This window comes from Prionailurus viverrinus, chromosome C1, assembly GCF_022837055.1.
Source record: "Prionailurus viverrinus isolate Anna chromosome C1, UM_Priviv_1.0, whole genome shotgun sequence".
NCBI classification, from domain to species: Eukaryota; Metazoa; Chordata; class Mammalia; order Carnivora; family Felidae; genus Prionailurus; species Prionailurus viverrinus.
In genome coordinates, this window is record NC_062568.1 from 49889115 (window position 1) to 50132907 (window position 243793).

At 37.3% G+C, this 243793-nt stretch overlaps 1 protein-coding gene across 5 annotated transcripts; it reads left to right on the plus strand.

Annotated features, from left to right (window-relative positions):
* Window positions 1–10986: 10986 nt before the first annotated feature.
* On the plus strand, window positions 10987–243522 carry CCDC141 (coiled-coil domain containing 141). Of its 5 annotated transcripts, XR_007155001.1 has the most exons (26): window positions 10987–11342; window positions 13970–14092; window positions 69323–69514; window positions 73566–73674; window positions 77733–77986; window positions 98362–98478; window positions 130657–130851; window positions 144582–144754; window positions 158155–158296; window positions 160044–160163; window positions 161849–162040; window positions 167511–167690; window positions 172982–173161; window positions 173738–173863; window positions 176130–176318; window positions 177822–178001; window positions 179942–180091; window positions 190168–190308; window positions 191079–191273; window positions 192649–192832; window positions 195411–195523; window positions 199147–199263; window positions 212506–213359; window positions 215535–218310; window positions 228933–228939; window positions 243512–243522. XR_007155001.1 is itself a non-coding variant. In XM_047872361.1 (24 exons), the coding sequence occupies exons 1-24, from the start codon at window positions 11241–11243 to the stop codon at window positions 215800–215802; spliced, it is 4596 nt and encodes a 1531-aa protein (XP_047728317.1). In that variant the 5' UTR covers window positions 10987–11240; the 3' UTR covers window positions 215803–224711. The 5 variants fall into 5 exon arrangements, 2 of the variants coding, with proteins under 2 accessions (XP_047728317.1, XP_047728318.1); XR_007155002.1 differs by lacking the exons at window positions 215535–218310; window positions 228933–228939; window positions 243512–243522 and adding an exon at window positions 231877–231887 and having other exon boundaries at window positions 212506–213603; XM_047872361.1 differs by lacking the exons at window positions 228933–228939; window positions 243512–243522 and having other exon boundaries at window positions 215535–224711.
* The last annotated feature ends 271 nt before the right edge of the window (window positions 243523–243793 follow it).

Here is a 243793-nt window from a genome sequence, read left to right on the forward strand (position 1 = left end):
GTCTGGGTACAAATCCATGAGTTTCTTTATGTACAAAAAGAAACATTTTAGGACATACAAGTCCGTTGTTAGCTTTTTGTACATTAAAGCCTTACACTTGCCCCTCTGTTCTGATTTCCAGTTCCTCCCAGAACAAAAAAAAATAACCTTTTTAAAGCTATTCAGTAAACACTTCCTAGGCAATTTTAAGGTTCTTGAAATTACCTATCTCTGAAAAGTAAACTAACAGCTCTTCAAAATTATGTTAAATTTAAAGTTAATGAATAATGGTGAAAAACAATGTCATCTTACATATTAAATATATCTATATTAAAATATATATCAATATAAATATAAAATATAAATGAAATAGATATAAATATATATGGTATATAAATTTATCTGTAAATATATATTATATATAAATATTTATAAATAAACATAAATAATCCAATGCAACAGCAAGTAAAAATAGATTAAATATTCAACATAAAGGCCAATTTCAAAATGAATGCTAAATATAGCTATTTCCTTTCTCCATGGATTTGTTTTTCTTAAATACCAGCGAGGTACATGGAAAAAAATGAAAATGCAAGAAAGTCATTTAAAATATTTATATTTAAACTTACCTGTATAAAGTATGGGGAAATCAGGAAGATAGAATTAGGAATCTGAGAAGGTAAAACTCCATAAAATAGGGGCGCCTCGGTGGTTCAGTTGGTTGAGTGTCCGACTTCGGCTCAGGTCATGATCTCAGGGTTCCTGGGTTCCAGCCCCATGTCAAGATCTCAACAATTTGTGGGTTCAATCCCTGCGTGGGGCTCTGTGCTGACAGCTCAGGGCCTGGAGCCTGCTTTGGATTCTGTGTCTCCCTCTCTCTCTGCTCCTCCCCTGCTCACACTCTGTCTCTCTCTCAAAAATAAATAAAGATTAAAAAAAAATTTAAAGTCCATAAAACAGATTTTAAACATTTTTTTTATTTTTTATTTTTTTATATTTATTTATTTTTGAGAGACAGAGAGAGACAGAGTACAAGTGGGGGAGGAGCAGAGAGAGAATGAGACACACAATCCGAAGCAGGCTCCAGGCTCTGAGCTGTCAGCACAGAGCCCCATGCAGGGCTCAAATTCACCAACCGCGAGATCATGACCTGAGCTGAAGTCAGATGCTCAACTGACTGAGCCACCCAGACGCCCCTAAGCCGACCTTTGAACAGCAGATGCTTCAATGTGTAATTTGTGCAAATGCCTATAAAATTACTAAACAATCCTATAGTGAATGTTACTAGGGGAATTGATTTCCATTCTTCTATATGTAAAATCCTTGATAATGTGACTTCATTTTAACAACAAACAAAAAAATAAAATAAAAGTAGGAAGAACTCTGACACAATCCCAAAGCAGTATTATTACGATCTTAATTTACATTCATGTATAAAAAACTATTCTGTATTATGATTTCTCACATTGATTTGGGAAGTTCTTTAACAGGGTTCTTGTCATTTCCAGGACATTAGGCTTGGTATATTTTCTATGTTATAAAAGCCTTCTTGGGGCGCCTGGGTGGCGCAGTCGGTTAAGCGTCCGACTTCAGCCAGGTCACGATCTCTCGGTCCGTGAGTGGGAGCCCCGCGTCAGGCTCTGGGCTGATGGCTCAGAGCCTGGAGCCTGTTTCAGATTCTGTGTCTCCCTCTCTCTCTGCCCCTCCCCCGTTCATGCTCTGTCTCTCTCTGTTCCAAATAAATAAATAAATAAATAAATAAACGTTGAAAAAAAAAATAAAAGCCTTCTTGTCTGAGTGCTTCATGTATGTATTTTACCTTTAGTTTTCTAATGGGGAGAACTGAGAACACTCTGAGATGACGTTCGGTATGTCTTGGTGTAGGGTTCTGACTCAGAGCTCTGTCTAGGAAGTGCTCAACTGTGTGAACTTGCTGAATGAAGGGTGTGTGTGCCCTCCAAATGAATAATGTTTGACTTCACATTAGGATAAAAGAGCTTCCTCTCTGCGGTACTGGAGCAAAAGACGAAGAGGGAAGTGGCTGGGCTGTGGACTGACTTGACTCATCAACTTGAATAAAGCCACTGAATTTCTTCTCCCTTAATCCTCCAACTCCTGTCACAGAAATAATAATCCTGTGTTAACTGGAGTATAAGGTTGCTGAGGGTCCCAGCCAGATTCAGTGGTTACTCGTTTTACAAATCTAAAAGTATTTGATGAGGATGGTGCTAATATAGGAAATCAGGGCCTGTGCACAGCAGGTGCTCAGCAAACATTTTGTGGTGAGGTCATCAGCTCACCCTGATAGCAGGAGCTTAAAGCAGGGACAGCCAGAAGCAGAATCCAAACTCTACATAGAGTAAATTGACTTTGCTTTTGAAGTTCTTCCTTTGTGAGTGTGGAATTTGTGATAGGAAACTGGTTTGCTTAGGGTGGTGTTAGTTGTGTGGGGTGGGGCACAAATGAGCTGCTACTTTTGTTTCCATGTTTGATTTCCAGGTTTCTGTGAGTTTCTCTCATCTTGTTTCCTGTTTTCCCTAAAACCCCTAGGATATGAATATCTTTTTTCCTGCAGGTGTTAGTAACTTTATCCTTCCGGACATTCTCCGCAATCATTGCCTTTCATGTTGGGTTCGATGACTTGGGTGAGTGATGCATTAACAAAAATGAAGATTCTCATAACAAGGGACCTCTGTGTGAACACTGGTATGAGGCATTCTTACTTGGAGTGAGGATGCAGATCTTAAAGTCCATACAGTAAATTTTTAGAAACTCAGGCCTTAAAAAATATAATCTACAGTAGAATTTTGTTAAAACTGGCTTTGTCATAATAAACTGTTAGTAAATTATGAAACATCATCCCATATAATTGAGAAAGCCCATTGTAATACTACTTAAAAGAGCCTTATTTTATATAACATACGTGGAATGCCTGGATGGCTCAGTCAGTTAAGCGACCCACTCTTGATTTTGGCTCAGGTCATGATCTCATGTTTTGTGAGATTAAGCCCTGAGTGGAGTTCTGTGCTAATAGCACAGAGCCTGCTTGGGATTCTCTCTCTCTCTCCCTCTCTCTCTGCCCCTCCCCTGCTCATGCTCACTCTCTCTCTCTCTCAAAATAAAAAATAAACATTAAAAAATTATATATAATATACATATCTGCACACATATGCATATTATTATTACACAAATGCAATATATACATATTTACATTTGTTTCTTTATATCTTTATGTTTCTTACTAAAACCTCATGTTTTAAAACGACACATTTCCTCCTTTTACCTCTTTATATACTTCCTACTAGAATCCATGGCTAATACCATCCTTTGTAGGATATCTGATTTTTATGTCCTTGGGTTTTACATTATATGATTTTTCCTTCCTTGGCAAAAACTCTTGCTGCGTGGAGAAGTGACAGTTTCCCCTCAGTGTCAGTGCTGGCTTCCCAAGCAGTTGGAAGACCTTCTGCTCTTTAGGCCTCCCTGGGGATTACTCTGGGATGGAAATTCTCAGCCTCAACTAGAGTTTAGTAACAGTTGGGAAAAACAAAAGAAATTTAAATTTCCAAAATCAAATTGACTAAGACTCCTATCTTCTCATATAACCAACCACCCACTGTTCTGAAGGGTAACTCTTAGGACACTTCATTATGTTAAAGGGAACTCTATCAGACAGCGAACACTGCTACATCAAAGCCTAAGAGCACAGCTCAACACAGGTAGAAAGTCTTGTGACTTAAACTTTAAAAAATAAACACTGCACATGAAAGTTTTTCAGTGATCTTTTTTAACTTTTTCTGGTTTGAAATATTATACACAGCTCTCTCATTCAGAAAGGAGTTTTCCCAAATCAGTAATAGTCACATGGTTACTGTTCATTTTAATTGGAGTCTACACATATATTTGACAGTTTTCCAGGTCATACGTTTCTCTCAATAGAGAATTTTCAAGAAAAGATGTACACAAATATTGATATTTTGCACACCATCTTTGGTATACAGTTACTTAAAATTATAATAAACACAAGTCACCTTTGATCTTTTGACCAAATTAAGTATTCTTTGGATTTGCCTGAGTTTTGTTTTATTTTCCTTACCATTCATAGATAGGAAATTTGCTGGATACAGAAGTTGCTTGTTTATAATTATTCTTCCAGGTTTTACAGAAAAGCTAAGGATTTATATGTCATTAAATATGTTTAGTAACACAATCTTTGGAAGCTATTTACAGAAAGAATAAAACTGTCAAAAGGAGACATGATATTTTGGATATGTTATTCTTCTTAAGTGAAACTTATATCACCATAAAGAAGTATCCCAAAGGAGCATTGTGTTGGTATTTGTGTGTTGGGTACTAAGGAGTTCATCCTACAGTCTCTTCTCCACAAAGAGTGTTTTTTGTTTTTGTTTCTTTTCTTTTTTATTTTTTTAAGAATGTTATGTCAAACGATGTCATTCCTTGGACGAAAACCCTGCAACACTGCCCCATCTCACAGAATGAAATCCAAAGTCCTTACTTCAGCTTAATAGCAGGGTAGCCACATAATTTATCATCCAAATAGGACTCTTACAAGTGAAAGGGCCTTAAGAGTAATTATGCCAGGGCAACAGATGTAAACCATGATTGCCCCAAGCAAACCAGGATATAGAGGCACCTACATAGAGGACCCTAGATGAACTAGGCACCACTAACTCTAGGGCTCATGTTCCATCAGACTCCTTTTCTCTCAAGACACGGCTCCAGCTACCCTGACCTACACTGGATGCTTTTTAAATATAACCTAATCATGCCCCAGCTACCTGGAATGTTCTTCCCTGAGATATGTGCATGTCTTGCCCTTTTTAATTTAATCCTGGTCTCTAACCAAATCTCACCTATTAGTGACACCTTTCCTGACTCCTTCCTAAAATAGTATCCCTCTTCTCCTGTTCACTCTCTCCTCCTTACCTTGCCTTATTTTTTTTCCTTAACATTTATTACATCCTAACATAATTATATATGTACTTCTTGTTCCCTATTTGATTATGTCTCTTCCACCAAAAGGCAACTCCATCAGTGAATAAACCTTGTTTTGTGTATTGCTGTGTGCCTGGCATCTAGAATAGTGCCTGACACTTAGTAGGTATTTAACCATACTCAATGAATGCACAAGTGAATACATGCATAGAAGAATAAGCTGATGGCTAGAATGGAGGCTGTTTTAAGAGGAAAGAGCAACTTCCATTTACTTATGAATGGCAATTAAACGAGAATGCTTGTAATCTAAAATAAATGAGAGATAACAGGAGAAGTATTAAATAATATAAAGAATGACTTAGGAAAAATTTTGGCTAAAGTGAATGATAAAGATGAACTCTAGAAATGATGACTCACTGAAATGCTTTTACCATCTGATTATAGTAAAATAATTTCCTCCCTGGTAATGCATATTTTGTGTCTTTCTAATATATTTAATCCACTTGGGTTGTTAAGCATGTGTTTTAATTCACCTTAATTTTAAAAATTTGTTTCAAATTTTTTGGCGGTTGCTAGATTTAGGATATCCCTTAACAGATATTGTCATCTTAGAAATAATCACATATGCCTATCAGAATACCACCTATGTACCAGACATTGTTTTAAGTGTTTTTACAGATATTAACCTATTTTATCCTCCTTCAAAAAATATCTGATGTAGGTATTCCCATCATCCCCAATTTGCAGTAAGGAAATAGGCACAGGGAGATTAAGGCAGTGGGACTTCAGAACCCATGCTCCTAACTCATTGCCTTTGCTATATTGGGTGATTTATTTTGTTGTTGTTGTTTTGTGACAACTATCAGTTTATTATTCCTGTTAGTCTCTATATTCTAATAGAAATACCCTGAATGTATCCCCTGATTTCTCTGGAAAATTCTAAATATGTGATTCAGTCTACTTAAACTACTACTAGTTGTTGTTCCCCTAGTTTTTATCACAGTGTATTTTTATCTGGGTTGCTTATTTTATTGGTTATGATCCATATTTTCTTCCTGGAATATCACTTTTTCAAGGTAGGGACCTGTGTTTCGCTCACTGCTGTATTTCTGATGCCTAAGTGATTGGCATAGAGCAAATGCTAATAACTGTTGGTTGCATGAATAAATACTGACTTAATTAAAAGTAACTTTTTGTTTTATATAATGTGATTCAGTCAATCAACCAGTATTTATAAGCACCAATTCTGTGCCTAGTGTTGAGCTCTGTATATGGCACTTGCTAAAGACCAGGTCCTCTTCCAAGCACTCTATGTAAACAACTCTTAATCTTTACGATGATCCTAGGAGGTGGTCTGAAAAGATCCTCCAAAATGTTAAGACATGGCTCCTTTCCATACAGAGCTTCAAATCTAGTTGAGAAATAATACTAATGGAAATGAAATAGTTAGAAACAAAGCAAATGTGTAATATAAATATATAATTATTAAATTTTGAGAACAGTCTTATTTTAAAAAAGAGGAATATAAAGGCAGGTATTTCAACTTTTAAAAGGAGTTGGTACTTCATTTTGGTCCTAAGTGGATAGAAGAAGGGAAGAAGGGGATAATACTCCTGCATAGAACAACTGAATTATAATAATGGTGTATGTCATTGGGCAGGTAGAAGGGGCCAGGACATATATAGCTTTGAAACCCAGGCAGAAAATTTTGGACAAGAAGTGGTGGGTATCAGTAAATCAGTGTGTATGTGTGATTTATAAAGTCAGGAAAATAAGTCTTCCAGTCTTATTAGTGGATTAAATAGAATAAAGAGCATAAAGCACTTGTCCCAGTTTGTGCCATATAGTTAACTATCACTAAATGGTAGCTATTATTACTGCTAACAATAATAGTAGCAGAGGAAGTTTTGCCTTGAATTTTTAAACTGGATAAATAGACTCATTCTGTTTTATTTATGTCAGGTCTATCTAATTTGTCTTTATAAAGTTTAAGTATTGATAGTATTAATTAAGACAAACACCTGCGATTCTCTATGAAGAAATGAGCAGACCTCACATATACTCCAACAAAGAAAATATGTTTACAAATTTTATTTTTAAAAAATTTTTAATGTTTATTTTATTTTGAGAGAGAGAGAGAGAAAGAGAGAGAGAGAGAGAGAGAGGGAGACACAGAATCTGCAGCAGGCTCCAGGCTCTGAGCTGTCAGCATAGAGCCCAACGTAGGGCTCAAACTCATGAACTGGAGATCATGACCTGAGCCGAAGTCAGATGCTTAACCCGACTGAGCCACCCAGGCACTCCAAGAAAATATGTTTAAAAAAAAATTTTTTTTAATGTTTTATTTATTTTTGAGACAGAGAGAGACAGAGCATGAGCAGGGGAGGGGCAGAGAGAGAAGGAAACACAGAATCTGAAGCAGGCTCCAGGCTCTGAGCAGTCAGCACAGAGCCCGACGCGGGGCTCAAACTCCCAGACCGTGAGATCATGACCTGAACCGAAGTCAGACGCTTAACCAACTGAGCCACCCAGGCACCCCAAAAATATGTTTTTAATGTGATATCTATAGACAAAAGTAAAATGTAATCACATGATCAAGTTTTCAACTACTAGCTACCTATATAGCTACCTATATTTTATTAAAATGTGCTATATGCCACCATGGAAAATAATGTGATGTTTCCTCACATTTAAGAAATTAAAAATAGAATTACTATATAATATGGCAATTCCATTTCTGGGTATACACCCAAAAGAATTGAAAGCAGGATCTCAAAGAGTTAATGTATACACCCATATTCGTAACATAGAAGCAACACAAGTGTCCACAGATGGATGAATGAATATAAAATGTGGTGTATACACACACACACACACACACACACACACACACACACACACACACACGATGGAGTATTATTCAACCTTAAAAAGGAATGAAATTCTGACAGATACTGCAACATGGATGAACCTTGAAGACATTACTCTAAATGTAATAAGCCAGCTGCAAATACTGTATGATTCCACTTCTGTGAAGTATTTAGAATAGTCAAAATCATAGAGACAGAAAGCAGAATGGTGGTTGCCAGGGGATTGGGAGAGGAGGGAATGGAGAACTGTTGTTTAACAGGTATAGATTTTCAGTTTTACAAGATTAAAATAGTTATGCGGATAGGTAAGTGTAATGGTTGCACAACATAGTGAATGTATTTAATGTCTCTGAACTGAACACTTAAAAATAGTTGAGATGGTAAATTTCATGTTATGTGTATTTTACCATAGTAAAAAATATTGGGGGAAAAAGTGCTATTTGTAACTCTTTAGAATCCAGTTATAGCCCATGGAAGATGGGCTTGATATACCCCATGGAAGATGCTTCACTAAAATTCAGCTAGTATAAAAACAGGCATTTCCCAGAGGGATAAACAGAGACAGAATAATAACCCCTGAAAGATCCTCCATAAACTTCAAAGGATATGAGAATGCCTGTAAGGTTTTTTGTTTTGGTTTGGTTTTGGGGTTTGTTTTTGGTTTTTGTGTGTGTATGTGTTTTTTTTTGGTTTTGTTTTTTTTTTTTTTTTTGTGATGATTGGGGAGGTGGAGTATAAACAAACTGTATCTCAAAAAGCTTTTTTTTAAAAAAAAAAACAAACTAATTATAGTGTACCAGTTTCTGTAGTACAATGTATCTTATACCAACTGTTCTCCAAACTGTTTCCCAGTGTTAATGGTGCAAGTTGTAATTAAATATCATGCTAGATGAAGAAACATAGGTCAAGGTTCAAAACTAGTTAGGTATGGATGGACCTTCTATAAAAGGGGAAAGGACTAAAAAGTCAAAAAGGAAGAAAATAGAAAGCAAGGGACAGAGAGAAAAAAGTGATTAAAGTCTTCTAAAGGTTTTAAAGCCAAGAATTCGAATTTGAAAATATTAGTCAAAAATCACCTAAATTCATGCATGCAGTTTGCATTATTTTTCATGTCTCCTAACATAGAAAACAATTTCTGTATGCAACACCCCAGGCCTGTTCCATCTACTTAACAAAGAATGGTCATCTATACATAAAAAGGCAAAAGTACTACCTTTGCTGCTGAAGGGCTGGATTAATCTTTTAATAAAGTCTTAAATATTTCTAATTCCCTTTGTCCTTAAACTGGAATTAATCAGACTTGAAGCCATGTTTTCTGTCCTTTTTATCTCTCTTCTCCTTTGCCTTGGTGTGGGCCAGCGGTGCCACACATTCCACCCTGCGGTCCACACCCGTTACACAATCCTCCATCTGAAGTGGGGCTTTATGGACATAACCACTCTTTTCCCAGCCGTAGTCTTTGCAGCCTGCTGACTAAAGGTGTCTCTGCCTTCTGAGGGTCTGTATGCAACTATGACACACTGAGTTTCTAACAAGATTAACTTGGAGTGAAAGTGCACTGTGGATTTTGGGTGCAGGTCACTGTTTGCTGTTCTGGCTGACAATGTACACAGTGATTTAAGCAACGCTCCTTTGGGCATTTTAATTTAGGGTGTGGGTATTATGTGATACAGTTGTCAACTCTTGGTTTTTCTTGAGGGCAATTAGTGGAAAACTGGTTTTTCTCTGTTTGTTTTGGTTTGTTTGGACTATTTGCTCAAGTGGAAGGAACCTGCCTTTGACACTGAGGCAAACTCAACAAAGAGTTCAGGTTGGTTCTCCATCTCTGCCGTGAAATGAAATCATTTATGATATTTTCGACATCATGGCATCTCTTGGTATCTACTCTCCCAAGCTTGTTCCAACTGCACCCTTCATGGTGTCAGACAAATTTGTGGATCCCAGCACCTGGGATCCAGGCGTGGTTTCCGTTTTGCTGGCCAGCAGGCAGATGCTGAGACCAGAGACCTGGGTCATGGCTACATAATTGCAGAGCAGCCATGACACGTTCTGAGAAACAAAAATAACTGCTGAACACCAAAGTATATGTGAAAGCACTTCCCCACTTTGACTCAAGAATATTATCACGAACCTTAACAAAACAAAGCAATGGCTCTGAGTCAGTCTTCTCAACATTAGGCCTGAACCTGAGCATGCTTTTGAAATGAGCTAAAGGTTTAAACAGTGAGCAGACTCTGTTTCACTCTGTTTATTGCTATATCCTCCATTCTGGCTTTGTCCCAGGGATTTCCAATGGCTCTAGCGGCTTTGGAGTCAGTATCTCTGATGTATTCGCATCTGACCTCTGACCTAAACTTCAGTGTTATTTTCAGCTGTTCTTTGACAGGGAATCCAACAGCTGCTGTTTAATACCACAGACAACTTGTGGCACACGCTGGGTTTCTAGCAATAGGATTAATCTGCTGATCTTAGCTCTGATTTGAAGCTGCATAGGTGGTGGGGGGAGAATGAAAACCAAACCTGAAAATATGTTGTTATCCTTTTTAAAAAAAAATTTTGTGCAATATACAGTGTTATTCTTTAATTAAACAAAAAACATTTTCGTGCTGTAATTAAAAGGTGATAGCAAGATATATTACTCCCAGGTAGTTGTGATAACTGAATTAAAAATGCTGCTCAGTGGAGTGCACTAGTCACAGAGAAATCCTGAAATGGTAGATATCTATTTGATAACTGCTCATTGAAATATTTTTAAAATGTCCCTAAGATATATGAAGCTCTGAGAAAATGTGACCATTCTGCATAAACTTCATTTGACAAAAGACATTAAGTTTTAGAAAATCAAATTGGTCTAAAATTACAAGCAGTTCTGTGGCTTAATCCCAAAACAAATTCTAGAACTTATTTTTAAAGTACATTTTTGGGGGTTTTCTTTGCATAAGGAAGACTTAAAAATCTTAAAAAGATTAATATTCAGGTCCATGACTGGCTGGTTTCAAAGTCCACTGTAACTGTATAGAGTCAATGGCAAAACTAATTTGAATTGTCAGGATGTAATTGTTTTTTTCCATTTGCTATCAAGCATCAGCTGATAGGCAGAGAGTTTAGAAAATGCCCTCCCTATTTAAGATAATGGCAAAAATAACAGGCACTTAGTGTTACCATTCTAGGGGTGTGGCGATTCTTTCCCATTCTCTCTCTCTCTCTCTCTCTCTGTCTCTCTCTCTCTCTCTCTCTCGCTCTCTCCCGTGATAAACTCAATGGGGTTGTCTATTTTTAACCTCCTGTTCTTTCCTTTTGGCAGAGTAATCAGTGCAAGCTGAGCTCTTTCCCTGAATGAATCCAAGTAACCCCAGTGATTGCCTTCTGAAATGACCAGCAGACACACTTCTGTCCAGAGGCTGTCCAGAGTATAAATTCTGGTTCTGAAGTACCATGTCCAGCCGAGGAAGTCCCGGTGTGGAGTTTTCTACGACAACAGTCAGTTCAGTAGCTGTTCAGGCCGGAGACTCCAAAATTGTTATAGCTGTCGTAAAGGTAAGGTAACAACTTTCTTTTTTTCTCCGTGGCTGTTGGCTTTGTGCTGTGTGTTGATAATCCTAGAGAACATTCCACACAGTCGGCAGCACACAGCATATAGAAAATAACACAGCAAGTACATCTTCCTGCTTTCTTAAACTGGCAACTAACAGAAACAAACCTCTAAGTCTCAGCTACTTACTATAGTTTCTCTTTCAGTTAGTAGGAAAACATCTGCGGGCAACTTAATTAAAACAAAATCAGAAACCTCTACCATGTACTTTCGGTTTGACTTTGAAAGACAAGGTACTCATGACTACAAGTTCATGATTACCAGGCTGGAGAGTCAAGTGGACCAGTAAAATGTCTGTGATTTTTTGAGAGTGGATATGATGGAGGAGGGAAGAGGTCGGTCCCAGGAGACAGGGAGTGGCACTGTTTTGAGCATGATGGAGGGCAGGGAACACCTAACAAGAGGCTCTGATATGTGCCCTTCACAGCATTGGTTTTGACATGGGGAAGGCACTAGTAAATTCTTAACACATTTTGGGGGAGTGAAGACCCTGCCAAGGAAGGTGCAAAGGGCATGTGTCAAATTTGCCCTTAACACCAGGAGGTGGAAGCCACTTGAGGCTTAAGGCTATTGCATATTTTATGTCAAACAATTTGCTGATTGCAAAGATGGCCACATGCCTTTAGGTTGAAGAAGATATCCATGATTTTTATTTCCTATGAACATGTCCCGCAAAAATCTCTGAAGAATTTTGCTTGCATTTAGACAGTTCACTACCTCAGGAATTCAGTGTTTAATGAAGGAAACCGGGCAAACAAGCTGGTGCTCACCAGCGAGTTACTTCCAGGACCTCACCAGCCTGAGTTGAATGATTTTTCTGGCCTTTGTTAGAAGCCTGAACCAAGTCCTGTTCAGTTTAATGTAGTTGCTGCAAATTTTATGTTAATATGAAAATTTGTAACAGGAAAGCAGCACTTGATACTGAGCACTATACTTGATACGATTCACTATAGAAGCACTGATTGTAAAGTGTTCCTACCAGCATTATTCCATTGCTCTTGAGACCTGGCCCTCATGTAAACAGCACCTCTGCTGACTACCTTGCCCTCAAATCCTTTCAAAGGCAATAGGTGAACATGAAAAGAAGCCTGGAGCAGAAGTAGCAAAAGTTGATCATTTGCATGTGATTTTATGATGCTTTGAGTAACTATAAATTTCAGCAATGAGGGAAAAGAGGCAAACTCATTGTTTAAAAAAAGCTAACTTTTCTTTCCCTCAAACAGGGAACGTTTCTTAGAGCAGGAAGAGGAAGAATGTATATGGAATAAACTATATGAGAATCAGAGGTCAATTGACAGTACAGGAAAAAAAAAACCCTAAAATTACACTGGAAATACTTGTTTTAACTAGACTGTGTTTCTAAGAATGTGCCCTCTGATTACCTTCCACAACTTCTTTAACTCACTGGTGCCCCATATCAAATAAATCTCAAGCTATTCAAAGTAGAAAGGAATAGAAGTGTCTGTGTCTCATCTGTATGGGTTTGTTTCAAAACTGTTTTAGGCACTAATGATCTGGACTGGCCACATGTTCTTTTTTTTTCATTTCTTTTCAGCGATTTGCTTATCCAAGTGCACGTGCCTGTTAGTAGTTCCCCTTGCTTCATCAGTTGTTGCTTCTTAGAAAAGAAATTCCTCAGGAAATGCAGTGGTGAATTACATTTTGGAGCGATGGAAGTGCCCTAAGTGTGGAAAACAAGCTGGCTGCATTCATATGGCTGTTGTCAGACCCATCTAATTTTATTGACATTTTCATACCCACGTTATTGATTACTTAACAACAAAAGTTGGAAAGTGTTATGTTTTTACTTCACTATAAGTTAAAAGTCTGTTGCTTCATCTGCTGTTTATTCTTTCCAGTTGAACGAGCAGGGTCAAGGTAAAGACACTAATCAGCCTAAATTGCATTTACAAAACCTTTCCCCTTTGGTGAAGTTTGCATCCTGCTTGATCAGGTGCAATTTCACTATTTTTATGGTATTAAGTCTTGTGAGAGAGAGAGAATGTACAATTGTGTCACAAATTCTGTAATTTTGTGCTTTTCAATAATAATCTACTGCATGTGTTCTTCATTTGGCAATTTTCAACTTAAATACAATATGCCAAGAGAAAAGAATTTACCCTAAGAATAAAAAACAAAACAGTGCACGGATTTATATTAAACTGTTAGATTTTGGGGCACCTGGGTGGCTCAGTCAGCCAAGCATCCGACTTGGGCTCAGGTCATGAACCTGAGGACCTTGGGGTCAGGTTCATGAGTTTGAGCCCCACATCAGGCTCTGTGCTGACAACTCAGAGCCTGGAGCCTGCTTCAGATTCTGTGTCTCCCTGTCTCTCTGCCCCACCCCTGCTTGCACTCCGTCTCTCTCTGTCTCTCAAAAATGAATAAACATTAAAAAAAATTTAAACCTGTTAGATTTCAATTTAAATAAGGCCTATCTCTATGAAAAGAATAAAGTGTTCACAGTATAACTGAAACTAAAAAAGAAAGAAAAAAGAGAAAAGAAGAAAAAAGAGAAAAGGGAAGGAACAAGAGGAATTGAAAGTACATTTTATTTCATTTTTATTTTTAGTGTGGCAAGTGGGTACAACTTCAATTGGCTGAATCACAGCCCAATCTTCTAGAAATTGGTAGCAGTCAAGATGAGACCAAAAAACTTCTTCATGATCATGAACTTCTTTTGGCCAAGCTCAAGGTAAGATATTAAAATGTGAAGCAGGTACAAAATTAAAAAGAAATAAAAAGCTATTTCTTATATTTCCTCTTGATTTCTCTGATATCACTGGCCTATGGCCATTTTAATATAGTGCCACATAGATAATGGAAAAACTCTATAGTTATTTATGAGCAAATACCAGCATTGGAGAGAAGTAGCAAGATTTTTAAAACCCTTCCCCAAATGTGATCGAAAATATGGAGTGATAATATTTCACTGTGGAGAAATAACTATTTTTTTTCCTGGCTGTCTCAGTGAAAAAAAAAATTCCATCATTTTTCCATTTCATCCATTATGCTGTCAAATCACAACAACAGATCCAAACTTTTTATTGTTAATGATACCTGCTGGCAAGAATAATATAGAAGCTTATTTTGCCTCTGTTGAACTATTGAAAGTATCTGATTTTGTATTTAATATTAAGAGTTATTGAAACCAAATAATAATTTTAGTAAAATTAGAGTTATTATTCCATATATATATTGTGGTTATTTAGTTCAGAATCTAAAAATAAAATTATCTTGAGATTGCCAGATAAGGTATCTATTCAGGGCCAGCTACATAATTTGTGGAGCTCAGTGCAAAATAAAAAGGTGGACCTCCTGTTCAAAAAGCAAGAAAATGCTTTTTCTTGACTTGTCATATTGTATTTGATCTACTATTTAATGTCTAGCTCCTTCTGGCATGGGATACGTGTTGGGCAAGTGCATAGCCTCACAGGTTCTGTGCCCTGGCCATGACTCAGTGCACAGGGTGTGGGCCTGATCTCAACCTTTCCCAACTGTGCCCTGACCCCACCAAGCCGATGGCAGAGGTCACTGAACAAGGGCGGGGGAACAGACAGGATAGCAAAGAGAATTTCCCTGGGAGGCAGAACCCCATGTGAGATAAGACTCCAATCCTCCAGCACTTCCTCTGTTGTCCCAGTGAACTTTACTTACAAAACACAAATTTGGAAATCAAATTATTAAGAATTTCAAGGCAGTGACAGGTAGAGTCACTTTAAACCCCAAGTGGTGTCCCCTTCTAAGGACAGAGCTCTGATGCAACCAGCCCTGTGAGTAATAGCCCTTGCGGGTAAATGAATGTCTTCACTAAGATCAAAGAGGGTTGATTAGGCAGCCTGCAATGACTCTGTGTTTTTAGTACTTTAATATTACTGGCTTCTTTGAACATCTAGGCTGGATTTTATACTTGCTTCCTAGATTTAGAAGCAGATATAAACTGCATCTGATATATACGGACAGTGGTTTCCTGATTGGACAGTAGTAAAAGTAATTGGGTATATCAGACTGGAAAGTTGAAGAAAGAATTAGTACTGAAGGAGGGAGCCATTAGAATCCAGAATTTATTTTCCTATTTAGACAGCTCCTTGCTCTGGTCTCTGTGGTATCTTTCAAAGGAGAAATCCCTGGCCACCAGGAAGTCCTTTGTATATAAGAAAAGAACACATTATGATGTGAAAGAACATTGAACCAGGAATCAAAAGATCTATGTTTTAGCACTAATTATACCACTAACTAGCATAATTCAGCTGAAAATTCAAAGTCTTGCTACTGCTACACAAAAAAACTGAATTCCACGAATTGTGGAAACCCAGCACTTCCTCAAAATTCCTGCTTATCCCCAGCAGTTTACTTTCTCACGGTCTCCTGTGTCCCCAGCTCCTTCTTCTACACCTGCCAGCTGTTTCTGCTGAAGTTAACTTGGACTCGAAACTACATCCCTTCCCCAGTTCCCATTAATAATTCATGCCAGCCAGCATCTCCTGGTCTATTAATGAAGTGTGAGTGGTGGGGAAGCTCATGGAATTCTGGACCTTTTAGGCTACCTCTCTTTTCTCCCAACCCTATTCCTGTCCAGGCCCACACAACTCCTGGGGGGAGTGCTCTCTTAGGCAAAGCAGTTCAGCTTCACAGCAACTATGCTCAAATTTTTATTCCTAAATCCATTCAGGAGCTCTGCTGGAAAAGGGCTTCCCATTTAACAGGATCCACCCTCAGAAGGTGCTTGTGATTCTAGATTTTAAAGTTTTGTTGTCCTTTAATGCCAGTCTTCTGACTATGGACTAGCCCTCTGGACATCAGGCTTTTTAACTGTAAAATGAAGAGAGAGGATATAGATCAAAGCTTCATATCCATTGTGGATCTTACCATAAGGTGCCATGGGATCATGGGACCATTCTCCCTCTCTGCGTGTGGTTTTAGGTAAAAAGGCCTTTGGCTTCACCTAGGCCTCATTTTCATGGTGACCTCTTTATGTCTGTCTCCTATACCCTCCCTGACCCCCCCGATAACTATCAACTCAGCCACCCACCCCCCCCAAGAAATTTTAAATGGTAGCATCATCCTCCAATATTGGAGGATTGATTAAAAAAAAGAAACCAAGGAGTCTGAAGTCTGTTCCAGATTGGCTGACAAAAGCCTTTTTAAAATAACAAAAAGGTAAATTCCATATTGCAAATACATAGATCACAATTTTAATCAATTTATTAGCTATTATGCTGTCAGTGTAGGCACAACTTAACCTGTAGCACAAAATTTTTGGATCCAAGTTAGTTTTAATATGAGCTTTTGAATGATAAGAACATTAGTAGTTCAATAAGCCAATAATATTTAATATTTAATATTCATTCCAGTTTTTTTCCTATGCACAGAATTCTGCAATTTGTTCTAATGATAAAGAAAAATGCTCTTTAAGGGGTGTTGGCAGGGTGTAAGCTTCAGCACTGAGTTTACTCTGATTTGGACGTAACAGTTAGCCTCTCTGGTCTCAGGTTCTTCATTTGAAAAATTATGATAAAAGCAATTACCCTCAAACAACTAAAAAGAAAATGTTGGGGGACAAATGCAATGATATATAGATAATAATAATAATAATAACAATTGTGTTAATAATTGATATATCAGAGTAATCTGGATATTTAATTTGATAGAAAAGCAATTTTCTTCCCTCCATTGAAAATTATCTCAAACCCTAGTAATTTAGACTAAAGGAAAAATTTCTGGAAACACAGAATTTTTATGAGTTTTTCTAATGTTGGTAATGTTTATACCCTGAAGATATTATTTTCCTTTCAGCAGTATAGTACTTAGTTCCAGTGGAATGTCCAGAGAAAAAATGTTTCCCTATTTTCAGTGGTGAAAGCATAATCATGTGGAAAAAACATTAACTCCCAAAAGGCATCTAGATTCCCAAACCTTACCCAAATTATTTCTAATGAGAAAGAAGAAATTCGGGAAAGGGGAGACAGATTTAAGTCAGGTGAAGATCTGCCTATGGTTGCTCTCGACATTACATTTCTAAGTGGTTACAGGAGGTAAGAGGAACTGGAAATACCTTAGGGATATTGCTGAGAATATTCTTCTCCTCAGCCTGTGTCTTGCAACTAACTACATTGCTATTGTCCAAAGGAATGATACAAACCAAAAAAACTTCCGGCCACTGGCTTGTCTATTTATACATATGCAATATTAGCATTCAGTGAAGAATGACCCTTTGGAGTATAAAATACTAAATTTTACCTCTTATTTGACTCATAAAAGTATTGGTTACCAGATTATGACTAAATTCCTCACACAATGAATACTCATTTTTGTCCTATTCCATTCACTTAGCTGGAAATGAATGAATAAGAGATAGTCAAAGTATATTAGTAGTAAAGCTAAAAGTCTTATTAAAACTTGCCTTAAACATGGAATAGCATGATTTTCTGCTGTAAACTTGATTATTTACTAAGAATATATAGTCTTTAAATTTTTTGTGGTAAAATATATATATAACGTAAAATTTGCAATTTTAAGTGTTTATTTCCATGGCATTAATTACATTAGTAATTGTTGTACATAGTGTTGTACAACCATCACCACTATTTCCTGAACTTTTCCTTCACTCCAAACTATGCACCTATTAAGCAATGACTCCAATTGCTCCCTTCTCTGGTAACTTCAAATCTACTTTCTGCCTCTACAAATTTGCCTGTTTTAGGTACCTCATATAAATGGAATCAGATAATATTTGTCCTTTGTGTTGGGCTTTATTTCACTTAGCATGTAATGTTTTCAAGATTCATCAATTTTGTAGCATTTATCAGAACTTCATTCCTTTTTATGAATGAATAATACTTCATTGTATGGATATGCCACATTTTATTTATCCATTCATATATTTATGGACACTTGGGCTGTTAACACTTTTCCACTATTATGAATAGTTCTGCAATGAACATTGGCACACAAGTATCTGAGTACCTGTTTTCAGTCATTTTGGGTATATTTAACTTTTTGAAGAAATACCAAAATGTTTTCCACAGCAGCTGCATTATACTGTATTCCCATCAGTAACATACAAGTGTTCCAATTCCTCAACATTCTTCCCCAAAATTGCTATTTTCTGTGTTTTGATGATAGCCATTCTACTAGGTATGAAGTGCTTTTGATTTATACTTCTCTAATGACTGATGATGTTAAGCTTCTTTATGTACTTACTAGACAATTGCATATCTTCTTTGGAGAAATGTCTATTCAAGTCTTTTGCCCATTTTTCAGTCAGGTTGTTTGGTTTGTTGTTGTTGTTGAGTTGTAGGAGTTATTTATATATTCTGGATATTAATCCCTTGTTAGATGTAGGATTTGCAAATATTTTCTCCCATTCTGTGGGTTGTCTTTTCACCTTCCTGATAAGGTCTATTAAGAATGTATTTTAATAAAGTAAATCTGTGTGACTTAATTATATGTATTTATACACTACAGAAAAATTTATAGCATGTATGTTGAGAATATGATGGAACCCTTTAGGACAGTATTAGAAGAGGACTAACCTATTTTACATTATCTGCACCATAGCAGTGTTTTACCCTGAATGTTTACTTCATACAGGAGATTCATTTTCTCTTTCCCTATTTTCCCATAGACCCACAAATCTGATAGATTTACTCTGTCAGAAATTCTATTCTCTTAAGTTCTTCCACCCATCTCTCCTGCTCCCTTTCTCTTCTCTACAGGAGTGAGGGGGTGCTGTGTTACCTGACCGGTGAGACAAGGAAAAGTGGCTGCCATGCGGAAGCCAACCTCAATGTCTCTCAGCGCAGACCCTGACTGCCCATGGGCTTCATATTCTTTATTCTCTCTGCTGCTGCTGACCTGGCTGGGAGCCCCTGCCCAGCAGAGGCAGGACACCATCTCACCCTCTAGGGTGGTTCAATGTGTGTCTGTGCCTCAGACCCAAATCTCTTCACAGGCAGGTCCCATTGACTAGATTTTAGGAAGAAAAAGTAAAAGCCAAATCAACCCATCTTCTAATCCTGATAAGAGCAGATATTTGATTTGTATCTGACCTTGATGTCTACTTTTCAATTCATTTGTAATCTTGACAGTATAGAGGTGAGATTAATTTGTACCATTCAAATTCCAATACTTAAAAAAATTTTTTTTTAAATTTAATTCCAGCATAGTTAACATATAGTGCATACAGTGTTATATTAGTTTCTGGTATACAATATAGTGATTCAGCAATTCCATACATTACCGAGTGCTCATCAAGATAAGTGTACTCCTAATCCCCTTTACCTATTTCACTCTTTTCCCCCACCCAACTCCCCTCTGGTATCCATCTGTTTGTTGTGTATAGTTAAGAGTCTACTTTCGGTTTGTCTCTTTTTTTTCCCCTTTGATTGTTTTGTTTCTTAAATTCCACATATGAGTAAAATCATATGGTATTTGTTGTTCTCTGACTGGCTTTATACTCTCTAGCTCCATCTATATTGTTGCATATGGCAAGATTTCATTCTTTTTTATGGCTGAATAACATTTCATTTTGTATGTATATATGTGTATATATATATCACATCTTCCTTATTTGTCAAGAGGCACTTGGGCCGCTTCCATAATTTAGCTATTGTAAATAAAGCTGCAATAAACATTGGGGTGCATATATCCTTTTGATTAGTGTTTTTGTATTCTTTGGGTGAATACCCAGTTGTGCAATTACTGGTTATAGTTCTATTTTTAACTTTTTGAGGAACCTCTGTACTGTTTTGCACAGTGGCTGCAGCAGTTTGCATTCCCACCAACAGTTCACGAGTGTTCTTTTTTCTCTATGGCTGAAAGGGATCTGTGCCTTAGTATTCTGCACTTGTGAAGTACCTGTCATATTTTTCACTGATAATTTTGGAGAAAGTCACTGGAGGACTATCCCTGGGGGAATAGAAACTAGTAGGCAGTTTAATTTTTCTTTTACACTTTTGAAAATGGAGACCTTTTCTGTTAAAAAACAAAAAAAGCCATCTTACAATTATGAAACAGTATAACTTCCTAGTGATTTCCCCCACCTCACTTGGCACTTTTCTAGTCTACAGGGTATTTCTTTTCTGAGATGGTCAGCTCCAGTGAGTACTTAGAGGTATGGAGTGAAATAAAATTTGAATAGCATTCTTTAGATTGGAAAGTGCCATGGACAATGTGATAAGATATTGTTTTTATAAGAGAAGGTTGGTTTAAGTGAAGTCAGAGAGTCAATGACAATAGGCTTTTCAGACATGGAGTTAAGGTATGTTAATATTGTAAATATCACAAATAATTTGTTAGTTCAGGCTAAGCAACAGTTCAGAGTGTGATAATACCTAATGAAGTGTTGATGGGAATTGATTTAGTGGAGGGGAAGGAATTCTAAAAGTGGAATATTTTGTAGGCATAGGGACTGTAGAGTGAAAAATTGGGGGTGGGGGACAGTCTATCTTATCCCTGACCCTGGTTCAGCAGTAAAGGTTGGGCTTGACTCCTTGGCAGAAGGTGAAGGGCCTGTGGGAAACACGAGACACTCACTATATTGCTCTGTGGCTGTGGCACCAAGTGACAAAGAGTTGGCAAGAAAGAGAGGCATCTTCCATGTTTCTGTAGAAAACAGATAATGGCTTGGTTATAGCAAATACTGACAACGTTTTTGACAACTTTAGAAGGACTCAGTACACAGGTAGATTATGGTAGATTAAAGATGGCCATAAATATATTGGCACTCCTCCCATTGAGAATTGGAGTCTGTGTCCATTCTCTTAAAACTGAACAGACTCTGAGACTGCTTTGACTCAAAGAATACAGCATAGATAATGCTGTGCCAGTGTCCAGACCAAGTATCAAAAGCCTGGCTGCCTTTACTTTCTGTAATTTCAAATAGTCACTCTTGGAACCTTACCAACTTGTGAGGAAGTCAAGCAGCACTGTAGAGAGGCCCATGTGGAGAAGCACTGAGGCTCCTAGCAACCACTCTGGCTGAGACGTTGGGTAACAGCCACCAACTTGCTACTTACGTGAGTGAGCCATCTGAGCCATGTTGGAAGTAGATTGATTCTCAGGCTTGGTTACACTTCCCAGCTGAACTGTGTGAAGCAAAGACAAATCTTCCCCATGGAGCCTTGCTCAAGTTGAGGATTGTGAGCAAAATAAGCAATTATTTTAGGCCACTAGAATAGGCAGCAATTTGTCACATAGCAAAATATAACTAGAACTGAGGGTAACAGCAAGCGTGGCATCCTAAGGGGATTTTGAAGTCAGGAGTCATGAACCAAAAGGGACAAGAAGAAGAAAGCAAGATTTTCATGGGGAGACAGTTTAGAAGTAGAACTAAGTTTCGCTAAAATGAAAGATGGTGTCATGGTACTAATGATAAGCAAAAAGAAAATTCTGAAGCTTATAAATGATTTGCTTTCCGAAAATTGAAAGCAGATTCAAAAATATACTTATTATAATGTTACTCTATTTGAGTAGCATTTTGGTATAATTTCTTGAACAGGAGGAAAAGGTTTGTAGTTATAATTCAGCACACAGGTATATCCACAAAATATTATGGGTATAGTATGGAAAGAATGACTAACTGCCAGGGAATCCAAGGGAATCTTGACAGAGAAAGTGATATTGGCTGTCATGAAAATGAAGATGAGTTTTCCAGACACCATAGCCCAATTTAAAGCACAAACAATAGACTAGGGGAATATATTTGCAGTTTATATGAAAGGCAAAGGGTTACAATCCTTCATATTGATAAGAGAGAAAAATAAACCAATAAAATCAATAAAAAATACACAATTCACAGGAGGCAAATCACCAATAAACCATGTAAAAGGGATGTTCAACAGCAGTAATAGCCTGAGAAGCAAAACTAAATAATAATAAAAAATAAACCATGATTTGCCTAATAATATCATTAAAAATTCAAGATATTTATAATATCTAATGAGTGAAAATATGAGGAAAGGGGCATTTTTGCCCTACTATTGGTGAGAATTTGGGTTGACACACTCATTTTGGAAACTTGCATTAAAAATGTAAAGTGCTTACATTGTGTGACTCAGCAACCTCACTTCTCTGAATCTCTCCTCAGAAATAAAAGCACCGGTAAAGATATAGATATGAAAGTGATTTTGCTATGATATTGAGCATCTTTCCACATGCTTTTAATGGAATAATTTAATTGGAAACAAAACAATGTCCAACAGTAGGGGAATACGTTTATAAATTGATTGTTTATGCTTCTTTCATTCTGTGGACGATTATGCTGAGTCCCAGGCTTCTTGTGATACAAGATGCTTAACCCAATGTTGGTTGGCTTTGTTAATTGTCACCAAATACATTCCTATTTGAAATCTGGGTCAAAAGTTAGGATCACACCTAGCATGTTTCGAGATCATAGGCCTGTGATCTCCAAGCTATTAGTTATTTAGAAAACAGTGCTTCTTTAAAATATAAATCTACAAACAAAAATTTTTCATTGAAAGTAAAACCCATAGACTTACTAGTTATCACAAAAAGGGTCTTGGTCTGAGATTTGAACTGACAGGACCAAACTCTTGACAGTTTAAGAAACACCAATAAGGGATGGCAGAGATAAGATGGTAGCACAGGACCCACTCACCCCTACTCTCAATACTCATTACTGCTGAGCTAGCTTAAATGTTAGTGTAATAATATCCCTTTTGCATTCTATACAGATGGCAACAGATCCTTCTGCTCTAGAAAAGGCCCAAATATATATTGTACTTACCCAAGAATGTATCTTTTCTAAATATAGACTTTGTCTTAGATATAATGTGTAAATGTGTAAAACTCAAGAGTTTTTCAAATGGCTTGGCTATATCATTCTCATGACAAATTCATGAAGCTATTAGTCCTTAGGAGAATAAAAGGCAAACTTCTGATTCTGTGGTTAGCCCAGTCTTCCAAATTACCCGTATCCTCTATCTCCCTCCTACCACATATTTGAAGTTGAGACTTGAATGAGATTAGCATTTTTGTCTTAAAAAAATTGTCTTAAAATGGAATACTGGTTCCAGTTCCAGGCAAGATAGAATAAATACTTTCCATGATACCTTCATTGCAGCTACAAACCCTGGCAGAATGCAGGATGCTGAAAAGTAAGAGCTAATCAGTAGATTAAGGAAAGAGATCAGGATTCCAAATACCACCAAACCAGCAGTGTTGTTTTTTTTTCTCCCTCTACTATTGCCCAGCTTAGATTCAAAGGCAAGTTGACATCCTCAAGTATGCACCAGATGTGCACAGAAAAGGTTCTAGGAAAGTCTTCTCTTTCACGTCTAAGCAGTAAAAAGAGGACTTCTATGCACCAGACAGAAAGGGAGGAAATACCCTGCTTTTGTTTTTGCTTTTTGTTTTTCTCTTTTTTCTTCCCCAGCCCAGGCAGTTCCTTAGAATCAATCATGATGGAGAAAGTGGAGGCAACCAGGCAGGTGCTAAACCTCTGAGAGAGGGGAAACCTCTCTCTGACCGGAGGAATTATTGTCTCAGAGCTTGTGGTGAATTTACATTGCTTTTTTTTTCTTTCAGGACTTTATTTAAATTCAAATTAGTTAACATTTAGTGTAGTATTGGTTTCAGGAGTAGAACTTATTAATTCATCACTTATGTATAACACCCAGTGCTTATCCCAACAAGTGCCTTCCTTAATGCTCATCACCCATTTAGCCCATCTTTCCTTCACTTCCCCCCATCACCCCTCTGTTATAGTTAAGAGTCTCTTATGGTTTGCCTTGCTTTTTTCCTCCCTCTGTTCTCCCCACTGGTTGGTCCTGCAGACCCAATGGTGGGAAGTGCACAGTGGAGTGAGGAAACCAAAGCTCCAGGTTTCAGTGCAGAGGACCAGTAAGGGGGCTTCTGTGGCACAAATTTCAGGCAGAGTCAAGCCAGTGAAATTAAAAGAAGCAATCTTGCCTTCGAACTCCATAACTCATATTTTTATAGATGGCTCTCTAACTTTCTTTTTAAAAAGCCCAATTACTATGTCTATAGGCAAGGAAATCTGAAGAACTATAAGCTCTCAAGTTGTTTCATATGACACTTCTTAAAATTTTAAGTTTCAACTCAAAACATACCAAGTTTTTACATAATTGTATTTGGAGAAACTCAAATCATTCAAGGCTATTGCTCACTGCTTTCTGAGAACCTGAGATTCTTTGGTTCAGTGATCCCATAGGCTACTGAACTTTTATTGATGTTATGGGGGAAAAAATAAAACTTCTCTGCTAGTGTGTTACACTTATTAAAGCAGCAATAGGTACAAATATATAATGCAAACCATACATGGAAGTCAACATACGTAAATTTAAGTTTTCTAATTGCCATATATAAATTTTAGAGCATAAGATACTTCTGGTAGAAAAGGATAAATGTTTCGGTTCAACATTCTAAGTTTCCACCTTATGAAACTAGAAAAGTAAGTGCAAATTTAAACCAAAGCAAGCTGAATGAAGGAAAAAATAAAGAGCAGAAATCCATGAAATTGTGAACAGGAAAACAATAGAGATGAATGGTTCTTTGAAAAGGTCAATGAAATCAATACGCCTTTGGCCTAAGAAAGGAAAAAAGAGAGAAGACTAAAATGACCAGTATTAATGCAGGAGAGATAAGGCATCACCGTAAACCTCACAGACATTAAAAGTATAATATGGGAATACTATGAACAACTCTATGCAGATAAATTCAACAACAGAGAGGAAATAAACCAATTATTTGAAGACCATAAATTGCCAAAACTCACCCAATAAGTAAAAAGAAACAAGTGAAATTAATTTAATAATATGCTTAATTAACCCCATCATATCAAAAATATTATCAATTAATATGTAATCATTATAAAAATTATGAATGAGTCATTTTAATCTTTTTTGTATTAAGTCTTCAAAATCCAGTATGTACTTTGTACTTATAACACATCACAATTTGAAGTAGCTGCATTTCAAATAACTAGTGGATATCATGTTGTATGAGGCAGATTTAGAAAATAAAGAAGAATAAACCTTTTGGGAATCAAAATATTTTACTTACATTTTTTAGCTCAGGAGAAGTCTGCTTATACCCAAGGCAGCATATGTAGGCCTGAAAAGGAAAATTGTGAAATGAGATCTCTTTCAGAGACAAGAAATGAAAGAAAACCAGGCCAATTTATTTCCAATAGGAAATTTATGAAAGCAGTTAGTAAAACCGTTATTACACACTGTCATAGGGGGAGTGGGAATATTTTTCCTAGTGTGATATTTTAAAATATGTATGTGCATAAATGTATTTGTGCATGTATTTTGTGCGTATTGCAATTGATTTTACTTGAAAAAGTAGTTTTTTTCAAACAGATAAGTTCCATAAGCATTTTTTAAAGTTTTATTTATTTTGAGACAGAGAGAGTGAGTGTGCATGTGCATGTTACAGAGGAGCAGAGAGAAAGGGAGAGAGAGAGAATCCCAAATAGGCTCCACGCTCAGCACAGAGCCCAACAAGGGGCTCAATTTCATCAGGACCGTGAGATCATGACCAGAGCTTAAATCAAGAGTAGGACACATAAACAACTGAGCCACCCAGGCACCCCACTCTACCAATTTTTATTGCCAGCTAATGTTTTGTGCTTGAAGAAGAAAGAATCATGATCTGTATATCGTTACTTACATAGATGAGGTAAAGTTTTAAGTCTTTGGTAAAGCCTACTTTCCAGAACTAAGCCATTCACCTGGAAAAAAGTGTTAAAAATTAATTAGGAAGACAAAAATTATACATTCTGGATTTTTTTCTTCTAAGAACAAAAAAACTTTCTTTATTGCCTGAGACTTACAACTGGCTTGTAGAAAAGATTAAATAAATATAGGAATACCAAATGACATTTTCAATTCTGAAATTTCCATCCTGACCAATTCATTGTCATCATGAGAGATTTCTTTTAATTGATCAAATTATACTTCTTCAAAAAGCTAGTTAAATGCAAATGGGATTTTGCCATAGTTACCAGAACTTCTATTGTTAATTTAGTAACCCAATATATAGCTATAGGACCTAATCTGTGTACGCACCTTGTGTATAAGGTGCACAAAGGGTTGTAGGCATAACATGTTAACAAAATTAAGAGAAATCCCTACCTCTTGAAAAGGTTGCAGATGCAATAATGGTTACTATTTAATGATCATATTCTATGTGCCAGCCATCATAATAGATGCATTAGGTATTTAATGCTCACATCAACTTTGTGAGGTAGGAAATATTCACATTTAACAGATGATAAAACAAATCCAATAGTGGCTTTTGCCCAAGTCCTACAATGGTTTATGCCACTATATGTCACTTCCACTCCACTTTATTTAAAGAGGTAGGATAAATATTCAAAATGTAATCATTGCCAGATAACACATGGAAAACTATGTACGAAGTACTGACAAATGGCTCATGCAAGAGTCGTCAGCGCAATAGAAGAGAGTATTTATTTGAATCTCAAAGGAAGTGATGGGCAAGAATTGGGAGTCAAAATGATATTCAGATCAGAGAAAGGTGTTAGCAAAGCTGTTGAGACAAGTATAAGAAAGATACACATGGTACGTGAAGAATCCTGCAAGGAAATGTCAAGAGATGAGACTAAACTGGTATGATGGAAGCTTGGGCTGGAAAGCAGTATATGCTGGGCTACACAGATTTGATTGTGGCAAAGAGAGGGTTCTTAAAGCAGGGGAAATATTGGGTAAAAATTAAGTTTGAGAAAGATTACCTTTATAACAATATGCAGGGTGGACTTGGGTGGAAAATCACTGGGGTTATAAGGTGTATATGGAGGCTTTTAATAGATATTGGAACTTAGAATTCTGAGTGTAAGAGTAAAGAGAATAAAATTTTAAAATTTGTATTGTAACAGTACCATATATTATGTATAGTAGAAATATACTTTGATGAATTAAAAAATTATAAAATATTATAGAATCAGATAATTTATTTTACATAAGGAGTAAGGGAAAAATCAAGGATAATCCCAAACTTTTAAAGCTTATAGTATAAGAAAAATAGATGTCCCACTGCTATTGTTACATACTTGCCAAAAGGGTGCCATTTTGGTTTATTTTTTATTTTTTATTTAATTTTTAATTTAATTTAATTTATTTTTATTTAAATTTTAGTGAGTTAACATACAGTACAATATTGGTTTCAGGAGTAGAATTCAGTGATTCATTACTTACATACAACACCCAGTGCTCATCACAATAAGTGTCCTCCTTAGTACCCATCACCCCTCTAGCCAATCTCCTACCCATCTCCTTCTGTCAACCCATAATTTGTTCTCTATTATTAAGAGTATTTTGTGGTCTGTTTCTCTCTCTTCTCTTCCCCCTCTTCCCATTTGTTTATCAGTTTTGTTTCTTAAATTCCACATATGAGTGAAATTATATGGTATTTATCTTTCTCTGACTTATTTCACTTAGCATAATACATTTGACTCCATCCACATCGTTGCAAATGGCAAGATTTCATTATTTTTGATGACTGAGTAATATTTCCATATATATATATATATATATATATATATATATATGTATACACACACACACACACACACACACACACACACCACATCTTCTTTATCCATTCATCTGTCAATGGACATTTGGGCTCTCTCCATAGTTTGGCTATTGTGATAATGCTGCTATAAACATTGGGATGCATGTACCCCTTCAAATCTGTATTTTTGTATCCTTTGGGTAAATATCTAAAGTGCATTTTCTGGATCATAAGATAGTTCTATGTTTAGTTTTTTGAGGAACCTTATACTGTTTTCCAGAGTAGATGCACCAGTTTGCATTCCCACCAACATTGCAAGAGGGTTCCCCTTTCTCTCCATCCTAGCCAAGACCTGTTGTTTCTTGTATTGATAATTTTAGCCATTCTGACCGGTCTGAGCTGGTATCTCATTGTGGTTTTGATTTGTATTTTCATGATGATGAATGGTGTTGAGCATCTTTTCATGTGTCTGTTAGCCATCTGGATGTCTTCTTTGGAAAAGTGTCTATTCATATCTTCTGCTCATTTATTCACTGAGTTATTTGGTTTTTGGGTGTTGAGTTTGATCAGTTCTTTATAGATTTTAGATACTAACCCTTTATGAGATATGTCATTTGCAAATATCTTCTTCCATTCCAAAGGTTTCCTTTTAGTTATGTTGATTGTTTCCTTCACTGTACGGATTTTTATCTTGATGAAGTCCCAATAGTTCATGTTTGCTTTTGTTTGCCTTGCCTTTGACGGTGTGTCTAGTAAAGGTGTTGCTGCGGCCAGGGTCAAAGAGGTTGCTGCCTGTGTTCTCCTCTAGGATTTTGATGGTTTCCTGTGTCACATTTAGGTCTTTCATCCATTTTGAATTTATTTTTGTGTATGGTATAAGATAGTGGTCCAGTTTCATTTTTCTGCATGTTGCTGTCCAGTTTTCCCAGCACCATTTGTTGAAGAGGCTGTCTTTTTTGCATTGGGTATTCTTTCTTACTTTATCAAAGATTAGTTGATACATTTGTGGCTCCATTTCTGGGTTTTCTATTCTGTTCCATTGATCTATGTGTCTGTCTTTGTGCCACACTGTCTTGATGACTACAGCTTTGCAACATAGCTTGAAATCTGGAATTGTGATGCCTCCAGTTTGGTTTATCTTTTTCAGGTTTGTTTTGGCTATTTGAAAAGGGATGCAATTTTGAATTGGAATGTTCTTTATATTGTAAAGATTGGAGGTTAGTGATAGCATTTGCTAGAGTGGTTTCAGGGGAACACTGATGCTGAACACCAAATTGCAGTTGTTTAAAGAATGAATGTGAAGAGAAGAATCAGATATAGAAAGAATCAGCCATTTCTCCAGTAAATTTGACTGCAGCAAGAGGGTGATACTGACTGAGAAGTTTTTGTTAAGATGGGAAAGGCCAGGTTTAGTGGAAATGGGGAACTTTCACTTAAGTAGTGGAGTGTGAGAATTAGTGAAGAGTATTTTATTCTGAATCTGAATTTCCATGAGATACAATTGTGAATTTGGAAGGATAGAGGAACAGAAAGAGTAAGAGTACAAAGAGGATAGATGACTAGAAGGTCTTACACAAGTGACCAAGGACCGGGGAATATGAGGCAGTTTTGAGCTTCCAAATGGTCATGGTGGATTTGATCCCAAGGTATCCTTGGTGAAGAAGTCTGGGATGGTAACTTCCTATTCCGGTCATTCTCAGTCTGATGATTATTTCCGGGCCTAGAACTCTAGGCAATTCAGGAAGCCAATGGGAGAGAGAATGATGAAAATAAACAATCTCCACATGGGACAAGAGGAAGGAAGGCCTCATTAGGTAGCTCTAAACCTGGCTGGCATCAGAGTTGCCTAGAAGCTTAAAAAGAAAACACAGGATTCATATATCCATGTTTCAAACCTGAAGAAGCAAAGGAAGGCTGGGACACTTGTATGTTTTTAAGATTTGGGGCACAAATTCTGATGCACAATGAGGAATAAGAGGCTGTGGCCCAAATCAAAAGAAACAGCTACTATTAAACAATCACATTAATGTGCTTGAACAGAAGTGCTGCCAATGGAACTGGGACAAGGGGCCATGCAAAATTAGAGGCAAAAATATTCAGGGACACATCACAAAAGTTTGGGGAAAAGGAATTTCGAGACAGAAGTATTGAATAGTGTTAGAAGCAGCAACAGGTTTGAGGCATTTGTCATTAGATTGGACTGGGAGGAAGTTATTATTGCTCTCTGAAAGCTTTCTGGAGGGCTCCTCATTTATGCTATTGACCATGCTCTCCTTTGAGCCTTTTCTGTAATTTGTGGCCTATATATCTCTACTTTAGATCCGTTTCATGGAAAACCCTTATATGTTTCATTTTTGGCTTCTTCATCAGACTTAGGACATATTTCTATCCTTAAGGCCTACCACTGTTCTTGGTATATATATTCAGTAAATGTTTGTAGAATGAGTGAATAAATCAGGCATGGAAGGAATGAATACATGTATCCATTATATAACTTTAGGAACCGGTCATCTCTGTGTACTAACAAAAGAAACATGCATAAAAGGACAGTGGGTAAAAAAAAAAATGAAATAGTGATAATTTAAAGGGTATTCACATACCTTGCTCTTCCTGTTCACAGTGGTTCTGAGGGTTTTAAGGAGACTCAATTATTAATGTACAGAATATTTGGGCTCCTAAAAGAAAATGGTGGAAGTGATAAAATATTCATACTATAAGTTTTTCTGATTTGTGTCATCATTCTTTTAACTGAGCTGGATGATGAGTTTCTGAGTACATTATTGATATCCTCATTTTGGAATGCTAAGTCCCCCTCCTCTGGGAAGTGTTCCTTAAGCTCCGGCCCCATCTTAGGCCATCTCTGTCTATGTGTTTCCATTGCACTTCTCAATCAGCACCTCATTATATATGCAAAGACTTATACCCTAATGTGGTACTTGTTTGAGTGCAGCCTGTATAATGAATGTATTTAAAGTGTAGTTTATGAATATTTACACCAGAGTTGCCTTCGATACCTGTTAAAAGGAATTATGTAGACCATATGAGTTAAGACTGTCTGTAAATAGGGCAATTTGCAACCTGCAGCGCCACTGGGCTCTTGCTCAAAATTTAGTATCACTTTTAACATTAGTTTGCTTAATTTTTTTACATATGTATGCAGTTCTCATAAGAGTGCAAGCTTCCTCTGGGCAGAGATTGTGTTGGCACATATTAAGGTATTATCTGGATAATTTTTGTCTAAATTCATTTAAGAGTTTGGGAGTCTAAATCATGACCTAAATGTATACATAATACTTTTGTTGAGTGCTTACTATGTGTCAACCACTTTTTAAAATTCAATAAATTAAATATATTAAATGTTTCAGGTGTATTAATTGGTTTAATCCTTTACATAACATATGAGATAAATTTTATGAGAGGTAATGCAACCTTAGAAGTTGGGCATGTAGGGATGCCTGGGTGTCTCAGTCTATTAAGTGCCCAACTCTTGGTTTCAGCTCAGGTTATGATCTCATGGTTCATGAGACCGAGCCCCGTGTTGGGGCTCCATCCTGACAGCATAGAGCCTGCTTGGGATTCTCTCTCTCTCTCTCTCTCTCTCTCTCTCTCTCTCTCTGCCCCTTCTCTGTCCCATCTCTCTTTCTTTCAAAATAAATGAGTAAACTTAAAAAAAATAAAGAGGTACTGTCTGCAAAGACTGTGTCATAGGAAAAAAGAAGTTTAGCATGTAAGCACACAGCCTGCCTGAATATGTATCCCAATATTTCTGCTTAGTTTTGTAACTCTGGGAAAGTTACTTATTCTCTCTCTGTCTCCGTTTCTTCATCTGTAAAATGGGTATAATAATAGTGCCTGCCTACCTCATAAGGTAGGTGTGAGAATTCAATGAATTAAAACACTAAAAGAATTTAGAACAGGGATACACACATACTGTTAAATGATTGGTAACTATTATTATTTTTACAGATGAGGAAACTAATGTACACACAAGTCATTTGCTACAAAGCTAGGAAGCAATGGGGCTGGACTCCAACTCCAGGAGTGTGCCTCTGTGCCATACCTATACTTCTCATGACCATTGGTCATTAATTGTACTATAAAATCCCACTCATTTGGGAGAGTTATAAGGATGGTATGAGTAACTTCTCAGCTTACTGAAAAGGACCACTCAATAATTTCTTAGCAACGTTATGGCCATGGATCCTATAGGATTTGCAGGAACCAAGTCAAGGAGCATCAAGATGGTTCTGCTCTTTCAGGCTAGATTCCCTGTCTACTGTGTTCCTGACTCTATGCTTGGCTTTAGGGGGTAGAGAGACACAAAAGAAATGTGAAAGACATCCTTGGCCTCCAGCAACTTATAATGTATAATAACATAGGGCAAGACCCTGGTAGACCCATGAAGCAATTAAATAGCAATGAAATCACAACATCGAGGCATTGGATGATTAACTAAGTTCCCAGATGAAAGATGTTGATAGGCAAATTCAGGGAAAAAAGGAAACTAATTCAGCTGGAGTGGTTTCTTAGTGAAGGTGAAATTTAAGGTCAACCGTGAAATATGGGGCTGTGGGAGTAAGTGGTGTGAGAAGAGTTTCTGGGCCAGAGCAGAGGGCTGCCTCTTCAAGCCAGAAGTAGCTTTGTCTTTCCTCCACTTTGGCTTCATCCTGTGTACAAATGCTAGCTTCATACTCATATTTATTTATCCTTCTTTTTGGTACAAAAACTTCCCAATGTTCTAGCTTTCATCTAGTCTTAGGGAATGTGTCATTCTCTTTGTTATTGTTTTTGTTTTTTATTCAAACATGGTAGAGTTCAAGTTCTCGTAAAACACACAATGGCATTCTTGATAAGCGTTCGGAACTCTGTTTTTTTCAGTAACATAAAAGGCCACAGAACTCTTAGGGAAAGGTAGTAAATCTAAACAAATCCAAGACAACTTCCACAAACAATAGAAGCCACAATTAATAATCTAATACACACACCTGTATATTACTTCTAATTACATTATTTACTTCATTTCACAGAGCAGGCATGGAAGAGTCATTTACATGTAAAATATCTGAGAAGGAAAAATTAAGAAAATACAGTTTTGAAAAATAATGTTGTAGAACTTTTTGGGTACACTTAAAAATCTGTTTTAAAATGCCATCTTTTATTGGGTCTATGAGAAAGAAATCTTTTTTGAACAACAATTGTTCGACACTAAACTGAGGAAAAGAAAATATCTGGTTCCTTTTACACTTAATTATAAAGAGACTAAGTTGTAACTTTGAAGGGTAAAGTTGTTCTGGCATTTTCATTGTGAATGGATTTTATGGTACCTTAGTAAAGAACTCTGGTTGAAAAGTGACCCCTTTACCCGCTAAAAAACTTACTTTTTATTTTATTTTATTTGTTTGTTTGTTTGTTTAAATTCAAGTTAGTTGACATACAGTGTAGTCTTGGCTTCAGGAGTAGAACCCAGTGATTCATCTCTTACATATGACACCCAGTGCTCATCCCTAAGAAAAAGCTTACTTTTTAAAATCCAAATCGACTGATTCAGTACAATGTCAGAATTTTTCAAGTTGGTTTTGTTTTGTTTTCTTTTTCTTTTTTTTTTAAGTTTATTTATTTTTGAGAGAGAGTGCATGCATGAGCAGGGTAGGGCAGAGAGAGAGGGAAACAGTGAATCCCATGCAGTTTCCATGCTGTGAGTGCAGAACCCGATGTGGGGCTCTATCTCACAAACCGCAAGATCATGACTTGAGATCATGACCTAAGCTTAAATCAAGAGTCAGATGCTTAAATGACTGAGCCACCCAGGTGCCCCTATGTTGGTTTTCTTAATTTTGCCTCTTTCTGTTATTGCTTATTGTTACTGACATTTCGTAGCAACAACACAATCATCTGATATTTTACTAACTTTGTTTTAGCACAGAAATCCCTGAAAGTTAGAGCTGTCACAAGAATTTTTCATTAAATGAGGCCCCGTCTAACTTTCAGTTAGAGGCTATTTCCACTCAGGACAGCTGTGGCCCATGGGGTTTGCAGCAGCCCATTAGCTGCAGCTTCTATTTCAAACTGGAAGCCAACCAGAAATCTAGTTCTTCCATTTGCGTGCCAGTTTGGATTAGGGGCAGCCCAAACGAATAAAGCAGGGTGATAACACCACCAAACAGGCATGTGCAATTAGGTTTGCCTAGCCAGAATTAGGTGGTGGCTTGTTCATTTCTCTTGCATCAGAGAAATGGCTGGGGTGAACACAAGAATTTGATGCAGGAGGCAGCAATGGAATTAAGACCTGACGCCTAACGGGTTTTGGATAGGCAGAAATGAAAATATAAAATATTCTCATTAAAAAGAACAGCAAACACCAAAACAATCTGTGATGTTATTTGCAAGAGACTGACCAAAATAATCGAACTTAACTGTCTCCTGTTCTCAAAAGTTTGTGAAATGTTCATTCTTTGCTGTCAAGTATCCTAAGTTAATTGTCTTCAGTTTAGTGGTCAAAAATATTATTTCTATGCATTAGTGACTCTACCTGTACTCCACAGTCTATTTTACAGATAGACTGTGCCGTGTCAGGAAAACATATGCAGGATATGCCACATATATTTGCTCTTTTAGAAAATTGCTATTCAGGGGACCATTTAATGCTCCACTGACGAGAAAATCCATAATCCTTTTTGTGTGCTCTGCGTGGCGGTTGAGGTGGTGTAATGTCCATAAAATATGCTATACTTAAAACCAGTGATTTCAAAGCTACACTTAAAAAGACAGAGTGCATTTTTCAAGTATCATAGAATAGCCTTGGTCCCCTATTCTTTTGGAACCCAAAGGCAAAGTAGTGTCTTTTAGCATCTCTTTAAATAACCAGTTTTATGATGCTGGCCAGAGTGTTTTTTTCTCAGATCCAATTCCAAAATACTTCCCTGAGTTTAATGACTAACCAAGTGGGAGAGGAAAACTTAAATTAAACTGGCCTTGACCAAATCCTGAGGCAAGCCATTTTTCATGGATTGCTCATCTTAGAAGCTCCATAGCTCAATTGTCAACAAAGTCTGCTTACACTGTAAACTGGGCATTCCATTTTGTTCTAACAACTAGCTTTCTAAAAACAAAACAAAACAAAACAAAACATAACAAAAAAACATGTTATTACTGCTGCTGTTAATTAATCTAAGTGTTATATTTAGCGAATGCCCTGAGGATTCTTTAATTTGAGGATAGATTGTTTTTAATCTGAAAATATCTTGTTTTTCCAAAGTAAGGACAATAAATCAATTTTTTAAGACTTTGAAAATAGATTGAATTATATATATACATATTTGCACCACTGACAGTGTCTAATTTGTCTTTGTGATTTTTTTTTTGTGTAATCCAACTGCTACTTTCTTCATATTTAAGGATGGCATCCAGGTGAAGGGAGAGCTTTATTATGTTCTAAAGCAGATGACAGGGAATGAGGGTCTAAAGAAGGGCATAGAGAAGACTTGAGAGGTAAAGACCCAGTGTGTTTTACTCCCAGGTATAGGAAGGAGAGATTACCACCCACCTCACCCCCTTATAAAGCATCTTCTCCCAAATGAAGACAAAAGCAGGAAGTAGAAGCTCATTTGTAAGACAGGTTTCTCTAGTTTACAGTGGAATGATGCAGCTTTTTAGCACAGCCAACACTGTTAAAAAATAGAACTAGAGTTAATTTTTTTCCCCAAAAGTCAACTATTTTTCAGATAGAAATCAAGAAAGTAAGATGTGGTGAAAGTTGGACTAAAAGGCCACTGTTAGGCACTTACTTTTTTTGTAACTATTCATTAAAAAAGTTCAAAATGTCTGGATAACATTGAAAGTTTGATAATTTTAACTTACAAGTATTTCTGCTATGTGAAAATAGAAATTCGAAATAAATAAGTGGATGCATTTTTATGCATGTTCAAAATCTACACCATCCCCTACTTAAAAAAAGAGAGAGAGAGAAAATTCTTGAAGCATGGGGGCTGATGTAAGTTTTGCCTGGGAACCGGTTCACTCAAACTTCACCATTTCTGTCACCTTCTACTCTTTAGAAACACAGAATCTCAGCAGCTCATAAAGTCCAGACTCCTCTAGTACTGAACCTTCACCATAATGTCACCTTCCACCCTCCATCCTCAGCCAGGATTCAACCTATTTTCCACTAGGTAAAAGTTAACTCCTGCATCAAAATGTATCAAGATATTAACATGCCTACCCTAATTCTCACCCTCGCCATACCCTAGATTTGAGAAAGTGGCTTCCTAAACACATGATAAGAAAAGCTGAGAAGCAGCCTAGTTATCCTGGAGAAGACCCCAAACACTTAAGAATTGGTAGTATTTCTGAGAATGGGTGTGAAGGTAGAGATTTTAAAAAAAATACTAATGTGTCATTCCTTCTACTCACTAATTCAGTAGGTAGTGAAAGCAGGTACTGGATTATACGCAGCCTGGATTATACACAGCCAACACAAAGATGAAAACAACATTGTCTTTGTATCATGGAGCATACATGAAGGTGGGCCAGCTTTTGCAGCTTTGCATTTTGAAACATTTCGAACTTACAGAAATCCTTTACCTAGATTTACTAATTGTTAACATTGCATTATATTTGCTTTCTTTTTCTCACCAAATGATAAGAAATTATATACTTTTGGGGGAACGGAGAGAACTATTTAAAAGTAAGTTTCAGACATCAAATGTTGGATGTTTAAACAAATAAACCCAGTAAGTTCGGAGGGGTTTCAGCAGAAACCCATATAAAATTTAGTTGTAGGGAAAAAGGAGAGTATAGGAGGAAATCAGGAAATTCTTCATAAGATTATTTTCCAGGTATATATGGGGTGGGAAGATAGCCTATGTAATAAGAAAAGCATGTACCAAGGACCCAGGACCAATCCAGTGTGGAGCATTGGGAGAGCAGTAAATAGCTTTGCATGGCTGGACCATGGACTAGGGAGAAGGTGTTTAGAAAAAGGATCATGGGGGCGCCTGGGTGGCGCAGTCGGTTAAGCCTCCGACTTCAGCCAGGTCACGATCTCGCGGTCCGTGAATTCGAGCCCAGCGTCAGGCTCTGGGCTTATGGCTCGGAGCCTGGAGCCTGCTTCCGATTCTGTGTCTCCCTCTCTCTCTGCCCCTCCCCCGTTCATGCTCTGTCTCTCTCTGTCCCAAAAATAAAAATAAAAAACGTTGAAAAAAAAAATTAGAAAAAGGATCATGGGAGAGATAGGATGGTCAGGTAGGCAGTGACCAGATATGCCATAGAAAGCAGGATTCTCTTTATCTTACGGTTAATGAATAGTCACTGGCAAGTGTTAGGTGGGGAGTGACCTGATTTGTACACTGTTGCCAGAACTTTATAGAGAACATGTCTAAAGTTAGAAAAACTACTGTAAGGGAGAAATTTTCAGATATGTTGATAAACCTAGAGATAGAAATATTTTAGAAATTGATGGCCTTTTAAAAGCCCTAATACTCACTCATGAATAGATGTTCTATTTTCCATCCCCAGAAGAATGGATATGTGGAAATATGCTTCAAAAAAACATGGTTGTACATCAGAATCAGTTGAGGAGTTTTTGAGAAACAAAGATCTCCAGGTTGATTTTTTAGGTCTTGGTTTTGGTTTGTTTGTTTGTTTTACTCCAAACCTATTGAGTCAGAATCCTCTGAAGTGGGACCTGGGAATCTGTATTTTTTTATTTATTTATTTTTGAGACACAGAGAAAGAGCATGAATGGGGAGGGGGGGGCAGAGCGAGAGGGAGACACAGAATCTGAAGCAGGCTCCAGGCTCCGAGCTGTCAGCACAGAGCCCGACGTGGGGCTCGAACCCACAAACCGTGAGATCATGACCTGAGCCGAAGTCGGACATTTAACCGACTGAGCCACCCAGGCACCCTGGGAATCTGTATTCTAAAGGTCTCCCCCAGGTTCACTGCTTGGAATTTGGGATCACTGACCAGTAGAGAGGCACAAGGAGAATCAGCAGCAGGGGTCTTTGCAAAGGGCTGGTTAGTGCCTGGGACAAATGCTACCAAATGCTAGGGGAATGCTGTTTTGCATAAGCCTGCATTGTTCAGGTCACCGTGTCATTCATCTCTTTGTGTCCTTGGAAAATATCACAAAGTCACGTATAAGGTAAGGGCTCCACAGATATCTGAAAAATGAATGAGCATTGCTTAACCCTAATGATAGTAAAGGAGATGGCTAGCATTATGATTGTGTATCTTTGGCCAAAGCACTCTAAAAATACCAATTTATTAAAATAAATGATAGAGGAAGCCTGAAGCCCAGATATTTACTCAGACTTTTCAGCAATTCTATTTTTTTTTTAAATCAGACTCAGCCATTAAAAAAAACACAAAGAATCAGCCATTTTGATAAAATACCTGCTTTAAAGAGAAGAACAATATAGGAGATGACATCAGTCACCTTGTAAACTCTGCCACTGAGATTTTATGGGCTAAACTAAGAAAATGTGTTCCCTGGTACTCCTTCTGAATCAATTATCATCACTGTGTGATTATAACAGATAATCTATGTGATGACAGGTGGAGAAAATAATGAGAGTTAATTCAGACATATATTAAATAATGGAGACAGGAAAAATCATTTAAAACTAAACTTGACAGTCATTCCATGATGTTTATTTCAAATGTTTTGAAATAAATGTTATGAAACTTATTATCTTACTTGGCAAAAGCAGAGATAGTATTACTGCATAATCATTAGCTGGCATTTCATTATAGATGTCAAAACCAAGATTCTTGTTAGACATTAAATTTTTTTCCTAAGTCTTCCATTTCTAACCATCAACTACTTAAAACATCTTATTAATGCATCGTGAATATGAGGAGGGACTGAATGGGCAGTCAGAAAGTGGATGTTGGGGAAGAGAACTGATCTTCAGGAATTAATACTTCACTCTGTTCAAAATCCATATTCCAGAGCCACATGCATCCTAAAGTAGCTAAATAATGATATTGATCATGCAGTTCATTTGCTTACCGTCAATTCAAGAGTGGAAGTGATTTTAAGATTTTAATTTGTTTCACATATTCATTAAGTAATTTCAGCTTGCAGAAGCCATGAAGAATGTTAACTAAATGTCTGAATGTGTTTGTGTAAATAGGAGAATCAGACATGGCCAGAATCAGGAACACAGTAATGCTGTCAAAGCTGTCTCTCCATCTCTTGGACAAGCTCTCTATACATGGCTGGTAGGATGGCCAGTCAATTACATCAGGCTCATGTCCTACCAACTTAGTAACTCAGGTAGAAAGCCTTTCTAGAAAGCTCCAGCAGGAACTTGGAGGAATTACATTTTTTAGGCTTGCATCATCTTCCATCCCTGATCAATCACATTTTGATCCTTGAGCCAACCAACCAATCCAGAGCTGCGATAGATAACCCCTGTGGGCTAGCCTTATGTCACTGCCTTCCTTTGTTAATTGCCAAGGAGCAGCGTTGGCCCTTGCTAGAGTCACATGTCGTGAACTTTTCACATGAAAGAAGGGTTCTTTTGACAGGGAAGAAAAGGGCCATTCTATTGGCAAAAAGGAAAGAATCAACAAACTTTTCCATTAGTGTTTGTGTGTGTAGGAAAAGAAGAAAAAGTACAGTATTCAATGGCAAAAACAAAATTTGCTCTATTAAGTGAGAAAAAAAACACATTTCTTCGACAATATAGGCAGTGTTTTTATTTATGTATTTTAATAAGGTCTTAAATATTATCAGCCTCTCACCAATTCCAAATTTAGTATGAAATGTGGTAAAAAATGAAGTTAAACATTTCATATACAAGTGTCTAGATTTCAGCTACTACCTATACACTGGAAGTGGTAGGTACTCAATTAATGTTGAATAAATGAATGAGTTATTATACTGCAGAACCATGGAATTCAAAGGGACTGTGGAAATCACCCAGTTAATCTCTTAGATAGATATGGACTTCCCCTACAATATCCTCAGAGTGGTATTTGAACACTTGCATATGAAAATCCCCACTGTTTTCTTCTCAAGGGAGTTTGTTTGCCATATACTAACATCTTATAAAGTGATTAGAAGCTGATAACAGTGAACAAAGGAGCATTCACACTGTTTCATTTGTTTTCTTTCTCTCTCCCTCCCCCCTCATGCATGTGGGATGCAAATAACAAAGTTAGTATTGAGTAATGTCTCAAGTACTATTACCTGCCAAAGAAACACAAATGAACAAACTGGCCTTTGTTGGGGGGAAATGTGAGGACAATTCTGGTCAAGGAATTGATAGAGGGGAGACGGAAATGAGGCCATGGGGCACCCTTTCAGGTCCAAGCCCCTCAAAGTCACGTTGGAGCCGCCTAAGTAGGAGGCTGTGGTAATGGTGGTACCGAGTAGTTGACACCTGTGCCGATTGCCCCTGTGCCTTCCTTGTGGCTGGTACAGGTGTGTCTTCACTGGGATTGCAGAGAAAAGGGACATGAGGTGCTGCCTCATGTGAAAGGTGGGAATATACCAGGTACCCCAGAGACATAGTTTATTTTAAGAAACCCACACAGTATTGAAGCAGGGGTGGGGAGAGTAAGCACACATCTCACACCTCTTGCATTATGATTTGTTACTTCCGGTAACAAAGGTTGTTACAACATAATGTGTTTGTTCATTGCACTGTGACTTTTTGCTGTTATTTTTCCATAGATGAATCATGTATGAATCTCTAAATACATCTCACTTTGGGATTGACTTGCTTTTGTTCTATTCTTGGCTTGAATAGAACACCTTAAAATCTTGTCTAAATTTTGGTATGTTTGGTAATTTCAAAACTGTCAAGAAACCAAAAGAAATTTTGTGGCTTTAAAAATCAAATTTTATGCTCTTCTTTACTTCAGAAGTGTCTTAAATTACCCAATACAGAGGACAAGGTATGGTTTCAAGAAAACCAGGAAATCAATATTCAGATCTCATCTGTAAAATAGATATTTCGGTTGGCATCTTTATCCTGACTCTGAAATGTAATAACTAATAACAGAAATACTTGGCAGTGGAATTAGAATTAGATTGATAGTAAACTCAAATACTTACTGATTCAAACAACGACTGTTACATTTATACATAAACACAGTTCACCTATCAGTAAATGGCTATTATTCTTAAAAATTGGTAGTTAGTATGCATTGTATGATGAGTTTTGAAACAAATTTGTTAGGACAATTATTAGCATTAGAATAAATGGCAGAACATGACTGTAAACATTGCTAGAATACATTTGATATCAACACTCGCAAAGTGGTTGCAATAAAGACAGAACATATTCACTTTCACATATGTTTACTCTGTTTTACTGAGGGATGCCTCAGAGATACATAAAAAAGGAATATGTTGATGTTTTCCTTGTCACCAATACAGTTCTCAGCTCCAGGAAACCACAAATCCCAGAATCTAACATTTTATTCTTAAACATGGATTTCAGAAACTAATGGACCTAATTTGATGATGTAGTTGGACTTACTGTGAAACCCAAAATGGTGAGACTTGAACTTTGCATAACATAGACTTTTGTCAAGGTTGCTACATTTCTACACTTAATTTTAAGTGGTGAATGTTTGTATTATCCATTTCATATGTGTTATGAGCATATGTGATACGATTACTTGTTTGCATACATAAAAGGACATATTTAACCCTAAAGAAATAGTGTAAAATTTAAGGACAAAATGAGTGATTGACAATTTTTCTGAAACAACAATTCTTTATAAAATATATTCTAACATATGTGTCTTTGAAGTGAGTTACTGTTATTTAGACTCAGATTAAAATATTTTATATTTTGAACTTTTATCAATCTTGAATTTACTATCACAGGCTACAGTGATTGGCAAGTCATGTAGCCACTTCAAATCAGAAATAACTTTTTGTTGGAGGCATCTGGGTGGCTCAGTCAGTTAAGCCTCTGACTTTGGCTCAGGTCATGATCTCACAGTTTGTGGGTTCAAGTCTCGCATCAGGCTCTGTGCTGATAGCTCAGAGCCTGGAGCCTGCTTCTGATTCTGTGTCTCCCTCTTGCTCTGCTCCTCCCCTACTCATACTCTTGTCTCTCTCAAAAATAAAATAAAAACATTTAAAAAGTTTAGGAAAAAGAAATCGCTTTTTGTTTCCTATTTGGGATATGGAGTCATTTAGTTTATTACTACTCGGACCTCAATGTGTTCTTTATCCAGTGCTATTGAATACATAAAAACAATTATGGTAAGAAGGTACACATGGACACGATTAAAGTAATAGCTAACGTTTATTGAATGCTTACTGTATACCAGGCACTGTGCTAGGAGCTTCCATGGATTATTTCCTTTAATTGTCACAAAACTTTATAAGGTAGCTATTACTATTGTTCACATTTTATAATACTCTGAGACTCGAAACAAAGTAACTTGTAAAATGTGCACAGCTACTAAGTGGAGCCAGAGTGTGGACCTCAGATTCTGTGACTGGATCACTGTGTTATATCGCATGCCATGCACCACGAAAGAAACAATATTACTATTTTGTAATGTAGTCATTACATTACAGGTAGGCAATTTCATCTCCACTACTGGAAAAACACCTGATGTTTGTTGGTCAGAAAATAGGTCATCTTCCTTTAGGAAAGACCAGACATTAACCTCAAAATTATTTTCATGAGCAAATTTTATTTCCTCTTTGTGAGAAGAAACAATTTTAATTTCATCAAGAAATGTTAAAATACACAGATGAAAAATATCAGGGTAATTCAATCCAGAAATAAGCACTGAGTAAAAAAGATTTTTATACCATTTTCCAGATTGGCTTGCTGCATAAATCAAATTATCTGAGTAATTCTTCAACTCTTCACTTATGTTTCTTGGCAACCTGTACTTCATAACTATTGTGATTCTTCAAGAAGCATATCAAGTATGCTGTGTTTGTGAGATGTATCATTTTGATGTGTTTGTGATGCTTCCTAGGAGCTTCACCTCATCCATTAAACTGTCCTTCCTGGTCTCAATCTTCTTGCATCAAGCTCTGGAATGACCGGCATCTTCCTGGCTCTGTTAATCCTGCCATTTTTGCCTGTTTCCTGAGGTTTCCTGATTTCCAGGTGTTCTGCAATCAAGCATATCTCTTCTCACTTTATACCTCCTTCTCCAACCTTTCCTGTTTAACCCTGTGGTTTTTGTCACCTGAAGTGGCTCCCCTCTACTTACCTCCCCCAAATGGTGCAACCGTAAGGCTGGAAAGGCACAAGTGGTTTCTACTCAGGGAACATATTGATCACATTGTTCTTCAGCATAGAACATCTCTGGTGCTCCTTGCTCTCTTTGCTGCTGCGCATTAGCACAGTTAGGCACCCCCCAGGGCCTACTCATCTACTTCCTCTATTGCATTGTTTGTCAAACGGTGCTTCCCAGATCCCTGGTTGTTTAGAGACATAGTCTCAGAGATCCATGGATACCTAAAATGATTTCAAGTTTTTGATTATTTTTAAAAAATTTAATATAAGACATCAAATTTCACTGCTTACACTTGTGTTTGTGTTTTTCATCTCATTGGTTCCAAAGAGTAGCAGTTTGACTATTTTGGTGTTTTCTCAAATTGGGAGTCCATGCACTAATTCTCTGAGTTCCAGAATTCTTAAGCAGTGTTGAAAAACACTGCTCTGCCATGCTGAAATGGGCCTGGACAAATGATCAATTACCCAGGCCTGGCTACTCATTCCTCATACATCTATTTTATAATTCCTATGAGCCTCACACTCTGCTACACACTGTGAATTTATAAAGTCCCTGTCTTCAAGGGTTAGTGGGGAAGTCAGATATATAAAAAGACAATTTTGATATATTGTGATAGTGCTAGTCAATTGGTACAAACTTGCAGGGGAGCAATTTAGCTGTTTCATCAACAACCTTGAAAATGTGGGGTGCCTGAGTGGCTCAGTTGGTTGAGAGTCCCACTTCAGCTTATGTCATGATCTCATGGCTTGTGAGTTCAAGACCCGCATTGGGCTCTGTGCTGAAACTTCAGAGCCTGGAGCCTGCTTCAGATTCTGTGTCTTCCTCTCTCTCTGCCCCCACCCCCTCTCAAAAATAAATAAACATAAAAAAAAGAACCTTGAAAATGTGGGATAATACTTGACCTAGTCATTTCACACTTAGGAATCTGTTTTATGGAGAGAACCACAAAGATTTATAGGAAAGAATCGGGAAATCAAATGAATTGAGAATTGTTGGAATTAACTCAGGCCAATATTACTTGCAATCTTACAATAGTTAAAAATGGAGACCACAATTAATATTTACAAGAGGGAATACCTAAATAAATTATTGTACCTTATTAATGGGATATTAAATAGCCAATATTTCTATAAAATATTGAAAAAGAAAAGATACATAATATAATGTTAAGCAGAAAAAACAACACATAGCTGTCTATACCAGGGCTTAGCAACCTTTCTGGTAGATGGCCAGATAGTAAATATTTTAAGATTTGTGGATCATATTATTTTGTGAGTTGCAACTATTCAAATCTTGCTACTGTAGTGTGAAAGCAGCTATAGACAATCCATAAACAAAGAGATTTGCTCTGATAAACATGGTTGTATACCAATAAAAATGTATGGAAACTGAAATTAGAATTTTGTATAATTTCCATGTATTATGAAATAGTATTTTTTGAGATTTTGTTTTGAAAACACTTAGTGTAAATGTAAAATGTAAAACAATGTAGAAATAATCCCTAGTTTGTAGTCCATACAAAACCAGATTATGGCCTGGATTTGGACTGTGGGCCATAGTTTGCTAATACCTGGTCTGTATGATTCTAATTATATATGCATGTGTATGTGTGCATGTGTGTGTATAAAGCCATATGAATATTAATGTGGCTATTTCTGGGTAGTGGGATTATAAGTAATTTATTATCTTTATTTTTAAAAATTTTCCCATTTTTAATATGAAATTATTTTATAATCAGAAAAAAAATAATTTGCTATAATAATTGCTATAATAGTGGAACGCACTTTAGAGGGGCAAACACCCCAGACCCATGGAGAAGGGATGAGGGAAGGCTTGCTGAAAGAGTCAAGCCCTGAGCAGTGTCTTGAAGGATGATGAAGAATTATTCAGGCATAGATGAGTCACAGGAGGGGGCAGGAATAGTGGAGCCAAGAAGGGAAAGCTTTCTACACTGAAACATGAAGGTTAGTCCATGGGAGGGTCAGGGAACCACAGAAAGTTTAGAGGGCTGGAAAGCAGTGTGAGGGAATGAGCAGAAACAAGATTAAAAAGAGAATTGAGCACTGAAGGTCTTACATGCTATGCTTACACTCTGAATTTTATCATAAGATCAGTTGGAAGCCACTGAAAATTCCTAAGTTGCTTAGTGACACAATCCTATTTCTGGTATAAAAAGATCTGCATGGCCTCAGGACAGAGAATGGATTGGCCTAGAGTGAGCCTAGAGACAGAAGGGCAATCTGAGAGGCTGTTGTAGAAATTCAAGTGAGAAGTGATGAGAGACTAACCAGAGGTGAGGGGTGGAAGTAGAGGGGGGAGAAGGTTTGAATGGTATGTGGGAGGTTGACTCAATACAGTAGGCCTTTGTGACTGATTACATATTGGAATTGAAGGACATGTGGGGGAGAGGAGAGTAAATACAGGATGTCTTCCTTCTTTCTGCTCTGAAAGCCAGGTGAGTAGGAGATTTGGTGGAGATGGCATGATCAGTTCTAGATTTTTCTTGAGTTCCCCTGGCTGATACAATATGGACAAGACTGATTCATTACTCATTGTTTTCAATTAAAGTAGAGTTGACATATAATATTAGTTTAGGTGTGTAACATAGTGATTAGACAATTATATACATTATGAAATGCTTATCATAACAAGTGGGGTTATCATGTGTCACCACAGAAAGTTATTATAATATTATTGACTGCATTCTCTATGCTGTACTTTGTATTCCTGTAGCTTTTCACTTTATAACTGGAAATTTGTACCTTTTAGTATCATTCACCTACTTTACCTATCCTTCCACCTTCCTCCCCTCTGGCAGCCACTGGTTTGTTTTCTATATTTATGAGTCTATTTCTCTTTTGTCATTGTTTGTTTGCTTCTTTGTTTTATTTTTTAGATTATACATTTAAGTGAAATAATATGATATTTATCTTTCTCTGTTTGACTTATTTCACTTAACATAATACCCTCTAACTCCATCCATGTTGTCATGAATGGTGGGATTTCTTTCTTTTTTATGGCTGAGTAATATTCCATCGTGCATATGTACCACATCTTTATCCATTCATCTGTTGGTGAACACTTAAGTTGCTTCCATATCTTGGCTATTTTAAATAATGCTGCAGTAAACATAGTGGTGCATGTATATTTTCAAATTAGTGTTTTCATTTTTCTCAGGTAAATACCAAGAAGTAGAATTACTAGATCATATGGTGTTTCTATTTTTAGTTTCTTAAGGAAACTCTTACTGTTTTCCATAGTGGCTGTGCCAGTTTACATTCCTACCTGCAGTGCATGAGGGTTCTCTTTCTTCCACATCCTCCACATTATTTCTTGTCTTCTTGATACTAGCCATTCTGACTGGTATGAAGTGATATCTTATTGTGGTTTTGATTTGCATTTCTCTGATGATTGATGATGTTGAACATCTTTTCATGTATCTGTTGGTCATCTGTATGTCTTCTTTGGAAAAGTGTTTATTCAGGTCCTCTGCCTATTTTTTAATTGGATTATTTGTATTTTTGGTGTTGATTTGTATGAGTCTCTTTTATATATTGGATATTAATCCTTTATTGGATATATCATTTGTAAATATTCTCTCCCATTCAGTAGGTTGACTTTTCATTCTGTTTTAGATGTTTTGAGTATGAGGTGGTTGTTGGATATTTGAGTGAAGATTTTAGGTAGAGCTTAAAAATCAGGAGAAATAAATTATATAAACAGTTATAGTTATAACAGCTTATGCATTCACTTGCAAAGATGTATTGAGCAATGATTCTACTCTTTCTCTTCTACCTTCCACCCATGAATTATACGGAGACACAATCTCATCAATACTTGTGGCTCATTGTAATAGTCTGCCCAAACTTTGGGATCACTTGCCTTCTGCCCACAGGTCCACCTCCAGAGTTCTAGAAGAAGTATAGTTTGAAAAAGTCACACAAATGACTTTGATATAATCTCCTCAGCCACTCCTACACCTACTTGTTTAGTGAGAAGAAAATAATAAAGACCATGGTCTCCTGGAACATGTAGACATTTAAAATTAGGCAGAAAAGGTGGATTTGCAAAAGAGAGACAAAGCACAGAAGGAAAATCTGAGTGCAGTAGTAGCCAATGGAAGAAAAAAAATTTTAAGGAGCATGTAACAGTATTAATTGTAAAAAAATAAAAGAGGATTGTTGGCATTGACAAATGTGAAGTCATTGTGGACCTATACAAGAATATTTCAGTAAGGTAATAGAGATGGAAGTTATTCAGAGATGGGCTAAGGAGTGGGTGGGTATTGAGAAAAAGCTGAAGTATCAAAGAAAAGAAAACAATACAATCCTAACTAGATGTCCCCTCCCCAATCTCTCATATCTGTTACCACAGTTTGTATGACTTGATTAAGAGATGCTTTGAAAATTCTTGCTGAGTGGGTGAGAGCAAAGATAAGTGAATACATTCTTGAATAACTTCAGGCCCCATTAGGTGTTATCTTCTCTGAACCATAAGAGTCATTGAGAGTATTACTATATTGTAGTTGAACAAGTGACAGTTTGGTTTTAGCTTCAGTGGAGAATAATGAGCACTCTTTCCATTCAAGTGAAATACCTTCTGTAGCTCCCTGTTGTTTGAGGATGTTGTAAGTACTTCAGAGATATTATGTAAATCTTTAAACTCTAAAGCACTATATAAATGCTATTATTTATATTGCAATATTATTACTGCATTGATAAATAAGACATGCAAAAATGAATTTTCTCCCCTTTTAGATGTGTTTTCAGATACTAATTAATCTTTTTACCTCACAGTTTTTGATAGTTTTTAATGTGGAAGAGCTGTTTCTCCCCATTTAGACAAGCAGCCCATCTGTAGCCGGTAGTGACTGAGAGAGGCAGTTTGAAGAGATGGGGTGAAGGTGGGAACAGCGCCAGACTCACTTCAAGTGTTCAAAACTACATCTTCAAGGTTGTCTGGGCTTAACTTCCACACTACATAAATCCTATGAAACTTTTACAAGAACCCTTCTGGTCTAAATAAGAACTGAGAGCTGTAGAAGACCTGCAGGTTGTCAGAAGTTTCTCCACACTTGCCAAGCTGGGAGGTATGGCATTCTAGGGAATAAGGAGACAAATTTTGGACCAGTCCAAGAAAACTTTTCCTAATAACCATGGAAGGGTTTGATCCAAAGAAAAATGGACAACGGCTACTCTAGAATCAGTGCTGTGTTGCAGTTTTGTTAGAGGGGCTTCCTAAAGTTGATGTCAGATTGGAATGACTGGCCTCTAAACTCTCCTCCTACAGCCTGTGAACTAAGGTGAAATGATTTTCAAGGGAAAGTGAAAGAAACCTCTTAGATCTCTCCCACACACTCTACCACAAACATTTACTGAGTGCCTACTAGCTGCAGGGCATTCAGTGTTTCTCAGTAGTGTTTCTGTTCAGTAGGACAGTATGCCATCAATCCTCTCCCCACCACACAAACACATTGTGACAACTAAAAATGCTTCAACAGGTTTCCAGACACTCCTTTGGGGCATTTTAGTTGAGAGCCAATGATAGATGCTGGAGCTATAAATATGAGTAAGACCAAACGTAGGTTTCTCTTGACTCCTTTACAGACTTGAAATCATTATGATTCGCGTGCATAGTTCATTCATCCTCTCCGTTAGCACATTACTTGGATTTGTGTTTCAGGCTACCTAACTGGTTCACTGATTTTCTTGGAAAATCAGCCCTTTAGATATAGACAATCTCTCTCTTGGAGAAGAGAGAAGAAAGAGGTAGTCTCCACAGGGACTCAGCAACTAGCATTAAAATAGAATGGTATTTTCTGAGTGCTGGCAGCATATGAGATAGCACCAGATTCAGAAGGGAAGGCTAATAAGGTGACATGTATGTGGGCAAACATGAAAAGTTGGAGAACACTAAAAAAATCACATGGCCTTCCTAACACCTTCAAGGCTGCAGAAGACAGAGACCTAAGTGCTAAATATCAAACACCTGAATGGTGGATTTTGGCTTAGGATTCAAATCATGCTCCATTTCAGGAATCTCATAGAAATATACTTCAACTGATCATTATGTTGAGATTTTGAATTGCTCAAAAATATCCCTGTTTCATGAATCCTGCCTATCTCACTCTGCCTGGGTACCCTCTTTCCTCCAGTATTTTGGATGATATTTCATAGACCCTGGGGAGCATTGAACTGTACCTGGCCTCTGATCTCAGCACCCCAAGAGTGATCTAAATTCCAACAGAATTTGGAGCAGATAGTTTTCTGCCAATCCTCAAAGCAGAATGTCTGCAGGCTTTCTTGGAGAAAATCCCAAGTGCAACTTGTACCAAATTAAACCCAGAGGGTTCTGCAAGAATGTTCTGGCCTTGGGATTGCAGTGAATAGAACATTTTTGTGGTTCACACTGGAGGTCATGGGAGAGTCCAAAGGAAATATTGGAAGCCAGAATTCTAGTCTTTCAAACTACTTGTCCCCAAAACCTTTGCATCACTGCTTTACGAAGTATTGCTTTAATGGGAAAAGAACAATATTAAGAAGAACTATTTTATATGTGATTAACAAGGCTTAAAAACACTTCTGAAAATGGCCCTATTAGATATAGAAATAGCCAACTTTCAGATTTATCTTATCACCTTGCTGTCAAACCTGAGAAATATCACTGAAAGGTTGTGTTCACTTGTTTTGCTCTAGAATGAAATTATTGCCTATTTCTTTTTTCCCCCCTGAATTTCTGCTATGGAATGCTCAAGTTTTCCTTTCAGTTCTTAGTACAGTCTGTCATAAAATGAGATCTCTTAGAATTTAAAACTCCTAATATAATCTCTTTCTTCTCTTGAGCTAACACCCATTATAAGTATAAATTAGGGCCAAGTAATTCCACTTTAATGACAAAGAGTATAAAATGAAAAAGCATGCACAATACAAAACTCATCAGCCCTCCGGATAATCTAAAACTTGTCACAAGGAAGAAAATGCCCAGATACTGTGCTTTCAAATAGCTAGATAAGAATGTGTATACATTTGATCTAATTCTTCAGGCAATTTAGACAATAATTTGTCTGGTTTAGTCTAACACCAAAGAGATCAGAGCTGGCAAATGTTCAGTGCATATCTGAAGAGTTCATTGGCATGTTCAACCCAGTCTGCCTGAGACTTTGAGTTAACCATGATATTATCAGGCTCTGGTCTAGATTTTTTCCTTTCTTGCAATACAAATTCTATTTACCTTCTTTATTAAGCATGAGAGAACATTGGATGTATAATACATAACTAAAGATTTTACTTTTGTGAATGTATCTGGCAATGCTAGGGTACAAACAACCCCTCAACAGCAGTGACTCAGTGTAACAGATTTTATTTCTTACTCGTATTATATGTTGCCTTTATGGTGATTAGACTTCAGCTTTGCATGTCTTCTTTATTTTAGGATCCAGAGTGAAGGAGCAGTCCCTTCTATGAAAAGAGATCTGGTGGAGTCACTCATTGGTTCTTAAAACTTTTGCTCAGGAGTGGCACACAAAACCCCTGTTCACATTTCATTAGTCTAAGTAAATCACATGAACAAGTCTGATGTTAGGAGGCATGAGAATATAATCCTCCTACAGGAAGAAACAGCAAGTAACTGGGAATAATAATACAATTAAAATATATAACGTGTCTTAGGGTATAATGTGAAAGCGTAAGGAAGGGAAGAGGGGTGCCTGGGTGGCTCAGTCGGTTAAGCGTCCGACTTTGGCTCAGGTCATGATTTCCTGGTCTCTGGTTTGAGCCCCACACTGGGCTCTGTGCTGACAGCTCAGAGCCTGGAGCCTGCTTCAGATTATGTGTCTTCCCTCTCTCTACCCCTCCCCTCCCTCCTGCTGTCTCTCTCAAAAATAAATAAATATGAAAATTAAAAAAAGAGACAGAGAGGGAAGAACTGCTGTAGAATTCTAACTGGAGATAACTCAGGTCCCCTGTTCCCAGTACAACAATGGCATGGATTTTTGTTTTGTTTTGTTTTTTTGTTTGTTTGTTTGTTTTTGTTTTTTCAGAATAGTTCTATTTTATATAATTGCAAAAATGAATATCACATTTTCCCCAATGATAAAATAACATTCTTATAAAAAATTAAAAACATACAAGATGGCATAAATAAGGAAGAAATCAAAACTCATTTAGTAAACACCTAGATAAAACCTAGCAAAAAGAAAATATATATTCATACAAAAACTTACATATAAATATTCATCATAGGTTTATACATTGTAGCTTAAAATTGGAAACACTCAAATGCCGACAGGTAACTAGAAAATTTATGGTATATTCATTTAGTGGAATAATACTCCATAGTGAAAAGGATACATGCAAGAGCGTGAGTCAATCTCAAAAACCTTATGCTGACTGAAAGAAGCCAGATATGAAAGAATACATGTTGTGTGATATCACTATGTGAAACCTTAGCAAAGGCAAATCTAAGGTGGCAGAAAGTATATCAGTAGCAACCTAGGGCATGAAGTATAAACTTTCTGGGGTAATAGAATTATTATGGTGATGGTTACTTAGATGTATACATTTGTTAAAATTCCTTAAGAAGTACGTGAGATGAGATTTTATTACATGCAAACTATAATTTTAATAAAGTTGATTTTTGAATTATTAAAAAGTCTCAGAGATTCTTACTGATACTTGGTTATCTTGTTATTAGCCTATTGGACTTTAAAATTAGTTATATAATTATTTAGTTGATTTTCTTGGGTGTGCTAGATGAGCAATCATATCACACATTTTTAACTTAATCACATGGACTGACAATTCCAAGGCAATGTTTAATAAGCAGAAATGGATTCTTGACAGTTCTTTTAACTGATAAAAATTTTTACCAGTGAGGAAGCTTGCTCTTAGAATCAAACAACTATTCTTTTTATTTAAGGAAATATTCTTTTTCTTCTCCCAGGATGAATTTTGATCAGAAATAAATGCTGAATTTTTCCTAACACTATTTCAGTACATAGGTTTTCTTATTTTTTTAAGTTTGTTTGTTTGTTTGTTTGTTTGTTTGTTTGTTTAGAGAGTGAGAGAGAGCAGGGGAGGGGCAGAGAGAGGAGGAGACACAGAATCTGAAGGAGGCTCCAGAATCTGAGCTGTTAGCACAGAGCCTGACGCAAGGCTTAAACTCACAAACCCAGCGAGATCATGACCTGAGCTGAAGTCAGACGCTCAACCGACTGAGCCACACAGGCGCCCCTATTTCTGCCTCTGTTTCTTTTTTTTTTTTTAATGAAATTTATTGACAAATTGGTTTCCATACAACACCCAGTGCTCATCCCAAAAGGTGCCCTCCTCAATACCCATCACCCACCCTTCCCTCCCTCCCACCCCCCATCAACCCTCAGTTTGTTCTCAGTTTTTAACAGTCTCTTATGCTTTGGCTCTCTCCCATTCTAAACTCTTTTTTTTTTCCTTCCCCTCCCCCATGGGTTCCTGTTAAGTTTCTCAGGATCCACATAAGAGTGAAACCATATGGTATCTGTCTTTCTCTGTATGGCTTATTTCACTTAGCATCACACTCTCCAGTTCCATCCACGTTGCTACAAAAGGCCATATTTCATTTTTTCTCATTGCCACGTAATATTCCATTGTGTATATAAACCACAATTTCTTTATCCATTCATCAGTTGATGGACATTTAGGCTCTTTCCATAATTTGGCTATTGTTGAGAGTGCTGCTATGAACATTGGGGTACAAGTGGCCCTATGCATCAGTACTCCTGTATCCCTTGGATAAATTCCTAGCAGTGCTATTGCTGGGTCATAGGGTAGGTCTATTTTTAATTTTCTGAGGAACCTCCACACTGCTTTCCAGAGCGGTTGCACCAATTTGCATTCCCACCAACAGTGCAAGAGGGTTCCCGTTTCTCCACATCCTCGCCAGCATCTATAGTCTCCTGATTTGTTCATTTTGGCCACTCTGACTGGCGTGAGGTGATACCTGAGTGTGGTTTTGATTTGTATTTCCCTGATAAGGAGCGACGCTGAACATCTTTTCATGTGCCTGTTGGCCATCCGGATGTCTTCTTTAGAGAAGTGTCTATTCATGTTTTCTGCCCATTTCTTCACTGGGTTATGTGTTTTTTGGGTGCGGAGTTTGGTGAGCTCTTGATAGATTTTGGATACTAGCCCTTTGTCCGATATGTCATTTGCGAATATCTTTTCCCATTCCGTTGGTTGCCTTTTAGTTTTGTTGGTTGTTTCCTTTGCTGTGCAGAAGCTTTTTATCTTCATAAGGTCCCAGTAATTCACTTTTGCTTTTAATTCCCTTGCCTTTGGGGATGTGTCAAGTAAGAGATTGCTACGGCTGAGGTCAGAGAGGTCTTTTCCTGCTTTCTCCTCTAAGGTTTTGATGGTTTCCTGTCTCACATTTAGGTCCTTTATCCATTTTGAGTTTATTTTTGTGAATGGTGTGAGAAAGTGGTCTAGTTTCAACCTTCTGCATGTTGCTGTCCAGTTCTCCCAGCACCATTTGTTAAAGAGACTGTCTTTTTTCCATTGGATGTTCTTTCCTGCTTTGTCAAAGATGAGTTGGCCATACGTTTGTGGGTCTAGTTCTGGGCTTTCTATTCTATTCCATTGGTCTATGTGTCTGTTTTGGTGCCAATACCATGCTGTCTTGATGATGACAGCTTTGTAGTAGAGGCTCAAGTCTGGAATTGTGATGCCTCCTGCTTTGGTCTTCTTCTTCAAAATTCCTTTGGCTATTCGGGGCCTTTTGTGGTTCCATATGAATTTTAGGATTGCTTGTTCTAGTTTCAAGAAGAATGCTGGTGCAATTTGATTGGGATTGCATTGAATGTGTAGATAACTTTGGGTAGTATTGACATTTTGACAATATTTATTTTTCCAATCCATGAGCAGGGAATGTCTTTCCATTTCTTTAAATCTTCTTCAATTTCCTTCATAAGCTTTCTATAGTTTTCAGCATACAGATCCTTTACATCTTTGGTTAGATTTATTCCTAGGTATTTTATGCTTCTTGGTGCAATTGTGAATGGGATCAGTTTTTTTATTTGTCTTTCTGTTGCTTCATTGTTAGTGTATAAGAATGCAACTGATTTCTGTACATTGATTTTGTATCCTGCAACTTTGCTGAATTCCTGTATCAGTTCTAGCAGACTTTTGGTGGAGTCTATCGGATTTTCCATGGATAATATCATGTCATCTGCAAAAAGCAAAAGCTTGACTTCATCTTTGCCAATTTTTATGCCTTTGATTTCCTTTTGTTGTCTGATTGCTGATGCTAGAACTTCCAGCACTATGTTAAACAACAGCGGTGAGAGTGGGCATCCTTGTCGTGTTCCTGATCTCAGGGAAAAAGCTCTCAGTTTTTCCCGTTGAGGATGATGTTAGCTGTGGGCTTTTCATAAATGGCTTTGATGATGTGTAAGTATGTTCCTTCTATCCCGACTTTCTCAAGGGTTTTTATTAAGAAAGGGTGCTGGATTTTGTCAAAGGCCTTTTCTGCATCGATTGACAGGATCATATGGTTCTTCTCTTTTTTTTTGTTAATGTGATGTATCACGTTGATTGATTTGTGAATGTTGAACCAGCCCTGCATCCCAGGAATGAATCCCACTTGATCATGGGGAATAATTCTTTTTATATGCCGTTGAATTCGATTTGCTAGTATCTTATTGAGAATTTTTGCATCCATATTCATCAGGGATATTGGCCTGTAGTTCTCTTTTTTTACTGGGTCTCTGTCTGGTTTAGGAATCAAAGTAATACTGGCTTCATAGAATGAGTCTGGAAGTTTTCCTTCCCTTTCTATTTCTTGGAATAGCTTGAGAAGGATAGGTATTATCTCTGCTTTAAACGTCTGGTAGAACTCCCCTGGGAAGCCATCTGGTCCTGGACTCTTATTTGTTGGGAGATTTTTGATAACCGATTCAATTTCTTCGCTGGTTATGGGTCTGTTCAAGCTTTCTATTTCCTCCTGATTGAGTTTTGGAAGAGTGTGGGTGTTCAGGAATTTGTCCATTTTTTCCAGGTTGTCCAATTTGTTGTCTGCCTCTGTTTCTTGAAGGTAGCTGAGATTTGCCTTAAAATAAAGCAAGATTAAAAAAACACAAAAAAACCAACCAAAAAAACCTCTCTGGGATTGGTAACCATTGGGGACATACTTTCTTGAGAAATTATTCAATATATCCCATAATGAGGACAGTAATGATAGTGATAATGAGGATTATAACGGTAAGATTTTCCTAGGACAATTTTGTTAACATATATTTTTAAATTTTTATTATTTTTATTATTTTTCTGTTACAGGAGCTTCTATTTTATTTTATTTTATTTTATTTTATTTTATTTTATTTTATTTTATTTTATTTATTTTTTAAATTTACATCCAAAGTAGTTAGTGTAGTGTAACAGTGATTTCAGGAGTAGATTCCTTAGTGCCCTTTACCCATTTAGCCCATACCCCCTCTCACAACCCCTCCAGTAACCCTCTGTTCTCCATATTTATGAGTCTCTTCTGTTTTGTCCCCCTCCCTGTTTTTATATTATTTTTGTTTCCCTTCCCTTATGTTCATCTGTTTTGTATCTTAAAGTCCTCATGTGAGTGAAGTCATACAGTATGTCTTTCTCTGACGAATTTTCCTTAGCATAATACCCTCTAGTTCCATCCATGTAGTTGCGAATGGCAAGATTTCATTCTTTTTGATTGCTGAGTAATACTCCATCGTGTATATGTGTGTGTGTGTGTGTGTGTGTGTGTGTGTGTGTGTGTGTATCCATTCATCCATTGATGGACATTTGGGCTCTTTCCATACTTTGGCTATTGTTGATAGTGCTGCTATAAACATTGGGGTGCATGTGTCCCTTTGAAACAGCATACCTGTATCTCTTGGGTAAATACCTAGTAGTGCAATTGCTGGGTCATAGGGTAGCTCTATTTTTAGTTTTTTAAGGAACCTCCATACTGTTTTCCAGAGTGGCTGCACCAGTTTGCATTACCACCAGCAGTGCAGAAGAGATCCTCTTTCTCCACATCATCGCCAACATCCGTTGTTGCCTGAGTTGTTAATGTTAGCCATTCTGACAGGTGTGAGGGGGTGTCTCATTGTGGTTTTGATTTGTATTTCCCTGACGATGAGAGATATTGAGCATTTATTCATGTGTCAGTTGACCATCTGGATGTCTTCTTTGAGAAGTGTCTATTCATGTCTTTTGCCCATTTCTTCACTGGATGATTTGTTTTTTAGGTGTTGAGTTTGATCAGTTCTTTATAGATTTTGGATACTAACCCTTTATCTGATATGTCATTTGCAAATATCTTCTCCCATTCTGTTGGTTGCCTTTTAGTTTTGCTGATTGTTTCCTTCGCTGTGCAGAAGCTTTTTATTTTGATGAGGTCCCAATAGTTCATTTTTGCTTTTGTTTCCCTTGCCTCTGGAGACGTGTTGAGTAAGAAGTTGCTGAGGCTGTTAACGTATTTTTTTTAGGAAACTTCCCATTTTATTCCAGTTTTGATATTTATTAACAAAAAAATTCTTTTATACCTAAAAATAAATCCAAAATTTAATATTTTCATTTGTATCCCCTAATCTCCATATTGTATAATTTTGTTATTTGTATGGCATTTTGTTCCTTTTTAAATCTGTTAGTTTTTAAAATTTTTTCTTATTGAGGTAAAATTCGTATCATATAAAATTAATCATTTTGAAGTGTACAATTCAGTGCTGTTTATTCACAATTCTGTTTAACCACCACCTCTTTCTAGTTCTGAAATATTTCCGTCACACCAAAATAAAATCTCATACCCATTAAGCAGTGATTCCTTATTTCCCCTTTCCAAAGCCTCTCCACCATTTATCTGCCAACATATTTTCTACAGCAGCTGTGATATTTTGCATTCCCACTAGGAATATATGATGATTTCAGTTTCTCCACATACTTGCTGACACCATTTTCTGTTTGTTAAAAACATTTGCAGTCATCCTAGTGGGTGTGAAGTGTCATCTTATTGTGGTTTTGGTTCTCATTTTCATAATGATTAATGATGTTGAGGTACTTTTCATTTATTGTTAAGTTGGAAGAGTTCTTTATATATTCTGCATACTTGACCCTTTTAGAGAAATAATTTTCAAATATTTTCTTTCATTCTATAGGCTTTCTTTCCAATTTCTTTCCAAATTTCTTTCCAATTTCTTGATAATTTCATTGATGCTCAAAAGTTCTTAAGTTTGAAGAAATCCAATATCTCTATTTTTTATTACTGTTGCTTATGCTTTCAGTGTCATATCTAAGAAAGTATTGCTAAATTCAAGATAATGATTTACCCATTTTCTTCTCAGAATTTTGTATTTTGATCTTTTACATTTATATCATTGATCCATTTTGAGTTAATTTTTTATATGCTACAAGTTAAGGGTCCAACTTCATTCTTATGCATGTGGATATCCAGTAGTTCCAGTACTAGTTGTTGAAGAAACTATTTTTACCTTACTAAATGGTCTTGGCACCATTGTTAAAAAATCAATTAGCCATAGATGTATGAGTATGTTTCTGGACTCTCAATTCTAGTTCATTGATCTATATATGTCTGTGCTTGTGACAGTACAATACTGTTTTGATTACTGTCACTTTGTAGTAAGTTTTAAAATCTGAAAATGTGAGTCTTTTGCTTTGTTCTTCCTTTTTCAAGATTGTTTTGGCTATTAGGATCCTCTTACACTTTCATATGAATTTGAGGATTAGTGTTTTGATTTCTGCAAAAAAAATGCTATTGGAGTTTTAATAGTGATTACGTCGAATCTAGAGATAGATTTGAGTAGTAGTGCCATTTTAATAACATTAAGGTTTTTAGTCTATAAATATAGGATGCCTTTCATTCGTTTAGGCCTTCTTTAATTTTCTTGAGTGATGGTTTTGTTTTGTTTTGTTTTCAGTATACAAATCTTTCACCTCCTTGGTTAAACTTATTCCTAGGTATTTTATTCTTTTGGATGATATAAATGGAATTGTTTTCTTAATTTCCTTTTTCAATTTTTTATTTCTGCTGTATAGAAGAAACACACCTTACTTTTGTGTATTAATTTTGTGTACTGCAACCCTGCTGAATTTATTACCTCTAGTATAACTTCTTGAAATTTTAGTAGCATTCATCAATGAAACCATTGGACCTAATGCTCCTTGTTTAGAAGGTTATTAATTATTGATTCAATTTATTTTTTTAACCTATTTCTCTTTGTGTAGGTTTTAGTAGATTATGTCTTTCAAGGAATTTATCTATTTCATCTAAGTTATCAAAGTTGTAATATCCTTTTATTATCCTTTTAATGTTCATGGGATCAGCAGTTATGACCCCTCTTTCATTTCTGATGTTAGTAATTTGTTTCTTGTCTCTTTTTTCCTGATTAGTATAGCTAGAGGTTTATCAATTTTATTGATTTCAGAACGAGCTTTTGATTTCATTGATTTTATCTACTGCTTTGATTGATTTCTGTTCTAATTTTTGTTACTTCTTTTCTTCTGCTTATTTTATATTTAATTTACTCTTTTATCTCTGGTTTCCTAAGGTAGAAGCTCAGAGTACTAATTTTATATCTTTGTTCTTTTCATATATATGTATTCGTGATATAAATTTTCCTCTAAGCACTGCTTTTGCTGCATCCCACAAATTTTGAGTTGTATTTTTATTTTTATATAATTCAAAATATTTTAAAATTTTTCTTGAGTCTTTTTATTTGACCCAAGTGTTGTTTAGAAGTGTGTTGTTTAACCTAAAAATGTTTTGGAATTTTCCAACTTTCTGTTATTTATTTCTACTTCAATTCTATTACGTATTAAAGCATACTTTGAATTCAATTCTTTTAAACTTGTTCAGATATGTTTTATGGCCCAGGACATGGGACCATCTTGGTAAATGTTCCATGTGAGCTTGAGAAGACAGTGTATTCAGCTGTTGTTGGGCATAGTAGTCTACACCTGTCAATTATATCTGGTTGATTGATGGTGTTATTCAATTCAACTGTATCCTTAACAACTTTCTGTCTGCTGGGCATGTCGATTACTGATAGAGGTATTGAAGGCTCCAACGATAATAGAATTATAGTTGTATCAGTTTTTGGCTGACATATTTTCATGCTCTATTGTTAGGCACATAAACTTAAAAAAAATTTTTTTTTCAATATATGAAGTTTATTGTCAAATTGGTTTCCATAAAACACCCAGTGCTCATCCCAAAAGGTGCCCTCCTCAATACCCATCACCCACCCTTCCCTCCCTCCCACCCCCCATCAACCAGGCACATACACTTTTAATATTGTTATATCTTCTTGGAGATTGATCCCTTTATCACTTTGGGATACCCATCTTAATCTCTCAAATTATTCCTTGCTCTGAAAGATGCTCAACGTCGCTCCTTATCAGGGAAATACAAATCAAAACCACACTCAGGTATCACCTCACGCCAGTCAGAGTGGCCAAAATGAACAAATCAGGAGACTATAGATGCTGGAGAGGATGTGGAGAAATGGGAACCCTCTTGCACTGTTGGTGGGAATGCAAATTGGTGCAGCCGCTCTGGAAAGCAGTGTGGAGGTTCCTCAGAAAATTAAAAATAGACCTACCCTATGACCCAGCAATAGCACTGCTAGGAATTTACCCAAGGGATACAGGGGTACTGATGCATAGGGGCACTTGTACCCCAATGTTTATAGCAGCACTCTCAACAATAGCCAAATTATGGAAAGAGCCTAAATGTCCATCAATGGATGAATGGATAAAGAAATTGTGGTTTATATACACAGTGGAGTACTACAGGGCAATGAGAAAGAACGAAATATGGCCCTTTGTAGCAATGTGGATGGAACTGGAGAGTGTGATGCTAAGTGAAATAAGCCATACAGAGAAAGACAGATACCATATGGTTTCACTCTTATGTGGATCCTGAGAAACTTAACAGAAACCCATGGGGGAGGGGAAGAAAAAAAAAAAAGAGGTTAGAGTGGGAGACAGCCAAAGCATAAGAGACTGTTAAAAACTGAGAACAAACTGAGGGTTGATGGGGGGTGGGAGGGAGGGAAGGGTGGGTGATGGGTATTGAGGAGGGCACCTTTTGGGATGAGCATTGGGTGTTGTATGGAAACCAATTTGACAATAAATTTCATATATTTAAAAAAAAAAAGAAAAAAAAAAGAAATTTGCTCTGTCTGAAATTAATATAGGCATTCTGGTTTTCTTTACGTTAATGTTAGCATGATATATATTTCTACATCCATTTACTTTTAATCTTTCTATACCTTTATACTGAGAGTGGATTTCTTGTAGACAACATACAGTCTTATTTTTGTAACCATGCTGATAGTTTCTGCTGAACCCTGCAGGTGGGCAAGGGTGAGAAAAAATTTCTCAAAACTTTCTTATCATTAATAAGTTGCTTTTTTTTGTGTGTCAGTATTCACTTAATTGTTGTAAACCTTTGACTATTTTTCAGAGTCCTGACAACATTGATTAAGACAGTCTTTGCTTGCTTTTGCAAAGTTTGTATAGAGCGATGAAACATTGGAAATATCTACTCTGCTATTTTTGTGGACATCTGTCAGATATTTTAATGTTTTATTTGGCTTTCCAGTGAACCAACTTCTCTTAAATTAATTCTTATATATTTCTCTAATTTATTAATTTATAATTTTATACTTAATAACTTAATTCTTGTTTTATTTTATTATTTTTTCTCTATAATTTAGACTTGAATGTTTAATGAATTAATTTTTTTCTTTAAAACAAAGTTGCTCAATGCTGTGAATTTTATATGAGCCTAACGTTAGCTGGATATCTTAGGTTATTAAACAGAATAGCCTCATTATTATTTTTCTTAAAACAGTCTGTAATAGTAGTTTTTATTCTCCATTTAATCTAAGAATTATTCTTTAAAGTATTATCATAAAATTTCTGAGAGGTTTGTTTTATTACCAGGATCTTTTGTTGTTTATTTCTATGTACTGCATTGCACCTGGCTCTATTTTTTTAAAATATTTCAGTGCCATAAATATAAAGATTCGTGAGTACCTTATATTTACTGTAGATTGCACCGTTTATCAAAATAAAATGCCAGTTTAAATCCCAGTGGTTTTTGTTTTCATTTCTAATTTGTCTGTCATTAATGTTGTTAGTCCTTTTATTTTGTTTGTCTTTGCCTGGTATATCTCATCTTTTTACTTTCAAAAGTTATGTCTTTAGGGATGTCTCTAGCAAACATAAATTAGTTGACTTCTTTTTTAAACTTAACCTGATAATGTTTGTCTTTTTTTTAAATATAATTTATTATCAAATTGGCTTTCATACAGCACCCAGTGCTCATGCCAACAAGTACCCTCCTCAATGCCCATCACCCACTTTCCCCACTCCCCTACCTCCCATCAACCCTCAGTTTGTTTTCTGTATTTAAGAGTCTCTTGTGGTTTGCCTCCCTCCCTCTCTGTTTTTAACTATTTTTCCCCCATCCCTTCCCCCATGGTCTTCTGTTAAGTTTCTCAAGATCCACATATGAGTGAAAACATATGATATCTGTCTTTCTCTGACTGACTTATTCACTCAGCATAATACCCTCCAGTTCCATCCACATTGCTGCAAAAGGCATGATTTTATTCTTTCTCATTGCTAAGTAGTATTCTACTGTATATATAAATCACGTCTTCTTTATCCATTCATCAGTTGATGGACATTTAGGCTTTTTCCATAATTTGGCTATTGTTGAAAGTGCTGCTATAAACATAGGGGTACATGTGCCCCTATGAATCAGCACTCCTGTATCCCTTGGGTAAATTCCTAGCAGTGCTATTCCTGGGTCATAGGGTAGTTCTGTTTTTAATTTTTTGAGGTACCTCCACACTGTTTTCCACAGGAGCTTCACAAGTTTGCATTCCCACCAACAGTGCAAGAGGGTTCCCATTTCTCCACATCCTTGCCAGCATCTATAGTTTCCTTATTTGTTCATTTTAGCCACTCTGACCAGCGTGAGATGGGATCTCAGTGTGGCTTTGATTTGTATTTCCCTGATGATGAGTGACATTGAGGATCTTTTCATGTGTCTGTCGGCCATCTGGATGTCTTCTTTGGAAAAGTGTCTATTCATGTCTTCTGCTCATTTCTTCACTGGATTATTTGTTTTTCACGTATGGAGTTTGGTGAGTTCTTTATAGATTTTGTATACTAGTCCTTTATTTGATATGTCATTTGCAAATATCTTTTCCCATTCCGTCGGTTGCCTTTTAGTTTGGTGGATTATTTCCTTTGCAGTGCAGAAGCTTTTTATCTTGATGAGGTCCCAGTAGTTCATTTTTGCTTTTAATTTCCTTGTCTTTGGAGATGTGTCAAGTAAGAACTTGCTGTGGCTGAGGTCAAAGAGATTGTTGCCTGTTTTCTCCTCTAGGGTTTTGATGGCTTCCTGTCTCACATTTAGGTCTTTCATCAATTTTGAGTTTATTTTTGTGGATGGTGTAAGGAAGTGGTCTAGTTTCATTCTTCTGCATGTTGCTGTCCATTTCTCCCAGCACCATTTGTTGAAGAGACTATCTTTTTTCCATTGGCTACTCTTTCCTGCTTTGTCAAAGATTAGTTGGCCATACATTTGTGGGCCCAATTCTGCGTTCTCTATTCTATTCCATTGGTCTCTGTGTCTGTTTTTGTGCCAATACCATACTGTATTGATGATTACAGCTTTGTAGTGGAGGGTAAAGTCTGGGATTGTGATGCCTCCCACTTTGGTTTTCTTCTTCAGTATTACTTTGTCTATTCGGGGTCTTTTGTGGTTCTATACACAGTTTAGGATTGTTTGTTCTAGCTTTGAGAAGAATGCTGGTGCAATTTTGATTGGGATTGCATTGAATGTGTAGATTGCTTTGGGTAGTATTGACATTTTAGCAATATTTATTCTTCCAATCCATGAACATGGAATGTTTTTCCATTTCTTTGTGTCTTCTTCAATTTCCTTCATAAGCTTTCTATAGTTTTCAGCATACAGATCATTTACATCTTTGGTTAGGTTTATTCTTAGGTATTTTATGGTTTTTGGTGCAATTATAAATGGGATCAGTTTCTTTATTTCTCTTTCTGTTGCTTCATTATTGGTGTATAAAAATGTAACTGATTTCTGTACATTGATTTTGTACTCTGTGACGTTGCTGATTCATGTATAAGTTCTAGCAGTCTTTTGTTGGAGTCTTTCGGGTTTTCTATGTAGAGTGTCATGTCATCTGAGGAAAGTGAGAGTTTGACTTCTTCTTTGCCAATTTTGATGCTTTTTATTTCATTTTGTTGTCTTATTGCTGATGATAGGACTTCCAACACTCTGTTAAACAACAGCAGTGAGAGTGGACATCCCTGTCGAGTTCCTGATCTCAGGGGGAAAGCTCTCAGTTTTTCCCCACTGAGGATGGTATTAGCTGTGGGCTTTTCATAAATTGCTTTTATGATGTTTAAGTATGTTCCTTCTATCCCAAGTTTCTTGAGGGTTTTTATTAAGAAACTATGTCATATTTTGTCAAATACATTTTCTGCATCTATTGACAGGATCGTATGGTTCTTATTCATTCTTTTATTAATGTCATGTATCACACTGATTTATTTGTGAATATTGAACCAGCCCTGCAGCCCAGGCATGAATCCCACTTGATCATGATGAATAATTCTTTTTTTTTTTAATTTTTTTTTCAACGTTTTTTATTTTATTTTTGGGACAGAGAGAGACAGAGCATGAACGGGGGAGGGGCAGAGAGAGAGGGAGACACAGAATCGGAAACAGGCTCCAGGCTCCGAGCCATCAGCCCAGAGCCTGACGCGGGACTCGAACTCACAGACCGCGAGATTGTGACCTGGCTGAAGTCGGACGCTTAACCGACTGCGCCACCCAGGCGCCCCTATGAATAATTCTTTTTATATGTTGTTCAATTCGATTTGCTAGTATCTTGTTGAGAATTTTTGCATCCGTGTTCATCAGGGATATTGGCCTGTAGTTCTCCTTTTTTGTGGGGGTCTCTGTCTGGTTTGGGAATAAAGTAATGCTGGCTTCAGAGAATGATTACAGAAGTTTTCCTTCCATTTCTATTTTTTGGAACAGCTTGAGAAGGATAGGTATTAACTCTGCTTTAAATATATGGTAGAATTCCCCAGGGAAGCCATCTGGTCCAGAACTCTTATTTGTTGGGAGATTTTTGATAACTGATTCAATTTCTTTACTAGTTATGGCTCTGTTCAAATTTTCTATTTCTTCCCATTTGAGTTTTGGTAATGTGTGGGTGCTTAGGAATTTTTCCATTTCTTCCAGGTTGTCCAGTTTGTTGGCATATAATTTTTCATAGTATTCTCTGAAAATTGCTTATATTTCTGAAGGATTGGTTGTAATAAATCCATTTTCATTCATGATTTTATCTATTTGGGTCCTCTGTATTTTCTTTTTGAGAAACCTGGATAGAGGTTTATCAATTTTATTTTTTCAAAAAACCAACTCTTAGTTCATTGATCTGTTCTAGTGGGGTGTTTTTTTTTTTTTGTTTTTTTTTCTTTTTTTTTTTTGTTTGTTTTGTTTTTTTACTCTATAGTGTTTATTTCTGCTCTGATCTTTATTACTTCTCTTCTTCTTCTGAGTTTGGGGTTTCTTTGCTGTTCTGCTTCTAGTTCCTTTAGGTGTGCTGTTAGATTTTGTATTTGGGATTTTTCTTGTTTTTTGAGGTAGGGCTGGATTGCAATGTATTTTCCTCTTAGGAATGCCTTTGCTGCATCCCAAAGGGTTTGGATTGTTGTGTTTTCCTTTTCATTTGTTTCTATATATTTTTTAATTTCTTCTTTAATTGCCTGATTGACCCATTTATTCTTTAGTAGGATGTTCTTTAACCTCCATGCATTTGGAAGTTTTCCAAATTTTTCCTGTGGTTGATTTCAAGTTTCATAGCATTGTGGTCTAAAAGTGTACGTGGTATGATCTCAATTCTTTTATACTTATTGAGGGCTGTTTTGTGACCCAGTATGTGATCTATCTTGGAGAATGTTCCATGTGCACTCGAGAAGAATGTATATTCTGCTGCTTTAGGATGAAAAGTTCTAAACATATGTGTCAAGTCCATCTGTTCCAGTGTTTCATTCAGGGCCATTGTTTCTTTATATATTTTCTGTCTAGGTGATCTGTACATTGTTGTAAGTAGAGTATTAAAGTCCCCTGCAATTACCACATTTTTACCAATAAGACTGCTTATGTTTGTGAATGTTTTATATATTTGGGTGCTCTCGAATTCAGTGCATAGACATTTATAATTGTTAGCTCTACTTGATAGATAGACCCCATAATTATTCTATAATGCCCTTCTTCATCTCTTGTTGCAGACTTTAGTTTAAAATTTAGTTTGTCTGATATAAGTATGGCTACTCCAGCTTTCTTTTGACTTCCAGTAGCATGTTCTATGGTTCTCTATCCCCTCACTTTCAATCTGAAGGTGTCCTCAGGTCTAAAATGGGTCTCTTGTAGACAGCATATAGATGGAGTCTTGGCTTTTTTATCCATTCTGACACCCTATGTCTTTTTGTTGGAGCATTTAGTTCACTTACATTCAGTGTTGTTGTTGAAGGATATGGGTTTAGAGTCATTGTGTTATCTGTAGGTTTAATGCTTGTAGTGATATCTCTTGTCCTTTGTGGTCCTTGCAACATTTCACTCACAGAGTCTCTCTTAGGATCTCTGGTAGGGCTGGTTTAGTGGTGATGAATTCCTTCAGTTTTTGTTTGTTTGGGAAAACCTTTATCTTTATCTCTCCTTCTATTCTGAATGACAGGCTTGCTGGGTAAAGGATTCTTGACTGCATATTTTTCTGTTCATCACATTGAAAATTTCCTGCCACTCCTTTCTGGACTGCCATGTTTCAGTAGATAGGTCTGCTACTACCCTTATGTGTCTACCCTAGTATGTTAAGGCCCATTTATCCCTAGCTGCTTTCAGAATTCTCTCTTTATCTTTGTATTTTGTCAGTTTCACTGTGATATGTCATGCAGAAGATCGATTCAGTTACGTCTGAAGGGAGTTCTCTGTGCTTCCTGGATTTCAATGTTTGTTTCCTTCTCCAGATTGGAGAAGTTCTCAGCTATGATTTGTTCAAGTATACCTTCAGCCCCTTTCTTTCTTCTTCTGGAATTCCTATGACATGGATATTGTTCCATTTCATTGAATCAATTCTCTAATTCTCCCCTCATGATCCAGAATTTTTTTTATCTCTTTTTCTAAGTTTCTTCTTTTTACATAATTTTGTCTTCTGTTTCATCTATTCTCCCCTCTGCCCCTTCAATCCTTGCTGTGACCTCCTCTATTTTATTTTGCACCTCATTTATAGCATTTTTAAATTCATCATTACTATTTTTATAGTTTCTTGGTCTCTGCAGCAATAGATTTTCTGCTGTCTTCTATGCTTTTTTCAAGCCCAGCGATTAATCTTATGACTATTATTCTAAATTCTTGTTCAGTTATATTGTTTAAATATGTTTTGATCAATTCCTTACCTGTCATTTCTTCCTGGAATTTCTTTTTGAGGAGGAATTCTTCCTGAGGAGAATTCCTCTGTTTTGTCATTTCGGTTAGTTTTCTGTCCCTCATGTGTTTTAAAAGCTTGTTATGTGCTCTTCACCTGCAAGCACTACTATATTAAAGAGGGGTCATACACTGTCCAGGGAATGTCCCTTCAGAAGATATTTTTTGGAGAGTGTTACTTGCTCTCTGTTGTTGTGCCTTTGGTTATTTATCTCCCTTCTCCTAGTGATGTTTTGAACCCTCCACCAGGTGTGCTTTGATTATTCATTGAAGTAGCCCTGGAAAGGAAAACAAACAAACAAACAAACATAAAACAAAACAAAAGCATGCAAACACACAAACAAACAAAAAACACAGAAACAAAAAACCAGAAACACCAGCTACAAGTAAACAACAGGATAGAGGAGGTGATGATAGAAGAGGCCTTATCCCATACAAAGAGAGAAATGACAGGGGTGGGGGGGGCAGGAAAAGAAAGAATAAAAACTGACCAGAGAAACTATACAGTTTAATCCAGAGAGAGAGAAAGGAAAATAAAGAAGGAGGCGGGAAAAAAGAAAAAGAAAAGAAAGTTATCCAGACAGAGAAACCATATGGCTTAATCCAGAGAGAAAGAAAGGAAAATTAAGAAGGAGGCAAGGAAAAAGAAAAGAAGATAAAGTTGTCCAGACAGAGAAACTATACTTGTGGCTTAATCCAGAGAGACAGTGAAAGGAGAATAAAGAAGGAGGTATGGACCAGGTATCAAGAGAATGGATTAAATATGTGTGCTTAAACCAACAACTAGAGTAACCAGACTAGAGGAGGGAAGAGACAAGAAGGAGAAAAGGAAAGAAGAATGTATCTATATAATAAAAATTGTTGGAGAGTTAAACCAGGCAATGGAACAGTGCTGATCTGGAGGAGGGACTGTCTGGTTAATCAATGTCTATCCCTCTCCAGTAGATAGCAGTTACCAGGAGAAGAGGGGCATGGTTTGGTGTAGACAGTCCCGCCTCCACTGTGGGCCCTGCTGTCTGATCCCTGAGACCCCACCTTGTGGTGGTGGGGAGAGAAATGGTAACCCCTAGTCTCTTCTCCATGGAGCCAGTGCCCAAACCACTCTGTTTGAGCCATCCTCACTGTGCTGTGGGTGCAAATGAGGCAGTTTGTTCCGCTTAGCCGATTCCCATGCCCTGGAGCTTGGCTGGGATTTAAACTCTTGCTCTGCATGCACTGGTACTGGGGAAGTGCTGCTCCACACTGCCCAGTATGTGGTCCCTGGCTGGCAGATGCATGCAGGCTTTGTCCTGTCCCACAGCACTCCAGGGAGGGGATCACTTTCTCCCACTGCGGACTGCACCTCTGACCTAGCCACTGAGCCCAGGGCTGGCTCCCCTCCTCCCCAGGTTCATGATCCAGGCAGCTGGCTCCAGTCCAGAGAAATCCCTCAGTTAGAGATTGGATCTTTCCCCGTCAGGGTCAGTGTTTTTTTCTCTTGTCCAGATACAGTCCTATGCTTCGCCAGCTGCTCATTCTCTTCCCTTTGTCTCTCCACAGAAGGGTTCCCTCCCCTCCATTTATTTTATCTCTCCCAGTTTGCAATCACACACATATGACCTGTCAGTTTGTCCCAGTGGGTCCCTGGAAGCACGACTGTCTCTTTTCCTCCTGGACTCTTGGGATTCAAAGGCCTCTGGTTTCAACACTTCTTTGTTTGAGAGAAGAGAGAAGTTCAGATTCCCCTACTTCTCTGCCATGTTGGCCCCTCCTCCTTCCAATGTTTGTCTTTTAATTGAGAAAACTAACTCATCCACTTTTTTGTGTGTTAACTGGTATTTAATCATATTCCTATCATGTTTTGTTTTTTGTGTGTGTATCCTGATAAATATGCTCTATATTTCTTTTGTTTTCTTTTGCATTATCACATTTTAGTCACATTTTTTGCTGATATTTTAGAATTTGTTCATATTATTTTTAGTCTATTATATTTTTAAAACTTTTCCCATTATTTTGGTGCCAACTTTAAGAATGAAAGAATCTGTGAGATCCTCCTCCTATCCCTAAATGAAACAATTAGGTAAGCACATGGTCCCCTTCATCTTCCATATTTTGTTCAATCTGTATTATTGGTTACAGATATTCTAATGTTTACATTATGAATATTGTCTTTCAAGAACTTATTCTTGACATTTACATTAAGCTTCATGAGCATATTGCCAATAATAATTATTTAGGATAAACTAAGTTTTACTGGGTTTATTTCTCACATTTCCACCCCTCTATCACTCTCTTCTGGATGTGTTCCAATTAGGTTTCTATTTTTTCATTTTTATTTTTTTGAAATGTGAGGTCAACATAATATTTTGGACCTCTGGGAATGTATATGCATACCTTTGATAAATCTCTACAGTGTTTGAACAATGTTTAAATGTAAATGCCTTTAGCCTGGCCATGCTTTCTTGCTTATCACAATTTCCATGTGCTCCCTTCTGTCTACTTGATCTACCTACCTGCCCTGCCACTTTTGTTTATAAATTCTATATAAACTTTCTTAGACCACATGCAATTTTAAATATTCAAGTGTTTAAAATATGATTCCAGGCTCTTACACTCTTTTCTTTCTTGAACTTAGGCTTTGGAAGATCAGGTGTGGGAACTCTTGCAGGAAGCAGACAAGACAGCTGAAGAGAACAAGGATCAGAGTCAAGTCTACGATGCCATGGCCAACACCTTGGGTGAAGCATGGACAGCGCTTGTCTCTATGCTTGAAAAAAGAAGGGAGCTCCTCAGGTTGACCTCTGAATTTTTTGAAAATGCCTTGGAGGTTTGTGTTTTAAAAAACTACTTTCTTCACTTCAGAGCTAATGGATAGCACTTCTGAAAATGTTCTATTTCCACAAACGGACGTTGCAATCACTTTAAAAAAATGGCAGAATGACTAAGTTATATATAATGCATTTAATTTTTGATTGCCAAAGAATAAAGTTGTTAATATTTTAAATGTAGTCCTTCAAAAAAACTTTTAACTATAACTATAAAATTAAGTAAAATATTAAGTAAAAATGGAAACTCTTATTCATAAGTCAGTATAATTAGTAAATGAAACAATTATCCCTGGTTACAGGATTATTGGGAAATGTTGTTATAACGTGTTCTTGTTGACTAAAAGATGGAGGATAGAGTTTCTTTGGCTATTTACCAAAAGGCAATTGCAGAATATTCTATGGAACATTGGACTTGTAAGCATAGTATTTTATAGAATGCTTTCTTAAGGCACATAGTTGAATTCCATAATTTGAACTTATTAAAAATTTAAGTAAAAGAAAAAGTCCTGGACCTAAGAAGGTCATTTCTTCCCGTGACTTTTCTTGAATTCTGAGATTTTTTTGCAGTTCCCAATTTCAAAATGTGAGACTCAAAGAACATTATCAAAAGAGCTGTTGTATTTGGTGTAAGACAGTTATTGGAAATTTCACTTTTAACTTCTCTGTCAAGTGGCAGTACATTCATTTTGATGTGAGAGTACTGCTTCATTATGATAAAGCACTAGCTTTGAAAAATATGACACTTCTGAACTCAAAATTCGGGTCTTAAATCCAAAATAATGAAGGAAGAAAGATTAGTAAGAGAACATAAAAATTGGGGTAGGCAATCTCATGCATCATGAACTTGTTTTTTTTTTTTTAATTTTTTTTCAACGTTTATTTATTTTTGGGACAGCGAGAGACAGAGCATGAACGGGGGAGGGGCAGAGAGAGAGGGAGACACAGAATCGGAAACAGGCTCCAGGCTCTGAGCCATCAGCCCAGAGCCTGACGCGGGGCTCGAACTCACGGACCGCGAGATCGTGACCTGGCTGAAGTCAGACGCTTAACCGACTGCGCCACCCAGGCGCCCCATGAACTTGTTTAAAAGTAAAAACAAGGAGCAAAAACCTTATTGTAACTTTTAAGGTTTGTTTCCTACAGTTTGAATACAGAAGTCCAACTACAATTCATTTTATAGATCATCTTGAGAAAAAGTTTCACACATAGTTTTCTTTCCTGAACAGAAACCAGGTGAAATGCACCTCCAGGGGTCAAATTGTAGATACATCGGATTCATTCCATCTAAGTAAGTGGGGTATAGATGTCAACTGCCCTTGAAATTCAACTCATTTAAGCCCAGGAAATGATCTTCCTTCAAACATTAGGCCCAATATTTGTTTCTCACAAGGTAGTAGCATTAATGCTAGCTGATTTTCTCTGTGATGAGAAATTATTTCCAGATATTGCATGAAGTAAAAGGAAATACTAAGTCAACTCATAATTCAGCCCAGCACTCTGATTTCTACTGAAAAGATACTGTTTCTTGTATTATCCTGCTTCCAGTTTTGTGGGTCACTTCATACCAAGCTGAATGCAGACTCTTACATAATCTTTCCTGCCCCTTCTGTATGCTAAAACTATTGTCATTACTTATTTAAAAAAAAAACAAAGATGAGAATAAGGTCTTTGCAAAGTGTCCCACCATTGCCACTTCTATCCCATGCACGATGCAAAAAGAAAAGTGGGCAAAAGAAAATACCATCAGGTAAAAAAAGTTAACAGAACTTTAGAGAAAACTTTTTTGAGTAAAGCATTGTTTGTTTATTTATTTATTGTAATTTCAAATAACAGTTGAAATATAGGTATAAGTTATACAGTGACTCCAAAACTTTTTAGTGTTCTAAGGAGAAAAACCAAATCACCTTCTAGAGTTGGGTTTGTTTGTTTATTTGTTTGTTTGTTTGTTTTGAAGCTTCTCTTCAAAGAATACCCTCAAGGGGCACGTGGATAGCTCAGTCAGTTAAGTGTCCCTCTAGATTTCAATTCATTATGAAATGAGCTCATGGGTCATGAGAAGGATCACAGAGCCTGCTTGAGATTCTCTCTCTCCTTCTCTCTCTGCTCCTCCCCTGCTCTCTCTCTCTCAAAATAAATAAATAAATAAACAAACATTTTTTAAAAAACCCAAAGAATACCCTTAACATAAGCCATTATAAATGGAATGGATTAGAGATGTAAATGATGTGTGGATAGGATCCTCTTATTGAATTATGATGCATAAAGTTCCATAAGAAATGGAATGACTTCTTATTGCATAGTTGATATTTATTACAGGACTGTTTCAGACACACAGACTTAACCATTAGACAGGTTATTCTCTTATCAAACACCAAGCTAACTTTCAGAACATTGTCCATAAGTGGCAGTGGCTGGTATCACTAGATTTTTCTAACATGATGGCGTAGGCCTTCTCCACATTTCCAAAGAGGGCATCCTCATTAGTCTGTCTTCATCATTCCATGCATTTATAACTGGATTTTATGTGGCTATTATAATAATCAAAATACAGCACATCTCGTTAACTGGATAGTTACATAAAAATATTAAAAATCATTAAATTCATAGATGATAATTTGCAGAAAACTTGAAAAAGAAGCATGTGATAAGCTTTTATGTCTTTTTTAAAAAATGTTTTATTTATTTTTTAGACAGAGAGAGACAGTGCATGAGTGGGGTTGGGACAGAAAGAGAGAGGGAGACACAAAATCCAAAGCAGGCTTCAGGCTCCAAGCTGTCAGCACAGAGCCCGACACAGGGCTCGAACTCACAAACTGTGAGATCATGACCTGAACTGAAGTCAGTTGCTTAACCAACTGAGCCACCCAGCTTTTATATCTTTCTCACTAATACTTTACCTTTATGAATCATTTCAACACCTAATCCACAGGTCAACAAGTTGATTTAAATATTCTTCTAAACTATCATAATTACCTTTAAATCTGAGCGTTAAAACTAACTATTATCTAGCTAGACTACCACTATGTCTACTACCATGGATATACTGTACTGGTAGAACCAAAGATGTTTTACCCTCTTCTAAAATTTGTTTCTAAGATTATTCCTCTGAGAATATTAATATCACTTCAGATACCTCCCCTTCATATTTCCTCCAAGGAGAAACAGAAAGACTGGTCATATTCGTCACCATTTAGGATGTCAAATTGCTTCTTGTTTTTTGAAACAGTGGAGAAGTTTTCCATTTTGCATTCTTGCTATATCTAATTTCATTTTTATTTATATAAAGAATACATAAGATCATTGATAAAAATGCAAACAAAATTACAAAGTATAGATTTAGGAGGTAAAATGCATTCCCCCATCCTAAATCTCCTTCCTTCTTATAAAGGCAATCCTTTGGTTTATATCTCTTCAAATCATTTTTTGCGCAAAAATATATTTTTTTATTTTGTGTAAGAAATGGGATTAGACATTGATTCTCAGTCTTTTTGAAATGGCATTAGACTTGTGTTATTTTGAAAGTTACATTTTTTTGGTTCTAGGTCTAATCACAGAGGAAAACATTATATTTCAACTTTCTTAGATTATATTTACTTATAATTACATAGGCTACTGGTTCACAAACTTTCATTGTTTTGTTTTTGTTGTTGTTGGCAAGCTTTCTGGTTATTCTTTGATGAACAGCTTTACATGTTGAAAAATGGCTGCTTAGACACAATAATTTTAGTTGAAAATTCCAATAGACATTTATCGGTAAACTAGTTAGATTATTTCAGCATATATGACATATTTCCAAGTATGAAAGGAATACAAAGGAAGGAGAAGAAAATTTTTACTTTGGCACTTTGTAAAGTGGCAACGTGCAAACACACAGCCTCATACAAACACCCTAAGCCAGCACGCACTCACACAAACACACACATCATTATACAAACACACACATTTACAGTCAACTAGGCCATGAATTAATGAAAAACTTGTACAAATAACCCAAAGTGGCACATTAATTTTTATTTTTTCAAATGTCTTTCCATTGCATTTCTGTTGTAGTTTGCTATTAAAATAGACCAAGCTGAAGATTTCCTCCGGAACACCCAGGAGTTTGAGAGTGCCGAGTCCTTAAAATCCCTTCTGCAGCTTCATGAAAATCATACCAAAGGCAAGAAATATGTTTATTCCTCACCTAACCTTTTAGAGGTTTTACAATGTGTTCACATGAGAATGCTCACGCGTGACATCGTATTTTAAATTTGTCTGTTTATACCTCAAACTGTTCCAAGAGAGGTTAAATAAAGCTTTATTTTTGGTCATCTGTTTCAGAAAAGACATAGTTGTAAATGATTCTAAGGGGATGTTAGAGGAATAGCCTCCAAAGATTTGGTTATTCAACCTGCCACATTTTATCTCCTGAGATCAGAGGCCATTTCTACCTTGTTCAGCCTTGTATCCTCAGCATCTAGCACAGTGCTGGCACATGGTGGATCCTCATGAAATATTTCTTGATTGAATAAATGGTTGAATTCAGTGAATGTTCCTTCTCAAGGTCAGGAAATGAAGAGCAGTCTTCAAATAATAGCTTTGGATAAGGAAAATACCGTTTTCACTATTACACTTATTTTTTAAAAAGAGAGTAGAGGAAGTCTACAATTTGGTTGGGGCATGTATACATTTATTGGTGAGTAACCTCCGTGCTTCCCATGGGTCCCTGTTATACCACCCAGCACACTGTGTAATAACAATTTATTTCCATATTTGTCTCCATAACCAGATTGTGAGACCCTGGAGGGTAAGTATTAGTACATCTCTGAGTCTCTACGATGTAGAATAGCATCCAACCCAAAGTATGTTTATTGAGTGTCATTTGTATTTAATTCCAGTGTAAGACACAACACAATGATACAAACCTGAGGAATAAACAAGGCACTACATTAAGGAAGAGACAGTTAGTTCTAAGCTCTGAAAGATCACAACTAAGCCCTCCACTTTTCCAGTGGTCTTCTTACAATGAACATAATACCTAAGAATATTCCTCACAGTAGCAATCGTATTATTATTTCCTTGTTCTTAAGTGTTTTATATATATTTTAAATGTGGCTGACATATAGGTTCATTAGGGTCCATTATACTATTTTCTTTACTTTTGTATATATTTGAAAGTGCCCACTGAATGAGTTTAGGAAACACCATCCTGCTGCGGAACATTTGGAATATTTTAAAATCTTTTAGGAAGAAATATCACTCATGATCTCGATGCCAAGACTGTAACTTTGATACTTCTTAGAAATTACCCATTTGGAAAGATTATTTAGCAAGTTATAAAGTCACTTAAGCTATGTACATCTCTATTTATCCATCTTGAATTTATTATATATACTTAAGAATGGCAAACTGTACAGGTATTTGTATAAAATCTACTTTAATATTAACTTGCTTAGATATAATGACAATCAAAATAAATAATAAAAAGCTATTAAATATCTACTTGCCTCACATCACAAGGCGTTATGTCAGAAATGGGGATTTTATGTATGCAAAAATGCAGTCTTTAAAATTAATACACCATAGGGATTTTGTATTTCTTGAAGCTCATGATATTCTATCTAGTTTACCCTTGAGGAGAAATACATTACTTTGTATGATCAACTGGTGGAATAAATAGCTGGGAAAGCATGAACAATAAATAGTTAAGATGGAAGAAACCAACAGAGGAAGAACCAAAGGAACTGACAGAGGAAACTGAGGGAAGAATTGATCCACTTTAATGGGTAGCAGTAACAGACTGATTGTAGTCTAGGTACAGTTTACAAGTTATCTTTGGCCAGAGACTCCATCCCTGGTGGTACTATAGTAGTAGTTACACTATTTTGACAGATGTTGAAACAGAAAACCAGAAAAAGATTGCAAATGGAAATTTTGGATTATTATATGCATTCTGTAGGAACCAGAACAGGTTGGCATGATCCACTGTCAGTGTGCAATACCCTAGCACTTAGAGCTATACTTCTCTCTCTCATTGGAAAAGTCTAGTGTGTAGGAACTAGTTATGGAAGGGAAGAAAATAAATACTATGTGGAAACCCTGCCACTTATCCATATTTCCTGTGTGTGTGTGTGTGTGTGTGTGTAACTTTTCACAATATCATAACAAACTCTTAAATGCAAAGGAAATACATATACATATAAATGGAGAAGCAAAAAGTAAATAAATAAATGGAGAAGCAGTCATACTGATTATCACATAGGCTATACAAATTAAAATTCTTCAGTTTGATACACAAGGCCCTCTATAACCTGTCTTCACCTCATTTGCAAGTTCTTTTTTTTCACTTCTATAAAAGAACCTGTTCTAGACAGATAATTCTTTTTATGCCCCTGCCTCTCCCATCTTATTCATGTTTGCTTCCATTTCTTTAAGAGATTTACTCTCATGTTCTCCCTGCCTCTTCCTGCTCTATTTGAATGATCCCATACTCTTTTTGGTTCAAGTTGTTCTTGCTGTTTGTTGCTTTGCATAGTTAACTCCCAATCAAATTGCCCATTGCACATAATCACACCTTGCTTGCTCTGAGCAGATAATACCATCTAATACTTTATTTGACAGCTCTAGGTCATGTGACACAAACTACTTCACATTCTTTCTTTTTCATGTCAAAATCTCTCTCTCCAATATCTTCACTTATATCATTCTCTCTTCCAGATCTCCTCCCCGCAAAAAAAATTGTCAAGTTAAAAGAGACAACTGGCACAACTACCACAGCCTAATTATTGCCACACAGTTAACTGTGGAATGTTAGAATGCTAAAATAGAGTTCCATGGCTCTAAAGTAGAGAGCCTGACACGGGGCTTGAATCCACAAACTGCAAGATCATGACCTGAGCCAAAGTCAGACACTTAACTGACTGAGCCAACCAGGTGCTCCATCAAAGTCTTTTTTTATATCTCTAGAGGACCACTGAACTCTAGCACGCATATCTCTCTTAATTCTTCCCCCTCTTTTAATACTTTGATCTCATTCAAGCATTCTACACAAACTGTTGAACATTTCTCCTATGCCAGTCACTATGCTAAGTGCTAGGAATGTTATCCTGGTCACTGTCCCCATATTGCATCGGAGCCTGGTGGCAAAGGGAGACAATAAATCAACTAACCAAACACATAAGTATAAACTATGGTTGTGTTAAGAGCTATGAATGAGAGGAATATTGTATCATGAGAACAATTAATAGGAGGATTTGATTCAGTCTGGTTTATTCATTGAAGAATTGGCAGTTGAATAAGGCCCAAAGTATGAATAAAATAAAGGTAGAGAAGGAAGGGTTTGAGGATAATGGTGTTCCTGGCAGAGGACACAGTGAAAAGTTCTGGGGCAGAAGGGAATGTAGCATTTGTAATGTATGTAAAAAGAGAGGGATAAAGAGTAGAAAGATTAAGAAAATCTGAAAGGGAAGATAGGGACCAGACCATGCCAGACTTAAATTATGTCAAGGAATCTGTCCTCAATTCTAAGGCTATGGGAAGCCATTGTTAGGTAGGTGTGTGTGTGTGTGTGTGTGTGTGTGTGTGTGTGTGTGCGTGCGCACACACACACACACACATGCATGCATGTGTGTGACATACTGTGTTTAGAAAAAAATCTCTCTGGCTAACTAAGGAGAATAGATGAATGGATTGGAGAAAGATGCCATTCAGAGGTGGCTGCACAAGTCCAGGCAACAAATAATGTTTTCTGTAGTGAGGACGAAGAAAAGTAGACACTTGTAGGAGACAGAGGGTGAAATTGACAGGTCTTGAAAATGAGGGAGAGGAATGTGTCATGGATGACTCCTGGGTCATAGAATTTAAACCTCATTAGCAGCCCATTCACTTCAGAACATAGAACATGTCAAGGAGAGCAGGCACCTTAAGAGTATCACACCACTAAAACCTGACTGAAACAGTGCCCAAATCCCACAATCTCTCCCCTCCTGTACTGCATTACACTATCACTGAACTGCAGCATCCTATCATTTGGCAGTTAGTGCTACAGAAATTGTTAGGTTATGGTATCTGGCTAGTTGTATCACAGGCATTTTATGTTTACACATTTGAATTCCTTACAGTATAACTTATTGTTAATATAAAGGTTACCTACATTTGAAATTCTACCAAGAGTCTGAATATTACTATAGAAGAGCTTGCTCATATCACTATTCTTTCTTCTTTCTAATTTTCTTCTAGAACTCTTAGAACGATCTCTAGCCCTTTTAAACAAAAGTCAACAACTCACTGACTTCATAGAAAAATTCAAGTGTGATGGACCTAATGTGAATTCTGAGTTGATTCAGGGAGCTCATAACAGCTGTCTGAAGATTGACAGCCTTCTTGAGCTTCTACAAGATAGGAGACGGCAACTAGACAAGGGTCTGAAGCAACAGCAGCAAGAACTGGGTCAGGTTCTGAAGATATGTCAGTGGGACCAGCAAGAAAATCAGGTAACTCAAAGGGGAGTTAATGATATCCTGACCTCAGCTAATGAAGTTTGGCTATTATGTGGATTAGATCTTTCCTGGGATGGTTCTTCAGTTGCCATGATCAAATTCCTTGGTCTTTGGTCCAAACTAATAGGTTGCTTTCTCACACGAGTTAAATGAAAAACAAAGGTTTGTATTTCCTGTCATCATAATATTGATTTTATAAATGGGAGAATACTTATGGGTAGTTTTGAAAATGACTATGTTCTATTGTTGGATTCTCTTTCTCACATCCTTCTAGGTTACTACTTTTAGACACATTTCTTTGAAATTCCAAATATAAATTGTAGCTTTCTTGAAAGTTAGAGAGGCAGGATGATGCTGAACTGTATTACATTGCTGCTAATGTCAGTAAAAAAGTCTGTCAGCCCCAAATAGTGTTCTTAGAAGACTGGTCTGGTGCCAACGAAGGACTATGACCTTGGCCTGTAGCTAGATGTTCAATGGTTAGAAAGCGTTGGGGCAAGAGGTTCATGAGTTTGCATGTTTTTTAGAGCTCATTACCCCAACTGCAGGAGCAACTCTGATCAGTTGTCAATATTCTTGCCGCACATTCCATCTGTCCCAATTACTTGAGGCTAAGCATGGATAGAACTCTCTTTGCAAACCCCCAACTCAAATAGGTGGGATATTTATTGCATTATTTCTAATTGTCCCCATCCCATGCTTAAATCTGTACCAATTAATTGGAAGGAATTTTCAGGGGGAAATATGTGAAAGGAGGTCTCCTGGTCTGGATGTATGGGGAAGGGGGTCCCTTCACATGTTATATATTGCTGCTCTGATCCCGACTAGACAGACAGACCTATGGCTGGGAGCATAGATGAGGCCAGGAAAAACTGGTTCTTATTTCAAACTGGAGAAATGAAGACTTAAATGATGATCACCCCTTCAACTAACACTTATTCTACTAACACCTACTCTGTGCCAGGTGCTATCCTACTGGGAATAACAACCCACAAGACAAAGTCCTTTCCCTCTGGGAATTTCCCCTCTAATGCAGTTTCTCAACCTCAGCACTATTGACAGTTGGTGCTGGGTAACTTTGGAGGACTGTACTATGCACTCTAGGATGTTGAACAGCATTCCTGATCTCTACCCACTAGATGCCCGCAGAATATCCTCATTGTGACGACAAAAAATGTCTCCAGACATTGCCAAATATCCCTTGGGGGGCAAAATTGCCCCCAGATGAGAACCATGGTTCTAGTGTGATTAGAAAGATACAGCATAAACAAATGAAAATGATGTGTTATAAAGAAAATAAAATAGAGCAGTAAATTTATCTTGGGTTGGTCTATTTTTAATCAGAGAAAGCCTCTCTGAGGAGGTGGCATAGAGCAGAGACCCAAATGCAGAGGCCTCCATTCATACATTCTGCTGGAATTTTATTTCCTCCCCCTCAAGTCACCATACACTTTCCAACTCATCTCCACTTTTAGCCCTTTGGCATAGACTACTGCCAGCTGCTGTCTTGTTTCTGCTGTGTTTTGCCTGTCAGCCCTCATCCACTCCCCAGTTTACTTCTTTGCCCACCCCACCTTCATATCCTCATTATCCAATGAAATGGTCTTTTTACTGGTGATTCTGGCACAACAAAGGAAAATTAATGCTCAGGACAAGAATTAACTTAAAATTGTTTATCAGACAAATGTTTCTGGAGTTCCCAACTTCCCTGTCATAAATGAGTCTATTATAACACACTCTTTCTCCTTGTCCCTCTTTTCTCTTCCCTAATCCTGACCTGACACCATCTTCCCAGATCTCCTGTCCCCTTAAAGAACCCTTCCTCTTATGTCTTTGCATTGAGTTTATAACCCAAAGCCCTACCTCTAGGACTTACAAATTTCAAAATGAACATTTTAACTCAGACACATACTTAAGAGGAATATTGTCATCCCTGGAAATCAGAAATATTTTTTTTCAAAATGACTTTATTTATTTATTTAGAGAGAGTGTGTGCACAAGTCGGGAAGGGGCAGAGAGAGAGGGAGAGAGACAAAATCCTAAGTAGGCTTGATGCTGTCAGCTCAGAGCCTGAGGTGGGGCTATATCCCACAAATCATGAGATCATGACCTGAGTGATATCAAGAATTGGAGGCTTAACTGACTGAGCCACCCAGGTACCCCCAAAAGATGTTTTGATAATAACTAAAGTAAGGTATTGCAGAAGGTTTCTGACATGGTGAGTTCTCTAACTTTTGGCGTCTCATCATTTTTAGGAGGAGTATATGCTTTTATTGATGATGTGCTTTTTAAAAGTAGACTTTAGGGGTGCCTGGGTGGCTTAGTTGGTTAAGCATCTGAATCTTGGTTTAGGCTCAGGTCATGATCTCCTGGTTTGTGAGTTGGGGCCCTGCATCAGTCTCTATGCTGACAATGCAGAGCCTGCTTGGAATTCTCTCCCTCTTTCTCTGCCTCACCCCACCTCTCTCTTTCTCTCTCTCTCTCTCAATAAATAAGCTAAAAAAAATAAAAGACTTTATTTAAAAAAATTATTTTAACACTTTATTTTTGAGACAGAGAGAGACAGCGCATGAGAGGGGGAGGGGCAGAGAGAAAAGGAGACACAGAATCCTAAGCAGGGTCCAAGCTCTGAGCTGTCAGCACAGAGCCCGATATGGGGCTGGAACCCACGAGCAGTGAGATCATGACCTGAGCTGAAATCAGATGCTTAACCAACTGAGCCACAAGATTCCCCCAAAATAGACTTTATTTTTTAGAGCAGGTTTTAGATTCACAGTAAAACTGAGTGGGAAAATACAGAGTACCCCCTGTTCCCACACATGTACAATCTCTCCCAGTATCAACATCCTGCACCAGAGTGGTATATTTATTATAGTCAGTGAATATACATTGATATATCATTATCACCCAAAATCCATAGTTTATGTTATGGTTCACTCTTGGTACAATATGTTCTGTGGGTTGGTTAAATGTATAATGACATGTATCCATCATGATAGCATATAGAATAATTTCACTGCCCTACGAATCCTTTGTGTTCTGCCTATTCATTCCACCTTCACCCTAGTCCTTGGCAACCACAGATCTTTTTACTGTCTCCATAGCTTCGCCTTTTCCAGAATGTCATATAGTTGGAATCAGTATGTAGCCTTTTCAGATTGACTGTTTACACTTCGTAATAATACATTTAGGATTCCTCCATGGCTCGATAGCTCATTTCTTTTTAGCGCTGGATAACATTCCATTTTCTGGATATGCCATGGTTTATTTATCCATTCACCTACTGAAGGACATCTTGGTTGCTTCCAAGGTTTGGTGATTATGAATAAAGCTGCTATAAGGATTCATGTACGGACTTTTTCATGGACATAAGTTTTAATTCATTTGGGTAAATACCAAAGAATACAGCTGGTGGCTCATACATAGTAAGAGTATGTTTATAAGAAACTGCCAAACCATATTCCAAACTGACTATACCATCTTGCATTCCTACCAGCAATGAAAATTCCTGTGGCTTCACCTCCTGACCAGCATTATCAGTGTTATCAGTGTCTCGCACTTTGGCCATTCTGATAGATGTGTAGTGGTATTTTATTGTTTTAATGAATTTCATCTTTAAATTGGGAAAAATAACTATTAATTCACAGAATTGTTCTAAGGGTTAAATGAAATAACATATGTAAAACACGTAGCACGTGGCACAAGAACAGACACTCAGATCGATGGAACAGAATAGAGAACCCAGAAATGGACCCACAAACGTATGGCCAACAATCTTTACAAAGCAGGAAAGAATATCCAATGGAATAGACAATCTCTTCAGCAAGTGGTGCTGGGAAAACTGGACAGCTACATGCAGAAAAATGAACCTGGACCACTTTCTAACACCATACACAAAAATAAGCTCAAAATGGATGAAAGACCTAAATGTAAGACAGGAAGCTATCAAAATCCTCAAGGAGAAAGCAGGCAAAAAGCTCTTTGATCTTGGCCACAGCAACTTCTTACTTAACTCTATCTCTGGAGGCGAGGGAAACAAAATCAAAAATGAATTATTGGGACCTCATCAAAATAAAAAGCTTCTGCACAGCGAAAGAAACAATCAGCAAAACTAAAAGGCAACTGACAGAATGGGAGAAGATATTGCAAATGGCATATCAGATAAAGGATTAGTATCCAAAATCTATAAAGAACTGATCAAACTCAACACCCAAAAAACAAATAATCCAGGGAAGAAATGGGCAAAAGACACGAATAGACACTTCTCCAAAGAAGACATCCAGATGGCCAACCAATGCATGAAAAAATGCTCAACACCACTCATCACCAGGGAAGTACAAATCAAAACCACAATGAGATACCACCTCACACCTGTCAGAATGGCTAACATTAACAACTCAGGAAGCAACAGATGTTGGCAAGGATGTAGAGAAAGGGGAACCCTTTGGCACTGCTGGTGGTAATGCAAACTGGTGCAGCCCCTCTGGAAAATGGTATGGTGGTTCCTCAAAAAACTAATATTAGAACTACCCTATGACCCAGCAACTGCCCTACTAGGTGTTTATCCAAGGGATACGGGTGTACTGTTTTGAAGGGACATATGTACCCCAATGTTTATAGAAGCACTGTCAACAATAGCCAAAGTATGGAGAGAGCCCAAATGTCCATCAATGGATGAATGGATAAAGAAGATGTGGTATATATATGTACAATGGAGTATTACTCAGCAGTCAAAAAGAATGAAATCTTGCCATTTGCAACTACGTGGATGGAACTGGAGGGTATTATGCTAAGCAAAATTAGTCAGAGAAAGACAAATATCATATGACTTCACTCATGAGGACTTTAAGAGACAAAACAGATGAACATAAGGGAAGGGAAACAAAAATAATATAAAAACAGGGAGGGGGACAAAACAGAAGAGACTCTTAAATATGGAGAACAAACAGAGGGTTACTGGAGGGACTGTGGGAGGAGGGATGGACTAAATGGGTAAGGGGCACTAAGGAATCTACTCCTGAAATCATTGTTTCACTATATGCTAACTAATTTGGATGTAAAAGAAAAGAAAAGAATAAAAAAAGCCCATGTAGCACAAAGTCTAGCATTTTAAGAGGCACTTAATAAATATGAGTTTAAGAGGCACTTAAATAAATCTGATTAAAATTTACAGTCTATGAATTCTTTCACATCGGGTCCACAATCTTTCCCCTGGGTTTGTCATTACTGTTGGTATATACGTCGAGGTCTCTCAATACTGTTTAATTTTTGGAGGCTGCTCTAGGTAAGGGAAAGCTTTAAGAATGTATATTTGTGGTTAAGAGAACTAGCCTTTCAATTAGACTCCATTCCTAACAGTCTTTTTTTTTTTTCCAATGTTTATTTATTTTTGGGACAGAAAGAGACAGAGCATGAACGGGGGAGGGGCAGAGAGACAGGGAGACACAGAATCAGAAACAGGCTCCAGGCTCCGAGCCATCAGCCCAGAGCCTGACGCGGGGCTCGAACTCCCGGACCGCGAGATCGTGACCTGGCTGAAGTTGGACGATTAACCGACTGCGCCACCCAGGCGCCCCCATTCCTAACAGTCTTCAACCAAACTCAATTTTAAAATAATAATATGGATAAATGTTATTTTTAATAAAATTGGCCAATAATTAAGACAGTCATTTTCTTAAGTATAAAATTTAGGCTCTTATTTTTAATTTTCTTAATATTTATTTATTTTTGAGAGAGAGAGAGGGAGAGCGAGCATGAGTCAGGGAAGGGCAGAGAGAGAGGGAGACAGTGAATCCCAAGCAGTTTCCATGCTGTGAGTGCAGAGCCTGATGTGGGGCTCAAACTCATAAATCGTGAGATCATGACCTGAGCCAAAGTCAGATGCTTAACCAACTGAGCCACCCAGGCACCCATAGGCTTATCAGTCTTAAAACATCCCATGTTATATTTTCTCTTGTTAACACCAGTGACAACAGCTGGAGTAATTAATAAAGTAACTGGTGCTTCTTTGGGCTCGCTTGCTTGTAAGAGCACAGATCCTGGGTCCAGACTTTTAACTAAAAGCAGTTAAAGTCCTGGCTCTACCACTTACTAGCTGAGTAACTGAGAAAGTATTTAGCCTTCCTCAGGCTCAGTTTCCTGTCAAATGTAGATATAATAGTATCTACTTCAAAGTGTTGTTAGGATCATCAAAAGAGTTATTATATGCCAAGTGCTTAGAAGAGTGACTGCCACATAGTAATTGCTATATTGGTGTCAGCATTGTTTTGTCATCTTGTCTGAAAAAGATAGACATATTGCATATTTCTATACTCCTACCCACCTCCACCACCATGCTTAAGTAAAGACTATGCTTTTTAAAAAATTTTTTTAATATTTACTTTTTTATTTTTGAGAGAGGGAGGGAGACAGAGTGTGAGTGGGGGGAGAAACAGAGGGAGAGGGAGACACAGAATCCAAAGCAGGCTCCAGGCTCTGAGCTGTCAGCCCAGAGCCTGACATGGGGCTCAAACCCATAAACCGTGAGTTCATGACCTGAGAAGAAGTTGGACACTCAACCAACTGAGCCACCCTGATGCCCCTTAAGCAAGACTATTCTTGCATTAAAAGCTAGTTTCATTATTTGTCTTGAGTTCAAAAGGTGTCATCAAATAAAACTCACTTTTATAATTTCAACAGCCATTCTTGCTCAATGGGCATTCAATTAGTAGTAAAACAAAAAGATAGTTGTATTGTTTTCTGCTTATGATTTAATAATCAAATTTAAAATTGTAGATGAGATCACTATCCACACAGATAATTTCTATTAGCATTTGGCATACTACGACCTTCCAGACCTTTATAAAAGCATGAGGCACAATCACAGGCACACACACATTTATTAAAGGAACACCTAACCAAACAAATAAAAACTAATGGAATTAACCTATACATGCTGTATTATTACCTCATTTTTATTTATTTTTTTTCAATATATGAAATTTTATTACCTCATTTTTAAATTAAATTGAACAAGTAATAGGTATATTCTTGTGTCAAAAGTACAATAAATAATTTTAATATAGTATTTCACTATTTGAATGTAGCATAATTTTTTTCATTGAAGTAGAGTTGACATATAGTATTATATTAGTCTCAGCTGTACAACAGTGTTTTGACAATTCTATATATTATTCAATGCTCATGCTTACCAGGATAAGTGTAGTTACCGTCTGTCACGATATTACACAATTTAAATTTTCTTTTTTTTAATTAAAATTTTCTTTCTAATATACATTTATTTTTGGGAGAGAGATGGAGCAGAATCAGGGAAGGGGCAGAGGGAGAGGGAAACAGAATCCGTAGCAGGCTCCAGGCTCTGAGCCATCAGCACAGAGCCTTACACGGGGCTTGAACCAACGAACCATGAGATCATGACCTAAGCTGAAGTCAGACACTCAACCAACTGAGCCACACAGGTGCCCCAAGCTATTACACAATTTAAAGCAAAATCATATTGATGAGGGAGTAGAGTCTCTCTAGTTTCTCAATATTATAAGCAATAATTAATACTTTGTGTGTTTATAATTATGTGAACAAGGAAGTATTTTAAAATCCAGGTAGATACAAGCATAATTATATTACCTAAGTTTTTAAGTTTTTTGTTCTCTTTTAAAGTTTTGTTGATGCAATGGTGAATGAACAGTGGCAGCAGCAGCAACACCGAGTTGGGTGTGTCTCTGTTAGATAGTAATTGGGCTCTATAATTATTATGTTCCTGGATAATCTACCTGATAATCCTAGAACATTGTTGAACCATGAGTTTATACAGAGGCACATGCTTCATTGGAAGATAAAGATTTTTTTGTCAGGTCTGTACTTATTTTAAGGGAACATAAGAGCTGTTAAATCTTACATTAATAAAATTCCAGCTTTGTCAATCATTTTAACTACTTAAGAAAAAGGAAGATTAAGGGGGGAATTAGAGCAAAGATTACTGATGAATAATAATGTACATGTCTGAATATCTGATGCGTCTTCTCTCATAAGGGCCGTTTAAAAGGTACATTTCGTGCTTCTCTGTTTCTAAGTGCTTATGGCCTAATGCTGTGAACTATGTAGTTCAGCTAACTCTCCTTTGGAAAAGAAATTAGCCGACCAGAAGGGTGGTGATATAGGGTTTGTATCAGTCACAAGAAAATAGCAAATGAAAACCACATACTTTTCCATCTTAATTGGGATGTGATGGTCTGATAAACATAATCATAGCATGTTCTCTCGTTATCATTGTTTTTCAGATATAAAAATGTGCACTTGTTTTGCACTTAAAGATGAGCGGCTGGCTGACCTTTCTTCCTAACTCCAGCAGCATTTTATTTTGCAGATAATCTGCTTCATTAATGAAAATCAGAAGCAGCTTGGAATATTTCGTGCATAATTAATTATCTTGGCAAGAAGATTTATGAATGTAATTTTTCTCAATTGCTCCAATCAGGCATAAGTGAGACAAACAAATAAATTAAAACTAAGTTATTCATGATCTCTTTGTATAAGACAGTGTCAAGGACATCTAAAAGAATTAAGTAAGACATAAGGGCATATAATCTCTTTTTACTACCCAGATCACATATACTTATAAGATACAATTCTTTGCAGGAGGAAAAACCGGTAACAGAATTCACATTTGGAAGGTTTTATAATTTCAGTACCATGTATATCATAATCATGTGGCCATACGTAATCATATTCTTCATCAATAGGCAATTAAAATGGCATCAAAGATGGCACATATAAGCACAGCCTCAGGGCGTCAGCCTTGTACCTGGTGGGAAGCTGTAAAGCTTTTGTGTGGGTGTGAGCATATACACTTACGCACATACAAGTGTATTCTCCTTTATATGATCCTATGTTGTAAACAGGACTTAGAGCTTGAATGGTTGACCAGATTAAATTAACATGAGGTAACATAAAAGTGCCTAGGTTAGTGTGTTTTTTAAAAAAGTCTCTGTTTGAATGCAGCTTTCTAACACTGGCTGGCATAAAATCAAAATAAGGATTGAATTATCTTGGAGATACTGATATCTAATAGCTCAGCCCAGTAACAGACATACATGACTTTCTAGCCACTCATAGATTAAAATTTATCAGAGTTTTATTTAAAAAAAATTTTTTTTTAGTGTGTGTTTATTTCTGAGACAGAGCGACAGAGAGTAAGTGAGGGAGACAGAGAGAGAGGGAGACACAGAATCTGAAGCAGGGTCCAGGCTCTGAGCTGTCAGCACAGAGCCCAATGTGGGGCTGGAACTCAAAAACCATGAGACTGTGACCTGAGCCAAAGTCAGACGCTTAACCAACTAAGCCACCCAGGCGCCCCCATCAGAGTTTTATTTTAACACATAGACAAGCTCTAGAATTTACTCTAAGACATGCCAGCAGTAAATGCAAAGTATCTTACAGTACAGGAGAAGCATATGATTTTACAGCAATAGCAACCCCTCCTAATAAGAATGCATGCTAACCGGTATTGCTTTCAAAGACACTGCATGTCAAAGGCCATGACAGAGGGACTCTGGTGCAGATAGCATGGATATCAATTCTAGCTTTGACATTTACTAGTTACTTCTACACTTCAGTTTCCTTTTCTGAAAATGAGGATAATAATAGTATTTATACATTTTTATAGATTTTCTATAAAAAATGACATTATATATGTAAAAATGTTTAGAGCACAGCTTAACATAAGGTAAGTGCTCAATAAATGTTCAGATGTTCACCATATCATTATATATATTGATGGTCACTTTCTCAGCTTTACTGGATAATGTCTGCACATAAAATCTTACATGTTGGCCAGATCCCACACCAGTTATCTAAATTACTAGGTAATCTTAGCTTTCCAAAATACTATTGATATGGAGGGAAAATAAATGCCACTTCATGGCTTGGTAGTGAGTATAGTTTCTTCAGAAAGGCAACTTTATTTGTAAGTTTAAAATTAATTTTTTCAGGGTGCCTGGGTGGCTCAGTCGGTCCAACTTTGGCTCAGGTCATGATCTAACAGCTCATGAGTTCAAGCCCCACATTGGTCTCTATGCTGACAGGTCAGAGCCTGGAGCCTGCTTTGGATTCTGTGTCTCCCTCTGTCTCTGCCCCTTTTCTGTTCATGCTCTCTCTCTCTCTCTCTCTCTCTCTCAAAAATAAATAAACATTAAAAAATTTTTTTAATTAAAATTAATTTTTTTCTAACTTTTTTACCCTTTAGCTATTTTTTTTAGCTCATTTATACTTCTTTTTTTTTTCTGAAATTTATTGACAAATTGGTTTCCATACAACACCCAGTGCTCATCCCAAAAGGTGCCCTCCTCAATACCCATCACCCACCCTCTCCTCCCTCCCACCCCCCATCAACCCTCAGTTTGTTCTCAGTTTTTAACAGTCTCTTATGCTTTGGCTCTCTCCCATTCTAACCTCTTTTTTTTTTTTTCCTTCCCCTCCCCCATGGGTTCCTGTTAAGTTTCTCAGGATCCACATAAGAGTGAAACCATATGGTATCTGTCTTTCTCTGTATGGCTTATTTCACTTAGCATCACACTCTCCAGTTCCATCCACGTTGCTACAAAAGGCCATATTTCATTTTTTCTCATTGCCACGTAATATTCCATTGTGTATATAAACCACAATTTCTTTATCCATTCATCAGTTGATGGACATTTAGGCTCTTTCCATAATTTGGCTATTGTTGAGAGTGCTGCTATGAACATTGGGGTACAAGTGGCCCTATGCATCAGTACTCCTGTATCCCTTGGATAAATTCCTAGCAGTGCTATTGCTGGGTCATAGGGTAGGTCTATTTTTAATTTTCTGAGGAACCTCCACACTGCTTTCCAGAGCGGCTGCACCAATTTGCATTCCCACCAACAGTGCAAGAGGGTTCCCGTTTCTCTACATCCTCGCCAGCATCTATAGTCTCCTGATTTGTTCATTTTGGCCACTCTGACTGGCGTGAGGTGATACCTGAGTGTGGTTTTGATTTGTATTTCCCTGATAAGGAGCGACGCTGAACATCTTTTCATGTGCCTGTTGGCCATCTGGATGTCTTCTTTAGAGAAGTGTCTATTCATGTTTTCTGCCCATTTCTTCACTGGGTTATGTGTTTTTCGGGTGTGGAGTTTGGTGAGCTCTTTATAGATTTTGGATACTAGCCCTTTGTCCGATATGTCATTTGCGAATATCTTTTCCCATTCCGTTGGTTGCCTTTTAGTTTTGTTGGTTGTTTCCTTTGCTGTGCAGAAGCTTTTTATCTTCATAAGGTCCCAGTAATTCACTTTTGCTTTTAATTCCCTTGCCTTTGGGGATGTGTTGAGTAAGAGATTGCTACGGCTGAGGTCAGAGAGGTCTTTTCCTGCTTTCTCCTCTAAGGTTTTGATGGTTTCCTGTCTCACATTTAGGTCCTTTATCCATTTTGAGTTTATTTTTGTGAATGGTGTGAGAAAGTGGTCTAGTTTCAACCTTCTGCATGTTGCTGTCCAGTTCTCCCAGCACCATTTGTTAAAGAGGCTGTCTTTTTTCCATTGGATGTTCTTTCCTGCTTTGTCAAAGATGAGTTGGCCATACGTTTGTGGGTCTAGTTCTGGGCTTTCTATTCTATTCCATTGGTCTATGTGTCTGTTTTGGTGCCAATACCATGCTGTCTTGATGACGACAGCTTTGTAGTAGAGGCTCAAGTCTGGGATTGTGATGCCTCCTGCTTTGGTCTTCTTCTTCAAAATTCCTTTGGCTATTCGGGGCCTTTTGTGGTTCCATATGAATTTTAGGATTGCTTGTTCTAGTTTCGAGAAAAATGCTGGTGCAATTTTGATTGGGATTGCATTGAATGTGTAGATAGCTTTGGGTAGTATTGACATTTTGACAATATTTATTCTTCCAATCCATGAGCAGGGAATGTCTTTCCATTTCTTTAAATCTTCTTCAACTACCTTCATAAGCTTTCTATAGTTTTCAGCATACAGATCCTTTACATCTTTGGTTAGATTTATTCCCAGGTATTTTATGCTTCTTGGTGCAATTGTGAATGGGATCAGCTTCTTTATTTGTCTTTCTGTTGCTTCATTGTTAGTGTATAAGAATGCAACTGATTTCTGTACATTGATTTTGTATCTTGCAACTTTGCTGAATTCCTGTATCAGTTCTAGCAGACTTTTGGTGGAGTCTATCGGATTTTCCATGTATAATATCATGTCATCTGCAAAAAGCGAAAGCTTGACTTCATCTTTGCCAATTTTGATGCCTTTGATTTCCTTTTGTTGTCTGATTGCTGATGCTAGAACTTCCAGCACTATGTTAAACAGCAGCGGTGAGAGTGGGCATCCTTGTCGTGTTCCTGATCTCAGGGAAAAAGCTTTCAGTTTTTCCCCGTTGAGGATGATGTTAGCTGTGGGCTTTTCATAAATGGCTTTGATGATCTTTAAGTATGTTCCTTCTATCCCGACTTTCTCAAGGGTTTTTATTAAGAAAGGGTGCTGGATTTTGTCGAAGGCCTTTTCTGCATCGATTGACAGGATCATATGGTTCTTCTCTTTTTTTTTGTTAATGTGATGTATCACGTTGATTGATTTGCGAATGTTGAACCAGCCCTGCATCCCAGGAATGAATCCCACTTGATCATGGGGAATAACTCTTTTTATATGCCGTTGAATTCGATTTGCTAGTATCTAATTGAGAATTTTTGCATCCATATTCATCAGGGATATTGGCCTGTAGTTCTCTTTTTTTACTGGGTCTCTGTCTGGTTTAGGAATCAAAGTAATACTGGCTTCATAGAATGAGTCTGGAAGTTTTCCTTCCCTTTCTATTTCTTGGAATAGCTTGAGAAGGATAGGTATTATCTCTGCTTTAAACGTCTGGTAGAACTCCCCTGGGAAGCCATCTGGTCCTGGACTCTTATTTGTTGGGAGATTTTTGATAACCGATTCAATTTCTTCGCTGGTTATGGGTCTGTTCAAGCTTTCTATTTCCTCCTGATTGAGTTTTGGAAGAGTGTGGGTGTTCAGGAATTTGTCCATTTCTTCCAGGTTGTCCAATTTGTTGGCATATAAGTTTTCATAGTATTCCCTGATAATTGTTTGTATCTCTGAGGGATTGGTTGTAATCATTCCATTTTCATTCATGATTTTATCTATTTGGGTCATCTCCCTTTTCTTCATTTATACTTCTTATGGTTGATTATGTAATCATTAAGCTTTGTCATTTCTAAATACTGTTCAATTGGCTTAACAACATTTTAATTAGGAACAATTATTTAAGCCCCTAAATAGTCACTAAGAGGATTGGGGGACACACACTGTGACTAAATGGCACTCTCTGCAGTGGTAGGACCGGTGATAAAGCTGTTTGATATGGGTGCTCGATGGGAAAGGCTCCACATTGATCCCTGACCCTCAGACCCTTCCATTGTGTGACAGAGTTTGCTGCTGCTACTTGAGCTGTCTGCTCAGCCCCATGGCTGCCTGTGATCTCCTTCTACCACCCCAATCTCTTTTTCTTTCTGCCCCTGGTGCTGAAGATTGTTGGCTTTCCTTTTCTCAGCACTGCTACCACCCCAAGCTGGCCAAGAAGTGGGACTCATTCTTTCCTCTTCCCTCATTCTCATGGTCCCCAAAGACAAGTAAAGGGTATGATTAATTTTAATGATTTTTATAGGAAGATTTATAAGCAAATAAGTTAAACAGCACATTTTGAAAGAATGACAACATCTCTTAAAATTGAGCAGTTATCCTGTCAATATGAGAGTTTCTGACTTTCAGTTTTTCCAACAACCAAGAATGTAGGCCAAAGCTTCAGTGTCAAATCTATTTGCGTGGCTTAGAAATGGGGATGGTAATGTGAGAATATCAAACTTTGGTCCCACTCCTAAGTAGCCCTATCATGTCTTTTCTTTGTCTCTCTGTCTCTGTCTCTCTATCTCTGTCTCTGTATGTCTCTCTATGTCTCCGTCTCTCTCTCTCTCTCTTTCTCACACACACACAGGGAATATAATTAACTCCAGGTCACTTATGGTAGAACCCTAAGTTATATTGGGAAAACTGTGCCTTAGATATTTTTGGCAGTAATGCACGTTGCTGGGACACTAGGCTAGTCTCTGTTTCCTTTCTTGAAATAAAGACTTTCTTCTACTACTGGGAGGGTTTGCCCCAATGAATCAGAGGTAATGCTAGAAATAAAATTTAGGCCCAGAGGTGTCCACTGTACTGATTTTGTCCACTGGACTAAATGGCTTTCTGTCATTAAGTAGTTGAAAGTAAAGAGCCTACATAAACACAAACAAGAGTTGAGGCCAGTCTTGGGAAGGGAAGGGAGGAAGTCCTTAGTGCCATTTTTCTTCTGTGTAGATGTGAGAAGAAAAATGTTATGTCAACACAAATCAGAATAATCAAATACATAAAATTGTGACTCCAGACAGGGAGATAGATTATCTCCAAAGCTGTTTATAAAGTAACAAATTTGCTTCATGACAAACAACACCTTTTAGCTTTCCTACTACCCACAGTAGAGGATACTGGGATTCCATAATTTGTTGAGGAGATACTAATACCTTCCAGTTGACTTCAGTAATTCATGGAGGGCTTCCAGATTCCACAAAAGAAACATTGTGAACTTTATCCTCCCAGAATCTCTGGAGATGAAGGCCAAATAATCATAAGCCAATAGTTAGTCCCAGAATGCATCTAAAAAGAAACCCAATCCATGTTTTTGGGAGTAATTCTTCTTTCTTCCCCTGTTCCCAAGTCCTCAGGTACAAAAATTAGGAACATGGCTTTAGTGCCTCTTTCCCTAGTATACATTATCACCCAATGGAGCAAATGGATATTTGAAGTTTGGTTATTGCCTAGTTAAATACAGAGCACATTTGACTACTGGTTTCCCTACTGTAAAAAAGAAAAAAAACCTTATGGGAGATAAAATAGTTGTTATAATACTAGCATGCCTTCAAAACAAAGTAGACATTAAAACTGTCACCTGTGGCCATCCACTATGATTGAAAACAGCTTTATATATGTGTGCATTTTTGATAATTGGAAGAGAGATTATCAAAAATTCCTTGGTTAAAGAAGATAAATAACTGATGCCTTTTCCTCTCCTTTATCAGTTTTTGTCTCTAGTAGTAACAAGTTACTTGTCAAGAATTGTTCTCCACATGGAAAAGAAAATGAAAGTAATTTGAAGAGATTTTCATCTTCCCTTAAGCATTTCTATTAAGGTGGTTTGAATTGCTTATTGCTAGCTCGCCTCCTCCAGCATAGTTTTAAACAAAGATCAAAAAATAAGATCTGATCTCGGATTGTAGAACAAATTGCAGAAAAAGAGACTGGTAGTTTTTGGCGGTCTGATGCATCGCTTTGGGCTGCAGCAGCAGTTCACCTTCGTGCCACCTGAGTGTTTTATTCTTGACTGTCAGCATTTTCTATCACTTGTGCTCCCATGTTTTACTGCTGTCTTTGGAATTCTGTTTGCCCTTGCTGTCGCCTCTACTCACAGCTGGCCTCTTCCTCTCAAGCACTGTTCCTGATGGGCCTGACCCACACATCTGTTATCTCTAATGCAATATTTCCATTGATTCCCCGTGGTGGTATATAGAACCTATTTCCATGTTAGAATTAGATTCTATAACTATGGTGTTGTGTTTTGGTTTTTTATCTTAAGAATGTTCATAAACATAGCCTATAAGAACCATTTCTTTCCTCTGGAATCCTTTGGTTCTGCAGTGAGAAGAAAAACATTAGACAATAAAGTATGAATTCTGATCATGACATTTCTGCCTCTACCTGTGGAACTTTCCTCTTACTGGTTGTGTGAAGTTGTTTAACCTTGTAACATACCTCCTGGGTGTGTTTCCTCATCTGCTGAAAAGCAAATCTCTCCATAGAGGAGGGATGTAAAGATTGGATGAGGTAACTTGTAACCTGGCTAGAGTAGTCCCTGCCCCCTTTCTTCAAAGGTTGGGTTCATATCTTTTACTTTCATTTTCATTCCCAACAGGGTGTTGAGGTGGGGATGGGTTGTCCAACAAGCTAGCCCTTCTTTGCCCACTTAGTGCTCTCTTCCCGCCTTTCCCCTCAACTCTCCTTCATGCATCTTCAGTTGCTGCGTTTGAGTCTCAAAAAATGCTTGAGTCTCGTCTAATCAAATAAAGAAAAAAAGTGCAGAGAAGCCCCTTTGATTGCCTCTCCTTCCTTAAAGCTGTCATTACATCCCTCCTTTACTGAAGCAATAAGCTTCTTTGGAAGTGTCATTAACTCTACTTCCTTAGCCTCCACTCAGTGGTCCGTAAATGCTTACCAACTGAGATATCATTTCAACGTTCTCCTGTCTCTACTCTTTTAAATTGCCTTTAATTAAAACTCAGTCCTGGAGCACTTGGGTGGCTTAGTCAGTTAAGCGTCCGACTTCAGGTTAGGTCATGATCTTACAGTATGTGAGTTTGAGCCCCGTGTCGGGCTCTGTGCTGACAGCTCAGAGCCTGGAGCCTGCTTCCGATTCTGTGTCTCCCTCTCTCTCTTCCCTTCCCCTGCTCGTGCTTTATCTTTCTTTCAAAAATAAATAAACATTAAAAAAACTCAGTCCTTAGATGTACAATTAACCAACATGGATAGTCTGAATATCCTTGAATAGTGGAACCATTCAGTAAAGATACAATTCAAGTCACATATGTGATTTCAGATTTTCTAGTAGCCACATTAAAAACATAAGGAGTCACATAAAAAGTGAAAAGCAATTATACATGTTGTTTAAGCTAACAAATCTAAAGTAGTAATTCAATATTTAACCAATTCTAAACTTCTTAGCAAGGTATTTTTATTATTTTGTATACAAAGTCTATGAAATTCGCTGTATATTTTATACTCAGAGCACATCTCAGTTTGGGCTTGGCACAATCCAAGTACTCAATAGCCATTTGTGGTCAGTGGCTACCATACAGGATGGTGCAGGTCTACATACAGCATTTGAGTGCATTTTCCTGGCACTCATCCCTAACTTCCAAGGCAGCTCTTGGTTCTCATTGAACATCCCTGATCTCTCCTTCTTTGAATCTGCTGACTTCCCTTCTCTATTTCCCTTCACTCCCTGATAGGTGTTCCCCTTCCCTCCCCAAAAAAGATCTCTACTCCTTCTCTATGTTAGTTTTACCTCCACTGGGCACTGAGTACCTAGAATGTCATATAAAACTGGTAGGATGATCATGAACACATTACTGAGATTAAGCTAGAAGGTAGGAACTGAGAAGAGAGAGGAAAAATGTTGCCATTTCTCCCTTAATCCATCACTGCCCAGAACTGATTTCCACTGCATACTCTGAACAGTTTGTTTCTTCCTTCCTATCTATATCCCCTGAACTCTTGGCTCATGTTTTCATCCTCTTGCAAGGACCATGTTCTACAGAATGTTCTGATGCATCATTTACTGTACTTCTCACTCAGGCTTTTGGACAGCAGCTGATATAATTTAAACACTTATAAAAAGTGCTCTTGGAATATCTATGCAGCTGTCTGCACTAGCTACTTGTGAGATGCAATGACTGATTTATTAGGTGGCAGAGTATTATGGTTGACATACTCTCAGTAATTTAGGTGTCCTGATTTTACATCAGAAGGACTCTGAGAGCCTATTCCGTGTGCATCCCACGGCACCGCACAGTAAATCTGATCTAAGAGGCTGCTCATGTGTGTGATGCCTCATGATGAGATGTAACACCCCTACGATGAACTACTTCTGAGTTTTATACCAACTTGTTTTTATGTTTCTTCCCAGGGTGCATTTGGTAGTAAAAATGTGTAGATCTAGAGAGTCAGCATGCTTTATCAGGAAGGTATGTGATCAGAATGCACAGAATACCAACTTAGATCTTAAACTGCATTCGCCTATAGGGAATAGTATTGCCATACAGGAATAGTATCCTTTGGGTGTTGAAATAGTATTTGCCAAATCTAGAGGATGAGGTCAGTAGATACCTTTTAAAAATCAAAACAACTCACTCCTTCCTTTCATCACTGATGGCATGTGCTAGATGACAAGACTTTGACTCACAAAATTGAGTAGGATTATCTGAGAGTTCAGGGTTCTCACCTGTTTTTAGAGATTAGCAAACACCTGTTTGTACCTATTTTTTATTCACTGAGATTCTATATTAACTTTCCCTATTAAAGCATTCTTGAAATTTCTGAGTTCCTCCCACGTTGGCTAAGAATAAATAAAATTCACTTCCAGTATTTAAGAAGATAAATGCTCTCTTTAAGTTAGTTATATTCATGATCCATTTTTCTTTGATGAAGCCTTTAAATCATTCCTCTAGTTGTGTATTTATATGGGCTTACTGCATCTTTTGTGATAAATTATTTTAATAAAAATAAATTAATGAATAAATTTTTAAAAATTTAATGTTTATTTATTTTTGAGGGAGAGAGAAAGAGAGAGAGCGAGCGAGCGAGTAGGGAAGGGGCAGAGAGAGAGAGGGAGACACAGAATGTGAAGCAGGCTCCAGGCTCTGAGCTTTTGGCACCGAGCCCGATGCGGGGCTCAAACTCACGGACCGCGAGATCATGACCTGAGTGGAAGCCAGATGCTCAACTGACTGAGCCACGTAGGTGCCCCATTAATGAATAAATTGTATAGCTCTTGATAAAATACTCTCTGTGGGCTCTAATATGCATACTGTACATATCATCTAGTTCTAATTGGGTTAATAGAAATACAGATTATCTTCAAATAATTGTAAATACACTAATACAATATGTAGATATGGAGGTTATCTAATGTGCACATTATCCACAGCTTACCAAATATTCTGAAAAAAATGAGGTGCACTTCACATGAAAATTGCTGTAGGGTTACTATTACTTTTTAATTGCACGGTTGTTATCTTAAAATGCCAGTTAGCAAAGATTTCCAGTTAGTGGAAAGCTGGAGAAACCCTCTTGCCCCCAGTTGTACTGCTTATTCCATGCTGAAAAATGCTAAGTGTTGGTATAAACCATTTTATCTCATAACCAGCTTTGTGATATCAGCCCTGTATTGATAATGGAATGTTCTATTCTAGGTAACTCCTAACTTGATTTCTGTGTAGTGTGTGTGTGTGTGTGTGTGTAGGGGGTACATTTATTATGTGGAGAGCTTCAGGACTAACCTAGCTTTCTCTTTGACCACCTGGTTCATGCATTTCTCCATGTTATAGGAGTTCAGAGAAATCCCAAGGCTGTTGCGGACAAGACAACCTAGTCTGTAAAAAGACATAGTATAATGTTTGAGCACTGCCCACCATTCTGAATGGGGTGACAGGATTCATTTTTCAGGTTTGAAGTAATTCTCCCTAAAGACCAGGGCTGTAAGACTTTAGGTGATCTAAGATGGCAGCAGGGCACAGTGGAAAGAGAATGAACTTTGGATTAATGAACTTTGGATTAAATCCTGGTTCTGCCTCTTACTGTATGGCCCTCGGTAAGCTGCTTCACCTCTCCTCACCACTACAGTGATGATATCGTACTTGTTAGAGAGTTGTGGAGAGAAACAGAAATGAGGCCCAAAAAGCAAGTAGCAAACTGTCTAGCATGTTGTGTGTGGGCTCTTAGGGATCAGTAGCTGTGATGTGATCATGAAGATAATACTGTGTAGGATTTGAGAGTGAAATCCTCTTTGATTTAACTGGAATAAGGAATCTGCATCTAGGGTCTCCATATCAGCAGTCCTATGTCCACTTATGTCACCATTTAAAAATGTGCAGCTTCTTTCAAGTCTTTTGCTATTTGTTGTTTCAACCCTGTGTAAAGCATGTATTATAAATCAAGTCTAAATGAATGTGAGTCATGCCCTTAGCTATTTACTATATCAACAGAATTTTAAAAACTTCTCCATTTTCTGAATACAGATTTTCAGCAATTGCAACAAACTAAGTATTTTTGCATTGTCTTTTTAGAGTGGAAATATAATTCTACATATGCTGTTTAATAGCTTCATGTGAGTTTATGTAGTAACTATACTCACATTCATATTCTTATCCAGAAAAGATTTATATCCTAAAAGAATGCATGATTTATAGACTGCAGGAACCTATTTTGTTGTTAGCAGATTTTTGAATTATTTTCTTTATTCCGTGTAATCTACTGAACTGATATATCATTTTCATGCTTTTCAGGAATTGCCCTATTTTTTTTCTCTTATGTAGAGATTGAAATGAAGAAAAAATAAAAACCCAATCATATGAATTTAACATGTGAAATGAGCTTATGTAAAAAGAGACTGAAATAGCTTAAGTTTTGAAAAATTAAGAAAATACTTCTGAATTTCTACTTGCCTTTTCTAATCACTTGAAATTTGGTTTCTCTTTGTTGCTTCTTACCTAGGTTACTTGTTGGTTTCAGAAAACCATAAAAGATTTGCAGGAACAAAGTCTGGGCTCATCACTTTCAGATAATGAGGAACTAATCTGTAAGCATGAGGAATTGATAATAAAAGCAAAGGTAAGAGACACATTAAAAAATAATTTAAAAATGCATAGACTTCTTTTGAATACACTTCTGTAGGTAATATAGAGAAATACCAAAACTCTCTCTGAGTAATCACTATTTACACAGAAAAGATTCTGATAGCATTAGCTAATACCACTGCCTACTGACTGGGCTTCTAGAATAATAACCAACAAAACAGCCTCTACAACAATAATAACTATCTTCTTTTGAATAGTTAGTATGTATCAGACACTGTATTCAAGAGATGCGTTATATAAATGATCACAAACCCATAAGGGGTAGGTATTGTTTTAGAGATCAAAACAAACAAAAAACAGAGGCTTGGAGATGCAAAGTAACTTGACCAATGTAATGTATCTTGTCAGTGGCAGAGCTGAAATTTGATTCCAGGTTTTGTCTAGCTCCAAGGACCAAACTCTCAAACTACATTCTTCTAGCTTTCTAAAAAAATCTTTTCCCTACACTGAAGTCTCATTATGCTATCACTTTTATGATTTCCGGGTATAGTTTCTTGCTGTTCCCACTTATATTTCCCCATTTCCTTGACTTGTTTCACATTTCTTCTTTTTGTAAAAAAGTAATGGCTACTGGCCAGTCAACCACTTGTAGGTATGTGGAATGTGCAAAATGGAATCATGAGATACTGAAAGCAAGATGAGCAGAGTGGCCGGCTGTGTAGAGGGGCTCCTCTCCCCCTGGCGTCTTGTTATTTGGAAATTGATTCATTTGTATGTGTGGGGTCTATAAATACTTTCCAAAGTTCTTTACACGTGCCCCATTTTAATCTGTAAGGAAACAAAAGTTCATTTGTAGTAGATTGAGTGGGAACAGTGAAAACTTTAATCAGTATCAAGACTTAGAGAACTTTCTATTATTAATATCTTGGGTGGTTGATAGCTATAGAATACAGCAAGTCTTGAAACTCTGGAAAACAATGGGCAAGCACTACTAGATAGGGGTTGAAACTAAGGAAGACAAACCAAATAAATATTTACATGTTTGGAAGGGTGGGATTGGCAGCAGGCATGGGGAGGGGTACAGTCAGGGGAAGCAGTAGACTGCATTTATCTGGACTGAAGTCTCAGAGAGATCATGATGCTTTTGTTTGTTTATTTATGGCTTCTCTCTGAACACTGCAGTATACATAGGTATCCCATGTGTTTGGTTTGAATATTTGCCTGATCGATAAAAGATTCAATTACAGAAGACTGTTACGGGGGATGATTTTTTAAAGTTCTTTAAAGTTTTTCCGCAATTGGTTTATCTGTTTAGGAAATTATTATTATTTTTTGTTGTTGTTAAGGCTAAACAGCAGTTTATTCTCTGGGTGTCAAACTCTTAAGTGTTTTTCAGTGAAAATTCTATCAAAATCCCTAAATGCTAAGCCGAAGAGATGACCTGAATTGCACAGAATTGTCGCCTCCTTTAAAACAAACAAAAGTGGTTTATTCACAAAATTTAGACATACTTGGAGTTTTATTCCCTGTAATACATGGTTCCTCACAGCCCTGAGGAAAATCTCACAGTCTGGAGAAAGTATTTGTTGACTTATAACCTCAGTTCTTACAGGACTTTGACAAGTTCTTTCATATAGATAGTAATGTTCTACTTCTATCTTTCACAACTTTAATTGGCTCCTATTTCTTTATCCCTTCTTAATGCCTGACCTTCTAGCTCATGGGTGCTTTTACTGAACTTCTTCTGTTATTCAGCCCTGTTGCCAAGTTCTTCACTTCAGCGATTCCGTTTTTCATGCCGTTGCCTCACACTGATTCATCTTTGTAATTGTTTTGTCCTGCTTCATTTATCTAATGTTCTTCTTTATATCTTAAGATATACTTTATTCATATATTAAATGTTTGATCTGCCCAGGGCCTTAATTCTACTTCCTCTGATTCAGGTATTTCAGTGTGTTGTGTGTGCTCATCAGATGTTATTTTTCTCTAGTTAATATTCCCTTGGGATATCAGCAATTTTTGACTGGTAAGGTTAGTGGTCTAACCTAGTGGTCTAACTGGTGAGGCAGTGAAAGCTAGTGGTCTAACTTGACCCCTTCTAGATGAGTTGGGGTGGGGGGGAAGGGGCTGGGTGCCCTTGAGTGCAGAGAGCTTCTGTTGTTTCAATTAGGGTTCAACCACTCCTGGTTTTCCCCTCTACCCCAGACACATACAAAGAAGGGGACCCCTTGAAGGACCTCCCACTGATTGGACTTTCAATCCTGCTTTGTTTCAAGACCCATTTCCCGGGGTTAAGTTCTATCCCTTTCACTTAGTGAGAATTAGAGAGGGCTCACTAAGAAACAGATCAGTTTGATTATCTCTCATATAGTAACCATCTACCTGGTCAGATTCCAGTGTCATCTTGATGTTATTTCTTCCCTCTTGTATTGAGGGAACTGGACTGGAGCCACTATTTTCTGTCCCAAAAATGGTACATTGACAAGCACTGACCAAGTAGGTGCAGAAACAAAGCGTCAAACCCAGAAAGTTGTCCCCTGGCATATCTCCTGCCAGGGTGTCTAACTTTATTCTATTCTAAGACATATGCTCCTGACACTGGGACCCAACCACCTTTTGGTTCCTCATGGAAAGTTCTCATATCTATAAACTTTCTTCTCACTTTGTTGGCCTTTAGAAAAAGGACCAACTACAGAATATGTAGGGCCCATCGTAAAGTGAAAATGTAGAGGCCTTTCTTAATAAATTGCTGAGATTTCAATACAGCAACAGCAGAGCATTAAACCAAGCATGGGGCTCTTCTAAACTCAGGGCCCTGTGTAATTAGTCTTATTTACGGTGTTAAGTGTTCTTCAAGGACCTACCAACATTTGCGGGTTAGATACTTTCCTTAGCTACCTTGGACTGACTGACCCTCTTCCTACCTGGATGAACAAGTTTTCTAAAAAATAGATTATAATGTTATAATGGGTTATGTCCACATTTTAAAAATGGCTCAAATCTCTGCTGTCACTTGCTGTGTAACTTTGGGGGCATTTGATGTCTTTTAGCCTTACCTTCCTCACCTATAATGAGGAGGTGTGAAAACTCAATTAGAAAATATTTGTGGGAAGGGGAAGAAGAAAAAAAAAAAGATAAGGAGGGAGCCAAAGCTTAAGAGACTCTTAAAAACTGAGAACAAACTGAGAGTTGATGGAGGATGGGAGGGAGGGAAGGGTGGGTGATGGGTATTGAAGAAGGCACCTGTTGGGATAAGCACTGGGTGTTGTATGGAAACCAATTTGACAATAAATTTCATATTAAAAAAATATTTGTGAAAGCACCCACATTTTAGTAGTGGCTCAAAAATGTTTTTCTTTCCCCATGAATGGTGTAAATGTTCAAATAGTTTTCATGTGTCCTTTTTCAACCATCTCATTCCTTGTTCTTAGGGAAGGATTCCAATTTTATATGACCTTAAGCATGAACTGGCATATTATATTTTGGAGTTTTGTTTGGGTATGGGTATGAGGAAAGGAAGGGGGAATGTTTCTTTCAAAGGAGGTTTAATGTATAAATAAGGCCTCAAGCTGGGGATTTATTAGTGAAACTCATAAATAATCTGGTAACACAGGGAAAGTAGGTGTTTCTGCTCCCCACAGCTAAATTGAACAGCAGGAAGCTGTTCTGTATTGCTTGTTAGTCTACACAGTAAGTTCTTTCTAAATAAATTTTGAAAATGCCTCTATCATTTCTCACTGGAATATATTCAAATAGGAATTTGGAAAACTTCCTATCTCTTAATAAATATGATACCTTATTCAGAATGTGTTGAAATAATTGAACAAAAGGAATTTTTATTATAATCTTTGACTATGAGTAAATTGTATTAAATCATTATACTTTGTTTACCAAATAAGAAAGATATTTTCCTTTTACATATGTCGCAGATAAAGAAATAGCAGACATTGATGATTATAAACCACCTTTTGGTTAAGAGCCTTACATACTCCTAGATTTTCTCATATATGAATTTGATTCCCCAAGGCTTGAATTCAAACTTTGGAGCTCACAGTTGTTTTTAGGATGTGTTAACATAGTATATAAATAAATACTTCCTTATTATTTCTTTTGATGAGGTATAATCATTCCTTCTCCTATACATCAGAAATAATGTTCATATAAGAACTGCCTTCAGGAATGAACTTGAACTTCTATTGGGAGGAAAACTTTTCCAATTTGTGTGCAGTGATTGGTGCCTACAAATTAATTGACAATAGATTAACAGGAGTAAAGACAAGGTTTATTTTCATATATGCATGGGAGATCACAGTAATGGAAAATTTGTGGAATAGCCAGAAGTTCAGGTTTATGTATATCAATTTAACAAAAAGGGGGTGGGGGCTGAGGGCCCCAGTGGAAGGGTATGGAAGGTTCTGTTGGGCTTTTTGATGTAAATGAAATGGGCAGTTTGTATTCTTCCTGGCTGGAAGTTTCCCAGTGGGAGAGTTTATGGCAGCTGAATTTATACTTCCTGGTACTAAGAGTCAGTCTTCTTTCAATTAGGAAATTCTCTGGGAAGAGAGTCAATGGTAGTGATATTTTCAGGAGACTTTGCTTAAGTTTAGGTAATATTTCTTTCTGTGACTGCAGATTGTTTAGATGTTTTCAGTTTAAAGTAATTCTCATACCACTGTGGTAGGCTATTAATCCTCTTCTGTTTCTTCAAAGCTTGGTTTAGTTCAGACCCTTTGTAGTTCATGCATACTAGAAACACCTGGGCTTTGAAAAACTACTGAGATCTGAACCTCGTGCTCAGAGATTCTAGGTAGTTTGGGTCATCAAATTAATTAATTTTGTCAATCTTAAAATGGTTATGTTTTTATGAAAAAATCAATCCAGATTTCTCCTTCTAAAAAAACTGGGAGATGTGGTAATATCAGGCTCACCTTTTCATATAGACATAACAACACTTGGTTGGAGCCCTGTAATAGCTATTTCCTTTAGAGAAGACATATGCACTCCAGTTTGCCACAGTCCCTACCGTTCCTCATTACTACCTCCCCTCCCACCTTTGTTTTACCTCATTCACATTATGTGCCCAGCCCCTGTAAGCATTTGGGTTAGAGACATGATGAGCAATTTGTACCATCCAAGTATAGTAGTGGTGAAACTGATTTGCATTTTTGAAGATTACCTTGGAAACTGTGAATAATCAGAATGAGAGGGAGTGATACTGAAGACAGGAAAGTCACTTAGAAAGTGTTTCAATTTTGATGAGAACAACTTTAGGTGGAGTGTAATGTCTTTTGAGATTGAGGATATCATGCCTTGTTTTTTTTTTTAATATATTTATTTATTTTGAGAGAGAGAGAGAGAGAGAGAGAGAGAGAAAGACAATCCCCAACAGGCTCCATGCTGTAAATGCAGAGCCTGATGTGGGCCTTAATCCCACAAACTGTGAGATCATGACCTGAGCTGAAACCCAGAGTCTGATGCTTAACTGACTGAGCCATTCAGGCACTCCAATCCCCATCTTGAAGGCTTAAAAGAGACTTATAGCCTTGTTGTTCAACATGTGGCCCACAGACAGCAGCAGCATCTGAAAGTCTTAGAAATACAGAATCTCAGACTCTAACCACTAAACCTTCTGGGTCAGAATCTGCATTTTAACAAATTTCCCCAGAGGATTTGAATTGACACTAAAGTTTAAGAGGCACTGACTTAGAGGTTTTCCCATTTATTTCCTGTATGTCCATATTCTCCTTAATTTTCCAGATGACTATATGTTGTTTATGAAGTCCTTGGCTAACAATGATCTTTGGTATTCTGACATGTATAGAAATATCATCTTCAATGTTTTCATATAGTAGAATTCACATTCCTCAGTTCAAGATTAAAACCATCTTCCATGATTCGTCATCTAATCCGATTTTCCAAGTCATTGAAAATATTTTCCAGTTGTTGCTGAGTGATTTCATAAATTGGATTTGTGATCTTAGCTTCAAGTTCCTTCAAAAAGTATTATTTGGAGATCTTAAAAAATACCAGTCCTTAAGTCCCACATAAACTATATTTAGAGGAAAAAGCCAAGTTTAAAGTTACAAAATATTTATAACTATAAGATAAGAAAGTAAAGCAGAATCTCTTGCAAGCTTATTTGAATAATTTAAATGCATAATTATCATCAGTAGAGCCACTACAAGGAAGCGGCTCTTTAAAAATATTATGTTTATTGTTTTATTTATCTGATTACATAATACATTTTCATTTTAGAAAAATTAGAATATACATAAAACTAAAGAAATGTGAAGCCACACTGTGTGGATGTGGATGGGAATGGGAAGGAAATAGAAAATATACATAAAATTGAATATCCCCAAACTGGGTATGTGAGTATAATATACTATATGTTTTTATATACAAAATTATGTATGTATGCACTGTGAGTTTTCCAATTAGCATTATAATCATAAGCATTTCTCCATTGAAATGCATATTTTAAATATTTTAATGATTACATGTTATTAAACCATATACCTATATCACACATCATTTTATTCTCATTGTGGCACGTATTAACCTGTATAAAGAAGCTGACTATTCTATTTAAACTTTCATTACATCCCCAAATTCTTTCACTGAAGGTCTGTGAGAAAATGGTAAAACCACTATAAAACATACTGCTGCAGCGAGTCAGCTTACATCATCTCTGGTGATTATAAGGAAAATGTATAAAATGAAGCAGAGTTTGTTTCTTTTATAATGTTTTATGTAATGGAAAAAATAAAGTGGGATCTGGGTCTGAAATGTCTCAAGGCAGAAATTAAGTGAGTCCCCAAACAGTAAAGGCACCTGCATTAGTGCATTTCAATTCCTCTGTCTTCATTTTAGTGAATAATTTGTTTTACTTGTCTGATTTTTTAATGAACTTCCCAATTAAAAGCAGATGTCACTTTTTACAGAACATAAATTAGAAACAATTTCATTACTAACAGGCAAAATAAGTATAAATAGTACTGCATTTGCCTGTAAGCATTGGGAAAATCTACAATATGATGGGCTTTTTCACATTGGTAAACTTACTGGAGCCTTAACTTGTGGGTTAATTTAAAGCTTAGTGAACCATATGCTTTCATTTCTAGGGGAAATTTGATTTCGAAAGTCCCTCAGAAATGTTTATGCCCATCTAAGAAAGAGGTGGGTTAAGGAAGGAAATAAAGAACATTGTATTCCATGATCACCAGGTTTAAAACTACCTGCTGTCGTTTTGTTTACAGAATCTTCACCAGCTCGTTAAGTTTAAAGGCTTAGAAAAAGTTTCCTCTCCCTCTTTTTTTACTTATGACTTTTACAATAATTCTTTATACGTTTTCTTCCAACCCCTCCCTTCCCCCTCCTCCTTTCCCTCCTCCTACCCCCCACTACCATCCACCTTCCTCCTCCCTGTCCTCTTCCTCCTTCTTCTCCTTCTCTTCCTTTCCTCCTCCACCTTCTTCCTCATTTAGCCCTTAAATGAAATTTCCACAAAACATGGATTTGTATGGTTAAACTATTATTACAACTCAAAGTAATACTGCTATCATAATCATAATAGCAAAAATGAGTCGATTTAAAGCAGACACCAGAGAAGCATTTTCTTATGGCTGAACACACTCACCCCTTAAATCCCTACAACCTTTCTATTCCACTTCAGCATCCACTTGGAGACTTTCAATACGGAGGCCTTAGATCTCTGTGATGTTCATCATTCCAAAGGCCTTCACCTCAGCTTCCCAGTCCTGTGGCTGCACTTGGTTCCAGAGCATCATCTGACCCTGCTCTCCCCACACTCCCTTTCCTTTTGCCCTTTCCTGGCTTCCCTCCTCATAGTCTTCAGCCTGGGCCACCAGCGCTACTTGTGAGTAAACTCAATCACTCATTTTCTCTGTTTCTACTTCTGAAAGAAGATGAAACATTTGCAGAATTTTCTGATTAGATCTATTTAAAAGGAAATGGCCTATTATCGGTTAGCCTCATGAATCCCTTTATTTATTTATTTTTAAATGTTTTTTTTTTTTTTTGAGAAAGAAACAGAGAGAGTGCGTGCACACAAGTGGGGAAGGGCAGAGAGAGAGAGAGAGAGAGAGAGGGAGACACAGAATCCGAAGCAGGCTCCAGGCCTGAGCTGAAGTCAGACACTTAACTGACTGAGCCACCCAGGCGCCCCATGAATTCCTTTATTTATCATCTGTTAACTCCCTGCTCTGTTCTCCATAATAACCAGTACAAACTTTCATCCTCTTTTAAAGCTCCCGGACAGGCTTTGCTTAACCTCAGAGTCACTCAGCCACAAAAGGTAAAATTGCTTGACTCTTTTCTTCTCTGCCCTTGTTGTCTGAAATTTCCACCTCTTTTCCAAATCCCCTCGTTTCCAAATCTAAGCCTCTGTCCACTGTTCTAGGTCCCACCTTTTCCATCTCTTCAGTTTGAGTCTCTCTTCTTAATACCTCATTTTTCAGTCACCCATTCCCATCTTCTCTCAATTACATTTTAGTGTCACAAAATCAAAAACAAAACACTGCTGCTCAACCCTTAAGATACTATTCCACTTTTTCCTTGGCTACTGTTATGGCTTGAATTGTCTTTCCCAACATTCCTATGTTGAAGTCATAACACCCAGCATGTCAGAATACGATCTCTTTTGGAAACAGGGTGATGGCAGAAGCAATTAGTGAAGATGAGGTCATTAGGGTGGATCCTAGATCTATATAGCTTTTTATTTTTTTTTCAATGTTTATTTATTTTTGGGACAGAGAGAGACAGAGCATGAACGGGGGAGGGGCAGAGAGAGAGGGAGACACAGAATCGGAAACAGGCTCCAGGCTCTGAGCCATCAGCCCAGAGCCTGACGCGGGGCTCGAACTCCGGGACCTCGAGATCGTGACCTGGCTGAAGTCGGACGCTTAACCGACTGCGCCACCCAGGCGCCCCTATATAGCTTTTTAAAAGGGGACATTTGAACCCAGAGGCAGACATGCACAGAGGAAAGATGATGTTAAGAGACACAGGGAGAAGATGGCCCTTGACAAATCCAGGAGAGAGGCTGGGAACAGGTGCTTCCCTCACTGTTCTCAGGAGGAACCGACCCTTCTTTTTTTTTTTTTAAATTTTTTAAAACTGTTTGTTTATTTTTGAGAGAGAGAGAGAGAGACAGAGCTTGAGCGGGGGTGGGGCAGAGAGGAAGGGAGACACAGAATCTGAAGCAGGCTCAAGGCTCTGAGCCATCAGCACAGAGCCCGACAAGGGGCTCGAACTCATAACTGCGAGATCATGACCTGAGCCGAAGTTAGACACTTAACCGACTGAACCACCCAGGTGCCCCAGGAACCGACCCTTCTTATCATTTCCATGCCTTCCACATTTGTTCTCACCTTTAGTCTTGATTTAGTCTGTGCTCTCAGCATTCAAGTTTTTCCCCTCATTTTCTTCTTCTTTTCAAAGTTAATTGCAAGTGATAGTGTTGGAGTTGACATGGGAAGAGTGAAGGTAAAAAAAAATAGGCATAGCCTGAGGTCAGCTTGGTTACCAAAGAGGAAGAGGAGGAGAATGAACACAGAGTGTGCTTCAAAAATGAAACCAGGGGCAAGTGTTAAACGCCTTAGTCAGAAAAGCTAAGTGGAGACAGAAGCTGTAAACAGACTTCGGTATGTAATTCAAGATTGGGCCCCACAGAAGTTAGCCCAGAAGCAAAACAAAGAGAGTAGCATTCACATTTAGGGTGTCTAGACAATATTTTGAGGTCAGCACATGGGGCAGAGAGGGTCTATCTAAAGCTCTGTCTCCATTCCAGCCTAGACGGTGAGCCCTATGCAAATCTTAGCCCGATGACCTTGGGACACAGTGTCAATCCAGACTCCTTCTCTGGGAAGCTCTTGGATACTCCCAGCACTTGCCTTTCCCTTCTATTATTTTTTTAAGTTTATTTTTATTTATTGTGAGAGAGAGCAAGTGGGGGAGGGGCAGAGAGAGAGGGAGAAAGACAATCCCAAGCAGGCTCATTGCTCTCAGCTCAGAGCCGGATGTGGGGCTTGAACCCACGAACTGTGAGATCATGACCTGAGCCGAAGTCAGACATTTAACCACCTGAACCACCCAGGCACCCCTCCCTTCTTTTTCTCACAGAGCATTGCTTGTTGTTTAATTAAAGCAACTTTTCCATCCTTGCTGGCATTTCAGTTGTTCACATGTCTGGTATCTCCACATGTTTGATTTCTCCACGGCTATGAATTTCTCTAAAACAAGGCCATGACATATTCATTTATGGATTTCCTGAAGCATCCAGTAGAGGAATCTGGGACACCTAGCATTTGTTGGGTCAGTAGATGACTCTATTAGAAACAAAGCTGGCGGCAACATGTTACCCCATGTTGGCACTTGCCAGACTTCTAAATTGCTGTGGTTTGTAAGTGACTTTCAGTTTGGCTGGGAGGTCATGAGTCATTCTCTCTACTACATAATTATGGATTAAACATAATTTGATAGGAAGACTTGATTCTAAAGCAACAGAGAAATAATGGTCAAAACTTTGTGAAAGATGGATGCAGTGTTAGAAGGAAAGAAATCTGACCTACACTAATGTGTGAATGTCTGCCACCTTCTTAACAATCCATGACTTTTGTTTTTCTTCTTCTTAAAATTTTCCACCACCCCATCCCATCTCTAATTTTTTAAAGTAAATGTTTATTAATCTAAACACAAGAGTGGAATTTCAGGCAATGTTGAAAAGTGAGGTGATTTGCAGAATGGCCAAACCCAACGCTGCCTCTAACTTCTACCTGCTATTTTTAAAAATTTTTTTAAAACATTTATTCATTTTTGAGAGACAGAGTGCTAGTTGAGGAGGGCAGAGAGAGAGGGAGACACAGAACCCAAAGCAGGCTCCAGACCCTGAGCTGTTAGCACAGAGCCTGACAAGGGGCTCAAACTCACAAACCATGACACTGTGACCTGAGCCAAAGTCAGAGGCTTAACTGACTGAGCCACCCAGGCACCCCTAAGTTCTACCTACTCTTAAAAGTAAAGTGTTTCTTTGTCATCTTTTTTCCCCTTTTTTTTTCTTGGAAGTTTGTCCCTCTTAATTCCCTTGACTTATTTTGCTCATCCCCCACCCTTGTCTCTTCTGGCAACCACCAGTTAGTTTTCTATATTTCCTGAGTTTGTTTCTGTGTTCTGTTCTTGTTTGTTCATTTAATCATTTGTTTTGTTTTTGAGATGCCACATGTAAGTGAAATCATGTGGCATTTGTCTTTCTTTGTCTGACTTATTTCACTTAGCATGACACCCTTTGGTCTCAAATGCCACGTTATCTTCTGAAGCTGAAAAATAGCATGTCCTATGATGGTAATAGGGCATTACAGGCACAGAAAGGGTGTGCAGGGTGAATTCTTTGTAAACCTGGTGTTTGTAATACAGAGATCCCCTGCATTGTGAATCTGGAGATTTGAATCATTTTTTCCTTTTTCAGCTTGTTGAGATATAATTGACACATATAATTGTAAGATATTTAAAGTGTACATCTTGATGATTTGATATATGTATACACTGTGAAAAGATTGCTCCCATAACAATTAACACATCCATCACCTCACATATTTATCTTTTCATGTGTATGAAAACAGTTAAGTTCCACCCTCTTAGGGAATTGCAGTTATACAACAGTGTTATCCACTATAATCACCCTGTTATACATTAGATCTTCAGACCTTACTCATCTTATAACTGAAAGTTTGCCACCTCTTTTACCAACCTTTCCCTATTTTCCCAGCCCCCAGCCCCTGGCATCCACTTTTCTACTCTTTTTCTGAATTTGACTTTCTTTCTTTCTTTTTTTTAAGATTCAATATGTAAGTGATAAAGATACTTAAAGATTCTCATTCATGTGTACAGTAAGTCCCTGAGAAAGATTTAAAGAAACTACTCACAAGAGGGCTCAGGGAGTATTCAGATAGGGTTAGGCACCTCTCCTTTTGTATGAACTGTCATGCTAACATGATCACAGTATCTGATGTCACTGTATGTAGAGTACAGATGTTCTACCCAGACACTCACATCTTGAAAAATACTGTCACTTCTTGCCTATCAGTAACCAGCACTTTCAAACACTGAATGTTCAAGGACACATGTTACGGGCTTCAAACCATTTCTGTAAGATGTTCCTGCAATCTGGGATTGCTGTGCAGCATTACCTTACACAGCAGTTGGCTTGTGCAGTCATTTTGCTTCTCTGCATTCCAGGAACAAGAAGAACCACTGGCTGTATATATTACACACATGTCTGCACATTTGTAAATATATCTGGAAAATACTGGGTATTTGTTTTCTTCTTGCTACTTTAGATTTGTGATCTTATTTTTCTTATAGGCAACTTTAAGCCTCTTTTCTTCATAGCCCTTTTGAATAGGCTGTTCTCACTGAAGAGGCTTGGAGCTTATTTGGGAAGAATCCATGAGAGCATTTGCTAATGGGATAGGAGTGTGTGAGTGTATGTGTGTGTATGTAAGAGTGCATGAGTGTGTATGTGAATGTGTGGGTGAGAGTGTGTGAGTGTGCATATATGAGTGTGTGTGTGTGTGTGTGTGTGTGTGTGTGTGTGCGCCTGTGCAGGCAAAGGTCGGTGGTGAGTACTGAGGAGCCTAAGCACAGCCTTTCCAGAGAGACAGGGTCAACAGGGTCTCATGAACAGAATTCCCACTCAAATCTCTTCCACCTGGTTCCCTCACCTTAAAGGCAACTCAATCCTTGCAGCTACTTAGATCAAAAGAGTCTTCACTTCCTAGAGGAAATCACCTGGGCTGTATCTTCTAAATAGATCCAGAATCCTACCATTTCTCACCATCTCCACCACTGTCCTGGGGACTGAGCCACTTGCATGTTTGCCAAGCTCATTGCAGTAGCCTCCTCACGAATCGCTGTGCTTGCATCTGCACCCGTGTCTCTGTACCCCTCCCCCTCCATGTATTCTTAATGATAGCCCTGTGGTTTTATTTATTTTTTAATTTAATTTAATTTTTCTTTTAGCTTTTCATGACTACTTGTTATTTACCATCAATTTTAAATGCATTTTTTATTATTTTATTTTTTTCAACATGATAAATGTACTTTTTAATCCTCACCCCCTATTTCCCCTATCCCTCTCCCCACCTCCCTTCTGGTAACCATCAGTTTGTTCTCTGTAGTTAGAAGTCTGTTTCTTGACCTGCCTCTCTCTCCCTTTTTTCCTTTGCTCATTTGCTTCCTAAATTTCACATGAGTGAGACCATATGGTATTTGTCTTTTTCTGACTTATTTCACTTAGCATTAGGTTGTCTAGTTCAATCCATATTGTTGCAAATGGCAAGACATCATTATATTTGATGAATAATATTCCATTGTGTATATATACTGCATCTTCTTTATCCATTAATCTATCGATGGATACTTGCACTGCTTCCCTAGTTTGACTATTGTAAATAATGCTGCAATAAACATAGGGGTGCATATACCCCTTTGGATTAGTGTTTTTGTATTTTTTGGGTGGTGAGATTCCTGGATTGTAAGGTAGTTATATTTTTAATTTTTTGAGGAACTTGTATACTGTTTTCCACAATGGCTGTACTAATTTGCATTCCCACGAACAATGTGAGAGGATTCCTTTTCTCCACATCCTTGCCAAAATTTTTTCTTCTTGTGGTTTTGATTTTAGCCATTCTGACATGTGTGAGGTGATATTTTATTGTAGTTTTGATTTGCATTTCCATGATGATGAATGACATTGAGTATCTTTTCATGTGTCTGTTGGCTCTCTGTATGTCTTCTTTGGAGAAATGTCTGTTCAGGTCTTCTGCACATATTTAAACTGGGTTGTTGTTTTTGGGTTTTGAGTTGTATCAGTTCTTTATATACTTTGAATACTAACTCTTTATTGGATATGTCATTTGGAAATATCTTTTCCTATTCTGTACATTGCCTTTTTAGTTTCATTAATTGTTTCCTTTGCTGAGCAAAAGCTTTTTATTTTGATATAGTCTCAATAGTTTGTTTTTGCTTATATTTCCCTTGCCACAGGAGACATATCTAGAGAAATGTTGCTGTAGCTAATGTCATAGAATTTACTTTCTGTGCTTTCTTCAAGGATTTTTATGGTTTCCAGTCTCATATTTAGGTCTTTAATCCATTTTGTGTTTATTTTTGTGTACAGTGAAAGAAAGTGGTCCAATTTCATTCTTTTACATGTGGCTGTCCAGTTTTCCCAGCACCATTTGTTGAAGAGATTGTCTTGTTCCCATTGTATATTCATTCTTCCTTTGTCAAAGACTAGTTGACCATATAACTGTGGGTTTACTTCTGGGTTTTCTGTCCTATTCTATTGACCTATGTGTCTATGTATGAGCCAGTACCATACAGTTTTAATTACTATAGCTTTGTAATATAACTTGAAGTCTGGAATTGTGTTTTATTTCTTTTTATTTTGTTTTTCTTTCTTAAGATTGTTTTGGCTATTTGAAATCTTTTGTGGTTTCATACAAATTTTATGATAGTTTGTTCTAGTTCTGTGAAAAATGCTGGTGGTATTTTGATAGGGATTGCATTAAACATGTAGATTACTTTGGGTAGTATAGACATTTTAACAGTATTTGTTCTTCCAATCCATGAGCATGAAATGTCTTTCCATTTCTTTGTGTCATCTTGAATTTCTTACATCAGTGTTTTATAGTTTTCAGAGTAGAAGTCTTTTACCTCTCTGGGTAAGTTTATTCCTAGATATTTTATTATTTTTGGTGCAACTGTAAATGGGATTGTTTTCTTAATTGCACTTTCTGCTGCTTCATTATTAGTGTACAGGAATTCAATGGATTTCTGTACATTAATTTTGTATCCTGTGACTTTACTGAATTCTTTTATCAGTTCTAGTAGTTTTCTGATGGAGTCTCTAGGGTTTTCTATATAAATTATCATGTCATTTGCAAATCATAAGAGTTTTATTTCTTCCTTACCTATTTGGATGCCTTTTATTTATTTATATTGTCTAATTCCTGTGACTAGGACTTCCAATACTATGTTGAATAAAAATGATGACATCTTTCATGATATTCATGACATTTGTCTTGTTCCTGACCTTAGGGGAAGCTCAGTTTTTCACCATTGGATAAGATGTTGGCTGTGGGTTTTTTCTATACCTATATTATGTTGAGATATGTTCCCTCCAGACCTGCTTTGTTAAGGGTGTTTATCATGAATGATAAGCATGAATGATGTAGTTTGTCAAATGCTTTTTCTCCATCTGTTGAAATGATCATGTGGTTTCTATCCTTTCTCTTTTTTTTTAATTATTTTTTTTAAATTTTTTTTAACGTTTTATTTATTTTTGAGACAGAGAGAGACAGAGCATGAGCGGGGGAGGGGCAGAGAGAGAGGGAGACACAGAATCGGAAGCAGGCTCCAGGCTCTGAGCCATCAGCCCAGAGCCTGACACGGGGCTCGAACTCATGGATCGCAAGATCGTGACCTGAGCTGAAGTCGGACGCTTAACCGACTGCGCCACCCAGGCGCCCCTCTATCCTTTCTCTTATTGATGTAACATATCATGTTGCTTATTATGCAAACATCAAGCCACCCTTGCATCCCAGGAATTAATCCCACTTGATTGTGGTGTATGATTTTTAATATATTGTTGGATTTGATTTGCTAATATTTTGTTGAGAATTTCTGCATCTACATTCATGAGAGATACTGGCCTGTAGTCTCTTTTCTTGTGGTATCTTTATCTGATTTTGGTATCAAGGTGATACTGGCCTCATTGAATGAACTTGGAATTTTCCTTCCTTTTGTATTTTTTGTAATAGTTTGAGAAGAATGGATATTAACTCTTCTTTAAATGTTTGGTAAAGTTTGCCTGTGAAGCTGCCTGGTCCTGGACTTTTGGTTTGGGGGAGTTTTCTGATTACTGATTCAATTTCATTGCTGGCGATCCATCTATTCAAATTTTCTATGTCTTCCTGCTTTAGTTTTGGTAGGTTATATGTTTCTAGGAATTTAGCCATTTCTTCTAAGTTGTCCAATTTGTTGGCATATAGCTTTTCATAATACTATGTTACAATTGTATTTCTTTGGTGTTGCTTATTGTTTCTCCTCTTTCATTAGTAATTTTGTTTATTTGGGTTCTCTCTCTCTCCATTTTTATAGTGAGTCTTGCTAGAGGTTTATCAGACTTTTTTTAATGGTTTTTTTTTTTGAGAAAGAGAAAGAGAGAGAGAGAGAGAGGGAAACAAAGAGAGGGAAGGAGGGTGGGAAGAAGGGAGGGAAAGTGAGAGAGAGGAACAGAGGATCCAAAGTGGGCTCTGCACTAACAGCAGTGAACCCAAAGCAAGACTCGAACTTGTAAACCATGAGATCATGACTTGAGTTGAAGTCGAATGCTCAACTGACTGAGCCACATAGGCACCCCGTGGTTCAGCAGTTTTGTTGATCTTTTCAAAGAACCTGGTTTCATTGCTCTATTCTATTGTTTTTTTTTTAATTTCTATATCATTTATTTCTGCTCTTATCTTTATTATTAGACTTTAGTGGGTTTTTTGTTATTGTTTTTTGTTTTTTTCTGGGTTTGTGTTTTATTCTTCTTTTTCTAGCTCCTTTAGGTGTATGGTTAGGTATTTTCATTGAGATTTTTCTTGATTCTTGAGGAAAACCTGTGTTGCTATTTACTTAGAACCACTTATGCTGTATCCCAAAGATTTTGTACTGTGTTTCATTTTCATGTGTTACCATGTAGTTTTTCATTTCTTCTTTGATTTCTTGGTTGACCCATTCATTGTTTAAGAGCACATTATTTAACCTCCATGTATTTGTGGTATTTCCAGATTTTTTCTTGTGGTTGATTTCTAGTTTCATGGTGTTGTGGTCAGAAAAGATGCATGATGCATTGTATGACTGATTTTTTTTAAATTTGTTGAGACTTGTCTTGGGGTCTTATACATGATCTATTCTAGAAAATGTCCCATGTGTACTGGAAAAGAATATGTATTCTCTTGTTTTAGGATGGAATGTTCTGAATATGTCTGTTAAGTCCATCTGGTCCAATGTGTCATTCAAAGTCACTTGTTGATTTTCTGTGTGGATAATATGTTCATCAATGTAAGTGGGGTGTTAAAGTCTCCTATTATTATTGTATTACTATCGATTAGTTCCTTTATGTTTGTTATTAACCATTTTATGTATTTGGGTGCTTACATGTTGGGTGCATAATATTTGCAATTGCTATATCCTCTTGTTGCATTGTCACCTTTCTTATTATATGGTGTCCTTCTATGTCTCTTGTTACAGTCTATTTTAAGGTCTATTCTGTCTTATATAAGCTGCTATCCCAGCTTTCTTTTGGCATCAATTTTTATGGTAAATGTGTCTCCAGCCCAACACTTTCAATTAACAGGTGTCTTTCAGTCTGAAATGAGTGTCTTGTAGGCATAATATATATGGGTCTTGTTTTTTATCCACTCTGTTGACCTATGTCTTTTGATTGGAGCATTTAGTCCATTTACATTCAAAGTAATTATTGATAGGTGTGTGTTCATTGCCATTTTGTTACTCCCCCCCCCCCCCCATAGATTTTCGCTGATCCTTTCTTCTCTTGCTCTCTTTCATGGTTTGTTGGCTTTCTTAAGTGGTATACTTGGATCCCTTTCTCTTTATTCTTTATTATTTATATCTGCTACGGTTTTTGATATGTGGTTATCATTAGGTTTGCATATAACATCTTCTACATCTAGCAGTCTTTACTAAGTTAATAGTTGCTTAAGTTTGAATCCATTCTTTATTCCTCTCCCTTCCATATTTTAGGTATATAGTATTGTATTTTACACACTTTTATTTTATGAGTCTCTTGACTGATTTTTACAGAAGTACTTGGCTTTACTGCTTTTTTTTAATATATATACTCTTACTTATGATCTTCCTTTCCACTCATGGAGTCCCCTTTAATATTTCTTATAGAGCTGGTTTAGTGGTCATAAACTCCTTTAGTTTTTATTTGTCTGAGAAACTCTTTATCTCTCCTTATGAATGATTCCCTTGCTGGATAGAGTATTCTTGGCTGCAGATTTTTCCCTTTCAGCATTTTGAATATATCATGCCACTGCCTTCTGGCCTGCAAAGTTTCTGCTGAAAAATCTGCTGATAGCTTAATGGGGATTTCCCTTGTATGTAACAGTCTCCTTTTCTCTTACTTTTTTAAAAATTTTTTCTTCATCACTACATTTTTCCATTTTAATTACTATGTGTCTGGGTGTGGACCTACTTGGGTTGAACTTTTTTTGGGATCTCTGTGCCTCCTAATCTGGATATCTATTTCCTTCGCCAGATTAAGAAAGTTTTCAGCTATTATTTCTTCAAATAAATATTCTACCCCCTTATCTCTTTCCTTATTTTCTGAGATCCCTATAATGATGGATGTTATTATACTTGATGGAGTCACTGTGTGCCCTATGACTATTCTCAATCTGCATAATTTTCTTTCCTCTCCTTTGTTCAGCTTGGTTACTTTCCATTACTCTCTATTCCAGGTCATTAATTCTTTCCTCTGCTTCATCTAGCCTGCTATTTATTACATCCAGTGTATTTGTTTAAACTTTTTTTTAAGTAATTTTTTTGTTAAGTTTATTTATTTATTTATTTATTTATTTATTTATTTAGAGAGTGCATGAGCAGGGGAGGGGCAGAGAGAGGGAGAGAGAGAGAATCCCAACCAGGCTCTATACCATCAGCACAGAGCCCAATGCAAAGCTTGAACTCACAAACTGTGAGATCATGACCTGAGCTGAAACCAAGAGGAAGACTCTTAACCAACTGAGCCACCCAGGAACCCCTCCATCAACTGTATTTTTAATTTCATTTTGTGTTCCTGATCTCTTTTTGGTCCTTTTATATCTCTATGTTAAAGGTCTCACTGATGTCCTCCACTCTTTTCTCCAGTTCAGTGAGTATCTTTATGATCATTACTTTATTTATTTTTTTAATATGAAATTTATTGTCAAATTGGTTTCCATACAACACCCAGTGCTCATCCCAACAGGTGTCCTCCTCAATGCCCATCACCCACTTTCCCCTCCCTCCCACCCCCCAGCAACCATCAGTTTGTTCTTAGTTTTTACGAGTCTCTTATGGTTTGCCTCCTCTCTCTGTAACATTTTTCCCCCTTCCCCTCCCCCATGGTCTTCTGTTAAGTTTCTCAGGATCCACATAATAGTGAAAACATATGGTATCTGTCTTTCTCTGTATGGCTTATTTCACTTGGCATAACACTCTCCAGTTCCAACCACGTTGCTACAAAAGGCCATATTTCATTCTTTCTCATGGCCACATAGCACTCCATTGTGTATATAAATCACAATTTCTTTATCCATTCATCAGTTGATGGACATTTAGGCTCTTTCCATAATTGGGCTATTGTTGAAAGTGCTGCTATAAACATTGGGGTACAAGTGTCCCTATGCATCAGCACTCCTGTATCCCTTGGGTAAATTCCTAGCAGTGCTATTGCTGGGTCATAGGGTAGATCTATTTTTAATTTTTTGAGGAACCTCCATACTGTTTTCCAGAGTGGCTGTACCAGTTTGCATTCCCACCAACAGTGCAAGAGGGTTCCCGTTTCTCCACATGCTCTCCAGCATCTATAGTCTTCTGATTTGTTCATTTTAGCCACTCTGACTAGCATGAGGTGATATCTGAGTGTGGTTTTGATTTGTATTTCCCTAATGAGGAAATGACGTTGAGCATCCTTTCATGTGCCTGTTGGCCATCTGGATGTCTTCTTTGGAGAAATGTCTATTTATGTCTGCTGCCCATTTCTTCACTGGATTATTTATTTTTTGGGTGTGGAGTTTGGTGAGTTCTTTATAGATTTTGGATACTAGCCCTTTGTCTGAAATGTCATTTGCAAGTATCTTTTCCCATTCCATCAGTTGCCCTTTAGTTTTGTTGATTGTTTCCTTTGCAGTGCAGAAGCTTTTTATCTTGATGAGGTCCCAATAGTTCATTTTTGCTTTTAATTCCCTTGCCTTTGGAGATGTGTCAAGTAAGAAATTGCTACAGCTGAGGTCAGAGAGGTTTTTTTCCTGCTTTCTCCTCTAGGGTTTTGATGGTTTCCTGTCGCACATTCAGGTCCTTCATCCGTTTTGAGTTTATTTTTGTGAATGGTGTAAGAAAGTGGTCTAGTTTCATTCTTCTGCATGTTGCTGGCCAGTTCTCCCAGCACCATTTGTTAAAGAGACTGTATTTTTTCCATTGGATATTCTTTCCTGCTTTGTCAAAGACTAGTTGGCCATACTTTTGTGGGTCCAATTCTGTAGTCTCTATTCTATTCCATTGGTCTATGTGTCTGTTTTTGTGCCAATACCATACTGTCTTGATGCTTACAGCTTTGTAGTGGAAGCTAAAGTCTGGGATTGTGATGCCTCCCACTTTGGTCTTCTTCAATATTACTTTGGCTATTCGGGGTCTTTTGTGGTTGCATACAAATTGTAGGATTGCTTGTTCTAGCTTCGAGAAGAATGCTGGTGCAATTTTGATTGGGATTGCATTGAATGTGTAGATTGCTTTGGGTAGCATTGGCATTTTAACAATATTTATTCTTCCAATCCATGAACATGGAATGTTTTTCCATTTCTTTATATCTTCTTCAATTTCCTTCATAAGCTTTCTATAAGTTTTCAGCATACAGATCTTTTGTATATTTGGTTAGGTTTGTTCCTAGGTATTTTATGATTCTTGGTGCAATTGTGAATGGGATCAGTTTATTTATTTGTCTCTCTATTGCTTCATTATTAGTGTATAAGAATGCAACTGATTTCTGTACATTAATTTTGTATCCTGTGACTTTGCTGAATTCATTTATCAGTTCTAGCAGACTTTTGGTGGAGTCTGTTGGGTTTTCCATGTATACTATCATGTCATTTGCGAAAAGTGAAAGCTTGACTTCATCTTTGCCAATTTTGATGCCTTTGATTTCCTTTTGTTGTCTGATTGCTGATGCTAGAACTTCCAACACTATGTTAAACAACAGCAGTGAGAGTGGACATCCCTGTCGTGTTCCTGATCTCAGGGGGAAAGCTCTCAGTTTTTCCCCATTGAGGATGATGTTAGCTGTGGGCTTTTCATAAATGGCTTTTATGATGTTTAAGTATGTTCCTTCTATCCTCACTTTCTCGAGGGTTTTTATTAAGAAAGGATGCTGAATTTTGTCAAGTGCTTTTTCTGCATCAATTGACAGGATCATATGGTTCTTTATGATCATTACTTTAAATTATCTTTCAGGCATATTACTTATATCTATTTTGCGTCGGTCTCTTGCTGTGATTTGGTCCTTTTCTTTCATTTGGGAGATGTTTCTCTGTTTCCTCATTTTGTCTGACTTTGTGTGTCTGTTTCTGCATTTTAGGAAAGTAAGTTACTTCTGTTGCACTTGATGACAATAGCCTTATGAAGAAGAGGTCCTATAGTGCCCTGCAGTACAGTGTCCCCTGTTCCCCAGATGCTGGCACTTTAGAGAGTGTCTCCTATATATGTTGCATGTGCTCTGCTGTTGGGTCTTGGCCTCTTTTCTTCAGTTCAGTTGTCTACATCAGCTGTCTTTGCCTATTATTGGCAGCAAGATGTGCAGTGGTTGCTTGCCAAACAAGAACTACCCTTTCTGCTGTCCAGACTGAGGTCTCATAAAACATGTGGGTCAGGGGCACCTGAGTGGGTCATTCGGTTGAATGTCTGACTTTGGCTCAGGTCATGATCTCATAGTTTGTGGATTTGGGCCCTACATTGGGCTCTCTGCTGTCAGTGCAGAGCCTGCTTTGGATCCTCTATTTCCCTCTCTCTGCCCCCTCCTGTTTTTTCTCTCTTTCTCTCTCTCTCAAAAATAAATAAACATTAAAAAGAAAACATGTGGGTGAGGAGATATGGTGTTGGTAGGGTTGGTGCTGGTCTTCTAAGGGAGGAACCTGCAGTGCTGGGACTGAGGGGAACATGGCTGGGAAGGGCAGATCTGCTGAAGCCTGAGGTGCAGGGATGGGGAGGACAACTTGGTGCAAGAAAGTTAGGTAAGTAGTGTGGGTGCATGCTGGTTCCTGCCAGCAGCCTTTGTTTATGCTGGAGAGTGGGTTGGGGAGTGAAATGTCACCTGCCAGCTCTACTTGTCTTTATTCTACAACTTCATCACTTTATAACAAACTAGATAATGTACTGATTTTTTTATGTTTATTGGTTATAAACAGAATAAAATAGTGGTGCACCACCGCTATCACTAACATTGGAGTTCCCCTGCCAGCCCATTACTGATTTCCCTGGCTTAGATGAAGTATTTAGGGAAATGCCTTACATGGAACAGGACTGCCAAATAAATGTTTGTTGATTAAATCAATAATCAATAATTGATTAATCAATAAATGTTTGTTGATTAAATGAACAAATGAGTACTTCATAATTTTTGTTGCTGTTATAAATTGGATCTTTATTAGAAGATCTGTATCTTCTAACTGAATATAAAATTAACTATTGTTGGTATATAGGAATGTTACTAATTTTCTTATATTGATCTTATATACAGCAACTTTAATGAACTCTTATTGATTTAAATTATTTTTCTAGATTCTCTTGGTTTTGGTATGTAGAAAATCATAATCTACAAATAATGTCAATAATCTTTTTTTCTCTCTTTCTCTCCTTCTTTCTTTCTCTCTTTCTTTCTTTCTTTCATTGGATAAGACCTTCAGTAAAATGGAGACTAGCAGCAGTGATAGAGGACATTTTTGTTTTATTCCTGACTTTAAATAGAAGGCTTCAAATGCTTTACCATTAAGTATAGGGTTTCTTAAGTTTTTAGTTTTTTTTTTTTTAATTTTGGTTTGGTTTTTACATCTATCCTTTGTTACATTTCTTATTTTCTTTTTAAAATCATGGATAGACACTGAATTTTATTGATGCCTCTTTTTGTATTTATTTAGATTATCATATGGTTTTTCTCTTTTGTTTATTTGGCGAATTGCATTTCTTTGTTTTTCAATGTGTTTAATTTACTTTTTGGCCAATATATTTCCATTATTAAAAAAAATATTAAAGGAACATAGAAAAACCTGTAATAAAATATTTCTCTTTTCACCTACCCGATTCCCTTCCATCATGCTAAAAGTAACCATTGTTATTAGTTTTTTATTATATGTCTAATTTCTTTATGTTATCTAAACAAATACAACTATATATTCATATTTTGTCCCTTTGTTACCTCATTAGTGGCCTACTACACTCATTGTTCTGCATCTTGTTTTTGTTACCTGGTTACTTTTCTATATTAGTATATAGATGTTGTTCTGATGCTTTTGCTATAGAGTATTCCATTTATAGATGTATTTATTTAAAATAACCCTCATTGATTGACCTTCCGATTGCTTTCAAAGTTTGAGTTTTTTATTTTTTTTAGTTTAATAAAACTAAACAGTTTACTTTAGTAAGTCATTTTCTTTTTCCTTAACTTTTTATTATTAACTATATTAACTCTTCTTCCTTAACTTTTAATTTTGAAACTCCACACAGCAAATTTAAAAGAATAGTACAGAATGAATACCTATATAGACTTTACCAATTTAAAAGTTTTGTGACATTTCCTTTATCTCTTAGTATGTATTTGCATATATATACTTTTTCTTATATCATTTCAAAATAAGTTGTGAACATGATGCATTTTCACCTTCAGCATTTCAACAGATATCCTAATGATAAGGATGCTTTCTTCTATTGCTGTAATCCAATTATATGCCCAGTGAATTTCACATTGACACAATATTTTCTGCTCTGTTGTTCATTTACAAATGTCTTCAAATTGTCCCAAATTGAGGATAATGCATTGCATTTGATTGTCATGTGTGTTTCTTAGTAAACCTCTTCTGGTTTGGCTTGTGTAATTTCTTCTCCTGTCTATTTCTGTTTCTATGGTGTGGGCTTTTCACTGTCCAGCCATTGCACAAGTGCAGGCTCATCCCTCCATTTTTGTCCTTAATTCTTTCCAATTCTCATTCATCACACTGCTCTTTAGTGAGTGGTGTTTTGCTTTCAAAGATTCTCTCTGAAGAGTGTTATTCACAAATCTATGTCTTTGGTCCTGAGCACTCTTATCTGGTACTGACCAGCTTTCTTTTGGACATTTGCCCAAGAACTCACTCTTCACTCTCCACCATACCTCCACTCCTCTTTTGTCTAGGTAACCCCACCCTTTGTTTTAAGTCTTAGCTCAGATATCACTTCCTATGAGAAACACTTATTAATTTTCCAGATTAGATAGTTCTATCTCCTTATGAGCCAGGATCATAAGGAGCCTACATGCTCTTGCTCAGGCTGTCTCTGTGCTTGAATCAGCCCCTTGCCTTCTTCCCAGTCCCACACTACACTCACTAGTTGAAGGTCTCACCCATAATTCAGATTCTATAAATCTGATTCCGAAATTCCCAAATCAGATTCCCAAATCAGAATTTATTTTTTCTTCCACTGAACACTGTTTTATTTTCCATTTGAACTTACAATGATCTATTTATATTAGTTAGGTGTTCTTAAGATTTGTTAAATAATGCTTTTTAGATTGGACCGTATTTGGTATAGGAGAGTTATAGAAGGTCAAACCCAGTATCACATGCTGCTGATTCACAGATTATTGAGTATGGAATCAGAATCCTGTGTATATACATAGCGATTAGCTGAAAAACAGAACCTATATGAAGGGAGACAAATTGAAGAAATTCTAGCCTTGACTAGATTTTGTTAAAAGACAAGTTATTTCTTCTAAACCATTAGAGGTAAGGGGTTTTCCTGTAATAAAGATATAGTATATATGTATTATAAATATGGTTATAAAAAGTTTGAAGGAAAGTTAAAGATAACCATATAAATGTATAGAAAAGTTTGGGAAATAAAAACTGGATGAGTTTTGTACCTTCACAGTTTTGTTTTTTGTTTTTTTGTTTTTTTGTTTTTTTACTTTCTGTTTCCCTTTTAAATAAATTGCTCCTTTGCCTAACACACTGTGAAGAAAGTACAAAGTAGAAAGAAATGCTTTGATTTCTTCCTTATGAATTAAGACTAATGATTTAGTCTTAGGGCTGTTTTAAATTCATGATGGATTGGCATATTAATCATTTAAGGAGTGTAAGGTCAAAGATTTTATTTGTCATTGTATCTTCTGCAGCCTTACACAATACTCACTGAATGAATAAAGTAATTTGTAAAACAGAGGTTAAATTTTAGATTTGGGAGTCATCAATACAAAACATAATTTCACAGAGTTAAATTAGCTCAAAGTTGCAAGGTTAAAACACTTTTATTATATAATCATTCTTTCTCATTTACTGGTATGATTACCTAGTCATTAACTATTTTGGAATATTCTAGTCCAGTTCCAAAACTTCACAGATTATAAGTATTTTTTGTTTGTTCCTGATTTCAAATGAAATGCTTTAGATTTTTTTAATGTTTATTTATTTTTGAGAGACAGAGAGAGAGTGTAAGCGGGGGAAGGGCAGAGAGAGGGAGACACAGAATCTGCAGCAGGCAGCAGGCTCTGAGCTGTCAGCACAGAGCCCAACCTGGGGCTCAAACTCATGAACTGAGAGATGATGACCTGAGCCAAAGTCAGATGCTTAACTGACTGAGCCACCCAGGAGCCCCTAAAATGCTTTAGATTTTTTAAAATATGCATTTTTCCACCCTACCAATAATGATTCAGTATATCAATAGGGTGGGTGTGAGAATATAGGTTTTAAAACTTTTTCTAGGAGATATTGATAGCCAGATTTAAGAGCCATTGTTCTAGTCTATAGCAGATGTTCATTGTGGATGTAATATATATGGATTTCCTTCCCCCCACTTCCCAACGTAATCTATTTCATTTAGGAAAATTTTCACAAGAGATGAACATCTAAACCTAATAATTGAATCTATGTTGAGATCCTAAAAGGTATCTCCAACAGATGCTCTAGAAAATGAAACAATAAGTCCTCTGAAAACATTAATATAAACTGGAGTCACCTAGTCAGCTAGTGGCCCAATCGGATTGTAGGCAAATTGTGTTAGATGCCAACAGTTTGGCCAGCTAGACTTTATTAATTTTATTAAAAAACTGAAACACCAATGCCCCCCAAATCTGGATATACTCCTTACTTATTCAACTCAAAGAAACTCTGATTAAGAGGAGCAAAAAATGTAAGAAAAACAACAAGGACAAGAGAGTAAGAAAAAATAATGATTCTTGCAAAACACAAATCTTCAAAAAATGTCTCCCCAACCTTCCATGGAATTAAATTTTCATCCCAAAACTATGTTGAACTAAGGAAGAAAAACTAAATGTATTGTTGCTCCAATCATTCTTTCAAAGATTTGCTCACAGTGTAATTTGTTAAGATTTTATTTGATTTTAAAAATTTATTCTGCCGCATATTCATTTGCTTCAGTATTAACAACAAGCTCTGAGCAATTAAACAAAAAGCTCCCCTTAATGGCCATGCATTGAACAGAATAAGGGAGACAAGAACCTTCCAAGCCATGGTTTTTCCTGTGACTTTTGGAACATTTGAATGGACAGAGAAAAAAGAAAACAGCCATTACTCAAAAACTATTTTGGTGATATATGTCATTTCTACTATAGACTGTCAGTCCTAATCCCACTAGGGTTAATTATGGGAAATACAGCTAAAATACCCAAATTTTGGTAGGAATTTGAAGCACAGCCATTTCATCATTGAATTTACATATAATTCACTAGAGAAGCAGAAGCATATGTGAAGTGATAGAGGCCTGTCATTGTACTGCAGGAAAGTAAGGCTCGGTAAAGCAAAATGCCCTGCTTGAGACCACTTACTAGGTTTGGAATAAAAAATGTATTTCTAGCTCCAGTTCTTTGCTCTTCCCCATGAGCTCTGCCTGGTTCAATAGCAATGATTGTCTGCCTCATGGCTGGGAGGTGAAACACCATACTTCTTTTATCTTTAGGTGACACAAAATTGCAGTTCTTCCTGTTTGCAAACAATGCCTTTGCTGAAATGCATCACAATGAGGGCCAGGTTCAAATGGCCTGTGGACACTGAACTCTGCACTCATCCAACAGTGGGATGGGACCCAGCTCTCATATGATCCTTGCTTTCGCGTAGGTCAGTGTAGAAATCCTGGGAACAGAGCATGAGAGGAAACTGTGGCCCAGTGTGCAATCCGACTTGGCATAATCAGAGTTTCAGCTTTTCAGGGGCTCATTGCCGCTCTTCAAAAGCATCAACATTTCCTCTAAAAAGAAACTCCTGCTCAAAACAGATTCTCGAATATTCTCTGATTAAAATTGCCAGGTTTATTTTGTTTGTACCAGCTGTTAATGCAATCATGTACAATTCTATGCTCTTGTGTCAATGAGTTAATTCTCCTTGGTGCCGAACCAAATGGGACTGTAGACTTAAAGAATGAACAAGAAATGGACTGTGTCTAATGAGATGCCCTAGGAAATAACCATGCTACGAGAACTATACATGAGCTCCACACATGTTTCGGCCAGATGTGATTTTGGCCAGTCATCTCCACAGCTGGTATTTTCTTAGTAGTTTATAAATATGTCCTCTCTTCTTTCTTGTCCCCCACTTAAAAATTACATTCTGAAGTTTCAAGTTTATAATGAAAATAATTTACCACATGGTGTTGGGTCATTAAACCCCTTCATCTACCCTGAAGTTTTCATGTGAATAAAAGTTTACTAAACATATTGTGATTATATTGTTTCTTTTCAAATGGAATAGCTAATCTTCCTACTTTTTGAATTTACTTGCTGGATAATTTTTATGCCAATCCATAACTTCATTTGAAGAGCTAACCTGGGAGTATAGAAAAGAAAGAAGAAATCATTTTCACCTTCTTGTCTATCAGCACTAATCCTCTTAAAAGTACCCTTTCAATCATCGGATTCAACAGAAGCTCAATTTCCTCAGCGGATGGAACACTGAAAGGTACAGTTTGAAAGGGTTACCACTGAGAGTGAAGAAAGGAAAATAATGGAGTGACCTGAGGAGACACCCTGAGCCCAGGATCACACAGTGCCACACATCTTTACTAGGTCAGACATATGCACATATCTCTGTCAAGATTGAAAAGCCAAGGAAATGGTAGTCTTTGGCTTTCAGCTGGTAGGGACACGTACTGGAAATATTTTATTGTAAAGTGACTGAAAGTCAGATGTTTAACACTTAGCAGGCAGGCAGCAACGGCTAGAGAAAACGGACCATGGTTTTCTCCACTGGGTTCCTCCAGCCTTGACAACAGTGACAACTAAGTTTTTTTTTAAAATAGTGTGATGGATTCAGATGACTCTGGAACATTTTATGTTAAAAATAAAATAGTGGAAGCATCCCCTAAGAAAAATGGCTGGGTAAATTCATCATCAGAATGTTACAGAAATACATCAGAAAATGCCTATGGATTGCCCAAAGAAAACAGAACCAATTTTCTGAGAAGATTGAATAGAAATATCGAATGGACCCAACTTCATTTAATACCCACAGAGTTCATGTGAAAATGCAATTAAGAAGACTGGAGATGGAGAATAAGAAAAGATACGAGGCCAAAATGGTCCTTTAACAGTTTCCTTGGAAGGTCATAGCCTACTTTTTATAAATATGATGTGAAGCACAAAGCTAAAGTGGTTTTTCCAAGATTTGGCTCTATTCCAGATGTCTTTCTTTAATGTTGTTTGCAACATTTATGCTAAAGGAGATTTATGAACACTGTTAGAGAACAGGTATTTCCCTTCTTAGAGAAGTGTTTTGTTATTTTGGTCCATTGGCTAAGCAAAATTAAGCTTGAGTTTGGGCTGTAAATTTTCAGTTCTATATGTAACAGCATTGTATTTATTTAGAAAGAATGAAGCTTCTGATTCCAAATCAGAAAATCTCAGGGTCTTAGAAGATTTTTTGTAATTTCCAAGACCTTATCCGGGTTTCATGGAACTTTCACCTGTGTAATTCTAAGCCAATAGATTTAATCCTTTTATGCTGTAAAAAAAACACAAAAGACAAAAAACAAAAAACAAAAAACAAAAAAACCCAAAAAACCAAAAAAAAACCCAACCACTTTCTATCACCTCTCCCCTCTGAAGTGCTGAGGTCAGTATACTGATTGAGAAACAGATTCTAGAGTCAAACTACTTCATTTTGAATTCTGGCTCTTTCACTTACTGGTGTTGAGAATTCAGGAAAGTTCTTAATCCTTCCAAACTTCAATCACCCCATCTGTAAAATGAGGATGGTAACACTTGGCACCTTCCAGGGGTATGGTGAAGATTAGGTGACATAATACATGAAAAGCATTTAGCACAGTGCTTAAACAGAAAGAAAAATCAATACTATCTTGCAGACAGTTAAGACACCTACACCTTAGGGCTTGGTGTTGTCTAGGTTGAACACATAATTGCCATATCTGTTTCTCTATGTCCTAACTCCCGTTCCATTTCCTTCCCCCTAGCTTTGTAGGCCTTCCCGAGGTTCTTCATATTTGTTAAGTGGTCTTCCTCTAATGAGCAAGAAGATTATGGTCAATGATAACTTTTTGAATAACCTGCTTTATTCTGTTTTAACACCTGAAGCATTTCTTCACTTGAGTCTTTGAGGATTAATACCCCACGGATCTTAACAGACAGAAAATGAGAGAATGGGTACAAGAGACAGAAAATGGACTAGTTGGGTCTGGAGGGATAGAGACAAAACAAAAGAGTAAAGAAACAGACTTGTGAAAGCAGGTGAACTCATAGGTGATTCAGCTGCTTTTAGCCATAAGAACAGAATTTCCCAACATTATTCTAGCTGGAGCATTGGTCCCCTGAGATGATGAGTAAACACATGGTTTCATGGTCAAAACAGGTTGTTCAAAATATTTCACATGCGTTTCCATTTAGGAGTCTCAATACACATCAACATATTGAGGATTCTGAGAAGTCCTGCAGTAAAGAAACCTGCTTTGTTTTGTTTATCCCATAATACTGATCGATACATAACGCTGATCAATAACATTTGGAGAATCCTTCCACTACCATTATTTTAGAGCTGAGAAACAGAAATTCTCATAAAGAACAAATTTTGGGGTGCTAGTGAACCATGGTAAAACTGATGGAATGAAAAGGGGGACTAACAGTGAGTGTTTATTACATGTGCCATAAATTGTGCTAACTGTTTTAAAAACATTTGCTCTTTCCTGATAAGGTTAAGGTAATGATTTTTAAGAGGGAAGGATATTTACAGTGCTTTATGAAAGAATGTCATGGAACATATTAGCTATCTTTAAGTGGGGACAGACTAGCTCTTTAAAAAATGAAGGATCTTAAGAAATCACATAGCCCATATTCATACCTAAGAATATTGATTTTGCACTCACTGAGAAATCTGGAGTGTCAAAAGTTCATAAACAACTGGAAAAAAACCCACAATGAATCACCAAAGTAGTAACTGGTAAAAGTTTATTGTGCACACACCAAAAAGACAATATGCAAACCAAAGCACTCACCCAAAAACATGGAACAAGGCTCAGGGGTATATTATTATAAAGCAGCCTAAATAGTGAGGAAACGGTGACTTCTTACTCTTCACAATTATTGGTTATAATATCAGAATTTCCTTACATGATGGGGAATTGGTCAGTGGTTACCTCATAGCAACCTTGGGAAAGGTTCAAGTTTTGCTTATAATTTCCAGAGACATAAACAAGAAATGACCCAGGTCAAGTCAGCCTTGCAAAATAAGCTAAATTAAGCTTTGTTTGTATGACTAAACTGGTTATGTCTGCTCAGGCCATTTTTAAGGCTGGTATTCATTTGTTTTTTATTTTAACAACCCCCTCCCTCTTTGGTCATTCTCTTAGAAGGCTGAGAGTATGATCAACCACTATAGCATTATATTTGGTTACCACCATTGATGTGGTCAGGCTGAAGAATCACACGTTAGCTGTTTCCATTAGTTGAGTCATCAGGATGTGTTTGTAGGACCAGCATACATTTCATACATTTGATGATGAAAGTATATATGAAAATTATGTAAAATAGCAGTTTATATATTGTTGAAGGAAAGAACTACACTTTATTCTTTCTTCATATTCCCCAAGCCATCTATCCTAGCATGGTACCAGGTACATAGTATTTAGTGTGTATTGTGAAATGAATGAATGGAAATGGTAGTGGTAAATTGCACTAAAAATTATACTTATTTTACATAGTATAATGTAACAAATGTAACTTAATGATAGGACGTTTGCCTTAGGGAACAAGCCAGGATGGAGGTAGAATGTAATTTTTGAAATTTGGCGCTAAATTTCTGGTGCTTTAACAAACAACCTATGCTGTTTTTAGCCACAATCTTAGCTGAGATGGGTACCGAAAATTCACTCACAAGACATCCATGTTAGAGATATTTTATGAAGTTGAATCTAGCTTCATCTTTTGCAAGAAATTTAAGTTTCCCTTTAAATAAATAAAGTGTTAATATGTTCAGTTAACTCCAACTTTTATTTTCTTCTCTACTTACTGTTTTTCATCCTTGTGTAACAGAAAGTAAAAAACTACCTCCTTTCTTTTCCTGAAATGTTTATATAGCACTAAGAATGAAGTATTGAGAGGTGAGACTCAGGTCAGGAAGGAGGGAATACTGCACAATACCAACTATTAATTTTGTGGAGAATAACAGATCTTAATTTTAGTTCTAAGTGTAGGCGCAATACAAACACAACAGCCATAAAATATAAGATTTCTCTTCCTGTCTTGTACATATTTGCCCACATTGGCAGTGAGACCGAATTGTGGGAAGTAGACTTTTTATATTTAATTAAATGAAAACAGATCAAAGTGAGTTAGAGATTAAAAAACGCTATTGACTATACTTTGGGTATGTTTTCAGACAGCGTTAATGGAAGAAGTAGCCTGTATTTGGGGCAACTGGGTATTCTATCGATCACACATCCCAACCTGCCTCTTCCTAGCCTCTTTCTTCTTTATCTACCTTTCTTTTTTACCTACATCTTGGTACTGAAACCTGGAATGTAGCGTTTACTCCTTCATAATTTGAAAATACAGTGACAGATGGTTACTGATACATTCAACCCATCTAAATGTTCTCTGAGTCTTAGTACAGTTGCAAAGGGGAGGATGTGTAAAATAAACTGGAGTGATCTCTTGTAGGAATGGAATTCTGCTGTTGAGAAGCTAAAGAGTGATGCTCTTGGGATTCTGCTGTCCAAGGACTACGTGGAGAAGGAACATCTACAGTTCTCTAACCAGAAACTGGATCAGCTTCAAGGAGAATTTGGTCGGCTCATGGTGGAAAGGAAAACTTGGTTAAAAAAGGCAAATGTTTTTTTTAACAGTGCCAATAAGGTCAGTGGGAAGTTACGTTGGTAATTTTAGGTAATCAGGACAGACCAGTAAGAGACTCATGATTTCAGTAGGCTGGCGAACATCACAGAGGTCTGGATTCCACATAGAGTTTCAAAATTAATAGCAGCAAAAGTGAACTTTTAAAAATATATTCCTTTATGATGAGTACTGGATGTTATATGTAAGTAATGAATCACTAAATTCTACTCCTGAAACCAATGTTACACTGCATGTTAACTAATTAGAATTTAAACAAAAATTTGGAAAGAATATATTCCTATCATGGCCATTATTTGGTTCTCAAAACTAGGAAGCTCTATGCTTTGACATGTTAAAAAAAATCCCCATGAGGGTTTCATCTTAGAGCCGTCATTGAACTGCTTGAGGGGACACTTGTGCCAACACTGCCATATTTCTCATGGAGTAAGGGAATTATCATAAAATGTATCAAGGTTAAAATTAACACCTTGAAATTTTCACCAAGAAAAATATTTCCTCTTTAAAATTTTTTTTCATTTATCAGGGAAAGGTACATGAATATTGTAAGCCTTCTGCATACAAGCCATAAGGCTAGAAGCAGAATCTCAACCTGACTGCCCTGCCTTGGTCTTGCCTTTTAAAGTCTGCCAAGGGGAAATCTTGCTTTGGACCATCTCCAGGTCTTCTTGAGTTGGAGACTGTGCTCTGTTTCTCCTGGTTGATTCTTTTAATATTGACTGTAGCAGATGGTTCTTAGTGAGTGGTAATGTCTACATGTTCACATCACTTGTGTATCTGAAGCTGGCGATATTATTTGAAAATTTTTGTACCTTTTCCAATCTAATATACACCTTCAAAGTGCCTTCTTGGAATTGTTTAATACCTTAAATTTTACTGATGTTTTTGAAACTGGACAATGTGACAGGAAATGAATGGGTAACCCCCAGAAGGTGGGTATATTGTGATTTAAAGTCATGATATCAACAATCTGAATACAATGTCCTGGTATATATCAAAATAGTTATTTAATTTTGAACTTCCGTACTAATAGGAAACTTGCAGAGTAGAATTTCAAAATAGAGGTGCTAGAATTACAGTAAAAAAAGTGTTAAAGAAAAATTTGACAAATATGATAAACATCTGTTTGGGATTTCTTTGTTTTAACAGAAGAAACAGTCATAGCATATTACTGGAACTGTTGAACTAAGTAAATGGTAGGTGCTAGTTAAGTTTCTCTTGAACAGTCCTGTTTTTGAATAAGAGATTTCTTTTTTTTTTTAATTTAAATCCAAGTTAGTTAACATACAGTGTAATAATGATTTCAGGAATAGAATTTAGTGATTCATCACTTACATATAACACTCAGTGCTCATCCCAGCAAGTGCCCTCCTTAATGCTCATCACCCATTTAGCCTATCCCCCCCGCCATCTCCCTCCCTCCATCAACCCTTAGTTTGTTCTCTGTATTTAAGAGTCTCTTATGGTTTGTCTCCCTCTCTGTTTTTATCTTATTCTTGCTTCCCTTCCCCTATGTTCGTCTGTTTTGTCTCTTAAATTCCACATATGAGTGCAATCATATGACATTTCTCTTTCTCTGGCTGACGTATTTCGCTTAGCATAATACACTCTAGATCCATCATGTTGCAAATGGCAAGATTTTTCTTTTTGATCACTGAGTAGTATTGAATAAGAGACTTTCTAACTTACATTGCACTCTCATTCTACAAAATGAGTGGGTCATCTGTCAAGTAATGTCATTTTTAAGGAAGACAGTTATAGAACATGTTGCTAGAATAAAACAATGCTTCTAGAACAAACCATATAGCTTCAGCCCTGCAAAATGTAGTTTCTCTCCCTTCAATTTGTACCCCCCTGCTCTTGCTTTCTCTGCTCTCATTATGTGGTAACTTTCCAGGGAGACTTTCTCCTGACATTGCTTCTGGGCCTTGAGGGGGAAAGGAATGACATTTATTGCAATAACAACAACAACAACAACAACAATAATAATAATAATAATAATAGAACAGAGTGGTTACTTTCTCAAATTCACATAGTAATTCAGGTTAAATCATAAGAAACTATATTTCTTAACCCTTGAGACTTGACTTTTTTTTTTTTTTGAAAGAGAGAGAGAGGGAGAAAGAGAATGAGTGGGGGAGGGGCAGACAGAGAAGGATAGAATCCCAAGCAGCTTCTGTGCCACCAGGGCACGGCTCAAACTCACAAAGACACTTAACTGACTGAGCCACCTAGGCTCCCTCCTCCCAAAACTTGACTTCTAAATTAAAAAAAAAAAACTTAAAAAAAATGTTTGTTTATTTTTGACAGAGAGTTGGTGGGGGTGGGGGGTGGAGAAAGAGAGACAGAGCGCAAATAGGGGAGGAACAGAGAGAGAGAGGGAGGCACAGAATCTGAAACAGGATCCAAGCTCTGAGCCATCAGCACAGACAGAGCCCGACATAGGGCTGGAATCCACCAAATGGGAGATCATGACCTGAGCCCACCAACTGGGAGATCATGACCTGAGTTGAAGTCTGACACCTTAATGACTAAACCACCCAGGTGCCCCTAATTTTTTTTAATGTTTGTTTATTTTTGAGACAGAGATACAGAGTGTGAGCGGGGGAGGGGCAGAGAGAGGCAGACAGAATCCCAAGCAGGCTCCAGGCTCTGAGCTGTCAGACCTACAGGGGGGTTGAACTCATGAACTGTCATGAGATCACATGTCTGAGTCAGATGCTTGCCTGACTGAGCCACCCAGGTGCCCCAAGACTTGACTTGTACATCCCCTGTTTCATCATTGGAAAGCCATGGCATTCAAATTATAAGAATTTCAGTTGGGATTTGTTCATACTCTATTTATCCATATTATATCATTCTCTATAGCCAAGTGGCACTTAGAAAGGTATAGAATTTGTTCTCCCTTTTCAAAGCATCAAGGGAATAATTTCTGACTCCAAATTTAAGAATCAATGTGAAAGGTGATAGATACTTTTACTTCAGCAAAAAATAGAAGATGGAGTGTGGAAAGTGGATATTTAATCATGATTTTTGAAATGAAATATTGCCCTATTATTAAGAAGCAATACATGATTAAATAATGTAGTGGGTAAATCTGTTTAAATTAAAGAGGGAAGCTCCTTAAGACTTGTAAATGGCATTTTTATTTTTTATTTATATTGTGGAATCTCCAAATTTTACAAAATTCGCACCATTTTACCTAACTTTTGGCATAACACTTATAAATAACCCAGTTAAAATAAAGAGCTGGATTTGAAACATTAATATAATTTTAAAATCCCTTAAAATTGTGTTTTCTAGGCTGAAAATTCTGTTTATACCAGCAAACGGGTATTTTCAATTTGTATCATCAATTTATCTCTGAAGCACTGACTTTTCCTTTTGAAAATTCACTTTACCGTACCTTGGTTGCATTGGATTTTTCTAGTTGTGAGCATCCTTAACCCTAGATGAAGTCATGTTGTCAAGAACTATGAGGCATGTGAAATTTTACCCAAACTTCAAGCTAACTTGCTAACTTGTCACAGTTTGTGGATGCTCACAAAAGACACATGACTTCTGTGTCAGTTTTGAAAGACTTTATTACAAAAACAATGATCTAAATGCCCACATGCCATATCAGTTTCCCAAGTCCCAGTCCCCTGGGCGGGGGTGATGCAGATGGGCCCAGATGGATGATTGCATCTGTGGCAGGTGGTTTCCAAGAGAGGAACCCTAAGCTTGGGGAATCTTTTTTTTTTTTTTTATATAGCAAACAATAAGCCAACCTGCTATTTGTCTCAGAAGGAGACATTTCCTCCACCTTGAAGGTTGGTTGCTGGCTGCAAACCCAACAGTGAGAAAGGGCTCCAATGAAGAGGGGTCACTGTGGGCCGTTCATGGCACACCGATAATGATGGGTGGAAGCACTAGCCACTCTCCCAACACATGCAGCACTGTGAAAGAAAGAGGAAGTCAGCGCTTCCAAAAGATACTGACTTTGAAAATCAATTCCATTCTTGATAAGTAGAATTATTTTTTCAGCAAACAACCTCTTATTCCAAATTTGTTAAAGCTAGGTCAATATTCTCCTTCAATATCTGTGCCAAATACCAGCGTGAGAAAATATGCTAGTTTCACAGGTAATATAAATGACAGGATGTGACAGTTTGCATATTTGTTCAATAAAAAGTGAAATGTGTGATTTTTAAAATACAACTTTCACTTTTTAAAAAGTTTGTTAAGTTAAAAAGGTGGTCATAATATAATCTACAAAATGGACTGTTGTTAATGCTTTCCATATCATATATATTTCTTTTTTAATCTGGATTTTTATCATATGTTGCTGGTATTTTTGTTGCAAGCATCTGGAAATTCCTCTTTTTCCCTTGCTTACCTTTTCATTTTAATTTATTCTTCTCTCTCCCTACCAACTTTAGATAGGGATATTCTTATTTACTAGACAAAAAGTCATAATAATTTCTTTTATTGAAGTCTCTGAGTGGTGTGGTTAATAATTCTTTAGAGAATTCTTTATTTAGAGATTCTTTAGAGATACATTTGCTTAGTAAAGTTTTACTATACAATTACCGTGTATCAGGTACTGTTCTAAATGCTGGGGTTACAGCAAAGAACAAAACATACAAAAAAATCTAGAGTATGTTTCCAATTTGCAAAATTCAATAAAATGTAATTATTGCCTAATTATCTACATTGACTAGACAACCACATTGCCTTTGCCTTTGCATTGTGGCTCTAGGAGTGAAATTGATTACCTTTTAATCCTGCTAGGGGTTAATGATTACCCAAGGCTCAAGAGTCTGTTTCATACCCAGAGTGCCTATAGCCTTTGGCTTGAGTGTGGTAGTTTGTACCTGGAGTGAGCGATAGGTGGCAATGTTAGCACACAGGACGTTAGCATATTGCTACTGATGCTTTTCCTAAACCAGACACTGGATTCAAGTGGAGATTGAGCCAAGTAATTTAAGAACCCTAGATACTTCCTTTCTGTTTTAGAGTTATCTACTGTGTTGGTGAATTTATTGCCAAATCACTTAGCAACAAATACAAGTAAGGGTTGATTATCAATATTGGATGATAGCTGATTGGAAAAGAATTTCTCTAATTACTAGATGTTGCTAAAAGTAGGACATGGCATGAAATATGAACATAGCACCTATTATAGTGACTCATCTTGATCCCCCCAAATTTTCATCTTTTCATGATTATAGATTATCTTATTTATTTCTAACAAGTTCACAACCAAGGAGTTGGTTAAGATATGTCAATCATCCAAATTGTATTTATCATTGTTTAGGGAATGTGGTTAGAATCAAACAGAGATACATATATATGTTTCAAGAGCAGAACAATACGAACCTGTATTTAGATGACAACAATGATTGAACCTAAATCTGTAAAACATGGCTGATTGGCCATAAAGTTTCATTTCCCATGCTTCCTATTCATAGGCACATGATTTCATTGGGGGAAAGCAAGCGGTGAAGACTGAGGCCAAATCTACATGGTGTGCTTCTTGGGTGATTAGCCTAAAAGCAAAGGTGAAGCAAAAGCTGGGGCAGCTAAAGCAACACCCCAAAAGCAGTTTGAAATGTACGATTGTCATAACTTTTACTGCTTCTGCCATCACTGCTGAAAGTTTTATGTCTTCTAAAAAGTTAGTGTTGCTTTTTCAAGATATTTATAGCCATGCAAAACAGTAATGCCTACAGCAACATAATTGTTTCAGATAAAAACAAAATAATTAAGGATGACGTTTGGTACAGTTTTTTCACTTATATATACACTATTCTCCCATTTTCAAAATAGATACATTTTAGCCCAGATGTGGGAAGCAATTAAATAAAATGACTCAGTTGTTGTACAGATTGAAGAGTGAAGAAATCTGTCCAAATAGAGAACCTAAAAAATATTATCCAGAAGGAATTTGTTAAGGTGATGTAAATGAATTAAAGAAACTAAGCTAATTGTATTGGAAATTAAGGAAAACGTACTTGCTTTCAGTTTCATAATTCTTAGGCAGCCTGTCTCAGATTTCTCTTTTCCAGAACAACTTCCCTTTCTCTTACAAAGAACTAAAGCATCTTTAAAAACAAAAACAAAAAAACCAAAAAAAACAAAAACCCCCCAAAAACCTCCCTCCATGCTTCTACATTTCCCTTCGCCTAATGTGTTGTATAGCTACTGTTTTCATATGTCATATGTGTACTTTAGCTAAAGCAGTTAAAGATACTTGCTTTAAGATCCTTGCCTTCAAGACCCTTTCAGTCTGGTCTGGAGGAGAGGCAAGGGAACAGAAGTGCTGTATACTTTGGGAAAAGCCCAAAGTTTTGGAGTGAGCCTAGAGCATTAGGGAACACAGAGGAGAGTCTCAGGGAAAAAGTGTCAAGGAAGACTTCTCCACAGGAGGTGAGCACTGAGCTAAATCTGAAAGGCTAGGACAAGGAGCAATTGGAGGAGGACTGGGTGGTACAGAGTTGTGCCATGCATGGGGAATCTAAGATAATTCACTTTGCCACGAGTGTAGGGTATAAGACCAGAATGATGAGAGAAAAGTAGTAGAAGCAGACAGGGGGTCAGGAAGGGTCTTGAATAGCATGCTAAGAAATTTCTACCTTATGCTGAACATATCTGTTAACTATGAACAGATATTAAGGACTTCAAAAATCATGATGAGGCAAACCTCCTGATATAGATGCAAATGATGTCTTATTTACTCTCCTACTGTATTCTCTCTGAGAGACTGGTGTAGAAACTTTTGGTTTTAGAACTTAAGGAGAGGCTATTTAAACCATGCAAATATTTGATAAATATGGCTAAACATAAAATTATATATATGTTTATATATGTATATATAAACATATATATAAAATAGAAAGATTATCAAAACAAGAAATGCATTTACCATCTTACATTTTTCATGAGAACCCACAACTCAGCCCCTATTTAATTAGTCTTGTAATAAAGACACTCAGTTTTTTTTAATATAATTTATTGTCAAATTGGCTTACATATAGCACCCAGAAGACACTCAGTATTATCATTCACTCATTAGTATCCTTCACAATAAAGCTATCATGTGACTTCTAAGTGAGTCATGATTGTTATTTATTGGTTTCCCTTCCATGTACAATTTTAAACTGCTGCACATCTCCATTGGTATTAAATATATTCTTCCTTGTATTGTAGGCATTTCTGGTAGATTTACTTTCCTTTGCTGAATTAAAATTCCTTGAGGGTAAAACACACGTCTGTTTTACTTTGTGTTTACCAGAACAGAACATCTAGAAAAGCACCTTTCAGGAAGTGAATGCTCAATAATAATTTGAATGATAGAAAGTAGTGAAATAGTAGAAACTGTGGAGTTTCAAGGCCAACTACGTTCCATTTCATAAGAGATTATACTGATCCAAGGTCATTGGAATGAAGAGAGCTTAATTACTTTAATATACAAGGAACACAAATTTTGAGCTCAATCTCTGTGTCATAGCTGAGAAGGAAGGTAATGCTGGGTGAAGAGGTTTGTAATCACCCATGCCACCTGCTCCAAGAAGTCTCCAGGCAGCATTAATTGCCTATTTTTCATTATTCCTGTAGTATTTCTCTGTGCTCCATAGAGAGAGGGGGTGTCTTAGTCATCTTTGCACGCCACCTAGCATTCAACAAACTTTGTTGAATCAATGAATGAGTGACTGGACATGTGACAGGTCAATTACACTTTGAGCCTGAGTTTTCACTTCTCTAAAAGAGGTCTAACGATCCTCAGGGAATACCATTCAGTAATAAAAGTTCCTGCAACTGCTGATACATGTTCAAAATCTTTCCATGATAGAGTTGGAGTATAAATAAATAAATGGAATTGCAGAGTATTAAGTGAAAATTTTAAAATGTTTGTTAGGATGATACTTTTCTAAAATAATATAGCAGACTTTGGAGCCAGGCTGCTGAGGTATGAATATGGTCTTAGACATTTATTAGTTCTATGACCTTAGGCAGTTCCTTAACTTCTCTGTGTGTCTAGCTTTTTTTATCTGAAAAATGGAAATAATAATTATATGTACCTCACAGAGTCACTGAGCTTCTAAATGAGTTAATACCTGACTGGTGCATAGAACAGCCAAGCACTCACTGAGTTCTAGCTATTATTTTGTCATTTTATATGCATTTAATACTACACTAGCCACTCTAACATGACTTAAATGCTTTTGTTCCATTTTCCTGTTCCCAGCATGTACCAGAGTACATGCTTCATAAAGTCCAATAAATATTTGTTGAATAATGAAAAAAAATAAATGCTTTGCAGATTGTTAATAGATGCTTTTCCATGTAAATATTCCCAAGATTATCCTAAAACTATTTAGGTCAATAGATTAAAGGAAACCAGAAAGTATAAACAGTGACTAGCTGGCTAGGATTCTACTTATGTGTCTGGTTTATCCATTTCGAAGATGGACTTACCTCAGAAAGAGTAAGAGTTTATTAATACATAAACTTCCTCCATTCCTTGTTGATAAAATGCATCAGATGCATGCCATTTTCTTTCTTTTTAGTTTTTATTTTAGAGAGAGAAAGCACGCAGGAGAGAGGGGCAAAGAAAAACAGAGAGAGAGAAAAACAGAGAGGGAGAGAGAGAGAATCTTAAGCAGGTTCCATGCTCAGTGCAGAGCCCTAAAGGGGGCTTGAGTTCACAGCCCTGAGATCATGACCTGAGCTGAAATCAAGATTAGAATGCTCAATTGAGCCACCCAGGTGTCCCATACATGCATTTTCAACCCCAAACTCCTTTTCCAATGTTTTGTTTTGTTTTGTTTTGTTTTTTGTTTGTTTGGGTTTTTTGTTTTGTTTTGTCTTGTTTGTTTGTGTGTTTGTTTAGCTTTTCAGATTGTGAGGCCAAACCAGTTTTAGGTTCCCATGATTTTACACACCTCTCATTAACATCACTTGTAATGTGGAATGAGTTCTGGGGCCCAGCAGCAACAACCTTGGAGTGGCGAGAAATAAGCTGGAGCACCGGTAGGGAGCAGCAAACACTGGGAGCTGAAAATCCCATCACCCTTTTGCCCTGCTTTTCTAGCATTTGGAAGCCTGGGCAGATTTGGGCAGGACCTGAATCAAGTATCAGCTTGCCAAACTGGGAGCCATGGGAAGTTATCTCAGGTAGTATTTAGGAAAGGAAACTGAAGCTTTTGGTTTTGATGAAAACTGAACCCAGAGGAAATCTCTGCAGACAGTGGGATTCAGTGCTCTAATGAGAAGCTGAATATTGTGTCCTTGGTAATTATAAAGGTTCCAACCAAACTCATTCTCCAGCCTTGGAACTCACTAAAGGAAAATTTCAAGGTTCTGTAGCATTTGGGCTTTTTGTTTTTAATGTTGATTCTCTTCAAATAAGTTAGTCAAGAAGCAAACAATACTACTTATGAGACATCTTTGTGAAACAGCATGAAATATTTATGCTGGATGACTAACTCATGGTTCTTGCTTAATTTATTAATCCCATAGATATTTTAAAAAGAGTACAATGTGCCAAGTCCTGATACCATCTCTATTTGATTTGGTCCAGCCTGCTTTGGATCCTGTACTTAACAATGGAAATAAAAGAAAGATCTTGATGAGCGTCGTAAAGAAAAAACACCAAGCAACTCCTTAGTCTTTTCCAAACCAAGGCAAAAAGAGCTGGTTGGTCTCCTTATCCTTTTAAGAACCGTGTGGTTATACAAAATAGTCAAGAAGAGCTAGAACCAAGAGGGAGAAAATATTATCCTTGTGTTTATATCCTTGTTTTTGCCTCTAGTCATAAAACCTGTATTTGACCAGGTGTGAAGAAAGAGGGGGGTGGGGAGAGTAAACTAAAGGGGAAATATTAATTCCAAAGGAGTTTCTATGGGCATTATAGTGTCATTGCCAGAAATAACCTGTTCTATAACATGTGTGAGACAAAGAGATTCTTTCCGGGCTAGATCCAGTATATCAGGTTCCTTATGGATATGGTAAATAGAAAAGCATTAAGTCCTATTCTGGGGATAGATTAAGTGAGAGCAATGATAGTTAGATCTTTTCTGGAATTGGTATGTGGATTCCTCATTAAATGCTGCATGGGGATAAGAGAAATGAGTTTTACATGTGACTCTGACAATCACAGGGAGTATAACTTTTTTAAAAAGGAACCCCCCTTTAAATCAATACATTTAACATGTCTTTGTGTTTAGACACATTCCCATTAGGTCTAGGTTAGGATTAAGGGTAAAGAATAAGCCCTCTTATAGTATCCAGCTCATCTTATTTACAAATGTATTTGTTGAGCTGATGAAGGAATGAAATCACTCGCCTCCTTTCTACTGCCATAGTTCCATCAAGTGTGATACATAGAGCAGTGTATAAGTAAGTGTTTTCCTAACGCTTGGAGATTTTTGAAAAAAACTCTGACAAAAATTTTGCTATTTTGATTCTAAGTTATGGGTTATCTTAATATACCGCTTTTTCCTTCTATGTCAGTTTAGACCTTCTACATGTTTAGACCTTCAGTTTATTCCCATGTTATTAAGCTATAATACTTTTATAATAACATTCAGGAGTGGGGTGGAGTCACCTCAGACATGCATTTAATGTACATGTGGCTTTAGAATCTAACTTCTGTGAAGAGAAGACCACTTCTTCTGACCATATCACTGCCCAAGGATATGAGAGTAGCAGCTGTTCACAGCGGCCACAAGAGGAAAGGCCCAGTGGGATGAATGACAGGCAGCAGGTGGCCACGCTCTTCCCAGTGACTTTTCAAAGATGTGTCCGATCGAGATGTAATCACGAGCAAATATTTTCCGAGTACTTAACTACCATCATGCCCTAACTTTCATATTTTTTTCTTTAGTTATTAAAACAATAACAAACATGATATGTATTAAGGTTATACTGGCTTAATACTAACACAGAGTGGAGTTAAACTTGTAGAGAAGAAAAAGCACTTTTGAACTCTCTATCCTTTCCCCCATTCCCACTAGGAATTCTGGGAATTATCTTAAGGGAAGAAAGAAGTGAATACCCTGACATCTAAATATATATGTTTTCTCTTTATTTCTTCCTTTAGCTCAGTGGCTCTCAATGCTAAATGTGAATATGTATTACAGTAGCACTGGTTCACATATACTAAACTTTAAGCGTGATTTATGGCAATTCATGATAATTTTGACTACACTGGATTTTTGTTTTAGGCACTGACTTTAAAACTCTTTCTCTTTCTTTCTTTCTTTCTTTCTTCTTTCTTTTTTGAGAGAGACAGAACGTGAGCAGGGGGAGGGGCAGAGAGAGAGGGAGACACAGAATCTGAAACAGGCTCCAGGCTCTGAGCTGTCAGCACAGAGCCTGAAGCAGGGCTCGAACTCACAAACCGTGAGATCATGACCTGAGCCAAAGACCCACCCAGGCACCCCCTGACTTTAAAACTTTTAAAACTTTAGAACCTTTGAGTAACATGAGACTCCACTTCACTTAAAATAAGTAATAAAAATTTTAAATATAAAACAGAATTCCAGAAACAGTGTTTACTGCAAGCGGCATTTCAATGTGTTATGGAAAGATTGAGAAAGTAATTCAAATAATCTTTTCTAACATCAGCATCTTGACACATTTGGCTCTGTTGCCCACTACAGAATAAAAGGGGGAGTTCAGATAAGGAGAGTCTTCAGGTTCAAAGTTTCTTTAATAAAGCTATCTTTCTTTTACAGTTCTATATGGCATAAGAGAAATCACTTAACTTTTCTCTGTATCTTTTCATACCTATATTTACAAAAATTAGGTTTTAAAATCTCTTTTAAAACCACCTAAGATGAACAGGCTTCTTGGAAATGTCCCTCCTGTCTTAAGCCTCCCCTGAATCTTTGCTACATGACTCCATGAGCCAGGGTTTAAGAGCAGGGGCCTCAGGGAGACAAATTGAGTACAAAGAACAAATCTGCCACTTAATAGAAACATCACTTTGTGCAACTCATTTAATCTCTCTGGGACTCAGTTTCTTCAGTCACACAATGGAGATCACTTCTCACTTCCATCTAGGGCTATTCAGGACAATGTGTCTGAAACTCAGCAGACATTCAAAAATATTTGTTGGCTGAATGAAACACATAGTATAAAAGGAGCAGAAGTCGGTTCTCATTAAACTGTAGTTATTATTATTACTTTCCTATCATCTAAATAATAGGAATGATTTTGTTTTAATCATTTTAAGTGATCAGAAAGAACAGATTCCGGGGACATGAAGAAATTGACGAGAGTATAGACTATCAAGATATAAGTAATGCAACAGTATTTGAGATATTTCATTTGTAAATTCGAATTTTATCCAGTTCCAGTTCTGGCATTAAAACTCACTCCCTTAGACGGCAGCCAGGTGTAAGTTCTTGCATGCTTTTACATAGCTCCATGGTGGTAGCCTCTACATTTGGCTTAAACTGTGTGCCTTCAACATCAACTCAACTTTGCTCCTCTGGTCTCTCTTCAGGTCTCAGTGGTTACCAGACTCATGAAGCCATCTGCTTTCATTTCTTATGAGTCTTCTTTGGAGTCTTCCTACTCCACCTGGTGGGCCCCTATCAAGCTCACTGGTTTCCAACTGACAGTCCAGGAAGGCTAGATTTCAAGACCCCTGCTGACTGTGGCACTATCAGTGTTCCTGGGATAAGAGTGTTCTCCAGACTGATATGGAGCATCCCATAAGGTTGCTTCTTCTAGTAGTGCCAAAGGGCAACATGTCAAGAGCCCCCTTGCCATTCAGCTTTTCTTCAGCTTACCTAATTCATCTCCTGCTCTCCAAGCCCAAGGCCAGAGACAGGTTATCAGGACACGTATGGAGACCATTGCACTCTACTCTCTCTTTCTGTTTTTCTCATGTTACCATGGTCCTCTTTTACTACCTTCGTATTGTATACTCCTCCCCCTTAATGCCAACTAAACCTTAAGACAAAAGGAAAGCTCCTCTCTACTCTATGGTAACTCCAGAAACTTAATCCCCCATGGCTGGTTTTTGATCTGCTAATAAAAGAAGAAAATATAGGAATTTAAAAAGCTTCTCTTAAGACAATATCTTGATTTGCAAGGTGATGTTTTTTTTTCTGCATAATCCTATTTTGCATGTCAGAAGCTAAATATTATCTTGATCTTAATCTTTGCACAGCTTCAGAACCAAATTATAATCTCCTTTGTAGACAGATGGATGTCCTGGATGAAGTAGGTGGAAGGTCTTACACTGGGAAAAACAAGGGATAAAAACATACTAGTCATTTCTTGAATATTGCCCTATAATGTTTCAGGTTCAAAGTGAAATTTACTGGGAAATTGTCTTTTAAGAACATAAGGGATGTTCAGGTTGTGAAAGTCTGCATAACGTTTTTAAAATATCTCATCCATTATTGGTATACATTAAAGAATGTGCAAAAAATAAACCTGGCTCTCTGAATTCTGTACAGTTATAACTGTGTTGTATAGATACATTCTCAATGTAAACTATTGTGGTAACTTTATGGTGTTGATATTTATCTATGCCGAGCTAAGCTGTGATCAGTTTCCCTAAATGGAGCCTTAGAACTACACAGCTGTTTTCTCAGACCAAGATTGTTGTTTTTGGTTATGATCAAACAAATAAATTGAATAGGCTGGTTTAATCTCTAGTATTTCATGTACACATTGATGTAGATTTTAAACTAGAAAAGCAGAAAATGAAAGTATGTTTTCGTTGGCAGGCATTTGATGTACTTGGAAGAGTTGAAGCTTACCTTAAGCTCCTTAAATCAGAGGGTTTAAGTCTGCCTGTCTTGGCAGCAAGGCATGAGGAATTACACAGAGAAATTAAAGACTGCACAGCTGATGCTTTGCAAGAGGGACAAGCCTTAATCAGCCAAGTAGACTCCTGTAGGTAAGTCTATTTCTTCCTCCGTGTAACAAGCTTTTCCACAGTTTCCACAACCTGTTAAAAAATAAGTTACACAATTTTTTTTTCTGCTTCTGATGTTTTGCTGCATTATGACATGGCTTAACAGGATCTATTGAATTTTGGTCAACAGTGATTCTGAACATAGCAATACTCATCTACAAGTGAGACCATATTCTGAGACTGAGGACCCAAAGATGCTAATGCTTTTTTTCTATGAGTTTCTGAGGTGGGGAGAAAGAATGGACAAAGGAAAAAACAGAGCTTAATTCTCAATGCTTTTGCTAGCCTAGCACCTCTGTGGGGTCTTTTCTCATTTTTAATTCTTGAAAGTTGAGTCTACCCTGTCCCTTTTTTCCTTTCTGGAAAAAAAAAAAAAACACAAGAGTACCAGAATCCCCTTTCACTTATGACCTTCGTGGCTCACCAAGCAAAATCCCAAATAAAAGGTGACATTATTAATAATAACAATAGCTCACTTTTTGAAAACCTGAGAGCCCATCATGTGCCAGGCACCGTGCCAAGAAGTTTAGGAACATTGTGGCATTAATCCTCACAGCAGCTCTACAAGACACACAGAGTAGTCCCCCCTTTACCCATGGGGGAGTACGTCCCCTCAGTGGGTGCCTGAAACCACAGATAGTGCCCAACCCTATATATATTTTTTCCGATACATACATACCTATGATAAAAGTTAATTTATAAATTAGGCATAGTAAGGGATTAACAATGATCACTAATAATAAAATAGAACAATTATAACAATGTACTATAATAAAAGTTATATGAATGTGATTCCTCACTCTTTCTCAAAATATCTTATTGTACTGTATTCACCCTTCTTGTTGTGATGATGTGAGATGATAAATGCCTACAAGGTGAGATGAAATGAGGTGAATTACATAGGCATTGTGACATAGTATTCAGGCTGCTATTAACCTTCTGATGATATGTCAGAAGGAGGATTGTGTTCTGGACCATGGTTGACCATGGGTAACTAAAACTACAGAACAAATCTGCAGATAAGGAAGGGACCTTGCACTATTAATGGTCTCCTTTTTATAAGTAACTGAGACACAGAGAGGTTAAATAACTTGCAGAAGGTCACACAGGCAGTTAATGACAGAGTCAGAATTTGAATCCAGGAGCATGGGCCCTAGACTCCACATTTTTAAAAATTACATCCAAGTTAGTAAGCATATAGTACAACAGTGATTTCGGGAGTAGATGCCTTAATGCCCCTTACCCATTTAGCCCATCTCCCCTCCCACAACCCCTCCAGTAACCCTCTGTTTGTTCTCCATATTTAAGAGTCTCTTATGTTTTGTCCCCCTCCCTGTTTTTATATTATTTTTGCTTCCCTTCTCTTGTGTTCATCTGTTCTGTGTCTTAAAGTCCTCATATGAGTGAAGTCATATGATATTTGTCTTTCTCTGACTAATTTCACTTAACATAATACCCTCTAGTTCCATCCACGTAGTTGCAAATGGCAAGATTTCATTCTTTTTTATTGCTGAGTAATACTCCATTGTATATATATGCCACATCCTCTTTATCCATTCATCCATTGATGGACATTTGGGATCTTTGCATACTTTGGCTATTGTCTATAGTTATGCTATAAACATTGGGGTGCATGTGCCCCTTCGAACCAGCACCCCTGTATCCCTAGACTCCACATTCCTAACCAGTGTGCTAGGGCAGGTTGTTTTTATGAATGCCTTTGGTGAGTGTATCAGTGTGAGTTTAGATCTGGGAGGAAATGAGGAGAGATAAGGACCTTGAGAAACAGAAATAGGATGCTGTGGGAACGTATGAGAAAGAATAGGGATTGGAAGACAAAGGGAGATGCTGGGGCAGATGATGGAACACGTATCACTCAGGAAGAAATAAAGGCAGGGCTTACATTTTGACAGAGCGAGAAAAAAAGATTTGTGCAAATGAGATAAGCCCAGTTGTTTATCTTTCATATCCACAATCTTCCTAAAAAACAGACATTAAAATTGAAGAATAATTAAATAGGTCAGAAGTGGTAAAATTACCTTATTTCTATTTAAATCTTCATTCTGCTCTATTTTAGATGTGTTTAAAAGTGTTGATTTGGTGAGTTTGGGTTTAGGGAATTTTCTTTTCAGAAGACAGTCTGAATCTGGATGGAGGTATTTAGTCAGAGCTTGTGATGGTTACTATGGGACCATGCAAAGCCAAGATCAGAAATAATCCATGATCTTCCAACAGGAGCCAAACAGCTGAGGCTACCAGAAAGGCAGATGGTTCTCCCCTTTTAAAAACTAACAACTGTAGCTACTAAGTTTCTTTACTTTAACTCCAACCCATACATCTGGTAATGGTGTGTCTGCTCTGTTTCAGGAGCCCCAGCACCCCCATGTCTGGCCCCAAATTGTGGGCACAAGAGCTCTTTTCTCTTCTTTACTGTTTAAAGGTCCAGTCTCCCAGAATGTATATGCGTCTTGGACCATGCAAAAGATATTCTATGGGGTTCCTGGACTCAGGGTACCAGGGTACATGTTGGACACTGATCTGAGTCATGTGATGATAGGATTAAGTATTGAGTTCTCCAGTTAGAACTGGGGAATGGTCCCATTTCAGTTTCACAAGTGAGTCTCAAAGCACAGACACTGTTTTCTCTGCTTAGGCTACTCTTTACTTGTGGTACTGCCTTGGCCAGTTTCCTTTCATGCATGGGTAGATCAGGAGGCAGCTAAACACCCTTCCCTAGATCTTTGGAGGTCTGTATCTGGTACACTGCCCCAGAAATTCTAGGTGCTTTGGCCTCCCAAAGTGTGAGCTTTGTTTCCTCAACTCAGCAAGACCCCTGGGCTGTCTTTGGGTTCTACCTCCCTGAGCTTTGGTCTGGAAATTGCCTCTCAGGTAGTAAGCTGATATAATCATGAGGCATATCTTACTCATTTCCCTTCTCTCGGGGATCATCGTCTTGTGCTGCCTGTTGTTAAATGTCTGAGAACTCTTGTTTCATATAGTTTGCCTATTCTAGTCATTTAAGGGGGGAGGGTAACTCTAGTCCCTGCTGCTGGCCAGAAACTGAAGTTCCCTTTTAGTTTTAATGCTTAGCTCCTAGAGTTAGAAAGCTGGTCACAATTTAGTACTCTTAAACTTTATCCTGTTTGCTCTAATTAGTAATGTTTTATCTTCAATACATAAATATAAAAGGGAAAGTGCTTGTATTTTATACTGTATTCTGTTTTCAGGGTTTTAGTGATGCTTTTGGCCATGCACTTTGTCATGGTGGACATGTTTATTTATTTAGTTAGTCTCATTCTTTCTGCCTTCATTGTTTTTTCCACTCTTAATTCATATATATATATATATATATATATATATATATATATATATATAGTTTTTTTGAAGGTGAAGGTGAATAGTTCTTTTCTTCAAGCTTCAGACTGAGTCTTAATATAAGAAGCAATAGCTAGGGACCATTTCAAGAAACTTGAATTTAAATGGTTAGGTAACTGGGTTTAAAAAAAAAATTATTAGCAGTATGGTTTCTGTCTAAATCCTAGACAGATGAGCTTTCATAGTAGTTCCAAAGTTTCCTTGGTTCCTAAGATTTCACAATAGTTTACAAATCCATCCTATTTTCCACTTTGCAGGAGGAACTGAAGCTAAAGTGAAATTGTTACTTGGCAAAGGACATTTTTGATTCAGAAGGTAGATGTAGAATAGAAATCCATTAAAAACTGAATTGAAATGCATTAGAGTCTTGGTAGCAAACTAAACCCCACATAGCTACTGACCTCAGTCCTGTGCATGACATTTGAGACTTGCTTCCTTTCCTCATCTAATGATTCATCTGTTCAACGATGTGGGTCACCAATCATAGGAAAGAAGCAGAACCTAAAAATAAGATTTCAAGTTGCAGCCACTTGAAAGTGAAGGTGGAGTTTAGAAAACTGGCCGTGAAAATAAACATACTACAAATTTCAAGAGAGGAAAGTACATGTCACTGGACATCACAGTGGGCTTCCTAGACTTCTGAATGATAGCACACTGCTAGGACATAAAACACTAAGGCCCCCACTATCACACATTTAAAAACTCAGATGGGTAAGAAACTTTAGCATCAAGGGGGTTTTGCTTTATGCATTCTTAGGGTCAAAATGATGTCATGACTTTATTTTTTTTAAAAAAACTAATGTTTTTATTTATTTTTGAGACAGAGAGAGAGAGAGAGAGAGAGTCTGAGTGGGGGAGGGGGAGAGAGAGGGAGACACAGAATCCAAAGCAAACTCCAGGCTCCAAGCTGTTAGCACAGAGCCCGATGTGGGAATCAAATTCACAAACCCTGAGATCATGACCTGAACCAAAGCCGACTGAGCCACCCAGGCACCCCGTGATGCCATGACTTTTAAACTTAACTTCTCTGAACCTATTCCCTCATCTGTAAAATGGAGATGTACACTTCTTAGAGGATTTGTTTTTGTTTTTTGTTTTAATCAAATGAAACAGCACTACTCTTAGCAATTGGTTTACCTTTTTTTAACCTTCTCTACAAAGAGTTTTAAGAGAAAATACTAAGAGTCACATGGTTGTTGCAAACAATTCCAATAGAGTCAGCTGTACCAAATCATACTCATTTTCATGAACTGGGGAAGGTTATATTTGAAATAGGTCAGATACACATTTATCTTAAGGTAATAAAAGACAAAATTTAGTGTTGGGGCAGGCAGATAGGAATTTCAGAGACCCTTAGATCTAATTTTTTTTCCTGTTAGTCAATAAAATATGTCTTCAGAAGTTCACATTTCTCGTAGATGATGCTTCCCAGTAAATTTGAGACCCTTGTCATTATTTTCTTGTAACTATTACCTTATGAGGAACAGATCCACACTGTTTTTCTATCCTGAAATCAAAACCCTTTGAAGTTGGAGCAGCCTCACAAAGTAAATAATGGTTGTTTACATGTTTCCTTACCTTTCTATTTTCTCCCTGTATTTGGGTGATAACTCTGAATCATTGCTAAATAGTTTATTATCTTTTCAGAGTTTAATATCTGCCATATAACCTAAATATACTTTAATTTTAAAGACATTTTAGCAAATTCATTTTCACTTAGTTATGATACAAGTTACTGCATCTGATAATGGTCACACTTAGACTTAAAGGAAGTTGAAGCTTGGCTACAGGAAGGAAGCCTGGCTTCCAGCACCTCTCATCTCTTCCTAAGCTTTGCTTGACACAATCTTTGAGCGGGCAAGTCTGAAGACAGACCAAAGGAGGCCTGCTACCAAGTAGAATTCTGCATTGATTAAGCCATAGAAAGCTGTGGTGATTGGAAATACTGGGTTGGAGACCTGGTATGAAGGTGAAGTTTTCTATAATTGGACAAAAACAAGGAATCTCTTTTTTCTCTGTGTAGCTACCAATTCAAAGCTAAAAACCGTATAAGGCCATCTTGTGCAATATCCATTTGCCTTTTCATGTTTACTAAAATTAACTTAAAATTAACTAAAATTAACTTCAACTTGCTTCCATATTGACTCAATTTCTATCTGTGCATAAAAGACTGTATCTACCAGTTTTCATTCTACGTTGTTACAGTGAATTTAAGCTTTAAACCTCATCCTGACTGAATAGGTTGCTGTGGTATAACCGTAAGTGCTGTCTGTTTTGATCTAATACTCATTGCTTATTTAATGTAAATCTTCATATTTTTATATTTTGCAAAGAAATAAAAATAGGAGTTCACTGGGATTTTGCATTCTCTTTTCACAATTTTCATTATGTTGGCTACCACTACTTCTCTTGGTTCATGTTATGAATGGTGATGAATTTTAGACCAGACATGGTTCATTCATTTATTCATTTATTTATTCCAAAAATATTATTGAGCATCTTTTATAAATCAGGTACTCCCATGCATCTAATGTAGTCGGTGGAATGTCTTCCCTCATGCTGTTTATATTCTAGTGGGAATAAATAGCCAACCAACAGCTAAATCAAAAAATGAGATGTTCTTATACACCAATGAGTACTCTGAAAAAAATGTAAAAGTGAAATGGGATAGAGAGTCACTGTGGGCAGGGGGCCATGGTAGACACTGTAGTCAGGGACAGAATCTTCAAGAAGAAGGAGCTACCATGCAAATAGCTGGGAGATGAATGGACCTAGCAGAGCAACACAGAGATGTAACAGAAGGGTGTGTAGAGTGTGACTGGAAGAGATGGAGACGGGAGAGAAGGGCATGAAATAGCATCAGAGTAGGTAGGAGTTAGACTGTATTCAAACACTCATTGGCAACAATGGCAAGCATTTGTGTGCTTTATATACATTAAAAGTTTTAGTCCCTAAAACCACCATGTGATATAGGTACTGTTATTATCATGGTCTCTATTTTGCAAAGGAGGAAGCTAGGGCACAGAGAGATTCAATAACTTTCCCTATTACCAGTCACATGGTAGTAAGAGGTAAAGTGAGTACTAGAATGCAGGTCTGAACCACTATGTCAGTTTGCTAGCTCTCTGTCTACTCCTTTCATTAAACTTTAATCAATAACAAAAAGCCTGATCACGTGGATTCTTTTTTTATTCTAGCATGCTTAAAATGTGACAGTGTACTCCACCTATCTGCTAGCTTCAACTCAAGTCTGCCCTTCCCTGCAAAGTTTTTTCTTTCAGTTTATTTAAAAAGTTGTTCAGTGTACATATAGGCATCACATTGACATGCCAGCACCAAGCTTCAAGGGTAGTCAAAGATATATAAACCTGGCCCTGAATCTCAAGAATGTTACTAGAGGCTAGTCAGGGAATAACACATCCAGGGAGTGTGCATAAGGCATGAGGAAACCATGGGGACAGTGGGTGTTGGGGCCACCTCTTCAGAGAAGGGAGACACAATCCCTAGCTTCTAGGATCAGGATAGGTCAAGGGAAGGACTTGAGAAGGCCACTGTTGAATTTGATAATCTGACATGGATGAAGGCTCTGCATCTAGCCAGGATGAACAGAATCAGTATCTACCATACAATACTTTTTGAATTCCTTTGTATTAGTCAGTTCTACCTCCTGGCTTCACTTTTCATTCTGTGGTGTTCTGAATCATTCTTTAGTTGTTGGATTTGTAACAGTGTTGTCTCCCCTCCTAGCTCATGACATCATTTTCAGGTCAGCCTTCAAGGTCAGTCATGTAGGAAACCTTTTTTATGTTCCTTATCTTAGTATTTACAAACTAGGTGGCTTGATTTGAAATGTTATGGTGCTGGGATGATATTAAAAGAAAGATTTTATCATAGTAAAAATATTTTAAAAGATCCTAAGTGGAAAACAAACAAAAACAATCCCCACCCTCCAACAAAACAAAGAAACAGAAACAGAAGTTTCCTTTTCCTGGTAGAGTTATCTATGGTTGTATTTACTGGAATTCTACCAAACATTTAAGGAGTTAAAATAACTTAAAAGAAAACTAAAACAAGTTTGATAATGCATTTAGATGGTAAATGTCAGATACTGAAATTTAGGATATTACAAAGTTGAGTTCTTAAGGTAATTGTTAACTCAGCCACTTTCCAAATATTTTCAAGTGTATGTTAAATTGTTCCTTTTAGGGGTTGAGTAAATGTTGTAACTGTAAGCTGGGCCTGGTAACATTGTCAATGCTTTTATAATTCTGAAACTGTTAGTACGGAAGACATCCTAAGTTCACACTTTCCCTTGCATCTGGAAGTAATTAGATTAGGTTCTTGTCAAATATCTAGGAGTCATTCATTACAGTGTGAATTTGTTCATGTATGCTGTTGATGGTGTGATGTGGAAGTAGCAAGAATGCCAGAGGAAGAAGGCCTGGGGTTATGGAGTCCACAGAGAAACTCCGACTAAAGAGGCAGAAATATGTGTGATGGATGACTGAAAAGAAGTCCTCTCATATTAGAGAGAGAGAAAACAACAACAACACAGGAAAGAATAAGGGAGAAAAGTGAGTGGGCCTATTTATGAATAAAATGCCCATCATGGTGCTGTTTAGAATAGTGCAAACCTGAAAAACAACCTAAATATTTCCAGAAAATCAGGAAATGTTCAAATAGTTTGAGGACAGGCACATGATGGAATATTCTGAGCCAATATGGAAAGTGTGTTTTTGAGGATTATTTGAAGACAGAGAGTATCCTTACCATATAATGTTAAGTGGGCGAAGCAGGTGTGTAGAGAGCACCATTCTAACTTTGGAGGGAGAAAAGGGCTGCAAAGAGAAACATTTTTTTAGAAAGAAACACATTAAAATGTAATTTCATATTTTCCAAATTATCTTAAATGAGAATATTGGTCTCTTTAGTTCTTGCCATGCCCTTTTTATCTGAGGATTTGTGTCATCAATTATGGAAAATTTTCAGCAATTATCTCTTTAAATATTGATTTGTTGTTATTCCCTCTTTTCTCTTCTCCTTTAACTCTTGGCAGAGAATGCTGGGGCCTCTGGGTCTGTCTTCCAGGACTCTGACCTATCCTCTTTGCATCTTACTCTCATTGACTCCTTCACATTGATCTCTTTTGTTGATTTTTTTCTCCAGTTTTCATAACCATATTGATTTTGTTTCTGGGATTTCTAACTCATTTTTTATATCTACTTTTGTTTTAGTTCTGACTGTTTTTGTTTCAGAGTTTCTTATTCTTTTATTATGGGTGTTGGCTTTTTCTTTGTCTTTCTAATGATCTCAGTTATGTTGAAGTCATCTTCAGATTGCACTACTTGCTTTGTTTCAGATTGAGTACACTTCTTTCTTGATTGTTGAATGTCTTTTCTTAAGATTTATACTCCTCATGTGTCTTGAAATTTTACATTGTACTCTCACCTGGAGGAGAAGGGTTATTTCCCCTGCTTTCTTCTCTCCTCTCTGCTCTTCCCTCCTTACCAGCTTTGAAGTAGCTTCCACCTGCATTCAGTGTCTCCAGTCTAGCCTGTGCTGTTTGATCAGGGCCACCCGAAGAGATGCTGTGGTTTCTAGAGATGAAGCAGAAGGTGGGGTGGGCTTCCTGACTCCCCTGATGTGTCTGATTCTTGGCCTCAGTACCAGTTGGCTATAGCGTTTTTCAACCTTCTTTTGCAAGGAGAGAGAACACCATCCCTTTTGATTTCAGGTAGAATCCTAGCTATGGTGCCCTTCACACAGGACATATTTTGCTGTGTCCTCCTAGGACTGGAGCTTGTGGCTATCTCTGCAAGCATCTGGACCAGAACCCAGGAGACCTGTACTTTAAGCCTCACTTATCTACATTTTGGTGGTGAGGGATTGGCAATGTGTATAACTTGAGTCAGAAAAAAAATTTATAAAGACATACATTTCACTTCTACAGTATGAATAGCACTTTTTTCAAAGTAGGGATAAAAACCAGAGAGTAGGCATTATTTCCTCCAAAACAAAGATCATAAACATGAAAGGGCACTGTTTGGGTCCCTGCAGCAAGCTATGGATAAGGAAAATATTTTTCCCCATTTTCAGAGTATAATTTGTTCATAGACAAAAAAGAAAAACTATGATCAGCTGATTCCTTCAGATGAGAGAGTAAGCTGTCAAGTACTTACCATCTGGTTCAGCTCCTAATCCAGATGGGCTTCCAATAGTAATTTATGAAAGGTTTGAAAGCAACTTGCTGTCCTCCAGAAAGAACCATGAGAACACATTAACATTGGGAATTGCTCCCTTCCCCCAGCCCCAATTTGCGACAGATGCAGAGATGGGGCAACTGCTTCTGAACAACAAATAGAACTGTCTATTTTTGAGCCAGGAGTCAATATGTCTCTGCTCTTTAGAAAAAAAAAAAGTCAGTCATGTTCCTTCCCCCCTTCCCTCTCTTCTACTGACTCAGTGAATAAGGGAGTAACGCAGCCATGATGGAGTTTCTGACAAATGTCTGCAGAAGCCCTCACAGTCTGTCATTTCTGAGTATCTGTGATGTTTGGAAAAGTCAAAGTCAACATCGGGAATAATCTGGTATACCTCATGTTCATGCTACAGACAGGCACCATCTAATCCATTCTTAATAGAGAAGCCCAAAGATCAATCATTAGATACAAAGCAAATTATAGAGCCACAGGTTGTTAGACCCAGAAGTCCACAGTTGGCCCCTATCCACCCAGTCAGGCAGCACCTAAGTAGTGTGGCTTCAGAATCAGAATGAAATGACAGGGCACTTTGTCCAAGTTTCTGTTATCTGCCCTCAGTTCTTACCCTGTCATTTAGTTAATATTACTGTCAAGTAATAAGACTCATTCCTGAGTGACTGATGGAATTCTAGTAATTTATTTTCAGTTCACGTAAGAATTGCTGGCAGAGAGTGAGGTCATATTTTTCCTTTGATCAAACCATCTGCTTTTCAGGCTCTGAGGAAATTGCCAATATGCATGCTATACATGTTTTAAAATGTTCTGGAATGTTCAAAAGAAAAGTCTGGAATCAGTGTTTAAGATTTCTAACTGAGACTGATGGAATCAGAGCTGGTTGTAACCCACACATTAGGCTTTCAGCAAGAAAGAATGGAGAGGGAGTGGTTACTAGGGTTGGAGTGCTGACAGATATATGCCCATTGGGAATCCAGGAAAGGGAAGAGATTAATGCTTGATCAGACAAATGATCTAGCTGACATAGGGAAAGGAAAACCAGAGCTGGCTAGGGTAATTCAGAACTCCTCATACTGAGGAAGGGGTCCATGCCACAAGTAAAAGTGGAGTGCACACTGGACAGGCAATAACAGCAGACCTAGGAGATTCAGTGGGCCCCTCTAAGGCTTTAAATAGGGAAGATGTATCAGTCAACCTAATGATAAATGCTAAACCTCAAAGAAGAATTTAGTCAGTCTTTGGATAGCCCAAAACTACTGTAAATGAGCAAAGAGCAAAGTCATCATTGTTTGAAACCTAGTGGGGACTAGTGACATTTTATACAGTAACTATCCGTGCATATGTTTTTCTTTGTCTTCTCTTCCCTTAAGTTTTGATTAAAGTGTATTTTATTTCATTTGGAAATATACATTGATCTACTAACAAGGCTCTGTGCTTAGCACTGCAGGAGATATTTGATATATGAGTGAAAAGAATGTTGTCTTTTCCCTTAAAGAATTTATAGTGTAATAGATATATACAGTAAGACACACATTACCACAAAATGAGACCTAATCTGGATCATTGAAAAATCGAAAATGAATGGTCCTTCCAAAGACAAAGAGAGATTGTATTTTCTTGGTTATGATTCATCTAAATTAAAACTGTAAGTTGCTAAAGAGCAATATTTTTACAAAAGGAACGCTTAACCTGGTTTTGTTTCCTCATTTCTGTCCTCTGTGCTAGAGGTCCCTTTAAAACGTGAACTTGGACAAGTGCCCCTCTAGTGATCACTTCGCAAACTACAAGCAGACGTTGCCTTAGAGAAGTCTGCCAATTTCAAAAGAACATGCCATGCCAGCCAGGCTAATCCTGTTTCCCTAACAGTCAACTCCAGAGAAAGTGAAATTTTAGAGGACGAATACCCTCCCACCCTCTGTCATGTGTCAAGACTCTGAGGTCATGTGTGGACTCTGAGGTCAGATAAAAGGCTCAAACCCCAGCTCTGCCACTTAATAATGGTGATCTGGAGAAGTTACTGAGCCTTCCCGTTTCTCAGTTTGCTCATCTGCAAAGTGGAGATATCAGTTATACCCAGATCACAAGGTAGCTATGAAAATTAGAAAAGAGACTACTTCAAAGATTAAAAATGCTGCCTTGTCACAAACATTAAAAATGCTGCCTTCAAACATTAAAAAAGTGCTCACACATTTACTTTCACAAACTGTTCTCTGTACCTTCTTTCCACATTGCTGCTGGTTTTTCACTTGTCTTTTTTATTTATCTTTCTCATTCCAGATTTGCATATTCTACAGAGAATATGCAACTTATATAGGACAACTTATATTGGAACTTATATAGGACAACTGGGCTTTTAACTGCTTTTTTAGTATAGAATGTCCCAAAGTCTAAAGTCAAACTATAGTTGGTATTACCAGTATACTGCTTTTATTTACAAAATTTGTGGACTTTAGGTATCACTAGAATTATTTCTGTGAAACTCTCCTGATTTCTTGATTATACTCTTCACCATCCCTGAGTTGTTAAAATGCAAAACTAATTGTTTTAAGTGTAACATCTGTGGAATATTATGTGTGAGGAATAAGATTTCTCACAGTGGTTTCATTTTCTTCCCCCAATTAAACTTCTCTGGGGCTTCAGTGGAACCCCCAGGACATACATGAATCCCACGCACATCTGACAAGATTCTCAAGCTGCCCGATGAGCCCTCACCCCTTTGGCAGCTTTATTGTCATTCCTGTGAAGTTACTTTACCTCTCAGTCATTTGGGATCTTGCCCTCATTTCATTACTAATTAAATTTGTTTTTACAGAGTCATAAATTAATTATTTGAGGTAAAAATTTCTGAAATCTATACCTTGCTCCAAGATCTTTTTTAACTCTGGGTAATTAAATTTAAGAGGTATCGTGTTCATCTTTGTTAGTATTTGAAGGAAATGACTGACACAAAGTTAAAGACTTAAAAATTTCTTACATAGTAGGAGAGGCTCTGTCTTAGGGGTAGGTTGAAAATTAAGAGGTGCTGACTCCATCAGCAGTGTTTGTTCATTGTCTTGCATTGCTGGTAGGCCTAAATTGGATGTGGTTAGGAAACTTGCTAATTTATCTTTAGACGAGAGCAAATGGGATCCAACTCTAAGGTCATGTATTGTTTTAAGGGCATGTGCATTTTATGAGATCTCGTGTCACTTTTCTCTTTCTCCTGAAACCAGTACACAGGTGAAAAATGACAATATGAGGCTTAGTCTCTTTTTTATGAACAAGTACACTAGATGCCTAATTGTTGGTGATAACTTGGTTTTCATTTAATGAATACAGCCTTGAGCATTTGTAATCATTGAGAACAAGGAACTTTGTGTTACATAAATATTTTACCCTATTGGATTAGTAAATGGCTTGTTAATTGGTTGATTCACATTTCTATTCGAAGAGCATCTTTAGATAAATGAAGCTTTTAAATAATACCCCCAGGAAAACTCTTGGCAAACATACTGTGTTTTTTGCCATAGGGTTCTGAAAATATTTTAGAGAAATATTAAAAAGTAAACCTTTAGAAAATACTAGACCTGGTTGCAAAAACCCATAACTCATCTTTTCCCTCAGGACCAACTGATTTAAACAAAGGAACATAATTTGGTCTTACTTAACTTCTGTTATCCTAAAGCCTGAAGCTTGATAACTTTTATCAACTCATCCCTATCTTGAAAGAGCAGATCCACTTTCAAATGTTCCCTGCTCCTGGGGCTTCTGTATCAAGGTAGAGTGAACTAACAGCTGACTGGTTCCATTCAGCTCTCAGATAACCGGAGTCCATGAGATGATGGGATGCATTCAGAGACGAGTGGACCATCTGACCAAACAGTGTTCAGCGCACAAGGAATTTGCTCTTAAGAAACAGCAATTAACTGCCTCAGTGGAGGGCCACCTGAAGAAGGTAGTTTCTTAAATGTGTCCTCCTTTAGCTACTAATTAGATGCAACTCCTTACCTGCTGTTACTAGATGGTATGGCAACCGCAGCATGGGGTGCATGGCGGGCAGATAGTGGTGGGCCTTCTTTGGCTTCTCTTAGGTTCCTCATTGGGTTTTATAATTGAACGGCATAGAGTTGTACTTCACTATTGCTCATCAACCATTCCTGTCCCAGGTTGCTAAAACTTGACATGTAATCCTACCTGCCATGCCAGCCCTGAACACAGATACACAAAGGCAGTTTTTGCCTTATGCAGAACTGAAATGTGTGCATGTTGAGATTGTGTGTCCTTGTTTTACATGGTTTGGTGTTGGAACACCATATTGGAACATGGCTCAGTTCTAATATGCACAAATTTCAAGTAACATGGTATTGTACAACACAAGGACAGCAGATAAATACCAAAAATGATGTCTCAGAGATTTCCAGAACAAATTGTTGTTATCATACTTTATTGAACTAGACCAGTACAAAGGACATGGCCATTCTGAAAAAAAACATAGATGTGAAAATCCTCTTCTCAGAGTGGAGGCAATGGCTTAGTACAGGAAAACTTTATTTCCTGTTTTCAAAGAGGAAGAAAACCAGGCAACTACTATTTGACTAAATTAAAAAATTACTTATCTGTAGCTGGGACATACAGCAAAAACTAGTAATATCTCAATGACATTAATGTTAATGAACCTTGATACCCACACTGGGTCTCAGATTTTCAATGATGTCTTCATCTGATACAGTGGACTCCTGTGCCTGACTCAAACAAGTAGAATTAGTAGGCCTCACGGGAGAGGGCATTAATTAACTGTGTCTCTGTCTAAATTGCCTTCCCACCTGTTATTGATCAAGCAACTTGGGAATTTGAGCCTTGTTCTGATGCCTGGGTCCAGAGAGATTCCAAATATGGCAGCAGCTGTGGTGCCACATTCTCTAGAGCTTGAGACTCAAGCTAATTTGGTGGTGGTGGGCAACACAGTAGGAACTCAGACAACTGTTGCTCTTTGTCTTTCTGCCAGTTCAGAGCCAATTTGACAATGGAAAGCATGTACTCTAGTTAGAACCAGGAGATGAAGAACGCAACTTGGATGGAATAGAACCCTTTAAAGCCTACTTTTTCATTGATTCATGTGTACTGGAAATCAAGTCATAGTCCCCCACGTTCATCAGTTAAATGGCCTAAGCATGTCCCTGTGTTTTACTGTCACATATACAGGGTTTGGTGCTATCCCAGTGTCCCTAAATATAGCGACCCATAGGATACCCAGGCCTTGGACCTTTACTTCAAGATGTGCCTATAAACTGGGCCCCATTCAACTTACAGTAGATGATTGTGAGTTAATTAATCAGATAAATTCATCTCTGCTGATGTGTTAGCAAGTGCATTATCCTTTCTAGGAAATATAGATAATAAATTCTTAGAAGATATGGATGATTATTTATATCTCATTGCTGTTAATAAAATACATGTCTGTTAATAAATGTATGTCTATATGCCCTCTGTTGGTGGGTCAATAGTATTATGTCATATGAAGAGCAACATTATTAATTTAAACACAAAATTCTAAAATATTTAAAACTGTTTTTAGATGAAAATTGGTATACCCACTTAAAATACAATGGGAATGTGGGGTAGAATTTATGTTTTCTATACATATGCAAACATGTATGCAAATATACATTACTAACACTGCAATATATTCTTTATTGGTAAAGGTGGAAACGTCAATTCAGAAAATCAGTCCAGTACTTTCCAATGCAATGGATGTCGGTTCCAGCCTTTCTGAATCAGGGAAGATTTTGAGTAAATATTTGGAACTAGATATTCAAGCTAAGGTAAATTAAATAGGAATTATTATTGTGGTTATGATTTTATAAATATGATTTCTTTTCTTTATATTCAGTGGTTATAGAACTTAATGCTAGCTCTTTTGAGGGTTATAATTCTAAATATTGTGGCAAATAATGGCTTAAAACTTCTATTGTGTGCATCTAAATTACTTATACTTCAATGTGCATTTATTAGGGTGTTGAGCTCACTAAAACTTTGTAACCTGGTATTAAACACTCATTTGGCCCCTTTTCCTTGCCTGGGAGATGTTAGCAACTCCTTTTGGGAGGCCAGAGGAGGCAAGGGAGAGTGCTTCTCTAAGACTATTTGTGATTTTCTGCTAGAGTAAGTTACAAAAGAAAATTACCAGAAGCAACATGCATTAATGCAAGATTCCAGAAAGCAAATAAAAACACAATCTTGTTTGCAAACCCAATGATCAGGGACAGAAAATACCCTCCTCTTCTTAACATCTTCTCTAGCTTCCCCTTACCCCTTTCACATGACACTTAGTTCAAATATTCTAGCTAGTGGCTCTCATCTGCCCTGAGTCCCAGTCTGCCCCAACAGGTGTTTAGGAAGGTGAGTCTAGCGCCTCTCCTGGCTCACCCAAGTCAGTAGGCAATGGCCTTGTTACTCCATTCGTTCTAAGCCAAAGGACCTTCATCATGTTCGGGAAGTCACAGACAAGCTGATTTTTTTTTAATGGAGTGTTTTTTACTCATTATTTAAAATGTTTAAAATAAAACGTATGTCTGAATTCAATTTCATTGTTTTATTTTCAAAATTTTAGAAGGAACAAGGAAATTACGTGGGGAGAAACTCCCCTGCTTCCTCCTACCCAGAGTGCTATCTGGATGCAACACTTGGAAATGAAAATTAGCTTCATTCAATGGAGTACTTGGGAAGCATATTAAATACAAACAGGGAAGCAATTCCTCCTTGCTGTAATGACAGGGAAGCTTTTTTCTTTGGTTTTTGCTTGATTCCTAGCTTAGTCTCATGTAAAATTTTACATGGTTCTTTCTGGGTCAATTGTATATGTAATGTCTACAATACCTGTTTATCCATTTTATCAGTGAGATTTTACTGCCAGAAATTGCACCCAAAACAAAACACAGAAGAGTAACCCTTTAGGCTGTTTAGATTTCATATGTAACATTTCCCCTACACTTGTTTAAAAACCCTTCTAGATCGAGATTTAAATAAGACTGCATAATTGACATGCCATTATTTTATAAATTAAAAAAGGAGTAAACAATTTCTATTAACTTGCCATCTCTTGTATAACAAAATTAGTTTAAGTATTTGCTAGAGCTATTGTTAAATTCATAAAGCCATTCTCGTGTATAATTATTATATAAATTATTTAAAACATATCTGCCATTTGGTTTTGTAACTTTTCATACTAACCTTTCTTCTATTTGTGACACAGAAAATAAATGCTCTAAATAAGAAGTGGAGCTGACATTCTCTCAGTGGAGCTGAGAGAATGGTTTGAAATGGTTTTCATTTTAAGATGACTTTTTCTTTTTTTTTTTTAATTTTGAAAGTTGTGCCTTTCTTTCATTGAGGAGAGCTGGTCTGAGTCCAATTAATAATTGTAATAGATGGTGTACAGCAGGTAATGAAATGTGAATGTTCATGATTCCCCTGTCAGCTTCTGACCCCCTGTGCTTGGCTTCCATAGGAGACAGCACAAGAATTAGAAGCAGCTACAAAACTTATGACAGAGAAAAATGAATTTGAACCTGACGAAGTGGCATTGCTTTCTTCTAAAGCTAAATGGCTAGAGGAAGAATTAAAAATACTTGGGCAAAGCATCAGCTCCAGGTCACAAATCCTGCAAACTTATGTGGCATTTCTAAAGTCATCAGAGGAGGTACAGTGCCTATATGCTGCCCTTCTTCAGCAAGGTGGCCTCTGCCCATCTTCCTGCTTTCTCTGGGGATGGAAGCCCTTGTGGGTGGGTCCATGTCCTCCAGTCCCATGCATGTACTCACTTACAAGCTCTTTATTCTCCAAGGCACCATACAAGGACTCAAAGAGTAAGTTGTTTTACTAAAAAATAATGCAAGTGTGTAGGTGTAGATATGTTCACAAATAAGCAAAGTGGTTGTATCGGAACACTTTCTACTGTGGCCTACAAACATTTACAATATCCTAAACATAGAACAAAATTATTTAAAAATAAGTTGCCTTCTACCATGGATCTTTTTGAATACTTGAGCAATTAGTGTGATTCATTTAAAATACATATACAGAATCAGAAATTACGGGCGTTTGGGTCCACTCTCAGATCTGTCTTGTTTGATGCCTTTTAACGAGTTTTCTCTGAGAGCTTCCTCTGAGGCACTATTTTGATAGGGTTGTACCAGAGACTCTGTAAAATCCTGTCTAGTAGACCAAGATTCCCTCTCTCAAAGGTCTCAGTCTCTGGAACATGACATCAGTAATGGAAAAGTGCTAGGGTCCCACCTCATTTAACTCTGGTGGCAGTGCACACAGGTGCACACAGACCCTGCTGCTTTCAGGGAGGTGGGTACTGGCCTAGCAGGAGGTAGAGCCAACCGAAGTTAGGGAGCATGCTCGATTTCAATTTTCCCACTGACACCCTTGCCTCCTACGGCCACCGTCCTGTCTAAGCACATTTCCTCCACCAGTTCTCATTTTGCAATGTTCTCAATTCTCACCACTCTGGAGAAAGGCCATGCCCGGTCCCTGCAAATCTCAGGGAATTCCTTTTCCACCTTTCTCCTCCTCCTTTTGTCATTTCTTAGCCCTGAACCCTCATGGTTTGGGGCAAAGGTATTACAATTGACAGGATTATCCAGTTGATGAACATATTTGCTTGAAACTTGAAATGGTGGAGAAAGTACAAAGAAGGGCTGTTTTCTGTGTCTTCATTGCCAAAATGCACCTGCTTGGCTTCTAGTTCAGCGTCTATTTCCATGGCCACCCTGGCCTTCATAACCAGGAGTCTCTCTCGGGCTGGAACCTTAGCTTTGTAAGAAACATGTTCTCAGAAGGACCTCATGCCCTTTCATCCTCCCTGCCTTCACCAAATCTGTTCTCCACCCTGGTGGAGCCCTCTGTCCTTCTCATCTTGGCAGTGCTCCTCAGTCTGTCGCCCTCCTACCCCCTCAGGGTGGCCTTCTCTCCTCACCAGCTCCTGCTTACTCATTTCCAGCCTGCTCCCCATGCTGTCAACTCCCTGCCTTCTACCCTGACCTACGCTGCCAATTCCCAATTCTAGATCAGCACAACACTCTATTTACTCAGCTTCCACTTCCAAGCTTTCAGACACTCCTGTGGAAAATCATACTGTTGTGCTGATTGGTACCATTACAATTTGTGGGTCTCTGCTTGGGTCCCCCATATACTCCCTAGTTGGTGCCCATTCAGTAGCAATTCTCAAACATCTTACTCCACTTTCCATCCCTAAATCTCAGCCAATGCCTATTCCTCATATGTGACTGAAAAAAAACAAGACCATCGAGCCTGTCTTGACCTCCTTGGTCTTCCAAACCTATTGACATGTTCACTCATCCTCCATTTGCCAATAACATGAAGTCTCTATTTGTGCCTAACACAAATCAGTCATCAGTCTCTCCCTGTACACACCTACATCCTTCAGAGTCTAGCTTCAGCTAGACCCATCCTCTAATTGTTCAAATCTGCTTTTTCTGTTGCTTCCTTCTCTTTGGTCTGTATCCATGCCAATGGTCTTGCCCTCACCAAGGCTGTCACTCTGTACTTTTCCTTCTCTTCACACCTGCACTTCTAGAATGGGAAGATGACACTTCTTGTCTCTGCCTGCTCCCCAAACCTCACCCCACTCCCTCTAGTGTCTTCCCTGTTCTGTCCTGGCAACTTACCAGTTGACAAATGACATGGTGTATTTTCAGTCTTCACCCCGCTTGATCTTTCTGCCACATTTATTTAAATAACTCTCTCTCACCTCCCATGACTTTTTAAAAGACAGATTTGTTGAAGTATAATTTACATAGGGTAAAATTCACCTACTTTAGAGTGTAATGATTTTGAGTATATTTACAGAGTTGTGCAAAGCATCACTGCACTCCAGTGTTGGTATATATATATTTCCATCACCACAAATAGAGCCCTGGTGCATATTTTTAGTCAATCCTGGCTTCCAGCCCTCAGCCTCAAGCAACCACTGATCTGCTTTCTGTCTCTATAGATTAACTTTATTTGGATAATTCATATAAGTGACATCATCTTGTCTACTTCTTTATCTGTTCCTTCTCCTTCTTCCTCATTTGGTTTTCTGTTCCTGAAGTGTGGTGGATCATGGAGCTCTTACCTGTGCTCTCTCTTTTGGACATTCTATATACTTTCCCTGCAAAACTTGCATCCCCACCTATGGTTTCAATTCACCAATAACAAAAAACAGTTTCTCAGCCCCAGCTGTCTGAGCCCCAGGTCAATGCTTTCAACTTCTAATCATACTAATGACCTGTGTTTCCTATAGGCTCCTGAACACAACCAGTTGTCTCCTTTTCAAATATGTTTTTCTTCTGTATTTTGGCATAAATAACCCTGTCATTTTTCAAAAGTCCAAGGTAGAAACTTCACAGTCTTTTCTGAGCCCTCTCTCTCTCGAGGAGCACATGTTTTGTACAAGGCCCCATGCTTTTCATTCCTGACTTCATTTAATCCTTATAACATTTCTATGTTTAGTTACTATTATGCCTACTTTAAAAATGGGGGAAACTGAGACTCTGAGAAGTTAGGTATCCAAGATCAAACAGCTAGTAAACATGGAAGCTGAAGTTCAATCCCCAGTCTCCTCCCTTTTGTTTTTTTTCCTATATCAAAGGCCATGCTATCCCTTGTTTATGTATAGGGGCAACCTAAAAGATTTCTGAATCCCCCTCCCCTCTACTTGTGCCTCCTCTTTCTTGGTTCAAGCCCCCATCATCTCTTGCTCAGCTTAAAGAATTGTCTTCTATCTGTTCTCTCTGCCTCCTTTAATTCTCCCCTACACTCCTTTCAGAAAACGGTCATTCTAAAGCAAATCTGATTGGATTACCTCCTGGCATTCAGATACTACGAAAAATTTAATTTGTGAAACAAAGTATAAATACCTTTACCAAAAATGGATGAAGTATTAAAGTTTATCACTTATCCAAAACATAAACTAGTACTGATTGAAGGGAATTCCTGTACTTACTTGCATTCAAGGCTTTTTTGAGAAGTTGGAAAAAGAGGGTGAATTAAAGTTTATGTTTTTACAGTTGTACATTACAGACAGCCCATCAAATTGACACTGATAGAAGTACTGATAGTTGTCATGCTGATTCTGAATCATTGTGATAGCTATCGGTTGTTTCACACTAATGAGAATCTGTCACATCGTGTTGGTTACAGCAGAAACCAAGCTGAAACCTGCTGGCCAGTTTTATCCTGCCACAGTGATCCCTCTAGCTTCTTTCTTAACCGATCAGCTTATGCAACCTGAACTTCACTCACACTAAGAGCTTTTATCATGCTCTGAACCAGTCAGTGTTTTCACACCTGTGCTTTTGCACATGTTATTCCTTCCATCTGGGATCCCCTTCTACTCCCTCTTACCCTGGACAATTCTGAAAGACACAGATCAAATGCCACTTCCTTTGGGAAGTTCTTCCCTATTTACTCTGTGTAGAGTTGGTGGTCCCTCTGTGTATATTTGTTTTTGTGTTATGATAATTTGCTTATGGTTCTCTTTCTCCCAGAACTATTTTTGGGAACCCAAGGAAATAAATGCTTAATTCTTACTAGGGAATCTTAAAAGACTCCATGGAGGAGGTAGCATTTTAACTAGCTCATGAAGCATAGGTAGGAGCAGAAAATTAAGGAAAGATCATTCTTGGCTAAGGAAAGAAGCATCAGCAAAACAGAAGCATGAATAAATGGAATTGGGAAATGAGAATAGAACTGTTTCTGAGCACATTTGCAGGCTCACCTATTAAGTTCATTTAGATGAAGGATGATGTTAATGCCTTTAAAATATAGTGACTAACCATTGCCTGAAATTTCTCACCCTGTTTAGATTGCTCTTTCAGTCTCATCCTATTGGCTATTAAATATTAATTTAATGCATAAAAGCTTGTGTCAAAAATTTTCTACTATTTCTACATTATCCAATTACCTGTTAATCCATAGTTCTGCAGGTGCATTTGGTTTTATATAAGCTCTGATCAAAGTCAGTGATTTAAAATAATCTAGTATTGCTAGCATTGGTTACCAAATGAGGAAATAAAATTTTAGGCAGGTGAAGTAATATACCTTAGTAAGATTAGCTCCTGAGGCAGCTTAATATTAATACTTGCACAGAAAATTAGTAATTGTACTTTTTATTCTGGTTTATCACTGATTAGAAATTGTGATTAATAATCACAATTTTTCACAGGCTTATATTTCTTTCTTTCTTTCTGATTTGTATTCCCTGGTTGTATGTGTGTATGTGTGTCGTATGTCTTTCTTCTGAATTATAAAACTCAGCTTTAAATGGAGCCACTCTGGTCTTTGACATAAATTGTCCCCAATTGCAAAACATGCACATATATAATACATAAATATGGTTTTGGCTATGGTAAGTAGGTCTTATAGGTAACAAACTTGTCAGCTTAATTTGCTACTGAGGGGTACTCCTGTCTCTCAACAACCTAAATAGATTTGCATGTCTTTTCAGTTAATTGACAATATTGAATAACTATTTAAAAAATTCTGAAGTGTTCGGGGCGCCTGGGTGGCTCAGTCGGTTAAGCGTCCGACTTCGGCTCAGGTCATGATCTCGCGGTCCGTGAGTTCAAGCCCTGCATCGGGCTCTGTGCTGACAGCTCAGAGTCTGGAGCCTGTTTCAGATTCTGTGTCTCCCTCTTTCTCTGACCCTCCCCTGTTCATGCTCTGTCTCTCTCTGTCTCAGAAATAAATAAACGTTAAAAATAAATAAATAAAATAAAAAATTCTGAAATATCATTTCCATTTGATTTTTAAATAGGCTTTTATTAGAATCTACTGTTATTTTTCTTTAAAAATGTTTTTAAGGAGTGCCTGAGTACCTCAGTTTCTTGAGCATTGGACTCTTGATTTCAGCTCAAGTCATGATCTTATGGTTTATGAGTTCAAGCTCTGTATCGGGCTCTGCACTGACAGCACGGAGACTGCTTGGGATTCTCTCTCTCTCTCTCTCTCTCTCTCTGCCCCTCCCCCGATCATGTGTGTGTTGGGGGTTGTGCACGTGCACACATGTGTGCATACTCTCTCTGCCAAAATAAATAAATAAACTTTAAAAAATGTTTTTAAGTGTTTTTAATTTTCATTTGTATTCTCATTTTTTTAAGCTAGAGGAGCAGTGTCAGAGCCTAAAGGAGTTTTACCAAACTGAAATCCCACGGAAGGAAGAGGATGATGCTGAATCCAAGCGTCAGTTTGACTCAGCTGAAAAGCAGTGGCAGCTATTTTTAAACAGGAGCTTTTTAACTCAAGACCTAGGGCTTGAGTTCCTTAATTTAATTAATATGGTAAGAATGATATTAAATGTGTCACACCTTCTGCAAGGATTACTATCAAAGTCAAAATCATAAATTCAAGTTCAACTGTCTGCTAATCAACCTTGCTGGTTTAGGAAGTTTTTTTGTTTGTTTGTTTGTTTTAGCTTCATTCAACCTAGAACAGTCCTAAAGCCCAGCATTTACATGCTTATTTGGTCTTAGACTTTCTATTAATTTATAATGAAGGCTATGCTTTCAGTAAGGATGGATTTATTTTTATTTTTTAATTTAATTTTTTTTAAATTTACATCCAAGTTAGTTATCATCTAGTGCAACAGTGATTTCAGGAGTAGATTCCTTATTGTCCCTTACCTATTTAGCCCACCCCCCCTGCCACAGCCCCTCCAATAACCCTCTATTCTCCATATTTAAGGGTCTCTTGTGTTTTGTCCCCCTCCCTGTTTTTATATTATTTTTGCTTCCTTCTCCTTATGTTCATCTGTTTTGTATCTTAAAGTCCTCATATGAGTGAAGTCATATGATATTTATCTTTCTCTGACTGACTAATTTCGCTTAGCATAATACCCTCTAGTTCCATCCACACAGATATAATGAAGGCTATTTTAACTACTAAGAAGAAAGAGTGACTGTCATCCAAATACAACACTGCCACTATTACACAGATACGTCAGTAGAGGTTCATGCAAAAGTTCTGTGTTATTTTGAGAATATGTAACAAGGTCTTTACAAAATTTCCAGGAGCTTAAGACAATATCTAGGATGAATCATCATTTTGAAAAATTTCATACCATAGCAGATCTTTCCATAGTGAAGCTCCATTATATTTAGAAATGTACTCTAAATTTTAGTTAAGTTGTATTTGTAAAATACCCTAGAATCTTTATATCAACCTGTGGCTGATAAAGTTCTCTACAGAGTTTTAAAAAATAGCTACTCCAACTCTCCTTTAATGCCTCAAGTATCTTCCTAATGAAACTGCTCATTTCATTGTTACAAAATCCCAGCTACTAGAAACCTTTTTTTTTTTTTTTTTTAATGTTAAGCCAAATCTGTCTTTGTATCTGTTTCTGACCCTCTGTAGCTACACAGGGGAAAAAAATTCACATTTCATTCTTCTTACACATGTAAGTCCTTCAAACATTGAAAACAGTTGCTATGTCTAATCTGAGTTTTTTAGGCAGCTAACCACATATAAATCCTTTCCATCATTTGTGAGACAGTTTCACTTCTCTCTGCATCCTAATTATCCCTCCCAGAATTTTCTATGGTTTGCCAAAATCATTCATGAAATGTAACCAAAAAGTGAGGTACAACATCAACACAAAGTACAACAAAGTGGACATCATTTTTTACCAAGGAGACCTAAGACTATGCTAGCATTTTTAGCAATAATTTCACTTTGCTGATTCATATTAGGCTTGTGATCAAATACAACTCCCATTACATTTTCATTGCAATTTCTGCCAAGCTAGATCACTCCCATCTTATATTGGTCAAGCATTTATCTTTCATATACAAATGTGGGCCTTTATATTTATTTATTACTATTTAATTTCATTTTACCTATGATTCCATCTTATTAAAGTAAACTTGACCCTGCTATCTACTACATTAGCCATCTTTTCTAAGTTTAAGTCTATATATTTGATAAGTAGGCCTTCTATGGCTGCAAGTAGAGCTTTAATAAAAGTGTCTATGGGGCAAGTTGACGTCCCAACCCATTCAGCAATTGCTTGATTAGACAGTTTTTTTAAACAATCACAGACACTTCCAATAGTACTTTATTTCAACCATTAATTCACAACTTTTTTCCTAAGTCTGTAGTGAGAGAGACAGCTCAAAGAAAGGTCTGCCTACAAAGTATCCTATCCATTACATAAGTATAATTTGACATAAATCAGGTTGACTCCTTGTGATCAGGGAATTCTTCCCAAAGTGCTTACAAGCTTCTTGATCGATGATGAACTTACTGCACTAATTATCAATGTAGGGCTTACCAATCTGTAAATTATGTAGTCCATCCTTTTCCCCCTTGTGAAAACCAGGGCATTCTCCTTTCTCTAACTTTCTGGCACTTTTCTTATTTTCTGTAGATTTGCAAAGATAACTGACATCTGCAATTTTCCCAGTGCTCTGAAATGTGATCAATCTCAGTCTGGAGACTGAATTCATCTGGAAGAATTAGGTTCTGTAACTCTTCTCATCACTCTGAGCAACTCTTTATCTTCTCTAGCTCAACCTTCGTGGTTTGAAGACCATCTTATTAAGTCTATGTGGGGAAAAAAAGTATTTATAGTGCTGATTTATCTAATACTATTCTTAAGCATCAGAGAAAACTTGCTAAGCAATTCGCCCATGTTCTTATGTTGTACGGGTGCTTTACTGTAAAAACTAATTAAGTGATTTTTCATTTGGAACATTTAGAACATGTATTATCTATTGATCTGTCACCTTTCACATTTTTACTTTGTTCGTTATATACTCTTTAGTCTCTTAATTGTGTACTTCTCTAATTTACACCCAGAAGGAATTCAAATATTTGCAAATTTCATTTTTGTCTATCCTTTTTATTACGACTTCATTTCAGAAATTTACTTTTCAGTTATGAAATTTCCAGTTGTATCTTTTTTTTAATTAGATTTCAATTACCAATGCAATTATCTCTCCTGTCCTCTCTACATCTGTCCTGTACTCTCTTGATCATATTAATCATGGGTATTTCAAAGTGTTTGTCAGCTAACTCCAGCATCTGAGCCTGGAGTTGTTTCTGTTGTCTACTTTTTTCTCTTGGTTTCCAGTCATGTAGCCCTGTGTTGGTAGGACTGGTGAATATTCATCAAATATCAGATATTATGTATAAAAACACATGCTTTACCTCAAGGTCCTTAAAAACTGTCATATAATAAAATTCTTCCTTACTGGTAAGAATTAAGATCCACATAATAGTTAACTTTATTGGTTCAGTAACATTCTGAGATAGGAAATCATTGGTAAAGCAAGTAAAACACAGTTTTAATTTCTTCATATTTTTTGGACCATCAGGATTTCAAACAAACATTATTGTTGAAATGTGGCAACCAGTTTGTGGTTGCTAAAGAGGAAGAAGGCCTGCTGGCATTTTCCACTGAATGTTCTGCTCTTGATTGGGTTGCTGTGGCTCATCTTTTCAAGGTTGACACCGAAAATTTTTCAGTTCATCTAAAAAATCATCAAGATCAGAGAAATTGATTTATGTGAGAACTCTGGGCAGACATGTTAATGAAAGTGCTAATTTACTAATATATAGCAGTGAATATCAAGGATGCTATCCAGGATACTGCCTTCCTGTTATCAACGTGTCTGGAAAACAAGACACACCATTCATTGTGCCTGAATCCAAATGGAAAATGGGTAATTTAGTACCCTATTAGATAAGATTATGACAATTTTTTCCATGCCCCTAAACAGAAGTAGAATGAGTAGCGTGTTTACTAACTAGACCTTGGGCAAATTATTTAATCTTGGTGAGTGGTCAAAATACTCAAGTCTGCCAAGTACATAATCACTCTTCTTGAATCCTGCTAGCTAGATAGCACAAATACTACTGTGCACTCCCTTTTCCAGGCCTCACTAGAATCATACCCTGCTGATTATAGTCGACATTGATATGCTGCAATTTCCAAGTTTACATTAAATTATATATTATATTTTGCTTAATAGTTTCTTAATAATATGTGAAAGGTACCCTAACTTTATTTATAGCATCTTTTAAAAAAATATTGTTCAGGATGGGTTCTGCTGAAGTTGTCTGATATCTTTCATGATATATTATCATCTTGTTAACCATAGTTACAGCATATATCATTTTATTTCTGAATCTCCAAATTCATAGGAGAGATCTTATTTAGAACTTGCAATTATATTCTTTTGTAATTAATTGGCACTTTATAATGTCTAAATTAATATAAAAATATAAATGTGAAATATTAATGTCATTTAAAATAATTTAGAAATAAGATGGTCTGTTAAAATACTCCAGCACACATTTATGACACTGTCTTCTGACTACAATCTAAAAGATCCCTTGACTTCTAGATCCCTAGCTGTAATTGTGATTAGAGTAAAACCTTGGATTATGAGTAACTTGTTCTGCAAGTGTTCCACAAGATGAGCAAACATTTCTAATACATTTTAATTTGAAAAACAAATGATGTCTTGGAGTACAAGTAGGACGTGATGCCGAATGTCACACGATCACAACTGAGCCAATGGTTCTTGAAGTTGGCTTTGATATACAAGTGCTTTGGATTATAAGCATGTTTCCAGAATGAATTACGCTTGTAAACCAAGATTTTACTGTATAGAAATCTATGCATATTTGCTCCTGAGAAATTCAAGGATTTATTGAGAAAGGCTAGCCATCAAAGTAAAAAACCATTGTTTTGTCAACTAAATATTCTTCTGCATTTTTTTTAATGTTTGCACTCACAAAAAAGTACATGGTCTTACTCTTTACTTCTTTTATTCTTCTGACTGCAATTGAATTTCCCCTGTTTAAAACCATTGTTTATAGGCTTTCAAATCAGGCAGCCAAAACATGTAGAAATGAAGAGGACTCTGAATTTAGATGTTGTGATTCTGATTAATAGTTTCTTAATAATATGTGAAAGATACCCTAACTTTATTTATAGCAGGGATTTAAAAAATATTGTTTAAGATGGGTTCTGCTGTGTATTATAGGTGCATAATAAGGATAAAAATACAGAGATATATAGATGTACATTTCAGTTCTTACAAAAGGGAGTAGCTTTAAGAACTGTTCACAAAGAAAATTTGAAATAACTGTAGTATATACAATGGGATAGTTGAAAGAGAAAAGCAGACTCCTCATATTTCCTGGTGCTGAGACTTTGACATATTCTAATGAGTTATTTAACATTATTTACAATGTTAAAATAAAAGATGGAATATACTTCAAAACGTATGCATTAAAATAATGTTAACTTGAACATTTCTGGATCCTGACACTCATTTAATCACCCCTTAAGCTCCAGGAAATAACCAGACTCTGGCCAGGGGTGGAGAGGGTGGGGAGTCAAACACTACTGGATTCTAAAGTACTCAGGACCTGGTGTCCGAGCATAGACCAGAGGTTCTGAGAGCCCCACTGTGCCTTTACACAAGCATTCCAGATTTGTCTTGATCTCAGAACCATGCTCCGTGGTGGCCATGATCAAGTGTTTGTCTCCTAAAAGAGTGTATACAAAAATGTTGTGTCTCTTGGGGAAGAAAAGCCATTATATGGATTATTAATTTAACAGGCAAAAAAGAATGAAATACTAAATGTGAAAAATGAAGTGCACTTTATGGAGAACACTATGGAAAGCCAGAAGGCAGAAAGAGAAGAACTCAGCCACCTTCGGATGACATGGCAACTTAAAGCCACAGCAAGCAAACCTGTGAAACAGCAGTGGGGAGCATTCAAAGAACAACTTAGAAAGGTACAGGAACATGCATGGATATCATTAAGTCTTAAAAAGGAATGAAATTCTGATGTACACTGCAACATAGAAGAGACTGTAAAACATGATGCTAAGTGAAATAAGGCAGTCACAAAAGGGTAAATGTTGTATGATCCCACCTACAGGAGGTACCCAGAGTCGTCCAATTCGTAAAGAGAGAAAGCAGAATAGAGGTTACTAGGGGCTGAGGGAAGGAGGGAACGGAAGTTCCTGGTAAATGGGTATGGGGTTTCTGTTTGGGATGGCAAGAAGTTCTGGAGATGGTGGCGATGGATGCACAGCAATGTGAATGTTCTGATGCCACAAAACTGCACAATTAGCAACTGTTTAAAATGGTAAATTTTGTTATGTGTATTTTACCACAAAACAAAACAAAACAAAGTAAAGGAAACCCAGGGCCTGTGGTTTTGTTCATTGGTAGTTTAGGACCACAGAATCACTTGAGGTAGTGAGTGTTTTCATGGGGACTGAAAAGTTTGGTGATGCACCAGTCATCACTGGATTGCCAATGGTGTCCAAGAACATAAACACATAACTATCTAATATATATTTCAGACCACTTACAACTTAAAACTTCTTCAGGAAGCACTTATGCCTGTGTCTGCACTTGACCTTGGAGGGAGCCTCCAGACCATTTTAGGTCTACAGAAAAAATGGAGTGAAATGAAGCCTCACCTCCAGGTGAAGAAACAGATTGATGGACTTGGGTGAATGGGAAAAAAAATCAAAAACTGTTCAGTTGAGATTTACCTAATTAATTTTAACAGACTGGTGAATTGTTATTTTTTAAACAAAAGCATGGTTTGTCTAAAGCTCCACTTTTTTTTTTTAAATGTTTGTTTATTTATTTTAGAGAGAGAATGAAAGTGCATGTGCCCACACTAGAGCGGAGGAGGAGCAGAGAGAGAGAGGGAGAGAGAGAATTCCAAGCATGCCCTGTGCTGTCAGCACAGAGCCTGATATGGGGCTCCATCTTGTGAACCATGAGGTCATGACCTGAGCTGATATCAAGAGTCGAACTCTCAACCAATTGAGCCATCCAGGCACCCCTAAAATTACACTTTAAAAACACATTTTCTTAATGTTTTTCTGCACTATTCTGTATTTGATGATACACAAATATTCAGGCTACAAAATGCCTGATATATTATCTTAGATTATTTGAATTTACATGAAGCTATCACATATATTCATTTTAATTATTTCCCTATAGACATGTTTTAGATTAAGACATCTCAGAACAAGGGTGAGCAAGCTCTGACACAGAGGCTCTGCTCCCCTTTGTCCTTGAAATCACCACTATGATGTCACCATACCCATTCACTGGCACCCCAGATTCCTACCACTCTCCCAGGAATCTTGCTGTGCTCTCCCATTCTCCCTCTCAGAGAGCCCTCAGAAGATGAGAGATAAAACCATGAGTCATGTTCCCAGGCCCAGACTGCCCATGCATTCCATACCCTCCACCTCCTGCCGCTCCTAAACCTGATACAACTGTCAAAAATATTTGCCAGTCATGCTGTCCTCTTGCCTGACTTCTTGTTCTTCACTGCGAAGTTAAGATATCTGCATTGCTGTTGGTTGCTACTTCAAAAATGTTGGCTTTAAAGAATGCCAAATCAGAAGACTGAAGATTCCTTTAGGGAAGATCTATTTCAGATTCTTTTTTTTTTTATTTTTTTTAACGTTTATTTATTTTTGAGAGACAGAGAGCATGAGTGGGGGAGGGGCAGCGAGAGAGGGAGACACAGACTCCAAAGCAGGCTCCAGACTATGAGCTGTTAGCACAGAGTCTGACATGAGGCTTGAACTCATGAACCATGAGATCATGACTTGTGCCAAAGTCAGACACTTAACCAACTGAGCCACCCAAGCACCCCTATTTCAGATTCTTTAAAGGTAAAACTGATATAGCATAAAACTACCTCCTACACTCACACACACACACACACACACACACACCATTGTAGCCCATGGTGAAGTCTTTTCTATAAATTCTTAGAAAATTCAATTAGCCTACGTGTTAGCTACTTTGATATACCTTGTGTTATATGCCTACTGGCATTTTGTGTATGTATGCATGCACGTGGCCCTGCACATGCATGCGTGAGTAAATTCTTCTAAGTCAGGGGCCATTCCCAAGCTTCATTAGTTCTGTCACTGTGGTATGCATATATTTGATTCCCCTATGCTTGATTTCAATTTGAAGACCTTTATTAGGCTACTCTTCTGCAAAGTATTTCCTTAGCCTAAATGATTTCCACTACTTTTCTCCTTGATATAAGCTCCATCCCTGACATTATAGTGGCTTCCTCTTTGAGTTGTCCAGCATTTGCAAGTTCTATCCCAAAATCTGGATTCCTACAAGGGGTATCTGAGTGGTCCTAGGGAAAAGGAAGCTGCTTTATCCCTCTCTACATGTGGTGTCTATTTGTGGATTCTGGGATGACTGTTTTTAAAGCAGCATATCTACCACATTGCTCAGCTGGTAGTTCATTCTGATCATTCTGTTATCATGGAGGACAAATAATTCCCCTAATGTATTTTTAGACTTGTCTTCTCTTGATGTTTTTATCATACTGATTCTAGTTTACATTAAATATCAGAGATGATCATGGCTTCATAAAATATCTAAAATGCATTCATTTAACAGATAACTGGAGTATTTGGTGTGCCACAGAAATATGTGACTTTCTATTTCACCACCTAGCTTTGAAACATGTTTTTTGCATTTATAGCAATTTTTTTTAATTTCTAAGAAGATGGGAATAGAATAATGTATCCTTAGCATCAAACACAAAGCCTGGATTTGCAAGGATGGGGTGGGGCTGACAATAAATAATAGTTAGCAAATGAGAGAATAGTGATTGAGACCTTCCTATAGTCAGTTATAAAGGAAAAAGCTGTCTAAAAGCTGGATATCTTTTATTTCTTTCAACTTCTTTAGCAACTGAACGTTGAAGTTCAGTACATTGTAAAAGAATCAGAAGAGTTAACTGGCAAAGGAGCCCCTGTTAAAGAGAAGTCTCAACAACTGAAGGAGCTTATTCACCTCCATCAAAAACAGCAAGAGAGAATCCAAGATTATGAGGATATCCTGTACAAGGTAGTCCAATTCCATCAAGTTAAGGAAAAGGTAGGACTTGTCATGGATATCTGGAAGACCCTCAGCTCTATTTTTTTTATTATTTATTTATTTATTTATTTATTTGAGAGAAAGAAAGAGAGAGAGAGCAAGTGAGCAGTGGAACAGGCAGAGAGAGAGAATCTCAAGCAGGTTCTATGCCCAGCGTGGAGCCCAAGGTGGGGTTCGATCTCATGACTGTCATATCATGACCTGAACCAAAATCAAGAGTCATATGCTTAACCAGGTGCCCCAAGACCCTCAGTTTTAAATTATGAAATTAGAAGGGCACCTGAGTGGCTCAGTCAGTTAAGCAGTGAACTCTTGATTTCAGCTTAGGTCATGATCTCATGGTTCACGAGATCAAGTTCCACATCAGGCTCACACTGACAGTGCATGGAGCCTACTTCTGATTCTCTGTTTCCCTCTCTCTCTGACTCTCCCTGGTTCGCACTTGTTCTCAAAATAAAGAAATAACCTTTAAACTATGAAATTATAAATAAATTATTGTGTAATAAAAGCCAAGTTGCTTTTTCTGGTATCAGAAGTTTTCTGCAATCTGGCCTTTAACTTTTTCTCACTGGCTTCTATCCTCCCTTACATTCCAGCCAAACTGAGCTTTTCTTTGTCCCTTAAAGATGATGCACACCTTCCTCACTCCAAGCCTTGACTCTCAGGCTGCTATTATCTGACAGGTCCTTTTTGCTCTTCTCTACTATTTAAACTCTATCCTTGCTTCCAACAAGCCTACCTTACTTGGAGTGATTTGTTTCTTTTCTAAATTCCCAGAACTTTCATAGTTTATCTCAAACATCTGTCATTTTTAGTATCTTTATTCTTAATTACTTTCTCCCTTCAAGTGTAAGCTCTCTGAGGAAAGAAAATAAATTCATGTGTTTTTTGGGTTTTTTTTTTTTGTATCTTAAGTACCTGACATTAAGGAGTGCTTAGTACAGGTTCAAGTTATTAGCTTCTACTTTCTTTTAAATGTTTACTTATTTATTTTTGAGAGAGAGAGAGAGAGAGCGAGCAGGGAGCAGCAGAGACAAAGGGAGAGAGAGAATCCCAAGCAGGCTCTGCATTGTCAATGTAGAGCCTGATGAGGGGCTCAAACTCACAAACCGTGAGATCTTGACCTGAGCCCAAATCAAGAGTCAGATGCTTAGTCAAATAGGCTTACGTTATTAGTTTCTATTAACAGAAAATGGAGATGTGTTGATATCCCTTTAAAATAGCCTCTGAATTTACTCGGATCACAAGCCTAGATCTTGCAAAGGTTTTAGGCTATGACCTTCTTTAACAGAACTGGTAGTAATAGTTCCTCAATTTTACCCTCTTGGTTTGAAGCCCTGTAACATTTATTTGTCTATAACACTAGTAATTATAGATGAGCTTGGCAACATTTTGACCAGGTAGTAAAATCGGTTATAGGAAGTAGGCTTTTTGTTTAAAAAAAAAAATCTGTCTTCCTGAAAATATGAAACCCATGTTAATTGTTAACATCCTAAATTTCAGCTGGGTCATCTCATCAAATCAAGAGAAATGGAGTTGTTAGAACAGCCAAAGGAGCTGGAGGATGGCCACGAAGCCCAGGTTCAACTCAGTTGCTCTCAGGAGAAGCAGGCACATATTGAGCAGCTCCATAAACTGGCCCTTTCCCTGGGAGTGGACATCATCTCTTCAGTACAGAGACCTGTAAGCAACTTAGAACACCATCATTCATATCTAACTAAAGCTGAGAGTTGGGTTATTATAATATCAATGAAACCAGGCAGAATGCCTAGTACATGTTAAGTTAAAAAATACATTAAGCCACTGGGATAGTTATTTGTGGTGAATGTCTACCACCTATAACAAAAGAAAAAATATTTAAGGAGAAAATCTGTTTATACAAGTCTTGTTTTATACACCTATTCTCATGCTAATTAAAAATAGAATTGTAGAGTTGTGTTGTCTAATATGGCAGTCAATTTTTCACCTTTGAAATGTGCCTAATGCAATGAAAGAACTGAACTTCTAATTTTATTTATTTTTAATTAATTTAAAAAATTTAAACTGACAGTGTAATTATGGGAAAACTTTTATGTATGTTGGGAACAGCTTGGGTATGTGAATCTACATTTTAAGTTATCAACTATGAAATTTGAATACAGATCAAGTATTTCTGACAGAAGTTTAGCAACAATTAACTAGATTTCAAAGACTTAGTATAAAAACTGTATTAACATTGTCTACATTTGGTTACATATTAAAATGATGATATTTGGACATATTTGGTAGAACAATCCACATTATGAAGATGAATTTCACCTGTTTCTTTCTTACTTTTTAATATGACTACTACAAAATTTTAAATTATTCATGTGGCTCAGATTATATTTTGATTGGACCAATGCGGGGCGCCTGGGTGGCGCAGTCGGTTAAGCATCCAACTTCAGCCAGGTCACGATCTCACGGTCTGTGAGTTCGAGCCCCACATCAGGCTCTGGGCTGATGGCTCAGAGCCTGGAGCCTGTTTCCGATTCTGTGTCTCCCTCTCTCTCCGCCCCTCCCCTGCTCATGCTCTGTCTCTCTCTGTCCCAAAAATAAATAAAAGTTGAAAAAAAATTGATTGGACCAATGCTGCTTTAGCATTTCAGATCTGGAAGGTATTCTAGACATAAGCCAGCCCACAACACTCATTTTATAAAAGAAGCATCTGAGGCCCAGAGAAGCTGCTTAAGCCATGAAAACTCAGAATGGAGGAGCCTCCTGGCTTTGCAGAAGGCTTGGGCACCAGTCATTGGACATGCTTTATGCCAGTGGACTGACATTAACAAAGGAGCCTAAAAAGAGAAGAAAATATTTCCAGATCAAATTTTTCTAAATAATATATTGGACTCCGATTTAAAAAAAAAATCCCTTTCTAAATTCCTAAGTTTAGTGAGAAAAGATTGTTTTTTCTATCCAATATGTATAACATTAATAAATCATAATGGTCAATTTTATTTCAAAGTTCATTTAAGATATCCATTAAACTATATGGAATGCAAAGAACATAATTTTTTTAAGCTAAAAGACAGAAATACAAAATAGAATCAGTTTTTACCAAGAAGGAACTTTCTTTCTAAAGAGTTTTATTTTATTAGTAAAGATATTACAAAAAAAAAAAAGTAAGACATCTCACTTTGCACAAATAATATAAATTGTTCTCTAACTCTTGTCTGCCTTGGCCTCAGCAGCCCTCTGTGCTGAGCAGAGATTGGTGCACTTCCATAATGAATCTGAGGTTAAGTTCAAGTTGACAGGAAAATTATAGTGCAGAAGCTGAAGGTTTCCGATGCATATTTTATGCTTTTGAAGTAAAAACTATACCTTATAATAAACGACGTCTTTAAAGACTTGGGTGTGATGAGCAAATCTTCAAAACTTAAGTTTCAAGACTGGAAATGCAATGGTTTGCCTTCCCTGACATGTTGGTGTCTGGCTTCTTTCTGAAATCATTACAGCATATTCAGATATGCTTGAGGTAAAGTAAACCAGGAACCTAGTTTTTAATGTCCTCTATGAGTTTCATAAAGCAGGTAAATAGCACATCCGTCTCATTGCTCTTTTGCCCATTCCCTTTGTCACTTGCACTTCCGTTCCATTTTCAGAACTGCTCTAACATTTCTGCCAAGAACCTGCAGCAGCAGCTGGACGTCCTTGAGGGGGATGGTGTGAACTTGCGTGCCAAAGCCGAGGAGTATGAACGGACCCTGATCCGCTGCTTGGAGTACTGCACCACAAGGGACAATATAAATGAGGTGGGGTGGTGGGAGTGAGCAGTGATATTGCCAGAAGTTGCTCTGAACCTAAAGCATGTGGCTCAAGTGTCTGCACCCATGCACACACAATCAGGCGACCATTTATTCAATGTTGACCTTTAATCTACCAAGCAATAGTCTCAGGGCTCTGAAAGTTTGAGTAAATTTCAAGCACCCAAGTCAGTATGTTGTCAATGAATAGAAAAACCTAGAATGTACCATTATGGCCTTTTGTTTGTTTCCTTATCCCCACCCAACGCTGTACAGCAGTTGCTTGCTTGAGTGGATACAGCCTGTCAGGATAGAAAGAGTGATGCTGTCTCCAGGCAGCCAGCTCCAACCTGCTGAGATTCTATTTAAGCACCATTGACTCATAGTGAAGGGGGTGCCAAGGGCCAGGGGAGCAGGCTCTTTGCCTCAGAGGCTACAAAGTATTATCACCAAAATCAAGTGGCTGGTTTCATGTTTACTCGAATGAAGTAGCCTACTGGCAAAACAACTTCTAGAGAAAAAAAGAGTAACATGAAAGTCAACCTCTGCATCCATGCTCCCCCTCACGAACACATAATTCTACCTCCTCTTCCTCAATTCTACCCAAACCCAACCCCCAAATAGGTAGTGAGTCACAGTCACCTTCCCCTAGTTAAACTTCCATTTATTTGTTTATTTTTTTTAATTTTTTTTTTCAACATTTATTTATTTTGGGGACAGAGAGAGACAGAGCATGAACGGGGGAGGGGCAGAGAGAGAGGGAGACACAGAATCAGAAACAGGCTCCAGGCTCTGAGCCATCAGCTCAGAGCCCGACGCGGGGCTCGAACTCATGGACCGCGAGATCGTGACCTGGCTGAAGTCGGAGGCTTAACCGACTGCGCCACCCAGGCGCCCCAAACTTCCATTTAAATAAACCTACTCTTGGGGAAAAACACAGATCAGGATGGCAAGGGTCCTGATTTTTTTTTTTAATTTACATCCAAATTAGTTAACATACAGTGTAACAGTGATTTCAGGAGTAGATTCCTTAATGCCCCTTACCCATTTAGCCCATCCCCCCTCCCACAACCCCTCCAGTAACCCTCAGTTTGTTCTCCATATTTATGAGTCTCTTATGTTTTGTCCCCCTCCCTGTTGTTACATTATTTTTGCTTCTCTTCCCTTATGTTCATCTGTTCTGTGTCTTAAAGTCCTCATATGAGTGAAGTCATATGATATTTGTCTTTCTCTGACTGACTAATTTTGCTTAGCATAATACCCTCTAGTTCCATCCACATAGTTGCAAATGGCAAGATTTCGTTCTTTTTGATTGCCAAGTAATACTCCATTATATATATATATATATATATATATATATATATATATATATACCACATCTTCTTTATCCATTCATCCTTTGATGGACATTTGGGCTCTTTCCATACTTTGGCTATTGTTGACAGTGCTGCTATAAACATGGGGGTGCATGTGCCCCTTTGAAACAGCATACCTGTATTCCTTGGATAAATGCCTAGTAGTGCAATTGCTGGGTCATAGGGTAGTTCTATTTTTATTTTTGTGAGGAACCTCCATACTGTTTTCCAGAGTGTCTGCACCAGCTTGCATTACCACCAGCAGTACAAAAGAGGTCCTCTTTCTCCACATCATTGCCAACATCTGTTGTTGCCTGAATTGTTAATGTGAGCCATTCTGACAGTGTGAGGTGGTATCTCATTGTGGTTTTGATTTGTATTTCCCTGATAATGAGTGATGTTGAGCATTTTTTCATGTGTCGGTTGGCCATCTCGATGTCTTCTTTGGAGAAGTGTCTGTTCATGTCTTTTGCCCATTTCTTCATTGGATGATTTGTTTTTTCGGTGTTGAGTTTGAGAAGCTCTTTATAGATTTTGGATACTAACCCTTTGTCTGATATGTCATTTGCAAATATCCTCTCCTATTCCGTCAGTTGCCTTTTAGTTTTGCTGATTGTTTCCTTCACTGTGCAGAAGCTTTGTATTTTGATGAGGTCCCAATAGTTCATTTTTGCTTTTGTTTCCCTTGCCTCCAGAGATGGTGTTGAGTAAGAAGTTGCTGCAGCCAATATCAAAGAGGTTTTTGTCTGCTTTCTCCTTGAGGATTTTGATGGCTTCCTGTCTTACATTTAGGTCTTTCACCCATTTTGAATTTATTTTTGTGTATGGTGTAAGAAAGTGGTCCAGGTTCATTCTTCTGCATGTTGCTGTCCAGTTTTCCCACCACCACTTGCTGAAGAGACTGTGTTTATTCCATTGGATATTCTTTCCTGCTTTGTCAAAGATTAGTTGGCCGTATGTTTGTGGGTCCATTTCTGGGTTCTCTATTCTGTTCCATTGATCTGAGTGTCTGTTTTTGTGCCAAGGGGTCCTGATTTTTGACTGAGAACTGACAGCAGAAGACAAGGTACTATATAATTCCAGACTTATCTCCATTTAGAGTAAAATGTTTCTGAGTCCATTAGTCACAAATCCATTGTAAAAGTAGGTACAGGAAAAGGAAGCGGTAAAGCTTCTCTAACATTCTGTTAGCCTCAATTTACACATTTTCTCCAAAGTTATCTTCTTTCTTCCCATCGTCCTCCTCCTTCTCCCCCACCCTGTCCCCTGCCCCTTTCCCCTCCTCTTCCTCCTCCTCCTTCCTCTTCTTCTTTGGTAAACTTTTGTTTTGCCAAAAATCTCTCTCCCTGCAGGGATGTTCAGCTCTAGACTGACTGAAGCCACAAGTGGAGGAGGCTAAGTCTTATTTCTAGCTCCCTATGGCTGTTTCCATCTTCCTGAAGTGCTGTGGCATTTATGGAGCTTGGTCCCCCTGTTCAGGCCCTTCCCACAGTGGTTCTATTTACAGTCTGCCTCGTGATGTGCCTCTGCTGGGAGCCAGCTAGCCAGGATGACAGATGTACCTTGTAGTCACAGTAGGGACACCCCAGGATTGTCTGTACCGTAACAGGAATGAGCAACCAGATACATGTGGGTTTGCTTTAGGAATCAGATAACACTTTAACATGATCTTAAACATTAAGAGAACTAGTCTTCCCATTTGCTTCTACTTCATATCCAACTAATCTTTGATGTAAGTTACAATTTCACATTTAAAAGATCTTTGAAAATCTTTGATCTATTTCTTCTTTCCTTCTTATAGAAATGTAGTAGGCATGTCACAGTTTAGCATCCACATCCTGGAATTTCCAACCATAAGCCAAATGGGAAAATAAGCAGAAGGAATATTTTCAGTAGTTTAGTAAAATAAATGTATGTATGCTCTAGTTTTATTGTGAAGATCAAAGTGCAGATGGGTAATTCCAAGTGGTGAAAATATTTATACACTTAGAAATTTTTTTAATGCTTTATTTATTTATTTTTGAGAGAGAGGGAGAAAGAGCACAAATAGGGGAGGGGCAGAGAGAGAGAGAGAGAGAAAAAGAGACAGAATCTGAAGCAGGCTCCAGGTTCCCTGCTGTCAGCGCAGAGCCCAACGTAGGTCTCAAAGTCAGAACTACAAGATCATGACCTGAGCTGAAGTCGGACGCTCAACTGCCTGAGCCACCCAGGCGCCCCTAGACATTTTTATTATATTATAGTTATTAATATTTGGTGTAGGTACTTGAAACATTATATAAAATTAAAAGCAATAGTTTACACTACTTTTTGGTATAAAAAAATGAAGTCAGACACCCCACTAGGGAACTAAACCAAACATTACATTTGATTTTTTAAGTTGATTGGAAAACACATTGTTTTGCTTCTAATGTGCTTAAAGTGCTTCTTGGAAGTTCACAGATGCTGAGTTGAAATAGATTTTGAAAGATCTCTACTTTGACGTCTTCATTTTTAAGATGAGAAAACTGAGGTGTGTAAGATTTCCACTTGAGCAGTGTGCAACCAAACTGCAGAGTTTCTGTTCATGTTGTGTTAAGGAGTCAGCTTTGGGCCAAAAGCTCATTTATTGGGCATTGGCATTTTTTGGGCACCGACACACTGTCACTTGCTAATCTCAGAGTTCATTACTCGTTCCTGTTTTAGCCCATTCAACTACTGCATGGTCTAATGTTCCATGAATCCTTTTTCTGTGTTTTCCTCTTCTAGCCTTATTTTACAACATATCTGTTACAAGCTGTTTATATGCTGATGCTAATAGCACAGTTCCTTTGATGATGCCCTAACTAACTTACATGGTTATAACTGCACTAAAGGCCGTCAGAAGAGGACTCAGTACCTCAAGGCAAAATTAAGTGGGCTGTTCTAAATATGATTTTTTTAAATGTGATATGATATTCTGTAAAGATAAAGAACCATGGTTTTGTGCCTTGATTATCTTTGGGTAAAATATTCTCATTGTCTAATTTTATACACTATGTAAGACATAGGAAATTGTAAAATCTCATTTTCTCCACATCTACCTTCACAGCCTTCAGACTGCCAGATTTTGGGGAGTTTTTTTTTCATTCATTTTACCCAAAGATACATTTGTATGCATGAATGTTGAATTTCACTATATATTTTCTTGCCTGGCAACATAAATAAGCTGTTAATACACAAGGCATTTACAGACACTCTCTGTGGTAATATGTGACGGAACACTATTAGTTACTCATTCATTTACATATCTTCATTTAGAAATGTAATACGTTAATATTGAGCATGTTTTCTACCTGCAACTTGACCAAAAAAATTACTTTTACATTTATATAATGTTCGTGGGAATTTGTAACTGGAGTCTATTTATGGGTCACAAACAACTACCTTGCTGAAAAAAATAGCAATGACAGAATTGGGTTGGTGTCCATTCTTCCAAAATAAGTTTTGCAAACAGAAGCTTTCATATAATTTTATTTTTTTAGCCAGAAATTTTTATACTGCCGCAACATCAGGAAGGTAGCAGAAAAAGACTTAGTGCACACATAGTATATTCCATATGTCAGAGTCTCATGTTCCACTTACACACATTTTTATGTCAATTCGGGTGAGTTGGTCATCTGAGTCACAGGGATAGAAGGCAGATTAGAAGCAGTAAATTAGAATCGAGGGAGAGACACGTATCCAACTAATAAAATCAGACTTCCTGACATTGTATAGCACTTTGCTATTGATTGACAAAATGACCATGGAGAGTCACCCACTGGCAGGACAAGAAGCAGAAAAAGAATGCATGGATGCGGAAGACATGCAATGGGGCAGCATTGTGGTATAGTAAAGGTATTCCAGATTGATAGCCCTCACTAGTGATTTTAAGAAAAAACTAAACTATCATCATTCAACACATATCACCGATGTGGCTACTATGTACTGGACCACAAGACTACAACAGTCCTCAGGAAACATGGAGTCCACAGTGAATTAAAGCCCATGGGACTTCAAGTCACAATGAGTCGTGACCAGGCCACACTGTGGGTCCATTCAGAGGGTATGTATAAGAGAATAGGAAAGATTATAATTTGTTCTGAAAATGCCCATCCCATAGGCATAAAATGTGTTAGAAGTTTGGTGTTTAACATCTGCAAAGTGACTCTTTTTCCTGAAGAATATAGAGAGTTGAAGTTTAAAATCATAGTTTTTGGGTGCCTGGGTGGCTCGGTTGGTTAAGCATCTGACTTCAGCTCAGGTCATGATCTTGCAGTTCATGGGTTCAAGTCCCTCATCGGGTGAGCTTGATCCCCACTTTGGGTGAACATGAGTGTTGCTTCTCTCTCTTTCTCTCTCATTCTCTGCCCTTTGCTCACTTGCGCCCACCCAAAAATAAATAAAATAAAATAAAATAAAATAAAATAAGATAAAATAAAATCATAGTTTTCATGTCCAGAAAATAAAACAAATATATTATGAAGACAGTGAACTTGCAGAGTTTGTAAAATACCCATTACTGAGACATGCTGCCGCATCCAGTGTCAAATGGAGCACCCATCTTCTCTGTCCAAGCTGCCCCACTTGTGCTGCTACAGTCCTGGCCCTGAGCACAGCAGGCAATGGTGCAGTTGCCAAGCAGAAGGAGGCCAAGGGAGCCTTGTCCCCAAATCTCTCCAGGACTTAGGCTTAATATTCTACCCATAATAATTGTAGCAAATCATTCAGGTTGAATTATGAAACTTTGGGTCCTTTCATTTCAAATGCAAGTATCCCTGGGCCATAATAACTGTGAAGCCTCTGTTACTCAAAATGAACACCAGAAAGCTTTATTCTAAAATGGGCGAAAGGATGGGCAAGAAATGAAGCTCATGAAGTGGACCTTAAGAGAAATGGACTGTTGATTTTGTATTTTTGATTCTGGCCAAACCTGTGTCATAGGTCCAATGAAAGGCTTTTGTCTTTAATGTGTTTCCTTAGTTTTAAAATATCCCATTTCCCTCACATAAATTGGCCTTGCCAGCTCCAGACTCACAATAATACATTCTTCTGCCAAAGCAGCCTTGACCAGCTTCGTCAAGACTAAGAATAGCAAGCCAGCCTGGTTGTCATCAGCTCCTTTTGCTTCTGCTTCTTCCCAAGGAAGCTTTGTTCATTCCTAACCCTGAGAGAGGCTTACTGCTCCCTGGGAAATCTGGTGACGATGTTCATTCTGCTAGTTTCAAAAGAACTACAATTAAAAAATTTTTTTAAATGTTCATTTATTTTTGAGAGAGAGAGAGAGAGAGAGAGAACACACACACACACACACACACACACACACAGAGAGATAGAGTGCAAGTGGGGGGAGGGGCAGAGAGAGGGGGAGACACAGAATCTGAAGCAGGCTCCGGGCTCTGAACTGTCAGCACAGAGCCTGATGCAGGGCTCAAACCCACAAGCCGTGAGATCATGACCTGAGCTGAAGTCGGACACTTAACCGACTGAGCCACCCAGGTGCCCCCAAAAGAACCACAATTTCAAAGTCTTAATACTTTTTTTCCTAATTACACCTCTATTAACTTAGTCTGCATATTCCATAACAAATATGGAGAAGCTGAACAAGTAGACAGATTGGAAAATCACATTATTCATTAGAAAAAGAAAATGCTCCTGGTGTTTTAAAGACTTTTAGAAAAAGTTGTTAATGTGGATTATAACAACATTAAAAATTTTCTAACAGGGTAAACTCTCCCGTCCAGCTTTGGGTGTTCTTTCCTGCTTATGTCCTCCTGTTGAGCAGTTGTCTTGGCCATTTTCACCATTCCCCATTGTTGACAAGCTAACTAAAGTTAGAAACAGCTGCGGGAACAATGATCCCATAGCCAAGCGACCATGGCACTCAGTTTCTTTAAAAATATGACAAGTTATATGGGGATTAGATGGGAAGTTAAGTTTTCATGTTGGAACATTTAGGTAAGAAATTTAGGCACGATTAGATTTTTCTGAAAATCTAGTTGCTAAAGGCATTTTGTTCATGTTGCCTTCCGCTTGTATCTGCAATAGTCTGAAATTTGATCTGGGAAAGGTACAAGATTTAAACTGCATTTCTGGTGGGACCAAAAGGAAAAAGTGCCAGCAACTTTGTCAAAGGAGCTCATGTGTCAGAAAGAAGCTGAGTCCGTTTCACATACCCATAGTGCCATGAGCATTCTTTGGTCTTATAAATCATCTTCAGTGGAAGTGCATACATTCTGAAGAAACAGAAATAAAATTGTGCTCATCATTTACCAGTCTTAAATTTTTTGATCCAAAGTAGATTTAAAATTTCATGGTTTAGAATTACAGTGCTAAGGCTCAGCCTTTCTCCATTCATCACATAGTTTTCAAATAGATGTTGATCTTTCCCATTTAAACAAGCCGATGTAATCCAATGATTATCAGATTGATGACAGAACCCCTCTTCCTTTCTCTCGACTGAAGTGTGTAATATATATCATGTTCCAATACGAGAAAAAAAGAATATAACATTTTATTTTCTAATGGATACGTGTTAGTGACAGGACATATATTTTCCCTGTTCTTTCTTCTTTTCTTATGTTTATTTTTATTAAAGATAAAAATTATGTTTTAAATTGTGGTAAAATACACGTAACATAAAATTTACTACCTTAGCCATTTTAAGGGTACAGGTTAATGATATTAAGTATATTCACACTGTTATACTACCATTACCACTCTCCATTTCCAGAACTTTTTCATCATCTCAAATAGAAGTTCTGTACCCATTAAATAATAACTCTTTATTGAGACCATCTTTTTTAATACAAGAATCTGTATTTTAATACAAGAACTATCCTCAGATAGTTGCTGATTGTGACTTTGGGGAAAAAAGTTCCTGCCAAAGCTCTATGTGAATAATGCAGGATGTAGTCCCTTTGTATTTTAATCCCATTTGTTTTTTCCCCCACTAAAATCAAACATGTGCAGATTAAAACACTGAATCTCAAAGAAGTTAAATATTTATTGGTTATTTCATAAGTATAGCAACAGAAATATGATCTTCTCAAATATTTTCCTGAGTTCTAATAGAGAAATAGTTTTCAAATTTTGGAACTATAGTTCTTTCCACCTCTTCAGAATGTTACTGATTTATCAGTTTCAATGTTTAATATGGTCTCTGTGCTTGGCTTAATTGGTAGCTTAAACTCATCTTCAACAATTTCATTTACCATATAAAATAAACAATGCCGATTAGGTATAGGTGTGTCAGTTGCAAAAATTGCATCAGCATAATAATTTCCATGCATGCAAGTCTGCCAGGGCATTTCTAGATAATCGTCTCCAAGAAATGGTAAAGATAAAGTCAAGGTTCTGTTTTTATAATATGCAGAATTTGAAGTAAGCATTTTGAGAAAGGAAATTTTTTTTTAGGGCAGATATATTTTTTTTATGCATTACAAGTCTAGAATCTGCATGTACACAGCTCTTATTCCCTTCCAAATAATTTATTTGCTGCCATTGAAAAGAATTTTAATATGCTTCTGGCTTTTCTTATCATTGCTCAGATTTATCAACCATGACATTATTCATTTTTTGCTGTTAAATGCTTCCATATAATCTAAGAAGGTTTATGTTTTCTCTGTACTTCCCCTTGCTGATAATATAAAGAACCTGTCAATATGTTTATCTTTCTTGACTATGGAGAAGGGCACAGAAAGTGGTGTGTTTAATGGAATGGACTGCTAGAACTTTGGTCACTGGTAAAGGTGACCTCTCCAGGCTGTCATGATGCATGCCCTAGTCTCAGTTCATAGCCCTATGCTTGGTTTATACACAGGTTAGCATTGCCATCAGTGGTGACACTGTCACTTTACTTTGGATTGGAAGGACATCTGAAGTTAGTGGCCTATACCTAATAAGGAAATCTCTTCTGGAAACTGCTCATGAAAAATAACTTTTTTAAACTGGATTTGGACAAATAAAGTACTTTTCCTACTAAATCTCATATTGGGTCTCCTCTTACATCTCACTATTGTCCTCAGTGGTCTGTATATCAACTCTTCATTGACCTCTTACACAGGAACAGCTCGTTGGAGCCTCATAAATTCATACCTGATGGCCATAAGGGTGCCTTGGGGCACCTGGGTGTCTCAGTCGGTTAAGTGTCTGACTTCGGCTCAGGTCATGATCTCACTGTTGGGGAGTTCAAGCCTTGCACCAGGCTCTGTGCTAACAGTTCAGAGCCTGGAGTCTGTTTCAGATTCTGTGCCTCGCCCTCTCTCTCTGCCACTCCCCTGCTTGTGCTCTCTCTCAAAAATAAACAAATAAACATTAAAAAAAAAAAAAAAGAGCCTCTGGAGGTAAAAGGATCCGGGGCAAATGCTAGCGCACTGAGAATAGAATGAATGGGGGCACTTGATGTCAAATCAATACAAATAAGAAAATTTGAGTTGTTGAAAATCTATGGTGTGTTAACAATTGTCATGTTTGGAGGCCAAAGGATATTCTATACTTATAAATCTAATTATAAATTACAAATCAAGAAGTACAAAGAACAATTTATGCTTACTTATATTTTGGGGATATGTTTAATTTCACATATACCAGACTTGTTTCCTATTGCAAAATCACTGAATACATTTTGAAGATTATCAATATCTTGAAGTGTTTAGACTTTTTATTTTTTACAAATCAATATTAGTGTCCTCATTTTAAGGAAATCACCTCTTTCTTTTTACTGAACTACAGCTCAAAGAGTCATTCAAAGATATAAAAAAGAAATTCAACAATTTGAAGTTTAATTACACTAAGAAAAATGAAAAAGCTCGGAATCTGAAGGCTCTTAAATATCAAATTCAACAAGTTGATGTGTATGCTGAAAAAATACAGGTAAAGAGAAAGTGTGGGTGGTGCATTTGTGTGCGTGTGTGTGTGTGTGTGTGTGTGCATGTGCATGAACTACTACAGTTACTGCAAAACATTTTGCATTTTAATTCTAGATGCTTAACCTTTGGGCCTTTTTGTAGCAATGGGACTGAGAAGGTAGTTTTCTGCTTTTGTGACAATTGAGTTCCCATGTAAATTGTTTAAGTTAATTTATCTCTTGAGGCAGCTCTGGAATGGATTGTACCAAAATTATCCAGCCTCTCTGCTTCCATTCTTCCCCACAGCGCATGCACACACACACACACACACACACACACACACACACGTGCACACACACGCATGTCTACACCTTTTGTGCACCCCTTTTCCTTTCTTGCACCTGCCAATGTCAGGAACCTCCTCCACTGCTCCTAGAACCCCTGGCTAGATTATTTGAATACCTTTCCCAGGAAGCAGTGAGCTTATTGAAAACAATAAAATATTTTACTTTATGATCGTTGTCTTTTTTAATCATAGTATCATTCTCAAAATCTGGAGTAGAACCTGGTACATAGTGAATTTTCTATATGATATTAATACTGGATCAATAAAATATGCAGAAGAAAACCCATTCTTTCCAAAATACATTCGTGATAATTATTATTTTAATATTATATAATGGAGAAAGCTGCAAAAATCTCTCCAAGTTTTTCTCTTATTATATAATCACTGTCTAGCCTCATAAATAAAAATTGAGTGTTATTTTAAAAGCTGGGTGTTTTTTTTTTCCACAGGCTTTGAAAATGAAAATGGGAAAAGTTGAGAATAAAACTTCTTATTCTCTCTTAAATTATCCAAATAATAAAGTGAATGTCCTTTTGGAAACCATGAAAGATTTGCAAAAACATGTGGATGAGTTTGAAAAAGTTGTAACAGATTACAAGATGAATTTGGACCTGACTGAACATCTCCAGGAAATGATAGAAGAGGTATCTTCTTGTTGTTGTAATGATATCCATATGTAATGTTGTTTTATAAAATTACTCTGCTACTTTAAAACAATGCTGCTTTAGATGTTATTGTCATGAAATCTATACATCTCTTCCTTTTCATGATTACTTTCCTAGGATAATTTCTTAAAGTAGAATTGCTAGACCAAAGGGAATGAATGTTACAAGGTTTTGATTGTATTGTCCAAATGTTCTTTGGAAACATTTTACTAATTTTCTCTTACCAGCAACATATAAGAGTTTCCCATTTCCACATGACCCCATCAACTCAAGATGTTTAACCATCATGGAATTATGTTCACTGCTTTTTAAAATACTCAAAATGACTTACTTATTTCACAGAATTTGAAAATGTTTAGAAAGAAATGTGATACTGGGATTTTTCAGGTAAAAAGATTGTTATTGGCGTTATTTTTGCTTTTGTCAAGAGGATAAATGGTAGAGTGCTCATACACTGTACAAAATTTGGCAAGTTAAAATTATTATTTGCACACTTCATATTGAAGAAATTCCACACTTGAGGTTCTTTGAAGCCCATTATTCTGTGAGACAAAATGTGTCTCTCTTTACCACTGATGCAGCAGTGTTTAGATGTAACACCATGCTAAGGAGAATGAGGATGATCATTCTTCTCTATCTGATGTATAGGTTTGCTGTAGCTCTCTGGCACGTATTTAAAGGCAGCTCTTAACAGAGTCATGTGCTTCTATTTCTTGCTCATCATAATTGCTCTGGCCTTGGTCAGACACATTCCTTCCATCACAGTTATTTAGTATTTTTTGTGAGAAACTGTCTCAGTTCTCCACTGTATTTTGAAAATATTACATGAGTATCTTCTATTAAAAAAAAGTCAAATGCTATTCTTCAGATGATACTTCCTTAATTGATAAACTAGTTCTCATTCTTAAAAGAGAATTTATTTATTAGAGTGTTAGTCAGGCAATACTTTATCCATGTATTGTTAATTATTTCAGTCAATTAGACTAGATTTTGTATGTTTGGGCTTTTTTCTTTTCTTTTAGCTGAGATTTGAATTATTTTTAGTGCTATACACTTTTTTTACTGCATGTTCTTGTAAGTGTATAATGTTCTTAGGAATTCTATTTTAGGTAAATCTAAGAAGGCAGGAAAATCAAATGAACTTCTATACCTTTATTTTCTTAACTGACTCTAATACCCTAGTGCAAAAAAATATGATCATATTTTGATATTTTCTTTATTATAACTTAGAAAGTTCAAACTAATGTGATTATAAAGTTTGAGGGATTTGAAATTTGATACTTCAGTGGTCAAAATGAAGAACTTTAGAAGGATGGTGTCTCCTTAATCTATACTTTATCCCATTTTAATTTAGTGTCACTTTTGGTATGAAGACGCAAGTGCCACAGTTGTAAGAGTTGGAAAATACTCTACAGAGTGCAAGACAAAGGAAGCTGTGGAAATTCTCCACCAGCAGTTCAATAAGTATATCATGCCCTCAGTGCCTCAGCAAGAAGAAAGGATTCAGGAGATCAGTGACCTAGCCCAGCGCTTATATGGTGAGGTCTTTTTAAAAATATCCAGCAATTTGCCATTGAACAAATCTACAGCCACCTAATCCAGCAGAAAGCAGAGCATGGCAGGCCTTCAGGGTCCTCACTGTAGCAACTACTTGGGGGAAGAGACTCAAGATAAGAGCCCATCTCTATAAAAGTAAGCAGGAGGGAAAATAGGAAGTAACTTCTGCCTGCAGGAGAGGAGGCCTTTGGATTTTCACTGTCTTGTGTAAACCCTCCTTCTCTGTGTTCTTTTCTCCCCTATTCCTGTCGCTCATCCCCAGGGTAATAAATAAAACCAGAACAATGCTCCGCTTATTCCAGTGTATTTTATCCACTGTATTCTATTCAGTTTCCAAACACACTAACTACTCACAAAGACCAAGACAAATTAAATCCCCCTCCCATTATTCATCATCCTGCATCCTGCTTTGTCTGCATTCCTGGCCCTTATCACCAACTGACAAATTGTATAGTTATTTGTCTATTGCCTGGCTTTTACACCAGACTGTAAGCTCCATGAGAGAAGGGATTTTGCCTGTTAGTTTACTGCTTTGTGGTATGTACTAAGTACTTCACAAATATTTGGTGAATAAATGAATCATTGAGTAAATATCTTGTATAAATAAATGAATGTTATGAATCTTCATCTGCTCAGTATGAAAGCTATGCAATTTTGAAAATTTTCATCAAGTAAGATGCTTTAGGAATATTATTTTAACTCTTACAGGCTACCCAAACATCACTGGACCCATAATTTTAATGCAAATAAATTTATCTAAAAAAAAATTTGAGTACCTATTATCTATGAAGAGGTGTGATTGATTTAAAGACAAATAAAACTTAGTTTCTTCATTTGAGAATCCACAACCTAGGCCTAGAAGTCATGTTATGGTTAATGCAGTAAGAAAGGTATGAAAAGTGAGTATTGGTTTGCTAGGGTTAACATCACAAGATACCATAGACTGGGCAGCTGAAACAACAGAAATTCATTTCCTCACAGTTCTGGAGGCTGGAAGTCCAAGATCACAAGGTTGAGGTGCTGACAGGATTGGTGTTGCCTGAGGCTTCTATCCTTGGCTGGTGGCCGGCTGAGTTCTTACTGCCTTTTCATACAGGCATTCCCCTGTGCACAGGCTCCCATTGGTGTCTCTCCCTCATCTTTTGTGGGACGGATCCAGTCATATTGGATTAGGGCCCATCCTAATGGCCTCATTTTTACTTAATCACCTCTTGAAAGACCTTATCTCCAAATGTGGTAACATTCTGAGATACTGGAGGTTGAGGCTTCAATTTACGAATTCTGGAGGAGACACAGTTCAGCTCATAACAACGTGAAATACAGCTTAGTCTAAGCCATGGAGTCTGTAATCCTGGTTTCAAATCCCTGCTCCTGCAATGATTGTCTGGGTAACCTGAGACTTTTTGAGTCTCAGTTTCGTCATTTGTAAAATGCGATAGAACCTAGAGAATCCAAGGAGAATTACATTAATGTGTATAAAGTGCTTAGCCATAACCTGTTAACAACAGGGATGAGCCTTTAAGACATAATGCTAAGTGAAAGAAGCCAAACACAAAAAGACAAATATTATATGATTCCACTTACAGCAGGGACCCAGAGTAGTCGGATTTAAGAGATAGAAAGTAGAGTAGTGGTTACCAGGAGTTTGGGGCAGAGAGAAATGGAAGCTGTTTTTTAATGGGTACAGAGTTTCAGTTTGGGAAGATGAAAAAGTTGTGGAGACGGATAGCGGTGATGGCTGCACAACAATGAGAATGTATTCAATGCCACTGTACTGCACACTTAAAAATGGTTGAAATGGTAAATGAATGAATGAATGAATGAATAAATAAATAAATAAATAAAATACAACGTTTAGCCATAGTCAAACAATGAACACTCACTACATGGTAGCTATTTTTATTGTTATTCAGGTAGAGAGAAAAAAAATCTAGGCGGGCAAAGATTAAGAACATTTCAGAGATATTGCTATTTGAGGTAGATCTTGAAGAGTACATAGGGTTTTGACAGCAGAGAGTGGGGGAAGGGTATTCTTGGTGTAGGAAAGAATACTCTGGCTATGGGGATTCGCAGGGGGAGAGTTGCTGGTTCAGTTTGACCAGAACTAAATGTGTGAGGGAACTAGGGTGGCATACGTTTGGGAGAAGCACCTTGAAACTATATTATGGAGGGCTTTGAATCCATGAATAAAGAATGATTGAATGTTCAAAAACAGGAGAAAATGGATTAGAGTGGAGCTTTAAGAATATTAACAAAGCAACATGGTTTAGGCTACATGAAAGTGACGTGGTACAGCAGATTTGTAACCATTTTCCTAGGGTACCTGTTTTTCATGCCTTCATTCATTTATTTATCTATTCAACAAGTATTTATTAAGCACTTATTATCTACCAGCCTTTACACCAGACACTGGGGAAATGAATTAACACCCTAGCAGAGTTTGTTTGTTTGTTTGTTTGTTTGTTTGTTTTCTGCTAAGGATTTGACCTCAAAAAATAGTTGTTTTGTTTTGTTTTGTTTTGTTTTGTTTTTTTGTCTTTTGTCCCTTCTCCTCACCAGGTTTTGAAGAAGGGCAGAAATATGCTGAGAAAATAGTGGCAAAACACAAAGAGGTTCTTGAATCTATCACTGAATTATGCGTCTCTCTCACAGAGCTTGAAGAAAAGCTGAAGGTAATTTCTTCTTCCCAGAGTATGTATTTTCAAGTGATATAAATAAAAATGTGTTGATAAGTGTCTTCTGGTCCAAAGATGTTCTAATGGAAATTCTCAAGGGACATAATGTGCACATTTGTTTCACAGCTTTCTAACATAATTATCTGGGTGTTTCTGATAATTAATTCTGTTTCTTTTCCATCACTGCAGAGAAAAATATTGCTGGGAATGAGGGCTAAACACAATTAAGGTGTCTCATTTACATTTTCATGGATCACATCCTAAAGGATAAATGTATGCCATTAAAATCAAAGTAAAGTCTGTATTAAGTAGCCTTATACTTTCATTCCCAGATAATAAATGTAAGGGTTCTTTTTCCTTCCAAATTGTGGCCCCGGAGAAAATAAAACTAAATCTTCACGTATTAGATTCATTGAACATTTAGCTTCATGGAAGTATTGAACTAATCATTAGCATCTTTCATGAAGTAATAAGCTGATGGAATAAAAAATAGAAAATATGTTGATGTCTAATCCCTAGGCAAAAATCCAGTTATGAGAGAGAAATGCATATATTGTTTTGTCTGTATTTTATGAAAACTAGCTTCATTAGTACTATTTTAACAACTGGCTGAAAGAACTAGTTACTTAAGATGTAGAGAATGACAAGGTAATTAAGAGCACAAGCCATAGAGTAAAATACAGCTGCCTCAGAATACCAATTCTCCAAATAACTGGATTTGTGATTTGGGGCAAGTTACTTCATCTCTTTGAGTCTCAGTTTCTTGATCTATAAAATGGAGGAAATAGGGGATCCTAATCACAGAGTAACCCTGAGGATTGAATGTGAAGACACCCATGGTTATTGTGATTATTGTTGATATGGAGACATAATGGTGCTCTTGCAGTTCAGAGCAGAATTCTATTTCTAGCAACCTTTTTTTTTTCTGTATGAATTTCCACATCATAAATTTGAGTACTCAGTCCATTCAGAATAGTTTGCTTATCTTTTAACTGAGTGGGTGACCAATCAAATTATCTTTTTTCTTTAAGAAACAGATTTTCAACTTTTTTTCTTTTCTTTTTTTTTTTTTTTTTTTTTACCATTTAATTAACACTGCAGTGAACATCTTCCTGCAAAAAGATTTTTTTTTTTCTCTTGTATTGTTACCTACACATAAGCTCTCCAGGGCAGATTTGGGTAAATGAGTACAAAATTGTTAATGTTCCTAATATGCATATGTTAAATTAAATTCCACAAATATTTTAGAATTTTAATGCCATCAATAATGTATGAATGTGCCATGGGTCTTATATTATCTTTTTAAACAATGATCATTTCCTCCCCACCTCCATCCAACCCTTCGAGGATCTGTTTCTTCTCTTGACTTCCAAGACACAGCTTGAAAACTGCTACTTCCCCTGACTCTTTGCTCTTTACTATCTACAACATCCCTCCCATTTCTGTTGTACTTCTTCAAGTGAGGTCCACTTAATAAAATTTACTCTCTCAAAGTGATATTCCTTTCTGCTTTCACCTTCATGGCCGTTCTTTCTGAAAGCTCTACCCACTCCCTCTCCTCACTTCCTCATTTCCCATTCTTGTTACACCCCTGTAATCAGGATTGCACCCTCTTTTTCTTATTCCCAACCCATCACTTGGATTCCCTTTTGCACTAGTCAGGAGCATCCTGATTATACACTCCAGCTGGATTACCCTTCCTAATGCTAATGTCATTTTTACACTCAAAACACTTGACTACAAATTCTTCATTGCTTACTATATAAAGTTTAAACTCAAGGCCTTCCGGTATTCCAAGGCTGTCTTTCCAAATCAGTGTGCTTCTATACTCATCGTAGGCTCCTGTCTCACTGGTCTGCTACCCCACATTTCTGAGTTTTCTCCTCCTAAACCTTCCTGTACATGACCTTCTCTCTCTGCTTATCTAAATTTTACTATCTTTCAAAGCCAAACCTAAATGCTGCCTCCTCCACAGTTCCTTCGTGGTCTGGGTCCCTACCTCTCTGATTCCCCCATTCTTTCCTACTGTGATAATCACATATAACTACCATTAGTACCCCAAACCATTTACTCCATTACACCTGAAGCAACCCTATGGCTCTGTTCAGCTTAGGGTCCCACACATTTAACACTATTCTTTGCCTGAAGCTTGTTCTCCAGAAAGAGTTGTGGCATTTGTAGTAAAAACTCAAAGGATTGATACAGAGAAGAAGAATCATTCAATACAGAGCTCAAAAAGATGTGATTTGGGTGGGTATAAAAGTGAGGAAGAGCCTCTCTGGCAAGAGACAGGGGCATCAGCAAGGCTCTTACCAGTTACAGCCTGAACAAAAGCTTGTCAAAGAATGCTTACTAACAGTTTACATATGTTTGCATGAAAGCATAAACATCTAGTTTTTATGTTTTTAAGGTTGGTGCTATGGCTCTTTTGTAGGGGTTATTAAAAATAGGCCCAGAAATCCCTATCAAGGCTAAAATAGTGATAATAATCCTTTCTATTTGGATAGCAATTTGAGATTTACAAAGTCTTTTCATATATATTACTTCAGTGATTTGCAAATAATCTTGTGATGGTAGTAAAGCAAATGTTGTTTTCCTTGTTTTAGAGGTGAAGTTCAAAGAATGTAAAAGTGCTTTGCCTAGGGCCTCACCATCAGTAGTGGAGGTTCTGGAATTAGATACAATTCAAACTCTAGCATTCTTTCCACAACAACCACCATTTTGGAATTAGATGTCAAGTGTGTACCAAAGCAGAGTAACTTAACCAATAGCATAAACCAGCTTAAGTTTTAGAGTTAGACTAAAAGTTGAGTCTCCCCAGTAAGCATCTCCCCAAATTCTCTGAGTCCATATAGCACGTTGAGCACATTGAGGAACATGCTGTTTCTTTAAGGCCCATCTGACCATGGGCCTGATCATGTTTCAGGTGGAATAGGGAATGTTCTGGTGCAGTATAATTAATCATCCTAAATGTGGTGTACCTGAGGCTCCTTTTACCTTTCCAAAGTCTTCTCAGCCCCCACAGGGGTTCCCCGGCAGCTTGCAAACACCTATACTTCCATGACTAAAACAGCCCTATGAGCTACAGGAGCAAAATATCATCATCCACATGAAGCATCCTTTGTTCTCAATTGTTTTTTCTTTAACGTACTCAGTGATATCTCCTTCCTCTCTTCCTGAGTCTCCCAAATATTTGCTTATGTAAAATCTCTGGATTTCCTCTTTGCTCTCCACCAGAACCTTCAGACATTTCTTCCTCCTCACCACTCCCCCAGACTTTCCTAATGGCTTAGACTGCCATGCACAATGTTTTTTTTCCTCTGGAGAACGCTCCCTGTAGGTGCATCCTATTAGAGCAATGACTTTGTTCCTGCTGGGCTTTTGAACCACCAGTTTTTACTGGCAATGAACTTGATCAAAGGAGTGAGGTAGGAGGGGAGCTGGAAACTTCACAAGATAATTTTGTAAGTCACATCCTGGGCTGGGCATAGTCACTCTCCTGTAGAATACATTTGCTGAAAGGTTGCAAGTGGCCTATGTTTTCTTCCAAGTGGTTGTTGTGTAGCACTGTGCCTCCAACTTTCCTGGCCCAGACTCTGACTAACCATCTCTTTGTACAGCAGGGAGACATTTTAAAAATGAATCTGAATTTGGAAGATCTCCATGATGACTTCGTTGACCTGCTAAAAGAACCAGCAAGAAATAAGCAGACACTATTCAATGAAGAAAGAAATAAGGTAATGAAAACCATGTAGTCTCAGTTTTGCATTTTGAGATTAGAATCCCTTTTCATTGAAAAAAAAAAAGTGAATTAAAGCCTTCTTATCTATCTGAATCAAATCTTTCAATGTGATTGCCCTCATCCTGTACCTCCTTTCTACCCTTTACTTAGTACTTCTCCCACCTATGTTATTTCCCTCTGAGCACTTCCTATTGAATACTGGGACCATAGTAGTTCACAGTGGTATTGGGATAGCCGTTTAGTCACCATACTGTCACTCCAAACCACTCTTTTTTTAAGTTTATTTATTTATTTTGAGAGAGAGAACACTCGTGTGAGTGTAAGTGGGGGAGGGGAAGACAGAGAGGGAGAGAAAGAGAATCCCAAGCAGGCTCCACACTATCAGCATGGAGCCCGATGCAGGACTCAAACCCATGAACTGTGAGATCATGACCTGAGCCAAAATCAAGAGTCGGACTCTTAACAGACTGAGCCACCCAAGAGCCCCCCAAACCACTTCTGTCACACCACCAAGCTATGATTTTGTTGTTTTACATTACCCAATAGAAAACCATAATACCTGAAATTAACTTTTTTAAAACTGCATGTATGTATGTATGTATTTTGGGGGACGGGAGGGTAGAGAGAGAAGGAGACAAAGGATCTGAAGTGGGCTCTGTGCTAACAGCAGAGAGCCCGATGCGGGGGTGGAACTCACTGTGAGATCATGACCTGAGCTGAAGTCAGATGCTTAACCAACTGAGCCACCCGGGTGCCCAAAATTAGCTTGTATCTTGTTCCCACAGAAGTTACCTCTAAGATGATATTTCCATGTACATATACTAAAACATAGAACCCAACTGAAATATAAATACTAAAGTACAAAAATGTTTAAATTACTTTAAAATTTATGTATTACAGATAAATTGAGCATGTAACAAAAACTGCAAACATTCACAAAATGCAAATATTTTATGATTTCAAAAGCACTATTTAAATCACATCATTATGCAATTTTTGGTATAAGTTGCTCACTCTTTATTCATAGCTGCTGGACTATAATTAGCTCTTGTCTTTTTGCTTTGCCAGTTTTGCTTCCAATGTTCCTCTCTCTCCCAAGGAACTGAAGGAACAAACAGAGTCAACATTATTCTCAACTGTGCCCAAATTAATAAAGTATACTTCTTGTGATATGAGAGTTTAAAATAAATATCTCCCCACTTGTTGTAGTTATCTCATGGAAAAAGATTTATCTTTTCTTAAAGTCATTACCATTCTTAGATCTTCTATATAGGTCGTGTTCCATAGGTTCAATCTTTGTCAAGGTCTAGTGCAATTATACAACCTCCAGGCAGCAAGTGTCATTACGCAAACTGACTTTGTTGTTGGATGGCCTTGAAGCACTTAAACCCTGATTCCACCCTGAGGCAAAGGAAAGCTGCCAAACCTTGATTACTTTGTTAAACCTTAGTCTTATGTCTAGTGATCTTTGGTTATTGTGATTGGTCTAAATCAGGTCTTCTCAATCTCAGCACTGTTGACATTTTGGCCCAGAGAATTCTTTGCTGTGGAGAGCTGTCCTGTGCATTACAGGATATATAGCAACATTCCTGGCCTCTATCAACTAGATGCCAGTGGCACGCCTCCCCCACCCACCCAGTTGTCACAACTAAAAAATGTCCATGGACCTTGCCAAATGTTCCCTGGGGAGCAAAATCACCCTCAATTGAGACCAAGTGGTTGAAATAAAAAAAGAATAACACTAAATGCATCAATGTTCATTCTTTCTTCCTTCCTTTCTTTCCTTTTATTCTCAAGTTAGTTAACATACAGTGTAGTCTTGGCTTTAGGAGTAGAATCCAGTGATTTATCACTTACATATGACAGCCAGTGCTCATTCCAACAAGTGCCCTCCTTAATGCCCAGCGCCCATTTAGCCACTTCCCCCCACCCATCTCCCCTCCAGCAACCCTCAGTGTGTTCTCTGTATTTATAGTTTGCCTCCCTTTCTGTTTTTTATCTTATTTTTCCTTCTCTTCCTCTATGATCATCTATTAAGTTTCTCAAATTCCACACATGAGCAAAATCATATGATACCTGTCTTTCTCTGACTTATTCCACTTAGCAAAATATCCTCCAGTTGCAAAATATCCTCCAATGGCAAAGTTTCATTCTTTTTCATTGCCAAGTAACATTCCATTGTATGTATGTATGTATGTATGTAATATATACATACCACATTTTCTTAATCCATTCATCAGTTAATGGACATTTGGGCTTTTCCATAATTTGGCTATTGTTGAAAGTGCTGCTATAAACATTGGGGTGCATGTACACATGCCTTCAAAATGGCATTTTTGTATCCTTGTGATAACTTCCTAGTGTTACAATTGCTGTGTTTTAAGGTACTTCTGTTTTTAATTTTTTGAGGAGCCTCCACACTATTTTCCAGACTGGCTGCACCAGCTTGCATTCCCACCAACAGTGCAATAGGGTTCCCCTTTCTCCACATCCTCACTAACATCTGTTGTTTCCTGAGTTAATTTTAGCCACTCTGACCAGTGTGAGGTGGTATCTCATTGTGGTTTTGATTTGTATGTCCCTGATGGTGAGCAATGTCGAACATCTTTTCATGTGTCTGTTGGCCATCTGGCTGTCTTCTTTGGAAAAGTGTCTATTCATGTCTTCTGCCCATTTCTACTGGATTATTCGTTTTGGGTGTTGAGTTTGGTAAGTTCTTTATAGATTTTGGACAACCCTTTATTGGATATGTCATTTGCAAATATCTTCTCCCATTCCACCAGTTGCCTTTTGGTTTTGTTGATTGTTTCCTTTGCTGTGCCATAGCTTATTACCTTGATGAGGTCCCAACAGTTCATTTTTTGCTTTTATTTCTCTTGCCTTTAGAGATATGTCAGGTAAGAAGTTTCTGCAACCCAGGTCAAAGAGGTTGCTGCCTATTTTCTCCTATAGGATCTTGATGGTTTCCTGTCTCACATTTAGGTCTTTCATCCATTTTGAATTTATTTTTGTTCATCACATCTTTTTTTTATTAACAAAAAAGTTTAATGTTTATTTTTGAGAGAGCCAGACACAGTACAAGTAGAGGAAGAGCAGAGAGAGAGGGAGATACAGAATTTGAAACAGGCTCTCGGCTCTAAGCTGTCAGCACAGAGCCCAAAGTAGGGCTTGAACTCACAAATCACAAGATCATGACCTGAGCCGAAGTCAGTCACTTAACTGACTGAGCCACCCGGGCACCACTGTGCATCTCATCTTCTTAACTAAGTTTCTAAGAGATACTAAATTCCTCTTATCTTTTGAATTCTGCACATTTGTCTGCACTGCCAACCAACCCACATTTATTAAGACTTAAAGTGAAGGTTATTGCTACCAAAGCAAGCAATTTATTGCTTTGCTTTTAATTCATTTATTTTATTGCTTTTATTTATTTTTCTTAGAAGAAAAATTAAATGAACAGATGGTTTTAAATAAAAAATCAAGTTTATTTTCATTGAGAAATTGGTTTTATTTTAATATAAATTAAAAGGTGATAGATCATCTGTTATTTAGTATAAAAGTGAAGGAACAAAACAGGCATATCCATACTCACCACTGTTATTTAACAAGTACTGGAAGTCCTAGCCTCAGCAATCATACAACAAAAAGAAATGAAAGGTATTCAAATCAGCAAGGAAGAAGTAAAACTTTCACTATTTCCAGATGACATTGTACTCTATATAGCAAACCCAAAAAAGTCTACCAAAAAATTACTAGAATTCATAATGAATTCAGTAAAGTTGTAGGATACAAAATCAACACACAAAAATCTGCTGCATTTCTATACACCAATAATGAAGCAGCAGAAATAGAAATTAAGGAATCAATCCCATTTACAATTGCACCAAAAACAATTTGGTTAGGAATAAACCTTACTAAAGAGGTAAAAGACCTATACTCTCAAAACTATAAAACACTGATGAAAGAAATGGAAAATGATACAAAGAAATGGAAAGATATTCTGTGCTCATAGATTGGAAGAATAAATATTGTTAAAGTTTTACAATAGCCAAATAGTCAAAGCAACTTTGCAAAAGAAAAGCAAAGCTGGAGGCATCACAATTCCAGACTTTAAGTTATATTACCAAAGTGTAGCGGTCCAAAACAGTACATTACTAGCACAAAAAAAGACACACAGGTCAATAGTACAGCATTGAGGACCCAGAAATGAACCCACAAGTATATAGTCAATTAATCTTCAACAAAGCAGGAAAGAATATCCAGTGAGAAAAAATACAGTCTCTTCAACAAATGGTGTTGGTAAAACTGGAGAGCAACATGTAGAAGAATGAAACTAGACCACTTTCTTACACCATACACAAAAATAAATTTGAAATGTAATACATGAAGACAAAAACATCCTAGAGGAGAATATGCAGTAACCTCTTTGACATCGGCTATAGCAACTTCTTTCTAGACATGTCTCCTGAGGCAAGTAAAAAAAGCAAAAATAAACTATTGGGACTTCATCAAAATAAAAAACTTCTACACAATGAGGGAAACAATCAACAAAACTAAAAGACAGCCAACAGAATGGGAGAAGCTATTTGCAAATGACATACCTGTTGAAGGGTTTGTATCCAAAATCTATAAAGAACTTACCAAACTCAACACCCCCAAAAACAAATAATCCAGTTAAGAATTGGGCAGAAGACATGACAAGACATTTTCAAAAGGCATACAAATGGCCAGCAGACACATGAAAAGAGGCTCAACATCACCAGTCATCAGGGAAATACAAATCAAAACTGTAATGACATATCACCTCACACCTGTCAGAATGGCTAAACACAACAGAAGATACCTGTGTTAGTGAAGATGTGGAGAAAGAGGAACCCTCTTACACTATTGGTGGGAATAAAAACTGGTGCAGCAACTCTGGAAACAGTATGGAGCTTCCTCAGAAAGTCAAAAATAGAACTACCCTACAATCCAGCAATTGTACTACTAAGTATTTACTCAAACTATACAAAAATACTAATTCAAAGGGATACATGCACCTCAATGTTTATAGCAGCATTATCTACAATAGCCAAATTATTAAAACAGCCCAAATGTCCATCAACTGATGAATGGATAAAGAAGATGTGGTGTGTCCATACACACACACACACACACACACACACACACACACACTGGAATATTATTCAGCCATAAAAAATAATGAAATCATACCATTTGCAAGGACATGGATGGAACAAGAGGGTATTATACTAAGTGAAATAAGTTAGTCAGAGAAAGACACCATATGATTTTACTCATGTGGAATTTAAGGTACAAAACAAATGAGCAAAGGAAAAAAAGAGAGAGAGAGAGGCAAACCAAGAAACTGACTCTTAACTACAGAGAACAAACAAACTAATGATTACCAGAGGGGAGGGGAATGGGTTAAATAGGTAATGGGGATTAAGGAGAGCATTTGTTGTGATGAGGACCAGGTATTGTATGGAACTGTTGAATCACTATATTTTATACTTAAAACTAATATTACATTATATGTTAACTAACTGGAATTTAAATAAAAACTTAAAAAAGTAAAGAGAACAATTCTACCAGACTATTACAAGAATATACTCATCACAGGATTTTCTCTTGGTGATAATAAAGTGCTTCTCATTTTTCTAACCCCAAAATGCAGCAGGTGGAATTAGGCAATTTAGTAAATGCAGTGCCCATTGCACTGCTAACAGATTAGAGATAGTGTCTTCCCTCCAAGGTGAGCACCAAAGCCAAATCCATAGTAATATTTGAAAACTCCTAAGGTTAAACAGACACCCAGAATATTAAGAGACTCCCCCAAAACCACAGAACTATTCAGTAGAGGATGCAGGCTTACGATGCCCACATTTAGAGTTATAGAATTCAAGTGCTACAAGGGATTTAACAATCATCTGATCAAATCTCATTTTATAGTTGAGGAAACTGAGACTAAAAGATAAAATATTTTGCCCTCCAAGAATCATAGAAAGTAGTGTCGGCATTGGGCAGGCAGTGCCATTCTCCTGAATTTCAGACACGTTAACTTTTCCCGTAAGACCGAAAGTGAGCTCTAAGGAACGGCTCTGTGTAAATAAGCTGCTTTGTAATGACACTGCAGATTCCCCTGCCAACCTGTTCCCTCGCTCTTCCCCTTCATCTGTTTACATGATGACTAATAAAGCAATAGCATGGAAGTACTTTTTTTTGGTATTAATAAGGACTTTTAATTCTATGAGATAGATCTGTAAGTTAAGGGTTTTCCTGGGCCACAAAGGAAATCATAGCCAGGAAATGATGTTGCCAGTTTAAGACTCAGGTATATTAGTTAATTCTCATAGGTTAAAGATACTGCCAACAAAAGCAGGGAATTTGGGAGCCTACTCTGAACCGAGCTCTTTTAAACTACATACTTAAATAGAATCATTCATTTTTGCAGGGAAGTAAAAGAATTCAATCCTGTATCCTGACTCAGTCAGGGACACATGGGCAGTGAAGGCATCAATCCCCACTGCACAATGGTGTTCTGTGGTTGCACCCCAAGAAGAGCAAGTAATATAAAACAAATTTATGTTTTCAAAGTTCCCCTCAATATACATACATTATCTCAGAGTCTAGTTTGGAGATAACATATCATAGAAACGACAATTTAAAAATTTAAGAACCAGTTACTTAACTTTCCCCACAGTCTTAGAACCAGACTAATATGGGAGAACAGTTGCTCAGATGGAAGAGATCATAAGACCCACAGGTTAATGGATACTGTCTCACCTCACGGAAAAAGTTGTCTGGATTCACCTGCTTGAATAAAGTACATAACTGCAAAAAAGAAAAAAAAATGGCACATAGTGTTAATGCTTGCTTAATTACAGGTGGCAACATCAAAAATATCTATTGTAAGTACTTTTTATCATTTGCCTTATAATTTATTATTTTTATAAATTCAAGTTTAGTTGACACACAATGTTATATTAGTTTCAGGTATGTAACATAGTTATTTGACAGGTCTATACCTTATGCTATGCTCACCACAGCTGTAGCTACCATCGGTCACCACACAGTGCTATTACGACACCGTTGGTCATATTCCCTATGCTGTACCTTTTATCCTCATGACTTAGCTGGAAGTGTGTACTTCTCATTCCCTTTCACCCATTTTGTCCATCCCCCTCTGGCAACCATTAGTTTGTTCTCAGTATTTGAGTCTATTTCTGCTTGTAGTTTGTTTATTCATTTGTTTTATTTTTCAGATTCCACATACAAGTAAAGTCCTGTGGTATTTTTCTTTCTCTGACTTATTTCACTTAGCATAAATACCCTGTAGGTCTATCCAAATGTCCCAGTAGCAAGATCTCATTTTTTATGACTGAGTAATATTCCATTGTGTGTATATGTGTGTGTATGTGTATATCTATATCTATCTATATCTGTATCTGTATCTATATCATCACATCTTCTTTATCCATTCATCTATTGACAGACACATTCATATCCTGGCTTTTGTAAATAATGTTTTAGGGGCACCTGGGTGGCTCAGGTGGTTAAGCATCCAACTCTTGATCAGCTCAGGTCATGATCTCATGGTTTGGAAGTTTAAGCCCTGCATCAGGCTCCACACTGAAAATGCCAGCCTGCTGGGGATGAGATATTCTCTCTCTCTCTATCTCTCTCTCCCTCTCCCCTTCTTTCCCTCTCTTCACTCCCCACATGCTCTATCTCACAAAATAAATAAATAAACATTTTTTGTTGAAGTTTTTTTTTTAATTTTTCATATTTTGTGAGAGAGAGACAGAGCACAAGCAGGGGAGGGGCAGAGAGAGAGGGAGACAGAATCTGAAGCAGGCTCCAGGCTCTGAGCTGTCAGCACAGAGCCCAACGCGGGGCCTGAACTCACGAGCAGTGAGATCATGACCTGAGCTGAAGTCGGAAGCCCAACCGACTGAGCCACCCAGGTGCCCCCAATAAATAAACATTTTAAAAAAATAATGGTGTTTCAATAAACATAGGGATGTATAATCTTTTCAAACTAGTATTTTTATTTTCTTTGGGTAAATACCCAGTAATGGAATTATTGGATCATATGGTATTTCTATTTTTAATTTTTTGAGGAAACTCCATACTGTTTTCCATAGTAACTGTACCAGTTTATATTCCCACCAACAGTGCATGAGGGTTCCTTTTTCTCCACATCCTCACCAAAACCTATTATATTTTGTCTTTTTTGTTCAAGCCATTCTGAAAGGTGTAAGGTGATATCTCACTGTTGTTTTAATTTGCTTTCATCATGGAAGTACTTTTATACCAAACAATCAGTGGAGTACTCTTATCAAACTGGGTGAGGACAGCCCTGTGCCCTCTTCTAATCCTGATCACCTGGTAGGTGGCAAAGGCATTCTTAAGACATTTGCTTTGGAAAAAAATGGGAAAGGGACAAAGTGTTCTTCACCATCTTTCTGTTCTCATCTCTTTTATTTTGTCTACCCCAAGTGTGCAATGCTACCAACTCACCCCTTGGCTGCCCAAAGCCCCTTCCAAAAGCCTTCCCCAGAAATGTCTTTCATAGAGAAGTCCTGTGTTCAAGATCATTCTTTCTCTACTTCCTACTTACCTTCATTAAATCTTATTTATACCAGGATAAGAGTATTGTGGGACTATTTGGACAGGTAAAGTCTTCTGATGTTCCCTTAAATTTACCATATAGATGGCTCCCCACTGTGTGTACTTTGAGAATTTGTGCTACACACTTACTTCAAGGGATGTAGAATATTATTATATTCTCTATTCCAAACACTCACTTTGTTTGCCTACATGGCAATGGTTGTAAATCCAAGTGGTTATGGCTATCAGTGGAAATGAAAGTTTAGAAATCGTGACAGATATAAGAACTGAGGCCACAGATTTAGGATTAATTAAAAGTTAATTGATCATTAGACATGAAAGTGGGTGAGATCTTTGAGGGGAAAAGTACAAAGAGAAGATTAGAGAACTTAAGACAAGATCACACACTATCCATATAATTAGAAGGTTGGGGAAGAAAAAGGAATCAACAAAAAGACAAACAGCAGCCAAGGATATAAGAGAAACAAGTTGAGAGTGAGCAGTGTTGTGGTGAATTAGATCAGCTTCCCAGCCATTCTGCCAGAACTTATTAAATTGATGCAAATATGCTCTGTCTGGAAATACCCCTTTCTGGAAACACACACACACACACACTTTTTACCTCTACTAATAGCAAAAATGATTTCATGGTGGGGAAATATTAAAAAAAATAGTATATGTGAATGTTTGAAAGACATTTTCATAAAGGAAACTGGTAGACCCAGAAAACTGTAACTCAGTGAGATTTAAATAGGTGAAGGGGATTAGCAGCACACTTAATTGTGATGAGCACTGAGTAATATATAGAATTGTTGAATCACTTATTGTACACCTGAAACTAATAGAACACTATATGTTAATTATACTTGAGTTTTAGAAATTAATTAATAAAAGAAGTTTTGTAAAATTCCATAATGACTTAAAAATGAAAAGCTTATTTGCCTTTGAGAATAAAGGCAAAAATGCCAAGAGCCTACATGGATTGACTCAGAAAAACTTATATTAAATTCACCTTATTTTGCTTTTGCTTTGTGAGATGACTAATGGATAATTCGAGATTAGTGTCATAAGCAAATTTATTCTGACTTCAAACAGTCATTTGATAAACATATTTATGATCTCTTTCTTAAGGTAAGTGTAAGTACGTGAACTGAATAAGAGTTTGATTAGATTATAATTGTTCCAAGAATGTTAGGTAGTTCAACAGTGTCAACCTGGAAGATAGTTTGCCTTGCTTTGGGGAGACATCTGACTTTGTTCTAAACTCTGCAGTGTCCAACATTTTTATCAATGGCATTAATAGAAGAGGTAGAAAATTTTGGCTGATTAAAAACTCAGTATGAATTGGGGCACCTGGGTGGCTCAGTCGGTTAAATGTCCAACTTCGGCTCAGGTCATGATCTCATGGAGTTAGAGCCCTGCATTGGCTCTGTGCTGACAGCTCAGAGCCTGGAGTCTGCTTCAGATTCTGTGTCTCCTTCTCTCTCTGCTCCTCCCCCACTCATGCTCTGTCTCTCTCTGTCTCTCTCTCAAAAATAAATAAATATTTAAAAAAATTTTAAAAACTCAGTATGAATAGCCACATATGGTTCTTATAAAAACACAAAAAGAACTAACATAATCACTTTAATAAAAATATATCACATAGATCAAGGAGATGTTGGTTCCATTGATTAGTTCCCATCTGGAAAGTAAATAAATCCTGGAAATAAACATATTTAGGGGAAACAGTAATAAGTTGAAATGTTTCTGGAAAAGATTTCAGAACATTCTCTCTTATTGTCAGTAGAAATTATCTGCTAGTGTTATTTGCTGTGGAAAGTATTTTTCTACCTTAGGAGTTGTAGGGAATAAAAAAATAATATTCTTGGATTCCCTTCTGAGTTTGACACCACTGAAAGAGAATCACGGGAGTCAGGAATCAATAACTAGTAAAAGCAGGATTAGAGAATATGGCTTGGACTTTTCTAGTGGGTTTCCTAAAGCTTTATCTCTGATTTAGATAGACTTGCCTACCTAAACACTTGGGTGCACAGCTAGACAACCAGAGGCTTTCTGTACAGGGGCTTTTCATAGTTTAAATCTAACACGAATACACACATTTGGTAGAAGACAGATCCACAGGAGAGGCCTCAAAAAGTCAGAGCTGAGCATGCTCAGTCTAAACCTGCAGTTAAGTAAATCATTTCCTCCCCAAGCAGGAGGGAAGAGTGAGAAGACTAGCCTGGACTTTTATTCAAGTTTTTCTCCTAAGCCTGTTGCAAATTTTCAGACAATTCTTAAACATTACTCTTCTCTAGAGAGACACACATTACCCAAAGAAGGCATTAAGAAGTTGCATGGCCATGGATGACCCTCAAATCAACAAATGCCTAGTAGGAGTAGGGCTTCCCAGAAGGTGACCTTGATGATAAAAGTTCTAGAGGCAAGGCAGAAGAAGACTGGAGGTTTTAGTAGAAGAAAGAGATTGACAGACTGCGAGACCAATTTTCCAAATAGTCAAAGAGCAGTTAAAAGAAGAGAGAAATTGGACATCTTTGTCGCTCCAGGAGGCCGGTTCAGATCCGTTGTTGGATACTGAGTGAAGGCATATCTTTGCTAAATATAGGAAGAGATTCTTAACACAAGTAAAGCATAAATTTCTATTCAAAGAAAAAACTCTTTCAGGAAAAGTGTTCAAACATAGGCTACCAGAATGTCATAGAGAAGTTGCCTATACTGAACAGGAAGTTGGACCAAAGTCCCTATGAAAAGGAAAATAAATGCAGAGCTAAGCCGATGTAGGAAAATCAAAAGAAGGAGGGGCATTTCCTACTGGATACGTGTTTATTTAGTTTTTGGGTTTTTTTAATGAGAAGGACTTTAAAAAACTTCTGGCTTTGGGGCGCCTAGGTGGCTTAGTTGGGTAAGCATCTGACTCTTGATTTCAGCTCAGGTCATGATATCACTGTTCGTGAATTTGAGCCCTGCATTGCGCTCTGTGCTGACTACAGGAAGCCTGCTTGGGATTCTCTCTCTCTCCTACTCTCTGCCCCTCCCCTGCTCATGCTCTCTCTCTCTCTCTCTCTCTCTCAAAATAAATAAACTTAAAAAAATAATAAAAATAAAAATTCTGGCTTTTAGGCCCAGAGTTTAAACTTCTACTAAACGGTGAAGGAAACCAGTTTCTCCAAACCTATGCTTATACTTTCTCTGAGGATAAGTCATGTCTCTGGGGTAGTCGAAGGAACACTGTTTTTACTTCTAATCTTCAACCTGAAAACACATTTATGTCTCAAAAATTATTTATAAAGTGAATGAGCTAAAATGAAGAACACAAAGTCAAGGCAAGACATAACTTTCTTATGTGCAAGCAGTGGCAATGGAAAAATCTCAGTAATTTTTAAGTAAAAATGCACCCAAAAAGAGGAAAGGCAAAGAAGAAGTAGATATAAAACAACAGGCTGAGATAGATGAGATCCCCTTCAGCGTCAATGCTCTTTTGAGTTTGTGTCAGAAAGGATGGATATTTGAGCCTCTTTTTTAAAGCAGACATGGACATGGATTAGTGGGGAGAAATACTAGATCAGTGTAAGCAGGAGGTGATGTACTGCTGTTCACAGTCTCCTAGCATGACCTGCCCTCCACATGGCATGGAAAGATAAGTGGCAGGCACTCCTCTTTTGTATCTTGTGTTCTCTTGTGAAGGACAGGAACCTGTGATTGTTCCATTAATATCTACCTCCCCCACCGGGCTATTATCTCCCTGAGGGCAGAGACTGTATTTACTTTTACTCATTTCATCTCACCAATGCCTAACATGGTGCCTAGTATGAAATAAGTGCTCAGTAGATATTTTGCAACAGGAGAATAAAAATAAGGCGCTTAAGAAAATAAAACCAGTCATTAAAAGTGACTTTATATGGCCTAGAATTGTCAAATTCATACTGACAGAAAGTAGAAGTGGTTGGAGGGATGGGAGAATGGATAGTTCAGTGTTTAATGGGTAAAGAGTTTCAGTTTGGGAAGATGAAAAAGTTCTGGAGCTGGATGATGGATGGTTGCACCAATGTGAGTGTACTTAATACCATTGAACCGTGCACTTAGAAGTGGTTAAAATGGTAAATTTCATGTTATATATTTTACCATAATAATAATAATAACAATAATAATAATAAAGGATGGCTTTCCTAAGGAAAAAAAGAGGGGTTATTCTTAGGAGGGTCTGAGGGATCACCTAACAAGGGAGCCTCTGATGTTTAGGAGCTACGTGTTCACATGGAATGTAGACAAAACAAAGCAGAATTTGCCGGTGGAAGAAGGTTCCTCAGATCATGATTTGAAAGACATTCATCTGATTCAACCCCTTCATTAGAGATGAAAACTAGGGCTTTCTCTCCTCTCTTTCATAAGGTCTATCACATTTCATTCAGAGACTAGAGGTCAGTTTACCCATTTCTTAGTCATGGGATGGGACTGTGCCCAGTTTAAACAGACAGATGGTTTCAAGTTCAGTAACGCTTGTGTCAGGGCCCCGAGCTCTAATTCACTGTAGCTTTTCTTAGGTTGTCTGTCTGAAGTTGAGTTTGTGACTTGGAAAAAAACTCAATGACTAACTCAAAGCTTTGGCTTTTCTGTGTTGAAGGAGAAGGCGCAGGTAGAAGATATTTTGACTGTCAATGGAACAGGAGAGGGTCAGCTCCCACAGCACCTGACGCAGCTGCTCTCTGACAAAGAGGATGCTGTCCAAGGCCATCTCCTGCCTCCAGACATGCTTTCGGGAGAAGAATATGAGTGTGTCTCACCTGATGACATCTCCTTGCCTCCACTCCCAGAAAGCCCTGATTCCCCCCTTGCCCCTGCTGACATGGAAGTGGAGGGGCGGTCTAGCCCTCCCCACAGCCTTCCCATGAGCAACTACAGGATGCAGACAGGGGCCAGCTGTCCAGGGGAGGCCCAGGAATCTGGCATCCCACCACCTGCTGCTTTTGCTGATGCTTACAATGATAAGAGAGAAACATTTTCAAGTCATTTTGAGAGGCCCTCTCCCCAGTTCAAAGCTGAAGTCCCATTAACCTCCCAAGGAATTTTGGAAAAAAGTACTGCCTTCTGCAAAATCAGTGCTAAACATCCAGAGAGCATGCTGAGTGAAGTGCATGAGAGAGCTTTACAGCAGCACCCTCAGGCTCAGGGAAGTTTGCTAGAAACATGGGAGAAAGTGCATGCTGATAACAATGTCACTAAAACCCAAGACAGGCTGCATGCTTCCCAGGATGCATTCTCAGGCCTTGGGTTTCGATCAGGCTCCAGCCAGGCCTATCAGAGGCAAACGGTCCCCCAAGAGGAGATTAAATGTACATCAGCAAAGAACACCGTGGTCAGCCTCGCTGGCCAGGCACCTAATTTCTCCAGGCATCAGTCTAATGTAACTGTCATGGAAGGTTCTCCAGTGACTTTGGAAGTTGAAGTGACAGGATTTCCAGAGCCTACACTGACATGGTGGGTAGCTTACAATGACAAGTCATAAACAAACACATTGAATGACTGAGCAAATCATTCTGTGTGCACTAACTGAAAGGTTTAGGGACAGCTGATTAATATTCTGCAACACTGCAAATCTGCATGATTCAGCCTCACACCGGCCCCCAATTCTGACTGTAGTCCCAGCATGGCTAAAACCCCCTAGAAAGAAAAGTAACCACATAAAATAATAGTTGACTAACTCCAAAAGCACTGCAACTTAGTTGTGTTCTTTTTTGTTTGTTTTTGTTTTCTGGTATTAGTTTAACATTCCACATTTCTGAAGACTATGGGTTGAAATTCTTTCCCCTTGTTTATGTCTACAAAAGCATGACATTTTCTTAGTCTAACATCCCATATTCGATTCAAAAACATACGAATGTGGGTTTTTCTCTTTTCCTTCATTTGCCTATTTCATCTTTTCCCTCTTCCCAACAGAGTCACACACCACTTTTGTGATATTTGTTTGTTTCACTAAGATTTCTTTCCATAAATTTCTTCAGTGTGAGAGATGGAATAAAAATATTTCTTTCATAGTTGCTCCCGGTGACAGGTAATAAACCCATTTTTGAAAGGTGGTGTAATAACTGAGCTGTAAACAATAGGATTTCCCTCTGGAGACATCATTATTTTTTAGCGTGTTTGTTTTAATAGAGAGTAAACTGCAGAATACAGGGTTTGAATCACTGTTGTTTTAAAAAGTAGTTCTCACTTTCTCAACATGTGGGTTACTTCTAAACATTTAGAAATTTTTTTATCTTTGAAAAACAAAATTAATTTTTGTTCTTAAGTAGATTTATCTGAGGACAAAGTTACAAATAGGTGACACTGAATTCATACTCATCAACTAAGATAAGTAAGGTAACATTTACTTATCCTAATATTTCGGTAGACATTAACAGTTCCGATGGCTGTGTGTGCCCATTGACGATACTTGAAGTGTGAGGTGGTTATCTGAAGAATCTATGGGAAAACTTTGGTTCCTCAGATCATTAAAAGAAACTGCACTTATGCTACACTGCAGCTGTTTGTGCTTCTGTTTTATTTTGTTGTTTTTACAATTGCATGTTTTTGACAGATGAGGAATTTCATATTTATGAATTTGAAAGGTATTTAATTCATTATTAAATATCAGTTCACCCCAAAGAAAATGTCGTCTGCAGTGTTTCTTGGTTTTGTCCACACAACAAATAACTTAGTTAGTATTTCTTGAAGAACTATTGCAATATTGTGAAAAGATACCTTGCTTTTGGATTTACAATTAAGTTTTGCTCAATTAACAACTGGCAAAGTCTTGGAATCATACATGCTTAGGACACTCATAAAAATGCAAAGTTATCACTTAGGCAATGGGAACAGAAAATGACTCAGGTTTGTCACCACTTCTTAGGTGAAGGAACATGGGTGTAAATAAATAGAAAAGAATCTAGAATATACAAAATAAATTATTTGCTTTCTAAAAAGAGGCAGCTACTTGTGTTCATAGGAAACTTTTCAAAACATGTCATTAACAGTAATAATCCAATTACATAAATGCCTTTCATAATTAGAAATCATATTCTTCTAATGAAATTAATTCATAGAAATTAAATGAGTTCATTTCATCAGGAAATGCTGTATAAGTGCCTTTCTCTAAAACAGCATATTGATACTCTGACATGGATCTTGTGGGGTCCACGAATACGATGGGATGGATGAGTCTTGCTCCAACATAGATTCCCAGAAGTCACAGGCTGCTGTTCCATAGCAGCTAAAAGAATGACACAGCCCAAAGAGAGGTGTGCCATTTCACACTCTAGGTGATTGTTGCTATAAGCAAATGGTGGCCCTGTGTGGCCAGATGGTCTGGGGTTTTTCAAAGAGTAGTTGGATATCTGGATTTTTATATGCAATATTCCAATTGTTAAATGTTGTTGAAAATTTCAATTTTTTAAAAACGTGGTCTGACTCAATCACACACTTCTCTGGCCACAAGTCGCCAACCTCTGCTTGAAGGATGAACAGCCCCATTGGAATTTGTGGCAGCTGCAAAGTTCCTGCTAATACTAGAGACTATTGCCAGTGGTAATGGGTTTGTTTGCAATGGTTTTTAGATCTTGGAAATGATGTGAATATACAGTGATCCTAACTTTAAAAACTGACTCTCTGCTTCAGGTACAAGAAGGGCCAGAAATTGTCTGCAGATGGGCACTTACAGGTTTTACACAAGGAGACAAGACATTCGGTGTTCATTCCGAAGGCATGCGAGGCAGACGCAGGCCTCTATGTGGCTCGGGCCCAAAACTCTAATGGCATTCTCTCTTCCAATGTCATCCTCCACGTGACAGGTAACCACAGGCCGCCAATCACAAGAATAAACTGGATAACGCTGTGTGTCGTCTATATTAGTGTGTCCCTAATGTACTGGGTACTCACACAGTAACTGTGGGGTTAGCACTCCTGGATGTCATTCTCATGAGCCTAAAGAACAATGCTATGGTTGGTTATTTTCCTGTATCTCCCACAGAACATCCTCCATGAAGTGTACCCCCATTCTGGTCATGTTGTTTGTTCAGCTAATCCCACTGCTCAGTGAAATAATCACATTTTCTTTAGTGTTTTAGTATATTTGAAGACGTTGGTAAATTATTAGCAGTGGATAAGCATACATTTTTGTATTCTAGAGAGATGTGTTCCAGACAAAAGCACAGTAAAATACATTATGTTTATTCCCTCCCAGTTTAAGAGCATGTATATTAAGGTTCACTTCAGTAGAAAGATGTGAGTTAAATTTCAAATTCAATTGTTTGATAATTTTTTAAGTTTATTTATTTTTAAAGAGAGAGAGAGGGAGAGCAGGGAGGGGCAGAGAGAGAGGTGGAGAAAGAGAGAGAATCCCAAGCAGGCTCCATACTGTCAGTGCAAAGCTGGACACAGGGCTTGAACTCACAAACCATGACATGATGACCTGAACTGAAACCAAGAGTCAGACACTTAACTGACTGAGCCACCAAGACACCTCCAATAACTTGTTTTTAATTGTGGTCACAAACATCTCTTTGTAGAATAACAGTAGAAATATTGAAGTTGTGGTTTTCATTATTGCATAAGCTGTCCTTTCATTTTGTTTTATGTCTTTATCTCATTTATTGAAATACATTCTATATAGTTTCAACCTAGCCTTCCTTCCTAAGTCTGGGGAGGCCATCATAAATAATCATTCCTCATGCTGATCTCATGGGTTTCACGGTGGAGAATAGATGTGCTGTTAACTTCAAATGAAGTTTCAAACTTCCATCAGCTGTACATGTCATAGAGCAAAATGGAGCACAGGCTGCAGATGGACCAACATAATTCCTGTCATGCCACTGTCACCTTTTTGGTAGCCATGTATATACACCAGCAACCTGCTCTTCCTGCTTCTAATCTTGATTCTTCAACTGAGTATTTTTGCAGCTTGTGGTATAGACATCTCAATGCCTCAGTTTCCCACTTGGAAAATGGGTTCATCATCTACCTCTTGGGCAATTGAGCATTTTTGTTTCATGTCTTGTAAACATTTAGAAATGCAAAGCATTCTATGAAGGCTAAACGTAATTATATTGGTTGATGTAATTTATCATCACACTGCCTCCTGCCCACTCTTCTCTTTCAGATGCTATTTCTTTAGGATATTAAAGGAATAATATTAGTCTGTGATTTCCAAGCTTTCCTGTGTGGGATGTTGATGGTTTATGAATTGGAAGTCAAATTCCTTTCTAATTTTGTAAGACTATATCTTATTCAAAGACTTGAAATTAACCATAGTAGGATGCATTTAGTATGATAAAAGGGAAAAAGAAGAGTGTAATAAGACAACATAAGGTGAATTCTATCCTTCTAATTATCACTGTAATAGTGAAGAATGCTCTATACATTTCTGAAATATATCATTCAGAAAAGAGGGTCTTTTCTGGTTCCTTTTAAAAATAAACATGAATGAGAGAGGCATTTGTTTTTAAATTTTAAACATAGTCTTGTCATGGTAGGGTAAAATCATTGGTTGAAAGAATAATTTATTACATATTTTAATGAAGAGAAGGAATTAATTATGTTGCTGCAAGACTGTCTACAATAATAATATTTAAATGTAATATATTCAAGTTAATATTAAAAAGTTACCAAAGGTTATCTGAAGACATGAAATGTGTGGTTGTGTAAAGCTGACATATTTTTCCTATGTATTCAATTTAATTAAAAAATTAAATCACTTAGTTTTCTTCCAAATTTTGACAGAAATCTATTAAAAGCTTATATATAACATCCTAGGGAATCTTTGGTCCAGTTTCACATATTTTTCATTCTTGCCTAACTGCTGCTCCCATGTTGAAGCTAAATAGTAAAATCTATTCATGTCCAAAGAGGGCGGTCAGGACCAGGTAACAAATTCTTCTCCCACTCTATGTCTCTTTCCTGTTAATTCAGTAAGATCTCCCTTCCCACTTTGTCATCTTGATGAAATTTGTGGCTTAAGGTTATTAGGGCATGGAAATAGCTGATTTGCTTTACCTGTTGCATGCCACTTGAAGGCTAATCCTTTGAGGATTGTATATCCATGATGTATGACTAAATAAGGCATAAAAACCTCTGATACATTTGATGTATATATACCAAATATAACATGTATTTTATATATATTTCAAATGTATGTATATACATACACATATATGTACACACACATAGAGCCCAAATATTGGGAAAAAGCATTATACTGATATTCAAGATATATAGGTCAAGATATATAGTTCAGCTAGCTATCTGTATATCAGTCTATCTGTCCAACCATTCATCTATCCAACCATCCATCCATCCATACATACACCCAAGTATTCACCTATCTACCTACCTATTACCTACCTACCTATCTACCTACCTACCTACCTATTCTTTTGCGCTATTGATTGACTATCTAGTAATTCCAGCAGCAGTGAACAATAATTAACTATTCAATTATTCTTCCAGCTATATTTTAATTTCAAAGACTTACATGTGATTTTCTTTTTGCCTGGATTTCTGTCTTGATAAAAGAATTCTCCCTATGCAAGTGTGAACTAAACTTACTGATTAAAAATGAAAAACCTGGGAAATTCAAGTGATGTTTCTATTTAAAAATATATACATTTATACCCATTTACTTTAGAGAAAATTCTGGACAGTTAGTAATACCAAAACACTTTTCAACAAGAAAATATAAATGACAAGGAAGATTAAAAGGAACATATACTTGACACCTTAAAGGAATGCAGAACAAAATGAATTTGAGTTTCCTATAAGGCATGATAACTGAGCTTTCCAGTTCTGATTTTCTAATAAAAAGTGTATAAACATTTGGTGGTAAAATTTTTTTCATACTCAATTCAAAGAGAAATTTATGCAGGAATCCTACATTCAGATCTCTACACATTCTAAAATTTCTAAAATCTTTGGAAAAAGAAGCAGTAAACAATTAGTTATCTCATTCAATAATGCTAACCATCACTTATAATCAAGATGCAGCCTTAAAATAGATGACTGCAAGAACCTTCTAACTACTTCACTCAAGTTTTAATTTCTTCAAGTGGTGCACAAGGGCTTTTAGTACCTGGCCCCCCCTCCAACCTCTATTCCATCGCTTCTGATCCCCCCCACACGGTGACATTTTACTTTAGGTTTTTAACCTATCATGTTCTTTCTTCTCTCTGTCCTTTCTTCCCAGAACTCCTTCCTATATGCTAACCTATCTTCATGTGGCTTAACTACTGCATATCCTTCTTGGTCCATTTGAGATACAACTTCCCCCAGGAAGCCTTCTGACCCATCAAGTCCAGTGTAGATGTTCCTGCTATGTGTGCTGTCAGAACCTGAGCTGCCCATGTCATGTCCCTTGATACATAATACTGAAATTGCATGTTTGAGCATCCGTCTCCTCTGTGACAGCCCTGTTCATCACTATATTCCCAGCACCTAAGACATAGTCATATTCAATAAATATTTCTTGAATTATTAGAGGCCAACAAAAATACACTCAACTTGTTTTTTTCTTTTTCTGGAGAGAGGGGGTGGAGGAATGTGAAAAGAGAAAGATATATTTGTTACTTGATTATTACTTTTTATTATGTCCATTGACCAATCAGAATCAGGTTCTAGTCATGAAGTATGTAGGCATACTACAATGACTATGTCCAAAATGCCAAAACCTCAATTTATGTACTTCTTTCAACACCCCACAAATTATCAGTATCTTATTGTAGTAATCAATAGTCTCAGTAATCTGGCTGTATACAGATTTTACTTAAAACCAACATTTCATTCATATGTGTAAATTTTAAAAGAACCAAATTCAAGGATTTCGATTAATTGATTTCCAAATGAACGAAGGCAAAAATATTGTACCTTATTCCACTTGTTTTTGTTTTATTTGTGACTATTCCCTACTAGAAATTGCCATCTGAAGTTTTTGACATTCCTGTTGTATGTACTTTGTTTTAAGTCTGTCCATGAAACAGTTATTTGAAACAAAATAAAATACATGCTCCTAGTATGCTCTGATATTGTGCATGTCAATGCAAATGCCAAAGCATAACACACTGTTTTCCATTAGCAGAATCTTGAGCTGTATTAGCCAAAAGATTTGCATTCACTAAATGAAACAGTGTCCTCCTTAAAGCAACAACAATTCATTTACTCTGCTCTCATTACATGAGATGAGATTTGAATGTTATCAGCTGTGTATGAATTCAACCTTAAAATGGAAAGCACAAAGCTGCTAATTTGGCCTTTACCCATGAATCCCCACACCACTGTTCCTTGTATTGGTGAGTGTTTATATAACATCAGCTACCCAAGCATCAGGGGTGGAAGTTGGATGCATGACATTCCTCCAGATGAACAAATCTTTGATTCTGGAGTTTGGCCAGATCTTTCTTCTGTTCAATGGCAATTTCATTTGTATAAGCCAGGACCTGGCAAATCCAATTCTTTGTATCCTCCTTTTTATATTATAAAATTAACACCTATTCTCCTTAAGGAACAAGGGAGTAGGAAGAGCTGTATGGACAATAATGTTTGTGTACATATAGTTCCAATTAGCACAGTAAAGACTGGCTGAAACTGAAACATATTTTAACCAGAGTAGTAGCTGGAAAACCTTTATCCAACCTGATCTTTCTTTAAATCAGAAGAATAATAGTTATATACTTTGATGTTTTCAATCTGTATTCAGATGGCTCCCTGCTATGGCTTTTTTCCATTTAGGACCCACTTAAATATCAATACTTGTGAAATAACAGCTCCAGAGCTAGCTAATGAAATAAACTTTTCCCTTTGACATTCAACAACTGTTCTTTTCCAAGAATCTTATTGATCCAACAACTACAAAATGGTATTTTTATCTCATGTTAGCATTAAAAATCATATAATGAAATCTCCTGAAGATAAAAATTCAAAGGATGAAATATATAAAGAAGTATAACTTATTCATGGTGAATAGTCTCCAACCCATATTATTCTCATGATGCCAGAGAACCTTTCTTTGTAGTAAGTATTATGCAAACCCACATGCAAACAAGCTGTTGGCAAACAGGGCCACTGTAAATGCAAAGTAGGAAACCAGTTACCTGGCAGGATCAGAAAGGCTAAAATTCCCATCTGCTCCAAAGTGTCTTCCCTAGCCACCATTGCCATGCTGACTCTCAGATTTAATTTAATTTTGACTAAAATTAATGCAGCTCTAGAAGATGCCTCTTAAAATGAGTATTTATCATTTCTATTACTCTTAAAGGAGTAAAAGAATTTCTCATCATATCCTGGTCTGGGTTATCAGATTAAATGCAATTGTTTCCCCTACCAAAAAAATAAATTCTTCTGAGGAACTGGGATATGTGGGAGCCTGAATGAGTTGTATGTTACATCCTACTAAGTGTTGGGAAATGTAGGACAGGAAGGGAAAAATAGCCAAACATCAGGGTGAGGAAACTGAATGTCAGCTGGGGGTTTCATCCTCACTCTCAATGTGAATTTCCTATAGATTCAGGAAATGTATGCGGGGAGACCCCTAGGGGAGATGAGGCCACAATAAAATGTGTCTGCATGACATTTTTTGTTACCCAATTAGAGGACTGTACTGAGTTGAATAGCATCAGGGTGACCCTAAATCCAGTGACTGGTGTTCTTATAAGAAGACCATAACAGACATGGAGACAAAGGAGGCACACAGGAAAGGGCCATGTGATAAAAGCAGAGATTGGTGGCATTGTCAGCCTCTTCAAGTTCTGGAACACCAGAGGTTGCAACCGCAAGGAACAAGAAGTAATAAACTATTCTTCCCTAGAGACTTTGCAGAGAACATGGTCCTACTGAAGCCTTGATTTTGGACTTCTAGCCCTCAGAACTGAGAAAGAATAAACTTCTGTCATTTTAAGCTACCCAGTGGTTTTTTTGTCATAGCAGACTCAGGAAGCAATACCAGGACCATGCTCTAGAAAAGTCTATTCAAGTCTTTCTCTGGTGAAAAAATTCCCAGAGACATTCATTAATAGACACCAACCAGCCTTTCAAACCAGCACTCCCAGGTGTTCTAGAAGGCCTCAGTTCTCTTCTTAATTTGGGGGATCACCTTGACACATTTTAATCAGTGAACAACTATATTCATCCTCTATGTGAACATTGCCCACCATGTGCACCATAGCACTAGGGGTTCTAAAGGAAGCAAGAGTCCTTCAAGACAAGTCCTAATGAATTTACTACTTGCTTGAACAAGTAGTTGCAAGAACAAGAACAAGAAAAATTGGCTACTTGTTTGAACAACTATTTGCAAGAACAAGAAAAAGAAAAAACAAGGTAGTATGTAATCAAAGTGAGGAAAAAATGGCCTCCAGGTAGGGGAGAAGACAAAGGGAAGCTGTGGTTAGAAATGTGAGCCAATATACGAAAGTGTAGTGTGACACAGTGTAAAGAAGAGAGAAGTTCAATAAATGGGACTACTCACACCTAAGTATTAGGATACATACGATCTAAAAGAGCACTGTCAATCAATTAGATCCAATTGACATTTATAAAATAGTGTATTCACCAATAGCAGAATACACATTCTTCTTAAGCTCACATGGAACATTCACCAAGATACCACATTCTTGGCCGTAAAACACACCTCACTTAAATTTAAAAGAATAGTAATCATACAAAGCATGTTCTTAGACCATAACGGGATTAAACTAGAAATCAGAAAGATAGCTAGAAAATCTCCAAATATTTGGAAATTAAACATACTTCTAATAACACATGGGTCAAAAATAAATCTTAAGGGAAATTTTTAAATATTTTGGAGTACATAAAAATGCATCAATATAAGGGAGGCAAACCATAGAGACTCAAACATAGAGAACAAACTAAGGATTGCTGGAGTGGTGGCGGGATGGGCTAAGTGGGTGATGGGCATTAAGATGGGCTTGTTAGGATGACACTGGGTGTTATATATAAGTGATGAATCAATAAATTCTACTCCTGAAATCATTATTTCACTATACGTTAACTAACTTGGATTTAAATAAAATTAAAAAATTAAAAAAATGCATCGTACTGATCCTTGGATATTAAAAACCTATTAAGGGAATACTACAAGAAACTGCCCACAAATTTGATAACTGAGATGAAATGGATCAATTCCTTGAAATATTTAAACTACCAAAACTCACAGAAGCAGAAAGAGACAACATGAATCACACCTATATCTATTTAAGATATTAAAACAATAGTTACTAGACTTCCAAAAAAATAAAGTACTATGCCCAGATGGTTTCACTAGTAAATCTACAAAATAAGGAAGAAATAATACCAATTCACCAAAATCTCTTTAAGAAATAGAAGTAGGGAGAATAGTTATAACTCATTCTATGAGATATGAATTACCCTAATATAAAAACGGATAAAGATATTAAAGGAAAACTATAGCCAATATCTCTCATGAATATAGACATAAACATTCTCAACACAATACTAATAAATCAAATACAACAATGAATAAATCAGATTTCTTACACAAGTGCAATTTGGTCCATGTATGCAAGGCTGGTCCAGTATTCAAAAATCAATCAATATAATCTGCCACATATACAGGCAAAAGAAGAAAAATTACATGCTTATGTCTGTCAGTTGATTCAGGAAAAACATTTGAGAAAATCCAACCTGTGTTCATGATAATTTAAAAAAAAAAAAACCTCTCAGAAAACTAGAAACAGAAGAAACCTCCTCAACTTGATAAATATCTACAAAAATCCTATAACTAACATCATACTTAATGGTAAGAGACTAGACATTTTGCCCCTAAGATTGGGAAGAAGGTAAGAGTGTCTTCTCACAACTCTTATTCAATGTTGTACTGGAATTCCTAGCCAGTGAATAAGATAAGAAAAGGAAATAAAAGTTTTACAAGTTGGAAAAGAAGAAATAAAACTATATTTGCAGGTATCATGATTTTCTAGGTAGAAAATCCCAGTGAATCTACCAAAAGCTCTTGGAATCAATAAGTAAACAGAGCAAGTTTATCAGAAGCAGAAGGTCTGCAACAACTGCATCCAGGAGAAAGACAAGGAGTTAGCAATTAATGAATCACAGTGAATCAGGCATCTTCAGAGGCAGGGGCAAGGGCAGGCAACATGAATTTGTCCCTTTTCCACAAATTTGTTACAGACAACATGGATACTTGTCATCTACTTGCAACACTTCACATTTGATTGTTCTTACAGCTTTCTATGATATTTAGGAGATTTCAAAAGAGATATATTATTTGAAGGAGATGATGCTCACCAGGGCAAGGGGATACTTGATATGGAACATAAATCAAATGTGATCATTTGCTGGCCATTGTCATTATCAACAGACCAAGAGAGAAAAATTAGAAAGACATTGTAGTTATAACATTGTAAGGCTGAGCTTTCTTGAACAATAACAATTTTAATACTAGAAGAAAAGGAGTCCTTTTGGCCTCTGACATCAAATCCCAGAGTGGATGATTTATTAGCTAGTACTCTGCTGCTCTACAAGAACGAATGTATCTTTCATGGATTAGTACTTTCCTATCAGCAAGGATGTGCTCATGCTACTAGTATACTTCTAAGATTTTTTGATAGAAACCAGACCTAAAATATGTCAGACATTGTATCATACTTTTAAAAATAATCAGTTCCATAAAGTATCTTGGTCTATTAATTAATTAAAGGATAGAATACAAATGGCCACTTTGACACTTACATTGAACTAGAAACTTCAATGAAACTAATCATTTTGTATTTTCTTCTTTTTTTAATGTTTTTAATGGTTTTTTTTTTTTTTTTTGAGAGAGAGTGTAAGCTGGGGAGGGGCAGAGAGAGAGAAGGAGGCACAGAAATGGAAGCAGGCTCCAGGCTCTGAGCTGTCAACACAGAGCCCAACGCGGGGCTCAAACTCACGGGACTGCAAAATCATAACCTGAGCTTAAGTCGGACGCTTAACCGACTGAGCCACCCAGATGCCCCTCATTTTGTATTTTCAAATAGTAACTATAAGTGCTTTCTCTTTTCTGTGTTCTCGAAGGTGAATTTTGGTTATCTACATCATTTGTCCAAAATAGAATTCTATTATAGTTTATGACATAAAAGAAAACTAACTCATGTACCACAAAAGGCAAGTATTAAACTTGTATTTTATCAAAAGCTTTATAAAGATAATCATATAAACAGTGAAGTACTGTTAAGATCCCATCCAGGATTTAGAAATGGATATTCAACCAGAGTACTCATTGTAGTTTTTGTTTAAACCTATGGCAGCATAGTATATATTTGAACAAATAGTAATTCACATTTACAATTCAAAATGGATCATGAAGAATGTACATATGCAAGCCATGATCACAGTCTAAGGTACAGGGGCTTGTTTTCTTGACATGAGTCCCATTCTGTGCTCTGACTCTAATCCATCATAGGTAAAAATTCAGTCAGAGGGATGATGCTATCTCACAGGGAACCTTAGAATTTAAGGAAAATCTATGGTTTCTTTAAATGTGAAAAATTATGCTTGGTTGTCTTAATCATTGTTACCTAGCACAGCATGTCACATGTCATTAGTATCACTGTGAATTAATAAAAACCATTTTAAGTGTTTTGGATCTTGGCGTTACAAGTGGGGTGTGTGTGTGTACGTGTATCTGTTTCTTATTATGAGTTCTTATCTGTATGATTTAGGTAATATATAAGATGCCCAGGTGACATATGATGTAATGAGGTTAGAAAGACACTTTATGTTGATGGTAACAGTGCTATGAGCAACTGATGACTAAGAGTTCATGAAGAAACAGGCTTTTCTTATTTTAGTGTGGTATAATACAGACATGTATTTATATGCATCCTACAAGATAAAATACTCAGCCCAACTCCAGTGTTACAAATGTGCAATTAGGGGCGCCTGGGTGGCGCAGTCGGTTAAGCGTCCGACCTCAGCCAGGTCACGATCTCGTGGTCCGTGAGTTCGAGCCCCGCGTCAGGCTCTGGGCTGATGGCTCAGAGCCTGGAGCCTGTTTCCGATTCTGTGTCTCCCTCTCTCTCTGCCCCTCCCCCGTTCATGCTCTGTCTCTCTCTGTCCCCAAAATAAATAAACGTTGAAAAAAAAATTTTTTTTTAAATGTTCAATTAAAAGCCAGTATATTTCAAACAGAATTCCTAGATAGCAGATGGAAATGGGAAAATACTATTCAAATCTATATACACATATATCAACTTCAAATATAAATCCATTTAAATTCCTCATAGGTAGAAATCCTAAAAGAGTTATTTCAATATAGAACTTGGAGGTTGCCTCTATTTAAATGTGATATCGTAAGTCATGCTCAAGAAGCTGCTGTTGTTTTTTTTTTTTAATCCATTGGCTATTGTATTTGAATTTTCCATATGACATACTGAATGTGGTCCTTAAAAGCAGATTTCTCTAGCTCATTTCTTAAAGTTATTAAAGTATATATGATTACTTCAAGAACAAATGTTTTGTGTGTTCATTTCTTTTTTACTGCTAATGGTTTATGCATGCAGATAATGAAATGTATATTATGTCTACTAAGTACCTAGAAGCAATAGAATTTACCTACCTGTTTCTTTGCTCTACTGGGAGCTCTTTAAAATGTAATTCAACATTTAATCTCTGTAATACATTTAATCTGATTATTTCATTCCGTCTTGCAGATAGGGGATGTTTATCTTGTATAAATATTGACTCACAAATGCTCTTAATAAATGCAGTTGCTCAATTCAAGAGGAAAAATCATCATGATGTTTATTATTTGATAGGGAATATACTCCTATTTTTTTTTATAATTTTTTTTTCAATGTTTTATTTTTATTTTTGGCACAGAGAGAGACAGAGCATGAACGGGGGAGGGGTAGAGAGAAAGGGACACACAGAATCGGAAACAGGCTCCAGGCTCTGAGCCATCAGCCCAGAGCCTGACGCGGGGCTCGAACTCCTGGACCACGAGATCGTGACCTGGCTGAAGTCGGACGCTTAACCGACTGCGCCACCCAGGCGCCCCGGGAATATACTCCTATTTAACATCCCGTTGTAGTATAGTGATCTGTTTTATAACAGGTCAGTAATCAAAGCAAGTGAAGATAGTTTTCTCTAGTCAAATTTACTGATTTCTCACAAGAAACCACTCAAAGTTGTAGAGTCCTGTTTGAAAATGAATTCACATTTAGGCATCACATGTTCAGTCACATAGTTTTGAAGATGTGTGGGATTTAGGCAATGCTACCAAGAACTAGGCAAAATAGCTACCAGAAGAATAGTAAACTTCTATGTTCCAAATTCTTAGTGCTGACCTACTAAGTCGTGTAGGGCCATAGCAGGTTAAGCATATTATAATGGCTATCATGCTTGTCTGTTTGGAAATATGTCAAAGGTTTATTCAGAATGGAAAATATTCTATTTAAAACTCTTTTTGGGAGAAGCGCCTGAGTGGCTCAGTCCCTAAAGCATCCGACCTCACCTCAGGTCATGATCTTCAGGTCTGTGAGTTCGAGCCCTGCAGGCACTGTGCTAACAGCTGAGAGCCTGGAGCCTGCTTCAGATTCTGTGTCTCCCTCTCTTTCTGCCCCTCTCCTGCTAGCACCCTGTTTCTCTGTCTCTCTCAAAAATAAATAAACATTAAAAAAAGAATTTAAATCTCCTTTAGGGAAAAAAAATCAGAAACCACTTGCAGTTACACTCAGAATTATACGCCCCACCAATGAGCATATCCTTTCTCTATGAAAAAAGAACTAGCTACTGAATTCATTTCTCCTATACTTTCTTGCCATGTCATTGATTTTAATGAGAAATGTTTAGGAGAAATGAAATAATAATGAATCTGTTTTGCCTGGCACTAAGTCACTAATTGTATGCTCCATAGATAATTTAACCCAATAGTTGTATTGAATATTTCTCAGGTTCGTGGAACTGTGGGGCTGAAATTCGCTGAAATGCAATTCCATGTCAGACACAAACAGGAAATATTATCTAAGGCAATAAACAGGTGCTATGGTAAAGACAAGATGACAAACAATAGCTATCACAATATTATGCAATAACAAATGGGATGAAGGATGGGAACTATTTCTGTGCTGAAAGGGAAATGCAAACCCAGTTCCCATTGTGTTTAATGTCCTTCCCTGGGGTGTTGGGCTCTCTCTCTCTCTTTTTTTTAAGGGTTCTTCTTCTCGTTTGGAGGAGACACACACATATACATACATGTCCGTATATACCTAGAAACATATATGAATGCATCTAATTATATCTATATTCATAATAGTTGTCCTCTGAAAGTCTCACAAAGACTCGGTGCAGAAAGTCATCCCAGGCATCCTCATCAGTATCCATATAACCATTCCACCAGTGACCCTGAGAATATTTGGGCTAGCTTCAGGGAAGTTTCCTCCAGGTTGGTATGCAGACACTGTGGTGAAAACCTCTAAGATTTAGCCTGTGTGAGCCGATCTGCAGAATTTCAGATTGTTAGAAAAGAGGAACATTTCTCCATTGTGGATCCACGCTTGACAGCCCCCACTTTTAAACCTGATTTCTTTAAGTGAAGGATTGATATAAAGTAGGAAAAAAATATTTTTCCCAAGTTCTGTGGAACTATACATCCTAAACATTAAGTTTCTATAAGTCAATTGCTTGCTTTTATCTGGTGTCTTGTAAACTCTTGCTACAGAGGACGAGCCACATCAACATCTTCTAGGAACTTCTGAAAATGAAGAACCTCACATTCTACCCTAGACCTACTGAATCAGGACCTGCATTTTAGAAAGATTCTCTAGTCATTTTTATGCCTATTCAAGTTTGAGAAACATTGTTTTAGAAAATGCTTTGAGTTTTAAAGAGTTCAAGCCTTGAATGCAATAATTTCCTATCGGTTACATCTGTGCTCCAAATTCATAAGATGCAAAATGGAAGAATTCAACACTGGTTTCCATAGAAACACTGACATGGATTGACAGATTTCTACAGTAGAAACAGTAAAAGAAATTAGAATGATATAAACCACTCTGAGAGTTATAGAGTCCTGTTTGAAAATGAATTCAGATTTAGGCATCACATGTTCAGTCAGATAACTTTGATGATGTGTGGGATTTAGGCAATGCCACCAAGAAATCTGCAAAACCAGAAGGTACCAGAAGAATAGCAAACTTCTAGTTCCAAACCCACAGGTTCTGCCCCACTAAACATCTTAGGGTCATAGCAGGTCAACCATATTATAACGGCTATAATGCTTATCTGTCTGACAATATGCCAAAGGTTTATTCAGAATGGGAAAAAAAAATATTCTCTTTATTTAGAACTACTTTGAGGGGAAAGCAGAAACCACTTACAGTTTCTGATTTCTGCAGTGTAACTTGCAGTTACGCTCAGAATTACATGCCCCACCAATGAGCATAAATAGCCAACAAGTCCATGCCAACGTTAAATACTCTTTGGAAAGTTTAACCGCCTGAGTTCCCAGTGTATACTATTTCAAGTGACCTAAAAACTTGAGTCATGGTGTGCTCACTTAAATATTGTAATTAATCTAATTTTTAGAAGATTATTAACATCTACTGCTGCCATTTCTGTGAGTAGAATTTACCAAGGAAAATTTGCTATTCATGTTATTAGCATTGAAGTATATTTTTGACTCCATACACAATACAAATTTTATATTTCTATTTTAGTAACATTGGCACGCAAATTTAAAATGAATATCATTGTTATTTAAGTTATATGACATTGACTATGCACATTATCAGACATAAACAAATTATAATCAACATTCACTTTCATTTCATTTTCTTGATGACAGATATGACTTTACATGTCTAATCTGGAATTGCCATTTGGAGATAAGGTAGATGAGATAAAACTCAGCCCCTCTATTAATGCTGCTCTGAGAAACCTACAGGCATCTGAATCTTTTATAAATTGGATAAACATTGGCTTTTTTGTTGAGGTTGTCATGTGCATTTTACAAGTTAATTGAAATCCTTAAATAATGCTTATCAAAGTAGTGGAACACTGATTTTATAAAATACATCATGTATTTCAGCCTGCTTTAATCATCTTGCATTCATATAGAAATGAGCATTTGTTTTAAAAATATGGGCTATCCCCTATTACTCTTGTTAAATGTTACTCTTTTAAAGAGCTAAAGATCTAAAATCTAATCCTAGCTCTGTTATAGAAGAACTCTCAGGACTTAGGCAACTAAGTTCTCTGACCCTCATGTTCCTTGCCTGTGAAGAATGGTATGAATTACACCATCTCTAAAAGTGCTTCTGGCTCTCACTGATCTCTAAGGGGTGTTAAACACACAACAGCATTCTTGATTTTCTCATTCGAATGGGCAGATGATATTACCAAGGACTTGGTATAGGGGGGTCAAAGATCAAGAGGCCAGCTCAATTTTAGGATAAAATTTAAAGAAAATTTCTTGGGAAGCAATGGGCAGAGAAGAACTTTCTTTGGTGGGAATAGTACACTCCTTGTCAGTCATAAAATGTTCTCTTTATTCATCAGAGAAGAAAAAATGTATGTAGGAGTCCAAATAGAGTGGGCTAAAAACCTGGTATACCCAAACACAGGCTCTAATTCAGCCTCCAAAAGTCCCAGAGTCAAAGCCCTTTAATGCAGAAATGCTGTTGGCAGGGTATGACTCATTTGAATGATAAAATAACTGAGAATATCACACAGAGTAATTGATGAACAATTTATCTCTATATTAGAAAAGAGAAAGTTGGGGTGCCTGGGTGGCTCAGTCAGTTAAGCATCAGATTCTTGATTTCAGCTCAGGTCATGATCTCATGATTGTGAGATGGAGCCCAGAGTCAGGCTCCTTGCTGGGCATGGAGCTTACTTAAGATTCTCTCTCTCCCTCTGCCCCTCCCCCAGTGCATGCATGCACATTCTCTCTGAAAGAAAGAAAGAGTTGGCATAGATCTTGTCATTCTATGACTTTGTGACATTCTATGACACCTTAAATATTCTCTTGTGTGGAATGAGTATATGTGCATAGTGGCATAATAGAACCTAAAATTTCATTTCAACATGTTTATCGTCAGGGATCTTGAAAGCATTTCGTACATGGATGACATCATATGACTGTAGTGCTCTAAACAGGGTTATCAACACGGCTGTTCACTCAATACTTGCTTTAGTGAAAAGCTTGGTACCAATTTCAGGAATTTTTTTTTTTTTAATTTGAGAGAGAGAGAGAGAGAGCATGAGTGGGGGAGAGGGGGCAGAGGAAGAAAGAGAGAAAACCTAAGTAGGCTCTGCACCCAGGGCACACGTGGACCTCAATCCCACGACCCTGGGATCATGACCTGAGCCGAAACCAAGAGTAGGATGCTTAACCAACTGAGCTACCCAGGGGCCCCCACATTTTAATCTTCATTATATTGAAATGAAGTCACCTTTCTATTGTGATCTCTTTCAAAATAAGCTTTTACATATTCTAATGTTTTCTTCTGAATGGTTCATATAAATTCATGTTTTCTCCAAAATATATTGTTTAATTTCACTTTGATCAACTTCAGCTCTCATTCTCAGGAAAAAGCAACTGTGTTTAAGTCACTTTTTTAAAGTTTATTTATTGTGAGAGAGATAGCACAAGCAGGGGAGGGGCAGAGAGAGAGAGAGAGACAGAGACAGAGACAGAGAGAATTCCAAGCAGGCTCCATGCTGTCAGCATGGAATCTCACACAGGGTTCTATCCCACAAACCATGAGATCACGACCTGAGCCAAAATCAAGAGTAGGATGCTTAACTGGCTGAACCACCCAGGCAGCCCTAAGATATTTTTTAAATGGTATCTTCTTATTGCATCTAAACTAATTGCATATAGAACACATCATGATTTTCTTCTAAATTGAACTTAAGCCTGGATATGTTTTAGTGCCCAACATATTCAAATATCATTTTCCTTGTTTTTAAAACGTTTAAAGGAAGAGATTGTTTAATTAAGAACACATCTGAAAAGAAAATATTATCTTGGAAAATTATAAATTCTGGTTATCAGGGTGAAGATAATCCTGGAAGAGAAATTATCTGAGCCTTATCTGAGGGACTACACCCCTTCCCTTGTCCTAATCAGACCACATGTGTGCACGCATGCACACGTACACACACACACACACACACACACACACATACACGTTCTCCACCAGTGTGACCAAACCAAGGAAAATGAGAAGCAGGAACATAGTTACACAAGTCACAGCCAAAGAAGAAGATTAAAAATAGTATCTTAAGCTTTCAGAACCACCAATTTTCAAAGTGAGCCAGAGGGCAGGCAGCAGCTATAGTTTCAAAGAAAAGTAATGACCTCTTTCTAATCAGCTACCCTGTGATAGAACATAAACTGCAGTAAGTCATGACTTAGGATCCTGTTATGTATCAGATAAACAAGGGAAAGTATCACTGATGTGCTTTATTTGGTAAATATGCTTACTGGTATGCTTAATGAACACATGCAATAAGTATATTCCACTTATGCCCTTTAATGTAATAGAATGCTTTTACATTATTTTTTTTTCCGCTTGTATGTACATTGACCAGAAAATGTTCTATGTGGAAACTGCATTGTGCTTGAGTTTTGAGAACTTTTCATAGGATATCTATACACTTACTGAAGTTAGTTAAAAATATAGAAAATGTGGTCTTCATGGTGTATTCCTCCAAGGCAGAGTTTCTCAACACTGACACTACTGACATTTGAAAGCAGATTAATCTTTGTAGTGGGTGGCTGTCCTGTGCATCACAGGATATTTAGCAGCATTTCTGGCTTCCAGCCACTAGACACCGTTAGCATGCCCACCCCCGGATGTGACAATCAAAAATGTGTCCAGATATTGCCAAATATCCCCGGCATAAAATCATCTCCAGTTGGAAACCACTGTTCTAAAGATACAAGATAGCATGGACTTGGTCGGGCTCAAATGCTGGTGCTCTCTTCATCAAAATTTAGAAAATAAAATCCAGCAATTAATGTGGACTTCACAGAACAATGTTACTATTGCTTTATTATTTAAACCTTATCCTTTATCAATTTTTTCTTAAGTGGATTGCTACTATCCTGAATAGATTGCTAAATTATTTTGTTGAAAAAACTTGTTATGAGATCTAAAACTTCTGGCATATCATCTCTCTATATAATGATAATGATATTGCTTAATCAAATGTATCAAACAGAAGCCCACAGAATTCATTGGATTGGAGTCTACATTCTCCTGGAATCTGATAGGAAAAAGAGATGTAAGGGATACCATTTTTTGGCAAAGAGGCTAGATTCCTTTGTAATCAAAGGTTACATGCTTGGTCCTAAATATCATCAATACCAGTTCAGTTGAAATCTGTGCTTATAGTATACTTACTCTTCAGAAATGTGGCTTTTTACTCTGGAAATCCTTCCTGATCCCCAAGCGAGCATGGAAATTGGTAGCTTAAGAAAATTTGCCCCTCAAGTCCTTCTCTCCCCCTTATTTATGAGGAAAGTAGAATATAACAAGATGACTATATTCTTAACATAAAGTCATCTTAATGGGTTTGGCTTGACTTTTGTTTTTGTTTTTGTTTTTCTGGTTCAGGAAACTATACATGGTTGCTATATGTTAGAGGATAGTAAGATTACAGTAAAGAGAAGATTGTTTATAAATCCTTCTGAAAGTAAACTCATTTTAAATATTGCACATGTGTGCTTTATATCAGAAATGTCAAATATCTTTTTATTTTTTAGAACTAGACAAAATTCCAGCATTCCTAGAAAGTGTTGAACCTGCCCACCTCCAGGAGGGAGATATGATTCCACACTACAGTACCTGGAATACTGGCTTATCATTTGTGACAAATGCACTATGCTAATATAAGATGTTAATAATAAAGGAAATTGTATGTGTAGGAAGGGAATACATGGGAACTCTCAATACTTTCTTTTCAATATTTCTGTGAACCTAAAACTTCCCTAAAAATTAGTCTATTAATTTTTTAATGGCTCTGAAAAGAAAACCACTAATTTTTGAAGTTATAAAAATGTGAAGTCTAATAAAATTATGGCTCTCAAACATACATGGAGTGGTTGTTTTAAGTATCACTTAGATTTTTCAGTTGTGACACTGTTTCTCAAAACGTTAACAATGAAGAAATCTATTTTAAAGGAAAAATGTATTACAGGTCCCAAGAATTGTTTACATTGTTTCTAATACTTTATTATTTAAATTTGTGCAAATATCAAGCTAAATATAAGTCCTTTATGTTTCCAAAACTAGGAAACAAAAAAATACAAACCAAAGATAAAACAAAACCAATAAAATTATATCTATCAGCATCCATTAATGTGACAGATGATATGTTGCTGAAACTAATTGCTGCTTAAAATGTGAGTATGGTTTTATAGCAAGCTGCCAGCAAAGCTGAATTTCCATTCAAAAGGTTGTTCCATGAGTGTGGACTTAGAAGGATAAGTTTGAATTCATTATTATTAGGCTCAGATGGCCCAATGTACTGATCCTCATAAGATGATGGAGGTTCAGTGAATGTGGGCCTTTCCAAGAGCACCCTGCCTGCCTTCTTTCAGATGATGCTAGAAGGGAAGAGGAGAGCCAATCCTTGCCTTGGTAAGTCCTGTTTAAGCACTCTATTTATGAACAAGATGTTCATGACTTATTAAAATAGTCTTTCTTTTCTTCCATTCTACTCTTGCATGTCATTTCTCTTAAATGGCTTTTTTCTCTTATTGTACAATATATATTGTATTATCATATATTGAATATTATAGCAATAATCTTCATTGTAGAAAACTCAGATTGTATAGAAAAGCAAAAAAAAAAAGTATCAAATTAACCCATAATCTACCACTCAGAGACAAATACTATCAACATTATATTATTTGTATTTCCAGGTTTTATGTTGTGAACACACACACGTATGTAGCTACCTGTAAACATATGGAACATCAGTGCCTTCCAGCCAGAGAGCACCAGGAGCATATCCATGGTTAAACATGTTGGAGTATTGCTTGTTGCAACAAAGGGAACTACAGGCACATCAGTAATAAGGGGACAGACATGACTTACAATTGGACTTAGGCTTTGTGTTATGTGACTTTGGGGAACGTTTAAGGCCTTGTTATGGATTGGAGGTGGAAGTAAGTCTATGTTTCAGTATCTTAATGAATTTCATCTGTAGGGCAGGAAGATTGATTTAGTCACATGAGCCAGGGTAGGGGATTGGGGATTGCTGGGTCATTTTTGTGGCTTGAACAGTGTTCACATTTGTGTTCAGACAAGATGATGGAATAGTTTTGTCCTTGTCTTGATCCATCATGGTTCCATGATTCCATGGTTCCACGTGAAGTTGTTTATGTTCAACAGAAAGACACAAGATCTAGCTCTGAGTGCCTGGCAGTTTCTGGATGTCAGGGCCTGCTTTAGTTTCTCAAAGCTTAGAGTCTTTTTAAGCCTATATAAGGCCTTATACCTGTTACTCTACTAACCTCTAATGAGTGTAGTTTCTATAGGGTGAATGATACTGTTTTCCTCCTCCTCTGGGCCTCTACAAGCATCCCCAGCCCACACCACAATCTATTACCACACGAGCAGGTGGTAAGCGTTTCTTCACTCTAAAGATGAAAGAATTTGCTAAGGGCAGAACTTTACTGCCAATGCTTTCGCTTTTTAAATGGGAGGGTAAACATTTAACACTTAGATCCAAAATGAGGGCCAAAAGCTGGGCTCTCATTTGCTACTGGAATGCTGTAATTGGCAGCTGGAAATGCCCATCTTCTCCAAAATGCTGCACTCTCATTTCCTCCAACCAAGCTTCAGGGCTTCAGAGAAAATCTGCCACTAAATAATCATCAATATTTTTCTCTGGTAAAGCTTCCAGAAATATTTCACTGAGCACTGTATAAATTTGTGAAGGTGGCTATAATGAAGTACCATAGACTGGGTGGCTTAAACCGCAGAGATTTATTTTCTCACAGGCTTGGAGGCTATAAATTCAAGATCAAGGTGTCAGCTGGGTTGGTTTCTTCTGAGGCTTCACTCCTTCACTTATAGATCACCATCTTGTTCCCATGTCTTCACATGGTCATTCCTCTGTGTATGTCTGTATCCCAATCTCTTCTTTTTTTTTTTTTTTTTTTTTATTTATTTTTGGGACAGAGAGAGACAGAGCATGAACGGGGGAGGGGCAGAGAGAGAGGGAGACACAGAATCGGAAACAGGCTCCAAGCTCCGAGCCATCAGCCCAGAGCCTGACGCGGGGCTCGAACTCCCGGACCGCGAGATCGTGACCTGGCTGAAGTCGGACGCTTAACCGACTGCGCCACCCAGGCGCCCCACCCCAATCTCTTCTTATAAAGATACCAGTCACATAGGATTAGGGCCGACCCTAATGACCTCATCTTGACTTCATTACCTTTTTAAAGTCTCTATCTCCAAATACAGTTACATTCTGAGGTACTAGGGGTTAGGATTTCAGCCATATGAACTGTGGGAGGGGAACACAAATCAGCCTAGAATAAGCACTTACTGTGTGTTAATCATTGTTATAGGCAGTACCGCACCTGACAATGAGCTGGGCAAAGTCAAAACTGGGGCCAAATAGTCAGAGGTGGAGGAAAATAGATTCAGTGAGTATCTTTGGTGTGGAATTTTATCAGAGGAGGCCAAGAACAGTTAAGAACTAAATCCAATAGTACAAGTGAGCAATCAGGACCTGAGGGTGGCTGTGGCAATAGAACTACAAAGATTCAGGATATATTTAGGTGGCAGAGTTAAAACAATCTATTGACATCTCAGGAGCAGACATGAGGAAGAGGGAAGAATTAGGAACAACTCCCGGTGCTCTAATTTTGCTGATTGGATAGATTGTGACATTGTTAGCTCTGGTAGAAAAATCAAGAAGAGGAATAGATTTATAAGCAGTCAAATCTGGGTATTTTGAGTTTAAGTTTCTCTTGGAGATACTGAATAGATAGTGAAAAGTGAATCTGGAGCTCATGAGAAATGAAAGACCCAGAGATACTGTTTTGAAGGTATCAAGATGTAGTTGAAGCCTGGTAAGTAGATGAGCTAACACAAGGAAAGCACAAAGAGTAAGAATAAGCAGAACCTAAGAAAAACCAACATTTAAGGAGAGGCAGAAAGAATAATTGCTCATGAATGAGCCAGGAGTATAGAAAGAAAGTATCTCCAGAAAGGATATCATGGGATTCAAGTTTGAAGAAAGCTCTTTGAAGAGGAAGTGTAAAGTTATGGGGGGGGGGGGGGGGGGAGGCACTTGAGTGGCTCAGTTGATTAAATGTCCAAATGTCCAACTCTTGATTTTGGCTCAGGTCATGACCTCACAGTTCATGGGTTCAAGCCTCATGTTGGGGGGAGCCTTCTTGGGATCCTCTCTCTCTCACTCTCTCCTCTCTCTACCCCTTCCCCACTCACACACTTTGTCTCTCTCTCTCTCTCAAAATAAATAATTAACTTTTTAAAAAAAAGTAGGTGCAGTGGTGAAAGTGATGGAATGCAGAAAAATCTTAGTGTTGTTCACAGATAAAATGTTTTATTAAAGAATCTGAAGCCAAAGGAAGACATGGCCTGAGAAGTAGTTCAAGTTCATTGCTATGAACTCACTGACTTTTCAATCACTCAACATAGTTTTCCTTCTAGTATATTTGAAGTTCTCTATTCTCTAATACATCCTAGGCATTATAAAAAAATACTTTATTTTTAAAAGGCCCATTGCAACCTACTGGGGGATTCATCAGGAATTAATAATGATGACAACCAAAAATGCTGCAAAACAGTTTTTAAAAATGCCCATTAGGCTTAGAAATAAGAAAGGCATTAGAAAACAATGTGAGTAGCATGAGAAGAGAAAAGAAGCCAAATGAGGGAATGAAATGAGTAGGAAATGAAGAAATAAATAGAGCAATAAGCTCAGCTCTAAATTAAATGAGAAAACATATATGGTGTGTCAACTATGGCGGCTGGCACATAATAGGGACAGAACTTCAATTAATGCAGATTGCCATTATAGTCGGAATGGTCATTGGAATAAAAGAGACTGGCACCCAGAGGGCAATGCTGAGTCATGAGAAACTTGTGTCTTTTATTATTTTGGGTTTTTAAGACAAAATAGATCATGATTTAAGAGGAAAGAGACAGAAGTTTCTAGAAAGGGGAGGTTGCATGTATAAATGGAATAGTGCAAGTCTGGGCAGGGACAAGAAGAGAAGGATCCAGACTATTGGCCTAGCCTTGAAGAGGAATAGACCCATTTTCTGTGAGACTGAGGAAAAAAGATTAAGTGCACATATGGTTACAGAACTCATGTTTAAGTTTTGCCCATGATAATGGTGATTATAGGAGATGTAGCTTCAACTAGTCTGTTGATGTTAGAACAAAAGCCACTCTCCAGGGAAGAGACGTGGAGAGAACAAGATACAAAGTATACTTGGAGAGGGAGAGAAGTGAATGTCATCCAAGGCCTGCAGGCCAGGAACTGCATGACTAAGGTGTAGAAAAGGCCATCCAAATCACATCAACAAAGCTTCCCCATTCAGTATTTACTGCTTACTGTACTATGAAAAAGCAAAAAAAAAAAAGCTAGTTAACTATTATGTTATGTTTTGAAAGCATGTAAAATTACAAAATAAAATGAAAACTTTCATAACGTAATTGTTTACAGCGGTATGGAGATTCCAGAGGGCCTGGGGAAGGGAAGGTCAGATTCAAGAGAAGCAGACACAGAACATACAGCAAAAAAAGATTTTCCCAAAAAGCTCATTTTCTGCCTTGTCTTATTTATGTTGGTGACAGTTGCAACTGCTTTTGTCAGTGTTTGCTTTTTTTTTCTGTTTATAAAAGTAATACATGCCCATTATACCCAAATAACATCACTAGCACTTCAGTATATTAGGCCTCTTTCCCCCTGCATGTGTTTGGTTTCCCTTGTCTAGATTCGTTTAGCCTGTGATCACGTTGAGCCACAGAATAGCAGCTTAAGGGGATGTCTTTCATGGAGAAAGTTTTTTGTTAGTTGTTTCTTATTAACTAGACTTTTATGTTTTCATTTAATTTTTTTGAGTTTATTTATTTTGACACACACACACACACACACACACACACACGTGTGTGTGTGTGTGGGAGAAGGGCAGAGAGAGAGAAAGGGAGAGAATCCTAAGCAGGCTCCACACTGTCATTGTGGAGTCCAGTGTGGGGCTCAAACTCATGAACTGTGAAATCATGACCTGAGCCTAAATCAAGAATTGGACACTTAACCGACTGAGCCACCCAGGCACCCCAGTTTTCATTTAATTTTTAAATTTCACAGCTGGTTTTAGATACATTTCTGTAATATTAATCTTTTTAAATGAAAGTAATATGTGCTTATGGTGAAAAATCAAACGCTTTGATCAGGAAAAAGGTGAAAATTAAAAGGTTTTCATCCTTGCCTTAAAATAAGTAGGTCCAACTCTCTAAAGGAAATCACTCTTAACAATTTTTCTGTATCATTCCAGAAGTTCACTATGAATTTTCATGAGCATCTTTTGTCTAGTATAGGACTGTACCAGGAGTCAGTGATTTAAAAGTCAACTAAACAGATTTTGTTGCTTAAAAAATTTATGGAATTTACAACCCAGTGGGAGAATCACACAATAATCCAGAAAATAGCAAAACCCAAATAAGATGCGTGAAACAGATTGCTGTGATCTGGAATAATATGCATTGTGTATCATTCTGCAACTTGCTTTTCACCTACTGTCATGGCCATCTTTCTCGGGCAATATGTGGGTCTAACTCATCTTTAATTACTGGATAATAGTCATGCTATTACCATGGTTATACCATAAATCAGACATTCCTTGTTGACTGACATTCAGATTATTTCCAAAATTTTTCCACTTCAGACAATGCTAAAAGCATTTTTTACCTATACCTCTGTGTTTTGAGGCATTTGACCTCATTTGCATGCAAATATTCCCTTAATCTTTGGAATTTGACTAGGGTAGATTATGCCATACAAAATTATTTACTTGGTGCAGTGTTTAGTCTTTTCCTTAAGGCATCTCAGTTTCCAGTGTTCCTTAAGATAATTTCTCCAACCTGTGGGACTCCACAAATATTTTCCTATAAGCTGATATTATATTTTATTATGTTCTTTTTACTGTTAGATATTTAATCCATTTGAGATTTATTTTACATGATGTGAGGTGCTTTTTTCTAAATAAATATCCAGTTATGTCAGCATCATTATAACAAAACCATCATAGATTAATTCCTCAGATTTTCTTAGATCTATTTCTGGACACTGTATTTGATAATTTACTTTTATATTACTGTGTCAATACCTTGCAGTTTGATCGCTGTAGTTTTATAGTATGTTGTAATTTCTGGTAAGGCAAGTTCCCTTTTACCATTATTCTTGTTTTTCAAGAATTGCCAAGTGGTCTATCATATCAGTATAAATACTCCCCACTGGCAGACGTATAAGTTGTTTTCAGTGTATATTTTCTATTACAAATTCCTAGAACAAGTGTTTTTTCATCATGTGATATAATTCTATGTAAGACAAGTAGAGAACAAAAGCCACACATTAATGTATTTCTGATCTGCTATAGACTCACTTATTAGTAAGTGACGCTTTCTTACACAGCTATATTATAAACATATTATTCAAATTCACACTTCCCCCAAATTAACAGCCATAACTCTAACAGTGTGAATATATTACAATGTGTCAAACTCACAAATGTTAAACCTCTCAATGTCAAGAACCTACGATGTAAACAATTGGCACCCTATTGGACTTATTCTATGGACACGCACAGCTTTCAGACCTTCAGATTTTTAAAGATCAAATACTTAAAATGACTAATCCCTTGAATTTCTTTCTCTAGTGATAATTTCTGCTCAGACCTACTGCCAAATAATATCTGCTAAAGTCTTTAAACAAAAGTCTTAGAAACAGAGGTATGAGGCAGTCAACTCGACTAGGCTGGCTCTAACACTGACATATGACATAGCTTCATCTTCAAAGCCAGTTTGTGTCATGAACTCCTGAAAAACAATGTGGAGCAAGTGCCTTTAGCCTTCTCATAGAGCAGCAGGTTCTGACACTGGGAGAGATATATTTGCATTTCATGTTGACCTTCCCCAGGGTGTTGGCTTGCCTCTTACACACTTACAAAGAGAAGATCCACTCAATGTCTCTAAGGACTATTCTAAATTCATATTCTACAATCCAAAAGCATAATTATCAAACTGGAAGTGGATTCATTTACAAATATAAGTTACTCAGTAAGTGTAAAGTAGTGATTATTGTTAATGCCAGTGGAAAAAATGTGGAAACCTTTACAACAGGGAATGTAATCTTTATTAAAAACTCTTAATGTTATTAACTTGTCAGTCAACCACACAGAACACCAGGACCCTAGCCAGAATACTCTTGGCTTACAGTTTCAATTCATATCAAAGGAATACCTGAGACAGGTGATAGTTATCCAAGATCTTTAAGATGTTATAAATTCCACCCATAAATCAGGGGCTGGAGCCCCACCCCCATTCTTACTTTTTAAAACTTGTACTATATTTCCTAAGCCTTTCATTCAGTTGCATGTAGTTAATTGACTTTTAGTCTTATGCCCTGGAATTTTTGTTAAAAACTTTCACCCAAAATATCAACATATAAATTAGGTCACTACATCTGCTCTAGATATATTGTTAAACACTTATGTTCTGTATATCATTCAGTGCCCCTTCTTTAATTTGTTTAAAATTTTTTAAATGTTTATTTATTTTTGAGAGAGAGAGATACAGAGTGTGAGTGGGGGAGGGATAGATGAAGAGAGGGAGACACAGAATCCAAACAGGCTCCAGGCTCTGAGCTGTCAGCACAGAGCCCCATGTGGGGCTTGAACCCATAAACTGTGAGATCACGACCTGAACTGAAGTTAGACACTTTACTGACTGAGCCACCCACGTGCCCCAGTGCCCCGTCTTTTAAAGTTGTACATGACATATTTTTAAAATTTAGTGTTAGAAAAATTACACTTCCTCAAGAAATTGGTATGCTTCCTTCTCTATATAGGGAATTGTGCTTCTCTTTTTAATTAACTTCCAGGAAATTCAGCTTTATGCCTGAAGTTCAACTATAACAAATATTGTGGCCATCTTGGTTTGTGAACTTGTGCCGTTCTTTGACATGGTTTTAGCTTTCTACTTTTTTTGTATTTTCTCTGAAAGATATTTTTTATTTCCATTTCTTTTTTATCTATTTTATGTGCTTTTGCTGAAATGCTTCAATACTTTCGTGGAATGAAATAAAAACACCAACCCAAGGTACCCTCTCCATGAAAAGTTCTGCTTTTGTGGCACCTGTAGAGCCCTCCTCCATCTCTGCCAGTGTCTCTAGCAATTGTTTTGACCCTTACCTTTCATTGTGTCTTCTTGCATTGTTACAAACCTCTCTCGTCTTTCCAACTAATATTTAAGTGAAGAATATTCCATTTTCTGTATCCTCTATAGTTCTTGGTGCATGGAAGACACTCAAAAATTATTTTATAAGGAAATAAAGGAGGGACAGAAGAAGGGAAGGAAGGAGAGTAGGGGAAAGGAATGGAAGTCTGAACTAATATTAAAAATATGAGCTGCCTGGAGGGAAGAAGGGATAAGGAAGAAGTCTATTGGAAATTGAAGCAGCTATCTAGCAACGAAGATAAATGCTTAGGTTGATTTACCTTAAGAAGGATAGAAGCTTTTATTATTGTCTCTACACAAGGTCAAGTCATAGTCAGGACAGGAAGCACATGCAACTCAATAGCATAACTGAGGAGGGTTTAATAAAGGACTATTACAAGGTGTGTGCAGGCTCATGAACACTAATCAGGGGTTGGCAAAGAGCTTTGCAAATAGCAACAGAACAAAGCCAAAATTAGAAACATTGGAAAGGAGAAGTTATTGGGAACCAAAGAAAGTACCGCTAGGAAAGGGGTCCCCGACAAGAGGATGGCCACAGCAAATAAAGGCCATGGCCAAAGTACAGCCAGGCAAGGAGAGAGTCTGGGGAATTAATACCCCAAACTCTCTCTTGTCAGCATTTCCCATTGGCTGGACCTTGCCAGAAGCCAGAGGCAAGGGAGGACCACCCCCCCTAGAGTTCAGCCTCTTAGGGGCATGAAGGATGAAAGAAGGTAGGTAACATATGGAAGGGCAACCAGAGAATCCAGTGCCCTACACTTTGCTTTCACAGTAAGGGCTTATTTCAAAAGGATTCTGTATTTATAATGAAGGGTGGAAATGGAGTGGGAGTATATGGCTAAGAATTTGAAATAGATGGGTAAAACACAGAAGTAAGGTCTAAATCTCTTCAGTAGACACACGAAATCTTCAAAGTTCCATATGAACCCAAATTACCATTTAACGCTCAAAGGGTCTTTCTAATGTTTCAAAAGTTACTTTGCTTTCTGATACAGTAAAGCTGCCTTGACTTTTAGGTTTTTGTCTCACACAGGCTCTTTTACTTTTGGAAGATCCACCCTTTAACATGTCAAGCATATTAATATATACCTGTCATGGGGCACCTAGATGGCTCAGTTGGTTAAGCATCTGACTCTTGATTTTGGCTCAGGTCATGATCTCATGGTTCATGAGATGGGGCTCTGTGATAACAGTGTGGAACCTACTTGGGATTCTCTCCCTCTCTTTCTCTGCCTCTCCCCCACCTGCTTTCTCTGTCTCTCCCAAAATAAACAAATAAACTTAAAATTTTTTTTAAATATACCCATCATAAATGTAGTTGACTAGCTGACATGTCTTCTTTTGCAGACATTTGATAAGCATCTATTATTTTTCACCTCTGCAGATTCCTTTTTGTATTTCAGGGCA

Bases quoted from the DNA above. Each gene is read 5' to 3' on its own strand.
- CCDC141 (XM_047872361.1), top strand. From the start codon at position 11,241: ATGTCCAGCCGAGGAAGTCCCGGTGTGGAGTTTTCTACGACAACAGTC. The intron at 73,675-77,732 runs GCAAGAAATATG...ATTTTCTTCTAG, and splicing joins TCATGAAAATCATACCAAAG to AACTCTTAGAACGATCTCTA. The intron at 178,002-179,941 runs GTAAGCAACTTA...TTCCATTTTCAG, and splicing joins TCTCTTCAGTACAGAGACCT to AACTGCTCTAACATTTCTGC.